General features: G+C 41.4%; 1 protein-coding gene and 1 long non-coding RNA gene across 4 annotated transcripts; one reads left to right on the plus strand and one right to left on the minus strand.

Moving 5' to 3' along the window:
• Window positions 1-9,932: 9,932 nt before the first annotated feature.
• On the minus strand, window positions 9,933-20,377 carry LOC109461050 (uncharacterized). Of its 3 annotated transcripts, XR_012495429.1 has the most exons (6): window positions 20,186-20,377; window positions 19,493-19,749; window positions 18,696-18,874; window positions 16,101-16,278; window positions 15,441-15,536; window positions 9,933-13,199 (listed from the first exon to the last, which is right to left on the minus strand). It is a non-coding gene; the product is annotated as an uncharacterized LOC109461050 (long non-coding RNA). The 3 variants fall into 3 exon arrangements; XR_002139614.2 differs by having other exon boundaries at window positions 19,493-20,377; XR_012495428.1 differs by lacking the exon at window positions 18,696-18,874 and having other exon boundaries at window positions 19,493-20,377.
• Window positions 20,378-20,557: 180 nt separating this feature from the next.
• On the plus strand, window positions 20,558-234,901 carry LHFPL6 (LHFPL tetraspan subfamily member 6). Its single transcript, XM_019756987.2, has 4 exons — window positions 20,558-20,850; window positions 22,357-22,937; window positions 213,095-213,193; window positions 233,836-234,901. Exons 2-4 carry the CDS (start codon window positions 22,553-22,555, stop codon window positions 233,952-233,954), a joined length of 603 nt encoding a protein of 200 aa, XP_019612546.1. The 5' UTR covers window positions 20,558-20,850; window positions 22,357-22,552; the 3' UTR covers window positions 233,955-234,901.
• The last annotated feature ends 29,836 nt before the right edge of the window (window positions 234,902-264,737 follow it).

The following is a 264,737-nucleotide window of genomic DNA, read 5'->3' on the forward strand; positions in this document are numbered from 1 at the left end:
CAAACATCAGTGTATGTTTTTATTTATGTAAAATTACAAGTGTATGGGAAGAAAAATTAGACATAAAAGTTCCAACTATAGATATTGACTTATAGAAAAGTCCATGACAAACTGTCAAAACAGAGTTTAAAGTCTATAAAGTGTGTCATATAATGGATAAAAAGCAAACAATAAAACAAAAAAAGAAACCAGGGATATTTGTATATAAATGATTCCATTTGCTGGGTTAACTAGGAGAAAATCTACAATAATGCCTACTGGTCTATTGAAAACGGACACCCCAGGAGACGAGGAAGCTGGAAAAGTTATTAGCATGTTCCTTACACATCTCTATTTTTTCACTTACAAGATAAGCATGCACTAGCTTTTTTTTCCCATTTAAATCTTCTGTCGAAGTAAAACATAGAAAACTGCATTTATCCTGTCTTCAGCTCAATGAATTATCATGAAGTGAACATAACAATATAATCATCACACAAATGAAGACCAAAAAAATTACTGGCATCTCAGAAGCCTCCCTCTCGCCCCTCCTAGTCAGTACCTTCCCATCTCTTTTGACTTCCATGTCCACAAATTAGTACCAACCCCTTTTCAACTTCATCTAAATAAAACAATAGATTATATATATATTGTTTGTCTTTGTACTTGATCATTTATTCTTATGTTTGTAAGGTTCGTCCATATTGTTTTACGTAACACGACTTCATGTCTTTTTGTCGCTACACACTATTCAGTTCATGAATACACTTTATACTCGACCATTGATGGGCATTTGGTTGTTCACAATCTTGAGATAGTAGGAATAACATGAAAACCAGCACAAAAATTCCTGTTGCTGTTTTTACTGGACACACACTATTGCTTTGGGTACACCTGTATATCAGGGTTCTGTTTGCAAAGACCCACCTTGGAGGATGAGCTGATGTTCTGGGCAAAAAGCAGGCTTGCTTCCTGTATCCTATGAAACAGCGGGTTCCTGGAGTTCAGTTCTTCTCCCGTATTGCAACCCACTGCGTGTGCAGGTGCTGTCTGGGCCCTTGGTGCTGTCCCCATGGGACTTGGGAGGCAAAGGGACGGAGGCAAAGGATGATGTTCACGCTGCTTCCTTTGCCAGCAGTAATACAATTCTTGGTCTCTGACCCAGGCCTCCTGTGTCTTCGGCCAGCATCCTTGCAATAGTAGTAACGGGCTAACAGGCTGCCTGGCCTGTAATGGGGTAAAATCATCAAATCCCAACTTGACGCCCATCGCACTCAATAAATACTTCAGTGTGTATTTCCCACAAACAGAACCCCAATAAAAACATATCAGGCAAATAGCATCGAAAAATTACTGGCTGTGTAACTTGCCTCGCTCTGTGTGCTCCATCAACACCAAGCCCTTTGAGGACACCCACCAGTCCAGGCTGTAGGCCAAGCGGGTGAAGAATTCGGAAGACTGACCCACGGAGCTGACGGGGAACAAGTGTGACCTGGCCGCGTCCACCGTGGCTGCCGCTTCTCCTACATCGGGACGTGGGCGGCCCAAGATGGGCCAGGATGCCTTCCACACGTGGGTGCGCCAGGTGTGGGTGCGCCAGGTGGGGCAGCCCCAGGTGCGCTAGCGGAGCCCCCTGCAGGGCAGCCGGCGCTGCCTGAGCCGCCGATTCCCCTCCGCGGTCCTGGTGGGACCTTGGCACCCCGCTGCCGGAGCGGGGAGGAGCCCAGACCGAGGGAGGAGGAGGGAAGGGCGGGAGGAAGGAAGTTCCGCGGGAGCCCTGCCCGCGCTCAGGCCGCGGAGAGAGGTGACCGCAGACCCTCCCCCAGAGCTTTGCACGGACTGTCGTGAACCGTCCCAGACGCCACCGGCTCCCCGGCTGTTTACTCTCCTCCCGATCCTTTCCTGGCACGTTCGACACACAGTAAATTATATGATGGTCTTTAAAAAAGAAATCCTCACATCCCGTTCACGTGTCACTGAAGACGTGGATCAGAATCATAAGATGCCTTTATTTATACGTCTCTTTATTCTCCTTCACCTTGGGACAGTTTCTCAACCTTTCCCAACTTTCATGACTGACACTTTGAACACTGGGCCAGCCATTATAGAATGTCCCTCGATTTCACTTTCTCTGCTGTTTCCTCGTTATGAGATTTAGTATGTATGCATCATTGGTAGGAGTCTCGCTGGAGTTGATGCTGGGTTTTTATTGCATCTTAACCAGGTGGTGCGTGCAGAATTTTATTTTGTCTGGTAACTGATGATATTCACCCTGATCATTTGATTAAGGTGGTGTCTTCCAGGACTCTTCACTCTAATGTGCCTTTTCCATCTCTAGTTAATAAGTGTTTCAAGGGAAGTGATTGGAAACTATTTCAATATCCCATTTCTCATCAAACTATAAACTTCTTTGTTTAGAACTTATAGTTTCCCGTGTTATTCAGTGAGTCATAATCCATTGCTATTGTTACTTATTTTTATGTTCAAATTGTCCCAGACTTGGCCACTGGGAGGCCATCCAAAGTGGCTTCTGTGTCCTTTTGATACAATTCCATCATTGAGTATTTGCTTGCTTTCTGTCGTAATAATCTATTCCAGGCTCATCTCATACTTTTCCTGTCTACGTAGATATCTACATATCCATGGACACACCATGAAACCCACAGGTTCACATCAACCCTTCTATTTACAGTCAACACCTCAGGATTCATTTTAATTTTCTTCCGCTCTGTGTAATTCCCTTCCCAAACAGTAAGGAACTTGGCTTCTGTTATCCCTAAAATAGTTACTTATTTGTTCAATCCCCTCTGTGTAACCTAATAGAAACTGGGCAACGGACTTGGACAGGCAACTCACAAAAGGGAATATCTAATTGTCAGGAAGCACAGGAAAAGGTGCTCAACATCATTAATAATCAGAAAAATGCAAATTAAAACCACAGTGATATTTCACTAACACTTAAGTGGGGTGAGGATGGAGAACATATCACATTATGCCTTTCACGTATAAAGGAGTACAGTTACTTCAAAAAAGTTTTTAGAATTCTTTACAAAACGTGGTAAGTGTCAATTATAATTATATATATATATATATATATATATATATATATATATATATATATAGAGAGAGAGAGAGAGAGAGAGAGAGAGAGAGAGTCATAGGATGTGGAGTACAGCCCAGGGAATAGAATCAATGGAATTGTAACAGCTCTATACGATGTCAGAAGGGTAGTAGATTGGGGGAGGGGGTGATCACTCTGTGAGGGGTGTAATGTCTATTATTTTGTTTTGTACACCTGAAACTAATAAAAAACAAACCAAAAAACAAAACAAAAAATCTTGATAGAACAATTCCACTATGAAAGCATAGTCAAGAGAACATCCATAATATATGAACAGGAATATTGGATGTAACATTATTTGTAATGGATCAACTGAAAGCTACCTGAAAGTCCATCACCTTCTGAATACATGAATAAATTGTAGTATATTCCTGCAAACAAATATCATACAGCAATGAAGATGAACAAACTATAACAGATACCCAACAACACAGACTAATCTCACAAATATAACTGAGCAAAAGAAGAATGACCTTAAATATGGTACTATATGAGTTAAAAAAAAAAACCAGGCAGAATTAAACAATGTTGTTGACAGAGGTGGTAAAAGTAAGTTAGAGTAGTGGTTGCCTACCGAGGGGAGGGAGAGAACTCTGTGCAAGGAAGGGCTGAGGGGGCATTTCTACAATGCCATAATGTTCTATTTCTTGGCCTGGAATTGCTTTATAATTATTTGTTAATTTGTACTTATATTTTCAATAAACATGTTTTATAGTTTAAAAAGGTTCAAAATTGGTTGGCCCTTTCTAGCTGCAGACAATTAATGTAAACTGTTATTGTTTAACATCTCAGGTTTAAATGCTCAGTCAGGCTTTTAAGCCCTCTTAAATAAGTCCTAAGTTATTTTTCCAATTTCATCCCTTGGCCCTTTATGATATGTATTCTATAAACAACCAAGACACCCCAAAGAAAAATTAGGAAAAGTCAAGAACAACCAATTCACAAAAGAAGAAATAGAAATGAAAATCATTTTTAAAAAATCAACCCCACTAGTAAATAAAGAAATGCAAATATTTGATATATATTCTTTACTTATCAAAGTGGCTAAATAATGATAATATCCCGTATGGCAATTGTGTGGGGAAATGGGAGCTCCCATTAAAATCTAGACATGAAGAATAATGAAAGGAAAACAATTTAATTAGGCAATGAAGAAGTCAGCTCAATGCAATGGAGTGATGCTAGTTGAAAAAAACATCTATGAGGCAGAGGGGAGAAACCAATCTCTGTTAATACTAAAAAAAAAAAAAAAAAAAAAAAAAATCACTTGAAATAGCCAGGTCATGTAATTCAAAGAATACATAAACTTACAATTTTTTTCTAAAGTCATAATTCTTTCCTCAAGATGCTTTGACATGGTTGGTTCCCTCCTTGCTTGTCTCCCAAAGTCTTTGCTATGAGAGTTCCCAGCACTGTAATCAATCTTATCTTGCCAGGGGACAGCGGTTCTATAAAGGAAATTCAGAATAGAGGGATATTTGAATGATGAAGTTAATGCTTGAATAACTTGAACTGCTCTCAGGATTATGGAAGACCCTTCTGAAAGACACAAATGTTGCCTTGATTATTCCTTAAGTCTACCAAATGGAAGGAATTAGAGATTTATTTAAGCACTTAGATTCCAGCAGAGACTAGCTCCTGAGGCGGAACAGAGTTTGCCGCCCCAAACTATGCCTTTTGGGATATTGATTACTTTAAGGGGCTTATTTTCAAGAAATGAAAGACTCAGGAAAAAACCTGGAACTTCACCCTAACGGCCTGAAAGAATTTAGAGAGCGGGCCTGTTCCCAGAAGGGAGCTGTCATCACAGGCAACTGTAGTTCAATGTGAAGTAGTGTGTGATTGACAGGGAGGAACCTAGCATGGCCCATGTGATCCAAGTTCTGGTAGTGGGCCATTGTCAGAGGTGGCCCAGAAAACATGCACTTACCCAACATTTCCATCTCTGTCTCCATGTGAATTGCCTTCCTGCTCTTTGAAGTCCCAAACCACAGCATTCCTTCTCCTGAGCTCCAGTTCCCATACAAACCTCAACTGCCAGATTTGTCCGTGGGTCCCATATTCTTACAGAACCCTTGTATGTACATGCATAATAAATTGGGTTATTTTTTCCTTTTAATCTGTCTCATGTCAATTTAGTTATTAGACCAGCCAGAAGAACTTAGAAGAGTAGAAGGAAAGTTATTGTCTTTCCTCTCCTACCGTAGGTAAGAGAAGGTAGGACAAGAGAGGACAGTATTTCCAAGCAAGGAAATGACACTGTCATATCTACTCACAAAACAATGTAGTTACAGGCAAAACAATGACGAAGATTATACTTTCTAACCTTCTCTATTCTCCATTTCCGGTTGGGGCTTCTCTTGTTGCTCTTCCATGAAAAGTTTAAACACCCTGAGGGTGGCTGCTCCTACAAGGCTCAAGGCTTCTCAGGAAAGTCCAGCCATCTGTGCTGAAATCCTAATGGCTTAATAGTATCCCTCTCATTAGATGCATTCTAACTAGGACTCCATGCCGACCTCAGGAAGACACTAGATACTGCATTCCAGCTGTCAGAAGGAGTATGTATGACGGGCTCTTCTATCAGCTTCATACATGACCTTCATCTACATGTAATCCTTGCCCCGTCCTCGTATCGTACGGTAAACTAATCAAGGAAAAGAACATCCCATCAGAAGTGAGAAAGTCTTCATTTTTTTGGTGGTTGTTGTTCGTTTCAAGATTTGTGAAAAGAACAATGGTTGCTTACTGGAACTATTATATAAGTCAAGGTCAAGGACTGCTCATAATCAAATCGTGAAGTAGAAGTTTAATTTTAGAGCCTAACACATATTTTTTAGCTCTTTCCCATCTTAAGTGGCTGATTCCTCTCATCTTAAACTTAAACTCTCTTCAGTTTTCTCCTATCACCGTGTCTTATCTGTCCAATAGTTTAAAAGGATCCCATGTTATCATTTACATTAAGGTTTACATCAGTAAAAAAACTTAATGTGTTACTTTCTAAGAGATTTGCATTTCAAATAGAGAACACCTTTTTAATTGGAAAGAAGGATGTTTGGCAGTGGAATTTATGAGATCAGCCCCGGGTTGGTAGGGCAAAAGTCTCTTTTCGAAATCTCTCATAACAATATTTTATTTTGATACTAGTTTTGACATATTATTTAAATCAAAGGCTGCAAACTGGCATACATGGACCAAATTGGGGTCACTTAGCCAGCACAGAATAGTAACTAGCTCTAAGCCAAAACTTAGAAACTGGTTTCATATAAAAATCCAAATTTCCAGCTTCATTTGAAAAGAAAAAAAGAGGAAGTTTATCAATAATAACTTTGAATTTCTACAAGGCTTTTGTAACAAAATATTACTGCCCCACTAAATAGGCCATGAACTTCCAAATTTGCCACAATTCACATCATTCTCTATTATTCTTCCACAAATACTGAGGTCAAATGTCAGTTACCATTAATTATCAAGCACCGTTCTTCTTATATTAGAAAAATATCAGTTTTTGTGGGTCTACCAAAAGTGGAAAAATAAGAGACACAAAAGGCCACTTGACTTTTCTTATACTTGGGCCTACTTTACCCGTTTCTACTCCTTCACCAGTCTCTGTAGACATTTGAGTTTGAGATTTTTAGCTTAATTTAACATGGCCACCCACATTGAGCCACTTGGCTAGAAATAAATATATGTTTGAGGATTAAATTTGGGTAGGAAAAGAGATTTTAAGAAATGGAGAAGTTGGGTGTCATTTTAGAAATAGCAAAAATATGAATGTATATTTCTAATATTTTTGAACCTCTTTCCCCATGCCCCCCCCCCAAAAAAAAACCAAAACAAAACAAAACAAAAACCAGCAGAGAAGCTGTGAAAAGTGCTACCAAAGTGCCGAGGTTGGAGGCTTGTGCTCTGTGTATGCAGAGGGGGCCCAGAGGAAGGACTCACAAAGTCATTCTTGAGCCAAGCCTTAAAGGACAAGAGGGGTTTTTCTTGGCAGGGAGAACTTCATTACTTCATGATGAATCCCAGAGTAAATATTGGAACTTTGACTTATTTTTTCCCATTTCCATTATTTTTTTTCTTATAGCACTAGTTACTATTTTCCACTCAGAATGGTCAGGATAACATGGCAAATTAAATCCAACAAAATGGAAATGGGGAAAAATAAGCAAAGTTCCAATAGACTCTGGCAGTTTCCTTGCCTCCATTTCATTCTTTTCCTGGAGTGTTCTCCTGTTCTTTCATTTGGGACATATTTCTTTGTTTCCTCATTCTGGCTGCCTCTCTGTGTTTGCTTCTATGTAGAAAAAGAGATTTTAAGAAATGGAGAAGTTAGGTGGATCTGCTATGTCTCCTAGTCTTCACCAAGTGGTCTTACATAGTATGTGTCCTGTGTGGTCCTCTGGCACAGTCTCCCTGATGTCCTTTGTGTTGTTCCTGTAGTGTCCCTTGTGTGTGTTGTGTGTGTGTTCTCCTGTTGTAGTTGATCATTGAGTGCTTTTGACACATTAGTGGGTAGGATTGACTCCCAGGCTAACTGGCTATGAAGACTGTCTAGGCCCACAGAGTATGAGCTGCTGTGTGGGGTCTGACTCCTCAGAGGGGGATTCACCCCTGTGGATTCTTGTGCCTGCTGAGACCCCCCCTTTGGGTATGTAGCTTGTGAGGCTAATCAAGTAATGTTCTAGTGTGGTCTGAAGCTGGCCTCTGAGTGATTTGTTTCTGGTGTCTCTTGGGAGGGTCTCTTGTATGGGCCAATTTCAGCCTTGCCTGCGTCCGGCCTAGGGCTATCTGGTAGGTGCCTCAATGCTGTATGTGGTTGGCTGCTGCCTGTGCTGGAGCTGGAGGCATGTGGGGGTGTCCTCGCTGTGAACCGAGGCTGGATGCCACAGTTTTGGGCCTGCAGCAGCTTAGCAAAAGGCCCAGAGTCGCCTGTGCCTGTTGCCACCTGCTGGCTGCCTGCAAGCTCAGCCGTTGAACGAGCCTCCTTAGGTGAGCTGGCCGGGCTGGTTGACCCGGTGTTGAGAGTGCCTCTGGCAATGCCGCAATAGCTGGGTGGGCTGGGTACGGTTCCAGAGAGTTATGGGGTGTGGGTGGTGGTTTTTACAAAGTTAATGTAGTTTTGGTTCTTGCACCAGTTGCGAGCCTATGACCACTTTGTAAAACACCCTGAGAATGGCCTGCGTGTTCCCGAGAGCTGACCAAGAGAGGCTGCAGCTCAAGTTGTGACTGCCTAGGCGCCACTGAAAGTTCTCCAGACCGTGGGGGTGGGGAGGGTCTGCTGCTGTAAAAGGCTTCTACAGATGGTGATGAGGCCTGCTGCTGCCCTGGAGCTCAGAGTGCCCCAGGTGACACAGAACTAGTGGGTGGGGCAGGAAACCAGGGGGTCACCAAAGTAGTGCACATGTGCGGATTTTACCAGACCAATGAGATCTCAGATTTGGCCCTTTGGGGGAAATGATGGTGCCCTACTGTAGGTCACATGTGAGGCAAACTCCACCCTGGGGCAATGGCTGCTGTCCCTCCAGCCCTCCCACCAAAGCCACACAGCTCAGTCTTTCCCTGTATGTCTCTGGCATCTCTTGAATTGCCGACCCTCCACCAGAGACCAGGTGAGTATTTGCAAGCGAGCGACTTTTTGCGCAGGTCTTTTAAGAGGAAGTCTGGGTTTCCAGCTGTCTTTCTTTTCACTGGGACAGGCAGGCTGAGTCCTTACTGCTTTTCACTGCCAGATGTTGTGGGGACTCCTCTTCCCAGCACTGGACCCCTGAGCTGGGGACCCTGGACCCCTCCCTCTTCAGGGGGGACCTTTGCCATGGAGGTGTCCCTCCCGGTGTTCAACCACTACCTGTGGGTTTGGGGTCAGCCTGTTTTGAGTCTCTGCCCCTCCTACCAGTCTTATACCCTTAGTTATAGGGGTTCTGTTCAGCTAGTCTTCAGATGACTCTTGGGGTTGATTGTTCTCTAATGTAGTTGTAATTTTGATGTGCTCCTGGGAGGCAGCAGGCACAGCATGTACCTAACCCGCCATCTTGGACTGCCTCCCCCAAACTTTTTTCTCTTTAGTAAAGAATGAGAAAAGCAATTGGATTTAGGTTCATATACTATTTTATGACCCCATACGCATGTTGATTTTTGCATCTTCCTGGCAAAATAATCGCACCCAGAAATTCATCTTAGAAGAGTAAGTCAGACTTTTATTGTAGGTTTGAACGTGTTGGATTGTGTGTTAGTAAATGAATGGTAAGACGGTAGAAAAGAAATTCTGCAGAATCTAACTAGGGAAAATAACCTACTCAGAACTCGTGGTTTGCATGAATTTATTACATTGGGAAGTTTGATGTCAGCTTGTTCTATCATTCTCTGTCACCAATTAGTCCCACAGGATTATCATTAAGACTTTTAGGGTGCTATTTTTATCTAAGAAGTATAGGAACAAGAAATAGGGAAAATGTTAAGCCATGGCAAAAAGGTGCATCTTTTCACCAAATCTCCGTGGGGTTTGTTGAACTCTCAGGAAGTTTATTTCATATAGGTTTATCTAACACACAGCAGGGACAGCAGGGAATTTCCTGATTCTGGCCTGACTGGCGATTAGTAACCATGTTATCAATCTCATTACAAAACCATGAATATTTTTTTGAGAGGAAAGAACAAGAGGGTGAGCAGATCCCTCATTTTACATTGTTACTTGTCTGAAGTCAAATAATAATGTAGCAGCTAAACCACGCCCAGAACTGGGCGCTCCTGACTTCTGCGCCTGGGTGATAGATCTATTAGAGTTTGTACCTCTCCCATTTCTGCCTCTTTACACACAAAAATGAAGGTTAGGGAGTGTCAGTCAGAAAAACAGATGTTTATTCTCTTTTTCTTCTGTTGAACCAGACTTAAAGATCCTCTGAATCTAGGAAACTAGGTCTTCCCTCTCTTCACTATACCATAATTTGTTTTCTGAGCAATATCCACGCTCTCATAAGACCTGCAACACAATTGGATCAAAAGCAGGTGGAAAGTGAAGACAACATTTAGCAGTCACTGCGTTACACTGAATTTTGATTGAGCACCATGTTCGTGAAAGCAATAATGGCCCTGTAGGTGAAAAAAGAAGAATATAATTGAGAGGGAGTTTGTAGTGAAGACAGAACATAAGCTTCTGTTGGCCTAATGCCATTTTCAATATATCTCTACTAAACCAAGTCTGCTCCTGAATTAATGGGTTAGGAGCAGACATTGGATGCTACTCAATTATTCACAGAAAAATTAGGCAAGGTTAGGCTGAAATCTAACGTGCACTTTTTTTATTATGTTAGTTTCAGGTGTACAAAACACCGGAGCTGCAGAGAAAGTGAAGGGATGAGGACGTACAAATTGGTAGCCACGAAATAGTCACGGGGATGGGAAATAGTGTGGGGAATACAGTCAGTCATGTTGTAAAGATCATGTAGAGTGTCAGGTCACTTCATAGAGTGTGTAGATGCCCGATGCATAACATGCACTTCATACCTAGAAGGAAAACTACTGAAGGTCTAATTCCCTTTTTGCTGCATTTCTGCCACTAGGGGGCTTCTGGTATAAAGAAACAAATACCATGCAGGAAAACCACATTCTAACTAAGTATTACCATTCATTCCAGCTCTACCACTAATTAATATGAATAAGTTAATTGGTTCATTTCACCTCAGGCAAGCGGTCAGATATGATGGCGAATAGTCTTATTAAGTAAAGCCATGATCCCGTCTAAATAGGTTATAACAGCACTGATATCTGAGTCATGTATGGTCAAAATCCAGACTCTGAATTTGCACTCGGGTTTTTGACTCTCCATATTGTGTTCTTTCGATTGCTGAACACTGTGGGTTTTGATTACGATGGTCAGAAGCTGGTTCTGACTCTTCTTGGAAAATAGCCCTTTTGAAGGCAGTGTAATGGTGTGTTTTATGTGCTCTTTCTTAAACCAGTAATAATGTCAGCTTCCCACTTTAATATTTTGCCTCAACTGGTCCTAAGAAGATGTAAAAACTCCTGCTAAATAGATGAAAAGTTGTTTTTAGAGAATATCCTTCGGAACATAGTGTAATAATATATTTTAAATATGTTTATTTTATATTTTTAAAAACAGACAGATGTCTGAGCCAATTAACACTTGAGGAAGGCACAAATCCAAATCCCCTTAGCAGAAGATATTTGTAAATTGGGTGGGGGGAGGGGTGGTATTACAGCGCTTTTGGCCTTGCTCAGCCCAGACGATGAAGAGCAGTGAGACGAACAGAGAAAGCTGGAACGCTCAAACAATATAGAGAACAGAGACTTTAGTTTCCAAGGGCAGCATGAGAGAGAGGTGATAAATTGTTCAGAAAAAGTTAGGAGTGCAGGAAGGGGCAATTTATAGAGGGTCCGGGAAGAAGGACCCACCCAGCTAGGAAAGCTGGCAGTAGACAGTAAGGATGTACCATGTTTCCCCGAAAATAAGACCAGGTCTTACATTAATTTTGCTCCAAAAGACACATTAGGGCTTATGTTCAGGGGATGTCATCCTGAAAAACCATGCTAGGGCTTATTTTCTGGTTAGGTCCTTTTTCGGGGAAACACGGTAGTAACTCCCCAGGGCAGGGGCTTGAGGACGAGACAGCCCGGTATTTCATTTAGTTGTGTGGTTTGGCAGGGCTGAAAGGCAACCATCCTCCCTAGTCCTCCTCTAAGCCTTTATAAAACTGCCACCCGGTGTGGTCTTACTTTGGAGATAAAGAAGACGTCTTTTACCACTTGGGGTGTGCTATGAGAACCCTGGAATGAGACAGATGTGAGACCCACGGCTTAGTGAGAACAGACTAGAGTTTCTCCAAGTGATTTGCAGAAATATAGGGGCCTCATTGGATGTGGGTTTGAGCTATAGATGTAGTAAAGAGAAAGTTAATCCTAGGAGAACAGAAGGGAATGGAAAAGAACCTAGTACAACTTCAGACCAAACTTGGACTGTTTTCTACAACGTTCCTGGTACACAGATCTGCTCTTTGAGTGAACATTTATTGTGAAGAAGTTCACAAGTTTTTGAAACATGTTCTACTTGGGGACAAGTCTCACCCTTCCTTACTCTGACCTGAAACCTGCCTCTTCATAAGTAGTTCTGTCCAGTGGGTTAGATTTGGTTATTCTGTGTTTCAGAGGGCTTGTTCAATTGATAATTGGCCTCTTCATCTAATTAAACGTTTTAATTATATAAGCAATCCAGGTTATTTGAAGAAAGATTAGGAAATACAGGTAAGCCAAAAGAAAAAAAAAATCCCTCAATATTACCACATTTTAGTAATTTGCAACTAATTGCTTATTTCAATTACCTGCACCAATCAAGGAGTGGCTGATCTGGTTAATATATTTATAGATAAGTTAGGATTTTACACTCCAAACTTAAAATTTTTGCTATATGGAAATATTTCCAAAGCATATTGTATAATTTCGTGCCTTTAAAGAAATATAGAAATGCATAATGTAGTCTTTTTTGATGTTATGGGGTCTTACATTAATTTTTTTAATGTCTTTCTTTCTGGGTGGGGTGCAGCTGATCTGGCTGATGGGAGCTGGGCAGGTGGACGCCTTTCTTTCTGGGTGGGGGGCAGATGTGGCAAGAGGCGGGGAACTCGCAGCGAGAACTTGGCGGCTCTGTGAGACTCAACTGGTGTCAAGGCAGCCATGACATTTCAGGCCTTCCCATGTGAGCACCTGCTATGGGGTCCACGGTACTCACGTTGCATTGTAGTAAGCTCCAGAGGGGAAGTAGCTATAAATTGATCGGAAGCATAGAGGAAGGACGGGCTAATTGCCTGAGACAGTTGGAAAAGGCATCATATCAAACATCAATGATTATACTTGGTTGTCAGCACAGAAGCTGGCGAAGGGTTGGGAATCATAGCTTGTCATCTCCCTGCATGTAGTGAGTGTCTCTGGGGCTGCTAATGCTTCCTGGTTGACATGCCTTCCTCATGGCACACTCATCCTCACAGAGCAGCAACTGAGTCACTGGATCCATGTTTTACCCACCCCTCACCAGACATCACCTGTGTGCCTTCAGGTAGAAGATGCAGCACTGCCTTTTACCTGCCTCTCCCTGGAAACAAAGGAAACCAGAGTCAGCAACCAGAGACAGAACAGTTGTCTTCTCTCTCGGTCTGTCTCCTCCCCTCCCCCTCTCTCCCTCTGTCTCTGTTACTCTCTGCCTGTCTCCCCTTCTTCCCTCTGTCCCTGTCAGTCTATCCCACCCTCTCCCCCTTCCTCCTTCTGTCTCTGTCACTCTCTCCCTCTCTGTCTCCCCCTCCCTCTGTCCGTCAGTCTCTCCTCTCTGTTTCTCTCCTTCCCTCCTTCTTCCTCTTTTTCCCTCTCCCTCTCTCCTCCACCTCAACTCTGCTATTTATCACACCCATCACCACTTCTACTGTCTACTTGCTGACATGGTTGATGTTGTATATAGCTCTTAATTATATTTTTATTTTTGTGTTTTCTGCTTCCTGTCACCTCACACATGCTCTGTAGCTTTTAACACAGAGAGACATTGATCTCTCAAGGACAGAGCTGGCCAAACAGCATTCTCTCTTCATCCACCCATTCACTCCAGTTGGCAAGTCACCCAAGCATAGCGTTGAAGATACAATCTTGATAGTTCAGCTCAATACTAAGTGCTGAAAATCAGCTCCTCTGTTTTCTCCTTGACTCCATAAGTACAGACCTAGTGTTGCTGGCATATCGGTCACAACATGGTAACATTTCATATTTACACGGGCGTAATCTCAGTTTGTGACAGTTCCTGTTAGGGTCTCTGATGGGGCACTTTCCCTCTCTAGTTGCAACTGAATGAATTGAGGGGAAAAGTGGCAGATGGACAAAACATCATGATTATTGCTGATAAAGACTAACCTGGAGGGGAGGATGTAGCTCAGTGAGCTGAGCGGCAAAGGGGCCTGCTAATGGTGCCCTGAGCTGGCAGACTCGCCCTCTCTTGGTGTCAGCATGTGGCTGAGGGCAGGCACCCGTGCAGTGGTAGAGGGACCCCTGCCACAGGAGAGGAGCAGAGAGAGGGCTCCCCGAGGCTCCGATTGCCCCAGGTGCTCTGATGCGTGGACAGAGGCTAGGTGCATTCAAGAAACGTTTCTCCTGAGGAAAGCCAGAGAACTGGGGAGGAGGCATTAGCCCTCCGCCTTTTCATAATGGCTGTGATGTGAAATTATTTACTTTAGAAAAATCAGTGTTTGTTAAGCTCCTGTTAGTGTTATAAGACCAAATTAAGTGTTTAAGTTTTGGCCTTCTTCTGTTAGATCATTTTATTAATATATTTGATCCTTGCATCTTATTTTGGTGAGGGGGGATTTAAGATTTTAAAATACTGTACAAACACATTTTTGTGAATTCTTGCGTAAGTTATGACTGGTTGGTGGCAAATGTTATTATCCACAAAAACTAATTCTTATCTCTTTCTATAGAACTCATTATACTAATCTTTCTACATACACTGGGAAATATTTTTAAAAATAGAAAACAGCGTAACACTGAAAAGCCTGAGATGACGTAACACTAGAAAAAAAAGGAATTTGAAAGTAGCAAAAGCATGACACTGATTCAATATTAAATCTAATTATGTATAGCTTTAAAATGCCTACAGGGTCATATAGAAAAAAATATATAGTGTATTACGAACATTTTCCATTTTGATGGTTAATGTGATATATTTGCTATGTTAAATATGATTTAACACTTTACTTTTTTCTTATGAATAATTTAGTAATTTAAAATGTATATGCTACATTAATTCATAAAATAATAATATAGGTAAATTATATAGCACTTTGTATTTCCAAAGTACTGCTCAAATTTTAAATGAATAATGCAGACAGCACCCCTGGGAGAACACAGACTATATACACCTTATTTCTGTACGAGTTCCTGGGGAATATAGTCGTATAAATCACAGCACTTAGAATCTGTACATAACTAGACACATACAATTTCTACAAGGAAGAGGGGTCTTGAATCTGTCAAACACATGACAGAAAGTTCAAAGAAAAAGAAATGAGCTACCCTATTATAATAGGATACTGGGACAGCTATGCTAAGTGTGTGTATAAAAGTGGGAGAACGAACATTCTGAAAGCAATACAAGATCTCATCAGAGACTGGGATGAGAGGCCGGGAAACCTGAGACGTCACATGTCCCGTGCGAGTTTTTCCCCCTGTATATAAGAGATGGACACAATGCAGTAAAACATCCATTTAAATGTGTCTTAAGAAGGGGTGCACGAAGGGGAAGGGGAGTTTAGGAAGGAAGGACAGAAGGAAATGGCGAAAGAGAGAAACTTACCGTAATCTCAAATTGTTTATTTTATATGCTTCTGCCCTGAGACTGTGAGGCCAGTTTTTCAGCTAGTGGGACATTTCTTGGGGTATCTCACGGCATCTGTTGACGAACAAAAGATACATTCTAATAGAGACCCGATGAGCCCCACAGCCCGCGGCCCTTAAGGAAACGCTCTGTTCCCTGGCTCTGTGTTGTCCAGCTTCTCTTGTCATGCTCTAATCTCTTTTGCTCCCTAAACTTTCTTCCGTCTCTCTCTTGCTGGTCTGTATTCAAGGGGACACTTCTTGTATCAGGCCATTGGATCATGCTGAGAATTTCTGTCTTTTTTGATTTCCCAAGGTGAAGACTTGAAGGAGAGGCATTTTGTAAACTATTTTCCTAATGATTCCTGTTTCTAGTGCCGAATTTTCCAGGAGGGGCCATCTTCTCAAATATGTGCTGTGGACAACGAATGCCAGCTACAGCCACCGTGTCCCGGAGAATGAGATCTCCTTTGGCACTATTCTGCCCTCTTGGCTCTACTTAGAGCCTCTATGTCCTGTGTCTAATACACTTGACTGTGGTGTTGGCTCCTGGGCTGCAAGCGAATAGTTAGAATAGTACACAGGCATGTTTTCATTGCTAATTATAGGGACTTAAACAGCTAAGGCTTATTGATCTCACTCGAGAGGTCTTTGAAGACAGTCCAGCAGCATAGTGAAGAGACCGATGATCCAGGTGCTTTCCACCATTTTACTCCATTCTTCTTAACGTGTTGGCTTTTGTCCTCATCCATGTCACCTCATGGTGGAAAGATGGCCTCTGAGCTTCAAGATGCTATCACATCCATTTTCTGTCCAGGCTGGAAGAAAGAGGAAGTGGATGTGATGGCACCAGCATCCTTCCACTTTTATCTCATTGGCGAGCACTATCACTTGGCAACTCAAGCTTCGAGGGAGCTGGGAAATGGAGAGTTTTGCTTTCCCTACCTCTGCTGGAGCGAAGGATATGGAAGAAGAGGTTTGGTAATGAACATCCTATCAGTCAAATCATAGTGTTTGCCACAAATGTGAACTGAAGAAGCCCCTTTCCAACCTCTCTCCAGTGGTCGGAAATGATTGGTCCCATGGTGTTTCCTGTATTCCACTATTATACTCCTCTAATTTCACAGAGCATTCACCCCATTTGTTTGGAAATTAAATACCCACTCTGTAGGCTGCTCTTGGACAAGGCTAATAGTCACAATGATATTGATTTGTTCATTAATCACCACAGTTGATGTTTGATTATTGACTATCCATTTCTTATTGCCCAGCACTGGGATACACTGTTACTTAATATGTATTTCCTTTTATTGAGCCTATGTCTTACCTGCACAATACTTAAACAATTAAGGATGTTTCAGATACTGAAAGCAGAAAATTCAAGTAACAGTGACTTAAATCATATTAACACTCTATAATTTACGTTTTCAAACTTCGAAAGGAGGTGTGTCCGAGTAGCTGCATGATAGCAGGTGCTGGGATTGTATCTCTGTGATTCCCCACACGGTTACAAGAAGGCTGCCATAGTTCCAAACATCTCATCCTGCAAGAATGTGTCGAAAGGCAGCCAGGATGGTGAGAGAGCTGTTTTCTCATGCCTCCTCCTTTTATCAGAGAATGCAATCTTCCTCAGAGATCTTCTCAGCAGACTCATTGGCTAGAACAAGGTCATATGGCAGCAACAGCTTTTGTGTGTGTGTGAGTGGGGGATGGGGGACGGGGATTAGAAAAGTGAACAAGGGCGAGTGGGTGGGGAATTAATATTGGGTAGCCAACCAAAAGTGTTGTCATAGATGCCTTACAGCTTTCACACACTTCTACATTCATGATCTCATCTCATAACTCAATGGGACTAGTTTTCAAACATATAGAAACTCAAACCTTGAATAAGAGTTATAAATAGTATCTGCTATGTGGGAACTTCTGGCTGGGAAGTAATTTAAAGATCCTTTGATGGTACAGATTTACTATAAGGGTTTTAAAGATCTTATAATGCATTTAGCCTATAAAGTATGCATACAACAGCCAGTAATTCAGGAGATTTTATAGTTTGGGAAGATAATTACACGGTGGAATGAAAAGAGAAATCAGGATGCATGGATTCTAGGCTCAGCTTTGGGTAAGGATTCTGAAACTCTACATCATCTGTAAAATTATGCACTTGAACAGAGTGAGATGACCTTTAAACTCCTTCTCAAATAGGAGACTACCTATGTAATCATGAGGCTAGAAGTCATGAGATAGAAAAATATTAAATATTATCTATTCCAACCTCTTTTTACAAATGAAATTTTAGTCTCAGAAGGCTACCATTTGTCCAATTCACTCATGTAAGTTAGAAGTTTGAGTCCTAGCATATAACACACTATCATCTCACAAATAACTGATAATCCATCCTGATATATATATATATATATATATATATATATATATATATATATTCAAGTCATGCAGGGTGGCATGCAGGGTCTCTGGTCCCGCTCCCTGCTTAAGAACACAGGACATGGTGAGGCCAAAAAGGAACACCCACGGAGCCATAGATAGGGGAGTCATACCACTATAGTCTCGCTGGCGGCTGGGTGGGAGACATAGGAAGCAGGATCCACACAACCTGCAACCTGTCGTCCGCTTCTCTGCCAACCAACCAACCCCACTTGTTGGCTGCAACCCTCCCTGCTAACTGCAATCTGCCGTGCTAACTGCAATCCATGTTTGCTAGCTCAGACACCATCTCCTTGCTAGTCCCCCACTTGCCGCAAGCATAGCCATGGCAGTTATATTAGCGGCCAATGGCTCACTGGTTACAGTTGTCGGCCAACCAGCCACAGCTGATGGACATTTACTACCCAAGTGAGCACCTTTCCATGTGAGGGGGAGAGCCTGAAAACTGCACTCCTGGCTCTGGCTCTCTCTCTCTCTCTCTCTCTCTCTCTCTCTCTCTCTATATATATATATATATATATATATGTTTGTTTTTTAAATCAGCTTCCTCCTTTATCTTCTTTTTCACCTTAGGCAGAATCTCTATAACAACATTTACTCCGTTTAATAGAATGCAGAGAATAAGTTTTTAAAAGCCCAGTTTTTAGCTGTAAGATCTCAGGCAAATTACTTAACCTCTCTGTAAAATAATAATTATGCCTTCCTCCTAGTTTTTTCCCCTTCTTTTTAAAGGACTAGACAAAGTAATCCATTAAGAAAAGTTAGTGTAGTGACTGACGTAGCAAGGACTTACTTCCATCCATCCATCTCAGTGCTTAAAACTCCTCCAAGCTTGAGAAAGCACCCCAGACCAATTTCCCCACAGGTTGTGTGAATGAAGCATGAGTTTGAATCATGAGATCATTAGTTTGTCTTTATATAGTCGTATCTTCTACCTTCACATTATGTAGAGCTGAAGCCTCTGTGTAATAGCTGAGGGTGTGGTACATAACTGAAAGTCAGACCAGTTGTTACTATGCAGTCATTGAGCTCAGTATCTAGTGTTTCGTACAAGACAATTTGAATCGCGGAAATCAGGGATTCTGAATCTGCAATTCATGGATGGGCTGCGGGAAACAGGGAAACATCTGACACTTCATTGAAACAGGTTTTCTTGATCTCGGTGCTATTGGCCATTTTCCAGATAATTCTGAGGGGCCGTCCGGTATATTGCAGCTCAGCAGCATCCCTGGCCTCTACCCACTAGATGCCAGTAGCGCCTGCCTCCCTGGTCATGACAACCAAAAACATCTCCAGAATTTGCCAAATGTCCCATGGGGGGGGGGGGGCATAATCTTCTCCCTCTTGAGAACCACTGTGATAAAGCTTAATATGTATGCGCATTTTTTCCCCTGGGATACTTACCAGTTTCATATTTTTAAAAGTGTCTATGACCTGAATGAAAAGGGTTAGGACCAATTACTCAAAGCCTTTCAAAATAATAAGGAAAGAACACACACTTCCAGCTGTAGTTGTGGAAAAAAATTGTACAACATCAATGGCTAAATAAAATGGTACAATTGGAAAATTTACTATGAAACATATACCTACCCATTTATTACTTTCAACTACTTTGAAGAAGCACTCCACAAACTGTATCTGGGGAAGTATTTGCTTCACAAAGTGTTACTCCCAGATGGTACAATTCTTAAAATACTGTCTTCAACAGACTTCCACAGTCTTCTACTGGATGTAGCTCTAAACTCCCAAAGGTGTAACCACTAATGACAAGCAAAAAGAGACCTCCGGTCCGGAAGGGAAATCAACATCAGTTGTTTCTCAGAAAAGAAATCCAATGGTGGTATTGACTGCAAGATTGATTGGAGGGACGGCAGGGAAAGGAAGGAGAGAGGGAGGGAGTGATGGGAGGGGGGAGAGAGAGGGAGAGGGAGAGAGAGAGAGGGAGGGAGAGAGAGAGAGAGAGATTGAGGGAGAGAGACTGCCTTGCTTGAAAGAGGCTCTCAAAGAGGGTAAGTCTTGAGAGACTCCCTTGCTGAGAGTCGCCGGGCCTCCTCCCTGGCTTGTCTGCAAAGGCGGCTGCCAGCCAGAAGCCCTGAGCCCTGGGCTCGCTCATCTCATCTCTCGTTCCCACGTCCACATTGGCTTTGTTCATCCCCTTCCAAAGTGACCACAACCCAAGAGCCTCCTCAGAGCTCAAAAGCCAGGCTTTAGGGTCCTCTTTCTCATCTACATGTCCTGAAGGCAGTAAGACACCGGAGCTTAACCCCCAAATACCAGACTCACAAAAGCAAACAGGGAACGTGTCTCGTCTTCTGTGGCCCGGTGCGAGCCCCCGAGAAGTCGAGCAACTTTCTCCCCTACTTCTCTGTGGGTCTGCCTCCCCCACTTTCCCTTTCGAAGGAGGCAGGAGGGGGCTCCCGGCTGGGGGAGCCGGGAAGGCTGGTCCGTCGCCGGGGGTGGGGGGGGGGCTTGGACCCCAGCGGACAGCAGGGTGCACCCCTCCCCGGCCCGCGCGCCCAGAACGTCCTGCCAGCCGAGCCGCGACCCCAGTGTGTCTGCTCTGGGTCCGCTGGGCGCGAGGGGAGGGGACAAGAGAAAGAGGAGGGCCGGGCAGCGGAGGGAGGAGGCGGTGCGTGCCTCGCCTGCCAAGGAGAGGTCTGTGCATCTGCGTGCGAGCCCGGCGCCCGCGCGGCCACAGCCCTCCGCCAGCCGCCGCGGGAGACGTGGGCAGCGCGGGCTCCACTGGTGGCGGTGCAGCCCGTGCTCCCGGAGAGCCCCCGGAGGCGGCCGCGCTCCCTCTCCCAAGGCGGGCCCGTCTCCGGGCCGTTAGGGACAGCGGCGGAGAAGGAAGGACGGGCTTCGGCTGTGGATGCTCCGCCCGGGAAAGACAGCAAGTTGTGTGCGCGCCCCGGCCCGCGGAGAGAAGCTGGCTGCCGCCCGCCAGCCATGTGAGTAAGGCGCTCGCTGCCCCGCGGGCGTGGGCTCCGCTCCTTCCTCTGCGTGGCCGCTCTTCCCCGGACGCCGGAGTTGTGCGGCTCCCGGGCTCCGGACTTCCTGAGCGGGGTGCTGGCTCGGCTCCCCCCGCCCGCCGCGTCTGCTCCTGGCGGCTGCCTCCGGGGGGTGCTGCCTTCCCATCCTGGTCCCCTCCCTCCAAGGGCCGCCTGGAAAACGTCCCTCTCCCTTCTTTAGGATTGAAGATCTTATGTGTCTTCAGGGGTGGGTGTGGGTGGGTGAGGCCATTGCCGGGGGCTGATTTTGGGCTCCTCTTGGCCTTGCTCCAGGCGTCCTGACCCCAGCTGTAGATGGTGGCCCTCTCCTCCAGTATCACACCCCCACCCCCCACTAGCCTTCCTCAGCCTCATGGCCCAGACAGACAACTTTAGCTGATAGCATTTGGCAAGATTTAAAAAAAAAAAGTAGCTGGAGCTGCCCTGGTGTCACTCACTGGACTGTAAATGGGGCGGTGGTGGAGAGGACACTTAGGGCTAGGCTTGGGGAAGGGGAGGTAGGGAAGGGGATTTACTGTGGTCCTTGAAAGCCGGAGTTGAGAGGTCTGAGAATGGAACTCGAGGGTGCGTGGGCTTTGTGTTTCTGTATTGATTTCTTCATGGAAAGTGTGGGAACTCTTTGAAAGGGAGGAAGGGGCGGCAGTCAAATGCATATGGAACTATTGGAATGATTGTGGTTGGATGCAGGGTACTGGAAAGCATGGATTACTTTTCAAATTAGACGCTGACAATCATTGAACAGGAGAGATGGTCCCAATAATTTCATTGGAACCAATGAAGTAAAATCGCAGGTATGAAAATAAAGTCAAATACTGGCTCTCTTTCATTTACTCTTGGAGAGGGTAGTTAAGGCCAAAGGGATTCATGAGTGCCACTGGGTGAGTACAGGAAGTGCCTAGCTCCGTCCAGTCTACGTGTCTCGGCAGTCTGGAATGTTTGTTGAATTTATGGTGTTCTACAATTGTGAAAATTGTCCTAATTGTTTTGTTTGGGCTCAGGCAGGGTGTTAATGCATCTAAAGGGACACAGAAAAGTTATTGCAAATTATGAGCATGAACTTGCAAACCAAGTAGACAAACCATGGCATGGTTCATTTTAATATAATATTTGGAATTATGTTTACTGCCAATAGAAATGCTACATAACTTTTAATGTGAGTACAGGAAGTGAATTCACTGGCAAATAGAAGTCATGCATTTTTTAAAAAGTAAATAACTGTCAGAGTTCATTTGAGAGCATTTATAGGAGATAAAGACATGACAAAGCTTTGAGAGAGTTGGACAAAACTTGAAGTAGAGAGGTTTATGGAGAAAATTAATTCTTCCCACTTTTGAAGTCTTGAGGAGAGTTTGAATGTTTATTAATTAAAAGTCATAGAACAACTGAATTGGTGTTATCGCTTCACTACAAACATTTAACTTTGAATGTTTCTTATTGTTTCACCAGGGACCATTATCCTTACTACAGAGGATGGGAAGTTGATGCCCAGCAGGACTGAAGTTTCATTCTGTTCATAGACACTCCCTTTCCAGAACTGTGGATCGCCTGCCTTCTGGGTCCCTGGTGGTTTCAGACCGTCACTCACTCCTGCAGTCAGTCCCAGAATAGTTCTTTGGGTCCTCATTGCCCTCCCTGCAGGAAGATGGCATCCAGCCTGACTTGTACCGGGGTAATCTGGGCTCTGCTCTCCTTTCTTTGTGCTGCTACCTCCTGCGTGGGGTTCTTTATGCCTTACTGGCTCTGGGGAGCCCAGCTGGGCAAGCCCGTGTCCTTTGGTACGTTCCGGAGGTGCTCATATCCCGTCCATGACGAGAGTCGGCAGACGATGGTAATGGTGGAGGAATGTGGGCGCTATGCCTCCTTCCAGGGTATTCCCAGTGCAGAATGGAGGATCTGTACCATCGTGACAGGCCTGGGTTGTGGCCTCCTCCTCCTGGTGGCTCTCACTGCCCTCATGGGCTGCTGTGTGTCGGAGCTCATCTCCAGGACAGTGGGAAGAGTGGCTGGAGGAATTCAGTTTCTGGGAGGTAAGTGACTTGCTACACTTGAGTTGCTTGCTGGCATCCCAAAGCAATATTGAAAATGATGTTCCAGTTGTCTACTGAGATGATTATAATTGACACTTGGAACGCTCTGGAGAAAAAGACAAGGAATGGCTTTGGTGATAGATTGCCAAAGTCAAATATTTTTTATTGGACTTGCTTTACAACTTGGAAAGTTCTCAATTTCTGTATATCCTTAGACACATATCTAAGGATGTACATATCATTGGCCTGCTAAGTACCACCTAACGTGAAGCAGTAACATCTGGGTTGTTTATAATGTAGTAAGGGAGACAGTTTGCATTTCAGACTTCGTAGAAAAGATATTTGATTTAACATTGGCATCTTGAGTCTTTAATCCTCTGTGGTGGATGTAAAATTGACCCTTGCCCAGTCTTAAACTGTATTTCTAAATAAGTGATTACTATTTTCAATGAGAGATCAGTTTTACATGAATAACTATGAATTGCACTGTGCTACAAAGATAGCTATAGGCGTGACTACCTCGTTAGGATTTAACTTCCATGGTACTCTTGCTGTGAAAAAAAAAAAGAATATTTAGTAAATGATGTGTGCATGTCCCAAATGGACTGGATAGTCTCACTAACACGAGAAAGTTTTGATTTTTACTTGGGTTTCCTCCATCAAGTACTTCTTCAATATCTCTGGTCATATGGTTTTAATTATACTTTATATATTTTCCGCTGCGCCTTTCACCTCCATTTTTCAACCTGAAGGGCTGAACTTGTCTGATTTATAATGCACCCTGGTGAAATATGACAACCTCTGTAGATAATACAGAGTAAAGGGAAATAGGAAGCCAGGAAAATGTATAAGATGTATTTGTAACTTCATTACAAAGCAAAAGCCTGTTACTCTTCTGGTGTTTTCTTACAGTCTTGGTGGAAAATCCAGAAGAAAAAAATTAAAAAGGGACAGTTCTGAGACAGAGTCTACATATTTAAAAAAAAAAAAAAAAAACAAGATTATTTCAGATGATTTAATATGAAACTTTCAAGTAATGTTTTAAGTAAGAAAATTCTTTAGCGAAAAATGCAAGTGGCAAAAAAATTTGTGTTTTGAAACAAGACATAGAGTTGTTTGTATTTCTTTATTTCCTTACCGGATGTAACTTTGTTCTCACCTGCTTTTTCTCTGTGATTTTGCATTTCACTCTGTGCTAGGAGGCAATTGGGAGGACTTAACCGTCCTTTCTTTATAGCTCCAGTGATCAACATTGATCAAAAGTGTTGCATGTGATATGTATATTCATACAGAAATGCAGTAGAATTATCGGGAAACAGAGTTCGTTGTTAAAAGTTGCAATATAAATCTAGAGTTTGAAAACTTGTTGATTCCACAGATTTTAAGAATCAAACTAATGCCAGGAGTATTTAAATTTTTTTCTTTAAGAATAAACTTGATTTGCTGTTTGAGTTTCACTTGGCTCAGGAAAAAATACTTAAGCAGTTTCTCTTTCTCCTCTTATGGTAAATATTGCTTTCCTTCTTTTTCTTCATTTTAGGGCAGGGAATGCTATTATTTGTGGCAGAACAGGAAAATGCTTACAAAGAAAAATCATTTTTTATTGATTGTCTTTAAGCGTATATTAAAGGACGACAACAGGAAGTGAATCTGAGACCCATGAGATTTATGCTTCCCTCTCTAAACTATGTATAGATTTTTTGAATTATATAGAGCTAAGTGTTTTACTTTACAGAAAACTCAAGGAGAAAGACCGTTGGGGAAACTCTATGTATATTTAAAAGGACTGTTTTTTTCTTTATATATGCTTTTTATGAACTCTGGCTTGGTAAGAGTTATTGGCATTAAGCTAAGGGTATAGTCATTATTAGCAGTTGGTATTCTCTCATTTCATATATATACACACACATATATACACACATACATATATATATATATATATATATATATATATATATATATATATATATATATATATATATATATATATATATATAGTATCTGGCAAAAAAAAAAAAAAATAATTCTGAATGTAAAACCTAAGAGGGTTTTTCTGAATCGAACCTCTTGAGGACGCAAGTAAGTAAATACATCCCATTACCCAAGACATTAGTAGATTTAGAATTAAAAAATAATTTGAATTATGGAAAAGGTTTTAGAAAAATCTGCCATTGATCCCTATCATTTAATGGTAGACCAGTTGACAGAAGCAAAAACAAAACAAAACAAAAAAACAAACAAACAAAAAAACCTTTCAAAAGAATCTTTCCCGTTGTCTATTTCACAATTGTTTGGGTTTTTAGTCATAAAAACTTAAGTGATAAGTAATTTTATGAAATTTTTCATAAAATGGGTGGGTTTCATAAAGACTGCAAAATACCAAACCAGTGAGTTCTATGAATTCCATAGATAGCAGTGCTTCAGAAATGTAGTCAACACACAGGCTACTCCACTATAGGCGGACTCTCTTTCTAAAAATGATTCACCCAGAAGAGTTATGTTTAGCTAAAGTTAGGGTTGTTCCAAAAACAACAGGAAGCTGCAGAGTGGCCCAGTCCAGAGGCATCGTGCGTCACCCTGCCTGCGGTGTGGAGAGAGCGCACATATGGTGTAGCATCAGGCAGTAAAACCCCTGCCGTACTTTGGAACTAGTTAAAGGACAAAGTGTCAACCTTAATTTTGAATCGTCTCACTATAGTTGGTTAGAGGTTAAAATGTCACCTGTCAACTGATAGAACAACACAAAATGGTGCATGGACATTTGCTCCCTAGAGGACGAATACTTCAAGGAATTCACGACTTCTGCTTTTCCAATGGTAACTTGTACATAAATTTGAATCACCGCTATCTCCATCTTATATTTTAAGTCATTTTAAAAAACCAGCCTGGGTTGAGTTTTACCCTCAGTGGAGTCTTTAAAAGGCATGTAGCAAGCCTTTGAGAAATCTAATGTATAACAAAAATGTGAACAGTTGTATAGTATGGAAATGGGAACTCTGAGAAAATAGAGGCTTTGATATTGTTTTTGTTTGTTGAATATTGTGTGCTTTCAAATACTGTTGTAGTATTTAAGTACTTTAATAGAGTTTTGAAAAGTTAATATCAACCTTTCTGATGTATATGTTAGCAAAATACTTATATGCTCTGCAAATGAAACATGTAAGAACATTGTAAAGACGACATATGAAGTCTATCTAAGTTCTGTCAACTGGTGCTTGCAGATGTCATGATCTGAGTTTTTAGATTCCATCTTAGGAAACTGCTGGTGCTGGAATGAGGGGGCCTCAAAGAGAATCCCAGATTTGTCCTAAGCCACATTTAGTTTGAATGTGAGTCACATATATGTATAAAATGGGTGCAGAATGCTAATCAGTAGCAAGCAACTATCTTTCCAATTTCAACACTGTTCTGTTCTGAGAAGCCAGGGGAGGCCATCTCTTCAACTAATTGACAGTGAAGAGCTGCTCGAGACGGTAATGACGACTAAGTGTTCCGGGAGAATCCCTCTCCCTGTCTGCTGAAAGCATCCCTGCCTTTCCAGAGTCCCCTCACTGTAGGGTCCCACCTGGGCCTGTCACCTGTTTAGGTGAAGGCTTGGGACTTCCCTCCCCTCCTTCACACCTGACCTGCCATGTGATAGGCCACATTCTGCCTTCCTTCACGTCCAGGTTCTCTAACAGCCGAGGGATAAGATAAATGATAAGCGTGGGTATATTAATGGCCATAGTGACTTTTTAGTGACAGTGTCTTAGCTGAAAAAAGTTGCTCTAATTTTAAGAAATCCAGGCATTTGTTGGGCCAGTTGGGGAGCAAGCAAGGCTCTTTTTGCTTCTCTTTAAATGACGCCTTGTCGGTTACAAACTACTCTTGTTTTGTTTCTAACCTACACCGTAAGGTCCGGTGAGTTGTCTTGAGATCTAAGTCAGGGCTTCTCAATCTTTAGCATGCATCAGACTCACTCAAGGACTTTGTAAGACAGATTTTGGGGGCCTACCCAGGAATTTCTGATTCAGTAGGTTCAGTGGGGAGGCGGACTGATAATTTGCTTTTCCAACAAGTTCCCAGATGATCCTGGTTCTGAGGCCACGTCTTTAGAATCTTGTTCTAAGTTAACCGTTTCGTATTTTTAAAAATGGAACTTCTGGCAGATGGTTTCCTTTTAGAACTTCAAGTTTAGTTGTATCATGATCTGATACGAACCTCTCTAATTGGACTATAAAAAGATCCACCTCTGTAGTTTGGTATTGGCTCAGAACATCTGTGTTCCATCTTTCCTCGTTTTGTCACCGAAAATTATTTTCCTGGAGTTCTCTCTCTCAATACCTATTATATACATATTATAATTATAGTATATATGTTATGTAATATAGACACGTATTGTACATATATATGCTTGCACTTACTATTACCCTGTAGCAGAAATAAGATTTTATAGATGGGGAACTAAAAGTCAGACTGTAATACACCTTCTGTAGTCTTCATGCAGTGGATTTTCAGTAAGGAATTGCTAACTGAAAGACGTGAAGACCATGCTGCAGACCACAGAGTCGGGCCAAGACAGCCTGTGGCCAACTCTGTAAAGCCATGTATGTGTACCTTGGAGAAGCAGAATGAGTAGGCCAGGAAGGCACTCGGGGACCAGCCAGTCTGAGCTTCTGCTACTAAGCAGGATACTGCTTACACGGCTTTGACTAAGGACATCACCTGGTCTTAACCATCTCTGGGGGGGGGGGGTAGAGGGGGGAAGATGTTGCACTCTCGTTGAATAATCGTACTTTCTAGGACCACACATCACACCTTTCATCACAACCTATGTTGTCCGTACATCGATACTAAAGAGGAACAAGCTTCAGATGGAGACCACTGTGTGAGCGAGGGCTTGCCAGCATGGAAGGGTGAAAGGGGGTGCAGTACCGAGGTGCCGACCAGTGCCACGGAGAGCATTCCTCGGGCTCTGGGTGCGTTAAAGGCAGGAATGTCAGTGAACTAACAGATCTATAAAATCCCAAACGCCCACTTTTATATGGTTGTAGCTAATGTTTTAAAATTACTTTCAAAAAGCCATTGTCACCAGTTTTATTTTTTTGCATACTTTTTTCTAGAAGAACTTGTGTTTCAAGCCTTGTGTTTCAAAAAAAATTTGGAAAGTTTTCCTTGTTTTCAAACTTTCCTATGTAGCGTCCAAGTTCTCCATATGAATTAGTGATAGCAGAATTCAGTGTAATATTCTTTGAGTCTTCTAGTGGGCCTAGAAGTCACCTGAGAGCTTTTTCCACGTGGGGAGTCCAAGGCCCCAGAGAGTCTGATTCAGTAGGTCAGGGTGGGGACCACGAGACGCACTTTTAACAAACTGCCCAAGAGTTCTAGACACAGATGGTCCACAGACCACATTTTGAGAAATAAGAGCCAGTTTTATTCACTTAAAACCTTCCATGTTACTGATGTGGGGGCATAAACTTAGATCAACAGTTAAGGTAAGTATGGATTGTCAATCTCTTTCCATCCAGAATTGTTATCGATGTGACATAAGCAGCAATTACTAGAATTAATGTAGGAAGAGAGCAGTTGATAATGTGTTCTTTACAGCATGTTACTGACCATAGGTGTTACTGGTGATGGTCAGTCCTGCACTCAGAATATCCAGCTCTTTTCTATGCTATGCTTACATGAAGACGCTTGCGATTTGTGGCTCCAGCTGCAAATGACAAACCCACTCTCATTCCAGGGCTATGTTTGGCATCCTTCACCCTGCAGCAGTGAGCTGTTGGTGCTTTATGTCCAGTTAGGGTGTGCTCAAATTCCTGGTTTCTTTTCTGCCCAGTGTACTCAGTTTTTCCCTATTATGACTTACTGATCTTTCGGAGTTACTAAGATTGTATCTCTGAAGTCAAAATTAAGAATATCATTCTTAAAAATAGTGGAATAAGGATTATCCATTCCACTGGAGCCTATCATGTTAGAAGCTATGCAAGACACTGTCCCTAGAATTATTTAGATTCTTTTCTTTTTTTCTTTTTTGACATGGCCCAAATCTTCATTTACTTTGTGTGGAGTAGAGTCTTCCTAAGAGTCATTTAACTGACTTCCCTTTGTTACCACCAGCTAACGCAGCCATAGCCAGGTGCTACTGAGGCCAGGTCAGTACAGATTAGCTAGCCTTGCGAAGTCGTGGATTGCAAATTGGTTAGAGCCATCTTGTAAGAATGTGTTGTTATTCCCTAAGAAAGCCAACTGAAGAATGTGAATTCATAACTATTCCAATTAAAAATGATCCTCAAAACACACACTCAAGAGAGCTTTGCATCATCCTTCATGGTATCCCAAGGTGCGTAAAATATTGCGCTCCCCACAAACTCATCACTGCGACACTGTTACTACCTGACCTCTCCAGCTGCATTCCCTTGGCAGGAGTGTCTTACTGCGTGTGCTAGTCATAGTCAGAATAACACGGCAAGTTCAAAAGTTTTATTCTTAGATGTCATTAAAGTTCATCTTTGTTGTCTTAAGGTATCATCCTCAAGTGTGTTCTGAGGGTCAGATTCCTGGGTGGACCAACAGGCACCAATAGGAAAAAGTGAAATGGTTTTGGGAACAAGTCAATTTGAGAAACACTTGGTTATGGAAAGTTAATAGAGTTCATCACAGAGAACTCACCAAGCCTGTAGCATGTTGATGCCTCCTTCCAATCTTCTGGGGGGTGGGGAGGGTATATATTAGGTGTAGTAGTAAGTGTTTTTCTAACTTATTTGGCTCTGGCACCCAAAGGGACAGGCGATCTGTGACATACTCAGTTCTCGTTTCACCCCAGCGAGGTAGGGAATTTATTTTTTACAGCTGAGAACACTGAGTTTTAGAGAGTGACACCCAAAGCTATCCCATTAGTTACTGGTTGAGCTGTTAATAGTATCACCATAATAAAGTGTTAATTGACATTCCACCGTGAATTATGTGTAGAATTCAGGATTTTCCACCATTATGGATAATAAGTCTCTTACCGTAGGTGAATGCTGTTATTGTTTCTTTGGTCCTCAGTTTCTGCTTGTAGTACAATAGAACCACTTGTCGTAATGTGATACACCAACATTTTGCCAATTCTGAAGGAATCCATTGCAGGTGAATGTTAATCACGTTCTATGTAGTAGAGAGGCCATTCGGGGAGAATGCCAAAGCATCTGACCGAGGCAAACATACTGTCTTTGAAAAATTATTTATGAGAAGAATTTTCTTTCATTATTGCATGCTGGCCAAGTTTTCTGATGTACGTACCCCATTGTGAGAAGCCTTTGTAAAAATCCTTTGCTAAGAGTGAAGTTGATGTTCATTCCAGAGGACGCTCTCCTTAAATCACAAAACCAAGGACCTGTGACTCTCGTCAGAAGTGGAGAATAGTATTCTACGTTATCAATCTTGATCAATAAAATACTATGATAGAAACAGGTAGAGTTCTAACTAGATCACTCGAGAGGAGTCTAGTGATTTCCCAGGGACATTTAAATAGTTATTTTTAGAAGATCACGGTGTCAGGGTCAGGGTTGCCCAATTCTGGCAACAATCGAAGCTTCCCATATTGTCTCCTCCCCTACTATGTGTGCACTGTTGTCTTGGATGCAAATATGAGATTTTCCATGTTGTCTTCATGGCTGGAAGGGAAGTACAGTGGAGTCATTTTCTACAATGTAGTGTGGCAGGACATCACTTTTGTGGCTGTTTGTTTCGTTTTTGTCATTTGGGATCACATAAGTTAATTTAAATGGAAAATTGTAATCTTTAGGTATTAAGACAATACTTCGAGTGTCTCTATAGTCACTTCTAAGTAAGTAAGGATTAACTCTCCTGACAGTATTCTGAGGAAGAACATCAATTCTAGCCTTAAGGGAGTTACCCTGGTAGTTACAAGGCTTGAAATATAGACATACCGGATGCTTCATCATGAAGAAAAATGTATGGTATAGCGGTGCTTTTGTTGTTTTTTTCATTCAGCCTATGATTTTTAAATACCTACTGTATGTCAGACTCTGTTCTAGGCACTGGAGCTAGAAGGTGGTCAGAAATGTATGGTCCTGTGTACCTAGAATTTTAGTGAGAGAGACGAACATTAATCAAACACTCCCCAAGTGAATGTAAAGTTATGCATGTGACACATATTGGGAAGGAAAGGTGTGTCGTGGGCAGTTGTGATCTGGATGGGGTGCCCAGGAAGGTTCCCCTGAGGACGTCAGGTTTGAGTTGAGACCTTACTCATGGAGGGAATGGAGGGGAGCACATCCCAGTGAGGGAACAGCAGAGACAAAGCCTGGACGTGGGCCCGCAGGATGCTTTGGAGGCACTCTAGAGCAGAAAGCACAGCACGAGGGAGGATGGGGAGAGGAGGCCCGAGACGCAGGGGCCGGAAGGATTAGAGTTGAGGACGTGGTTAGGATACTCAGGAGATCAGAAGCCAATGAAGAGATGAAGAGGTTTGAGCGGGGAGGTGCCATTTACTCCTATACATGACAAGTCTGTTCATTTAAGGCAAGTTGGTGGAGAGTGAAGTTGGGAGGTAGCTGACTGAAAGCTCCTGGGTTCTTCCGCTTATGCTAGTCCTTTGGAGGTGGAGGTGATCATTGTTACCTTTTGGAAAGAGAAAACATTATTATGGAGTTTCTCTGTGTGTTGTTTGCATGTGTAAGTTAAGTAATACTGATGTGTAGGTATTTTGTTAAGGGATACAAATGTTAACATTTTGCACCCTTTGAACGAATGGATGGAATGAAACTGAATGGAAAAAAGTACCAATATACATAGCTCTGGAATGTTTTGCTCCTGATCAAATTCCTTTGTAAAATGCTTTCCGCTTTGTTGGGGGTCAGCCTAGGTAGCCCCACGACCACTGAATTGCAGTTTTCTCCTACCCTGCTTTCCCACATCAGCTGGGCTTGGTTTCCTTATTTCCCCTGCCCTCTAAGTTACCCCGTAAGGGTAACTTAGACACTTTTGTCACCAGATTGCACTTCACTTGGCTGGGCCTTACTGCACCCTACTTCGGGGTCTACACAGTGAGGCTCTGGCTCTGGGAGTTGTAAGAGACAGAGGTACGGAGGCTGGGATGGAAATACAATGCACGTGACTTGGCCCCTGGCTGTCCTTGGTGAGAATGAGCATGTGTGGGGGCCATCTGTTTTTACGTCTGTGTGCCTCCTAGGAGGCGTGGTGGTGAGGTGAGGTGATGAGTTCAGTTCTGGACGGTTTGTGGTTCAGGTTCTTGTGGGACTTCAAGGTGGAATGTCAAGTGGGCAGCTGGAAAACACGGAGGAAGAGCTCATGAGAAAGATCAGGGTTACATGTATAGACTGCTGAAGATAGTGTCTAGTGTCTTTGAAAACCTTCCTGTGAGAGAGTGTAACTTCACTTACTCTTCAAAAGACATAGCTTTTAAATCCTGCCCCTTTCTTTTACCGTTGAGCTGTCCTGATTGGAAGGCAAGCTCCTAGCTCAGTCTAACTTAATCATCACTTCTAAGCCCCCCTTGAATAGTGCTGGCTGCTAACAGCAACTAGGCTGATGGACCAGGGTTATGGAGAAGTTTGCACTTGGCAGGAATAGATTGGATTTTGCTGGAATAGATGGAAAGAAAATCAAGGTAGGAAGAAACATTCATTCTGCGTGATGTTCACTAACATGAAGGTGCCTTGGGGACGGAAGGGTCTAGAAATGACCATGTAGTGAAAGAGCAGAAGTGCGAAGGATGTATATTTTAACCCTGTTTTTTTGTTTTTGTTTTTTTTTGTGTGTGTTTTTTTTTTGTCTCATGCATGAAGATGGCATTCTATTTTGATCGCCTGGTGAAAGAAAGTCAGTTCATTTATCTCATCCACCCACTGGTGGCTGTGGTCTCCCGGTAGGCACCATTTAAAATTCAGTTTGGCTGCCTGTACCCTTGGCGCTCAGTAGGTTTTAGTAAATCACACAGCTGTGAGCTCTTCTTCTCTGTGTGGCACCTTTTCATGCACATTCAACTTCAGTGTAGTTTCAGACAATTGTGCTTTGTGGGGAGTGGTTTGACCATAGTAATCCCGCAGTCCAGTTAAGGCAGCTCTGGAAATCTGAATCTGATGAGATTTTCAAACGCTGGAAAATATTGGATGAGGGAAATGTTTTTATTTCTCTCTACTTTCTCTATTTAGCTTGTTAGGCTTGTAAATTGTGGCAGATTGTTTTTGTGGCATTACTTACAGCATAAGATTAGAATAACAACAGTTTTTCCCATGTGGGATGCTTCAGAATTTTACATGCACTCAGATCCCAGAAAAAAAAAAAATGTTTCAGTAAGACGAAGTAAAATGAAACGTTAGTACTTTTTTCTTAAATGAGCAAATCTTCAAGTACTGCCTTCTGTTCATGTGTTCACCTTATTCCACAGCCAGGTGTTGTCACGCTAAGCAGGTGAACACAGGCTCTGGACAGACAGGGTTGAATTCTGCCTCTTGTCATGTTCGTGGCCCTGGGGAAGGTACTGACACTCAGCTTCAGTTCCTTCCCCTAATGCTAGTAGTAGTACTAACTCATTGCGTTTTTGTGCCGTTTAAATATGTGTAAGTTACGTAACATCAGGCCTGATAAGCTAGATTTCCAATGAATGGTGGCTATTACTAAGAGTTCATTTGACTTAAAATTTTAAGCTCAACTTTAACTTGAAAAGTTAACATGCTTCGTTCATTGCACAAATATTTATTGATTCCCGCCGTATGCTAGGCAACATTCCAGATAGTGTGGGTAAAGAAATAAATAGAAGCAGGCTAAGAAGGAAGTATAAAGAACTATGAAAAAAGCACTTGGGTTATACTTTCATCTGTTTACAAAGTGCTCACTGGGGTACTTTACTGTTGTACCCCACTGCATTTCCCCAACCAATTTGTGAACTAGTAACAGTCTTATCTGCGGGTGACTTATTGTGTAGGACCTAGTGAATACACCTTGTTACTGGCTATATTTGACTTCCACAGATCATAATTTTAGGTGCAATATAAATAGCTGTATAGATTTTCTCAACATCTGGACGAGTGGGTTTTTGTTGTTGTTATTGTTTATTTATTTATTTATTTATTTATTTAGCATGTGCCCTGCTATTGTGGTTTTCTTCATCATGGTGGAATTTTTTTTTTTTAATATCATCTATCAGTGCTGTGAGGTTTCTTCCTTTAACCCTTCATCTCTCTTCTGCTACAACCCCACACAGTTGTAGCCTGGTGACTACCTGTGTATATTTTTATCCTTTGTGAATTACCACAGAGACCAACTGAAAATAAAATTAGTTCCAAGTCAACTACTGTCCGCTAGCTACTTTTCGTATAACATTTTATAACGTAGAACACAATTGTATACAAATTTCCTCAATGAATCTTCAAATCCCGTGTACTTGAAATTGTGTTAGGTGCCACGGGAGACAGAAGAAGTAAATACAGAACAGGGTTACGACCTCAAGTAGTTTGTAAATTCATGGCTCTGGTCATTAGACTGTCCTTCAGAAAGATGTCATTATTAGTCTACCACACGCGTCAGCATTACGTTATCCAGCAAGATGGTTATTTTATCTTCACAGAATGAACCTTGCCAGTGATGTTTGCAGGTGTATGTTGAGGGTTGTTGTTTTTTTTCCACATTTATTTATTTATTTGTTTGTTTTTAAGATTAGAGTTCAGTTGAAGGGTCTTAGAGCTTTTGCTTCTGATCCCCCAAGGGGACTTGAACAAAATAATAAAGGAAAATACCTTTAATGGTTGCATGTAATTCTTTAAAAACTGTTATCAGGTATATTGTGAGAGGAAGATAAACTATATTTTGAAGTGGAAGCTAGAGATGGGGCAGAAGGATATGCTGTAAAAAGTGAATTATTTGGATGTCACAGGCTGAATCCTGTAGAATGACAAGACATTTTATGGGCTCGAATATACTGTGAGAAAGGTCGCTAATGTAACGTGTAACTATGTGTAATTGAAACAAGCTACTACAATGGGCATGGTCTCTGAGTGACAATTTAAAAAGCCACCTGACGTGAAATCTTGTTATCCGTTAGAGTCATGATGCACTATCACATTGCTTTCCAATGGCTCAGAAGACCTGTGCCTGGTGGCGACTGTCTGCCATTTGCCTGGGCTCCCTTCCTGTACAGCTGCCTCCCACTACAACACCTCATGTTTCCTCCAGGGTAACCTTCTTGGCTGTGATCATGACCCTTCGTGTCCCTCTAAATACCTCAGTTACTCCCTGTAGGACAAAGGCCTTCTCCAGTGTGTCCCCAAGCTCCAGTTGTCACATTACCATCCACTGACCTCATGTGTGTTCCACTTTGGCCCAACTGATTTTTATCATGTTTTCTGTGCACTCTCTCTACAGTCCCCCTTTTGTGCCTTTGCTGACACCAGCCCATTCACTGTTCTCTTCCCATTTTCACGGGCCCCAAATCTACTTGCTTTCAAGGCCTGAATTGAATGGTAACTTCTCCATCAAGTCTTCTCTGATTGCACAGCTTGAAGGAACCTGCCTTTCTTGAGCTTCCTGAGAACTTTATCACATTTTTTTCCCTGGTGGAGGCCTGCTGGGCGGGGGCACTATCTACCATGTAAGATTCTCAGTCCCCCCTGCTATCCTGTCTCAACACACCCTGTACTTACCATAATTTATACATTTATTTGACTGACAATTGGCTTAACATTATTCTGGAAAATTTTCAACCCAGGTATTCACCTGAGCAAGATACTAATTTAGGGTCCATGACACGCTTGGCCTGTGATCTCTATGTGACAATGTTAATTACACTCCCCACCCCTTCTTTTGGCTAGGTCACTTCTGTGTCCAGTATTCTCATACCTCACAACAAAGTACAGATTCTATGGAATTTTCTGTTTCAGATGCCAATAGCCCAATGCTTAAAATAAAGATCTGATTAAATATAAATATCTCGGATCAAGTTAATTTCAAAAGATGGTCTCCTTTTACCTGTTCCCATTTTAGTTCCGTTCAAACCAGCAGACAGCACTGAAAGTGTCAATAATTTAAGAAGTTACCGTTAGTGCTCCATATTGATTTAGTCATTTTTGTCAGAGGTCTTCAGTAGAGTGCTTTTGTCCTGTCACTCCACGATGATTCAGACATTTACTTTAGACAAAAATTAACATGGTTGCCCCTCTGCAGAAAAGGAAAGAGAATTTGTCAGGGATATGGGTTGAGACATGTGGCCAACGTGTGTTGTAAAGGTGGTGAACGTACTACTAAGAAACCAGCTCCTCAATTCAATCTTTGTTGATGGCGAGCCTGTCTTATCTGGCAAGCTGCCAGGACATTCTTGCTTCTGTGTTTCCAAACATTTCTGTTTTGAAATATTAGCAAATCTAACCATCGATATTGGAGTTGTTAGAAGGAGACCCACAAGCAATCAGTTAATACAGATACTGGGCTGTTCCTTAGGGCTTCTGGTCGATGGTCACAATCCGTCTAGTGGGACAGTAGCTCGTGAGGGTGTGTGGGACTTGGATCTTTTGAAACAAATGGGACACTTGAGTGTGTGTGCATTGGGTTTCATTCGTTTAATGCATATTTGGAAGTACTCGTGCGCTTCTCCAAAATGCTAGCTTTTCCAAGTGTGTAAAGTGATTTCCTAAAACTATGAACTATAGTTGGCCCTCCAGTATTGGTTTTGCTTGGAGAAGCACTGCTTTGTCACTCAGCATGCTGCATGGAAGAGAGAAGGGGAAGGCGGAGGAACAGGAGCTGCAAAGTTGGGTGTATTTGTTCAATTTAGGAATCCATCCTTTTTAACTGTTCCAGTTGTAAAGGTCCGCTTAGCGCGTAAATATTTTCTTATTTAAATGTTACTTTTCACTGGTTTGTTTACTCCTTTAGCCTGTTAATTCTATGAGGATAATGACTACATCTCTCTTATTAGTTTCTCACATTTTTTGCACACAGTAGGTCTGAACAAACAGCCGTTGAATGAATGAATGAATGAATTCTATTCTGTTAGTAAGGAGATAGGACAATAGATTGATAAGGTTCACACCTCTCATGCAGGACTGGTGACATCATTTGGTGGGGGGAGTTGTCCAACGCAAAAGGAAAATGCAGGGCACCTTGTTCAAAAATTTCAGATGCTGACAGTGGATCAGTGAAACCAAGTGTGACCCTGTGCTGTTCCACAGGTGACACAGCATGAAGCTGTCCTGCAGGAAGGAGCCAGAGGTCTGAATTCCCATCCTCCGTGCTTTTGCTTGTGAATTAAACACATTTTATTCTTTTGTTTCTAATTAATAGCATGAATGCGTGCTTCTTGGATTCCTAATGAAACAGGTAGAACAAGTACTTCATACTAGTCACCTGTCACACCACTAATTGGAACTAAGACTTAATTTACCATCTTGGAGGTCAGCCTGGGACGGTGTTCTTAGCATAAAATGTAGAGAAGGAAAGTCCACCAACCTGTGCTGTCTAGTCTCATCCATGGCACTAGTATTTTACTGATTTTCACTGTGCTGCACTAGGGAGTCGTTTTGACCCAAATTAGTCAGTGTGACTCTGGTAAAATGATTAGCAATGAGAGCAGTGAAAAATGAGCGTATTCTCGCTTTAGCTTTGGAAACACAGGAACAAATGCAGTACAGGAATGCCAGAGTCCCAGGTCCCAGGAAGAGGTAACCGAGGGAGGCGGTCACATTTAAGAAATCCCCTGGGGCAGGTTGAGCTTACAAGCAAAACTGAATTGTAATAAAGCAGAAGGAAGCGGCATCTGCTCAGGGCGACTTACAGGAAGTCATTCCACCTGACTGGGAAGCTAGCCGCCGCCCCCTGCGGCAGGCACAGATGTAGAAGTCAGCTGGCTATTTGTAGTCAGACTTGTCAGCGCAGATTATCCTCCGGCCTCAGCGTATAACCTGAAGGTCGGGAGCACCCACAGTCTGCACCCAGGCTGCCGAGTGCCTCGAAATGAGCCGCAAGGAGAAACCGTGCACATCCGGGCAGAGGGAGCTGGGTCTCACTCACAGCTGTCCCCATGTCCTGTCCTAAGCACCTCTGAACTTTGAACTTGGACAGCAGATTGCTCCCACTGTCCTTTGCTGCTTTTTATCCTTGCACTGCCTGCCTTCCCAGCATATCACTTAGGCCTTTTGGAACGGAAATAAAGCCAGAAGTAAACCTGGCCACTTGTACTTCTTGATCCCCCGACGTAAAGATCTAGTGGTGAAGGAGAAAGATGTTGTGACTGAAAGGATGCATTATGACTGGGGTTTTTCATTGTACCAGTTTTTAATTTATGTAGGTAATGAAGTGCTAGTAGACTGGGGAAAATGTATTTTTAAAAACTCACATGCTAAGGTGTGAAATGCGAGTAAGTGTCCCAGCATTTTTGGAAATGATGGTCCTGTGGGCATTGGCTGGGTCACAGACCAGGGTTTGTGAACAGTTGTCTTCCTGCCTTCACATCTGTGCTCTGCTCGTCCCAGGGAGGGTAACATAGCTTTACTCACCCATCTCTGCGGTCATGGTTGTGTTTCCATTTGATGAGGCAGAGGGCGAAGGAAGGATGGGAGGAAAACGTGTAAGGCCCAGCTCCTTTCCTGAGAAAGGCAGGAGCCCTCCCTGGGTCCTGCGGGTCCCCTTCCACCACACTTCCAGGCTGCCATGGCGCAGTGTCGGTTTTTAGGAGTCTCAGTATTCCATCACTCAGCTAGTACCTACTGATGCTGGTCCTTGCTCTGCGATGGAGCTGGGGGGACTAGATTTAAGCACACAAAATGGGTGAATAATCTATATAATCTGAAGTGTGGTCTGTTATATACACTTTGGAGGCTAGGCACTTTATTTGTAATCCTTACCACATCGCTGGAAGGGACGGTTGGCCTCATTTCACAGATGAGAAAGCTGAGGTTTATAGACGTCAGGAGCGTAGAGCAAGCCAGTGGCTGAGCTGGAATTCAAACATGGATTGGGTGAGTCTAAAACTTCCTTTTGCCACTATGACATGTTCCTTCCTTCCCCACGACACAGCTGACTTGCAGTGAAGCTGCAAATCTTCTGTTGAGAGACACCTTGGCTTTCTCTGGAATGGTTAGAGAAGGCGCTATGGACCCATATGTAGGTTTTGAACCAAGCCTGGAAACACCTGTAGTGTGAATCATTAGAAATCAGAGGAAAAGTATTTCAAGCTTTCTATTTATTTTTTATATGTATTTTCTATAAGATTTCAAAAAGATGAACTGTTAGCCAACTCATAAATGTTAATGTTAGAAAGGATTTACTAGATGCAAGATTATTTCCAATACTTTTTATGTGGGGCAAAGTAGTATAAAGATACACTGTCATTTGAAAACTTGTAAATTTAAAACTATTTTGTGAGAAGGTATATTATGTAAAACAAGGGCTTATAAAATCTGACCGTAAAGCCTGGAAATTGTCTGTTCACGACTGTGGTTGCTTTTCCTTAGAGGTAGAAATCATTCATAAATTGTAATCTATTTTGATGATCATTACTCCCTAAAATGGTCTTTGCATTTTTATTAAGATCTCCTAAGTATTTATTAACCTCAGAACAATCTTGGTGTGAGCAATTCTTATTTTAAAACATATGTAAAACAATTTCTTCCTTTTGAAGGCTGAGACCTTGTTGTGCGGGGGACCCTGCTCGCTGCGCCATTTGTTGTGCGGGGAGGCCTGCGGGGTCTCTGCTCCTGCTCCCCTCATAAGGACACAGGATATGGTGAGGCCAAAAAGGAACACCCACGGAGACACAGATAGGGGAGTCACACCACTATGGTCTTGCTGGCGGCTGGGTTGGAGACACAGGAAGCAGGAGCCACATGATCCGCAACCCTCACTCCGCCTCTCTGCAATCTGCTCGTTAGCTCAGCCACCATCTTCTTGCTAGCCCCCATTTTCTTCTAGTGTAGCCACGGCCGTTATATTAATGGCCAACGGCTTACTGGTTACAGCTGACAGCCAACTAGCGACAGCTGATGGCCATCCAATCACAGTTGATGGCCATTTACTACCTGAGCCAGCACCTTTCCATGTGAGGCCGAGAGCCTGGAAACTGCTTTCTGGGGCTCTGTCCCCACAGACCTATTGATATGTACTCATATTTAAATTGTAAAATAATCTACACCAAGAAATAATTTGTTTCATCTAGTTTTCTTTTTTTTTCCTTAATAGGTATAGGAATATTTAAGCAAGAACAAATCTTTAGTCTCTATTTTCACCTATTTTGACAGGAAAACTTTTCTATTAAATTTATTTTGTACCCCAAATATTGTTATATTTAGAACTGTATGGCATACATTTTAAGAAGTCTTCAACAACAATAAATATGGCTTTGGTTAGTTAAAAACAGTATGCATGAAATACCTTTAGTTTCCATCCTGGCTGTTTTTTTGTTGTTGTTGTTTTGTTTTTTAAGATTTTATTGGGGAAGAGAAACAGGACTTTATTGGGGAACAGTGTGTACTTCCAGGCCTTTTTTTCCAAGTCAAGTTGTTGTGCTTTCAATCTTAGTTGTGGAGGGTGCCGTTCAGCTTCAAGTTGTTGTCCTTTCAGTCTTAGTTGTGGAGGGCGCAGCTCAGCTCGAGGTCCAATTGCCATTGCTAGTTGCAGGGGGCGCAGCCCACCATCCCTTATGGGACTCGAGGAATTGAACCAGCAACAACCTTGTGGTTGAGAGCCCACTGGCCCATGTGGGAATCGAACCAGCAGCCTTCGGAGTTAGGAGCATGGAGCTCTAACCGCCTGAGCCACCGGGCCGGCCCCTGGCTGTTTTTCTTTATGTGGGTATAAGCTAGGAAATTTACCATTATCAGACATTAGATTGTGTACCTCACCTTTCACTTCAGAAACCTCAGTCATTACTTTCTTGTGAATTCCCACCCCCTGCCTGTGGCTTTATGACTAGTTGCTCCATGATCACGTGGCTGTGGCAGACTCAGAGGGGAGAAGCTAATGGTTATGGACTGAAGTGTGCTGCAAATTCTCCGGCTTAGGGAAAAGATAGCTTTTCCTACCAGTTTTGGATGGCTTAGGTACACAATCGCCCAAGGGTAAGGTTTATGAATTAGCTGAGGATTAAAGTGGCAGGTGATGATCAAAGCCAATGGGACAGCCAGAATACGACAGAAATGAACGAAGGAAGGTGAGTGGCCAAGCCGACCGTGTGAAGAAAAAGTGGCTGCGGTGTGTTTGCCTTTAAAAATTAGGTGTAAAGCTTTCGCTTCTTAAAGACAGGTTTTGAGTAATAGGAGATGCACTCACTGAATAACATCGGACTTGAACCTCTAATTTAGGACTTCTTATTTCACACATTCATAGAAGATCGATGCCTGGGCCCTTTATTTGTGTAAGTGTACCATTTCTGGAAAGAGGTCTCGGACATTTATTTGATCCCCGGTAGGGAATGTGCGACACACACAAAGTTTCAAAACACAAACAAACCACTCCCACAACTCTAAGCCTTAGATGAGTAAGTATTTAGCTCGTTCTGTGTCTTAAATGTTTTATTTTATAAGCAACCGTATTCCCTTTTAGGTGACTTCCAAAGATCTCCATGAAACCTTGCTTCTTTGCTATCTGATTGTTATTTCTGTAGGACACAAATACTAATGGACTAGGAATTCCTTGTCCTGTGGTGTAATGTCAGTGTCCAGTTCACATCTTTTCGTGATTTAATTACTACATTTGTAACCTTTTACACCTATGGTCCCAAACATTGATTCTTTAGCCTGATTTGTAGTCTGAGACTTCTCTTGAGAGCTCCTAAAAAGCATTTTACTTGGCTGAAATTTGGACTGTAGAAAATGGTTAGTGGTTGTTGTTGTTTATACTTTCAGTTGAATGGTTGTGAGGTTGTCCTAATGGGAATGAAAGATTTATGTTTCCTGAATCTGGTTGGATGACGGCATAAAAAATGTAAACCATGGCTAAAAGAGATCACAGAATTGTCCCTGCTTTGAACATTCCTCTTCAGGAGATAGTTTCACTTACTTTAGGCTCTTTCCTTAAACACTGAAAAGGAAAACAGCAGCAGCGGCACACACTGACAGATGCTAACACTTAGAAGAAAACCATCCTAGTCTGCCATGGCTTTAATCACCAGTAAACCACTGTGGTTCCCCAATGCTAATTGTGTGGCTATTTTCAGCTTAGTTCTCTGATTAGCATTCTGTCAGATAAGGTTCTAGCCACAGCTCCACTTTTCTTGACATGTGTGTAATGAATCCTGCTGGATGTTTTAAATTATATAAATCATCTCAGGGATGAAGTAGGATTTCAGTTATCTAGACTTTGCGAGTTTGTGGTTTGGAATGTGAAAAAGAACTCACTGAGGGAAGTATGAATTTCCCTTGCTCCAAGTTGCCAGAAGCCTTCCGGGAGCGTGTGAGGGAAGGCAAGAGGCAAAACAAATAAGGTTCGCTCCTATGGATTGCCGATAGATCGTGACATGACTGGCTTTCTGTGCTCAGTGCCTGAGGAGAAGTTGGCAAACACAGTTTGGTTACGGAAGGCTTTGGAGTCAGAGCGGCTTACGTTTGCATCCTTATCCTCTGCTGGTTAACCCTGTGAGGCTGTTTGGAGGAACTTGGACTCGAACTGGATATGATGGGGAGATGTTGAAGGGTTTCAGTAGTGCAAAGCGATTGACATATCTGTGTTTTAGGCAGACCACCTTCTGTAGAATCGATTTAGAGAGAGGTAGGATTCAGGGCAGAGGATCATGGGGTCACTACCATGTTTCCCTGAAAATAAGACCAGGTATTGTATTCATTTTTGCTCCAAAAGACACATTAGGGCTTATGTTCAGGGCATATCAACCCTGAACATAAAAATCATGCTAGGGCTTATTTTCCAGTTGGGTCTTATTTTCGGGGAAACACGGTAGTGTCCCATCTGGGGGAGGAAAGATGAGGGTGTAAACTAACACAGCCATTGAAGTGAAGACGACGACTTGGATTTGAATCCATGCAGGAGGTGAAATCATCAGGACCTGGTATTGGGAACAAGTCTGTGTCATGTCACCGATTAAAATCAAGTTCAAGGGGTAAACATGTACTGAGGGATATTGACAATTTCAGTTTAGAACACTATTGAGTTTGCAATGTGCTGTCTTGCAAGCAGTCCGCTATGTGATGGTCTTATCTGAAGGAGACATCATGGCAAGACATAAATTTTGTACTTGTCAGTATGCGAATATGGTGATAGTAAAGCTATGTGAGTGAGTGAGATAATTCAGAAAGCATGTAGAAGCCACTAGACCATAAAGCGCAATATATGCTGAATAAGACGTGCCTTGTAAGACATACGAACATGACTTTACAAGAGTTCAGAAAGCATAAAGATAAAAATATCTTTTAGAGAGTGGATGGGATGAAGAAAAGTTTACAGGTGACATTTGTGATGGGCCTTTGAGGGTGAGGAGAATTTTAATAAGGGAAGAAAATGAAAATATTAATATACTTAATATAAAATAGTAGAGATATTGGATACCAGGAAAAGAGAAAAGAATCTGCAAAGGTGGGAAGTTATGAGGTGTGTTTGGGAAACTACACAGAGTATAATTTTGCTAGAGTGACGTATATAAAGGAGTAAAGAAAGATTAAGCTTGAAAGCTAAATTGGAGCCAGAACCTGCACATATGGTTTTTTCATTACGTCATTGTTCTTCTATAGAGATATTCTGTAAACTCACAAAATTTTAAAGGGAAAGGTGCATAAGAGAATATCCCTCCCAATTCTAAGTCATCTCCCTTCTAAACAGTCCGAGCTTCTCCGGGCTTAAACAGGTGCCTAAGACTCTGGAAGCTGTTTCACCTATTTTACAATCTTTGTAATTACTAACACTTTCATTACTGCATTATTTAAGATTGCACCTTCTCTAACTTCTGCTGTTTCTAGTTTAACCCTCTGTATATACAAGAAGATTGCGATATTAATTCATTAACAGCACTCTTTCGTGATAATTTTTCAACCAGTTTTGAATCCACTTTACTATCCTAGCTTCCAATGTACGTTTTTCCATTTTGACCATAAAGAACATTAACATTATCAAATATCTTGCAAAAATCAAGACACATGCTGCCTGTAGCGTTTTCTGAACGCATTGAAGCTGAAAATGAGGTGAATTTAATACAGTTTATTGTTAGTGATATAGCACTGCTTCCTGGTAATACCTTTTTTCTTAACTAAACCTTTTAGACCACCTGGTTAATGATTAAATCTTCATATTTTTATGATTTGCTATGTAAAATTATTAATCTGCATTTCCAAAAACTAAAGTTTTACTCCTTTGAAAATGAGAACAGTAGTTTGATGGATTCAGAGACTGGGGCATCTAGATTATTTATGTTTGCTGATATTCTTGTCATCAATTTGTTACTAAAAGAGTCCTTATATTTATACACTCCTAAATCACCATGTTTAACAATTATTCAAATAGTTTTGCAAAGACATTTGTGGACAACCTCATAGTTTAAAAACCAAACGCCATCCTGATGTTCGGCGTCTTCATCTCTCCATCCATCACCCAGGAATATTTACTTTATGTATGTTTGCTCTGTGCCAGGCATTGAGATATGCGCGAAAGATACTTTGGTGAGCAAAACAGACATGATCTTTGCTCTCCTGCATCTTACTCTGCTAGGTTTGTGCATTTTCAAGCAGTAATGAAAACCAGTTTGGAAAGTGTTTTCAAGCACCAATGAAAATGGGTAACTGCTTGGGTTGAGGAAGAATGGTTGAGGAGAATCGCTGAGGGTTCAACAGAAAAGCCTCTCTGTTTGTTGGATTGTCTATCATTCCTTCATCTCCAGAACTGAGGTCCCTGGAATACGATCAGCTCAGATTCTGGTCTGCTGTTGGGCAGTACAGTAAGAGCCCTGCCCAGAGGTGGCGTCGGCCTCTGCCTCTGCTGCACGTGGTGGACAGTGTTGGGGGCGAGGGGGAAAGCCGGCGCCTGGAGCTTCTGAGATGGGCAGATGGAGTTCTGACTTATGGCATCATGCGGAGGGGAAGCGACCTGCGAAATATGAAAACAATGTCATAGCTTTTTCCTAATTTAATCCTAGGATAATTTAATTTGATTTCTAGGATAAAATACTCTGTTTACAGAATTGTGAGAGAGCTGGCTGGTTGAGAAACATAGCTTTTGGAAATGGTTTGGTTTGGGTTTGATTTTGGTATTCATGCAAGCAGATATGTACATAGTTTTATACTTTTTTCTGAACTGAATTGAAACTGATGGGTAGAAGCAACAGTGTCAGAATGCAGCTTGTCATTCATTATCACGAATAAGCTGAGCAACTGTGTTCTAAAACACTGAGCAAGTTGACCCAACGTCATGCACCACGAAAGGCTGCTTTTGCTGTGTGTCTTCCTCTGGGATTTTGGACAGGCTTTCTTTCAATATTTCATGAGATGGGATTTCCCATTCTCTGTCGTTACAAAAAAATACGAAAATGCATGCCACCCACTTAAAGAAACAGACGAATGTCTGGAAGCTTTCTCTTCCCCATGCTAGTTTCTTGTATACAATGTATTGTTTTGGCTTTTATGGTATTTAACATTGGCAAGAAAAAAGAACTCTCAATGAAGTAACTAAGGCCATTTGTTCAAATTCTTCCTATAGTGGAAAGAAAAGTTCTATTAATGAAGCCTTCTCATGATTCCAGAACAGAGATTGGCAAATATTTTCCTGTAAAGGGCCAGTAAGTAAATATTTTTGGCTCTGTATGCCATAGGGTCTGTGTTAAAACCACTTGAGTCTGTCTTTGGGGTGGGAAAGCAGCCATAAACAATTCGTGAATGAATGGGAGTGGCTGTGTTCCAATAAAGCTTTATTTATACAAAACAGGCTGCTGGCAGGATTTGGCCTTTGCTCTGTTGTTCGCCGACCCTTGCTCTAGAACAGGAGTTGGGAAACGATGGCCTTTGGGCCAAATCTGGCCGAGGCCTGTTTTTATAGCCATAGAGCTAAAAATGGTACTCACATTTTTAAAAAGTTGTTTTTCTTAAGCTCCTAAGGATAGGGAGGAGGAGGAGGAGGAGGAGAAAGAGAAGAAGGGACAGAGACATTATGGTCTATAAGGCGTGAAATGTTTACTGTTTGGAGTCCTATAGAAAATGTCTGTTGACTCTTGCTCTAAAGGACTGTATGAACCAAAATTAATTTTAGACAATAGTAAAGAATAAAAAGCATTTATTTGAGCAGAAAGGAGCTGCAGCCCAGCAGACACAGGTTCAGGTAGCAACCTAAATTGGGTTCCACTGAGACAAAGGGGAAGCCGTCTTTTATAGTGAAAGATCCTGCCCAGGTTCTCAATTAGGTCTGTTTTATGTAAATGAGGTATCCAAATTGTGCAGTTCTGAGTCGACGGGACAGGCCTCAGTCTGTTGGTGGAAAGATGAAGCCAGGGTTTCCCTCCAGGGGCTGACTCACGTCATAAGCAAGCAGCAGGGTGTGGGAAGCCCCGAATTCAGTCTGAGGTTCTTCCCGGTATGCAGAGGACTTGAGGAGCCCGTCAGCAAATGGCCACTAGGCTCCGATTATTTATAAAATGTGGGCCCTTGGTTGACCATGGGGAGTTCATCTCAGCAGATTAATTCCTTCTTGGGGTTCACATCAAATGAGTCTTCTTGGGGTCCATAACCTCTTCTCCCTTGATAATTTCAAGTTATGGATTGGGTTTTGTGCTCATTTTCTGTTTTTCTATGGTTAAAGTCTCGGTAATATGGAGCAAGAAAGTTTATTAGTCATATAAAATGCAGAACTTAAAACTGTGATAATACATTGGTATCAGAAAAAATAACATTCATGGTTTTCTTTAGTCACTTCATTCTTTTTAAAATTTAAGCTTTTACAGGAAATTTTAAAAATGTAAATTATTCACTTATCTTGAAAATATTTTTAAGTGGGGTTATAAAACACAATTATATTCCTCCTTAATTCTGTGCCTGAAATTTGTAATCTCCCGATCTTTATTTGGGACAGTGCGTGCTCTAGCAATGTGACCTTTTCATTAATTGAAATACTCTTTGATGTTGGCCAAAAAATAATCCTGGTTAACATTTATTCAGTGCTTATTATGTGAAAGGCACCACGATGCGTGCTTAACGTACACTTTCTCACAAGGATTCTAGGAGATAGGTGTGATCATAAATCCTGATTTTAAGGCTGAAGCAATCAAGACACAAAGAAGTTAACAACTTGTCCAAGGTAGCAAGGCCAATATAGCAAGTAGAAAAATCAGTTGCCTTAATAGACTATAAGGAAAAAGAAGGAGCTAGAAAACTAGCAGTCAAATGTTCATTTGTTCTTCTCTAAACAGTTTCCAGCCTCTTAGGTGGTGAGCTGTTCCATTTGAAGACTCCCTTCTCCTCTTTCTTTCTAGTCTTTCCAACTGGATAAAATCATGCACTGACACTTTGAACTGTAGAGGCCTGTGCTTGATATAAAAAGTATTTACGGTTGCTCAAGTTCCCAGAAGCTCTTTCTGCATTTGTTTAGGTTTGTGTTTCAGATGTATTGTGGAGTGTAATAGTCTAAAAATGAGTTAAAATATAAACAAAATAGACTTCTGGCTTTTCTGTTGATTTGGCCCTTTTTTATTTGGCAGCGAGCTGTCTCATCACACATTTGTTATTCCTCACATGACTCCGTGAGCTGGTTTGGTCCTGGAGTCCCCACAGACAGTGGCTGGAACTCATTATGTCTGGGAGCCGTAGTGTAGGTGGTGAGGCAGTGAGTCAGCAGGTCTGGAATTTGCTCATTTCAGAGGGGTAATTCTTATGCAAATAGTTCTCAGATTTTCAAAAGAAGGGCTTTTGTCAGTCTCATACTTTCGAATGGACTCTGCTAGAAATTTATGAGCGTTTTACTAGATTATACAGATTGTTCTTTTACAATAATCAAATGTCCATTCAGAAATTAATTAATGCAGACTGAAAAAGCCCCACCATTCCCACCTCAATCCCTTTGAAACTACCAGTCACTTCCCTTCTCTGATTCTTTGGTCATTTCCTCGTCTGCTGTCTGTGACACTTGTGCCAGCTTTCCATCTTACGGTAACAACTACACAAATACAAAAACCATGGCACCGAAATTAGAGTTGGAACTTTTACTGCACTATTTCAGAATTGTATTGTCGTAGGTAATTTGCAGTAAACTTGAACTCACAACAAAATTAAAAACAAAAACTCTTTCTTTTTGACCATAGTTTTTAGAAATAATCTCTTTGACACAAATGGGGTTGTTTTCTTAAAAGAATACTTTATCGCTCTCTGATGGATTATGTTATAATTTCTCTCTTTCCTTTTTTTTCTTTCCCGGCTTTATCTTCCTCCCGGATATAGGAGGAGCTGGATGGCAGGCTTATTTCAAAACAGTTTGTTTTTTATTCCAAGCCTTGGGATCTTGTAAACAGCCCTGGTCATTCCGATCTCGGAAGTATTCTTAGAACACTGGGAAGCAGTGTTTGTGCTGTGGCACTGCCACTCGTCCAGAGCGCTTCCCCTGCGAGAGCCTTTACCATGCTGCTGTTTATATTTATTCTATCTATTTTTGAGGAATGCTTGATGTACAATATCAATATATAATAAGATATATAGGCAGGGTTTCCAGAACCTTGCCGTGTCAGCATTTTTCCTTTTTGTCACATTCAGAGGTAGTACACTGCCCCAATGTCCAGATGAAAACTGTGCACTGGTGGAGTACGGAGGTGGTATTCTTAATCCTTTATACACAAAGGCTTTATATTGAAATAAACAAATTTAATCCTTCATCAGTGTTTCTGTTTCCTAAGATCCAAATGCAGTTCACCTGCCCATGGTTAGACGCTCCCAATCTGTTTTCTATTTCCCAAAGGCAACCCACATGGTGCTTTTTCATGTGAGTCGCATTTGTGCCACCGTCATTCTTTTCCATATATAGTGCACCTCTGGTGGGGTGGTTACAGGTGATGCATCCGGGCACCATTCAGGACCATTACTTAGTGCTCTGGAGCTCTGCACGGCGTAGGCGACTTCATACAGTTCAGACATAGGAAGATGCACAGATCCCGCTGCCCTGGCCCAGTGTGGACGGCACCATCTAATGGACTGGGTATAGACAGACAGACGGATATTTGGTGTCCCATTTTTCCTACACTGCCTTCATGTGGAAGGAATCCAAAGAGGTCAGCTCATTCAGTCCTGGCAGTAGACATTACCATTTTCATCAAATTCTCCTCATTAAGCATGCTATATTTATACTGGTGTACTAGGTGCTATATTCAGAATATTCTGCACAGAGTATATCCCTGGCCTCGGCAATTTATCTGCTGATTTGGCTAAACATGTGCTGTATTTCTCTCTCTCTTTTTTTTTTTTTTTTTTAAAGTCTGCAGACAAAAACAGCTTGGAGTTTCCTGGATTTAACGACTCTCCATGGCAGAAAGCCTTCCAATGCATGACAATAACCGTCTGTGTTTCCTGTGTGCCCCCCACACCCCCACCCCGGGCCCAGCGTGATACTAGGAGACCGACATACATGCTACACAAGTTTGGTTGCCTTTGGGACTTAGAAAACCAGTGTCTGTTCTCTTCCTGGACAGTCCTGGGGGGTGGTGTCTGTTAAGCTCACTTCACAGGGGAAAAAGCAGAGGTTCCGAGAAGAGAAGGAACATGTCATTCTTTATTCCTAATTCGTTTCCAATCTGAGTTAGTTGTTCTACTTCGTGACTTGAAATCATGACTCTGTTCTGTTATCCTGCCAGGAATAATAATATACAGAGACATGGCAATGGATTAATAACGGTCTGTTGAGGAGCAAAAACTTCTCAGTCACCTTAAGAAATGCTGCTCCCGGGAAAGTAGAAATGACGTTCCAAGTCGCGTACCTCCCTTCGCCTGTGTTTTATTCTCATTAAGCAAGAAGGCATTAAAATACGCAACAACGCTGCCCTGGAGAAGGCCTCTTATTGCTGACTTGTAAGCTTTCACCCCCCAAGAGTATTTTAAGAATATTTTGGGTCCCTCATCTCATTATCTGACATCTATATTGAACTGTATAAGTCACTTATCAACCCACCAGTCTCATTAATTCTAGTCCCTTAGGAATGTGTTTGCTTCTTGCCTCTACACAAAGATATCTTCCTGCAGTGTGTTTCTGTCATCAGCAGAGTTAGTGACTTGAGGGAGATTGGTGTGTTTTTTTAAAAATTTTTTTTTTTGGGGGGGAATATTAGGGAACAATGTGTTTCTCCAGGACCCATCAGTTCCAAGTCATTGTCCTTCAGTCCAGCTGTGGAGGGCGCAGCTCAGCTCCAAGTCCAGTTGCCATTTTCAATCTTTAGTTGCAGGGGCGCAGCCCACCATCCCATGTGGAATCAAACTGGCAACCTTGTTGTTGAGAGCTCTCACTGTAACCAACTGAGCCATCCAGCTGCCCCGAGGGAGATTGGACTAGCATAGAACGTGTTTTCTTATTTAATCCATCCTACTTTTTTGCTATTTACACAACCTCTCTAATTTAAAGTTATTAGAATTTTAGCTCTTTTATTTCATCCTGATTTTTATTTGTAGTCTATTTAGCCCTTCATTTTAAAAAGCCATTGCTGTCACTGTTGCTTTGCTGGATAATTCAGAGATGCTGTGTTGTGTTGTGTTATGTTGTGTGTGTGTGTGTGTGTGTGTGTCTTTCTGGTATTGCACTTATGACCTTTACGACTCATTTAATGAGGATTTAAAACTATTATTATAACTCTTAGTGCATTCATTATCAGTTAGCATTCATCAGCTTTCTGCATAAATTATTTTTTCTTTGAATACCCTCTATTTCCCCTCTGAGAGAATTTATTCTCCCCTTGGTGCGTGGGGGACAAATTACATTCATAACAGCCATTAATGATAATGGGAAGAGTGTGTAAATCTTTGATGCATTGAAAACTGAGTGGCGCCCTAGTGGGTCAGTCTCTCCATCTCACCAGATTTGGTTTGACAGCACGAGATATAGGTTGTGTAAAGTGCCTTTCCTCATATTTTTCTCTTTACTGTATGCACATGGTACACATACATACACACACACACACACACACGTGCATGCACACACAGGTGTGGTCTTAGGAAATTAAGAGAGAAACAAAATGATTCTTTTTCATAGAGAGCCTGACTGTCCATCTGTGTTTTGGGCTTGTTCTCTGTACTTCCACCCCACCCTGGGCTCCGTGTGGCGGGTGACGATTGCTCTCCATTTGTTGGCGTCCCCAGGAGGACAGGGACTCACTTGGCCAGGCCTCCTGTCCGTCAGTACTCTCCGCACACTGCACGGTGTGTGGTGGGTGCTTGGTAAGATGTTACTGCACAGTGAATGGATGAGCGCAGGCACACAAGCAAAGTGTCTGCCGATCCCACCTGGGCAATCTGCTAATGCAGAAAGAAACGCCATGTGAATTGTTGGATAAATATCCGTTCTTATTTGTAAGGCATGGGGTAGAGCATCGGGCAATGGAAAGAATACAGAATGGGAAGTGACCTCATCCTGCTAATCACCGACTGTTGGGAGTTTTAGGAAATCTTCTCAAAGTCTCTTAGCCTCTGTTTTCTCACCTATAACATAGAACAGTTCCTAACTGGTGGATGGTGGTGAGAATCACATGAAAACACATAATCACTTTGATACCACAAACATTTGGAGAGTGTTCGCTCCGTGCTGGGTCCTGTGCTTAGTTCTGAGCGTAAATAAAACTCCATCCTCTTATCCTGCAGTTCACAGGCTGTGCCACACATTCTTCTCAATGTCTGCAGTGCACCCAGGTCAAGGAGATGGCGTTAGCCATGTCGATTCCCATACTGGGGCGCCCCTGAGGTCCTAGGGAGATACCAGCGCCGCAGCTTCGCGGACCACACCTTGGTTAGTTAGGCTTCTGAGAGAGGCTGGCAAACACATGCTAGTGCAGGGTGGGAAGTGCCGCCACCTCAGCATTCTGAAAGCATGAGGAGGACGTAAGGAGGGAGCCGTCAGTTGGTGCTGGGGGGAGAGGGGCAGACGGGCCAGGCTTCCCAGAAGTGAGCCATCTGAGTCGATTTCCCAGGCAGAAGAGTGGGAAGGCCTTTGGTTAGAGCAATGTGAGTGTGGACATGGGCTGGCTGACGCACAGAGAATGAAGAAGGCAGAGGAAGTGGAAGGGTGGGAAGAGCGGAGGTGAGGACATTCACCTGGGCACGTTGTTGGCTTCAGATAGGAGCTTTCATGTTCATGACTATTCTGAGACCCACTCTCCTTGCTGCAAACGAATGGCACTGGAGGGGGTGGGGTTGAAGGAGCTCCATTCCATTGCTCTGGGGATCTGTAATGTCTCTCCCTTAGCTGCCATTCCTGGGAACCAGATACTGTCTCTGAACCCCAGCTGGGGGAATGGAGCCCATGGGCCTCTACCGTGTGTGTCGGACAGATGTGGCCTTCCTGAGAGGACATCTCCACCTCTCCCTGGAGGAGAGTGTTGGGTGCTTCCTTGCCCTTCAACCTGGTTCTCTCTCTTGCCGCTAATTTTGCCTGAGACTTCTGGCTTCTGTCTGCTCTTGTCTCCTTGCTGTGTTTGGTCTGATCCCAGCTCTGCATCTCACCTCTCCTCACCTCACCAGCGGGAAGCTCTGTTTCCAAGCTCTGGCCCCTCCTAATCCAATGAAACTTGAGCTGACCAAGACCCCAAGCATGAATGACCACGTGAAACGAACAGGAATCTCACAGAATGGGATGTTTCATAAAATACTCCTCCTTTCCAATGCAGAGTTTTAAGAAGGTCAACTTTGCTATGCAGAGTGGCATTTAAAGAGTAGAGAGCAGCATTTAAGAAAATGATAGATTCCTCCCTTCCTAAAATAGGGCATCCTGCCCAGCACTGGGGAAGAGAGGGAGATCCAGGGCTTCTAGTCTCTGTAGCTCTTCTACCCACCAGAGTTATTGCTGGATATTCCCTGACTTTATTTCATATGTCAGCACGCAACTTAAGCCAACACTGTGTCAGACCTGTTTTTATGAATTACCACCCTGCTGTTTTTATGGCACTATCACCCTGCCATTTAGTAAACAGACACGGACGGCACCTGAAGCAAGGGCTACCTGTGAAAAGAAAATGTCTCCGCTTGTGAGAGGATTTTGAATGATGAGAAAATAGCATTGTACAGCTCAGAGGTAACTTTTAATCATTCATGGTTAAAGCGGCTTTGAACTTTCGTGGGGATGGTGGAGAAAAGGCACCAGCAATATCTAATCACTGTGTGAATATTATCTCATTCAGTCTTTACAATCCCCAATGAGGCAGGAACTATTAGCCCTAATGAAATGGAGGTTAGGTAACTTGTCCAAAGCCCCACCGCTTACCTACAAAGCCTGTGCTTTTTCACTCTCTGTAAGACCAGCATTTTAATAGTCACGCTAGTAACTTGGTTAACTCAACTATGTGGTAGGAATAGATTGTTCTTATTAATTGCAATTTCTGACGAGTTGAAGGCTGTGAGAATACTCTAGTTTCCACCTTTGTTAAAAAATCTTTCAAAATTATTTTGGTGTCCTTTGCTGTCTTTTTAAGTATATTGTGCATAATTTAAGACTTGACGTTTTTGTTACTAAAAATCTTGCAGCCCCTTATATTCATTATTGTGAGTATCAGTCAATAAACTGATGTTTTGCAAGCTCCCTGAGGTGTAGTATTAAGTTAGTCTCAGCCACTCATTTTATAGATGAAGGAATAGGGACCCAGAGGAGTGAAGAGACTGCTCAGGGGCCCTCGATTTCCTCTTAGAGGCACAACGTGCATGTGAGTACAGAAGTCTCTTCTGAATGTAGTATATGCCTGAAAGTAGCTATTAAATGAGTCTTAGTATCGTGTTTCCCTGAAAATAAGACCTAGCCGAACAATCAGCTCTAATACGTCTTTTGGAGTAAAAATTAATATAAGACCCGGTCTTATTTTACTATAATATAAGACCCGGTCTAATATAATATAATATAATATAATATAATATAATATAATATAATATAATATAATATAATATAATATAATACAATACCGAGGCTTATATTAATTCTTGCTCCAAAAGATGCATTAGAGCTGATTGTTCGGCTAGGTCTTATTTTCGGGGAAACAGGGTATCAGCTTATTTTCTTTCTTCTCTTTACAGTGGAATGCAACAAAACAAAACAGAAAACAAACAAAACAAACAAACAACAAAAACAACTGGCTTGTTTAACAGAGAGCTCTGTTTTTCAAGGTTTTACTGTATTCAAAAAGTACCTTCACTTACTTGATTCTGTCCAATATGCCAGACAGACAAGAGTGAGAACATACAGGGATTATAACACTTCTGGGCTCTGATTCTAATTGAGTTCAACATAGTCATAGTTGTCAGTTTCCTGAATAAGAGTCAAGTAGCTGATGCTGTATTATCATGTTCAAGGTTAGAATTTTGAAGCAGTCAAAAGCTAAATAACTTTTCTGCTGTGCGTAACTTTCCATTCCTGATAATGGAACAAAGACATTTATTTGTCTCACACCTGGCCCTTGGCCAGTGAACCGAATTCCCTCTGAACAGTTCTGCTGCCCTCCGGGGCCCCAGGATCCATAGCATATTGCCTTGACTCTATTAGGTATTGTCCTGTGCATATGAGGATGCAAAGATTCATATGCCATGCTGTCAAGGAATTCACAACCTTCCAGCGTTCAACTAAGTATCAGTTAATCCTGTAATGAAAAGATGACCGTAACAGAGGCATATACCAGATACTCTGGGACAAGGATGCATCCCCCCAGGTGCTAGGAAGGAGGTGTGAGTGGAGAGCAGGGCTGCGTGCCTGCTGGAGAAAAGAGTGATGGAGTTGTCAGTAGATGAACTGGAAGTTCAGTAGGTAGGGAAGAGGGAAGGAAAGTAACATTTCAAAGGCATGGGGATGTGACCGCGTGGTCTGTTTGGGTGATGATTCCAGTTTGATGTGACTGAAGAAGTTTGAGTGAAGCTGTAGGAAGTGACTAAGAGGGAAGACTTGGATCAGTGGATGGAGTGTCTTGAATGCCATGCTAAGCCGTTCAGAGCTTTCTGTAGGTGGCTGGGAGCTATTGAAGTATCTGCGATGGGGAATGATGTCCTGACATGCATTTCCGACATGTAATAATGTTGGTCTAGTAAGAAAATGACTTTAGTGACTGAAGAATGTATTAAAGACACAAGAGAAGGAGGAAAGGAGACTTTTTAGAAGACAAATGATGAGGACCTTCACTAATGGAGTGCAGAAAGAATGGAGAAGAGCAGGTAGGTTTGAGATCCACATCTGAATAGAAGCTACAAGACTAAGTGACTGATTATGGGAAATACAGGAGAGGCTGAGGTCAAAGTGGATTGGAATAATCAGGAGTCATAAGACTGTGTAATGGCGATATTGATAACGGAGGAAACACAAGGGCAGGAAAAGAGAAAGGTCTAGAATGAAATCGAAGGAGCGACTTGGACAGGTGAGTGATTGTATCAGTCATCTTGTACTGGATAACAACCCCCCAACCCCCCACATTTCATGGCAAACCAACAACCATATGTTAATTATGCTCCTGAGTTTATGTGTCAGCAGGGTGGTTTGTCACGTCTGGGGTGACCTAGGATAATGTCACCTGCTCTCACTCGTGTGTCTGCAGTGTGCCGGTGAATTGGCTAGTGGCTGGACAGTCTAGGATGGTCACAAGTGAGGTGGCTCCCCTCTGTCAGTTTTTCATCACCCAACAGGTTAGCTCAGGCTTGTTTTCATGACACCAGGGCGGGACTCCAAGGCGTGCATAGCCTTTTGAGATCTAGTTTCAGTCCTGGGGTGATATCGGATCTACTGCATTCTTTTGGCCAAAGCAAGTCACAAGGCCAGTCCAACTTCAAGGGGTCAAGTTGCAAATTTTCCTCTCAAGGAATAGGTATGGGGAGGGGTGAAGAATGGGACTGTTATTTTGATCAGTCTCCCATGGTGATTCATAATTATTAGGTAATTATAAAAATAATCTTGAAATTGCATCCCATTAATTGGGTTCATCTACTTCCCAGTAAAGATGAAAATGAATGATTTTCTAATGTAAGCATGAAATGTGTTTAAATTCCTCTCATTCTGTTGGAGTTACAAGAATATTCTTCTGGTTTCCCTTAGTTCTTGCTGCTTTACATTTCTGCATTTAACTCCAAAAGCATTAATAAAATTTTCCTCTTTTATTTGAAATCACCCACAGAAAAATAATAATTAAATATACAACTAAGACTGCAAGTGTTAACTCCACACTGAGTTGCCCCCTCCAAAAAGCACCCATTAAATAAAGAGGCTTGAATACATAACTGGAGCCCTTCACGTCACATGCTTCAGAAGGGCGTGGGCTGCTCTGTAAGATGTCACCATTGGCAAGGTGTGCTTTGTCTCCAGAATCCTTCAGTATCATTCTTAGCAAGGATGTTTTGCTGGCCCCATGCAGAGCCTTTGAATTATGTTCCCAGAACGGACTACCCACAGTGAAAATATTAAGCTTATTCAGTGGATTTGAATGTATCCCTTAGGAAGTGGAATCTTTATGTAAAATAGACACTCGGGAAGCAATTATTATTAATTATAGGCCTTTTTATCACAGTGTTTGATCCTTTGTATGCACCAAACCTCATGAATGCTATTCGTGACGGTGGTATATAGCCCAACAGTGGCTTCCATGCCAGTAAGAAGGAAGGGGCTTTTTGAAAAATATTCAGTTTACCTGTTACTGTCACAATCATAGTCTTTGAATGTGGTTGGTGTGATCCTCTCAGGTAATGAATCCTTGTATTAATGCTGGCTTCTGCCTCTGCTACAGGTTTCAAAGGGACATTTTAAGCTGGCTTGTTAACAATGGGGTGAGGTTATCCATGTATCTGATTGATTTTGATTAAAAAGAACTTGTGAGTGGGACAGTCATATACAGTTTCTGATCTGTGATGGGAATGATACCTGGCACAGAGGGTTCTGATTTTTGAAATTTTATGTTCTCACATTTTTTTCTGATGTTTGAATAATTGCCATTGTCCAATAAAAAACATGTCAGCTGTATTTAACTTATTTACACATAATTAAGGAAGTTAGCCAAGATATTCTGATCCATTATTAAGTGGACACTTATTTATTTTATTTATGTATTTTTTTCTCGGTCTCATTTTTATTTTATTTTTTTCCTTTTGTTTTATTTTTTAAAAATTTATTTTTATTAAGTTTCTTGGGATGACATTGGTTAGTAAAATTACATAGGTTTCAGGTGTACAATTCTGTAATACATCACCTCTATATTGCATTGTGTGTTCACCACCCAGAGTCAGTTCTCCTTCCATCACCATATATTTGACCCCTTAAACCTCTTCTACTTCCCCCTTACCCTCTGGTAACCACTAAACTGTTGTCTGTGTCTGTGAGTTTTTGTTTGTTTGTTTGTCTTGCTCATTTGCTGCTTTTAGTTTTATATCCCACATATGAGTGAAATCATATAGTTCTTGAATTTTTCTGTCTGACTTATTTTGCTTAGCATGATAATATCAAGATCCATCCATGTGGACACTTTTTGGGACAGAGGGTCGTCATTCTGTTAGTAACTGAAAGTTTAAAAATATAAAAATAGAATTGCTTTTTACTTATGTCCTAAGCACATTCTTTAACATGTCAAAATTTGACTTTAGGGAATGGAGGGAGGGATAGGCAGAGATGAAAAAGAAGATGCCAGAAATAAACACTAACTCTTCCCTTAGAAAAAAATCCAAAGTCAACCTAAATAAATGGAGGGGGAGAAAATGTGTCCTTGTATTGAAGAGTCAAGATGTGTCTTCTCCCCCGTTGATCTATAGGTTCAGTGAATTCCTAATTAAAATCCCAGCTGGACTTTTTGTAGCCATTGACATGTTGATTCAAAAATTTAAATGGGAAGGTAATGGGACACGAATAGAGAAAACAATTTTTAAAAGGAAGAACAAAGTGGGAGGACTCAGGTATGTGACTTCAAGCTTTCCTGGAAAGCTGCCTTCATCAGGTAAGTGTGGTGCTGATGAAAGGGCGGACACAGAGCTCAGTGGGAGGGCCTAGAGAACCCGGACTCGGCACATGCACAAAGGGTGCCAGAGAAAAGGAGACACATCTTAAGAAAGGAAAAAACTGGATTCAAATTGTAATACTCAATATATATTGTTAACAAAAGATGAATACAAGTCACCTTTGATTTCTTCAATTACAAGAGGTGCTCAAAGTGGTTACCATCAGCGTAATTTTAATAGACTTTTTTCCTTTCTTAAAATGTGTATACATTTTTTTTGGCACCATCTGTATATGTGAGAGAGCAAATTATGACAAATAGGGTAAAAGTCCAGCAATAGGTGAATCTGGTAAGTGGTATGTAGATGTTCCTTTTACTATTCTTATTCTTGCAAATGTTGTGTATATTGGACCTTTTGTTTTTTGAGTGATTGTAAAATATTCCATTTTCCGTAGTAGAAAAATCTAACATACTTTAAGAGAGTATCCAAGAATGAAATAATTCAATTTTGGCACATTGCTCTTAAATAACCAATTAACTTTCCCTTTGCATAAAGCCCTTTGTTAATAAGCATACGTAAACTGAATGTCTTCTCAAACCCAAACAAATAGAGTCAGAGCCAGTTAATAGCTTTATAATTGTGACTGTAAATGCGTGTTACTGCATTACCTCTTATATTTATTAAAAATGCTTTAAAAGTTGAGTGAAACCACTTCAGTTATAAAAATGCAACCACAAACCATGTATTCGGAGTTGTTATGACTGTGACCGACCACGGATAATACAGAGTCTTGGGGAAGGTGAATAGTACTATATCACTCCAATATACAAATTAAAAACCATAAAACTAACGACCAATTTTCTAATGGGAAATGTAGGTGCTTTTTTTTTTATGTCAGGTTTATTGAGGTTTATGTCAGGTTTATTGAGGTTTATTTACTTGCAGGAAAATTCATGCTGCTTAGTTAACTTTTGCATGTGTTTTGACAAATGCATACAATTGTGTAACCTCCACCACAGTCAAGATACACAACAGTTCCTTCACCCCCCAAAATTCCCTTGAGCCCTTTTTCGTCAACTCCTCCACTCATCCCGGCCCCTGACAAACACTGATCTATTCCCTGTGCCTCTAGTTTTGCCTTTTGCAGAATGTCATATACCTGGAATTATATGTGTATCCTTTAAAGAAAAAAGCTTTATTGAGATAAATTCACATACCATACAATTTATCCATGTAAAGTGCATAATTCAATGGTTTTGGAGTATATTCACAAAGTTGTGCAACTATCATCACAATTAATTTTGGAATATTTGTATCACTCCCAGTAGACACCCAGTGCCCATTAGAAGCCATATCCCATCCCCCCCCAACCTTCCCAGCCCTAGGGAACCACTAATCTACTTCCTGGGTCTCATGTAGCCTTTTGAGTGTGGCCTCTTTCACTTGGCATAATGCATTTGAGATTCATCCGTGTTGTTGCATATAACAACAGTACTTTGTTGCCTTTTATTGCTGAGGAGTACACTATTGTAAAGAGGGGTCATATTTGGTACTAATATATGCCAGTTGAAAGACATTTTTTTTTTTCTTTTCAGCTTTAGTAATTATGAATAAAGCGACTAGAAACACTTGCCTAAAAGTTTTGTGTGAATATTAGGTTTTCATTTCTCTTAGGTAAATGACTAGGAATCAGATTGCTGGATTATATGGTTCAAGTATTCCTATCTTTACAAGCCAAGCATTTCCCAAAGTAACGGTACCATTTTGCATTTCCACCAGCAGTGCAAGACAGTTCAGTTGCTCTACATTCTTGCCAATACTTTTAAGGTCTTTCTAATTTTAGCAATTATTTTTGTGTGTAGTGGTATCTAATTGTGGTTTTTGTGTTGTACTTAAGAAATCTTTGCCTAACCCAAGGTCACAAATATTTCTTCCATGTTTTCTTCTAGAAGTTTAATTGTTTTAGATGTTATATTTACGTCTATTTTTTGGATACGGTAGAAGTCAAACTTTTTTTGTTTTTGTTTTTGTTTCTTTTTTCCATACGGATATGCAGTTGTTCCCACATGAGCTGCTGTAAAGACGGTCCTTTCTCCATTGAACTGCCTTTTCATTTAGGTTGAAAGTCAGTTGATCACATATGCAGTTTCAGTTTGCATTTTCCTAATGATCAGAGAGCATCTGCTTACTTGCTGCATGCCTATTTCACACGTCTATATGCCATGTAAGTGTCTTCTTGGATGAAGTCTCTCTTCAAAATATTCGTTCATTTTGTAACAGGGTCATTTTAATAGGATTAAGTTTTGAGAGTTTCTGGATAGGAATCCTTTATCAGGTACGTATTTTGCAATTATTTTCTGTCTGTGACCTGTCTTTATTTTCTTCTAACCAGTGTTTTTCAAAGAGAAGCTTTTGACTTTGATGAAGTCTAATTTATCCGTTTCTACCTTTATGGATTATACTTTTGGTGCATTCAAGCTGGCTCTTGCATCCTCGTAATGTTTCCTTATTTTCCAGTAAAACAAGACATCCCAGTTTCTCTTGCACTTCCCTGCCCTCCGCTGGAATCAGCCATTTCTCCAGACAAGTCCTGGTTTATTTTACTGAGGCACGGAATTAGGGAAGCAGAATTTTCATACCTTTCTTTTTTAAATCTCTTTTCTCCCATAATACCATTGATTTATGCATAATCCTGTATAATAATTTTGAGCATGAATTTTATTCTGTTAGGGAATATGAATTTTCTAATGATACTTAGTTTGCATCTAAAGTGTAGCAAAACATAGCATTCCCCACTTTGGGGTATTTGGGCTTCCCTTAACCTATTGATTCTGATAATTGAAATACGTAATTTCTATCAGAATGACACTTCATTCTTAACAATGTTAGAAACAAAAGAAGGAGTAAATATTGAAAAGAGGTCTTGGAAACATGTATGTTCTTTGATTTGTAAAAAAAAAATTATGATTTCAAAACTGGCTGAACCCTTTTGCCCACGGGTTTGGTTGAGGTTTAGCAGCTTCGTTTCTTAGTGGCTGGCCCTGGTCAGGTTGCGCCACTACGTCCCTGTGTTGCCAGATGTTTAGGACACAGAGTCTGTGTTCACCAATTTAGTTAATTTGAGCAGAGTGGGGATGAATTGAAGACTGGTTCCTTGGACAGGCTCTCTACCTGGAAAAGTACCTCGCCACAGACCACATCCGTAACCTCAGGAAACAACTTAGTAAATGCTTGTTATTGGTGGATTACACGGTTCTGCAAAGAAATGTTCCTCTCTGTCTGTGGCAAAGCATTGAGCTAGGTATTGAGGACAGAAAGATGAATGGACCGATCAATGAGTGGGCAAGACAGACCCAGACTGACACCGCCAGTCTGACAATATCACTCCCTTGCTTGGCATCTCTCAGTGACTTCCTATTGCTTTTAACACTAAAAATCCTTTGAAAAATGCCATTGGGATTTTGGTGGGATTGCATTAAATCTGTATATTGCTTTATGTAATATGGCAATTTTAACTATGTTGATTCTTCCAGTCTATGAACATGGACTATCTTTCCATTTCACTGTGTCTTCTTTAATTTCTTTGAACAACAATATCATGCAGTTTTCAGTGTATAAGTCCTTCATATCCTGTGTTAAGTTTATTCCTAGGTATTTTATCCTTTTTGTTGCAATTGCAAATGGAATGTTTTTTCAATTCTTTTTCTGAAATTTCATTTTTAATATATAAGAACACGATGGATTTTTGTACATTGATATTGTATCTTGCAACATTACTGAATTTGTTTATTGTTTCTAATAGTTTTTGGTAGACTCTTTAGGGGTTTTTTTCCTATATAAAGAACCATGTCGTCTGCAGAAAGTGACAAATTTACTTCTTCATTTCCAATTTGGATGCCTTTTATTTATTTCTCTTGCCTGATTGCTGTGGCGAGGACTTCCAATTACAGTGGTGAGAGCTGGTATCCTTGTCCTGTTCTTAACCTTAAAGGAAAAGCTTTCAGTTTTTCTACATTGCGTATAATATTAGCTGAGGGTTTGTCCTATATGGCCTTTATTATGTTGAGGTACATTCCTTCTTTGCCCATTTTATTGATTGTTTTAATCATAAATGGATGTTATATCTTGTCAAATGCTTTTTCTGCATCTATTGATATGATCATATGATTTTTATCCTTTATTTTGTTAATGTAGCAGATCACACTGAATGATTTGCATCTGTTGAATCATCCTTGTGACCCTAGAATGAACCCCACTTGATTATGATGTATTATCTTTTTACTGTATTGTTGTATTTGATTTGCTAGTGTTTTGTTTAGGATTTTTGCATCTGTATTCATCAGAGGTATTGGTCTGTAATTGTTTGTTTCTGTGTTGTCCTTGCCAGGTTTGGGTATCAAGGTAATGTTGGCCTCATAAAATGAGTTAGGAAGTGCTACCCCTTCTTCAATTGTTTTGGAAGAGTTTGAGTAGAATGGGCATTAAATCTTCTTGGAATTATTCGGTAGAATTCACTAGTGAAGCCACCTGGTCCTGACTTTGCTTTTTGGGAGGATTTATAGGTCTGTTTAGATTTTCCAGTTCTTCATGGTTCAGTCTAGAAAGGTTATGTGTTTCTAAGAATTTGTCCATTTCTTCTAGGTTATTGAATTTGGTGGCAGTTTTTCATAGTATCTTGTATAGTCCTTTGTATTTCTGTGGTGTCTGTTGTAACTTCTCCTCTTTCATTTCTGATTTTGTTTATTTGAGCCATTTCTCTTTTTTCTTTAGTGAGTCTAGCCAGAGGTTTGTCAATTTTATTTATCTTTTCAAAGAACCAGCTCTTTGCTTCATTTATTTTTTCTGCTATTTTTTTGTTCTCCATTTCATTTAATTCTGCTCTAATTTTTACTATTTCCTTCCTTCTACTTCCTTAGGGCTTCATTTGTTCTTTTTCTAGTTAAGGTTAAATGTTAGGTTGTTTATTTAAGATTTTTCTTGTTTCTTGAGGTAGGCCTATGATGCTATAAACTTCCCTTTTATTACCACTTTGCTATCTCCCCGAATTTTGATATGTCATCTTGTCATTCTCATTTGTCTGTACATATCTTTTGATCTGGTCTTGTATTTCTTCTTTGACACACTTGTTGTTTAGTAGCATGCCGTTTAATCTCCACATATTTGTGGTTTTCCCCACTTTCTTTTTGAAGTTGATTTCCAATTGCAGAGCATTGTGGTCAGAGAATATGGTTGGTATGATTTCAGTCTTCTTCAATTTGGTGAGGCTAGTTTTGTGTCCCAACATATTGTCCATCATTGACAGTGTTCCATGTACGCTAGAGAAGAATGTCTATTCTGGTGTTCGGGGTTGAAAAACTCTGTACATGTCCATTTGGTCTTAATGTGTCATTTAAGGCCAATATTTTCTTATTGATTTTCTGTTTGGATGATCTTTCCATTGCTTTCAATGGGGTATTTAGGTCCCTTACTGCAATTGTGTTTTTGTCAGTTTCTCCCTTTAGTTCTGTTAGTAGTTGTTTTATATATTTTGGTGCTCTCAGGTTGGATTCATACAGAGGGTGCCAAAAATGTACACACATTTTAAGAAAGGAAAAACTGTATTGAAATTGTAATCCTCAGTGTATGTCAATAACAAATGATGAATATAAGCCATGTGTATACATTTTTTGGCACCGTGGTATATGTTAATAAGTGTTATATCTTCTTGATGTATTGTCCCCTTTATCATCATAAAATGTTTGTCTTTGTCTCTTGTTACCTTTGTTATTTTGAAGCCTATTTTATCAGAGGTAAGGCAGCTTCACCTGCTTTTCTCGGGATGCCGTTTGCTTAGAGCATCATTTTCCACCCTTTCATTTTGAGTCTGTATTTGTCTTTGTAGCTGAGATGTGTCTCTGTAAGGCAGCATATAGGTGGATTTTATTTTGTTGATCCATCCCAATTACTCTGTGCCTTTTAATTGGTGAGTTCGGTCCATTTACATTTAGGGTGATTATTGATATATGAGGATTTGCTATAGCCATAATATCTTTTGTTTTCTGGTAGCTCTGTGTCTCCATTGTTTCTTTGCTCTTGTGTTTCTGTTATTTCAGTTTGGGAGTATTCTATGATATTTGTCTCCTGTTTCGTTTTGTGGTTTTTTGTTGTTGTTGTTTTGTTCTTATGTTATGTGCCTGAGTTCTAGACTTTTTTGTGAGGTTACCATTAGGTTTATGCCAAAGAAAGTTTCATATATACAGTAGTCCTTTTTCTTCTGGTTGCATCTTACCTCCATTCACCTGTGCAAGTTAATTCCTTCCCCCTTTCCCTTTCATGTTTTTGTTGACAGAAGTTCTCCCTTTTTATACTGTACGTTTACTTCCGAATGGCAGTAGTTATTGTCTTCTTTAAAAAAAAAAAAATATTACTACGTCCTTTAACCTTTATGTTGTATTTAGGTGTATAACACACTATTCTGACCAAGGGTTACAATTTCCTGCTTTTCTCTGTCTGTTAGTCGTCTTACTCATAGTTTTGTGTCCTTTGTCTTTTTGTTTCAGGTAGAAGAGCCTCCTTCAGTATTTTTTGTAAAGCCGGTATCGAGCTGGTAAATTCCCGCAGCTTCTACCTGCATAGACCACCTTTAAGAAGCACTAGGTCTGGATGAAGGGCGATCCCTGGAGGCAGCCAGGTGTGGATTGCCAGCCGGGCCACCTGCCCTCAGTCTTCTTATCTGTAATTTCACAATGAGATTTTACAGTCTAATAGCTAATATTTATTGAGGGCTTACTATAGGCTAGGCACTGTCTAATCACTTTATAATACATTATTTTGTTACAAGTTTGCCAGACTTTATAATGTAGGTACTATGATTATTGCCACTTTGAGATGATAGAACTGAGAGAAGATAGTAACTTGCTGACGGTCCCAGAGCTGGTGACTAGATTCCTATGTGTCTACCATCATACAACATCAGAGTCACTGACTGACCGTACAGTTCTCGAGGGTGTGAGACTGGTGCATTTTAGGAACTGAAAGGATATGGGGAGGCTGGAGGGAGGGTGGCAGGTGAGGGAGCCAATCCCTCCTCTCTGTGCTCATTCTGTTCGAGTTTTGACCCTTTGCTTGTGGTTGCTTCTTTTTCATTTTCACTCATTTTATTCTGAAAATTAAATTTGCAAACAGTAATGAAAGAATACTTGAAAATTTTTATACTCTGACAATTTTCACTGTACCGATCATTTCTTAGGACTTTTTGCATTGACAGTTTTGTTTTAGTATCATTCCTTTTTCCATCATCTTATCATTTTCTTCATCCTTCAAATGTGAAGTATCAGTGTTCATTTATTATTTTAAAGGAAAGAGTCGTTCTCATTCCACGTAGTCTGGAGGGGTTTCTGTTCATTTTAGTTGAACTATTTTTCTTGGCCATTATTATCGCCCCATCATCTCCCAGTGAAGTGGCCTAGTGCACTCACAGAGCTCCTTAGAGTCTTAAGGAAGAGCTGAGTGAAGAAAAGCAGTAACTGTCATTAATTTCTCTGTACTTTGTGTTCACCCTGTGGTTTTTGGTTCCTCCTTTTACATTTTACCAGTTCATTTTTGTCACTGGCAAACAGCCAAAACAGCTTCAACTTGCATGAGCTGGAAAGATGTCTAATGATCTAATTCCCTGCTCATGCCTTCGGAGAAGTTTCTAGAACCATGAAAGAGCGAGGCAAAAAGCACTAGCCAAAGCTGACTGAAAAATAAACCCTTCCTCAGTGAAAGAGCCAAAACAACTTTTCTCCCAATTTTACTGCTATTTTTTTTCCCTTTCTTTTGTAGTATTCACTTAATTCTTCAAGTTTTTAAGCAGCATGAACATTATTTTCTGTCATTTCCTTCTGCTCTGCCATAATACTAGCAATGCAGTCTAATTCCTGCTGGAAATGACACCTCCCTGACCCACTCAAGTAAAAATCTGGCATAATTTTCCAAGCAGTACAAATATAAAAGAAGTGACACAGTGGAATTGCTAAAGAAAGCTGTAAGTAAAATGTTTTTGCAGATCAGAAGCATTTTTAAGAGGCTTTTTTGACATTATCCAGATATGTCTGAGGCATTTTATCAAGACATTGCTCTTTTGCTTTCTGCTAATTGGCATTATACAATTTTAGAACTGAACAGGCCAGTTCGACACCTTTGTTTTACGCTATGACCACAGTTAACTGAGACCCATAAAACCTGTGACTCAGCAGAGTTGTGTCATAGCAAAGCTGGAACTGAAATGCACCTGTTGACTCCCAATCCAGCACCGTTTGTACTTATAATTTCTTATAGGTGCTCTTTTCTCTGAGCGAGTTGCTCACTAAATACGTGTGTCTATAGGGGCCAGATGTCGCTCGTCTTACATGGAAGAAAATAAGCAGAGCATCAAAGGCAGAGATTACAACTAAGTAAAAGCAACCTCAGCAGGAATCTGCTCAGGAGACACCAGAGGAAGCCTTGCATTCATTAATAAACAGCTATTAGTTGAGTGCTTATTATGTGCAGGCACCATGGTAGACAGTGGGATAGAGGTGGTGGAGACCCACGTGTCCCCTGCAAAACAGAACTCAAAGCGTATTGAAATAGAAGGTTTTAGGTTGACAGAACAGATATTGGACAAAATCAGCAAAGGAGAGGGTGAGAACTGGCCTGCTTTCCTTGCTAGACGATAAATTACAAAACAGGAGGCACTGAATGGCTGAACCAAAGGCTGTAAATACGTCTATGCAGTGAATGGAACCGTTTTCAGTCATAAAAGGCAATGAAATTCCGATACATGCTACAGCGCGGGTGAACCTAGAAAACGTTAGGCTAAGCCACCACTGGAGGATAAGTATTGTATGATCGCACTTCTATGAAGAACCTGGAACAGGCAAATTCCTAGAGACAGAATGTAGAACACAGATTGCCAGGACCTGGGTGGAGGGGAGAAAGGGAAGTTATTGTTCTGTGAATATGGAGTTTCTGTTTGGGCTGATTTAAAAATTTCTGGAAATGGACAGTTGTAATGGTTCCATAGTATTATGCAGTCAGAACTGCCGCTGAACGGTAGACACAGAAATGGGTAAATGGTAAATTTTATGGTAGGTATACTTCACCGCAAAAAATCTTGGGGCACACCTTAGTCATCCTTGTAACCCACTCACTAGCACTTAACACAGAGCAGGCTCAAGTATTTATTGAACCGAATTGACCCAGGTGCCGACGCAGAAAGGAATGAAGAGAGTTGGGACAGACATGCTGAGTGGGTTGCAGAGAACTGGGGTTTCGGCTCGTGCAGGCGGGATGGATTCCCCCAGTGAGAAAAGGTGGCGTCTCAGAGCTTTGAGGTTTGGCGTCATGACTATTGGAGTGGCTTGTTGCCCATTCTGGGTCAGAGCCTCCTGGGAAGGTCTGAGCAGGTGGCAGGTGCCAGGGAAGCACAGTGAAGTGCCGAACCAACAGGGAAGACTGTGAGTGTGTGTGTGTGTGTGTGTGTGTGTTTACATTGTCAATGTCCATTGCATATTGCATTCTTACTAAATGAAGCTACACACTATACTACTTGAAACGACAAAGGACGTTCTAGCCACATGTTCAGAAGAAGGCATCCTGTATTCGTCTGGATGCTTTCTGCTGCTGGTTCATTCTTTCACTTCTTCCACAACGTATATATATTTTCCTACAGCTCAGAAATGCTATGTAAACCGCACATAACTACCATCTAGGTGAAGATACTGAATATTCTCAGCACCCCAGGCGGCACCCACTCCCTCCGTCCCGTCACCTTTTTCCTTCCCTTCCAGGTTAACCTGTTCCACACATTTTAAATGAGCATCTACTATGTGTCAGGCACTGGTCTCGGCCCTGGAAGAGATACAAAGATGAAGAAGGTGACCCCTGCTCTCTAGCATATCAGAGCTCAAAGATGGAAGTAAACACATAAATAGTGTGAGAACTGCTCCAACAGTTAAAGGGTAGTGAGAGATAGTCCAAGTGAGCTGGTATAGTTAGAAAACACTGTGCCTAGGGAGGAGAGTTTAGTTGGACCTTAATGGAAAATAAATAGGACTTGGAAGATGAGGTCTCCAGGTAAGGAGAGTGCCAGGAGGTAAGGCTCAGAGGCAGGAGTCATGGTGGCAGGGGCTTATGGAGGGAGTAAAACCCTGCATGCCTGCATAATGGATGACATAGTATCACACAGGTAGGGGGCAACCTGTGGAGGACGTGAACACCAGAACGATGAAACATGCCCGCAGAATTTAATTTTGTTTATTTTTTCTGTCTGAATTTTTTTGTAAAGAGCAAATATAGAAGCATGACAGGATTTGATTTGTGTTCAAGCTGTGTCTTTACAGCCACCCAAACCACACAAGCCATGTGAGCCATTTTCCCAGCAGTGGCCGAGCTGGAGTGGCGATTGGAGGTGCTCTGAGGAGAATGCTGGGTTGGGCAGAGGCAGCTCAGCTTCCCACGCAGTGACCCCTGCTGGTTTTCATTCATAAACCTGCTAAATTACTGGAGAAATAAACCTTTACAGATCTTGTCAGATTTTCTCATCTTGTAGAGAAGTGTACTTCCGGTATAATTTTCTCAGTGACAGAGCACTTGCTAAATGTTAGCCATTCTTGTTTACTTTAAACTTCTACTCAGAACTGAAATGTGTGTTTTAGTTTCCCTCCCTGTTCATTTGTGCTCTAATGTTTGAGAGAATAAAACATTCGAAATGCATTTGTTTCTCTTCTCCAGTAAGCTGTCCCTTATCTAAGGTAATAAGGAAAGAGGTTATCTCAAATTAGCTAAACAGAGGTTTGACAATTTAAAATACTTTGACAAGAGTATAATTTTATTATTTCCCCATTAAAACAAGTTTTTCAACTTTTAGCTAAATATTGTCGAATGGAAGCCTATTTTACAGAATGATACAACTATTTTATAATTATGATATGAATTGCTAACCCCAAAACTCCCACAATGGGTTGAAAACTTACCATACAAAGTAGATTGTGTATATTCCTGATGATAGTATTTCCCATTAGAAAATCCTTTCTGCTGGGATAGGGCACAGATAAATCTCCCCTTCTGTTGACAATTTTACATAAATTTCAGGGCACAAATTGTAGAACTACAATAGTATTTCTAGTAATCTATGTATTATTTCCTCTGTGAGTATAATCCTTAAAAGCAGATATTTTAGAAATAAATAACATATTTCTAGTGAGACTTAAAAGTAGTAATTTCTTTTTTATATGATTTCTGGTCAATTTGAATTAAAAATCCCAAAATAATACATAGAATTAATTAAAAGATTCTAATGTGGTATTTTTTGACGCATCTCCTACTTACTGCCCCATTTGAACCATAAAGTATATTAGCATGAAAAGTCTGGTTCTATGTATAGCTTTGTATTTTATTTCGATTACTTTTATGACCTTGAAACTTGGCAGGGATTCCACGCCTCCACCGTATTTCCAAAGAATTTATGGGCTATCATAACTCTAAATTTTTTTTCCCCTTAAAATTTTAAATCATGCTTTAGGGTTCTTTTTATTATTATTAATACAGTATCTGTATAACATGAATTCTCTGTAATTTTTTTATTTATCCTCTCTATGAAACTCTTTTAGAAACTAAATCTATTCATATTTCATGCTATGCCGTAGTCTGTAAAAGTTGATTGCGTGCGGTTTTAATTGCAGAGCACAAAACTGAATAGACTAAAGCTTTCCATTATAGATAAACCTTTAATAGGCAGTCTGTGCCAATGGTGCAACCTAATTCATCCTCTAAATATTTTAGCCTGACTTCTATATTCCTACTGTCATCTTGGCGAGAAGCCTGAGTTGGTGGGCATCATTCTTTCAGGATTGCTCATTTATGAGCATCCAGACAGACAGACACACCAGTTTTGTTGAACTTGTGTCTACTTGGTAAGAAGTACTGACCTCACCGATGCTGTGTGCATGTTGAGTCCAATTCTCCCAGTGGCTTATCCACTGATGGTAGTTTATCCAGACTCATTGGGAACCTGTGTTTACTCTCCCAGCCCACTGGGCACATGCTATTGTGCAGGAAAGTACCGATCTGCTGGGTAGCCAGTGTCCGAGGACCTGAACGAGTAAATGGGTTCTAGTGGTGTAGTGAGCTGAAGGATCCTCTGACTCTTCCAGTTGCCTTCAAATACTTGTCAAGTGCCTATCGCCTCCAGGACCAGAGGTCCCTGGTGCATTTGGGACAGAAGTACCTTCTCAGAGTTGCATTGTCTTCTGACATGGTCATTTTGCTTTATAGGTACACTGACTCTTTAAAAATAAAATCCATGAGTCACTTGATGGAGAAGAGACCAGCTGTGTAGGAAAACACTTGGCAGCTATTATGGATCTTAAAGTGAAGAAGAACTAGATGCTGCTGCTGTTCCAAGTGCAAAGGAAAGAGAATTATAATAAAAGGCTAAGGGGACGCCATGTTGTAGATTGTGGCCAAGGATTGTATTTATTATGAGCTCAGCATCTATTTTTAAATGAAGGAGTAGATCAGGGATCGGCAAAGTATGGACTGTAGGCCCCTGTTTTTGTAATAAAGTTTTATTGAAACATAGCCATGCACATTCATTTATGTATTGTCCATGGTTCCTTTTTGCTACAACGGGGAAGTTGAGTAAATGCAACGGAATACATATGGTCCACAAAGGCTGAAATATTTACTGTCTTTCTCTTTACTGAAAGAGTTTACCAATCCCAGCGATAGATGAATAAATAAAAATTTATGTAGAGCTATTTTAATGTAAATTACAGATATCCTCATAGTCTACCTCTGGTTTCTTTAGTGGATATCTCAAGCAAATAACATTTTATATGTAGCCAAATTAAAATTATTATACCTAACAAAATTCATAGTTATTCATTCATGTAGTTTAATGCCAGTTCATATAAAAATTTCTGAATTGTTTTCAATGTATAATCTATAGCTGGTTTGTCCAAGCCAGAAGCCAATATGGGACTAATGTCTGCTTTGCATCTGATGTTTGTGTCTCTCAAATCTCCTTAACTCAAGATATGTTCCTTTTTTTCATGACATTGACTTCCTGAGAAAGCCATGCCATCTGTCCTGTAGAATGTCTCACGTTCTGAAATAGATCTGATTGCTTTTGATTAGTATCATCTAGTATGTTCCTCTGTGCCCTGGATTTACTAGAAGCTGGCCGTTTGGTCTCCTGTATTTCTATTAGACATGGTTGTCTAGAAATCATGAGAAATGATCCTCAAATCTGCATCAGATCTGAAGATTTGTGCCACCATTAGTGACCCTAAGATTGACTATCAATGTAGTCAACATACTGTTTTCAAAATAGGAAAAATGGCACCCAAAGTAAAACATATAGTGCAAAAAGTCAAGCGTTGGAAATGGAACATGCAAACTGCCGTTGATTCCCGCTCTGTACTATTCCAGGCTGTGCCTCAGTGTGGCAACCTGACCTTGACTCTCCATTGCTTTTCAAAGTGGCTTTGGCCCGGGATCGTATTTTGACTCAATAAAGTTCTGTAGTCATGGTTTAGTAAAATGGGCCTACACCTCTTTCCCTGATAATTGTGTTCTGAGTTTGGGTTCTGAGTCGTTGAGGGCTTGGCTTTTGTTGTGTTCCTTTCTTTGTTTCTACGTGAAGTAACACGAGAGAAAAGGAACCAAATGATTAAAGATTGTAAAGACTGGTGATGAGATGCTAAGGAAATTGAAGAGTTGTGACTGAGACTTAGATCATGAGATGAGTCCAAGCTGTAAGTTAGTAATTGCATTTAAATACTTGAATGTCATTTGAAAACATTGAAATTTCCTAGTGAGGAAGGTTGCAGAGGCTCCTTCACGGGCATGAAATAAACTGTGAGGATAAATCTGCCCGAGGGAGACATACTCTGGGACATGTGACCTCTGAAGACAGACTTGCATTGTGTTCGTCTAAGTTTTCTGTTTTGCCTTATAACTATTATTTCTTTGGTTCATGAACTTCTGTTTTACAACCCAGGTCTATCTAGTTTTTGTGTGCATCTTAGCTGAAATCATGTGGAATTGATTGGTGTGTATGTTTAGGGTTGTGAACTTAGCATTGCCAGTGACCTCACCTGTCCCGTTCTTATTAGGCAGGATTGTGTTTACGGCCCTTGCATCAGGAAGGATAAAGAGAGAAGCAGGAAGACACTGCCAACAGAGAATCACAAATGAACTTGAAAAATTCTCGAAGGTTCAAGGCTGCCATCAGTAGGAGATAGTTCATCAAAAGAATTATATTGGATGCATCAGAATAGGTGCAAAAAGGAGATCTCTAAGGCTTAGGAGTTGAAAAATAAAGACTCATGCTCCATTGTTTCAGGAAAAGTGCCTGAAAAGAAACTGCCTGTCACCTGCCTGTGAAGTCTTAAGTAGACAAAAGGGAAATCAGAACTGGGTTCATTACTACCTCACTATAATACCGTGTTTCCCTGAAAATAAGGCCGGGTCTTATATTAATTTTTGCTCCAAAGGAAGCATTAGGGCTTATGTTCAGGGGATGTCATGCTGAAAAATTATGCTAGGGATTATTTTCCAGTTAGGTCTTATTTTTGGGGAAACACGGTACTAGATTAGGTAGAATTTTAACAACATTCTGCCGGTCCAACCTTCAAGAGATCTGGGTGTGAGGGGAGGATCCTGGTGAACCATAAAAGGAGAGGCGTCAGGTGCAGGTGGAGAGAGCTGCTGGACCGGACTGTAGGTATGACACCTGGGAACGGAGAGAAGGAAGGAAGAGGATTGGGTGGGAAGAGCTGCAGATTTCAGTGCAGCGCTGAGATCTCAGCCCAGCCGTTGGGGCGTCCTGGAGTGCGAATGCCCGTTAGAAGAGACCTGAGTGGGGCAGGAGCGCTCGGTCTTTGGCTGGGAGAACTCCGGGAAGGCGTGGCTTTGGCATTAGAGCAGAGGGCCTGAGATATGCCGATTGGCATCCTCTCTGTTGACCCTGCTTCCCTCTTGGAGGGAGACGTGAATGGTGCAACTGCGCAGCTGCTGCAGCCCAGGAAAGCAACCTCTAGCTCTCCTTCCTCTCTTCATTCCTGGTGTCCATGCCCTGGTAGCCATCATTGGCTTGTATAGTTAAATTTAGCAAAGAGAATGACACTTTGCAATGTATATTTCTTTGAAAGTTTAGCGATTGATCCCTGGGGAACATGTTTTGATAATGCAAGTTCACTACTTGCTGCTTGTGAACTTAGGGCTGTGACCTGACAAACAAGTAGATCATTGCCAACTAGATAATGAAAAAGACACTGAATGCAGAATGAGAATGGTGACATAACCATGTCACTGTTTTCCCTTCCTACTACATAGAGTGAAGTAGAGGGCTGGGGCATGAGTCAATTCCCGCTCTGTGAGTGGTTGAGTACAGTTCTTCTGCTCTCTATTTACTTGAGTTGTTTCTTAAGACTTCTGATGGTTTCTGTCTAACCCCAGGCCCCTTCTTTGTTATGTCAACACCCTGATTTCTAGCCTCCCAAACTGTGAGAAACATATGTTTTGGTTGTCTTAAGACACACAGTTTGTGGTACTTTGTTATGACAGCCCTAGGGAAATAATAAAGTAGTATTTTAAATGGTAAGAGAGTGAAGGTTGCACAAGTATGAATGAGAAAAAAATACATATGTAATTCATTTTATTTGAATTGGTGATGCATGGATATGGTCCAATGAGAAAGGTATAAATAATATATAGTAAAAAGCGTCTCTTGTTACATTTTCCTCCACCTATCCAGGTCACCTCTAGAGGACATCCACTGTTACTGCTTTCTTGGGTATCATTCAATGCATTTACATGCCAGAATGTCTACTTTCCTCTCCAATCCCTTTTAAACAAATGACAACATACTGTATACATGTTTTGAGCCCTGAGTTTCTCATTTGCAATATGTCTTTGAGATCTTTGCATATTAACATTTCTAGAGCTAATTTGTAATAAGGAATATGTAAATGTGAGGTGGTGTCGAATTCTTTGTGTATGAAGCCCAAAGTTGCTCTAAGATAGTAATAACTGTCTTGGTAAAACACACAGTCACATGTGGAATGCTTCATGCTGCCATGTTTTCAAAACCACCATGTGCGAGGCACTGTGCAGAGGGATCTCCATATTTTATTGCAAGTGTTCTGGGGTTAGAACAGGATTAACAAGAAATCTTCAATGTTCTTGGCCTAAAGAACATGAGAGAAATGTTTACTATTGGCACAGAATCAAGTTCCACTGGTGCTGTAGGCTCCTGAAAAGAATGAAAAATGGAAATTTCTGTAGGCAGTTCTGATTACTGCCTCAAGGTGAGTTTTATGTTAAAATCCTTATCTCTTATCTTTGACTTATCATTACTGAAAGAACACTATTTCTTTGGCGCTATAAATCTAAGTTTTCTTTGCATAGAAGTTATGCTCAGCAAAGCAGATCCTGGTTGTGATTTTTCTGAGTATTTGTAACTAGGATCAAAACAAGGGCTCATGTGTATTTTATACTGAGGATGTAAGCCAATGGCATGTACAGCCCACATGCCCCCCTAAATAAATTACTGTGACTATCAGTACTGCCCATGGCTCAAATATGGACTCTCCGTTGGAAACTTGACAGCTGGGAGTTGGAAGGATGTGGAATGTCGTCTACAGCCACCAGAAGTGGAGAAGTGTCTGTTATCATCACTGCCCTGCGTCAGACCTGGAAGTGTAGGCGACTACTCGTGTTTGGTCTGCTGTAGAAGTAGGGTAAATAGACCAGTACTTGCAAATGCACCAAAAGGCTTCCATTCCGGCCTGGATTCTGACCCTAGGGAAGACCTGCTTTTGTTTCAGTTAAGCTTTAGTTAGAGCAATGTGATGTCAGCAGTCAGTACCCCAGCCGGGGAGCTTTTACCAGCCTCCTTTGCAGCTAAGCATGGCGGAGCCCCAGTTCTGGTCAGTGGCATGGGGATGGGTGGATGTGCTGTAGGATCCGTCCAGGCCAGGCACTGGGAAGGAATCGGTGTCCATGCCTTTTCTGTTTCCTTTAGTGCTGTTCAACATACATGTTGTTTCATGACAGGGCCGTCTATGTAGAGAGGCCTCTAAACACTAAAAGAGCCAAGATGCCAAAGAACGAGAATGAGGCAGACATGTCTAGCTGTCAGTTTATAGAGTTGAATAGGGAACTTACAAACAGAAATGAAGTCCTGGGTGGCAGCAAAAAGATGTGGATCTTGGCACCTTCCACCTGTCCCTGCCCCCCTGCCCCCTAGACCATGTGCTTATATCTCCTGAGCAGTGAGAATGCGTGATGACCAAAGGGGTCAGGTGTCAGGAGGCTCTGGTGCCTGAGCTAGTTAAGAAAGAGGTCACACCAAGGGTGACTCGCCCCAAGGGAGAACTGACGGAAATCCTGTGATCTGCCCAGATCTCTGTGCACATATTCTAGAGCTCACCCTGGGGGACGGGAGGGCATCAAGGCCCGGGTGCACCCAGATGTCAAGAACAATGTTATTCTGTACTTTTCTTTCTATACATATGTGATGGTGGAAACTGGAGCTGCCACCTTGGACCAAAGAGGGAAGCCACGTGTTGAGGATGGCAGCACCCTACCACCACGCAATATCCCTCGGGGGAGAAACAAACCACTGTCTTGCTTAAGCTTCTGTATTTTGGGGTGCTCTTTGTTTCAGCAGCTTAGATTGCGCCCAGACATTGTGCCTGTCTGCTCAGATATTGGTAGGGAACTAGTCCTTCCACATCTTTTAACTACCTTCTGGAATCAAATACCAAACATGCAAATTACTGGTTTCAGAGCAACTGAGATTCCAAGATAACAATTCTCCTGTTTCCTGTATTTAATTGTGTGTTTTAGAAATGTCTGTGACATGAAACGAGACTAGTTAGTACCAGGTTGGTTATATTTTCCATGCTGCTTTTCAGGAAACTTGTATTCATGGGTTATAGATTCAGTACCCGATTCCAATGTGAGGGAGGGATTCCCCCACACTACGAGCAGTTCTCAGACACCAGCGGGGTATCCTACAATTCAACTCAATTCTGACACTAATTGCCCAGAGATAGCATCAGATTCCACAGGTAAAGGGTTGCCTTCCACTCCAGATGCCAACTGTAAGCGTAGGTTGTTACCTGTGCTTCTGACTGACTCGCTATAAATCAGAGGTACTCATGACCCCCTCAGGTTTGATTAATTGGCTAGAGTGGCTCACAGAGTTCAGAAAACCTGTTTATTCACTAGATTACTGGTTTATTACAAAAGATATTAAAGGATACGAATCAACAGCAGATAAAGAGATACATAGGGCAAGGTCCCAGACAAAGTAGCTTCAGTCCCTGTGGAGTTTGGGGCCAGCCAGCATGAGGAAGCGTTCTGGTTCCCCGACCCGGGAGCTCTCTGATACCCCTCCTTTTGGGATGATACAGAGGCTTCATTACATAGGCACAACTGATTAAATCATTGGGCACTGGTGATTGATTCAACCTCCAGCCCCTCTCTCCTCCCAGGATAGAAATTACTTATGGGGTGGGACTTAAAGTTCCGCCCCGCTCTTTGTGGTTGGTTCCTCTGGCAACCAGCAGCCTTTGGTGATTTTCAATAGTCACCTCATTTGAGAATGTCTGAATAACTCCTCCCATCCTGTATGCATGATGTTTTCATTTTGTCGATGGTTTTGTTTGCTGTGCAAAAGCTTTTTAGTGGGATGAAGTCCCATGTGTTAATTTTTCCTTTTGTTGCCCTTGCCTGAGGAGACCTATGCAAAAAGAGCCTACTATCGGAGGGAGGTGGAAAGGTATCAGGAAGCAGCAAGGGGGACATACCTGTGAGATGGGTAGTAAGTAGGACAATTCGTAAACCCTCCTCAAGAGGACTCAAGAAGAAGAAGAAGAAGAAGGAGCAAATAAGCCAACAAAAGTCACCACAACGTAAACCCAGCTGTGGTGCAAAGGATCTTCTATGAATAATATGACGCCCATTTGACCTCCATGGCTCTGGAGCGACTTCAGGATCTGAGGACAAAGGGAGCAAATACAGCCAAAGATGCTCCCCGTGCTCTCACAGCTCAGGGAATCCCAGCGGTTTGGGGAGCTGCGAGCCAGCAACGGTGGATGCAGACCAAAATACATATCATTATACATCAGTGTCACATGAGTGGCCTTCCAGGAAAGGCATTGGCGATACTTGGAAGACAGTGAAGGTGAAAAGTAGTGGGTCAAATAGCTTCAACCAGTTTCTTCAGAGCTCGGAAGGAGGAAGTAATACGAGTGATGCACCAGTGGGGGATGGCAGTCGGGGATGGCACATGGTGAGTGTCTCTGAGCACTTACCATGTTTTGTGCAACTAGTGTCCTTCTGAGCGTAGCATGGAATTCCAGTGTTGCAGGGTTACAACTGTCTTGTATTTTACTGTGCACTGTTACGATGATGAGCTCATCCACTTTGGGTTGATTGAAACTTGAACTCATAGAAAGCAACCATATTTATTTATTTTTGAGGTCTGCAGGAGTTCTTCCCATGCAGACCTATGGGCTGTATATATGGTACACGTAAAAAGTATTAGTATTTGTCTTCATAAAAAGAAAATGATATAGATTTAAATATATGAAATAACTATATTCTAATAAATCATTTTAGCTGCTGTGTATTATTTGGATCATGTGCAAGAGTTTATTGGCAAAGACGGCAGTGGTACAGCAGAAATAAGTTGGAAAGCCATGTTGGTGTCCGTGGAGGGGAGGTGACCATGAGATTGGACGTCATGGATGGGTGTTGTGCCGTGGAGGGGAGGGTGTGAGCTTACCCCTCAGGGGCAGGTGCTGGCAGCCACTGAGCAGAGCGGGGGCAGGATTCATGTCCTTTAAGAAGAGTAATCTGACGTCAGAATGAAAAATCGTTTGGAAGGGCGAACACTGGAGGGAGGCCGGATTGTCAGGCAGGGGGCCACTGCACCCACCCCGGGGGAGGTACAAAGAGTAGATGGTTTGGGGGGGTAGTTTTCAGAATTCTTCTGTTTGGCATTATATTTTGTATAGAATAGATGTATGGGCTTTTAGCAACATAAACCAATAGTAAGAGGTCAAAAGGTAGACTGCACTTGAAAACATAAAAGCCACATCCGTTTTCATGGTTGCCTGTTTACAGCTGTTGGTGCCGGGCAGCAAATGGTTCTTCTCAGGCTCAGCTTATGTCACGTGACCTTTTGTCCCAGAACTCTCCTTTCTACGCATACCTGTAGCAGAAGGGCTGAATTACAAACTTATGGCATGTAAAGTATTATTTGTTTAGCACAAGTTATTTCCTTTTCAGTTGAATTTTCCATGCACCGCATGGGGTAGGTGAATATCTGCTAGATTTGCAAACCCTTCAGGATCCAGGTGTCCTCGCATTTATGGAGAGCTGAGGTACTTGTAGGGAATCTAAGAAGTCCAGCTAGCTTTTGGCGCTGGCAGCTCAGGGTGTGTGAATTCCGGATTTAAATTTGGTACTTCTCTGTGGTACGCTGTTATTTCTAAGGGTGTCTGCTTGCTTCGGCCCCATGAAACTATTTTGACTTGAGTTGTATGCCATCTTAACAGCCTCTAGGTACATTTTGTAATTTAAAATGACCTCTTTCATTTTATATAGGTGTACTCTAATTTTTTCTTTGTTTTAACATTTTTATTTATCCAAAGAGGAAGAAAACGCAAGCACAGCTATCTCTGTACAGAGACAATGAGGTTCGTTAATTCTCATCTGTATTAATGCATTTCTACCAGTAGGGCCTCTTTTTCTATTACAAACTAGATGCAATTTATCCAGGGGGAAAAAAAAGAGGCTGTTTCGCAGTAGTACGTCACTAGATTGTTTTTAGTACTTGCTCTGAAGTTATGCCAGTAAACTTTCCTCATACAGATAATTGGAAAAAAGCTGTAATACATGATTCTGGCATGAGTTTAACGTGCAAACAATGACTCTGAAAGGCTCAGGCAGTTAAGTGTGTGTTGCTTGTGATACGGTAGATACCTCAGGAATGGCACCTTTTTGCCATGTTTAATTAACCAAATATCTTGCTACCTACAGAAAGCAGGAGGCCCTGCTTTCCAGAGTTTCTGCTTGATTCTCCAACCAGCACTGCAATTTTGACACAGAAGGTTCTTTCAGGAGCCTTCTTTGTCTTTGATGTGATGTTATGCAGTTCGGAGTTTGGACTCTCACTGCAGATTGTAGGCTCCTTTCCATATGTGCGTCCCTAGGTTCAGTCATAGGTATGCAGCGTCACTCATCTGCCTTGTCAGGACTTCCATTTGCCCAGGTCTAGGTGTGTGCGTGGGGGGTGGGGGGCACACTATTCACGTAAGCTATAAAGCGCAGGGTGCCCTTTGGATTTATGGGATGCGATGCCAGTGACCTGATGACCCACATCGGACACTTCCCAACGATAGAATGTCCCCTCATCCCCAGTGGGATTCAGTTCAGGCTCTTAACCACAGGCAGGTAGGATGCTCCACTGTGCTCCTTCCCTCCCTCCAGGCACTTCTCTTCCTACAAATCCCCCTCCCCTCTTATGCTTCCCATAGGGGACCTGGGCTTTTCGGAGGTCTCCATGCCTGCATATACTCTCTTCTTTAGTAATGGTTTCCCCACTGTATCTTCCCCTAAAGAATTCCTACTCATTCATTCACCAGTTATTTACTGAGCACCTACTATGCACCATGCATTTCTATGCTAAGCACATAGAAAGTGCTCAGTTATAGTCTTGACTTGGATAAATTCATCACTGGGTAAGACTCAGCATAAAATTACCTCTTTTATGACAGTTTCTTCTTCTTGGCACTTTGTGCAAAACTTCTTGTAAATTTTCACTTTGTTTTCATTCACACTGTGTTGTGGTTGCTTATTTTACTGTGTATTTTCTCCCTCTGGACCAGAACTCCTTTGAGTCCTTTGAGAACAAGATCTTATTTTTTTATTTGTTTCCCAACAAATAGCTCAGTCAATTGGAAAAAGCAAAAGTTAGAGTAGAAGAGACTGAATTCCAACCCCACCTCTCGATAGCTGGACAAGTTAATTAACTTTCTATATCCTGGATTCCTCATTTGTGTACTGGAGATAAGAACCTGAAATTCAATTAGTTCAGCAAGGTTTATTTGTTTTTACTGTGTCCTTAGACTGTGAATGAGCAGATGTTTGTACATTTCCAGTGCAGTGCCTTACACGCCACAGATGAACACACCAAGGGGTCCACATGTTAGTTGTTCTCTGCTTCCCCATTTCCTCTGACTTTGAGCATAGTAGGGATGAAGGAGTGTTTATTTAATAAGTGGACAAAGCACATAGGAGAACACAGGGTCTCTATCATTAGATATGTTTAGATAGAAATGATGGAATCGGCATGAATTGTATGTATTAGTTCTTGTCAGTGGCATCTTGGCTCATCGGGTACCATGCCTTCCAGCTGTCTTACACAGAGCTAATTGGTGCTGCCTTGGCCATTTTTCTCTCTTGACAAAAGAGAGTAATTATTGGAAAATCTAGTCATATACATATTTTTCCTTCCAAAGAATCTAAGCAACACTATAAATAAATTTATTGTTCATTATGTGTTAATTCTTCTTGCCAAACATGACAAATGTATTGAAAGGGAATTCCTGGAAGAATTTCTGAGGACCTAAAACTAATAGTCATGCTTTTATTTTAAGCTTGTCAACAGGGTGGCCAGTGCCAGAATTGTAGGCCAGATGTACTGGAAGTGACTCATAAATCCTATTTCTCACTGCCACTTTCCCTAACATGGAAATCATTTTTAATATCGTGGAGAGAAATGGGAATATTCCACTTTTCTTTGTAAAGGTGGAACTATGGTGAATGACATTCACAGGGACATTTGTCCTGCTTTAGTGGCTGGCTTCTGGGCGAGAGGGATGCTCTAGAGCAGGGGTGTCCAAACTGCGGCCCGTGGGCCAACTGCGGGCCACAATCCATTGTTAATTGGCCCGCAGCAAATTCCAAAAATACATTTAGTTTACTTCAATAAACCAGGTGAGGCAATCCGTACTTCACCTCGAGTGAGTGGCCCGGCTGTTTGTGTATTTCACCGCATATGGCCCTTGGTGAAAAACGTTGAAAAAAGTTTGGACACCCCTGCTGTAGAGCCTGGTGTTTCAGGATCCTGCTGAGCCTGTCATTATGATTCCTCTCAGTCAACCTGTGACTCTGTCAGGCGCCTCATTCTTTTCAGTCAGAGGGGAGAGGACTGTAAATTGAGGGGTGGGCAGTAAGCATTCCCCCTGAGAAGCAGATTCGTCCGGGTTTGGTGGGGGGCGGGGCAGGACAGCACTAGCGTATGTTAGTGAGTGCAGAGCGGGCCTGGACTCAGGCCCAGGTGGGCAGTGTGCCCAGTCCCCCTTCTGTTTGAGCTCTGTCTTCCTTCGCAGTGCAGCCCACAAAAGCCAAAACGGTGGGTTCTCTCTGGTAGAGTCATCTCAAGAGGTAGAAGAGGAGATTTAGAACTAGACCGTGAGCTACTGAATCTGTGAAAAATAGGAGACAGGTGACCTACTAAGCTTATATTTTCTACCTTAAATGCTTATGACTGTAACTCTTATTTCTCACAGAAGTAACTGGAGGTTCTTAAATCTGTAATTCTGACAAGTTTAGAGAAGCCATGTGCAGAGGAGTTTCTAAGATGTAAGTAAAGAGCAGTAGGAGAGTATGTCCCTGCCCTACTGATTTTATAGCCTATTTGGGAAGGTTCAAAGCAACTGCTAGGCCGTGTCCCAAGAGCACAGGAAAATAACAAGTCCGTAACAAGAAGCAGCCCTCGGTGTGGCACCAACATGGGGACATTCGTGGGTTCAGCGCAGAACCCGAAACCTGGTGTAGTCTGTTCTGACCACAGAACATTGAATAGTTTCTGCTCCTTGGAGCACAGTGTCATCCTGTGGAATTGACCTCAATGAGGTGCGTCCAAATCCAGCAGCACAAATCAGTCACAAGAAAGAAAGAAGACATAATCCCAGATATAGTGTCAGCTGCTCAAGCAGGTGGAATTTAGGGCTCGTTAGATTGTAGAATATGCACTTTTTTTTTCTTTTTTATGACAACAAATGGAGCCATGTTGCCCATAGTTCCAAGCTGGACAGGAGACAGAAATCTCTTATTGCCGTGAAATAACCCCCCAAAGCTATTTATCGCCTTTTCCCTATGTACCATTCTTGTGTCCCACAAAGCTCCCCAGGTTTATTGCGTGATATTATATGTGGCTTTGGCCAAAAGTTGGCCACTTCAGGCAATAGCATGAAGGTCAAAGGTCTCTTTGCTAGGGATGGACTTGAAAGCTTTGTGGATCGGGGATTAGTTGAGAGAAAGAAGACACTGGGGAGAATGCAAACACCATATGACCATTGTTTAGTAGGAAATCTTTATGATTGGACAAAAGAGAATATAAAAGCTTTGAACCCAGAATGCTCATTTCTAGATATTTATACTTTTCAGTGTATCAAAAGTCATTGAGCCATGTAAGTACCAGCACTTATCAGAATTTATCAAGTGCTATTGAATGCGAGTGCGTGTACTAGAGACTTGGGATACAGTTGTGCAAGTTCCTGGAGCTTTCATTAGTCGGTGTAGGGCTGCTGTCTATTGAACAAGATTATTTGTAGTTTCTGTTGTTTGGTGATATGCTAATGCATGTATTTATCCCTAACCAATAGGAAGATAATATTTTGAAACAGTGTTAGAGGATGGCAGGACCCTTGATTCTAAGTGGCAGGACTTGGTTCTATCTGGACTCTGCATTTGTTAAGGGCTTACATCGCACTGTTTCTCTGGGACTGACTAGAAGCATTTCTTTTGATTTCCTATATCCACTGAGTTTTAAGTCAAACGAGGAGAAATTCTTATTATGTATTAGTAACCTTGAGGCTTTTTATGAGGATAATGCTTTTGCTGTGTGGATGATAATACATACCTTTTGCTTGAATGGTACACTGGTTTCTATCATACAATTATGAGTGTTTCCTAATGGACCAGCTGAAAAAGCAATAAAACCTCTTGAATACGTGATGTGACTTTTAGGTACATACCTTTGGCCTGGCCATCCTTAATTTTTATCGTCATTGCTTTTCAGTGTCAAATTGCATACAGAAGATACAGGGTTATGAAGGCACTTAAGTAAAATTTACCAGTCACCCTCCCTTTTCAGTGGCTCAGTGTTATTTAAAGTAACCCTTGAGGGCTCATCTGGAATTAGTGAGTGACATTAAACTTATTACAGCTGGACATGAAGGCTTAAGATAGTATTAAATGCAGAGTAACTTATTACTGAATTGGATCATATCCTCCCAGAAATACAATACTTTGACAAAAGATGTTCTTAGGAAAGTAGTCATTTTATTATTTCCTTTAATATAAATTTGTAATCAGGAGGAGAACTATGTCACAGTGCTTTTCACTTTTGAAACCCAAGTGTTAAAAAGACAATATCCTTTCACAGGCATTGATTCCAGAAATAAATCCAGCCCGTGATAAGGGTCTGTAATGAAAATGACTTTTAAAAGGATCTGAGAGGTAGCAAAAACCAACCAAACAAACAAAAACCCAAAACCAAAACCAAAACAAAACAAAACAAAAACAACAGGCTACTCAAAGGTTTGCACCAACATTAGAAAGAAAGCAATGGACAGCTCCTGTGGTCGCCTTTTGCCCATGGGGCCCCTGTGCAGAACTCAGATGCCCTGAGCATTTAACATAGGTGGTCCCCAGGTGCAGTTCTTTTCAGGGAGTCAGGTTCTCTTTCATTTCTTTCAGCTGGGCTTATTTTCTAGTCATTATTTCATCAGCAGCATAGCAAAGTTACCACTCCTGGAAGATAAATGGAATTATTCAAGAAGTTTTGTTTCCTTTGTGGATTTTATATTCTCCTTGTTGCCTAGACCCCAGACTTGGACAGAGCCCCCAGGTTAAATGCTGTTTTTAGCATCCCTTTCTGCTTACTTAAAATATTTACCACAAAAGTAGTCGGTTTTTCTGTGTCTGGCTGTGTTAAGGTACACCTACCTCTCTATGGGCCTCACAGCTTCATGATTGCAGAGACCCATTTGTTTCAATCCCACAAAGTCCATTGTGCATAGTAGGTGCGTAAGTATGGCTGATATTTATGCCATCCCTTCAAAGTGCTTTTGGTGAAAAGAAGGCTGGGATTTTCTAAAAGCCCATGTCCCTTTTCCCTTTTGCAAAATGTACCTTTTAAGGATTGAAACCGATAACTGCAGAATGTTATGGGGGGTTGAATCAAGTGAACCTCTGAGGCGGGCAGTGGTACCAGCTTTAAATATGTTCATTTCCTGCAAATTATATGATGTAAATTTGTTATGAATTTTGTAAAGATTCTTATTAGAATTATAGCTAACATACAATTTTATATTAGTTTCAGGGGTACACCATAGTTACTCAACATTTATATACCTAAAGAAGTGATCACCATGATAAGCCCAGCAACCATCTGACACGGTACTATGATATCCCAATATTATTACAATATTATTGGCTATATTTCTTATGCTGTACCTTACATCCCCATAACTACTTTTTAACAACCAATTTGCACTTCGTAATCCTTTCTCTTGTTTCACCCATACCCCTAAACTCCCTTCCCTCTGGCAACCATCAAAATGTTCTCTGTATCCATGAGTCTGTTTCTGTTTTGTTTATTTTTTCATTTTGCTCTTTAGATTCCACATATAAGCAAAATCATTTTGCATCTGTCTTTCTCTGACACCTCATACAGCACAATATCCTCCAGGTCCATCCATGCAGGTGGCCAGAACCCATTCCCTTCCATGGGTCCCCTCCTGAGCAATATTTTATTGTATATATGTACCACCTCCTCTTTATCCATTCATTATTGGTGGATACTCAGGCTGGACCCCCAGGCTGCTTCCACATCTTGGCCATTGTAAACAATGCTGCAATGAAAATATAGATGCACACGTTCCCCTTGAAGTATTACTAGCATTTGAGTTTCTTTGGATAAATACCAGAAAGTGAGATTACTGAATCCTTTTTTGTCTCTTGTTATAGCCTTTGTTTCAAAGTCTATTTGTCTGGTATAAGTATTGTTACCCCAGCTTTTTTTGTATTTTTCATTTCCGTTTTCATGAAATAACTTTTTCCCATTCCTTTACTTTTCATCTGTGTGAGTCTTTCAATATGAAGAGAGTCTTTTGTAGGCAGCATATGTAAGGGTTTTGTTTTCTTATCCATTCAGCCCTCCTATGTCTTTTGATTGGAGGATTTAATCCATTTACATTGAAAGTAATTATTGATAGATATGTAGCTATTGCCATTTTATTATTCATAATTTTGGGGTTTTCTTTTTCCTGTCTTTGAGAAGTCCCTTTAACATTCCTTGTAATAACTGGTTTGGTGGTGATGAACTCCTTTAGCTTTTTCTGGTCTGAGAAACTCTTTACCTGTCCTTCGATTTTAAATGATAACCTTGCTGGGTAGATTACCCTTGGTTGTAGGTTCTTGCTTTTCATCACTTTGAATATTTCCTGCCAATCTCTTCTCGACTGCAAAGTTTCTGTTGAGAAATCAGCTGACAGTCTTATGGGAGCTCCCTTATAAGTTACTAGTTGCCTTTCTCTTGCTGCTTTTAGGATTCTCTGTTTGTGTTTAACCTTTGCCATTTTAATCATAATGTGTCTTGGTGTGGTCCTGTTTGGGTTCATCTTGTTTGGGACTCTGTTCTTTCTGGATTTGTATGTCTATTTCCTTCACCAAGTTAGGAAAGTTTTCAGTCATTATTTCTTCAAATAGGTTCTCAATCCCTTGCTTTCTTTCTCCTCCTTCTGGTACTCCTATGATGTGAATGTTGTTATGCTTGATGTTGTCCCAGAGGTTTCTTAAACGATCCTCATTTTTCTGGATTCTTTTTTCTTTTTGCTGTTCTGATTGGGTATTTTCTGCTACCTTATCTTCCAAATCATTAATTCTGTTCTCTGCTTCCCTTAGTCTTCTGGTGATTCCTTCTAGTGCATTCTTAATTTCAATTGTTGTATTCTTCACTTCTGACTCATTCTTTATGGTTTCTATGTCCTTTTTTCATGCTTGCTATCTCTCTGTTGAATTTCTCACCAAGTTCCTTGATCATCCTTATAACCATTGTTTTGAACTCTGTCTCTGGTAGGCTGTTTGCCTCCATTTTGTTTAGTTCTTTTTCTAGAGTGTTATCCTGTTCTTTCATTTGGAATATATTTCTTTCTTTCCTCATTTTGGCTGCTTCTCTGAGTTTGTTTCTATGTATTAGGTAGATCTGCTGTGTCTCCCAGTCTTGGCCGGGTGGCCTTATGGAGCCCTGTGGAACCCTAGGACAATCTCCCTGCTCACCTGCTGTGGGTGCTCCAGAAGTGTCTTTTGTATGGATTTTGTATGCCTTCCTGTTATATTTGAGCCTGAATTGCTACTGGCATGTCAGTGGGTGGGATTGGCCCTCAGGCTGGTTGGCTGTGGGGTTTGGCCAACTTATGGACAGCTGTGTGTGGGAGGATTACCCCACTGAGTGGGATTTGCCCCAGAGGGCTCTGGTGCCTGTAGAGACCACCCTTTGTGTGTGCCACTTGTGGGGCTAATTGGGTGGTGCTCTGCTATGGTCTGATGCCAACCTCCAAGTATGTTGGTTCTGGGGCCTCTTGGGAGGGGCTCTAGTGCAGGCCCAGGTCACCCACTGCCTGTGACCGGCATGGGACTACCTGGTAGGAGCTACAAAGCAATTCATGGTTGTTTGCTGCCTGTGCTAAAGTTGGAGGCTTGTGGGAGAAGCCACACTGTGAACCGAGGATGACTGCCACCAGTACCAGGCCTGAGGTAGGTCCCCAAAAAGCCTTGTGCAGTACAGAGTCTCAGGGAGTCACTAGAGTGGGAAGAGTTGTGGTTGCCAGGTTAATGTAGACTCTGGTTTGGTGCCAGTGCTGAGCCTGGAGCTACTCAGCAAAAGTCTCAGAGCACACTCAGAGGTTAATTGCCACCCATCTGGGACCCGCAGACTCTGATAGTTTTCAAAGAAACAGTGTAATGTGGATGTGGCTGGCTGCTCGGGAGAAAGTGCCTCCAGCCTTAGGGGAGTTATGTGGGGCAGAGCCCCAGTGAGTCAGCAGGGTCAAGCAGGGGAGCTCACCAGACCAATCAGATTCAGATTTGGTCTGTGGGGGTGGGCTCAACAAATTAAAGATGGCGCCCACCTGTTGGCTGCACAGGAGAAAGATCCCTCACAGGGAAAATGGCAACTGTCCTCCAGCCCTCCCTTTGAAGCCACAAACCTCAGTCTGCCCCCCTCCCACACCCCCATATGCCCTCAATATTCCTTGAGTCACCATCCATCTGCTGGAGCCCAGCTGAGTGCCTGGGAGTGAGAGAGTCTGTGCGTGGGCCCTTTAAGAGGATGCCTGGCTTTCCTGCAGCTTTCCATCCCACCCATATGCTCAGAAACCCCACTGTTTTTCACAGCAAGATGCTGTGGGAGCTCCTCTTCCCAGCACCAGTACTCTGGGCTGGGGAGCTTCATGGGGGCTGGGGCCCATTGCTTTTCCGGGGGGAACCTCTGTAGCCAAGATATCCCTCCTGATTCTCAACTGCCACACAGAGGTTTGGGGCCAGACTTTTTCACGTCTCCGCCCCTCTTACCAGTCTCCACATGGCTTCTTTATATCCTTAGTTATAAAACTTCTGTTCAGCCAGACTTCAGATGGTTCTCCAGGTTGCTTGTTCTATAATTTAGTTGTAATTTTAATATGTTCATGGAAAGAAATATACACAGTACTTATCTAGTCTGCCATCTTGGATCTCTCCTGAATTTTGAAAGGTGTATTCATAAATGTGGTGTTTATGGACCCACTTAGAATTTCTCCCACAACTTTTTTTTTTCCAGGCCTTGCCTATGAATTGCATCTTTCTTTCTTTCAACCATGTTCATTTGTATGAAAATCCATTCTATACAAAATCAGTATAGACTGAATTTTCCTGACTATATGTGCTAAAGAGATATTTGTTGAATATTTAAATTGAATATTCTCAAGGGTGCAGTGGCAGTCCTACGCCCCTTAACTTCTTTCTTCCCTTTATTTAAGCTTTCATTTCATATGTCCTGCCATCAGTACTTTCTTTATATCTTTAAGGTATGACCTGTTTGTATTTCAACTATCCTGTCATCGGCTCTTGCTTTTTATTATCTTTTTATTTGTACACGTGTCATCTTTTCCTGACGTTCCCTAATATGACTATTCAAACAATCCTTTCTTTTCAGTGTTAAGATAATGTTAACTCTCCCTGAAGTTCACCCAGAATATTTATGGAGTCTCTCTTTACTCTTAAGGTTCTACTCCACGAAGCTCTTTTTCTGCCCCTCTTGTCTCATTTATTCTAATACCAGAATTCTGGAACTCTTTCTTTTTTATCTTTTATAAAATTAATGGGCCTTGTATTGTTATACCTACTGAGAGAGCAGAGCAGCTGTGGTAGAAAATTATTTTTTTAAAAAAAAATTCTGTACCTAGGATTTCTCTCTTAGGCCTTTTCCATTTGTCGTTGGACGTCACTGTGGAATGTTCTCCAGGAGCCAGTCCCATTGCAAAGTTCTCTGACCAATGAAGAGTCTAGCTGGCTTGTTCCTCTTATGCTCTGGACCTTCATATCTATCAAAGCAGCTTAAGCCTGCGCTAACTTTTAAGTAATCCTGTCATGTCATTGGCTACTTAGTATTGAGTTTTCAGAAACCTAAACCCCTTATGATAGTAACTTCAATAGTCACAAGAAACTGCATGTTTTATGTGTATCAGTCACTTTACATGTGTCAGTTCTGACACATAATATTATATAGAGGATGAAATAAAGGCTTGGAGTGGTTTTGTAAATTTCCAAGGCCATGCATTTTGTAAGGATCAAGGCAGAGATTTTTTTGTTTTTGTTTTTCATTTAATTCCCTGCAAAGACTTATGAAGTTAAGTTTCATTTCCCTCATCCTACATTCGAAAGCTGCTTATTTCAAGTCTGTATACTTATCCATATTATATTCCAGTTTTGTTAGTTTCAACCCACTCTTTGAGGTTGATTTTGTCCTGTGATTAATTTTCTATTCCTCTCATATTTTGGCATCCTCCAATGACCTGATCAATATTTCTTCTGTGTCTGCCTGAAAGTTAATTACAAAATAATGCTTGTCAAGGCAGGGCCGAGACCATAAGAGAGCTGCCCACTACCAGAAGGTCATCATCAGGGTGACTGTCCACTCATCAACACATAGCTGATTAACAAGCCATGACTCCACTCAGCCACGTCATCACCCAGCCGATATTTCTGCATTGTCCATATGAATGTAATGCCACTGAAATCAACAAGAGTGAGGCACTAACATTAGGTTCTGTGCAAATGACAGAACAAAACAGTCTTTTTGTGATTTGAATGAGGAGAGACCAGACAAGTATACAAGTAATTGGATGTAAAACATGATGAATTTCGTCGCAGACGTATAAAGACCTAGAGACAGGTGAAGTGGAAGAGAGTCGATGTAGGTTGGGGGAGTAGTGTGTGTGTGTGTGTACATCTCCATGGTGCTGTGGCCAGCTGAACCTTAAAGGGCATGGGGGGGGCTGTGTGGCTGAGCGAACACGGCCTGTACAGGTGTGGATGGATTCACAGAGGATGCATTACAGGTGTGTGGAAGAGTAAAGCATGTGCTTTGACTAGTGAAGCATGAGGTGCATGGCGAGTGCGGTATGTAGTGTTGGTGAGTTTGGTCATGATCTGACGTAGGGGACTTCTGTCATCCAAGGAACTTGGACTGGGCCACATGACAGCAGCATATGGTTAGAAGCACAGACTCCGGAGCCAGACTGCCTGGGCTTGAATCCTGCTGTGCCACTTACTAGCCATGTAACCTCAGGTAATTTATTAAAATCCGTGCCTCAGTTTACCTATCTGCAAAATGAACTTAAAATATCAACTAGCTTTTAAGGTTTTAGTGAAGTTTAACTGAATTAATATTTGTTAAACACTTACACAATGCTTACTAAATGGTAAGTGCTAACCTCTCTTAAAGAGAAGAGAGGTTTTTGTCTTTGAAGCAGGGAGGCAAAATGCGCACTCTGGTGGCAGTGAGAATGATGGGCTCGTGAAAGGCAGAGTGTGTACTGGAAGCTGGAGTAAGATGGAGGTTGTAGTGATGACAATTAGAAAGCCATTGGAATGAGCAAGAACTGATGATATTATTTGGTCAGTAACTGACAAGATTTAAAAGACAAGGTCTAAAAGAGAGTTGTGAGGGAGCCCTTCATTCTGTATTCATTAATGTCCCCGTCACTAATTGGTCTATTCTTGTGGGTTGGGCAGAGTTAAGCATCAATGCGCAAACTCTGTTTTGGTTCTCTTCCCCCATCTGAAAAAAGACGTTATTAAGCAAAGCAAGTCAACAGTCGAGATTCTTTCAGCTGCTCTGCAAGACACGTTGCTCAGAAAGACATGTTGTTGATATTTGGATAAAAGGTGACTCTTTATCATAACTACCTTTTACTTCTGTAGTCTGAGAAAAGCATCCAGTTCACTGCTCTCTGTGTAGATGTGGTTAATAACACACACACACACACACACACACACACACACACACACACACACCCCAGCACACAACCTATCTGACCAGCAGTCCTGTTGCTAGGTAAAATCTTGTCTGCTACTGACCAAATAATATGAGCCCAATAATCAAGCCACAAGTACTTCATGTGCAGTAGAGGAATTATGATTCTCATTCTTTAACCTCTACTCTCATGACATTTTATCACATGAAATGCACATGAAACACACATCCAGCAAATGATAGGTTAACAGTAGAAACTAGCTCTGTGAAATACTTGGATTTCAGGACACTCTGAAGTTCTGCTTTCTAAGATTCAATTCAAGATAAAAAGATTACATAGGTATTGTGACATGCAGCCCCGGAGAGTGAGGTAGTTTAAAAATAGGGAGTCTTGACTTCAAGCTTGAAAGAAGTATTGATTGAAGCTGTGAGCAAGGGCCTTTGTTTCTATCTCTGATTTGTCTAACTGATCTGTCTAAAAGGCTGCGAGTACCTTACGGTGGGAAAGTAAGACGTTGTGAAAGGAAAGGAGCAGAGTCAGTGTCTGTGTAGACAGTTTTAGGATCATGTAGAATTTGAGTATGGACCTGTGTTTTCAGATCCTGCCTGGGTCCCAGCATGCTTTTGACTATGGGTCCAGTTGCCTTTTTCCATAGTTAGCGCTACCCATGACCCACCAGGTGTCCTGTAGTGTTCTCAACCCTGGCTGCACAGGGAACCCACCTTGAACACTGAGAACTACCAGTGTCCAGAGTCTGATGTGATTAGATTGGTAGGGGGCCCAGGCACCAAGGAATGTAATGGGCAGTCAGGGCTGAGAATCTCCGCTCTCAAGGTCACTTACTGCTCTGGCAGGAGGGATCTCAGAAGACTGAGGTGAACACTCTTCAGCTCAGCATTTTCATGATCGTTGCTATTAGCCGGCCTTGGCGTGGCTACAGTTTTTGTAGCTAATTTCTCTATAAGCGTTGAAGACCCCTATGCCCTTTGATCCTAGTTCTAACAACAGGAGTCTGGCTTTCTTTCCTGGCTGAATTCGTGATTTGTTAATCTGCCCAGACCTCGTCATTTTATATTTTTGCCCTTGGGGAATTGGAGCCTTGCTGGGTGAACTGTCACTAGAATTCCCTGGTGTTGACTAGGTGCCCCGTAGGGCTTGATTCCTGGATGCCCCCTTTCAGCGTTCTCTCTCCCAGGACGCACTCTGGGTGCCCCTGACCCCACGGCTGGTCAGGACAACCACTGACACCCTGTTCTCAGGTAGCTCTACACTTGGTTCATGTGACATGATGCACTTGAGCCTGAGTCTTGTCCTATTTTCCTCAGTGTTTGTTTCCATTGAGAAGCTGGGTCTAGTTCTTGATTTGGGACCCTCCAAGTCTGCTTCCCTCTCTCCTAACTGTAGCTATTGAATTTACATAGCCCTTTAAGATGTGATGAAATCTGTTAACTCAAATGGATCCATTTTGAAGACCAGGCTGCTGGGCGTTAGGCCCCAGGACAGGGAGCATGGATCTGAACCTTTGGGGAATTTTGATCCATCCTACTTTCCACTGAGGTCCCTGATTTCCAAGGCGAGGAATCTTTTCTAGCATGGACGGTTCCTGTGAATCTCTCCATCTGGTGAGTGTAGAGGTTAGTACATGAGCTGGGAGCACCTCAGATCAGCAGACGGTGGCTTGAGTGTTAGTGCTTTGGATAGAGTTAACTTCTCTTCAGTTTTCTTTGTTAATAATACCCAGAGTCCTTCACGTATCACCTTATCTATCCTCCAGAAATCTAGGTGTTAGGATTTGTATGTGCTCACTCTTTTATTCACATAGGAGAAAGTATGGGACTCACCCCAAAGTGACATATTTCTCATATAGTATGTTTTGCTTCACAATTTTAGCTGGTGTGAATGTTTAGGAAAAAGTTATCTATTGGTGTTCGATAAGTTAGGATTTGATTGATTGATTTGTTTATTTATTTTTAGTCAAGGTATAATTGACATACAATGTTATATTAGTATCAGGTGTACACCATGATGCAATATTTGTAAATATTTGTAAATAAGTCTAGTTGACATCCGTCACCATACATAGTTACATTTTTTCTTTCTTGTGTTGAGGATTTTGTTTGTGGTTAAAGCCAGGAAATAGGGAAATTCCCCCAGTCTAATTTATCTGACATCAGTTGCAGATGGAGGGGAAGATGTAGAAGGAGACAAGCTTTGTCTGATGATTCTTCTAATATTCAGAGTGCTCTGGCACTTTGATGCTGACCTAATCAGCAAGTTGGGGGAAAAGTCCCTGCTGGCTCCATTGAAAAATTCTTATGTTCAGACGCCAAACCTACAGCAAAGAAATTAGCGATTCTTTAGAAGTAGATTTATTGTTGAATTTCTATCATCAGCACACTTCTCAAGTACAGTTACATTTGAATTAGACTTGTAAAATTTATAATTTTAATGTAATATTTCCATACACAGTCCTGTTTGTAATCTGTAATTGTGAGCCAACATAGTAGAAAGTATTTTCTAATACAGTTTAATGACAGTATTTTCATTTTGGCAGAATGTTGCTGATCTTCCAAGATTTGATTGTTTTAAAGGAAGTGGTTTTCATGAGTGGGTTGCTTTTTGTTTTGTGGTGGGTTTGAAGGTTATGGGATAGTATGCAGAAATGTCACTAAATAGCTTGCAGTATCATTTGTCTGTCACTTGACCATTTCTGAGTGAAAGCCTCAGTTTACAGTGATATGCAATGATCTGGCAAATCTTTTGACAGAAAATTGAACTGTGACCCTGCGGTGAGAAACCCAGCTGTAATCCGCTTCTGGAAGTTGTCAGCTGGGGCTGGGGTGGTCCTGGGGAATTTGGAGTCACTGAAAGGTGACCCAGGGGAGGGCTATCTGACTTCTTTCACTTGCCCTTTTAAAATTAAATGGCCTTTAGTAGCATTTGTTTTGTGACAGCTGCTTTTATTTTTTGGTAAGGAAGAAGTGCTTCTGAGAAACCTGCTTAAGGTACTGCTGGATAATCCTAATTTACATTTTTGAGCTGTTATAGGGTTAAGTATTTTGACCTTAATTCTTAGCCTTACGGTAAACAGGAGTGTTGTTAGGATTCTGATTCTCAGCGAATGTCTTTTTGGCTGCCTCTCTAGCTTTCTTAGTCATATGCACTGGCTCACAAGTTAACACTGTTGCATGAATGGAGCTTTAAAATCACCCTGGACCCGTTGTATCACGATCAATATAAGAAATAAAACTACATGCATTATGTAAAGCTTAGATGATCTGGCTACGTGTCTAGCTGCATCCAGTTTTCTCTTGACAGCTTTTACAGACACAAATCGATAACACACTTAGCTGTACCACGCTCTCAGCGTGTGTAGACATAGTTTTGGATGACGTCAAATTTGACTAGTTTGGATGAGAATGTTACGGACACCAGGACAGGAAAGAACCCAAGCGGCACTCGGAGAGTTAGGAGAGTCAGCTTTATTACGCCGGCGGGCTCAGCGGGATCTTCCCAAAGACTGAGCCCCTAGCAAGGTTTGAGCAGGTTTTTATGGGTTGGGGACTTCCTTGAGTCAGGGAAGGGGTAGGTGTCCTCTGGTGATTGGCTCGGGGTGTGGCTTGGAGGGGGTTACGCGGCAGTGGGCTGAGGCTTAGGCTGGGGACCTCTCTATCCACTGGGGCCACCATTTTAGCTCAGTTCCACATGGCAGGGAACCATTTTAGGTCAGTTTCTCCATCAGTATGAAGCAAGAGTATTGAAAAAAACCCAAGTTTTAAAATATTTACATATTTTAAATAGTTTCTCACAGACCATGGCTCTGATTTTCCGAGCAGCCACTTCGCTTACTTAACACCCTGTTTATTATCATTTTCATATTGAAATCGAATGTGCATTGATCCTGCTGGGTCTCTGAGTGTCCCATCACGACTGTGTGCTGCTCATCGTCGTCCCCTGCAGGGAGCATCAGCAGACACGGCTGTTTGGGCCTCACCTGAAGATTCTGATTCATTAAACCGCAGCTGGGGTGCCCGAGCATCTGCATTTTTGAAAGGTACTATAAGTGACTCTAGTGTGTTCCAAAGTACCAGGCAGGTGTGCCCTCTAGAGATTTTCCCAGCCCTCGGATTCCTTATAGGTTGGTCCAATTTGAGGTATCAGAAAGTTTTAGGAAGATTTAGAAAATGAAAGGTTAACGAACAGAAAAATAGACATTATAAGAGAATCCTTTATCAGTCAAAAGGATTGTCTGCAGGGCTGTTTCAAATAGAAAGCTTCTCTGGTATACTCAAAATATAAATTGTTTTAAAAATATAAGTTGTTTAAAAATACAAAAAGATTGACATCGTTTTTTGAAGCACAACTCCTGGCGACTATAGCCAGTGTCCCGGGAGTCTTGTCTTTTACCAGAAAAGAAGTTGATTGGGGACCTGAAATATTGGGTCTTTAACACTTAAGGATCTGAAGAAACTATCTCTAAGTTTTGTATTATTATTATTATTATTATTATTATTATTATTGTTAATAATAAGGAGATTCTGATCTATAATTTAATTGAAGAAACCTGTAATGGGAGATTTACGGAGTCCAGTCAAAGCATGGAGGCCTTTGAATTCTCCTACTTTAAATAAACTTGATTCTGAATGGAGGCAAATGCAGTGAGGCAGGGGAGTGACCTGAGGAGACTTTTCCTTTACAAAGGTCACCCAGAAGGAATGGGCGCTGCAGGAACTGGAGGGAGGAAGGGACACCAGGGGGATTGGAACAGTGGATGCGACAAACACACAACTCGTCCAGTCTGGACCTTGTGAGTGTGAAAGGACGCGCTGTGAACAATTGCGCCAGGACAACAGGCATCCACTGGAACTGTCCCAGACACACGGACATATAATACTGTGTTTTCCCGAAAATAAGACCTCACCGGAAAATAAACCCTGGCGTGATTTTTCAGGAGGACGTCCCCTGAACATAAGCCCTAATGCGTCTTTTGGAGCCACACTTAGGATAAGACCCGGTCTTATTTTCGGGGAAACATGGTAGTATTAGGTGTGGGGACAACAGAGACAATGTGTAAGGATTTTTCAAACATCTGGGGAAAGGACAGAACTTTGCACCTGGAAAATGCCTGGCTGGAGACGTACACTTGGGATCTCAAGTGAGGAAGGTTGATGCCTGGATTATTTGAGGTTATTTCAGGTTTAAAGCAAAGGGAACCAATTTCTGGATCTGTTTGTAAAATCAGAGAAAATTGCTATTTTCCCCATATGATCCTCCTGAAAATCTTGAATACTTAGAACATGAGCATATTAGATTGGTGCAAAAGTAATTGCAGTTTAAAGGGTTAAAAATAATTGCAAAAACCGCACCAACCTCATTGTCTTTTTTCCCTCCCATGCCATGAATGTTCACTGGCTTCATATTAATAAGTGGCATCTTCGTTTACTCTCTTTGTACTTCATTCCCCCCCTTTTCCAATCAGCAAATTGCATTTTAAATAGTCTCCGGTATCCGGAACTAATTATGTAATTTAGAAGTTCTCATTACCCCCCTACAGGCTACAGTGTTTTCCTTTGGAACCAATACAGCTCTTGACAAGCCTTTCCCTCTAACACTATGGTCGGCTTTCTTTAAAGCAGTTTCTAGGAAAAGGTCTTATTTTTGGATCACGTAGGGAGATTAAAAATTTTTTACACCTCCTTCTGTCCTTAAAACTACATAGTACACTGTATTTCCAATATGGAAGCATTAAACTGCCATCGTGGTGTGTGCTTTCCGTTACTAGAATGATATGTGGGCTGATGTGAGAGATTGTGTGTAATAGTTGGACCGCTGAAGGGACACAGCTCCCTCCTGTGCTGGCACTTTTGAGGTTTGCTTGGTTTTGACTATTGTCTTTGGGATTGAAAATGACTCTGGAAAGCTCATCACACTAAACTAACCCCAACATCTAATTGTCATTAAGGATTTTGTTGTGGTCACTTTTACTGCTCAGCTAATTGAGGCTTCCCCAGGACACGTGCCTTGGCCAAGACCGTCCCGTGTGTCAGCGGCTTGGCTCACATGAGTTTTCTATCAGAGCCCCTTGGTTCCTGAATCATATACTCACCCGTCGGTTCATTTGCACCCAAGTCATCCTCGCTGTTCTCCTTATGAACTGGCTGTGTTTAAAGGGTCCCTAACACCAGTGGGGCATCATGGGAAGTTATACATGCCCATGGCTACGTTTTATCTGCACATGATGAACACAGAGACCAGTTGTGATCCTCTCTGGTGGGGCAGGTGCAGCTCTCTAGGGATTTGTCACCCCAAGTCGGACAGTCCAGCTGTGGGCTGCCTGTGTGGAGCGGTATTTGAAGCTGGCATGGCAGAAGGCAAGATGGCCTGCAAATGAATTACTTCATTTCAGGGACACGAAGCCTTTGCCAGGAGAGAAATGCTCTGCATTCCTTTCCTAGAGGCTGCTGGCAGTGTGGCATAGTTATTAGATTTTTGTGAGTGCTGCTGAAGGGCGTTGTCTACCCAGATACCAAATGCAAAGCTGGTGGGAATCCAGCTAGGAGACTATTCCAGAAGGATTAGACCATAGAACCAGTAATGAGCCTCCACAGTCTTGCGCTTTTTACGATATGCTAGAATGCAAAACACTTTGAAAAATGCTTTGGTTACAATTTAATTTAAACATATTAAGAGAGTAGCATGAATAAAGAGAAGGGTGTACTGTAATTATAGATAACGTTTGAGGTATGAATTCATATAAAACTATACTCAAGCTACAGTTTTCTTCTCTCCATAGTCATTATTTTTTTATGAAAGCAAGTGTTTTTTATTATTGGTCTCCTCTCTCAATTAATAGTGCTTTTTTATTTAAGTAATTCCTTCCATTCGTGTCTCTCCCTTTCCTCCCTCATCACTGCTCACATGTGGATGCGGCTAAGAAGACAACAGCTGATGCTGACACAAGGGCAATCTGGGAGCTAGTTACTCACCTACCTGAGCACAGATAGCTCTGAAGAGACTGTGCTGTCCACAGGACAAAGATAAAGTAGACAGGGAGAAAGATGGTTTGAAAGCAATGCCCTCAGATGATCAGCAAACAAAGGCAAGCTGTGAAACGGAGGAGACATGCCCAGGAAGGAGAAGGAAATAAGGGCACATGGTAAAAATGAAGCAGCAGCCCAGGCACGTATTATGCCAATTCAGGTGACTAACTGCCAGTTGGGCACAGCACGCTTTTGGATCATGTGCTGTAAACCTCGTGACCTTGTTTCCTGATGCTGATTTATAGCGTTGTGCGCTTCAGGCTTTATTTTGCTTTCTGAAGCGGCTGCAGAAGTTAAGACATATCACTTCTTGAGGACAACAGGGCTCACCCCTGGTTTGCATTGCTTTGTAAGTGGAGTTAACAGGCTGGGACAGTATTTTGTCAGAAAAACCATCAGGTGTAAAACAATAAGATTCTTTGCAGAAGTGGGAAGAGCTGTTTGAAGAGCAACCACTCGATTTAAAGGGGGTTCGGGTCCCATCAGGATCAAATGTATGAAGTTCAACAACAGTGGCTGAGATGGCCCTGAAAGGACTGATTCGGTAGCTACTGGCCCTAATAGGACTGATTTGGTAGCTACTGATTGATCTGACCTATTCCTGCAAATGCCTGGAAACCTTACGTGTTCATCTTACAGGTTCTTGGAGCTGGTTTCTGACATGTGGCATTACATGGGGGGGGGGGGTGTCCTTACCCTTCAGCACGTCACTATTTTTCTTTTGGTGTTTGTCTGGCTGGAATTAAAAAATTGGCATCAATCAGTTGTGTCCTTGGTTGGTTTCTTCCACTTTCGGAATATTAAATTCTTTCTTTTCTGTGTAAGTGCAGAAATTTATTTCCATAGAAGTCAGTGCTTTGCTGCTGGTTCCAGAGCTCTGCTGAGTTGATGAATCCGTGGCTCTCCGTTCACCTTGGCTGAATAGCAGTGAGCTAGCCAGGTGGGCTTGGTGGCTCGCGTGTCTTTGGTAAATGTTATTTTCACAAGTAGTAGCATGGTGTCCCTGCGTACATTAGTTATTTGTCGCTAGAACCCAGGAACCTGCTTGGTGCAAATGTGGTGCCAGGAGACCAGACCACTTTTCCTTCATCAGTGTAAACAGTGAGTCAACTGGTTGGAGAACAGACTTCCAGTCATTGCTGAACTGCAGGTGCAGCTGTCCGTGGTGAGGCTGTCGCTCTGTCTTTCAGAAGAGACCCTGGCACTTAGAGCTTTGTCACTTGTGGTGCCACCCCTCCTTGTAGTCCAATTTTTAGTCCATTCATAACCAGGGAAATAAAAGGGAATTGAAAAATGCTGGAGTGGGATGGGATTTGAGAAGTCATCTTCCGGATCATTCAGCTCGCACAGGACGGAATTGAACCCAGTTACTTGAATTCAGCCAGGTTAGATGCTCAGTGCCTAAGACTGGACCAGACAGAATGTGGGGCTCCTGATCCTCAGTCAAAAACATTCTCCACTAATCGCTCAGTTTGTCATTGGGATGAGTGGGATCACCGGGAGTTGGGATGTCAGAGATTCATTATTGGATTTCATGAATCAGGCTGGAAAGCGTGGCTTCAACAGTTTTTTAAAATCGTTGTCAGATTGGGAAAGAGGGGAGCATTTCTTGAAAATTCCCCATGGATCTAAATATTGGTATCTATAGCACCTTTTCAGTTTTACCTGGAGAAATCTGACCTCTTGCTTTCATTATTAGTCAAGAGACACAGCTATTTCTGGACAAGACATTAACTTTTCACTTGCCTCAGCCTCCTCATGTGTAAAACCAGAACAGGCCTTCTCACTACTGGTTACGGATGCTATGAGCCATCTGCTCCGTCCCAAGTTCCATGTAGGAGGCTGAGCCCTCTGGGCTTGATCTAAACAGGGGTCTCATAGTGTGGTTCCCACACAGGCACCATCATCAGGAAATTGTTAGAAATGCAAATCCTTGGAGCCCATTGTTGGTTGACCGACTCTGTATCACACACTCTGTGGTTGAGCCTAGCAATCTGTGTTTGAATGAGTCTTCCAAGTGATTCTAAAGTTTGAGAACCACTGAGCTAAACCATTCTTTCCCACCTTCCTCTAGCATGGGTGACAGTCATGGAATTCAGAAAGTTAAAAGGAAACATGTATATGAGAAGAGACTAATACTCACAGATTAGTAATCACCACTTAAACTTCAGGACGGAGACACCAATGTTCTGTACTTCTATTCCAGGCCTGTATTATTAGCTACGTAGGGGGTGGGTGTGAGAATCTGTCCAAAATATAAGCTCTGCAAGGCAGGGACCATATCTCGCATGTTCCCTGTTATTTCCGCAGCATCCATCACAGTCTCTAGAACACCCTTGGGACTTAATAGTTCTTGAAGAATGAATTAATGAATGTTGTTAAGAATGCTTTGGCACTATAGCATGTGGAAGAAGCATAAAATTGGACAAGAAACAAGTCCAAAATCCAAGTTTGATCCTCTTTAGCTGGGTAAACTTTCTCTGAGTTGCTGATTCTTTGTGCTTAAGGGTCCTCATCTCTGTGATGATAGCATTGGGCTACAGTTGCCACGGGAGGATTCTCCCACGTGAGCATTGCATCTTCTATGAAAGAAGGTGCATGGGCAAGGTGAGTGTAGATAGAATCATAAGGTCCACTGAGGAGCTTAATTTAATGAGTCCTTTTCCACGAGGCTGCCCGTGTTTCTGACCGTTCACCAGCATCTTCCTTTTCTAACATTCATTAGATTTCTCTCTGCCTGCGCTTTCCCCCGCCCCCACCACATTTTTTTTAGTGGTTACTTGGCTCTGACTTAGAAGAAATGGAATATAGTCACAACAAAGCTGTTGAGAGCAGGGACTAAATTGTATATATTATTTATCCCACAATATACTAGTATAGTCGGGATCATATAATACATACTTGATAAATACTTCCTGAGTGTGATTGGAGAAAGGCACTGTGTGAACTAATGAGGGCCGTATACATGGTATGATCATCAGGGCCTGGGTGTAGCTCTTCACTTAGAAGACGTAAGACCTCAGGCAATGAAATTCATTCTCTCTGAAATTCAGTTGCCTACCCGTAAGGTGGAAATAATACATAGAGTTATTGTTTGAAGAATAAATATGGTAACATGAAAGCTCCTACTACAGTGCCTGGCACATAGTAGGCACTCAATAAAATATAGTTTACTTCCCTTATTTTTACATTTCCCCATGAGCTAGCTTTCTAAGCTCCTATAGAACATATATACTTATTTCTTCGCTCTCAGAACTTCCTGTCTTTCTGTAGTTTTAGCCCTTACGACTTTCAAAGACTATTTTGAGAGGTTCAAATCAAGAAGCTTTAGAACAGAACTCTAACCCAGAAGCAAGACTGAGCATAGAAGATGATGCACGTTGGGAGGGTAGGGGAGGGGGGCTGAGAAAAGTTCTTCTTTGTCATGAGGATACAAGGATCGCTTTAGGTCCCAATTCCATGGAGGTCATAAGAGGAGTCGTTCCCTTCTTCTTCCACCTGGAAGTTGTTTGATTTGATCTAAAATGATTGAACGTAGCCTAGGACACAAACTCTCACAACCAATATTTCCAGTTATTAAAATTTTAAGCTTATTTACTATTATTCAAAAAAATGCCCTTTGAGATGCCAAAGGAAGGAAATGGGGTTAAGAGAGGACAAGGCCAGCAAATGGTGAGGGTATTTCTTTTCTAACAGCACCCAGCACATTTTGGGCATCAGTCTTGATGACTGTGGTCTCTCTGATGACCAATAGCAGAGAAACGAAAGGCAGAACAATGCCGTCCACGCCGGGGTGGGCCTTCCCATCTCCTGCTACCCTCATACCCTCCGAGTGCAAGGGATGGTCCTGAGGACAAAGCCGGCTGGAAGACAGCCTGAATTCTTATCTTCCCCCCATTCCAACCATCCCAGGCGCGTTGTCTGGGTTGGTGAGAAATCTAACAGGTAGGTGATATAGACAGTGCTGGAGTGACAGGAAGTGACAATGGAGGGTGCAGGAAGGGACCCTATGTCTTTGTTATTGAGAAGCATTTTCAAGGACAGCTCTGTACCATTTTTTGTTCCAATACAGCAGATACCTGGGAGCAGGCAAACTCTAGCACACCAGAAAAATAGATAGCAAATACCCTTTCAGTACAGTTGTCTGCTCTTACCCACAGTGGATACATTCCAAGCCCCCCAGTGGACGCCTGGAACCACAGATAGTACTGAACCCTATATATTCTATGTTTTTTCCTATACATACATACTTAGGATAAAGTTTAATTTATAAATTAGGCACAATAAGAGATTAACAACAATAATCATAGAATAGAATAGTTATAGCAATATACTGTAATAAAACTTATGTGACTGTGGTTTCTCTCTCTCTCTGATAACTGACCTGATCACCAAGATGGCTGCTCAGTGACTAAGGAGCAGGGAGTGTCCTACAGTGTGGAGACGCTGGACAAAGGGATGGTTCACATCCCAGGCGGGGTGGGGTGGGATGATGTGAGATTTCGTCCCACTACTCAGAGTGGCGCACAACTTAAAACTTATGAATTGTTTACTTCTGGAATTTTCTATTTAATATTTTCGGACTGCGGTAACTGAAACCACAGAAATGGAGACCATGGCTAAGCGGGGATCGACTGTAAAACTCTTGCTCCAGAGAAAACTAGACTTTACATTGATGATTGATTCCAAAATATTACTAAAATTCGGAGAGAAAAAAAATTTTTTTAATTCTCTTACTTTTGCCCTTTCTTTAAATGCCTCGTAAATGCCTCAGGTTTTTCACAGAAAGAAAATAAAATGGCTTGAAGTTATTCATTTTTCATAAAGCAAACTTTCTGTAATTGTTCATAAAGTCAGGCTAATTGGTCTAGAAAGTTCAATTTTTTTTCCCGTCTTTAGGTTAAGCCTTTTGTTTACTCCTCTTGTGCATTTGTCAGGGATGGTGGTTACATTTTCTTTTCTTTTTTTAACCAACTTTAATCGATTGCTAGAGGTTAGGAACAAGGAGGGCCATGATTGATTTCTAACGCCTGTGCAAAGTGAAAGGAAGTACATTAGGTATATTTTTCATGCCTTGCAGTTCTTTCTTATTTGTAAATTTTTAATCAAGAATGACATTATTATAATACTGTATTATTTTTAAAATTTTTAAAAAAATTGGTAAGATGTTAAGATTTGATAAATTGGGAAGTAGACACAGAAATGTTAATTAAATCAATCCATGACTTTCTGTATACTTGAAATAATTTATGAGAAAATATTTTCAAAATAATAACTAAGGATACAAATGCCAGTAGTTTAATTCAGCTTTAAATTGTATATTTCAAATTGCAGTCTTTCTCTTTGACTTTTTTTGTTTTTGTTTTTTATTTTGTTTTACTTAACTTTTCCTCCCAGGAAGCAAAGTTATCCATTTCTGCAAAGAATACTTACTTTCAACTAATTCCTATGACTCCTAACTTGTTATGTTTTCCCCATTCTGCCTGTCTTCTATTTTTCTGGAAAGATGCATGCTGATCTCTTGTTTAACACAGGGTTTGGTAAAGAATTTATGTTACAGATCTCGTGATTACCTATAGAAAGAAATACAGTTTCCCAGACACCCACCATCTCCACCTCCCAATGCTCAAAGTAAAATCCTGGACCAGCAAGAGAAACAAATATTTCTGGATTTTCAGTTTCTAGTGACTGACCCCTGGAAAGGGACAAAAGCTTGCTCTTGGCAGACATCTCCACCCCAGTTTGCTTCAGGGCAAAAGTAGCACTTCTGGAAAACTGTCCTGTGAAAAAGGGTTGTATAATTCAGAAAAAAATAGATGAAGATAAAGGAAACTTGAGGAATGTTACTTATAAACCATCACTGCTGCTCAGAATGTGTGATTGATAGACTTAACTCTGCCTTTAATGGGTGATGCTATCTTTAATTAGTTTTTCAGTCTCCAGTAAGGTGACTTGCTGGGGTAGGACTCCAGGACAATACACACTTACTATGCTAGCCTTCAATCTTATCATCGGCAGAGCAGTGAGCAGCCACCAGCAGATGGACAGTTTATATAAAATTCTCAAAAATGCAAACCAATCGATAATGAAAGGAAGCAGATTAGTGGTTTCCTGGGTTGGGGGAGTATGGAAGGAGGGCAGGGAGGAATTTTAAAAGTTCAGGAGGAAATTTGGTGGGGTAATGGATGTTTATTACCTTAATTATGGTGATGTTTTTACTGTTATAGACACATCAAAATTTATCCAATTCTATGCTTTGAGTAAGTTCAGGTTATTATATGTCAATTATATCTCAATAAAGCTTTTAAAATGAAAGGAAAAGGGAAGGACAAAGGGAAAGAAACAAAAGAGAAAGGACGGAGGGAAAGGCCTGGACTTGACTCAGAGACCTGTTTTGGGATCTTCGGTCTATCATTGACTTGCTGTGAGCAAATCGTATTTTTTGAGCCTCAGTTTTCTTCTCTACAAAATGAGGTTAATAATATCCATCTCCTATATAGACAATGCATATAAAAATATTTTGCAATATGCAAAATGTTCAATAAATATCAGTCATTATAAATATTATTTATAATATTTATCAAGCAGATGCAAACTGCAGCAATTTGGGGCATCTCCCACCCACTTTGAGAAGAAAGGTCTGGAGTCCTTTGTGGTGGGAGGGGTGTGCAAGTGGGTGTGGGGAGGAGAGAAGAAGCAGGGACATTCGTCTTTTGCTGCTGGAAAACAAAACCTGAAACTTGTTAGATCGTTCACTATGGGAAATGTGCTTTGGCTGTCGCCTGTTTGGGGTCTGCAGGTCCCAGCATGCAATGCTCCGATTTCGCCACAGAGCACTGCTTCTAAGGGTGGGCAGCTTCTTTCAGCTCCCTCCAGGAGAGAGGAATTGAAGCAGAAATAGGCAATCAATTCTTAATGCAATACACACATTATGCGGCATGTTATTTTTCTACAAAGGGCATACTATGCATTTTCTCTGTCAGCTGAAACACATTTATGCTTACCAAACGGCGGCCATGTATTGCTTGGCTAACAAAAAGCTTTTTTACATATAAAGGTGTTTATAAAGAAATTGTTTAGAAACATGTATCTGCTGTTCCAAAAAATTGCAATTTCTCTTCCCATTAAACATGTACTTCTGCATAGCCCAGAGCGGGGCAGTAGACACAAGTCACTAAGCCACTTAAAGTCTAAATCAGGCTTTAATAAGGGAATGTCATGTTTCATTTAAGAGATTCTCTCCACCTCCTTTTCTTCTGCTGTCAACTGAAAGAAAAGGTAGCTTCAGAATGACATGGCAGCCTCAGCTTCAGAGTATATGTGAGATCTCACACTATTTCCCCACACCTTCCTCTCCTTCTTCTCTCTCAGTCCCCCCCATCTCCTTTCTTCTCTGCCATCCAGCCACCCCCACCCCGGCTTTCTTCCTCACACTTCCTTCTTCAAGGGCTGACAGGATGATGGAGCTCTTGATTAAGTTGTGGAACGGTGGTGGCCTTTATTAATTTAGGAGGCGACAAGGCAAAACTAAAATAAGATAAAATAAATGACAAGTGTGAAACATTTCTCGCTGTGGATCACCATCCTTGCCTGTCTGGGCAGAAAATAGGTACTTTGGTTTCCACTGCTCCACGAGTGTGAAGTCAGAGGGAACTGAACTTGGACAGGCGTTGACTGTCTTGCGCCCGGCGCTCCGACTGCTGCCCTTGTCCCCCGAGATCGTGGCTCACCGTTGTTCACAGGGGCCCCACTGAATGTTAGCCTCACCCCTTGGTCTAATCTTGGCAAAGGTGTTAGCAGCAGTAGTGATGGGTCCTCTCTCCTATATATTTTACGGTAACCTCCTGGTTGTTTTTTCTAATCACAACAATGAACTGCGCTGTTGGTCATAGAACAGGAATATTAAGTCCGCGAAGCCAGTCGTGGACCCCAGAAAGCCAAAGCTACAGTCAAAGCAAACCTCCATATCATGCAGGTCCCTAGCAAGTTGTGTTGTAACAAAGATGGTGCGGGAGATCGTGGTGGGGAACGGAGCTGTTACCTGGATTCTGTTTCCCGCAGTGATGTACTTGGCGTTATTTTGTCTGTTGGACACGGTGCTTGCTGGATCGCCTGCATGATACGGAGGTTCGCTTTGACTGTAGGCTCCAGCTGAGGTTAGTGGTGAATGACAGAGAGAGCAGTGTTACAGTGACCGGTGAGGTCTGAAGGAATTGTGGATAATTCCTTTGTGTGAGTGGAGTAATGCCTCATTGAATAGACGATAAAATTCTTATTTATACTGTAGACACAATAGTATTTAGACAACACAAAAAAGTAGATATTGTCGTTCACTCTATCATTGGGAACCTGTAGAGAGCACGAATCTAATGGGGAGAGTTCCTTCTTCAGATTTGGCAGGAACCAAGGACCTTGTTTAATTCTCTCCCTGACACGTGACTCCCTTCACAGCCACCCCAGCCTTAGCTTGGGTACACTCAGTGGGAGGAAGCTCACTGCCCCGTGTTACTGGATAATTCTGTTAGACAGTTTGTCTCTTTTTAGCCAAAATCAATCTCTCAGGGCTTGAACCAATTGATCAAACTCCGCATTCTAGAGTCTTTGAGAATAAATTGTATCCTTCTTCTGCCTCAGAGCCTTCAAGATTCTTGGACAGTCTCATCTCCACGAAATCTTTCATTCACCACGTAAAAAAGTTCTCCCTTCTTTCTCAGTCTCCCCAAGGGGCTTGCACAGCTCCTTCCACATAGTAGGCCCTCAGGGGATGTTTGACGTGACGAAATATGGCAGAAATTGACGCAAATTTTATTCTGAATTCCACTGAGATTCTACTGACATTGTTTTCCACTCAGATTCCACGCTGTACAATGTGGAAATAGCAGTGATTCCTGGCGTGTTTTGATGTTGATAACATCTACACATGGTTGTTCTAAAACCAGTAACTCAACCTCACGTTTCCTCCTGGATTGGTTGGCGGATCCTCCCTCGGGTGGATGTCCTTTCTCTTTTGAGTTTATAGCAGTGCCCAGAAAAGAATGTTTGGAAACAAAAGTCATGTCTGTGACCCAACCTAAAATGAAATAGCTAGGAAGAAAGGCTGATCTTTGAGGAAAATATAAGTTCTTTCATTTTCCCTAGTGGACGATAAAAACTAGAAATCTTTGTTGTAGTTAAATTAATTTGAATTCATGTATGTTATTAGCCAATCCATTTCTGTTTATTTTAGGAAGGTTATGTTTGTTGAATATGAACTGTGTATATTTCTTTTAGCCTTTGGTTGCATATATGACAGCAGATAAAGATGTAAAATAATATATTAATACTCCTGAGGATGTTTTAAGTATTAGAATTAGGAATATGGGTGTTGTGGGCTGAATTATGTCCCTTCAAAATTTGTGTATTAAGCCCTAACCCCTAGTACCTCAGAATGTGTCTATATTTGGAGATAGGGTCTTTAAAGAGAAATGAGTTAAAATGAGGCCATGAGAGTGGTCCCTAATCCAGTATGACTGGAGTTTCTATAAGAAGAGCAATTAGGACACAGACACGCACAGAGGGCAGACCATGTGAGGACACAGGGAGAAAATGGCCACCTATAAGCCAAGGAGAGAGGCCTCTAAAGAACCCAAACCTTCCAGCACCTTCATCTTGGACTTCCAGCCTCCAGAACTATGAGGAAATAAATTTCTGTTGTTTACAGCCATCCAGTCTGTGGTACTTTGTTATGGCGGCCCTAGCAGACTAATATAGAGGGGGAAAGCTGACAGTGTAAATTCTGAAACGTGAAGCCAAACCGAGACGCAAGAATATTTGCCGCCCCATAAGCTATAACTACAAATAATTGGTCACTGGGGATGATATTGGGTTATTAATGTTGTTCATCTGAATTTACTCATCTGAAATAAAACCTGTCCTTTCTTTTGAATAGTTTTGAAAGGAAAAATTCAAAGAGCATGGCGATTAAACTGTATGTTTTAAAACATTTGTCTTTGCTGTAACTAAATTAATATGATTTGAAGCATGTTAGTATCCCTCCTGGTGACTCACTGATGCATTGTTTACTATAATTGGGGCTTTATTACACCTTTGCTGTGTACCTTCCCAAAGCTAAGTTAGCATTTTGCCAAAGGCGTTATCTGCCCAAACTTCTGATTTGATCACCTGCCTTATTTGCACACGGTCTATCATTATGTGTAGTTGTTAGCCATCAAGTCTGGTTGTTAACCTGTGGTGGAAGCTTCCTGTGTTTGACGAACCAAATGGCGCATTGTGAGAAATTAGTCTGAAGACTTAAACAGGTGTCGTGCAGGGCGTCCGGCGGGGTCTCTGCTCCCGCTCCCCATACAAGAACGCAGGACATGGTGAGGCCAAAAAGGAACACCCACGGAGCCATAGGTAGGGGAGTCATACCACTTTATTCTCTCTGGCGGCACTATACTCTCACTGGAGACTGGATACACACTGTCCGCAAACCGCCATCCACACTTGCCAGCCCAGCCGCCATCTTCTTGCTAGCCCCATTCTTTTTTCTCCTTCTCCTTCTCTCTCTCTCTCTAGCGTAGCCACAGCAGTTATATTGTGGCCAATGGCTCACTGGTTACAGCTGACGGCCAACTAGCCACAGCTGATGGCCATGCAATCACAGTTGGCCATTTACTACCTGAGCCAGGCACCTGTCTATGTGAGGCCGAGAGCCTGGAAACTACTCTCTGGGGCTCCGCCCCCACACTCCACCCCTACAGGCTCTCGCCTCACAATCTACGCGACAAGCGTCTTCCGCGAGGGGACCTGTGCGAGGAGCCTGGGGGTGAATGCAATATCCTGGACACAGCCAGGGTTTCTCAGGGCACCACCAGTGCTTCTGGGCACGGCCAGACTTCCTGGACTTCTTAGGGTACCACCTGTCTTCCCGGACACAGCCAGGGTTTCTCAGGGCACCACCAGTACTCCTGGGCACAGCCAGACTTCCTGGACTTCTTAGGGTACCACCTGTCTTCCCGGACACAGCCAGGGTTTCTCAGGGCACCACCAGTACTCCTGGGCACTGCCAGACTTCCTGGACTTCTTAGGGTACCACCTGTCTTCCCGGACACAGCCAGGGTTTCTCAGGGCACCACCAGTACTCCTGGGCATAACCAGACTTCCTGGACTTCTTAGGGTACCACCTGTCTTCCCGGACACAGCCAGGGTTTCTCAGGGCACCACCAGTACTCCTGGGCACTGCCAGACTTCCTGGACTTCTTAGGGTACCACCTGTCTTCCCGGACACAGCCAGGGTTTCTCAGGGCACCACCAGTACTCCTGGGCACAGCCAGACTTCCTGGACTTCTTAGGGTACCACTAGTTTCCCGGGCACAGCTAGGATTTCTCAGGGCACTGCCACTTTCTCTGGGAACAGCCAAAGCTACAGTCAAAGCAAACCTCCATATCATGCAGGTCCCTAGCAAGTTGTGTTGTAACAAAGATGGTGCGGGAGATCGTGGTGGGGAACGGAGCTGTTACCTGGATTCTGTTTCCCGCAGTGATGTACTTGGCGTTATTTTGTCTGTTGGACACGGTGCTTGCTGGATCGCCTGCATGATACGGAGGTTTGCTTTGACTGTAGGCTCCAGCTGAGGTTAGTGGTGAAGGACAGAGAGAGCAGTGTTACAGTGACCGGTGAGGTCTGAAGGAATTGTGGATAATTCCTTTGTGTGAGTGGAGTAATGCCTCATTGAATAGACGACAATATTTTTATTCATACTGTAGACACAATAGTATTTAGACAACACAAAAAAGTAGATATTGTCGTTCACTCTATCATTGGGAACCTGTAGAGAGCACGAATCTAATGGGGAGAGTTTCTTCTTCAGATTTGGCAGGAACCAAGGACCTTGTTTAATTCTCTCCCTGACACGTGACTCCCTTCACAGCCACCCCAGCCTTAGCTTGGGTACACTCAGTGGGAGGAAGCTCACTGCCCCGTGTTACTGGATAATTCTGTTAGACAGTTTGTCTTTTTTTTTTAGCCAAAATCAATCTCTCAGGGCTTGAACCAATTGATCAAACTCCGCATTCTAGAGTCTTTGAGAATAAATTGTATCCTTCTTCTGCCTCAGAGCCTTCAAGATTCTTGGACAGTCTCATCTCCACGAAATCTTTCATTCACCACGTAAAAAAGTTCTCCCTTCTTTCTCAGTCTCCCCAAGGGGCTTGCACAGCTCCTTCCACATAGTAGGCCCTCAGGGGATGTTTGACGTGACGAAATATGGCAGAAATTGACGCAAATTTTATTCTGAATTCCACTGAGATTCTACTGACATTGTTTTCCACTCAGATTCCACGCTGTACAATGTGGAAATAGCAGTGATTCCTGGCGTGTTTTGATGTTGATAACATCTACACATGGTTGTTCTAAAACCAGTAACTTAACCTCACGTTTCCTCCTGGATTGGTTGGCGGATCCTCCCTCGGGTGGATGTCCTTTCTCTTTTGAGTTTACAGCAGTGCCCAGAAAAGAATGTTTGCAAACAAAAGTCATGTCTGTGACCCAACCTAAAATGAAATAGCTAGGAAGAAAGGCTGATCTTTGAGGAAAATACAAGTTCTTTCATTTTCCCTAGTGGACGATAAAAACTAGAAATCTTTGTTGTAGTTAAATTAATTTGAATTCATGTATGTTATTAGCCAATCCATTTCTGTTTATTTTAGGAAGGTTATGTTTGTTGAATATGAACTGTGCATATTTCTTTTAGCCTTTGGTTGCATATATGACAGCAGATAAAGATGTAAAATAATATATTAATACTCCTGAGGATGTTTTAAGTATTAGAATGAGGAATATGGGTGTTGTGGGCTGAATTATGTCCCTTCAAAATTTGTGTATTACGCCCTAACCCCTAGTACCTCAGAATGTGTCTATATTTGGAGATAGGGTCTTTAAAGAGAAATGAGTTAAAATGAGGCCATGAGAGTGGTCCCTAATCCAGTATGACTGGAGTTTCTATAAGAAGAGCAATTAGGACACAGACACGCACAAAGGGCAGACCATGTGAGGACACAGGGAGAAAATGGCCACCTATAAGCCAAGGAGAGAGGCCTCTAAAGAACCCAAACCTTCCAGCACCTTCATCTTGGACTTCCAGCCTCCAGAACTGTGAGGAAATAAATTTCTGTTGTTTACAGCCATCCAGTCTGTGGTACTTTGTTATGGCGGCCCTAGCAGACTAATATAGAGGGGGAAAGCTGACAGTGTAAATTCTGAAACGTGAAGCCAAACCGAGACGCAAGAATATTTGCCGCCCCATAAGCTATAACTACAAATAATTGGTCACTGGGGATGATATTGGGTTATTAATGTTGTTCATCTGAATTTACTCATCTGAAATAAAACCTGTCCTTTCTTTTGAATAGTTTTGAAAGGAAAAATTCAAAGAGCATGGCGATTAAACTGTATGTTTTAAAACATTTGTCTTTGCTGTAACTAAATTAATATGATTTGAAGCATGTTAGTATCCCTCCTGGTGACTCACTGATGCATTGTTTACTATAATTGGGGCTTTATTACACCTTTGCTGTGTACCTTCCCAAAGCTAAGTTAGCATTTTGCCAAAGGCGTTATCTGCCCAAACTTCTGATTTGATCACCTGCCTTATTTGCACACGGTCTATCATTATGTGTAGTTGTTAGCCATCAAGTCTGGTTGTTAACCTGTGGTGGAAGCTTCCTGTGTTTGACGAACCAAATGGCGCATTGTGAGAAATTAGTCTGAAGACTTAAACAGGCTTCCACCAACTTACCGGCGAACGAGCCGCAGAATTTTAATTGTGCCAGTGACTTTCACTGACCAAGTAGTGAGTTGCCGCCAACATGTTAATAAAATAAATTAGAGTCGAATTGGATTGACCACATAGAGAACATGGACGTAGTGAGGTTAAGTGTTGCTGGGTGAAGTTGCGTTCCAACTAAATTAGTTTCACAGATATTTATTGAGCACCTAGTAGTACATGCCAGGCACCCACCAGGCATAAGAGGTATAAGAAGTGGCGTGTTAGAAGGTGACAGTGTATGGCAGAAAGTAAAGGGCATGGGAAGTTACTGGAGTGGGGATGGTTGCAGTTTTAAATGGGAAGATGAGGGCAGGTCTCACTGAGCTGCCGCTAAGCGGACTTAGAGGAGGTGAGAGAGTTGGCCAGGCGGGTATCTGGGGGAAGAGTGTCCTAGGCAGAGGGAACAGCAAATGCAAGGGCACAGCGGCAGGGATTCCTGGCATGTTTGTGGAATGGCAAGCGGCCGTGTGTCTGGGAGGAACGAGGGAGGGAGGGATGGTGTCTAGGAGGCGAGAGTGGCCAGATCACACAGTACTTGTAGGCCATTGTCAGGGTTCCGGCTGTTACGCCAAGTGACATTGGGAACCACTCAGGGTTCTGGGCAGAGCACTGACGTCCATATGGCTTGTGATAGAACTGAGGTTATTAATCTGGGTCTCTGAAGAAAAGACTACAAGAGCCTGACCTGTCATGAAATTGTAAAATCCCATGAAATGGAGTTTGTGTTTTTCATTGTGTGGGGAGTAAATGGAAAGTTCCCTAGATGGCCTCTGGGATTTTGTAATTGGTTTACTAAACCTCAGTACAAATAAGAAGCACTTGCAGTCTTTTAAAGATCCGGTTCCCCAGCCTCACTCCAGATCTACTAGTAGAGTGAAATGTGTGTTTTTAATAAGCAGTTCAGGTGATTCTTTTGTAATCAGGAGTCTTTGCAAATCACTGACTTTTTGAGAGATCTGAGTTCAGTTCCCGCCACTTCCTACCAATGAGGCTTCAGTCAAGTCATGTCATCTGAAGCTGGAATGTGTTCCTTGCAGGGTTGTTTTGAGGTGTTCATGACCAACCTGCAACACGCAGTAAACACTCAGGAAATGGGAACTATATAAGTCCTGTGAATTTACTCAAGTGCTGCACTTCAACTGGAAACAACGGGTAAAGAATTCACAAGGGAGCGATTTATAAGAAAATGAGCTCTGCCTGTGAACCATGAGACCTAGAAGGTCTACAGGGCTGTTTGCTAACTGTTCAAGGAAGTCATGGGGGCCTAGTGAAATCTGTAAGCCCAGATCCCCTTTGATCTGGCTAATTACAGTGAAGCATGAAAAACATGGTAATTGCTTGGTTTGTGGCTCCTGTTTTCCTTAGCATCATGCTTCTCTGCCCTGGCTCACTTAAGCTTTTGAACACACGGTTAGTGACTCTTCAGAAACTCCATAAGCACACTGAGAGCAAGGTCCCCACCTGCAGTCTTCTTGGAGCAAATGACAGAGAGCAGGAAACAATAAATCTTGTTTTCCTCTTTGTATTTTTGTGAAATTCCCAACTAATCGTCCTCCATGGTTGTCATGGGGGGGGGGTCTCTGGTTCCACTCCCCTCACAAGAACGCAGGACATGGTGAGGCCAGAAAGGAACACCCACAGAGCCACACACAGGGGAGTCATACCACTATATTCTCGCTGGCGGCTGGGTTGGAGACACAGGAAGCAGGAGCCACACGATTCGCAACCTGCCGTCCACTTCTCTCTGCCAACCAACCAACTTGTTAGCTGCAATCCGCTGTGCTAACTGCAATCCGCTCTTTCTAGCTCAGACAACATCTTCCCGCCAGCCCCCATTTTCTGCTAGCATAGCCACGACAGTTATATTAGTGGCCAATGGCTCACTGGTTACAGCTGACGGCCAACTAGCCACAGCTAATGGCCATCCAATCACAGTTGATGGCCATTTACTACCCAACTGAGCACCTTTCCACGTGAGGCCGAGAGCCTGGAAACTGCATTCCTGGCTCTGTCCCCACGTTATGTCAGCTGAAGGAACAGAAACCCAATTCAAAGTGGTTGAATCACAAAAGGAGAATTTATTGGCTCATGTCACTGAAGGCCGAGGATCCAGGGGCTCCAGCAAGGTCATTACTTATGGGTCCCCTTCTTGCCTTCTGTGTGCCAGAGCTCCTTTCCCAAGAAGATGCCCTTCTCGTGGCAATACGCTGGCAGCCAGAAGGGTTGGGCCTACATCAAATCCTCAGCAACCCAGGCAATGTGCTAGAATTGAGCTTTGGGTTCAGATAGGCCAGACCAGGTCCATGTCCCTCGGTTAGGGGGCGGGGTGGGTAGAGTTATTGACACCTGAACCCCCTGGACTGAGATTGGGAGCAGGTGGTTCCACTGTACCTTCCAATACCTGGAAGAACAGGTATTGGAAAGGTGGGTGCCTAGTCCTGGGCCGCAGGGCTGTCCTGTCTAGGGATACGGAAGTGAGGAAGGATTGAGGAGGAAAGCTCAGCAAGGAGGCTGTCGGCCTCACCCCCGCGTACAGACTGATGAAATCCAGGCTTGGAGCTGTTTCTGCAAAACCCACGAGGACATGCTTTAGCCACCATTGTAAAAAAATAATTACCCAATAAAAGAAAAGTACCTCCTTGTCATGCTCAGTGTACAGGAAAGCTGTTATTAGTTGGTGCACTTAATACCGTGTTTCCCTGAAAATAAGACCTAGCTAGACAATCAGCTCTGATGCGTCTTTTGGAGCAAAAATTAATGTAAGACCTGGTTTTATATAATATAAGTAAAATAAGACCGGGTCTTACATTATATTATAGTAAAATAAGACCGGATCTTACATTAATTTTTGCTCCCAAAAAACACATTAGAGCTCATTGTCTGGCTAGGTCTTATTTTCGGGGAAATACGGTAGTCATAGTGAAGTTAAGTTTGGAGAAACCCGCAAAGCCTCCCATTTCTCCACGGGCAGTTTTTGTAGTTGCTGGTTGTAGATCCAGGAGGCAGTGTCTATGCCACAGCCAGAGGTGGAAATGCAGACATTCGCTCCCAGGCTCCTTCACCTTTGAATTCCTAACACAGAGCTGGCAGTGCTCCCGTGACTTTTTTGTTTCCTTTGTTAACCTAGATATTTGGGGGCTTGTTGGTCCCCTCCAGATGTAGCTGGCTGGAAGCATTTAGTTTGGGACTTCCTAACCCCAGCTGCACTCTAATTTCTCAGACTTTCGGTCTCTACTGATTTTCTCTCCCTGATTTTAACCTTTGAAAGAAACACATCTCAGGAAGAAAAGAGGCTAATGGGACTTTCTAGAGTTAGAGAGTGTCCTGATACCCCTGCTGTATATGTAGATGGAAAATGTGCCCAACTTTGAAAAAACTTTAGCAGACAGAACACAATTCACTCCTATCAGCTGGCTTGAATCCACACACAGTTAGGGCTTATACATGCTTTTTATCTTAAGGAAGCAGCTGGCTGAGAAACCAAGCTTTGCATTCATTCTTAACCCGGCATTGGGTGACTCTGATCTTGGGAAAGTCACTTGTCCTCTGTGGCTTTTAATGAGGAACCAGACCGCCTACCTGTTTGGAAAGAATCACCAAAAGCAGAGTGAAACACTTGGAAAATAAAGGGATACTAAAGTGTTCAATATGACATCGGGTAATAAAGTTTCAGAGTAAAATGAAACTGTTCAATGGTTTATAACTGATAAGAGCTCTCGGTGGGGTTGACTTATCCTGGTTCATTGAAGAAGTTTCTGCAGCCAGGAAGAGAGACGCTTTACAAGTGTGCACTGGCACTAAAATCTGAGTGTCTTCATTAGAGTGTTAACCGTGGCAGAAGTGGAAAATAAACTTGGCAGCATGACAGAGAAGCTGGCATCAGAGTGATTAAATTGAAAAGATTACCACTCGAATTAAATCAGGTGCTATTACTATCATCTCTGGCACTCTCAACACCCTAAAGGGGGTTGGGGGGGGGGCGAACAAACCCTAAGTTAAACATCTGTGTGCTTCTCCCATCATTGGGATTGCTGTCCTACCAGAAGATTAAATATGAAACCAAAGGAGGAAGGCTTATCACTGACTGTCTCCTATACAAATATTAAAAACGTATTAGTCCCAAATGAATTTTCCCCATGGCTGTAAAACGTAAAAAGACAACATCTTACTGCACAAGAGAAGTAAATTAGGCTAGTACATTTCAGCCCAGCCTTTTGAAAAAATGCATCCTTTGCTTTCCTGAGGGGTCTGTTCCTCATGCCACTGGAGCATGAGAACGTCAGTGGGGGGACGTGAATCCTTACTGGGACTTCGGTAGCATGCCTGTAAATAGGAGCGTTCTCTCTTCATTTCCCCTCTGTAATCACAGTGAAGTTAGTGTAAGTAGAGCCCATGTAGCAAGAATAAGATCAGCTTTCAGACCTCTCTCACCTTGACCTTCCCTTCTCCTCCTGTTCTCAGTGCCAGGAACTGAAGCCCCTGTGGCTAAGTGATAGGTTTCCTTCCTGCCTTTTGCTCAGCATTACCGTAAATCCCGATATGGTGCCCCGCCTGCCTCTTGCAGAGACTGTATGTAGTAAGTGGCAGTTTGGCTTAAGGCCCATTCGTAAGCTTGGAAAGGAGTTGACTCGCTCAAGATGATGAGTGAAACCATCTATCATTCAATCCATACTTTCTCCTGAAGTTCAGTTGTTCAAGTTCATTTTTCTGGCTCCACAATTTAGAGCCAGCAGTTAGGTTGCAGACAGGCTCCGGCGTTTTGGATTGGAGAGTGTTCGAGTTTCAGTACAGAGGTTGTATGTGGCCACCTAACCCTAACCCTAACCCTAACCCTAACCCTGCACACCTGTGCTATGGCCTGTGCCTTTGGGGACTGTGCTGCATCCAGGGTTTCCTGGAAAGTGATGACCACGCTTCACCCCTGGCTGGTCACTGGGAATGCATGCGTGACCCTTGGGTCTCGGTGGCAGCCAGCAGGGTGACTTTTCTAAAATGGTATGCAGTTAGCCTTTTCACTACTAACAGATTACCTGTCTTCTTCGTGACTATTTTCGGGCTAGTCCCTCAGGAAGATGCACCCTCTCCCCTGTGACGCTGCTGGTGAGTGATGCAGTCTGTTTTGTGCAGGAGGGGTGTCTTTCTCTGGTGTGCAGACACTTGCTCATTCTCTGCCTTTGGGAGGTGTAAATGCCACTGCATGCGTGCTGGCTTTTGAGAAGCCTTCCTGAGGGTCTGTTATATCACGTTTCATAACGCTGGTCTTATCAAAGTATCAAGGCATTCAGTTGGCTGAGCGCTCCATCTTTCTCTCTTCCCCTGTACTCCCCCCTTCCCATAGAGTTACCACTAATTGAACAGCCATCGTGTGCCAGCCACTTTATATCCATTATCTTATTTTACCTCTGCATTTGCCCTGAGGCGTTTGTTGTTCCCTTTGGCTCTAGATGAAGACACGGAAGCTCAGGAAAGTAAAATGACTCCCAAGGTCACCTACATGGTAGACAATTGAGCCAGGATTTTAATTCCAGGTCGAGGATTCCTGAAGCCCGATCTTTCCATAGCACTAGTGATCTCAGCCCTGGCTGTATAGCAGCATAACCTGGTGAGTTCCCAAAAAATCCTTGAGTTACATCCACAATCTTCTCAGATCCCAGCCCCAGCTTGGTGCCTGGCACTTAGTAGGCACATTGTAAATATTAATTTGAAGTCCAGCAGTTTTTGAAAGGGAGTAAGCAATCCGTAATGTTTGAATCATGGAATGACCATATACTTATAAACAAATCCCACGCTGATTGTTGAAAGGAAATACGGCCTCGCTCCTTATAGTGACTCAACTGATGTCTCTTCACGCCAACTTCTAAAACAGGCATAATTTCATGTTATGCCCATGGCCAAAATGCTATGGTCATTCAACAAATGCTTTGAGAATTATAAAGTACAATACAAATGAAAGGTATTATCATAAAACAAACTATAAGAGAAATTTCATACACAATGGACTAGATTCACTGAATCCTGTTAAGTAAAATCACAGGTCAGAGAGCAAGAGGGGAACCTGGGAACGTAGCTCAGTAACGAGGTTGTGGTAGGGCCGCACCCTGAAATCGGAAGAGACCCATTAACTCAAGATACCTTTTCACATTAATAAAATGTGTTACAAGGTCCCGAGGCAACACACAGTGAATGTACTTGGAAAATGGACTCTTCCCCATTTTGGTCCACAGTGTCAGTTTCTGAAGGCTTAGTTTTCTTTGAAGTCTGAAAGTTGATTGAGTTCAGCTGTTTTCCATTGCTCCCTTCTACCGACAAATACGAATGGGGTGCCGTCCTTTCCGGTTCTGAGTCAATGCCCGAGGAGGATGTATGAGACATCGTGGCATGAAGGTACAGACAGTTCATAGGCACAGAGCTGAATGACTTTCCTGCTTCCAGCTCACGTGGCCAGTGGTACAAAAAAATGTCTTAATAAGAATGGGAAATTCTGCACTGATTAATTGGCAAAGGAATGCCTGTAATCTCAGTCAGAGCAACATTGATTTTGGCCCTGGACGATTCTGTTCTCCTGTGAGTTCTACAATACAGTAAATTTGACAAATTCTATTCAAATTAAATTTTAAATGCCTGTGGAACCTAACCCAAATTAAGTCCTCCAGTGAATCTGTAGTTTGTGAGCAATAGCTATTGACAGTGGTTTCTTTGAATTATTTCTCTTTCACTTTGATTGGGATAATTGTTCACATTAGCTAGAAGTGGCTTCCACATAAGTAAGTATATAATAAACCTCATTTTGATTATGTAAATAGTGTTCTGAGCAGAGCTAAGAGCGTGGTGGAGCTGAATGGGGGCTGAGAGAGGATTGCCTGGTGTGATGTCTCTCAAGTAAAGGGACCTCGGGTAACTTACCTCCTGTCTGTATCCTTCGATGTTTCCATATGTAAAATAGGGATAGTAAGAAGCTCTTAATTAACATTTTCTCATCTGCCAAAGGGGGGCTTGAATGGTGAAAAATAATGTGAATGGCTTGGCATGGTGCCTTCTTATGGTCTCCATGAAAAGACAGCTGGCACAGGTAGTAATCCTGCAAATAATAACAGTGACATTGAGACCAAGTGCCTTCGCCACTCTTACTGCCTTGTCACATGGGTAGTGTTTCTGCACTGTGGTCATGACAATAAATAAATACCGCCTGCCCAGGGCATTTGAATGGGGTTGGGGGGACCCTTGGAAGGATCCCCTGCGTGGGACCTGACACTCTTTGACATGGTAATGTCATGACTTTTCTTTCTGATGGGAAGCTGAAGATGCTAACATCCTGTCACTGGTGTTTATGGTTTTCAGTGGAGTCCCCAAGTCCCCCCGCCCCCTGGGAAGTGGACCAGGACATGCACTGTGCTCACGTTCCCGTGAAGCCTCTGCTCAGAAGTCACACCCACTCACTTTTCTCTGCAGGAATAGGGAGAAACTTGTCCCACAGTGTCACCACCTAAAGCGCTGTGCTTGGATGTCACCATGGGCCATGCGTCTTCCCTGAGGACACGCGTGAGAGCATCAGAGCACCTGTGGTCCGCACCACAACCTTCCTGGTCTCCCTGACAGAAAACTGTCTGTTATAGAACCTTAATGTGTGGAAACGTGAGGTAGAAGCAAATATAATTAATTCGTAGTCTCCCAGCGAAGGACAGCCATTGTTAATACTCTGCTATATGCTTCCCAAGCCTTTTTTCCTCCCATCTGTCTCCATGTATAGATTTTGGTTTTTGTTTAAGAACTGGTGATTACACTACCTATGTAATGTGATAGGTTGTGGTTTTTACTTACCTGTATATGTATTTTCTATCTTATTTCAAATTTTTTATAAACAACTTTTATCAGTTTTATGATATTCCTGTAACATAATTTACCATTCTTTCATTACTTGATGTTAAAGTCTTTTAGCAGTCTTACACAATTATAAATAATTCTTTGATGCCCCCTGAGGATTATTTCCTTAAGACATTTTCCTAGAAGTGGACTTACTAGGTCAAGGCTACAGATAGTTTCAGTCTCTTGATGCAAATTGCCAAATGGCATTCTAGAAATTGGAAACAATGTCAATGACCAGTAGCAGGGGTGTGACATAGTCACCTGATGGGCTATTATGCAGATATTAAAATTGTTTTAGAAGAATGCTGATATTGTTCATGTTATAAAGCTTGACCTTATTTGAAAAAAATTTTACATATTAATTTTTTTTTGTATGGAATAAAAGACAAAGGTAACACTACACTATCTCAACCTTAAGCACCTTTGGTTATAGAATATTAGATAACTTTTATTTTCTCCTTTATTATTTTAATGCATTCTAGTGTTTCTATAAGAAATTTATGTTGCTTTTATAATAAAAAAAATTACTTTCGGGAAGCATTAAACTAAAATATGGTGATGTTAAGGTTCTACCATTCATATGAATCCTTTTGGCTTTTTTAAAGCTCTTGAGCAAAAATCACACTACCAGTTTCACTAAGAAACTTCAGCTCTACCAGCTGTTCAGTTTATGTGCTCTACTATCTTGATTTTTGGAGCAATCAGGGAATGAAGCTATAGAGGTAAATCACAGTTGTTCACTCATTAGACATTTGCCTAAATTCATTTCTTTTTTAAATGGTGAGCTCTAACTTGCATACACATAATGCATTCATTCATTAACTCATTGATTTATTCATTCAGAGTTGAATGAAATTGTGGCTCTCCAATTAAAAAATGTCAATTGGCCTATTTCACGACTTCCAAATAAATCCAGAATCTTTAGGCACTTTCTATAACCCATCCTCCACTTCCCTTTCCTATGACTTCAGTGGTTTCCAACCATTTCCCATCTCCCAAGCTGCCATTGTGCTTTCTTGCCTCTGTTACCCTCAAGTGAACCCAACTATAAGAAATGCCATTTTCTGTCATTGCCAGGCTATGAAATCACTTCAAGTGTCACTTCTGCCATGAATTTTTCCCTGATCTCCCATTGGAAATCACTTTCCCCTCCTTGCTTATGGTTCAAATCTGTCATCCCTACATGGCATTATTACATAACATTATATTGTATTTCTTGCCCAAACTCTTTTTCCCGTTTGAGATTATAAAGTCCTAGAGTAGTTGAATTGTGCCATGGTAGGACTCAACTCTTCGGTGACTAAATTTAGAGGTACACAGCAGTCACTGTTTATTTTCATTGCACCATTTGAGTGCATTAAATACTAGAGTGGCCTTTGTTCCAGTGAAGTCTGAGTTGACTTTCCATTTTAGAGATCTCATATTTGGCTCACATGCCTGATGTAATTGGAAATACTAGGACTTAAAACTGATCTTTTTGTAGGATTTCCAGGAAAATCGGGGTTCATTAGATACCAAAGAGAATTGCGTTAACAAGAGAAAAATTTCCAAAACCAAATAAATAGGAATGAGTAAAAAAGCTGTATCTTTAGCAGCTGTCCTCTCCAACTTTGCTTTCAAATTAAATGAATAATTAAGGCTTCCGTGAGGCTTTGTAGTGCTATTATTTTCATTGTTGGTGTTATCAGCTCACATATCATAGTTGCGATTTTGTGGCAGACTCTTAGTGTTATAGATAATTGCATGGCCACAGATGTAGCTGTAATTCCAGCATCGGTGACTACTTATGCTAGCAATGTCCTTTCCCCTAACCCTCCAGCAAACCGCCATTCATTGCATCTAGCATCATTTTTCCAGGGTGGAAATGAAGTTGACACAGCGACCGATACACCTGAGAAACAGCCTGCGACTGGCCAAAGTAGGACTGTCTCTCCATAGGGAATCCTATGGGGCTTACTCATCCATGTGCTCACTTAGAGACTGTTATTTCGTCCACGCTGCTTTGTTCCCCTGTCAGGCTTTTATGGACCTGTCCCCTCTTGGTTTGTACTTGTATGCAGCTCTGTTCTTGCCATTTGGGGCATTAAATATGCCTAAGCAATTCCTCCGTCTTTTGGGATCAATGAATAGAAAGGAGAGGTGGGAGAGGCCAAGCCCCCACAAGATCCTCTGTATTCCATTTATCTATTTTCTATTAGCAATTAACCCTGTATTTCTTGTCACCAGCTTTCCAACTTCTGGTACAGGAAAAGCAGTTTGGATTTTATTTAAATTGAGGCTCGCTTTTAATTTCATGTTTGTCACCTTTCTTGTTCATGTGGACTGTTTTGTTCTGTTTTTGGGGCATCTCTAAATAGAAGTTTATACTTTAGTCCAGCTCTCTAAAGGTTGCATAAAAAATCATCATCAGTCATTCAAAAAAACCATAGCAGATTTCTCCAGGCCTTTATATATCTTTTAAACAAACACAAGTATGAAAATTCATGGAATCCTATTTTTTATATATATATATATATGTATATATGTACACATATATGTATATATGTATATATATGTATATATACATATATGTGTGTGTGTATATATATATATATATATATATATATATATATGTCATGTTTCCCCGAAAATAAGACCTTGCCCAACAGCTGAGAGATCACCAAGTTCAACCCTTTTGAAGAGATGTCACTCAGGGAACTGAAGTACCGTGTCTAAGGGCCCCGCTCCTGCTCAGGGACAGCACTGGGACTGCATTCCCAGTCCCCTGACTTGCAGGCCATGGCCCCATCAAAGAGATGCTTGAGCTCTAGAGGCAGAAGAAACTGTCAGCTTGGCAAAGCAATTCGCCAGGGGTTGTACAGTAGGTTCCTAAAGCTTCCAGTGGTTGGCGTTTAGCTCCTGATGCCATTCATTGTGCATGATGTCTGCATACCAGTTACGACGTGAGACTCAACCGCAAGCACTTGACGAGATACCATCAAACCCGCTGCAGCAAAGAACACATAGGACGAACAGTTTGCTGGGAGATCTGTTTTCGTATGACAGGAGAGATGGGAGCCTTTAAATGCTTTGGGGCAGATAGTGCAGGAGAGATGGGGCCAAAGGGAAGCCAAGCCAGCGGGTCAAAGAGCCACGTCGGCTGACTAGGTTCCCAGTGAGGAAGTTTGTGTCCACACCCTCCTCAGTCACAATGAAGGACATGGAACCTGAAGCAGCAGCTGTCAAGTCACAGGTGTGCAGTCCAAGTGGTGGGTACTGGTGACAAGTTAGTTTTGAAAACTTGTGCTGTGATCAGCATCTAAAGACTGTTTTCAAACTAATCAGCAGCCTTCACTGCCTGGTCATGGCTCTGAAGCTCGTGTTACTTTCAGGAAGGGGGAGTGTGGGACCTGGCACCCACCTACATCCTGACAGTCCAAGGGGCCTTGTCAGCAGGAACTTCATCACCATAACAGTGTATGGCCAGCTCTAACCTGCCATAATTACAGCTCCTTTTGGGAGAGAAGATTTTCTCCATGTGGCTGCAATAATAGAAGCAGGGTGTATCTACCCTGCTTTAGGCTGAAAAGGCTGCCTTAGGAGCTGCGTTTTTGATGGGAGCGAAGGGTGTGGTACGGTGGAGAGGGAGAAAGGTCTTCCCAACAGTGCTAAGGGAGGGAGTGGGGTAAAGAACAGACGCTGGGATCAAAGGGAGAGTCACCTCGTTACTTGCCTATTACCTGTTCTCAGAGCACTCACCAAAACTGTCAAAGGCTGAACTTCTGGATCCTTCTATAATTCTCACTAAACTGGGAATGGAACGGTAAATAGCAAAAGTAGTTAAATAGCAACAGTAGTTAAAGAACGTCTTCCAAGCTGTGCCCACAAAGGAACCTGCACGCCCTTTACCTGCGAAGCTTCTCATGCAAATCTATGCACCATGTATATTCATTAATGTGGGACTTTGCTAACTGTTGTCAAGTGCTTTGAAAGCATAGAGGCACTTTCAAAGCCCTGTACGATTAATTCATAAAACACTTCAGTGAGGGATGGAGAAGTGGAGCCTTATTATTATTAGTGTTGTCATTATCTTTCTTATTTCACAGTTGAACACACTAAAATGCACCAAGGTTAAGTGCTTTGCCCAAGGTCACTTAGGAAACCAGTGCTACAGCTAGATCAGGCCAGGAGAGCTCCAGGTGGAAGGTCCTTTGTCTACCAAAGGTGGAGAGATTGCTCTTTTGTCTGATACAAATTAAGCCCAAAAGGAACCAGAAGATTTTGAGAATTGAGGAATCTCTGTTCCATCTCTATCTGTTTCTTGGGTAACGTAGCAGGGCGTATAGTATGGCCCAAATTGACTGGTGATCCGGTTATCATTTTTAACAGTTTTTAGATGAAAGGCTTTCCAGAGTGGCCCTTTTTGTCTGTGTGATAATTTCCCAAAACTTCCAAGAGCACATGTTTCATTTCTGTGAAAGAGCTTGCATTTCATTTCTCAGTGAATTAACTACATAACTTCCTTTGGCTAAAAAGGGCAAATGTGCATTACACGGATTGTGTGTTGCCCCTCATGTAAGCCGTGGCTGCCTCAGACGGTGTTGTCCTAAAGTCGCTGTCAGTGCTGATTAAGGACCATTGACTAGATCAACAAGAACATTGAACCAACAGTTAGCAGTTCTTGATAAGCAAAGACATGATTTCAGTCTTTCCTAGAGCCGCCCACTTGTTCTAAAATACTGAGCAGTCCGGTGAAGAGCTAGACTGTTTTCTCTTTGAAGTTAGACACCTGATATGTTAGCATTTCTTTCTGTTCTATAATAGGGGCTCAGAGTGACCCCTGTTTTTCAAGCTCGGGAGATTGCACTTCCCCTCATAGTGACAGACTGCAGTGGCCCTCTTCCCGACACGTCTGTCTTTGGGATGGAGCGAGCCTCCCTGACTGCAGTAGTGCTGCTTGGGATGCTACAGCGTCCGCCCTTGGGACTGCGCTCCGTGCGCGAATGCGATGGATGTGGGTGCGTACCACCCATCGATACGTGATAGCACACTTGTTTTCTTGCGGCACTTGTTTTTAAGTATGACATTAGTGACACAGTCTGTGCTCTACCTTTGGTGGCAGCAGAAACCTGCTGTCCTCACACGCAGCTGCGTTGCTCTGGCTGGCATTTCTGTAGAAACTACACTTAAAACAAACAAAAATCTCCAACCCAAACGGAGACTCAGTCAGTAGTACTGAATGAGCACTGAGCACTGAACAGGAGACAGTGAGTGAGGCGAAGGTACGGACCTCCCAGGTCTTTGTCCCTCTCAGGGTCCTTCCTGCACCCTCCACTGGACGCTTCCGGTCTCACTGGGAAAGAGAACAGGACCTGTAAACGGCTATACCTGACACTGAGAAAGCTGTGTGGAGAGCCCTGGCACTCAGCCCGTCTTGGGTTCAACCCTTATGTTGCCACTGACCCAACGGACTTTGTGGCCTGGGGCAGGTTACTCACCCCTGAGTCTGTTTTCTTATCAATAAAACAGGAATGATACTACTTCTCTTGGAGGCTTGCTGTAAGGATTAGAAACGTGGTTTGTAGGGTGCTATACATAGCTTAGAGCAGAGTAAAAGATCAATAAATACCAGCTGTTATTATTACTAAAAAATTAATGGCGCAAGTCGTGTGTGTGTGCGCATGCTAAGTGCCAGATTGGTGATACAAGCCATAGATGCTATAGGAGGGCAAAGGAAATCCAACTTCTTTCTCTGTAATCTCTAAATTTTTGAAAACTGGGCTCATTCATCATTTTCCTTTAGTTTCATCCTGATTTCTTTTGTTCCCTGAAAATGTCCTAATTTTCATAACTGCCTGGTTGTTCACAGTGATGGAAGCCAATGCACAGATAAATATTTGAAATTCCAAGGTAGAACATGGTGAAATCTTATTTTAGTCTACCTTCTAGTCCAGTCTTGCATTTACCAGAATTCTAGCAGAAACCTAGTAAACAACAAGGTGAACTGGTTTTTATCTGTTTCTTTCCCATTGTGCCGTCATGCTGCTAATGACTTAACGAAACCAATAAAAAATGACTTTTTTTGTGGGAGAAGAACAGATTTCCCTATAATCATTTATAAATTAGGTAATTCATTGTAGAACACTTGAAAAATAGCCAGAGCTATTTCTCTGACTCTAATACACAAATAAAATGGTCAGAGTATTAAAATGCCTCTAAGGCACTGTTCAGTGAGGAAGTAGTGGTGTTGATACCAAAAATATTCCTATTTGTGTTTTGTATGTAACATGATCCTTCCTGCTGGTTTATCTTCCTTCACATTTTGCTTAATCTGATGGTAAGTGTTGTTGGTATTCCTTGAGCAGAACTGACTGATGAGGGGGAAGTGGCCCTGAGTGATAGGAGCTATTAGTAGAAACCTTGTTGGAATTGAAAATTGGCTATGGAAAATCCACAGGCTCACAAGTGGGTAATTGTGAGTTGACTATAGATGGGAACGGCCATGGCTGGTCGTTTGTTTTCATCACTGTAAGTATCAGTAAGGTCTCTCTTGCTGTACAAGGAAAGGGAAGAAGAAAGTCCATCAGTCATTCTGAAGGTGAGGGCGACGGTCGGCAGCCACATACACAAATCTCTAGGGAACTCACCTACCACACACAGGCCTGCATCCCCTCATTTGATATTCACACTCCACCCCAAAGTGAGACCTTCTGAATATAATGAGATGTATTCCTGAGAGTAGTTTATCACAAACGTGGATGAGGTGAAGGCTGGTGTTTAAAACCCTCGTAACTACTACAGCCACCTACTGTGATGGAAGTCCATGTTAATGGAAGAGTCCACAAATTAAAATAAATCATCCCAGTATATGAAGGGAGGGAGGAAGAGAATAAAAGAAAGAGGCAAGAGAAGAAAGGAGTGAAGGTTTGTCGATTTTCCATCAGTGGCTGGTTTTCCCCAGGAGAATCCACACTGTTTATAATTCAGGATCATGTGTTCATTGAAATTCTTTTTCTGATCGGCCAGGGTTTCCTCTCATTAAATTTCCTTACAACTGCAGCAAACTAAAGTGAAATTTAGGAAATTATCTTTGGAAAGAAGAACTAAAAAGTACTGGTGTAATTGTATTCCTCCAAGTGAATCTTTTCAAACGGAGAAAATTAACTTATTACTCAACTAAAAAGATAACCAGTAATTCTCGTGGCTGTGATCAGCCATTACTTCTTCCTTATAGAACGCCAGACTTTTAACTACCTTGAACATCTAAAGTCTCTTGTAAATATTAAAAGGCAAACTGAGCTCAGCTAGTCTCAAGATGCTCTCTTCTATGGCAGGAACAGGTGATGCTGGGAAGCGAGTGGCGGCTGAACGTCTTAAGCGCTTCCTGTTCTCAGTCCGCAAGTTGTTTGCCCTCCGGCTCCATCTTCTTCCTCTCTGCATTGATTTCTGGAGCTTTTATAAAACCTAACGTGGGTCTACTTGGATTCTGAAACCAAGGAAGAAAACTGCCTCAGTATTTCACCTAAAAAATGAAAAGAAATAGAATCTGTACCAATAAAATGTGTTTCGTGACACCATAAAACGCCTTTGCCTGGGGCAGAATGGGATGAAAAGCATGAGGATGTGGTTTGTGAGCAGATAAACAGGAGTTTGGAATATTCTAGACCTATTATTTTTGTATGTGTGACTTATTGTTTTTGTATGTGTGACTTTTTTATGTGAGACTTGTGTTGGGGCAAAGAAACGTTCCATATTCTGGTTGGGTTCCAAAGTCACTGTTGGTTTAGTTTCTTGAGGTTTCTTGAGCCCTTGCTGCAAACACAATCCCTAGAAAGAAGTAGGCAAGGAGGGAAGCGTTTTTGAGAGGTGGAGAAATGCAACAGGGCCGAGATTATGCCACAAAAATGTTCCCTCTTTTTAATGTATGTTCAAATAAATCCCTTGTGTATCATTACTATTTTTAAACTTTTCAAATGTTTCCAGTGTGGTTTTAAGTTTCATCCAATATTTGATTTACAAATCATGTTTGTTTTTGTCAGGAAGATAATATATGTTCATTCTAGAAACTTTGCAGAATACAAGAAAGTGTTATAACACAAAAATAAAATTCACCAATCATCCAAGACATCAGAGACAGCTGCCATTAAAATTGGAAACCTACAAGATGGCAGCTCCCCCTCCCATCCTCTGTGATATTTGCCAGGCTACCTGCATCTGTCCCGTCCCGTAAACTCTGATTTCTTTTTGTTATGGTGGTTGAAGGGCGACCCCTCCGTTTGAGCCTTGCTATCTAATCCCTTCTCTTCCAGCTCTTGTACTTCCCTCCTTTAATGACACTCCATTCCCTTCCAACTACTATTACTTTGCTAGCTTTCATACCACTGAGTTTTCTAGAGCTGCTATCTTTGCTTCCTCTTCTCCTGTTCTTTCTCCATCCCGCCCCAAAGGGTCTCCCTTCTCTGTCACTTTCCTAAAACTGCCATTGTCCAGGTCAGCCATGACCACAGTGTTGCGTAGCCAGTGGTTAACTGTCCCATTTTACCAAACCTTTGCATGACATTTGACAGATTGATTATTTCTTTTTCCTGAAATAGTTTTTCTGCTCATCTTCCAAGATATCCTGCGCTCCCAGTCTTCTTGGTAACTCACCAACTGTTCTCCTTATCTTCTGCTTGACCTATTGATTTGGCCACGATTGATTCTTCTCGAATATTCTGTATTGGCACCTACTTTTTAATGTGACTTCATCCAGAAGTCACTTAAATGTCATCTACATGGCAGTCATTCCTAAGTTTTCATCAGGCCTGTCCTCTCCACTGGGCTTCAGGTAACCAGCTGCCCACTAGGCACTTCACATGGCATGTCCAACAAAACACGGCCCAACCTACTTTTGATTCTACAGGTCCACAGCCCACCATCCTAGAAGGGGTCCCCCTCTGAGTGGTCATCACAGTGTGGCACCACCATCTAGCCGTAGCTCCAAAGTTTGGAGTTATGCCTGATATCTCTTCTTCCCCCAAGCTTCACCTCCACACCATCAGCAAGTACTCAGGTGATTTCACACGCCTGTTTAAAATCTGACAACTCTCATTAAATGAAATAAAGTTCAAACTCCTTACCCTGGCCTTGCGTGATCTGACCCTGGCCTATTCCTCTGCATGAAACCAGTGTCCCCAACCCCTCGTGCCCTGGGTCCCAGCCCTGACAAGCTCGTATAATCTAGGGCCTTTGTGCCCATTATCACTTATTTCTCCATGTTCTTACATTCTCACATGCTGGCTTGTCCCTACTTTTTAGGCGCCACCCCAGATATCTTTCTCTATAGCAGCAACCCCGAATCCCATAGTCTAAAGTAGCCCATGCCTCCCACTTACCTTCCCGCATGAGTGCCTGTTATGTTTTCTTCACAGCACTCAGTCAGCATCTGAAGAGATCGTGCTTCTTTAACTACTTGATCTTTATAGTTTAGTCATTGAGAACGGAAGCTCCAGGAAAGCAGCCATCTATCTGTCTTGTGTACTACTTTATACCCAAGGGAACATAACAGTGCTTACTATCAAGTAGGTGCTTAATAAATATGGACTGGATGATTATTGAACAAATATTTTCAAATATTTTCCTGTAGTCCTTTTTTATTATGAACTAAAACACTATCTTTTAATCATACCTTCTATAGTTTTTCATTGCCTGATTATTTTCAATAACCGTCATATAATTAGCATTTGCCTATGTTGTTAGACACTTTTTTACAAATATTTTTTATTACAAAACTAATACAAGTTAGTTGGGCAAACTTAAAAGTATAGGCAAACTAAAATAAGGAAAACCAACCCATAATACTCATTATAATTTGCCATACATCCATTCATGTATGGGCATATAAATATATAATACATTAGAGTAAATTATTCATGCTAATAAATATTTGAATAGCTCAATAGTGCTTGTCTCTATGGCTATGACATGCTCATTCATTATTCTATAAATATTTAGTTATCCTAGTTTTTCAATACTAAAATAGCATTGCAATACGTACCTTTGTGGACCTTTAAAAATAATTTCAAATTAGGTTATTCTAAGATATTTTTCTTTTAATAGTATTGGTAAGCAGTAAGATTGTAGTCCTGTGCTTACTTCATGTTAATAAGCATTCCATAATGATACCATAGTTGCCTAATTCTTTGACTTACCATCTGTAAGTCTTTCTACAGGGATTTTTCTTGTATGAAGAAAGTGGTCTCTTAAACGGGGGAGTCCCTGTGAGCGGGAAGGGGTTTAATGGCCCACACAAACGTGCTCCTATTGTGGCATTTTCTCTAAGACTTATTCACAAGCTACCAATTAAAACAAATCTTTTTGGGGTAACAGTCAATGGCTGTCAGTGGCCTCTAGGGGGGTTTGTCTTGTTATCCCTCCTTCTTAACGATACCAGAAATGACCCTTTGTTGGGAAACCAGTGGACGAATGACAGGGCCAGTTGAGAAGAATAATAGTAAATAGATGCTCTGTGTGAACTATACATGTTGATATTAGTACGAATATAGATGCTTCTATGTTGAGATGGTATAAAATTCAGATGGAACTATCGTGTGATTTGGGTGGTAAGTATTTCACTGAAATATGCATAATAACATTTATCGAGGAGGCTAACATGACATAGCTCCTAGTCCAGGTCCAGCTTCCAAATGTTTCTCTTTGTACTTTCCTAATACTCTTGTCTTGCTCAGGAAAAGACCTTAACTGGCACATTTGGAAGAATCTGTGCCAAACTATGAGTGGGCATTTCCTATGCTTGTGGAATTATGGGTGGAGTTTTTTACTTTTATTTACTTGTGTCTGAATTTTTAGTTTATCAAATTAACTTACTTGCAGGGTTTCCAATAACATTGGAAAGTGCTGATTTTATACTCTAAGTTCAAAATAATCAGGCTATGAAATACAGCATAAATACTCTTGGATCCACGATAATGCATTCTTGGTGCTTTGCTAATCATCCTCTCCCTGGCTCTTGCATGCAGGGTGTACTCGTGTCATCAGAGGGACCGTCAGCGTCCCCGTCACGTGTGTTCTCTGACCCAATGCACACAGAGTAGTGGTTACTGTGGACGGCATTTCTAGGATCCATTTCTGTTCTGCCCTGTCTTTTTACTTCTGTCTGTTTTTCTATTCCAACGTCTTATGACACAGTAGCTTTGCAGTGACCTTGACACAACTCTGGAAAGTTCTTCAGTCCCTGCCTTACCTTGTGGTTGTTTGAACACCCCCGGGAAAAGGATCAGAGACCTCCTCCATAAATTTAGCTAATGTACTTTCGGGTCAGCTTCTGCCAAGGATTTCCCCGGTGCTCAAAAGAGGTTTCTGGAATGATTTCCTGTCCCACTCTAAAAAGGCATGTGTGCTGTCTTGCTGGAACTCTGTTCACAGCCAGTAGAAGTGGGTTAATCTTAAAACCTAGGTAATTGAGCTAGATTTTAAAAAGACAAAACACACCCACAAAGTATACTTAACATGCTATTAGTATGCAAGTTACGTAGTAATGCTTGTGTGTTCATAGGTCTAACTCCCTTTCTAGTCTGAATTCTTTCAACTGGTATTTTATTCATTATATTTCCAGCATTTAGCACAGGGCCTGGCACCCCACAGAAACTCATAAATGGTTCCAGTTTAGTTCTGGTTTCCTAAAGGAAAACTCAATAAATATTGCATTGACTCTGCAAAACCTTCCATGGATATGCAAAATTCCATTTTGATATCACTTCTTGGAACTTCCATTAATCACTGGCTTGGACATGCCCATTCCTGGAGGGCAGGGACCCCCACTTCTTAGAAACCCCTCTCCCTTTCTCCCTGGAACAGTGCTGCCTGTATAGCAAGTGCTCAGTAAACAGCAATCCTGCTTTAGCTTGATTTTGTAAATGAGACGAATGTCCTCATTTTGGGACATTTCCTTAGTTTAATTACTCTCAGACTTGTACACTGGTTTCCAGATCTGTGCTGAGAGATTGACATTGATTGGCTTGTACCTTAGAACTCCATTCTTTTGGGGCAAGTTTATCCATCATGACCGATGTTTATGTAAATTGATACACAGATGATTTGGTGTTGCTTCAGTTACACTCCAACCAGGGGCACCTGTTGCTGCTACTTCAGGTGGGGACCTCCCTGTGATGTTAACCGACATCTTCCAGCAGGTGGTGGTCTCACTGGGATGCAGGGCTGTCTGGGAACACGTCGCGGTGCCAGCGAGACTGTGGGCGCTGTCCGGAAGTCCCCCTTCTGTGTGGCTGTGGATGGCGTCTGAAGTCTTTGTGGGCCACCTACAACATCTGTTACAGGGTGTGCTGTACCCCCAAACCTTCAAACCATTGTGTTCTGACATTTGTATCTGCATCAAAAACGACAACAGAAGTGTTCTCCCTTCTTCATGGCTTTATTATTTTTTTAATGGATAAGTTCATTAAGTTGAAAGGATTGCCCCTCATGAAAAGTTTTTAAGCACCTCTGATCTTACTTCACACTTTTGTTACCACTGAAAATTGATTCTCCATCAGGATCAAGTTCAAGCTCCTGCGTGTGGCCAAGAAGGCCCTCGTGGTCAGGCACCTGCTTACATCTCTGAGAGCTTCGCCCTCCAGGTTCTCAGTCACCTGTGCCGTGCATCCTGCCATACTGTCGTTGCACAGATGGTCCCTCCTGCCTGATACGCCACCCCACCGCTCCCCACCCGTGTGCTTTGTGGTTCTCCAGGGGTGGTCCTGGGATCACCTAAATCCAGATCAGATGCAAAGCTTACTAAAAACACAGATTTCTGGATCTTATTAAAAACACAGAACTTGCATCTGAGATATATTGCAAGTTCAACCTATTTTTAACAAGTTCGACCTAACCCGTGAGTACCATTGGTCTACAAATGAATGCCTTCTTTGAAGTATTGCTTCTGCTGTCGTCCGTCTAGGAGGCCCTCCCTTCCCTATTGTCTCTGCTGTCTGCTCTCTCCAGAGGGTCTCCTGTCCCCTCCGGCTCGTCTAGCATTGGGTGGTGTGTCATGTCTTCCTGTCGGCAGCACCTGTCCCTGCCACTGGGCTACGAGCTCCTCGTGGGCTAGGACATCATCCGTCAGCTCCCTTTGCACAGCACTTAGCACAAGCAGAGTTTAATAAGTGCTTATTGGTTTGTTCATTGCCAACTGAGGACAAGTGTGCCGCGGCACTGCAGGCTTCTAAGAGGACTCAAGTTCAAGTCCCCCTGACTTGTTCCTTTGACTCTAGAAGGCTAAGCAAGAAGGTGAAGAAACATTATTTTTTTCTTCTTTAAAGATATCCTGTTTAAGCAAGTGAAGGAGAGATAATAATATTACATTTTAAAGTATGAGATAAAAACCAAGTTACCAATTTGTCTTACCAGGTTTCTTCTTCCGTGAAAATTGGAACACTGATTCAGATCACGAAAAGTGGCAAAATAAAGACAAGTGCAATTCTCTTAATGAAAATGAAAAATAATTTATATTGTTATTTTAAACCCATGAAATAGAAAAGCTATGTTATTACAAGTTGACAAGTTGGTCCTTTTCTTTCTAAAGTGATATTACTTCAACCTTTTTTATTACATTTTCACAGACCGCAAGATACAGAATGTTTAGTACAGAGTCATAAAAGAAGCGTACACATAAAATATCTGTAAGCAGAGGCTTTGTGGCAGAATTTCTCTCGTGTTGCAATTGCAATTTTATTCAGGAAGACAAACTATTCAGCATTGCCTATGTATTGAATAGTTACCCTTTTTTTAAACTCTGTCCTAATGTATTGAGGACATTTTGTGTAATTGGAAATTTACTAGATTGCCATCTAGCTCTAGGAAGTTTTCTTCTCCTCATTTCTCTTTGTTTCTCTAGAGGAGCAGAGAAAGGAAATTGGCCTTAACATGTAGTCATACAAAGGAGATTCTGAGGTAGCATTGATCGTTTTATTCAGCTTTAAAGGCACTCTTTGCCAAGGCTCAGTTACACTTTAATTATAGATTTGTCTTTGTGAGAATTGGTGTCGGTAAAGCAAGTGGCCAAGGAGTTACCTGTTGGTATTTACATCTTCCTGTAAATCCCATTTCTATTTGGAACCATCTTCCTGATTCCATATGAACGCCTGTATTTGGATCTCTCAACCATTCTAGTGATCTTTTTGTAGATCACTAACACTTGTGAGCATTTTCTAGTTCTGATATAATGTCAATGGTATTTACTCTGTAACTAGAAATGCTATGTGGTTGTCATAAATTCGAAATAATAGAATTGTTTTGTGTTTTACACTCTACCCTTGTCTAATGAAAGTTTATTTCCTACCGAATATCAGTGTGTGACAGGCCTCCATAAAGTGACCCAAGAAGTACTTCTACAGACGATGTTAAAGGGGTGGGGGGTGGGCGCTGTCAGTGTGCTTGAAGGAAAGACTGCAGTGAGCTCAACTATATAAGGTTAACCTAATAAAAAGGTGAAATTGGACACATTTCTATTGGGAGGAAATCAGATTAACTTCAAATTGCATTGTGGGGGAACAAAACTGTCACATCCTTCACCTGAACTATCGTCGACTTTCATTCTTTCACTCTGGAGCCTCTGAGGAACTCAACAATCACCTGCAAGTTTTATAGTATATGTCTCCGCGTGGCATAGTAGACGGGTAAACACAAAAGGTATTTGTGTTTAAGGTATGCGTATCTTTCTCTCCTTATTCGAGAAGAGTTGGGCATTTCTCTGGAGACCTTTGGTCTGTAAAGCACACCTGTTCAAAGGGGGCAGTTGAGGTGGCAGCAAGGCCTGTCTGGTGTGAATATAGCGTTTCTGGGCTATCTTTGGAACTCTGGTTTGGGAGGAGAGCTCCATGCAAACCTGTGTTCCCCACCCTCTGCCCCAGCCCACACTTTGGCACGGCTGGTGGTGTGAAGGTTCCCAGTGCTCTGTCATCTGGAGAAAGACACCTTGGCTTTGCTTCAGCTGTCCCTGTCAGTCTGTCTGTGTGTCGTCACCACTCACACAATGTAATTATCACTAGAGCACTAAACCTCCAAGGGCTTTTAGCCCCAGTTGCAGGAAGAGCTGTACCAGTGCTGAGGGCTCTTGTCAATAAAGAAGGGAAGAAACCTTTCAAGTTCATTAAGAGAATAAAAAATGTTCTTGCTCTCACTGCTGAGCCTGGGCATAGTTCCCCCAATAATAAAACAAATGGAAGAGGTGTGTTGTTTATCAGAGTTTAAAGCAAGAGTCCTGTAATAATGAAGACACCAAGAGAATGCCAGAGGGCGCCGATTTGTTTCTTCCTGTCAACGCCTCTCAGAGGTCATCCTTACACAGATTTAATAGAGGGGAGAGCCCGTAAAAATGCGAATGGAAGTGGCACTTGTAAGAAGAGAAAGGCATTTTAAATTGGATTAAACTAATCCGTGATTTCAGTTGTTATTATCTGATTCTTTTCTCCTGCGCAAATGACTGAATAGTACATATTTGGAAAGGACACTTGGCCACAGAGAACAGACATGTTTATAAACTACCAAATATCTAGGGTTAGCAAGATTAGGTGAAAGAAAAATGGACCGAGAGTCTGAGCCCTGGGAGTCCCAGATGTCAGTGTAAGCTGTCACCAATTCGCTCTATGGTTTAGAGAACAGCATTTCACCTTTCAATGACAACAGGTGGAAGAGAAAGAATGCATTCCATGTATTCTCATCCACACCGTCTTCTGGAAATGGTAAGAATCGTTTGGTGATGCATTGTTGAAAAATCTTTGAATAAGTCCCTTCTTTATTGAAAATAACTTTGGATTTTTCTAGGATAACAATGAGTAAGAATGATAACCGTGTTTACAGTGAAGTTTCATGCTACAACACTAACTTCCAGGTGATGTCAGCAGCATGGCACCTTCATGTCTCTCCCCTTGAAGTTGGACAGCTGTAATTCAACACAGGATCCCCTGCTCAACACACAAGCGTGTCTGAGACATCCGCGCATTGAGATGTTGAAGGTGGCAAGTGGGGCCGAGCAGGGGAGCCTGGACGAGGGGAAGGACAGAGCAGGAGCCACGGATGCAGCTGGGGGCACCGCTGCCCTAGCAGACGTGGTAGCAGGGGAGGTGGCAGGTGGCAGGCGCACAATGCAGCTGCATGCAGTGACAAGGGCGGAGACGGAACACAGAGGTGTGGCAGCGGTGGTCTAGCAGCCGCCATTACCAGGCAGGAAACGGAGCCACGGACATGCGTACCCACCTCCGCTGTCCACCCAGAGTTTGAGGCAGCCCCAGCAGAGACAGTAGGAGCAGAGGTGTCGGAGTCCCAGGGGCCTGGAGGGGCAGAAGCAACATTTCGACCTGAGGGGCCGGCACACACTGTGACTAAACCTAGTGACAAGAGCAGAGACACAGAGGTGTGGTGGCCGAGGTATGGCAGCTGTCATTCCTAGTAAAAGAGCAGTCACAGATGTGGGATCCCGCCTCCCTCTGCTCACCCCACCCCCACCCATCACAGTGGAAACTGGTAGAGGCCCCTGGTAGGACACTGCTGGCAGCCTCTGGTTCCAGGAGCGCCAGGGCCTCACAGACCAGGAACCTATGACCTGCCACATCCCACCAGGGGGTGGTGGTCTGAGACTGAGGGGACCTGCGCTAGGGGCTCATATCCACAATATAGGCAGAACTCATACAGCTCAACAACAGAAACAAACAAACCAACCCATTAAAAAAGGGGGGGGGGCAGAGGACCTGAACAGACACTTCTCCCACGATGACATACAGATGGCCAACAGATGCACGAAAAGATGCTCAACTTCAGCTACAGTAGGGACATGCAAACCGAAACCACAATGGGATACCACCTCACACCTGTTAGACTGGCTGGCATCAGCAAGACAAGTAATAACAAGTGTTGGTGAGGTTGTGGGGGAAAAGGAACCCTCGTGCACTTCTGGTGAGAATGTAAACTGGTGCAGCTGGAAAACAGTATGGAGGTTCCTCAAAAAATCAAGAATAGAGTTACCATACAACCCAGCAATCCCTCTTTTGTTATCTACCCCAAAACGCTGAAAACATTTATCCTTAAAGAAATATGTACACATGTGGTCACTGCAGCATTATTCACAGTGGCCAAGACATGGAAACAACCAAAGCATTCTTGAGTAGATGATTGGAGAAGGAAGATGTGATTTGTATATATATGTATATGTACACACACACACACACACACACACACACACACACACACACACACAATGGAATATTCCTTGGCCATAAAAAGAATAAAATCTTACCATTTTCAACAACACTGATGCTAAGCAAAGTAAGTCAGAGAGAGAAAGACAAATGCCGTATGATTTCACTCATATGCGAGACATGAAACAGAAGGCAACAAACAAACAAATTCACAGACACAGACAACAGTATGGTGGTTACCAGAGGGAAGGGGGATGGAAGGAGGATGAAGATGGTTAAGGGAGTCAAATATGTGGTGATGGAAGGAGACTAGACTTTGGGTGATGAACATACCATGCTTTATATAGACAGCGTATTATAGAAGTAACACCTGAAAGTTATATAATCTTACTAATGAATGTCGCCCCAACAAGTTTATTTCTTTTAAAAAATCTCCCATTGTGAAAGAGAAAAGAAAAACTTCTAATGCATAAAATGTTAATTATAGTGCCTTGGTTAATTTCTCTATGAAGTTGACCGTGCTGTTCCCTAATGATATATATAGTACATATGGTAAAATGCATGCATAAATACCAATACCTAACAGCTAAATGCCAATAAAACCAGCTAAAATCCAACTTAGCCGAAGATCTATATGTGTTCTTGATAAAACTATATGCATGGCGTTCAGAAGTGACGTTGGGAGGCAAAGAGGCTTGAGCGTCTCGGAGGCAGGGGGTTATGTAGCAACCGTTTGTACAGGACGTGCTGCAGAGGCTGTGTGTATACAAGGCCTGTTCAGGCTCGTTGCCATCTGCCGGGTAAAGGGACAGCCCTCTCCCTTCTGTCCTCACTAGGCTCCAATTATCGTGGTACCCAAAGCCCTCCTCCGTGGGATTCATTATGAATGTCTTCCAGGAAAAAACCCTGAGGGTCAGAAGTAAAGCAATGGCAGTTAGGAGGGAACAGATTTCCGTGGTGTGTTCCAGGTGGAAAGGTGGAAATGATAGAAATGGCCGACACCTCTGGCCAGTTCTTCCTCTTCCTTCAGTCTTTGAAAACTCACTACAGGCATCATTTCCTCTGAAAAATCTTTTCTTCTTCACTATGACTGAACACACCCAGCTTCTGTGTCTGCCATACCTGCACTATAGTTGTGGATTTTCTTGGTGTCTCCCTGGCTGGTTTCTATGTCCTTTCAGAATAAAGACCTTTATTTTATTTGTAGCTCATGGTGTCTAGAATAGAGCTTGTTGTGGTTGCACGATGAATATTTATTGAGCAAATGTCTGAAGACCAGCAGTGGAGAGTGAGGGAGAGAGGCCCACCTAGAATGGTGATCTGATTTGTGTTGGGGCCACTAATGGAAATGTTTACTATTATTACATAAGAACATTGTATAAAATGAAAGGCATTATCTAAAACCTGAGTAATTATTAAAATTGTCTTCAAGTCAGGAGTTATTTCACTCAATTTCCTTTTAGAACTGACTTCCAAGTTTAAGAAGTTGTTGGACCAAGAATCAGGCTTTTCTGTGTAGTTTGGCAGAAAGATGATAAAATCTTTCATCCATATGTATATCACGGAACAAGAATTTATAGGCATGTCCCTTCTTCTGCTTAGTGAGTTAGAGGTATGTCTGTGGAGCTGAAACGCAATCCATTAAATCCCAAAAGTAAAGAAACTTTTATTTTGATTTATTGAGATCTTTTTAAGTCTATATCTGTAATTAAAAGAAGTTTCCTTTTCAATTTAGTTCTTAGGAGCCAATTTTTAATTATCATATAGAAAACCTGACACACATGGTAACTTATAAGTTGACAAAATACAAACTGAGACTAAATTGCTAAATATTAAATTAAGTTGACATTGAAGCTCATTATTTTCCAAGTTTGGCAGGAGCATTCCTAGCAAATTAAACACACTAGATGGCTCTACTTTGCACTTCTTTGAATACACACAGCACAAAATGTCATGTTTGATATAAGAGGTATTAAAGAAGAGTTAATCTTGCCCATTTAGTTTAGCAAAACTTTACCAAAGAAATTTTTCATTTTAGCTAGCTATTTTAACTTTGATTGTATGTATTGAAAAGAGAGCAGACATGAAATGGTTGGCTTGATTATTCAACCCCAAATGCCATTTTCCTTTAAGTTCTGAAGATAGATATTGCCTCTTTCAGTACTTTCCTCATATTCCCTCGATTCTTCCCCAAGACATAATTAATTGCTGGTGATGTATGCTGTCATAGCCCTTTGCACATGTTTCTTCTGTAGGGAGGATGCCATCACGTGTGATTGTGAGTGTCTGTGTCTGAGATGACAACTAGTTGTAAGAGCCTCTTTGAAAGAGACAATGTGTGGCGTTTCATCTTTGGTTCCCAGGTGCCTCGTGCACAGCAGACATTCAGCAAATGCTTTGTGCAATTAATTATCCTTTGAGTCTGTTTCACGTGGGCAAGGTGGTAGACATAGCTCTCTCGGTCAATCAGAAGCTGCAGATGTCTACTACAAGTTCACGCCATCAGCCAGGGTGGTCTTCCACAGTCAGTGCTTTCATAGTCTTCTGATTACTTTCCCCCGATTTCTTTTCAGTCCTTGGCATTTACCAACTTGCTCGTTCCCAAGGAAGCAGTACCATCGTAGGGAGGACTTAGAGGTCATTCCCAGATGTAGACAAGCATCCTGGGGACTTCAGATGTCCCACATTTTGTAGGAGTGAAGCGTAGTGAAGAAAGACAGCAGGGGCCTTGGAGGAGGAACGAGCCAGAGGACCCTGAACCAGACTGGTAGAGAGGGAGAGACAGGGGTGGCTGGTGGTGGCTGGTGGTGGCTGGTGGTGGCTGGTGGTTTGTATGTGATCAAGGACTGGACCAGGACAGAGCTATGAACTGAACGACTGTGGGACTCTGGATCTCACGAGTGCTTTGAACACTAAATTGCTTCCTGGCTGCTGGTAACAGACGAGTGTTTGTGCCCTAGAGGGGAGAGTCGGGGGAGACGTAGAGAAGAAAGGGGAAGAAGCTGTTGGGAGGCTGGGAGGCAAAAGGCAGAGTCTGACTTGAAGTACTTTGAGGACGGCTCTCCTGGCAAGAGAGTTAAGAAGTGTCGCGCTGCAGTGACTGGTAACTTCCAGGTGAAATCTTTATGAACATGATTTTTCTCCTACAACAGTTACTATTCTTCTAGGCCTCACGCTGTTCTGCTAGCCCGAGGCATACGAACTTAGTTAAACCATTTCTAGAGTAGCAAACGATGCTTAGGCATTTACTTGAAGAGGATGATAAATTTTGAACCTGTTATAGGCTTTCATTTTTACATTTCGGCATCTTCCAACTGTACAGACGGTGAAAAGAGGATGCTAGTCATAACGTTAATTCTCTGATGAAACCAAAAGTGAGTTTTTGATGACAGAAAAAATACCAAAGACTTCTCTTCCGCTGAGAATTGTTATCGCGTCTAAGGAAGTCCTAAGTAGTTTGTAATCAAAATGTCAAAGGATAATGTTGGATCTTTTCGGTCAGGAAGCTGGATTTAGATAATTTCCTGGAGACTATGACTAACCCTGATGAACTTCAGAGAGCAAATCACGACATTGTATTTAGGCCCTGACCGAGGACAAAGGGACCTGTGATGGAGGCATTGTGCTGGTGACAGAGTGTCAGAACATTTTCATGGATTTTTGCCCAGTTCTGGACATCAGTCAGCATTTTTTTTTTCAGGAACCGTTCAGTACTAGATGAACTGCCAGAGGTTTGGCACACGGAGCTAAGCCTGAGTCCCTGGGGCCATTACCAGCTCCCTGGGATCATCTAATTAAGGCCAGAAAGACATGCATGGTTACTCTGTAGCAGCTCGAGAGGGAATGCTTAACGGTCATTGCCCATCAGAGGGAAATGAGAGGGTAAGTAAGAGGAATGAATTAAGGAATAAGGAATTTTCAGAAAGGCAGTAGGGGAAGGGTGATCAAGGAATATCCGAAATACAGAGGCTTACACAGATGACACATGCACTCTGCACTATGGAAGGCGACGATGGAGATTTGGGTTTCTGTCGATTGGTGAAAAAGGCAGCAGTAAGGTGCCATTTCAAGAATTTCCAGGATGGTCGTGCTTGGGACAGACTTTCATGACATCGAATGGAAGGAACATGGAAACCAAAGGGTAACTATTGTAACATGACAGGCACGAGGAGTCTTCCGCCTGGTGGACGTGGCGCCACCCTTTAAAAATGGCAAGAGGTGAATACTGTGAATGGTAGGAGGACTTCCATTAACTCACTCTTTCCGCAAATGCATGTGGATGCTTTCCATAGGTCAGGCAGCGTACTAAACATTAGGAATTAAAATGCAGGTAAGACATGCTACCCAAACTTGGGAAACAGAATCTAGAAGAAAGATAGGAGCCATGGATGAATACAGAAGGTGAACGAGAACAGGTGCTATGGAGTGGGAACACAGAGGAGAGGGTGAAAAATAAACCCAGGCCCCGTCTGTAAGTAAGAATCCGAATTTCTCTAGCCGTCCGTCTAGCTTTATCAGAACTCACCGTTTGGTCTCTTAGTGTGGCAGACCTCTGTGTGTCTTCATTACTCTGTCACTAACAAAGATCAGTTATAGAAAGTAAAGAGGGACTTATGGAATAAAGCAAATACATGAATGTACTACAGACTTTCTATGCTTAGCCCTTATACATTTAACATATGGTGACCTAAAAGTTGCTTAGAAAAACCTAGGTAAGAACAACTACAGTAATTTATTCTGCATGGTCATCTTATGATAAACGCTTCGGAGGCTTGGGCAGGAAGAGCATTCGCTGATAAACTCTGGAATCCTGTACAACCCCCTTTATTATTTATTTTATACAGAGATGTGAATGAAAAGCATGGGCTTTAATTACTGTTGTAGATGCTATAAAGTGAGAAGATGTTCCAAATTACCGGGTCACCCGCTTTGTCATTGACTGAGTCTTATTTCCGTCCAGGCCCCCTGATTGCAAAGCCTGGGCTGCAAACCACCACTTAGATGGTTTCTGTAACGAGGCAGCAGACAAGAGAGAGTACCCTGAGTACTTTGATCTCGTTTCTCCTGTTACTCTGTGAGCTTCATGAAGTCAGACACTGTGTGTTCATCATACTCATGAGGAGCTTCAAATCTGTGCGAGACGATGTGTACACATCCAGAGAACCCATCATCCCTGCTTGTCTCACAGCGTCCTTCCTACGTGCGCAGTGTATAATTAGTATTTGCTGACTTAAATGTGGGCTGCTGTCAGGTGGCGGTGAATCGGAATCGAGATGTCTTCCTCTTCTGTCTCCTTGTTGTGGCTGAGGGTTCCGTTTTTCTCAATCTGGGAGTGTCTAGAAATGTGGCGATATTGTGAAGACCTTAGGAAAATCTATCAATCAGTCAAACGACTTTGGATGCACATATTTTAACTAAATATTTTCAGAATTCCTAAATAGTTTTTGCAAATGTCTCCTCCTAGTGAAAGGTACAGAGCTGAAGAGTGGAAAGAAGGGGCCTTTCTCCATAAAAGAGAGCCCACCCTGATCAAAACACTGACATTCAAGAGGAAAATCTTTATTTCAAAGAGCACAGAGCGCAGTGCTCCAGGGAAGGGCATGAACACTGTACCCAGCAGCACCACACGTTGGACGACGACAGTCACAGGATTGTGCAGGAAGCCACCACCGAGCTGTCCAGCCAAGTCTTCTGAGCAAATGGGGGCAGTCTTCCAACCAACATCCTGATAGGTCATTACTGGCCTCTGCTAGACCATGTGTTAGGGAAAGGATCCCTCTCTCCCTCCCCCTTCCCCCTCTCTCTGTCCCTCCCTCTCTCCCTCCCCTTTCCCCTCTCTCTGTCCCTCCCTCTCCCTCCCCCCTCCTGCTCCTTATTCCCCCTTTCTCTCCGTCTCCCTCTCTCCTTGCAGCTGACTCCTTTCTCCTTCATGCTGATTCAAAACCTGCGTCCTTGTAATGTGCTGCCTCTGCTCTCTGAGGCGACCCTGAAATTCTGCCCCTTGAAACCGTGTAAGAGAGGTTTGATCATTTTTTTTCCACGGATGAACATTGCAAATATTTTCAGACAAAGATTATGATGTCATTTCCCAGTTTGTCTTTTCTGGACAAGCTTTCCTAGTGACATGCTGTGCTTAGTTCCTGGCCATTCCTCCTGGATGAAGGATGACAATACTGGGATATGCTTGGAAGACAGTGCGACTTTCACTGTTTCTAACCTAAAATTGCATTAATTGGGTAATTGACATTTGAAACCCTTGAATATGTTGGGGAAGTAGTTCCTAAATTAGGGGGGTGAGTTTTTTAGAGGCCACAGAGACAGGAAGACCCTAGAATTTTTGAGGTCTCTCATGTACCATCTAGGAATTCCCAGGCTGAATGTCTTGTTAATGACAGACAGGAACACCAATGGGTATCTCAGGTCACTCTCAAAATTAGTGTTAGTAAAGCCTCTTAAACACTTCAGAAGACAAGTGATTGCAAAGTATTATTTTATGGCTACAGTTAATAACCTAGTGGGTATTTTCTCTTTGTGCTTCTCTGGATTTCTATGAAATCCCATGAGAATAAGGACCCTCTCAGGTGATCAAAACTTCAACCCTTCGTTTATTGCCATAACGACCAAATCTGTCTTTACTACTAAATTATAGTCAATTCTGGTCCTTGATTTATGTTGTTTGACAGTAGCCTTCTCTGAGATTACTGGCTGTTTGTTCTTCTTTAGCTAATAAGGGCCCCTATTAGAAGACAGTGTCCCCAGTGATATACGCTGAATTGTCTGAAGGGCTCTTTCATATGTGAGTCTGAGATCTCATTCCAGGGTAATTAGTTTGAATAATACTTAAAGCCATGTCCCCCCATTGTGCATTGATTAAGGAGAGAAACACGTACACAATTTCCAGTTCTCTGGACATAGGCCATGTACTTTGTTTCTGTAGTGACTAAATATTTCAAACCCAAATCAAGACATTAGGTTGGACTCTTTTTTTCCTGATATTTGAATTTATTTATATTCAGTCTTTCAGATGTTAAAGAAATAAAATCATACATAGTTACATCTTTAGTTAATACACTTCATTGAATAGAATTAAAGTTTCTGGCACATTTGGGCTTCTTTGCATGTTCTGTAGCAGTTTCGTATTAAAACATGTTTTTTAACATGCATTCTTTCCTATGGAGTAAACTACTACTGTTCATCCAAAATTCAATATTAATATTCTTTAGCAACTATAAGGGTTATGAGATCATCTTCAATTTCATTTGACTTCCCTTTCTGTTAGTGTTCTACTTTCACTTTGTTGGTCTGGGATAAATGTGAAATGGTGACTATCCTTTGCTCTTTTATAGGGTGTGTTTGCTAGCATCAGGCCCTTAATTCATTGATTTGTATAAAAATCGCCACTGGAAAGATTTAATTGGCCCCAAAATATCATTTCTAATTTGAGATAATCCAGTTATTCTCACTGGTGTTTCTATGCTATACTGGAGATTTTTTTTTTTTATGTGTTACTCCTTTGAGTCCTAATTCATGAACTACATCACTGAACTTAAAAGAAAGAGATCACTGACCTACTTGAAAACTCAATTTTTAAAAACATCTCCCTAGTTCATAATTCTCTTTGTGCCTGGCATGGAGCACAAAGCATGTGGAGTCCATGAGCATATAAATTATAACCCCAAATCCAAATTCTGACCACAGCCTTGTCAACGGCAACATGAGGCTCCCACATCGCAGCTAAGGCCTCACCGTCCAATCAGCACGAATGTACTAGGGTTGCTCCATTTGCATGACTGGAAATCCTACAGCCAGATAGGCAGGAGCGGCAGACTGCCCAGTGTGCACTTGTCCTATTTGGGATCCACCAAGCAGGGTTTGTTAATTTGCGCACAGCCTATTATAACATGGGTGTTGCATGACAGGACCCCTCAGGAAGCCAGTGACCCCAAGGGAATTCCCCACTACAGGGAGTCAGAACTATGGGTCTCTATACCTCCCACTTTCCTTTCTCCTAACTTGCCTGATTGGAAGCCTCTGGCTGAAATCTTCAGACCTCTTTCATCCAACTGGAGTCTCCATATCTACAAGGTGACTCATGGACTGCACAGGCTCCCACCTAGAGGTTAAGGTACCTTTAGTCCCACCCCCAACTGATGTTTGTACGCAAGGTATATGTTAATAGGAAAGTTTAGATCATTTCATGTTGGTTAGTTTTTGGTGTGTGAAATCATTTTATAATCAATAGAAGTATCCTGCCAAGGCTCCACCAACACCAGTGGAGTAAACGTGCTAGGATCCACTGTAGATCCTACATCTACTTCCCCAGTTTTGATAGTGTGTAAGTTATCAATGAACAAAATCTTTTCATGGTTGGGGAGAAGCCGTCGGGGTGATGGGAAGGGAGACTGAAGTCATTCGAGGTTGAAATCATTTAGCCAGACTCAGACCAGGAGCGTAAGTGGAGTGAAGGCACTGAGGCTTTGCCGGCTGATCTGCACTGCTGTCACGGCCCCGAAGCTTTTCAACCCGTCCCTCAGATAGCGTCTCTCCACCTGAGTTGACAGTAGCGATGACACCCATTTCCTGTCACTGCCTTCGATGGCTTTGTGGGTGGGGTTATAAAGTTCCATTGGGAGCTCCTGTCCCTTCCTGGACATGCTCCTGGGACCCTGCTTGCAGAACCAGAGGGCAGTGGCCGATACTGTCTTACATCATCACAGACCGGCTTGCCTTCGCCTTTCCTTGCAGAAAACCATGCTAAGACCCAGCCCTAACCTCAAGAATGGTCCTAAGTCTTTCAGGGTGACTTGTCCTCACAAAACCTTAATTCCCGAGGCTTTTGGGGGGTCAGAATAAGCCGAGGAAAGGACACCACTGGGCCTGGAATCACATAGAGTTGGGTTTGATTTTTGCCTCTACTATGTACCAGTTGTGAAACTTACCTGAATTTGTTTCCTTGGCTATAAAATGGTGACAATGATATCCATTCCCATCTTCATGGTGAGACAGTAACGAAAAGTGCAGAGTATGCGTTATTGTTGCTTCATACAGGTTTCTTCCCTTTTCTAAAAGTTCTCGAGTGACATATAGCTTCCTATGGATAGGATGGTAGAATGTGGAAGCATTTATAGAAGGGACTGACTTTAAGCATACTAAAAATTATGCGAGTGACAGCAAAAGCCAGATATTTTCAATTCACTAAAATTTCCCAAAGGCAAGGTGAATGAGATATAGTAGGACATTGCTAGGAAATAAAAAAAAGGCAACCAAAGCAAAGGAATTTTAGCTTGAGCCCCAAAGAAGTTCTCTCCAGGGAGCACTGTTTTGCAGTGACATTTGATAAACAAATTCTTAGGGAAGAGTTTCTGAGGCTTCAGTCATCTCTTCTCCTTCCTCTAAAGGTAGTATTAGCACACTGTCATCTCCTAGCTCTCTGAAGGGGGAGTTCATAGAGGAAAGGGGCTCAGCGGCTGAGTGTTGGCTCCATCCATAGTTAGAGGATGCAAGTTCAAGGGCAAAAGACTGGTTGCAAGTTCCCTGAGCCTCTGAGGCAGAAACCCCAAGTCAGCCTCACCGCTGCCGAGCCGGAACCTGAGAAGGGGACTGAGCTGCCATAATGCCCAGTTGACAGACTCAGCTGCTGTGCTTCTTTCTACAAATCCTAATCTACTCTTCTGTCTGTCATTGTGAGAGATTTCTAACTAACTCTTAAAAATAAATTCCAGAATTAAAAACAAAATAGTCATAATCGATGACATGACAAATGCCTGTAGTAAGCTCTTATTAAGGGAAGAAGGAATTCCTTTAAATTTCTTCTGGAAGTACCATTGTGTGTCTGTCTGAGACTTTGAAAATACACATCCTTCAGCAGCATGTTTCCAGGTAGCTTTTTTTCTTGGCTTTTGCCTCCATCCTCGTCTGGTCCCTTCCCCAAGTGTAACCAGTAAAGACAGTAAAGGTCATACATGTTTTTCCTCCTGGGTGTAGACGAGCCTTAACTTCTCTGAATACAAACCGCAGCTGTAAGGAAAACTTACCTAAGGGACAGCGACTTGTGATGAAGCTCACGTTCCCCAGAGGTCTCTTGCCTGAGGAGTTGTGCTCCTCCCTCCTTGCTCTTGCTCATGGAACCCTGAACACCTGAGGATGAGGACATTTGGTTTCTAAGCACTGGCAGGACCAGGGAGAGAGTCTTTTCTCCCCAGTAATGTTTCCAAAGAACAAACTAAAAATGTTTACTCCAAGGGCGCTAACTCCAACCAGCATCCGTTAGGAGTTTAAATCACTCAGGAGCATGACATTCTCACCATAACCTCGACTCTTTGCATTTGTTCTGCCCTCAAATACTCTGTTAGTGTCCACAAATGTCTGGGGTTGTGTACCAAGTAACTTAAAAGAAGCAGTTACTGCTGTTGGAGAAATCATAATTTAGGATGGCTGAAAGATGCTGAGTCTTGGGCTAGCCACCTGTCTGTGTCCTTTTCTTTTCTCCTGCAAATTGAAACTGGCATGTGTGCTGTCTTGCAAGCCTGCACCCTCAGTGTCACACCTCTTGTTGAAGTGTCTCCTTATGAGCAATCAGTGGAATGCACTAGAAAAAACTAGGGAGAGAGAAGCTCCAGACAAGCAGGGATGAGGTCTTCCTCCCAAAGGAAAGGATTGGAGTTTCATTCTGATTTGACCAGAGGGCTTTCCATATCTTACTTTACAGATAATCGGCCATTGGACTTCTGTAAAGGTACATGTAAGCTTTGCTCTTTCTGGAACCTGCCACGTCTTCCAGGCTTGTATCAAGTCGACCACCAAGCATCCCATGTGAAGTTTCGGAAACATCTGCCAATTTGCAGATATCAATTAGTCAGCACGAAAAGAGAAATTTCACTAGGTACTCAGTGGATTTATTGAATAGCATAAAGTGAAGAGGAAGGATCAAGGTATATAAAGGTATATTCTCTCTCTCTTTTTCAAAGATCCTCTTATACCACATTCTTTCTGATAATTGTGAGAATCTAAAAGAGTTGAAAGGTAAGCTGATACACCAACACTGGTTAGCATATTTTCAAACCTACTTTAAGTGATTTCTTACACATCAAAATCTTTGCTGAAATGAGGCACATTTTTCTGAAAGTGTATATGTTTTAGGCTGTTGGAGCTTTTGCTGTTGCCATAAATGATTATCCTTAAATTTACATGAATGTGTTTAGAGCCTCAACTCTGAAGGACCCTCAGGCTGTCTTGTCAGGCTGACTTTCCAAATTCCATACTGAGTTGTGAAGACATGACATTTAGGAAATGGGGAGATAAATAATTGTGCATACCTAGAAACATGCTGTACCCACAAAGTCTTAAACTCCCATAGGAGAGAGTCTTGCTTTTGTGCTGAAAAGGATGAATACTGGAGGGTAGAGCAGTCGATAGCTGCTCCTCCTCAGTGTTAAACACTGAAAGGTACTGATAAATGAGCTGTCTCCAACCCAGTCCAAACCATGAGTAGAACTGGTTCCCTGTGGTTTGGTGTCCCCGGTAGTTGGCACAATGCTCAGGGTATCCTCTCAGTGTTTGTTTGAAGAGGACAGAAGAATGGAAAGAGAGAGGGAGAAAGGAAAGAGTGTGAGAAGCAGAATGAGGGAAGGAAGGGAAAAAGGAAAGAGTAAGGGAGAAGGAAGAGTAAAATAAATGGAACTAGAAGAGACTTTGTTTTGTTAAAACACACGCACGCACACACACACACACACACACACACACACACACACACACACGTACACACACGCGTTAAGAAACCTGTACAACAGTTGCTGACAGACCTGGAACCAGAATACAGGAATGTCTTTATGATATGTCTCCCTCTCGTCTCTCTGCTTCACAGAGGCAAATCATTGCATAAGTATTTTGAAATCTTTGAAAATAATTATTTAAAAAATAATGTATAAATTTAAATATCCTTGGAAGAGAAGCCTTGCCTTTAAATTAAGTTATTTAAGTTTACAGTAGCCAAATAAGACTTGAAAGGAAGGTTACATTTTATAGAAGGAAAAAAAATTATGTTGAGAACATCTGGAAAGAAATTCTTCAAGTTATTTCTCTGGTATTTCCTTAGAACATTTGAATTTTACAAAATAATGTACTGGCAGGCTCCTATCTCACGTTCACATCCAAATGTGGACGTCTGAACCCTCTTTCATTTATTATTTCCTCACTTGTACTTTCCATATTTTTCTTTTCTCTTCTTATCCGTTCTGCTTGGTTTCTGACTCTGCTTGTTTTCGTATGCCCTGATAGTTGTTCTCACGTCTATTGTTCTTTGTGTTTTTCCTGTGACACCATTTGGCTCTTCCTCTGCTTGTTTCTTAACCTCTTTTTTCAGGTGGTACTTTTCCTGGTTTATTTGTCTGCTGCTCCTTCTCCTGGCTGGCACTGCTCTTTCCCCTCCCCCCTCAGCTCTTCTTCCGTTCTCTCCCTGTCCCACTCTTCGCTCTATTCTCCAAGCTTTACTAATGGAAGGCTTTGGCCATCTGTTAAAGGACTAAGTGATTCCTTCAGTATGCAATTGAATGTACCGAGAAACAGCTGTTATTACTGTTTAGTTTTTCCTGATGAACATTTTCCACAAAGTCAAAGGTTACTGGATGATATTCGCAGTGTTGGAAGATAGTTTGCTTGGGCCAGACTTGACATTTTAGGATCTGGATTTCTGATCACTCTCCTCTCAAAACCCTAACTTCACTGTGTTATTCTGTGGTAGTTTTCCCAGGGACTGTGTCATTTTCTTCACCAAAAGGCAGTGGGTAAAGAAAAATATATAATTTTAAGTTTTACTTATTGAGGTATCTTATACAACAAAACTCCCCCATTTTAAGGGTATGGCTTGATGAATTTTGGAAACGTATAGAATTGTTCCACCACCACCACTACTGAGACTAGAACATTTCCCTCATTCTGAGAAGGTTCCTTGTGCCTCTTTATAGTCCAGTTTCACCCTCTACTACTGACCTGCTTCTTATCGCTGTGATTCTGCCTTTGTGCGCACTTAAGCTTTCGTTTCTCATGGCTATTCCTAGGAATACAACTGCTGAACTGTATGCTAAGTATATCTTTAATTTTATAAGATACTGCCATCCTGTTTTCCAAAGAATCGGTACCATTTTTCACTCTCACCAGCAAAGCGTGAGTTCCAGTTGCTCCACACCCTTGGCAGCACCTGATGTTGTCAGATGTTGTCAGTCTTTTTAACTACAGTCACTCTAGTAGGTGTGTGGTCACTTCTCACTGTGGTTTTCATCTGCATTTCCCTGATGACCAGTGATGCTGAACATATTTTCATGTGTTTATTGCCCATTTGTATACCTTCTTTTGTGAGATGTCTATTCAAATATTTTACTCATTTTTAACTGGATTGTCTGTCTTCCTGTGTCATAAGAATTCTTTGTGTATTCTGGATACAAGTTATTTGTTGGACATATGTTTTGCAAACATTTTTCCCCCAGTCTGTTGCTTGTATTTTTTCTTAACTGTATCTTTACCTAACCTAATGTCACCAATTTTTTCTTTTATATTTTCTTCTAAAATTTTAGCTCTTATATTTAGGTCCATGAATGATTTAGACTTAATTGTTGAATGTAATACGCAGTTGAATCAAGGTTCTTTCGATTTTTCCATGCAGATCTCCAGTTGTTAGAGCATCATTTGTTGAAAAGTCTCTTTTCCCTCATTGGATTACCTTGGTGAATTACATTAATTGCCTTGAATTCCTGAGATAAACTCCACTTGGTCATGACATACTGTACTAATTATATATTGTGGGCTCAATTTCTTCATCTTTTGTTAAGAATATTGTTCTGTTAGTCTTTGGGTCTGTTGGTCTTTAGTTTTCTTTGCATGTGATGTTTTATTTAGCATCAGGGGTTACCTGTCTCATAAAATGAGTTGGGAGTGTTCCTCCTTCCTGTACTTCTGAAGGCGGTAGTTAGGGTTGCCATTATTTCTATATTTGTTTTCAAAATGCAGAGATAAACCCAAAGAGAATGATATGCCGAGTGTAGGTGCTCACATACCTCCCTCTGGCCTTGTTCTTAACTCTTTGGTCAAAAATGTCACGTAGGGAAATGTGTTGATCCCTTGATTTTCCCAATTTATAAAAAGTAAAAATTCATATTTTTTGCCATCGACAATCAACTTTTTACAGAGTTGAGAGTAAAGTCAAATTCTTCAGTGGCCATTTTCCAAACAGTCTACTGAAGTTTGGAGGAGTAAGTATATCTCCAAAAGGGCTCAGTTTTTTGCCAATCACATGTTATCCCCAGGAAAATTTGGCTCAGGTTGGTTAATAAGTACCTTCAAGAAACAGACACTTGTCTCCATGTGATGTGAGCAATGGCTTTTGCCCTCAGGAAGCTTCGCTCCTCTCCTTGCTTACTAATCGACTGTGCTTATTTGCTTCTTAACCATGCTGAGTAACACATTACAGCTTTTACCACATTCAGCCTCTAGCAGGAAAAATGCGAATCAACAGTCATCTTGAATATATTTGTGTCCTTTGTAGAGCATTTAGGAGATGATGGTTTTGACTCTATTGTGGAAGCATGCACACACACACACACACACACACACCATTGCGGCTCACCATAAATTTAATTAAACTTCTATGACTATTTTATTTTTCTATGTGTCTTGTTTATTTAAACAGCAATAGCAATTGTGTGATTTTAATATGATTAGAAAAATCTTTCTATTCTCTCCTCTCTCACATGGTAACCTTATTTGCTACCAATGACCAGAACAGAGGAAGTAAATGCTTTGTGATATTTGGTAAATACATTCTGTGTACCATGAGAGGTAACAGGAGATTTGAAAGTCTTGTTCCCCGGTGAAATAAAATCAGGTTATTGTTCTCATAAACCATTTCTTGTACTTAAGCTTCTGAGCAAGAGTCATGGCTGCTGTGAGTAGCATGTCTGCTCTCTCTGGAACTAACGAAACTCTTAAAAAATGTAGAATAATGCTCGTTATTTTTAACAAAATGGAAAATGGGGTTTGTTATCCAGATGATCTGATTTTGCGTTGATTATCATGTACATGTTGATAACAGCAAAGCACACCATACCTTCTTTGATGAGAGCAGAGGGCATCTTTATATTCAGTTATTTCAGAGCACATTGCTGGAAACTTACACTCTCTGTTTCCCGTTTTCTCCAGTATCTAACCCAATTTGGGTTAGACGCTGCTGCTGCTTACCAGTTTGTAAGAACTATAGGAGCAGAGTTCTGTGTACTCTGGCTGCTTAGCGGATTTTATTAAATGATTTGGACATTAAAAAAACCTGAAAACCACTTGACTTTTACTAACAGAATCTCCAAGAGTGACAATAGTAAGAAAAATGTGAAGGACGCTCTACGATGATACAATGATAACATTTATTTTTCTTTCCAAGTGAGTTAAAACCTTAGCAGTTATCCACATTGTGACCTTTGGGATGAAAATACTGTGTCTCTACTCTTCAACCAGTGTGACTAGGAAGCCAAAAGTGATGATATGTGTCATCATGAATTCTTTCTAGCCTCAAAAACTGCTCTTTACAGTGTCAGTGTTAAGCAGGTGGTGCTACAAGGGAATTACAGAAAGAAACATTTTAGTTTTATCCTTAAAGTGAACCCAGCTGCCCCCCAGTCACCCCTTGATTACCACTCTTAGGTACAGATTATAGGACAAGAAATGAGTGTCACCAACCCAGACGACCAGATGGTGTTGGCGTGTGTTTTAATGTATAACTATAGGTTTCAGTAATCTTGGTTTTATTATTCTGGGCTTTTCACCTGTGCTGCGGAGGTGTAGTCATTTACAGTAGAGACAGAGTGGAAGGTTATACTGGTAGTTTGAGAGCTAATGCTCCTTGCAGTCTCCGTTTTACACCAGTTCCTGATTATCCACAAGAATGGAGAGAACTGGGTTGGATCATTCAAAGCAGCTGGTAATTCCAAAATCAACTGCATGTGCCTGGGGGGTACAGTGAAAGAGCTGAATTGAAGTGCACCCAGGCGTGCACGTGCAGGCCCTCCAAACCTCCGGGCCTGGCCTTGACTTGGGCCTTTCCCGAGTTCTCTCTGGTGGTTGATGGTCTGGTGTATTGAAGACAAGGTTAGGTTCTTCCTTTCTTTAAATATGTCACACATATGACTTGCTTGTTGAATTCTTTCTTCAGTCATGGTGGAGACGTCGCAGGAGTCCATCTGCCTTGCCCAGCCCACACCCCTGGGATTGAATAAAAGAGAGAGCGAATGGATTACCTCCCTGGGGAAGGAAGGGACTCACTTCAGATCAGTAGCTAGTGACAGGGCAGAGGTAAAAACGTCCCACCACCTTTGTGTGGCTTCGTTTCATTCAGCTTCTTGGCACATCAGTTTGTACCCCTTCACAGTGGATACTTGTCTGGCCAGTGCCACGTGTTTTAATGAAAATTAAATGAAATTGTTAACGTAAGTTTTTTTCTTAATTGCAGCGATATGAAAATTATGATACATAAAGGCTTTTGTTTGCTTTTCAAGATAAAGCATTCTGTATTTTTAGATGAAAGGCACTGCATGCATTTAAATACACATCATGATATACTTCAAGGCTTCCACTAAAAGTACTACGTAAGCCTCAAATTGATGGAGCTGAATTAATCTTTCCTAATGAGCCTGATGCTGCCTTTTTACTGCACGCGTGTACATTCAATGACATGTTGCTTAGATATTTTACTTGAATAATTTACTTAAGATAATTTACTTACTAATTTACTTAAGACACTAGCCTTGTCTTAAGCCATAACCACAATGTCACCACTTCATTTTCTACTGAGTAAAGCCAGTGGAAATGTATTCTCTTCTGTGGAAGAATGACCCCCCTCCTGGGGGAAAGCCAAAGAAAGAATGGCGCTGTACGTTCCTCTGCCCAGTGTGTGGAGGTGAGTGAAGTCAGCAGGCTTCTCTGGATCCTAAGAGTCCATAAAAAGCTTTGGAAAGGTCAGAATTCCAGGGAGGCTTCTTGTTGCTGGCATCTCATTTTTCCCCAGGCTGCCTTTGGCACACGCATGTTTGCGTTTCTACAGAGTGGCAATAAGGTTACACTCTCAGGGGGGAGGAAACTGGGACAGACGCACAAAGCCAGAGAATGGATCACAGGATAGAGAACAGGGCCAGCTAGGCAAGGGGTAGGCTTTTTAAAAAGAAAAAGGACTAGGATGTCCTGTGTCATAATTAAACGGCCTTTCCAACTAATAAAGTCAGTGGTTATCTCTGTTTTCAACTTCTCTGTTTACGCACTGGCCAGTATTCCCTGCCGTTCTTCCTGTAGCTGGAATTCGCCTTCAACATCTTAACTCAGTATTTGAAGAGGAGACTTAGGGAGGTGACAGAAGACAAGTGTGTGTGAGACATCTGTGTCTGTGTATCATCGTAATGGGCCATATCTAAGCCCTGTGCAAGTCTCCCTGTCACCCCACGCTCCGACAGACGTGTGAGACAACCCTGGCATTGGTGAAGACATGCAGGAGCATCCCCTCACGGCTTGACTTTAGATGTTAAGACATTATTGTAATACTGGCAATTGTGCTTTACATTTGCATAACCAAAATATAAGTCCCCCTTCCTCTTCTCTAAACTGAAGCCTGTGTCTGAACTTGGCGATTCGTGTCAGAACCTGGGCTAACTGGCTTAGTATGTAAGAGTTTCTCTTTGAAGGGCAAACGTTTAAAATATTAACTTCTATGAGTACTCCGTAATCTAGGCTGGCTGAAGATTGTTTTTCAGTGCAATTCGCTGTGTTGTTTTTTGTTTTTGTTTTTTCCTATGAAGCTTTGTCTGGACTAAGCCTCAGGCATCCTGTAGATTGCCTGCCTTCCCTCTGCAGCCTGGTGGGGGTTGGGGCCAGCGGGTGGCATTCTATTAACCTCTTTTAAGCTCCCTGTTTTATACTCCTTTTTTATTTTTCAACTTGATGTCGCTGTACATAAGGCATTTTCTATAGAAAACTTTTGTTCCTTTAATGTGCAGGGGTCCTCTTGGGGCTCCATGAAGTCTGTGTGTCATCATAATGGGCCATGTTCATTCAGTTCATGACCCTGATCCAAAAATATTTCTTCAGCCCCGCTGTTCTCAAGAGACAGCACTACATACGCAGGCACACACATTTTCTCACAGTTTCTGTTATGCCGCTGCTTTCTGGAGCTGTATCACTGAGCTTACAGAGGAATCCACGCCCCCTAATTTAACAGGAATGTTTGAATATACTTGAATCTCTAGGAATATTAGTGAAGGGTATAATTTGATAAAGCTAAAAATAAACAAACAGGAATATAAAACCTATTTGGCTTAACTCTACTCTATGAGACATTGAGAAGATATCATTAGCAGTAGAGACAGATGCTAATAGAACATGTAAAGAATTAAATTGCCATTATAATAACATGCTTGGTTATCAACAGCTTTACGTATTTTCAAAATGTACTTCTTTAATCTTCTGAATAACATAAATTGTTGTACAACACAATTTCGTTTAATAGTCTGTAATGGGTACAAGTATTTGGTATAGTGGATTTTCTATGAACAGCTTTCTCTTTTTGGCTAGGCTTTATAATAGGTTTAAGAGAGACCGTTTCTCAAAAAGCAGATAATCAGTTATTATAAATGTTGATCTTCTTAAATCAGAAAGCATATGCCCAGCTTGGAAAAAACTATGCTTTTAATGAAATCAAAATACCAGTTGATGTTTTTCTTTTTTGCATTGCTAATTACCCAATATCTTTGTTGCTTCAGAATAAAACAAGTATTTTGTTCCTTTGTTTTACTAGGGACAAGAGCCAATTTAATAATTTCTTGCATTGGCTCTGAAAACTGTTTGTAATTACCTCTTCCCCTTGCTAAATAAATAAACAAATAAAATGGAATTCATGACAGGCAGAAACACCTGGCAATTTCCACTTCAGCTTTAGTGCAGATTTCCTGGGTGATCATAAGCCAATAACCAGCTATCTCCTGCGTAGTAGAAATAAAATAGCCAATATCAGTGTGAGTCAAGATTAAACTCTTCTTGGTTAATTTGTGGTAATTGAAGGTCTTAATATATGACCTTTCAAATATAAACATTTTTTTCATCACCATCGTTTCTGTTAGCATATTAACCATATTTTTTATTCCAGCATCCCCTACTATATGCTTATAATCTAATCTAATTTTATAATTTCACTAAATGAAATACCATATGGGAAAGGTACACAGATTACAAAATGGTCCATAATGCTCTGAAATGTATACTATTAGCTATAGCTATACGAAATTGCCAAAATTTGACTGCTTTTGACCTACAAAAATGGCATTCACTTAGATCAGATCTACCAAAACCCCACTATTTAATGGTTCAAATCAAGAACCCCCCCACTGAGTGCTTCCAGGGCAAATGTCAGTCCGTGAATAGAGCATGGACTTTGGAGTAAGTCAGTCAGTCCTGTGACTCTGTCTGAGCTCTGAGTCTGTAACTCTAAACTTTGGGCCAAATTATCTACCTTTACTGAGCTCAACTTTTTCATTGTTATAATGGAGAACAGAAGAGCTACCTTTCTCTGCTATTTTTAGAATTAGAAATAATATATGTAAAAAAGCCTAGCATAGTATTTGGAACTTAATAACTAATAAGATGATGATGACGATGGTGATGATGATGATTTCCACATTCCAAACACTACGCTTAAATGTAAGAGGTATGTAATGGACTGGAAATTGAATTCTTAGAATCTAAGCATCTCTCTTGATAGATGATAGATAGATAGATAGATAGATAGATAGATAGATAGATAGATAAACAGGTATAGATAAGTACCCATCCAACCCAACCTGCACATATACACACATACATGTGCATATTGTTTTGAGCCTTTTAAATGGATACCTTTCTAAAATAATTTAATAATTTTATGGTTTGTTCAATGGACCAGCCAAACAAAATGTTAGCTTTCTGAACGGATCATCCATCAGAGTGACCAGCAATCCTTTTGCCATGCATATAACACCATGATGCCAGCAGAACCTGTTGAGTTGCGTTAAGTCTTATTGCTGTCTCCCAGACGATTGTGCTTTTTAAGCTTTCATCAGTTGCGGTAGGTTTCCTGTTTCCTCTGCGGTTGTGGCCCCCATTTCTCTCTGCTGTCATAGAGCCTATAGCAAGTCTTAACCTCACTTACCTATGGGTTCTAATAGTCTTTGGATTTAGAAAATAGGTCACCAAGTTTGTCAGATTTTTGGGGTAAAGCCTAAAAGCAAATAATCTGTGAAACTGAAAATGTCAGAGCCTCTTCTCCAAAGATATAGTGGAGAGCTGTGCTGCTTGAATTTTGTGATTTGACTCATTGACTCTCAGTTATGTTCCAAATATGTGAAATTGCCAGATAAATATTTGTGGATAAATGAGATGTCACAGCAAGGAACAAAGGATGGTAAATCTGTTTTGTAATCTTTGGTGGAAATTACCAATTTACTCAATTTTAAGTTGAAATTCCTTTTGTTTCTTTCACCTCAGAATCGTTGAACCCTTAACCATTATCCCTGGATGGACTTGGCAGTTGAATCCCATAGATAGTTATTATCTCTGGGTAGGCATGATATCATTTAGTGTTCAGGGCAGTTTATAATGATGTCTACAGTAATGAAAGCGTAGCCACTTGGATAATTCAGCTCATTATCTCTACATCCCTCGCATATTGTCCTGAAAATAAGCCCTACCGTATAAATTAAAGGTAGGGCAGTGTGTTGCATACATTGAGGCTCATTTTAAATTCTAAACTTTGGAGTGAATAATATTTCACAGTCACATTTTTTAAATGGCAAAACTGCAAATCAACTTTCATAAATTATATTGTAGACAAATCATAGTGCTTGCAACCTTGAAAAAATGCTTTTCCTACCAACATTTTTTTTTCATAATCCCTACTACCATGTCCACTTACCCTCTTGACTATGACATGTCGAGAAATATTGATTTTTAACTCTCCCCCTTTACGTGAATATAAATAAAAATTTCTGTATTAACTTGTCTGATTTAGAATTAGGTATTAAGGTCCTGGGTTTGCCATTAAAGTCCATTTCAAACATATATGTGGGTAGTGCATATTTACATGTAACTATCATGAAATATAGTAAGGAGTGCCACTGGTCATTTGGCCCAAAGGGTCAGTCTTCAGTTGACCTGGACCTCTATTTCTAGAAGAGGATTAAATGCCATTAAAAAACTTCTCTCTCTGTGAGGTAAGCAGTACCTCCCTTGCCTCGGTTAAAGCTTCAGACTAGAAATAAGTTTCCTTCTTTGCATCCACGTGGCTGAGACTGTCTGGGGAGCTAGGACCACTTTGGAATCAGTATTTCCTGGATCAGACGATTCCTGGTGCGTTTACTCACATGGTTTGACCAGCTCTGACTGACCAAGTTCCACTCAAGCTCTTTTCATTACAAATTTAATTTTATTCATTTTTTTCCCATTTAAAAAACAGAGCATTGCTCTCCCTTTTTTGTCCCGAAATAAACTCATTAGGGAATTTATTATAGCTTTCCTGTAAATTATTTCTGTTCCAAGCAGTTTAAATATTTCCAAATGATTTTGTCAGATTAACTTCGGTAAATTAGAATCCATCACCTTTCTGAATTTAGAATTATCTCATGAATTACCGTTTGAACAACCCAAAATTCCGTTAATAAGAATTATAGCCATGTGATTTCTCTTAATAAGGCTTTTCCATGTCTAAGTCTAGAGTGACCACCAGACATTCTGATAGCAGTTTTCTATATAAAGCTGTACATTGTTTACAGAAAGTAAAAGGAGAGCTATTAGAGCGAGTGATGAATTTCTAGTGTGTGTAACATGCCTGGTCTTACTTTTCACAATTATGGAATTTAGCCAATGTACCATATTATTTAGCTAACATTGTTCCTGCCTTTTCTAAGGATGGTCTCTATTTTGTACCCGCCTTTGTTTTTCTACTTGAGGGGTACACGTGCACAGTGCCACACAGGAAAGACTCCTACACAGAAGCATTGGAACGCAGAGAGTTACGATATGTAAGATCTGAGGCCAGCACATGAAAGCCTGTTTAACTCTAAGCGTACCCTGCATAATAGTTTTATCAAACTTAGTCATCTTGGAGAACATTGTTTCTATGCAAAGACAGACTTCTAAATTAAATGCAACCATCACGTCTGCTGTCACTGAAATTCCGTAGCTTTGAGACCTGTGCCTTCCTGTCACTCCCAAGAAGTGGGAGGGGACGCCCCAAAGTCTGAATGTGTGATTGCTGTGGCTGAGCCTGGCTCCAATGGGTGAGATTAGAAATTTTGGAATACATAGAGTGGTGCAAGGAATTACAATAAAGATAGGAGGCAGGTGTCGGGGGCTTTGGACTGAGGGAGGGAGACTGCGAGAGCGGCTCCAAGTGAGTGCCTTTCTCTTCCTGCTTTCCTTCCCCCATCCTGTCTTCTCAGGCATTTATGGAGAGTAGGGAAGAGCGATGCCCACATGCTGGACCAGGTGAAGGATGCAACTCTGTCCTCTTGCTTCCTTCTCTTTCCCTCTCCTGCCCTGCAAGGCCCCAGCCCTTGAGTGTGTCTGGCTCAGGTGGGAAGTAGGTGGGTGGGTGGGTGGCACTGAACCTCATGTGTTGTTGGGGAGGCCGGCAGTCCAGCAGCAAGCGGTCAGGGGAAGGCATTCCTTTCGCAGGCTTTGTGGGCTTCCAGATCTTATTAGTTGTGTGTGTGCTATCTGTTCAATGGTGCTTTCGCCTTTCATTTAGGACACACTGTGTCTTTTGTAGGATACTGGCCAACTCAGCAAGGAAAAGTCTGATTTTGCCGATAGGCTGGAGTTCAATGAGTCTGATGAAGAACTGGCACTTTGAGCACTGTTCTTTAAAAGACCCTGATGTCTAGTTTGGATATATCATCTTCAAAGAAAAAAAAAGGAAACAAAAGAAAAAAAGAAAAAAAAATGCTGTAGCAAAGCATAGGTATTATTACTGCAAGAGAACGTCAACATAAGAATAATGTTCTATTAGAGTTTCATCTGTTTCGGTGGGATTCTCGGAGGCGCACAGTGTGCTAAATGGGACGCACACAAAACCAATGCATTTTAACTCCCTGCCCCTAGAAGGGTCAGCTGAGATTTGTGGTTTGAAAGGATTGAGACCTTAACAGTCGTCTGTGGCTAATTAACTGGCTTGGTTAGAGATCAGCCCTCAAGAGCTAAAGGTCAAGGGTTAGTTTCCTTATGAACCAGTTTATCCTCTCTGTTCCATGGTCATTGATTACACTCCTCATCCCTATTCAGGTGACTTGTAAAGGTGTGTTATTGATTACAGAGGTTGGTATGAGTGACTCAAGCACAGCCATTACCAGAACAAAATTATCGCGTGTCGAAATTTCGCACGTCAAAATGGCACACTAGTTGCCATCAAGTTTACTGTTGAGCAGAACCTAAATGAAAATCCTGCTTTCGTCACTTTACTGGAATACTTGGGCAAGATGTTTCACTTCTCTAAGTTTCAGTTTCTCTATTTACAAAATGATTTACTTTTTTTTAAAATTTATTGGGGTGACATTGGTTAGTAAAATTATATAGGTTTCAAGTGTACAATTCTATTAGGTTGGTGCAAAAGTAATTGCGGTTTTTGCAATTATTTTTAACCTTTTAGATGGCAATTACTTTTGCACCAACCTAATATGATACATCCTCTATATATTGCATTGTGTGTTCACCACCCAGAATCAGTTCTGCTTCCATCACCATATATTTGACCCCCTTTCCCTCATCTACCACCCCTCCACTTACCCTCTGGTAACCACTAAAGTATTGTCTGTGTCTATGGGTTTTTGCTTCTTAGTTTGTCTTGGTAATTTGTTGCTTTTGACTTCATGTGAATGAAGTTATCGTTCTTGTTTTTTTCTGTCTGACTTATTTCACTTAGCATGATAATCTCCAGCTCCATCCACGTTGTCATAAATGGCACTATTTCATCTTTTCTTACAGCTGAGTAATATCCCACTGTATACCGGGGATGCCAAAACAATGTATACAGGTGGGCACTTTGGTCAGTGTTGCTCAAGCAGTAGTTCGCCGTAATCAGAAGTGTCTGGACGCTGATGGTAACCACTTTGAGCACTTTTTGTCAAACGTGACTTATATTCATCTTTTATTAATGGTATATATTGAATATTACAATTGTAATAGCTTTTTTTTTCCTTAAAATGTGTATACATTTTTTGGCAACCTTTGTATATGTACCACATCTTCTTTATCCAATCTTCTATCAAAGGACACTTCAGGTGTGATATCAGCCTCACAGGGAAGTTACGGCGAATGTCAAGATGTTAGCTGTCATACACAGGATGGGACATGATCCTCGCTGACACTGGCCCGGCCCCCTGCGGTGTGCTTTCTGCCATGCTCAGTCCCAGGGCCTCGCCATGCCCTGCTGCTGAGGTGCTCCACCTCCATGCCCCAAGTGGTTCGCACAATTGCTATCTGGAGCCATGGACCCTGAGAGCTTGCTTGTCAGGGCAATTTGTTGAGTGGTGTTGTTTATTGAATAGCACTTTTAAACTAAATGGTTCTGAGGATGGGTGCTGTATAGCACCAGGAAAGAATGGGAGTCTCACAGAAATGTACACAAAAGATAAGTAAGCCTATACTGTCGGAGGAAATCACACCAATGTGCTTAATGTTGTGTATGACTCTCCCTAGTTTTCCCATTTTATCAGGGCTTTCCAGTTAGTTCTACTTCTAAAGTCACTTTCAAGTTTGTGCCCCCAGTAACTACTCCACTCATGTACTCATTTGTAATTTGTTCATCTCCTAGTAGGAGAGGGCTGAAAGTAATATCGACCATACAGGAGACTTGGCATACAAAATAGAAATAAGATCAATAAAAATACATGATGGAATGATGCCTTTTAATTCTTCTTCTAAGGTTATTCGCTCTTTTGTTTGTGGAGAGGAAAATGCAAATGTGACGCTAATTATAGCGATCCATCTGTCAGACTCAGTGTGCCAGAGAAAAAAGCCTAAACTTCCAGCTGCTCTGCAGAACGCTGCCATCTTTGAAGACCCATTTTGGAGAGGCCGTTTCCCTCTCAAACAAATGTGGCTGTCCTATAAGGTAGCAGGTCTTCTTCAAGGACTCTGAGCTGCCTTTGGAAGACGCCAGGTGGTTCCGATTGTACCACTTTTTGTTTTATTCTGCAGCAAATAGGTGGAGTATACCAAGTATGTACATACTGGACAATTGAATAACTATTTGGAAAGGGCTGTCAAGTAAATTATGAAAAGCAAGTATTGGGTACTATCGTCTCCTAAGTATTTATTTAGCTTATTTGTCTCTTTTAATACCCCACCTGACAGGAATTCCAAAGAATACCTTAGCAAAAGTTTATTGAAATCTGCTCTGCCTTAGGACTAGGCACTCTGCTGTTAATTTAGGGAAGGTCCAACTTAGTAGCTAGGCAGGTAATTAATCACACTGCTCTCCTTCTGTATTTTTTAATTTATGAAATTGGAAAGGTTGTTTTCAACAGGTCTTTACAAAGTCCTGCATTAAAGAACATCTCTAAGTATTGGTAAATCCTCAAATCGATTCCCATAACCCATTTCCATAATGTGATGTGCCATTATTAGGGCTAGAGATAGGGATTTGTAAGTTATTGATGTAGAGGTACCAGGGAAGACACTAGAAATGGTCAGTTATTTGAAAGAGGAGAGACAGAGAGTCACAGTCCAGGGACTGAGCCATGAGGGACCGCGGTAATTGAAGACGGAAGTCCACAGAAAGAGACCCTGAGTTGCACTCACACCAAAAGCCAAGGGAGGCATTTTCAAAAGGAGACTCTCGTTAGCAGCACCCATGATGCAGAGAAGTCCAGGAGGGTGACAAGGCAAAAAGTCACAGTACAGAAAAAGAAATTAAGACTAGAACAATCTGTGACAGGTATGACTGCACAAAGCACAGTGTGATCACTGGACTTTATAGTAAATAACTGTGGAGAACAATGACTTTAGTATTTATTGATAATCTTCAGATGAGAAGAAAGGTTGTTTTATAAGATAAAGTATTAGTGAGACCTAGACGGTTAGGAAACCTCAACCAGGAGGCAGGTGCTATGGACAAGAAATGTGCATGTCAGGAATCGACAACTGGGCAGGAGGAAAGGAGAGGACTGGATGAAAATGGAGAGGCAGTGAAGAAAGAAAAGTTTCTTTCCTAGACTAAAACTGTCTTCACGTATGACTTAATTCAGGTATTCATTGATTTGTTAATGATTTGTTAGCTTTTTACATAAGCAAGCTGTAATCATTGTATAAAAAATACATAATAGTAAACCATTATACATAAAAATAAATAAAGTTACAATTTCACAGCTTACAAATATGGTTAACACTGAAGTACATTTCCCTCAGGTTATTTTTTCTACGTGTGTTATATTTTATTTTAGGGTCTTTCTGGACATAACCTTCTGGAATATTCAGTGGCTACACAAAATTCTCTTGTATCACTGGTTCTCAAATGATTTGGTCTTAGGACCTCTTTACACTCTTAAAAAGAGTCGTTGAAGACTTTTAAAGAACTCTGGTTTATGTAAGTTGTAGTTTACTTTGATAAAAATTAAAACTGAGAAAGAGTAATAATATTAATTAATTAATTTGAAAATAATACTAAACTCAGTGCGTATTAATAGAAAAATTCTATTTTCCCAAACAAAAATATAGTTAAGAGAAGTGATATTGTTTCACATTTTTGTAAGTTTAAAAAAATGTTTTTATTAATTTCAAGTGCACAGAACAACACGATGATTAGACATTTATACCCTTCACAAAGTGATACCCCAACAAGTCTACTACCCATCTGACACCGTCCATAGCTATTACAATACCATTGACTGTATTCCCTATGCTGTACTTTACATCCCATGACTATATATGTGTATTTTTTAAATTATAGTTGACATTCAATATTATTTCATATTAGTTTCAGGTGTACAGTGCAGTGGTTAGGCATTTATATAATTTAGGAAATGATCCCCCCATTAAGTCTAGTACCCATCTAACACCATCCATAGTTTGTACAACGTCCTTGACTATATTCCCCATGCTGTATTTCACATCCCTCTGACTATTTTGTAACTACCAATTTGTACTTCCTTATCCATTCATCCATTTCCCCAATGCCCCTCCGATCTAGCAAACATCAGTGTGTTCTCTGTATCTATGAGCCTATTTCTGCTTTGTTTTTTCATTTATTCTGGTCTTTAGATTCCACATATATGTGAGATCATATGGTACTTGTCTTTCTCTGCCTGACTTATTTCACTTAGTATAATATCCTCTAGGTCCATCCATGTTGTCACAAATGATAAGGTTTCATTCTTTCTTATGGCGAAGTAATATCCATTGTATAAATGTACCAAATCTCTTTACCCAATTGTCTATTGATGGGCATTTCGGTTGTTTCCATATTTTGGCTATTGTGATAGCACTGCAGTAAACATAGGGGTACATATATTTTTTTCAAATTAGTGTTTTGGATTTCTTTGGAAAAATACTCAGGAGTGGAATTGCTGGATCATAAGGTAGTTCTTATTTTCATTGTTTGAGGAACCTCCATACTGTTTTCCACAGTAGCTGCACCCATCTGCAATCCCACCAACAGTGCACAAATGTTCCTTTTTCTTCACATCCTCGCCAACACTTGTTTGTTGTATAAATTTCTTTAACGCCTAGTTTGATAGAAGACAGCTAAATTCTCATATTTACGCATTCCATTTGTTGCAATATACCGTTTTGAATGAGTGTGTGAAGAAAATATGTGCTCACACAAATATATAGTTAGAAAAGCGAATGGTGTTTTAATAGCATTCTCAGATATCTATGGATATTCTCCTTTGAAGCCATATCTAAACTTGACAAGTGGTGGTTTCTTAAAAATTGATTAAAATGTGGAATTCATGAACAATTCATATTATGTTACATTAAAATTCATCATCCTATCTGCATAATTTTGTAACGTACATTATGTCACTTGGAAAATTGATTTGTTGACTTATATAAATCTTCTAAATACTTGTATTGATACATTTTACCTTATAATAATTAAAAAACTGTAGTTATTAATAGCAGTAATGACTTCACCTGAAAGGTCTTTATGTATTGAGAAGATGTCAAGCATACTGACAGATACAAATTTTCCAAAAATTCTTATTTTTGTTTGAAAACTTGAATTTTATCATTGGCAAAAAAATACTGTCAGCATTGGGTTTACTTCCCTTACTGTGGGGAAAACATCTGCCATTACTCATCTGTACAATTCTCTGTCAGTTGTTTCAAGTAAAAATGATGTTCTATGGAAAATTAGGCTAGTTTAGCTTGAAACTCGAAACAATTACACAAGTGCTTTACCTCAAGACAACCATCATATTTCTGTGTGCATACTTGCCTATTTGTCACACAGAATATTAAGAAGACATGTATTCAAGGGTCGATGTTTAATAAAAGTATTTTTATTTCATCAAGGATGTCCTTAAGTGACACTGGCAGTTTTCAGTGGCAAGTGTACAGTGGTGAACACTACATAGCCACTAGTACACTTTAGTGTGTGGCTGCTAGTACAGTTTGGTGCCACTATCTCAACTTGTGCTAAGGTGCCTGCAGTTTTAGCCACCACTGATTTTGCAGTGTCAGTGCAAATGTCAGCACAGTGAAAATGGCTGTAATAGTTTCGTGTTCTGATGGAAACAGATTCGACCTCATGAATTGCCTGGCAGTCAATGGTCCACAGACCATGCTTTGAAAACCCCTGCAATGCAGTGAAATTTCAAAACTAATTCCATCAATCTCTTGTTTGGGGGGCATGCAGTTATTTCTAGAACTGTAAAGATTTTCTTGGGCTATGTTTCTAGAAGTAAAATTGCTCTATTAAAACAAATGAACATCTTTCAAAACTTTTAAGGCATATTACCAAGTTGTCCTTTAGAAAGTTATACATGTGTCAGAAACATAACTCTGTGCTTTATTTTCATATGGCTTTTCAATAATGGTATACAGTTTCCATGCTTAGAAAATATTTTACTTGGCACCAAAATGATTAAAGCATTTGTGTCAATTTGACCACTTTGTAATATGCAACGTGGGAAATGCCACTACACTCACTCTGCTATAACTGCTTGGTAGAGAAACGGTGTGTGCGAGAGGAAAGCATGCACTCTGGAGTTAGAATCCTGGTGCCTTCTCTGTATATTTGTTAGCTCTGTGACTTTGGATGAGTCATTGAACTTCCCAGATCTTTCACCTGTACAATGTTAATACCAATGAGTTTTCTCACAAAGACGATTGTTGTGGGGGTTAAATGAAACTACGCATGGAAAACACCTGACAGTACCTGCCGTGTAGTCGGTGTTCAATGAGTGGGAGCAGTTGTCGTCGTAATTAAGAACATGAGAAACTCTTCTGAATCCAGGAAACTTTCTGAGTCCAGAACTCTCTTAGTTAGAGCCATAGATGCTGCTGAGAATGCAAATCAAAGAACCTATTGGTCGACGTGGTGGCAGCAGCTGGGAAGATCAATGGGAATCAAAAAGCCTGATACGATGTGAGAGTCTAGAAGAGTCACCAGAACAGAAAGAGGATCAGAAACAGGTCCAGCGAGCCAGGAAAACAAGTGTCAGAAATCAATGGGTTGAAAGGAGTAGAAGAAACAGGGTTAGGATCAAAGGAGGCCCCTGGTGGCTGCTGGATTATTTGAGCGCTCTTTGGCTGGGGGAGCTGATTTAAGGGGCCACGGTGAGAAAGACAAGAATTCCTATACTTCTAGGCTGAATTTTCTTGCCAATGTGACAGCTCTGAGCAGCAATCAAGGGCTTCACATTTCCATAAAATCTGAGGTCATTTAGTTTGCACTTAACTTGCCAGTTTTGTTATTACCTGTAGTGTCATGTTGGATTTTTAGTAATAATCGTTTATCACGGAATATCACATTGACACTAATTCTTTCTCTAGGGTCTTCTGTTCAGATCACTGACTTTTGAACAGATGTGCGTGTCCAGATGTTTGCAACCTTGTCAGAAGTTTCCCTGGCCAGATTGCTGCTTGTTGATATTTATTAAGCACTTCTCAAATGAGGGATCAACAAAGGAATATGTATTACTTTATACGAAGTGCATTAAAGACAGTTATGCATGCACATGTTCGTATTGCGTTATAAAATTCTTAATTACCCATGGTTTCATGGGTATGTTATGTATATGCCTAAATTCATCAGATTGTACATTTGAAATATATGGTGTTTATTGTATGTCACTTATACCTAATAAATTTGTCTAAAACAATTTAAGGGTACAAAACAATACTATTATTCTAGTAGTTCAAAAAATGCTAAGATACTTGGCTCTATTAAAGAATTCTGGAAATATTCTAGGAATGCATAGTGCTCTCCATCTAAGTTTCATAATCATTTATTGAAGACAGAAATGAGATATGACAGCCACATAGTTCCAGACCTCTGAAATTATACCAGGATAGTTTCAAAAATTACAATGATGTTTTTTAACAGTGTAAAAATCCCCGTAATTTTAGATTGGATGCTATCTCACTACCTACTTATGTGAATGTAAATTGGCACATGAACAAGTGGTAAATTTTTCCGTAGCGCCACGTCGCGTTTTCTTTACTCGTCTGCCCTTATACTTCACATTCACACATATGGATGTTTCCTTCACAACCCATGGGATTGTTACCAGTACGGGGAGGCTGAGCTTGTGGTGCGAGTCTTGACAGCTTTACTTGGCAGTCTGTTCAAAACTATTTCGTGGTTCTCATTTTCACAACTTTCGTTTATTTACTCATTCTTAGAACTTGATTCCCCTAAATTGTGGGATTGAGACTCTGAGATGGAAATCTACTTTTTCTAAATTTCGTTGAATTTCCAAGTCTAAGGTCAAACTATTTTTAAATTATTTTATTCTATTATCCAGTTTCACACACATTTGGTTATATTTTCATGTCAATGCTTGAGACACTTTAGGAAAAATCATGATTATTTTATATAGCTATTTTGTATGTGCTCTTTTTGTATATGTATATATATGTATATATGCTGTGGCTGCCAAAAAAATGTATGCACATGACTTGTATTCATCTTTTGTTATCGGTATATATTGAGTATTACAATTTTAGTACAGTTTTTTCCTTTCTTAAAATGTGTATACTTTTTTTGGAACCCTCGTATGTGTATACACACACACACGCACACACACACACACACACACACACAAGATCAGACAATTAAGTTAGCGAACTCATCCTAGAAAAAGTGCTACATACCTCATTGCTGAATATCACTACGGTCTCCTTCGAAGTAGTCCCCTTGGGAAGCTATGCACCAATGCCAGCACCTAGTCCACCCTTCAAAGCAATTTTGGAACTCTTTTTCTGGAATGGCCATCAGAGCTGTCGTTGTATTACCCGTGATGTCCTGAATGTCATCAAAATGTTTTCCTTTCAATGTTTCCTTTATCTTTGGGTAAAGAAGGAAGTCATTGGGGGCCAGATTAGGTGAGTAGGGAGGGTGTTCCAATACAGTTATTTGCTTACTGGCTAAAAATTCCCTCATAGACAGGGAGTGTTGTGTGAGCTGGTGCATTGTCGTGATGCAAGCATCATGCATTGTTGGCAAAAAGTTCAGGTCGTTTAACTTTTTCATGCAGCCTTTTCAGCACTTCCAAATAGTAAACTTTGTCCAGTTGGTACAAATTCATAATGAATAATCCCTCTGATATCAAAAAATGTTAGCAACATCGTTGCAACAAGTTCACAGACTTAACTGTCAGATCTCACATGTTGATTTACAGAAATTCAACCCAGAGGAGATTTCACTTCCTTCCCTCCCACTGCCTTAACTGTAACTCATGCCGCTATCATCCCTGGATTTCTGCTATAGTCTCCCAACTGGTTTTCCTGGGTAGGTTTTCTCCTACTTCTAATCCAATTCTAGACAGAGTGAGCATTCTGAAATATAATCGTGTCACAATAATGCAGAGACTCCTTCTACAACGTCCCATTGCTGTGAGAAACGAATGCAGACTCCTCAGTATGACTTATGTAAGGGCCAGTGTACCCTGGCTCCCGTCTATCTCACCTCTCTTTCCTTTCTCGTACTTGACTCGTTCTCCGTGGAAATTCTTCCAGGTCTTTTTCACAGATACTCTTTCCTGTGCCTGGATCACTCTTTCCCACCTCCTGATTCTTACTTGTCTTTCATGTTTCAGCTTATCCACTCCTTTTCCCCAGAAGCCTTTCTTTCCCCAAGTGGACTGCGATGCTTCTCCTTTGTGCATCTTGAAGCATTGCTCCTACCAGAACCTTTATTAGAGTATTCGAATTCTCTGTTAACTGTCTCTCCCTTTACACCTAAGCTGTATGAAGTTGGGAACTATATGTCTTGATCACCATTTTACCTTCAGGTCCTGCCAAGCATAGTATCTAGCATATGATAGGAGCTGAATGGCAAATGAATTATCTTGCAAAAAAAAAAAAAAAGCACATGTAATAAACTAAATGCATTTGTGATCATTTTAGAGCAAAAAGTGAGGACTTTTTCTCTATCCATAATTAAAGAAAGATACTCAAGCCAACAAAAGGAGGTCTACACATAAAGGTAACTTAATTCACTTGATATGTTTATTTCTTAAGATAAATAAATTGTATTCTACTTGAGCCTTCTAAAATTAAGCCAACCTTATTTCACAGATATGAACTACCTAGAGTAGTCAAATTCACAGAGACAGAAAGCAGAATAGTGATTACCAGGGGCAGGGAGGAGATGAGCTCCAGTGTCACTGTTTCATAGGCACAGAGTTTCAGTTTGGGATGATGGAAAAGTTCTGGAGATGAATAGTGATGAGAAATGTACTTAATGCCATTGAACTATACACATAAAATTGTTAAAATGGTGTCTATCTTTTACCACAATAAAAATTATGTGGACATGTGAAAAAAATTAAACCAGGTTACAGCTCTATTGTGAGTAAAATTACATACATTCTTCAGTTTTATATTATAGTCAATTCATTTTGAAGTTTCAGAGAGAGGACCAGAAGGAAAGTGGAAGACACAGAGAGACAGTCTTTGAGAAAGGTGAGGTAAAAGTGTCTAAGGCAAATAGCTCGGGTCACATAATTTCTTTAGACAAATACAAACACATTATGCAGCTTCTGTGTGTTAGAGTTGCAGGCATTTGAATCAAGTGTGTCAAATTACTATATTCCTCTCAAATTTTAATTTTCCCTTAATATCCAGAGAAATAATCCATATTAATAAGGAAAAAGCATGTCTTTAAAATTTATTTCTGAACTTTAAGAGCTACTGGATAATGTACCCTTGACTGAAAATTCTTTTGATACTTAAAAGCTGTTTCTTGCTTTATCTTTTTTGAAAAAGTGGTGTTATCTCATTTCATAATACAGTTTCACTAAATCCAGTGTTTGTGTCAGTGTTGGGTTCCCCTAAGTCCATATTAAGCCCCATTTTGTTTTGTGTCAAAAAAATGCAATATATCCAAAATCAAGACAATACTCCAATTATACATGTGTTAATACCACTTCAATTATAGTATTGAGTTTAAAGCACCATTCTGAATGTGATATCTGTGGGGACGGTCAGGGGACATTTTTTTGTAGAGCTTTGTTTTCGCATCTATGAACTTCCTAAAAAAGTATTTGACATTAAACTGAGGTCTGGATTCAGCCTATGGACTAAGTATCTTCCACTTGGTTGTCGTTTGGCTTCCAAAGGTTCATGTCCTCTAACCCATCTAACCCAATGTTTAGTCATGGTTAGTCTGTATGATTATATAGAAGGTAGCGGTTATATGTTTACATTAATAGTTCAGTCTGTAAAACAGGGGCAAGACTTTAACCAAATGTACATATTAATGATCTAGGAATATAGTTTTCCCATGGTGATGATGGACGAGGCAGTGGACAAGTTGTTGGACAAGAAGGGTACAGAAATTTTGACCCCTGATACTCTGATGATGAATTAGACACTAAGAGTTTCTGTCTTGTCCATGAGATAACAGGTGATTCTGTGGTTACCACCAGACCATGGAATGGATTAAAAGAAATCAGGGAAATGAAGGTTCTTTGGTAGTATAATTCTCAGCTATAGAAATTGTTTTTTGTGAAATTCCCTGCAGACCGATCTGTGTGCTCTACAGTCCATATAACTTTGAAGATTTCATTGCATTGTGTGTCTGAAAAATAAATGGTTCAAATAATCCTGAAGTAAGACTTCACTAAGTCATTTGGCACATGGAAGTGGTGTTGATATTCCAACCCAGTGAAATCTTCTGTAATGTCTGAGATAATCTGGGTCCTGCAAGAGACCTGCTGAGAGCTGTATACATGTCACATCCTTTCATAGATTCTTGGCTCCAGTAAAAGCCACACCAGTGAAGTTCCTGACCCAAAATAAATGGCTGAGGTAAAGCAGCTGGGATGAGAGCTTTCCAGATAAAAGAATTGACTTTTGTCGGGAACTGTGGCTGTCGCCCACTGTGTTTTCTTTTTGAAATGAAATACACCAGCACCATGATTTTTAGAATATACAGTAGCTAACATTAAAACATATAGTATAATCTGCCATTTGTATAGAATATCATGACAGCAGTATAACTTCTTTTATAACTTGTCATTTCCTGGTACTTGCCCCCAGGTTATTAACCCAAGATTATCTCTAATAAAATCTGCTAAAAGGGACAGGAGACAAGGTCATGTCCTGAAGATTTAAGCAAAAAATACAGACAGACAGACACACAGACAGACAGACATGAAACAATTAAAAAAAAGAAACTCAAACCAATTGTTTATACTGACTCCATCCTGCATATCACTGTGCTAGCCACATATTGAGACTACCAGTCTACCTGATTGTCCTCTATGAGCTGTCACATCCCTTGGGTTGGTTTTGTGTGTGAATATTTTGCCAGGTAAGGAAACAGAATTCACATATGTTATGTAAAAGGCTTTGTTCATGTAGCTAGCCTTCAAATTATAGTATTCTGAAACCACTTTTCAGCCTTTCTGCCTTCCCCCCAAAAGTCCTTTTATTGGACTTCTTTGGCTAAGTACAAACAGATGACAGCTGTGAGTTTCCAGAATGACCCCATTCATTTTTCCACTGCTCACCAGTGGAAATGAACTTAGAACCTTGAACTTGTCAGCCCATTGACATGAGATCTTGCCAAGTGAATGTTCATTTGGCAATGAAGATAATTATTGGTATGAAACATCTGATTTCATACCTTATAAAACAAAAAGTGGAACAGTGGGCTATCGTTCACCCAATGAAATCATCTAAATGACATTGAGAATGGTTTTACAATGCTTTCAATATGTAAGATCAGTCATAAAGCTGGAATCTATTTCATCACAGTATGTATGTGATTGGTGTGTTATAAACCTAAGGTTTCAAGGTTTATGAATTCAATATTTTGTAACATCTGCAAAAGTAATTTTAAATTATTAGTTATATTTTGCAAAATATTCTTAAACATTTTTATAATTGAGGCATTTTAAACCAATAAGTAAATATGATATCCAGGCATTACTTTTTGAAGTGCATTTTGAAGTTTTACTTTCAATCTTTTGGCGTTTGACCATGATTGACAGCCTGTCTGTGGGAATATAAAAGGAAAGTAAATGGACATCCACACTTGTGATTTAGTCGTGTGTGTGTGTGTGTGTGTGTGTGTGTGTGTGATCTATCTGACAGATATTAAATACTGCTACCACGAGAGGAGTAAGAATGCCCTCTCGGCAAAACAGAAATGATAAAGCACAACTCCTTTTCAGTTCTATTACCAAACTGTTTCCTAGTTTTGAGGAAAAAAATAACTCAGCCTCAGAATTTAATAGCAAGACATTGCTGTTTTATAAGAACTGCACTGTAGGAGAGAAGGAAGAGAGTTCCTTTCAGGACAAATAACTTCAGGACTATTGGTACAAGCTGAGAATCTGCTGGGCAGATACACACCCTGGCGTTCCTGGCAGTTTTTGTCTCGGCACAGCTGTTTGCAGCAGGATGCCAGGATGGTCCTCTTCTCCCACATCTCAGATGTTCCTGTCCCTCCATTATCTCTAACAATGAAAGTGAAAGTACAGTTCTTTCAAGCCTTTCACATAGTCTTTTGCAAGTTTTCTAACTTTTGACAAAGTCCACTTTCCCCTAACCTGCTGGAAGTTTTAAGGGGTTCTCTTCCCTACTTGTCACAAAGCTCATGTCCCTTGATATTCACAAGCCAGTTCTTGGAAGGCGTCTTGGGTTATACTTAGATATAAAAGAAATTCTGAAATTTTGATGTGTCGAGAAAACTGCTGTGATGGGCCCCAGTTTGTGGCTGTAAGCTCTCTCCTCTTTTCTTCCTTTAGAAGAGTTCTTTTAAATGACAGCCTTACTTCCCCCCATAATGCTAGTAACGTTAATTGCTACTTGTAGAAAGAACAAGCAAAGGGTGAACCTACGTAAAGAAGTTCAAGTTGAGGCATAGATTACACTTCGAGAAGCAAAGGCATTCTCTGTGCGTTGAGAATTGCATAATAATCCAGACCATAATCTTCATACACTCCAAAGTTTTTGGGAAATAAGCCTTATTTTTGAGGGTGTGCTTTACCTCAATTAGGAAGGGAGCTGTGGGGAAAAGTGGGCAGAGACTCCAGAGAGCCTCATTTGAGAGGCAGGCCTCATACTGTCAAGTCCAGGGACGGCGAGAAGGTGCAAATGCAGCTGGTGATCCAGACCCTACAGCAACACTACGCCTCGTAGTAGCTATAATATGTGTTTCCTATCCAATCTCACTGTACCTTTGGTCACTTTGTTGAAAGTCATTACTCCCTCCATTTAAAAAAAAAGTTTTTTCAGTTACAGTTGATACTCAGTATTATTTTATATTAGTCTCAGGTATACAGCATAGGGGTCAGACGTTTATATAATTTCAAGGGTACACAAGTAGCTGGGCTTGCTTCCTAGACTCTCCAAACAAGCACTCCCTCCATTGCTACTTCTGTAAAAGAAACGTGTGTCTTCTTAACAGTTATGAAAAGTACTTGGATTTTTTAAGTATCTCTAGAAAGTTTTAGTTAATTCTAACCTTCACTGATAAGCTTCAGATTGGGAAAAGACCCTCAAGAAAAATAGAAAAACACTTTATGACCTCTTTGCAGGCAGAGAAGCGTGATTATTTTTTAAATTTAGGACTGGAATGTACAGAACTCATAATGATTAGAAATTTCAATAAAAAATAAGATTTAGAAGGAATGATTAACTTAAATCACTTTGCCCAAACACTTAGGAATATTGCAAACTTTAGTAGATGATGAAACATTTTAATTAATTTCACAAGACTGACTCAACTCTTATTTCACATACAGTGAATGTGGAATTTATTGGTTGTAAAACTTTCCACTTAGAAATTTTTAATGGAATAAAACCATGTTTATCTAAATAAGATTTATAGTAATTTATTTCACATTTTCCAGAGAAGAGGGTGGGAATACCAAATATGCTTTGAAACCGTTTCATCCAAAGCTGCCTGTAAATATTACTCTTTCTTTGTTCGTGGATATGTCAAAGGCTTTGATCTTAGACCACTATGGTCCCACCGTTGACATCAGTTGGAACTTCCTGAGAAGAGATGGAATTGCTCTTTCCAAGAAGCAAAAAGTCCCAGAGTAGAGAAACAACCATTGTTATGTATCATTTATTTCACCTTGAAAAGTGTTTGTTCTCTTGGTAAAGCAGGATTGAGGGCAGTACAGTAGGGAGTGTAGCCTCTCCGGGGTTTTCCTGGTCTGTCTTCATAAACTAAGTGGGTGGATTAGCACAGCCAGCATCTCACATGTAGGCCGATTCACCAGTTGACAAATTGGGAAGCGTAAGCCGCCCCTGACTTTCTTTTCAGAAATGGGAGAGAAACATTGCTGAAGCAGTTCAGAAAAAGAGAAGCTGCTGAATCCTGCTTCCGGTCATTGGGAAGCACCTTACATATCACTAAGTAGTGAATCCATCGTCCACCTTTCCTTTCCTAGGCAGCTCAGGGTGAATGTTGAAACTGAGGGTCCTATGACATTGACTAAATTTCGTTTTAAATCCTAGCTCTAGAAATTATCTCTCTATATACGCGTACCCCTCAGACACCTAGACTTTCTCCCAGATAATCAACAGCGGAGGGCAGTAGCTTGGACCTGACTAATGGTCACACGGTGGGGACCTCTGACGGGATAAAGATACATCTTGACCTAAGTTATGGTTCAGCTCCTGAGCCCTGAGGTGGAACGACCCCCTGGCTACTTTCCCATGAGACCGGATAGAGGGACACTGGAGCAGACCTCAGAGCTGTCCTTAAGACCTGCAGAAGTGATTCATTACCCTCACCTCGCCTCCGGCCCATCAGCTCCCAGCACAACCCCAACCCCCTAAGCCATGGTGTCCTGTGACTTTACCCCATAGAATCTGTACCCTACACGCTGTCGGAGAGGAAAGTCTGTTTATTTTGTGCACAAGCTCCCCATCTCCGTATTGGCCAATTTAATTGTAAACTATTTTTTCTTTCTATACTGCAAACTCCTACTTGTACATTTCTTTGGGGCGGTGTGCGCAGACAGGTGGACCCAAGGAAAGTCACTGGGGTTCCAGTAGCAGTGTGACTGTTCATACGCTGTACAGTCCGCAGGGCTGGTTGGCCACAGTGGATATTTTATATTAATGCCTGAGAGTATGAGAGGATAAGATAGGAAAAGTGAAGCTGTTTAATTTCTCACAGATAAGACAACATTGTGAGCTTTCTGTGACCAAATCAGGCATTTTGTTTGGTAACTGAAGAAAATGCACAGCTGCTATTCGGAGCGCTAAGGAATTCTGCCTTAATGAGGGTCTTGCAGAGGTGGGTCTTCCAATGTGTACGACAATCATCAACGCTGCACACATTCAATGTCATCTTAGCACCTGCCGTTTTTAATGTGTGGCTTTTACTTTCTGCCGATGCCACTTGCGTTATAAGGAGGTTCTTGGAAAAAATGTAAAATATACATACAGCTATTAAAAATAAGGGGGTAATACGAAAGTCAGAAATGCAAAACAACAACAACAACAAAAAAGTTCTTTTTACTCCAATATTAACTTTCTGGCATCCTAAAAACACACAAAAGCGTTACTCGGTTCTTTAAATTTTTATATTGGGAATCAGAGTGTACTCCTAGCCAATCAATTATTTAGTTTTGAATCTGTTATACTCCATGTGGATACACGAGGACACCTACATTAATTTGTTCTTTAAGTTCACTGAATATTTAACTATCCCTGAAGCTTTTTTTCCCCCTGAAATCTCATAAAAGGGAATTAGCAAGTAATTCAGCTTTTGGCCCTACATTATTCATTTAAAAAAGATATATAGACAAGACTGGCCATAGTCAAAAAGATCTTGTTTATTTCATTCATGTGTTCATTTGTTCATTCATTCCTATGTTTATTTTGCCAGGACAGGGTAGAAATGAGATGGTGAGCTGGTAAGAGTGGCTGTGGGTTTTGTCTAGTTTTAATTTGAGCTTGTATTAGAAAATGTTGTGTAATGTCCTTCTTTGCCCTTCTTTTGATGTAGATCTGCCTCTGGACTGGGTGCCAGGCAGGACGCAAGAATAAATCCCCTTTCTCCCGCCCCACAGTGTGCTAGATCTTCCGACCCTGCCTCAGTGCCTCCCAATTCCATGCCTTTCTCGTCCTTTCTTTTGCTTTCTCAACGTGCTTGTGTTATGAATCATAAGCAGATACCGGACTGGGTTTCCTTGTCCCCGCCTCCCTGAATTGGAATGCCGTCCTCAGAGCTGCCCCTGCCCTGACCCGGGAGTTCGTCTGGGCCTGGAGCGGGTTCATTGATGTGCTGAGTATCACAAAGACTTAATTCAGCGCCGAATGTTTCCAAAGCAAGGAGGGGGGAGACGGAAGGAGAGAAGAAGAAAGATGAAGTCTGTGTAAAATGGTTGATTCAGCTAGTGAACTTTTACAGAATGGCTCTGAAGGAAGAATTTTGCTGAAGGAAACTTGATTATTAATGTGACGCACTCCGCCTTGTCTTTGTCCTTTTGAGAAGGAGGAAAGTGAGGTGAGCTATTGGTTAAAACAATAGGGGGGAACAGAGAGATATATTTTTAAAAAGCAAAACAAAGACTCCCACTTTGGCTTCCAGCTCAGGCTGTTAGGAATGTAAGGCTGTCATGAATTTGCTCGGCCAGCCCTTCCCTCATTTAAAATCACACAGCTGCTGTGACCTAAGCCAGCCTCGTCCATGGCAGGAGGCACACAAGTCAGAGGACCCCAGGGTTTCCGGAACATTCTCCTGTGCCAGGGCTGCCAAGAAGACAGTGCCTCTGGGAGAAAGGCTGGGAAGTCAGTGTTTGTGGTGAAGTTCAGTCCCGTTCTCTCTCAGGAGACCTGGATGTGAATACTCAGGGATGACCTCCAGGGAGAGAAAAGACACTGCTGAGAAGTGTAACAAAAGCCATTCAGCCTTCCTGGTGCTGAGAAGAGCCAAAGTTGGCTCTTCTAACTTTGTCCTAACCTAAACGTATAGGTAGGGCACACAGGTCTGTAAATGACATTTTAAAGCAAAAATGTATTCTCGTGGACGAAAATCCGCCTGTGTGATTGTACAAAATGTATTCATAGTTTAAACACAACACCTGCGACAAATGTTTATATTCCTATTGTAGGCGACAAGATACAAACAGGTGCTGGGACTGGAACAGAGGTTTGAACACCTTGAGGAGGAATGTTTGATCTGCATGCCATTTACACGTGATTTCTACCACCCCTGACACCAAAGTTACGAAAGTTTAAAACACACACACACACACACAGTGACTTTACAACTTCCGTATATTTGATTTACATTCACTAAAGTGGAAAAGAGAGAAAGCTGGTCCTATCTCCTCTCATACAAACAAATAGTGCATCAGACCTTCAGTAGATAAATCCAGTTTGACTGTTTCCAGCTTCAAACTTTAGGTTTTATTGCCCAAATATTAAGAGGTTGTTTGGAAAAGAAGCCTGAGGTGGGAGAAAAGAGCAGACTTTTTCTTCTCTATCTTTTTATCATTCAAACGGTACCATTTGTCGTATCATTGTGTAGCGCTGCGGTTGGACAGTATTGTTATCTTCTGCTTCCAGTTGAGAAAGTGTGAGTGAACTAAGGCACCTAATCTAAAACAGTGTAACTGTTACCTCCTCCCTTTAACTGTTTAAGGCTTATTCATTCACTCAACACATACATCGGAGAATTAAGTTCACGAACTCATCCTAGAAAAAGTGCTACATGCCTCACTGCTGAATATCACTATGGTCACCTTAAAAGTACTCCCCTTGGGAAGCTATGCACCGATGCCAGCGCCTAGTCCACCCTTCAAAGCAATTTGGGAACTCTTTTTCTGGAATGGCCATCAGAGCTGTCGTCGTATTACCCTTGATGTCCTGAATGTCATCAAAATGTCTTCCTTTCAATATTTCCTTTATCTTCGGGTAAAGAAAGAAGTCACTGGGGGCCAGATCAGGTGAGTAGGGAGGGTGTTCCAATACAGTTATTTGTTTACTGGCTCAAAACTCCCTCACAGACAGTGCCGTGTGAGCTGGTGCATTGTCGTGATGCAAGAGCGATGCATTGCTGATGAAAAGTTCAGGTCGTCTAACTTTTTCACGCAGCCTTTTCAGCACTTCCAAATGGTAAACATAGTTACCTGTTTATCCAGTTGGTACAAATTCATAATGAATAATCCCTTTGATATCAAAAAAGGTTAGCGACATCGTTGCAACAAGTTGAAGAACTTAATTGTCAGACCTAGCATATGCTGAGCACCTATAATGTGCCGGCCATTGTTCTAAACCCTTGCGGGTAACATCAGTGAACAAATCAGATAAAGGTACCAGCCGTCTTATATTCTAGGGCCTGGTTCATAGAACCCGATTCTAATTGTTCAGTGTTTTTCCCCCAAATCTCCTCAATACTCTCAAGCCTAGCAAAGACTTCCGTTTGTATTAATTCTATTTCCCATTCCCATTGCAGTTTACATTTTCTCAGTGCTCTGCCTTCAGATGATGCCTGGGGAGACCCCCTGGGCATATATCTTCAACCTACATGCATTCTGTTTCTCATTAGATGCTTCCCATGGGTGGAGAAATAGGGGGTACCTGAAGGTTCTTTCTAGTTCTTATTCTATAAATACCTAAGTATCAAATATCCACTCAAGCTAGCTAAGTATTGGATTCTTTTCTCTCCTTGTTTCTTAATGTATTTGCCAAAGATCAGGAGGTGATTTCCCTGCCAATGGGAAAGGCGTGAGGAGTTCAATGCAGCTCTTAGATTCTGAGGCTCAGAGGCTTGTTCTTTTTATTCTCCCTTTCACTCATCCATTCATTTATTCTTCCCCCCACAGACTTTTGGTTACTGCAGATTAGGGGCCAGACCCCGACTCAGCCACTAAGGAAAGCGAGGTTAACTCAGACAGCCCTGCACGCTGGGACTTAGTCTGCTAGGGAACCAGGATGCACCTTTGCAAACATAATTCCTGACTTCAAGTCATGAAGGACTGCAGTGTTTCTTCAGCTGGCTTTTGTGTTTTTTAAATATCTTCATGGCACGTTGTCCTTGCCATCAGAAGAATATACCATGAGCACACTGATTACAAATTCGGGTTGTTTGGCACAGATTGCATGCACACATATACATGTGTACACACACACACAAAGATTTATTTTTTCTCAGCTTTGCTGAACTAATTTTTCTTCAACTACTTGGTGCAGCAATGCAGTGACATGTAAGCCTTTCTGAAATCCAGCGGGATTCATGCCCAACTGAATTATTTCATTCTGCACTCTGTGTCAGTTCCTGGAAATTGACAATAGACCATTTCACTTCGGTCTTTGATCCCACCAGTGCAGTCGTGGTATTTTTCCAGATGTTTCCATCTTGGGTTGCTATTACAAAAAAACACAACGCAAGTTAAGCCAGGCCAAGTTGGCCTGTCCTGGGGCAGAGGAATGCACTCTTCCCCAAATCACGTGGACATGTGCTCCATGAGGGTGAGGAAAAGGAGGAACCCAGACTTTAAAATCTGAGCAATCCCTTGAATTTTAAGTGCTTTTAAGGAAAATACCACACCCAATGTCTTCACAAAGACATTCTTTCAACCTGCTTCTAGTAAACTATGTTTTCAAATAAGTTAACATTCTGGGTTTTGTTTTGTTTTGTTTTGTTTTTTGGTCTTATTTACCCCAATCTTCTGATTAGACAGATTACCCTGTCTGATCTTCTCAAGGGTCTAATGCCAATTGTCATGAAAAGGCAGAGAAAAGACGAACAATTGACATTATTATGCCCTCTACCAAAGTTTCGTAAGCAAAAATTTCATAGCATGTTCTAACACAAATGGCAAAAAGTGAGCCCACTCCAGTAGGAACTTGAAACACTATATGTGAAATTAGCTTAAACTAGAACTAAGGAAAACAAGTGAAAAAAAGTGCCCCGAGAGAGATTCCCAAGAGGCCATAACACCAAATGGGGTGGTGGGGTGGTGGTGGGGGTGGCAGCTCTTGTTCTAAACTGCACTTCCACTAAAATCAACCATGAAGACTTTTCTAGACGCCCCGAAGCACATGCCCTAAGGCTCAGTGTGAGATGTTAAAAGCAACCTCCCAGGAAATGGCAAGAGCCCGTCCCTTTGATAGGGTACCACTGAACTGTAGCTAAAACCCAACTCTAGAAAGAGTAATTAAGAATATGTTGTATGAATGTTGACACATCTGTTCTCACAACCAATGCTTATGTTATTAAGGCTTTCTGTTGTGATCTGTGCTGTTACTAACACATAACATTATTTACCGAGCTTGATTTCCAGGTATGCAATACCTTTTGAAATGCCTCTAGTTAGCAGTTTCAGTCCTAAGTGTATTCCAACAACAACATGTAGATATGTGAGTGAGAAATATGAGAATGTTGATAGAAACATCGTTTGTAGCAAACAAAAACCGGAAACTCTTGAAATGCCTGTCAGCAGTACAGTGGATAAATTGTGATGTATTCACGCAATGAAAGGCCCTGCCGCAGTGATAATAAACCATTATAATGACACTCAGCAATATGAATGACAGAAACATCTCCTACACATAAAGTTGAGAGAAGGAAGGTGTCACAAGAGTGCATAATTCATTATTCCATTTATTTTTTTGTCTGTCTTTTTTCTGTTTTTTGTTATTTCTGTTTTATTGGTATTGTTCCATTTATGTAAGTACAAAGGTAGGCACAATCAATCAATCCTGTTAGAAGTAAGGATAACAGTTACCCTTGGGGATAGGGTGGTGATGAAAAAGGGGCAAAAGTAAGGTTTCTGGGGTCACGTTCTGTTTGTTAATCTGAGTAAAGTTTGCACGGTATACTCAGCGTATGAAAATTCTTTGAGCTGTCTCCTTATGTGTGTCCTTTTCAATATACGTGTTAGATTTCAGTATACTTGTGCAAACACAAACACATGCTCACTTATTAAGAGGGTAACATGGCAGAAAACAACTCATTTAACAGGTACTTACTTAAAAGAAAACAAAGTAAATCCGAGTTTGAGGATTTGAAGTTGAAATAGAAATATATCTTGTGAATATTCAAACCTTATTTTTTTTTACTTTAAGTAGTAGAATATTTTTCTGAGTGCATGTTATTGTGGATTCATTTCGTAGTTATTATTTGACTAAGATCTCTCTGAAGAATTGGCATAAAATTGTGCTAAATAGAAGTTTGTTGAATTAAAATGAACCACAAATGCAATTTTTCTCCATAAAATATGCCAAATTTCTTTGAGTAGATATTCTCTTTCCCTCCTTTGAAACTCCACAATGTTTATGTTCTCCTTAGTGGTGCATATATTACTTTGTAATATCTTTAATTTTATAAACTCCTTGAGGCAGAGTCAAATCTCATTCATCTTTGAATCTCCTGTGATCGTCTGGAGACAAGTAATACAGTGATGAGGTTAAGAGCAGGCACACTGGTGCCAGACTGCATGGGTTCAAGTCCCCTCTCTGCCCCTTATAAGTCGTGTAAGTTTGAGTGAACAATTCGCCTCTCTGTACTTACGTTTTCTTATTTATAAAATGACAACAATTGTGGCACCTGTCTCTTAGGGTTGTTATACAGATTAAATGAGTGAGATTCATAATGTTCTGAAAACAATTCTAGGTACAGAGTAAGGGCTCAATAATTGTTAGCTGCTATTTTTAGTCATTGTTGTATCATTAGGATACAATATTATTGTACTTCCTGAATGAGAAGAGAAATTAAAATGCCTAGAAGTGATGTTCGGCAAAATATTCATATGTAAAATACACAATTATTTGGTAAAGACCATGTCTGCTAATTTGCAAATACAACTTTTTTTCTCAGGTATTCTTCAAGTACACTGTGTTGTTCACTTGCAGTTAAATGTGTTCAAACTGTTTTCAATCAGGCTGGTCATACACAGTAAGCGCTTTTTGTAAGTATTGGTGGTCTCCTAATTCAATCAGGGAGGCTACACTATGGTACCAAATAGACCCAATAATGTGTAATGGATGAAACACCATAAAAGCTTATTTCTAGTTCACATTAACGTCTAACAGGTATTACTAGCAGTTTCCATCTGATGATTCAAGAACCCAGGCTCCTTCTGTAGGTATTCCATTCACTAAGCCTCATCTGTATCTACATCCAGCTCACAGAAGAGGAGGAAGAGCGTGGGGCTGCTGCCTTGCTCTATTTTTTAAAAACCATGATGCAACATGGCCCACTTTACTTACGCTCACATTTCTTTGGGTAGACTTCAGTTAATGCCGATATCCAATTAAAGAGAGGTTGGTAAATGTAGTTTAAGTGTGTACCACAGAAGAAAAACTTGAATTTGGGGAACAGCCAGCAGTGTTTGCTGGTATTTAGAGGTAGGTGAGGGTTATAGCTCCCCTCCCTGACCAGCCTGCCGCAGACAGAGAAGCATACTCACAACACTTTTTCCCACACATATATTAGTAATCAGAACCTAACAGTAATAGTGTCTTTTCTGAAGCTCATCAAAATCCCAGATCTCTGATGTTTTAGATGCTTCAAACACAGCTGATGTGAAGGAGTCCCCTTGAGATAAACACCACACAATTCTAGGGACAGGATTTCAGTTAATGTGAACGGTGGAATCAGGCAAACAAACTCCCATGATTTGTTATAGGGTATCCCCTCCATAGCTCACAGATTCTTCTGGTATGCATGCATAAGAGAGAAGAATGTCTCTATATTCTAGCCCATCTAATTAAGTCAAGCACCAATAATTTTACCAACCAACCCCCCACCCCCGCCCCAACATCATTTTGCCAATTGTAAAAACATCTAAAGTTAGTGTGGAGAAAAAAATAACTAAAGCAAACCCTGGAATGTGTCCTTTTGATGAAACACAAGCTAACTACAGTTGAAGTTCAAGTGTATGTTCCTAGTTAGAGCAACAAATTGCCCCTGTATAGAGAAGAAAGAGACTGCACACACATGCTGCCCATGCAGAAATATGTTTATTATGGGCAACGTAACAGTATGAAAAGTAAATTTAGCCTTTTATTCAAATACCCCTCTAACAGAGATGTTCACCTGGGAAGATTTCCCTATAATAAACTACTTATAATTCTGTGGTTTCATATGTAATATTTGCTTGAAATGTGAAATGTTGATCGGAGGGCAAGCAGCTGTGCTGTACTGTGGGGAAGTTGTTGCAGATTTCTGCCATTACGGCTTTTTCTTCCCCTTCAAAGATTAATAGGGGACAATGACTTCCTGATTCAATAACCTTCAGAAAAGAAGGACGTAATGAAATGTTAACATTCTCCAGAGGCTCTGCTCTTGGAAAATCTCCCAAAGCCACTGTGTACTGATGGATCATCTCCGTGGGGGCGTCCTCTGGGGGGTCCGTAAAAAATCCTCGTGTGTGGGCTGTGCTACAAGGATCAGTCCCTCCTGGGATGTGGAGAGTATCTGTTGTGAATGTTATTCATATGTTTTTTTTTCAGATACTGGAAAATTCTTCTTCTTTCTTGATGGTCTTTTGTTGGTTTTGTATCACTGTTGCTGGCAGGACGGGGGGAAACGATTTGTTTCCGTGACATGATATTTGAGTGATGTTTTCTTGATCCTAGACAGAAGGTTCATTTCTAAGTTACACTATTTGTTTTCAAGTTCAGTGGTGGTGTTCCAAAGGCATATTGGAGACCACTCTTCTTGTGCGTGGGGGGCTACCACGTTCGTCCACTGTGGTTTTCACCATGGCGATGGGAATAGAATTCTCAGCTCTCTGAGCTCTTCTGTATCCTTAAGTAAGCTTACATAATCCAGCTGGGGACAAAGCAGTTGCCTGCTGAAAGCCAAATAAATGAATAAATTTGGCCTTAGGAATTTTGAAATGTTGTGAAAGAGTTTTTGTTTTCTGGCGCTTTTTTTTAAATCATACTTAGAAAATTTTTTCTTCAGGTGATATCCTTATTATCCAAAACGTGATGTGTAATTCAGATAGACAATTTTAGCACGTAAAAGTTATAGATAAAATACTTGGGTATCTGAACAATGATTTCTAGTCTATATCGTCTTTTAAGAATTTCTTTCTTATGTAAAAGCTCCCCTTCTAAACATTTGTCTCGCATTTGGTGCTGAGTGTGCGATCGCCCAGGGTTATTGTGTCTGGAACAGAAATGATATGCTCTCTAGAACTTGGCGTAGAGATCTGGCCATACTGTTGAATAACATTGAACAGTATTGAGTTCTTTTGTTTCTAGAAGATGACTGAGGCCAAAAGGAGCCGACTGTTATAGAACAACTTATGTTGGATTTATTTTGGGTTGCTTTTTTCTCGATCTTTCTTTTTTTATTTTTTGTCACATTAGCTCTTTCCTAACCAAGTGCCAGTTTGAAATACCATTGCCCAGAGACCATTTTGATAAGTTTTATCCAAATACTTCAATGGTTACTTTAGGAAATGTCAAGAGGTGTGTATATTGAACTGTCAAGTCAGATTTTGTACAGTGGAAGGCAGGCATTTAATTCAGTAAGGGCTGCTTGGCCCAGAGATATACCTGAGTGTCCAGGGCTCAGGCTCTGTGACAACAAAAGTTATATCCAGTATCTCAGTGCATCGTAATTTGAACTATGCAGTATTTAGACATCAGGTCAGATGAACCCAGGAGTTACGTCTTTCGAATTAGGAATGAAAAGCCATTTTGGCCGATAGATCTAAGTGATGCCGCCAGCGCCACCTGATATTTTACAGCACACGAAGCCCCCCCCCCCCCCCCCCCACTGTAGCACACTAGCCCGTGACAACTTTTATTGCTGTGATGGCTCTTTACAAAACATTCAGGTTGTTTGGGGTGGAACAAGCTAAATGAGAAGTCCTTATTTCCTTAAAGAAACCGGTTCAGCCACTTTGAAAAACAGTAATGACACAAACATCTCATTCCTTCCATTGCTATTAAAAGTGCTTCTCCAGATTGCATTTCTGGTCACACTGCTGGAAAGTCCAAACTGTGCCTGTTTCTTTGCCTTTTTGAAGTTCACAGGCAGAGTGTCATGGTGACAGGGCATCAGCTGGTTGACTGTCATGGTCCACTTCTATTTGAACTTGATTTTTATTTTTCAATAGCTCAAGCCACAGCAGTTCAACCTGGTCAAAGGGTTCAAGGTAAGGGATACGTGTTTACTGTGTGTTTGGTAAAGTATATAATATAGTAAAGTACCATAGCAGAAATAGAATTAACCCAAATTATGAGAAGATACCTTATTTATTAAAGTATTTTAACTTCCTGTGATAAGAACGGAAAGTCTCTGGGTATTTATAATTGGCTATATGCAAGCAGTAATCCTGGAGGCTTTGTATAAGGATCAAATAAATTACACTTAATTAAAGTGCTTCTGCCAGGAACTTCGTAACATTGTTTTTAATTTGAGGTTCAGTAGATAGCTCCATTACCATGGGCTAATTCTCTGGCCTTCTGGTCTGATAGTCTGGGGTACAATTTCTGTGTGGATTAGGGCAGTTTAGTTCAGTCTTCACATTAAATCACCAAGATATTGTCATAAATAAAATAGCTGATTGATGTAGCTGACTGATTAATAAGTTTGCCTAAAACTCAGGTATTTCTCAGGATAATTGAACAGTTTATTCAATAATTTTAGACGTTTTTAGGATGGCATCTATATTGCTTTTTACTTATTTTCCATTGTATTTTGACAAGGGTTTGAGATAGCTGAGTATAAACATCCTGCTTTACACAGTGGTGGGTAAAACAATAAATAAGTCATCTCAGGCATCCATTTCTACTCCGCAGCTATTTTGCAGAAGGAAAGCACAGAGCCAGACACTGTGTACCCACCATCTCCCATTGGTTCTCAGAAGGGGACGCTCTTCTCCCTTCACAGAGAATCCAGTGCTGTTTATCTAACTCTAATAACCAGTTTGTTATATAGTCATTGATGGCTACTTAAATAAGTCAACTTTTGCAAAGTGGTCCTTGAAGAAAAAAAAATGTATGGGTCGTAAATCAGTTATTAAAAATCATGGGCAAGAGTGTATATGTTCTGGGCAATTATGTATATCAATGAATCAGTCAATATTAAGGTGAAACTCCCTGTGAAACATATTTATTCTGTAGAAAAGCATCACTTTCCTACCTCATTACATTTAATTCCTATTTGCAGCTCAGATCTTTTTTTTCATTAGAAGCAGATATTTTTTTAAGTCATTTTCCTTAGCAAATACTGAGTTTTGATGACATGACCTAATTACACCAGTTTTCAATTTCTGAGCTGTTTGGCCTACACTCCACTTGGCACTTACCTGGGAAGGATCCAGAAAAGTGAGTGAAGATGTTTGTAGCTGAAGGTCTGGAAACTGGAAACTTTCATGCTATAGATAGATTGACTCATTAGCCTGCATAAGTTTAGCTCATGCTGAGCTGTGTCTGGAATGCTGGGTACTCAGGGATTTGCCCTCAGAGAGCCAGATTCTACCCTAGAAATTCTCAGATAGAAGAGCTACACAGTATTGGAGAGACTGGGAAAATCATTAACTATTTGATCAAAACAGATTTTAAAAACAAGTGGGGGGGAGGGGGCGGGAATCAGTAGAATCCAGTGAAGAAATTAAGTATCTATGAAACCCAAATAAATACAACTGAAACAGTGAAGGATATTAGCACAAAAGTTGCTGTGGGTTGCAAAATTCTGTTACTAAAGGAAAATTAAATAATGCTATAACTTTAATCAAGAGTGCTGGGCTAAAGCTCACGTTTTGGGAGGGCATGGTCTTGAGAATCGTGTTGGCCTCCCGACTGTCGGTACAGAATTTCCTTGGCATCTTCAGGGTACTAGTGAGAAAAATGACCAGGATGACTTGCCGTCCTGGAGTGTCCCGCTAGGATGAAACCTGCACTTGACATTCAGCCACTCCAGGGGGATGGATAAGGCAGCCTCCTCACGCCTCTGTGTGTCAGTCACAAAACTGTTTGAGGGGATTTGGTTGTTTTCATAAAAACACTTAAAATTAAATGCACAATGTTTAAGAAAATCACCCTATAATATAAAGTGTTTTTGTATAAAGAAACCCAAATGTATAGGGAAGCTTAAATGGTTAAGTATCTTCACTGAGACCTGTGATTAAATTAAAGATGGGTAATTGACTATTTTTTTAAAATGGATAATTGACATCTAGTTTTAAGTAGAAATATTAATAAGTTCATAAGCAATACTGGACCAGGTGAGGTAACATAAGACCCACTATATTTATGGCTTAATTTTATGGTTTCCAAGAACTGCTTGTACGTGTAGTAGAGTTGGTTTGAACTCAAACAGTGGAGGCAATTAAGGAAATTAAACATAGTAAATCTGTAAATACAGGTTAAAATGTTTTAGGAGCTTGATTAAATTAATAGATGGGACCAGCAGTTAAAAAGAAATTGTTCATATTTGCTAAATTTCAAAAGAAAATAAAAAGATTTTACAAATTGGAGTTTACAAATTAGATTTGTAAATTAGAAATTAGGTTTTACAAATTAGAAACTTCAAGAATATTTTTTTTAAATAACTTCTAGATAATCTTAACCCCCCTTGGGGATACGAAAAGTCCTATGTTGATACTATTCTGACACAATTCTTCCTCAAATGGTATATTGTTTATTGAAAAGCAAGGAACACAACTGGAACACATTTTACACGATGGCTTCAAGCCTCCTGGGGAAAGTGTGTGCTGCCTTTTCAGACGTAGGACTGGGCTGGGCTGCAGAGTGGAACTGGCTGGCTGAAGGCGTTATTGTGATTTCCCAATCATCCTGAACTCGGGGGAGCTCAGTTACAATACAGAACAATAAATTAACATCAGTCACACTCACGAGGCCTTTATAATGTTCCTCATTGCCAATATAGTTTGGACAAATTCCATCCTTTGCTTTACTAGGATGAGTCCTGCCATTAACTCAGATTTAGCCTAGATAAAGGGCCGACACGGCGCCCAAGGAGCTTCAGCTAATCTTGCGTGGCCTTCTTCTGTCCTTTCACCTCTTGCCTTCTTTCACCATGGAGCTCCCTAGAGTTTAATCATCCATTCTCTCGGATGTGGCCTGTGAACATTACCTACATTTGCAGCATCTGCTTATGTCATGAGGCCACAGGGCCCGAGAGCTTCTTTGGGTCTGTGTATGTGTTGCCCTCTTGAAATTAGCAAGAACATTTATTGCCCCCTGTCTCCAGTGTGGGTTCCTGGTCAGAAGTTATCAATTCATGTTGGATGCAGGACTGCAGTTTATAGAGACAGCTCAGAAAATGTTTATATCATCAAGGATTTGGGTGGAAGATAAAAATGTGAGGAGAATAAATATTTTAGAGTGCACAAACAAATCTGCTTCTTCTAGTACAGCTCTATGATTCTTCAGGCTAATCATTTAAATATTATCCCAATGCTGCTTCAAAATTAAATTAAGATGACAATCCATTTTCAAGAAGATATTTCTTTCAAATTTTATGAATGAGCCTAGTTTCCGGATCCAGCTAAGAAAAGACTTCTGATTTAGGCAAATGCTAAGTCAGGAAGACTCGCCAGGTAGTGGAATTCAAAACCTGAGAGACAGAATGCAAAGTTAGGATGGAGGGACACAACCTGTACTATATGACTTACGGATTCGACAGTCTGCACCCAAGTTCACTCATGTATGTCTAGGAGGACAAACATCCATGTGTGTGTTACTCATCACCTCGAATTCACTGTCACTTTATTTAAGCTTGCTGTTTATAGATTCTGCCTTATCCAGTTCTTCTGATGTCATAAGCATTACCCCTGCTTACAAATGGATCACAAATCCCCTTCCATCATTCCACAGTACCCGTGAGAAGACTGATCACACAGTCAGCGCTCCAACATTTGGTCAGTTGGCTAATTTTAATTGGAAGAGAAAGTCTCAGGGAAAAGATAAACATTGAAGTCACCGATTCATTCATTTTGCACAAACATGTACTGAGCACCTCCTATGTCCCAGGCCCTATACGAGCTGCTTCAGATGCTGAAAGAAGAAAAACAGTTGAGGTCATGGCCACATAGAACCAAGTGGCAGAAGGTGCCAAAACATGGCACAGCTAATTATAAAACATGAGCCTTACAAAGAGCTAGGAGACAGAGGAAAAGTAAAGGACAGAAACCTAAATTAGGTAGAGTGGTTAGAGGTCTTTGCTGAAAAAAGAAAAAAAAAAAAAATAACATTGAAGCCAGGGGTTTCCAAATGGCCACAAAAAGAATCACACACAGCATCTTTGAAGAACACTGATGCCTGGCTCCCGCCTCCAGACATTCTGATCTAATCTGTGTGGAGTGCGGGATTTTTCAGAAGCGGAGTCTGGGTGACGCTGAGGTGCATCCAAGTCTGAGAACTTCTGATTGATGCTGAAACCTGAATACTGAATCAGACCAAACCAGGTGAGGAATGCTAAGGGGACTTCAGAGTCCCCCAGGAAGGACTGGACCCCCATGGACCGGAAGACTGCTCCTTTATTGCATCAGGGTGAAAAATGGGGCTGCTGTCTGCTCACCTGAGCCAGTTGGGCCATGCACACACTCAGGTTTATTTTGTTGGATGATAGTAAGAACTAAGAAGTTCCAAGTAGGTGAGAGAAAGCCACTCCCTTAGCACCCTGCTGCGAGGTTATAAACATGTAAATTTCAAACAAAATTCTGTCACCTGTTGATTTAATAAACAGCCTTTAGCAAAGCAGCACAAAACAGTTCACACACTTTGTTCTTTCTAGGTGTGCAGATCTTACCTGTATGAAAGGTTTACTTGAGACCAAAAGGGCAGCATTAAAAGGCACGATTTACAATTCCAGGCCTTCTGCTTGGCCTCAGAAATCAGGAATCCTTCTAAGGCAATGACTGGGCACAGATCCAATGAGGGCTCAAGCCACAGACACCATTCCCCCAAGAAGTGGGGACCAGGCCTGCTGGATCCTTCTACACTCATTCCACGGTGGGGTATGGCTAACTTATGTAGCTCATGTACATACTTTGAATGTCTGACGTGTCACCTAATGAGATCCCGTCAGCACATCTGTCAGGCTAATGAACACAACACTCTCACCAGTAAAAACCCACTATTGATATTTATTAGCTGTTGGCACAGTTTGTGCTCTTGGTTCACGTGCAGATAATAGCTGAGCTTGTCTTAGCTGCCTCCAGACTGTGGCTCTTTCTGATCAAATGTCACCTTGCCAGCCTGGCCTGGGCATTCTTCATAGCATGTTAGCTGATGACTCCTGGGCATGAAAGTTTAAACCAACTAGTGTGTGCACAATATCACACTGATTTTACTGAAGTAATGTAAAGTAAATTAGACTTTGTAACAGGCGTCATCTCTAAGCCTGGAAAGATTGGAAAGGAAGCAGGGCTAAAATTCTTCTTGGCTGAGAAAGCTGAGGCTGATTACCTTCCTCTCCTGTCTATTCATGGAACACAAGAGCTTACAGAGTGCAGTGATATGAATTTGAACATAAAGGAGGAAATGGAGAGCTGCTTGGATGTTCCCTTTTCTAAACTTGCAAATGTTCCCTTTTCTAAACTTCATTGTCTAGCTCTGTAAATGCCTTGAATTGCCACTTGATACAAGCATTGCTTCTCTCAGGTCTCATATAATGTATTGATCCCTATTTTTCCTTCTTTCTCAATATCTGGGGATTTAAATATTATTTAGAAAACGTTGGCAAATTATCTTGCTATCTGCCAGGGTCATTGTATACGCTGCTGGGGGAATTCCTTCCAGGAGACTTTGGTTCTTTTTCAGTAATGAGATGCCATCTTTGATCAAGAGAAAAATCAAAGCGAGGATTTGAGTACCTCGGGAATCACAGCCCGACCTCTAGTAGACTGTGAGAGCTGCTTTCCCACCGTCAGTTCAAAAGACAAGGCAGGGATTTTGAAATCTGTGTTGGATTTCTTTCTGATACTGCTAGATTACGTAGCTCCAGCTGCTGACGAGACCTTTATATTGCTTTCAACAGTGGAGATATTTATGATGCCTTCTCCAATTCTAGCCACTCTTCTGCGTCTGTTGCCGGAGGATTCTTTAGCCTTCATAGCAGATAAATTTTATAGTTGCTTTTCATGAGTCAGCATTTTCTAAACTCTTTTGTGTTACAGATAGAGCTGTGTTGTCTGTGGAAATGTAACGTGGGTCACATATGTCATTTAAAATTTTCTAGGAGCTGTAGTTTAAAAAGCCAAAAGAAGCCTGAAATTAACTTTAGTAATGTATTTTTTATAACCAAGTATATCAAAATACTGTCATTTCAACCTGAAATCAATATAAAAATTATTAATGGGGTATTTTACTTGTTTCGTACTACACCTTTGTAATTATTGTTTGTTGCATCTCAGTTAGGACAAGCCACAATTTCCAGCGCTCAGTAGCCACATGTGGCTACCGTGTTGAACAGTATAGAAATCTATGCAATATTACCAAGGCACTTGTTGTCTAAATAATCCATTTCCTATTGAGCTTGTCATTTGGGTTAATTATTTTCAAAGCATATGCCCAGCTCCTTACCTATTTTCCCAGTGGTTCTCATGTCTGATGGCCCCTATTTTTAAGAGGACAGGCTTATTAAGGATATTGCTGGAAGGGAGCTAAATGGCCCTGTGGCATTTAAACATGTGACCCTGAAGTCACATGGTTAGTCCCACCCCCCCTAACCATTTTTGTTGATTGTTCACAGCAGTAGAAAGTGACAGAGATCAGACCGATGGCTCCTGCTGGTAGAATGTTGGCAAATCAGGGAAAGTGTGAGAATGGTTAAGCACTTTTGGGAAACCTAAATTTTACAAATTCAGAAGGCTGAGCGAGCATGTATATCTCCAAAAAGCTCAGAGGTGTTCATACTGCTACCCTTTCTGCTTTTACACCAGTCTAATAATAACTACAGGAAAGAACAGGCACAAATGGAGCGAGCTCACCCCCGCCCTCCACACCTTATTGAATCTGACAGCATGAGACAGTGAGGTCATCATTTCCCCGTTGACTCCAAGTCTCACTTTTCTGTATCACCATGAAGGTGATGAATTCCCCCTCTTCGGTGAAAACAGTGAAGTTCTCGGTTTTAAAGGAGAGAAACTGAGAAGGGGGAACAAACTGTACTTGTTTTCTTCTTTTCTAGTTTCTACTTTCATGTTATTTATATAAGACGGTTCATGCAAATGACTTAGGCAGTGGTGTGCACTTTTTTAAAAGTCTAAGTAAATATAAAAAAACCCCACATTTGAAAGGACTTTGGGGCCTATCATTTTTGGGCTTAGAATACTCAGTGGGTCTGCTGTGAATAATTACAGTTTCACTCAACCTAGTGGTGAGACCAGAATTTAATGTCACATAGGCTCTATAAGGGACTGATCCTAATTAGTTTCATATATATAGGTCTTCCCTGAAAATAAGACCTAGCCGGACAATCAGCTGTAATGTATCTTTTGGAGCAAAAATTAATACAGATCTGGTCTTATTTTACTATATTATTTATTTTACTATAAGATCAGGTCTTATAATATATGATATGATGTGATATGATATAATATAATACCTGGTCTTATTTTACTATAATATAAGACCGGGTCTTATCTAATATAACACAATATAATATATAATATAAGACCAGGTCTTATATTAATTTTTGCTTCAAAAGACACATTAGAGCTGATTGTCCGCCTAGATCTTATTTTCAGGGAAACACTGTAATTATAGGACAGTATGTTGTGTTTATCTTTTCTAGACTATGTTTCCTTGTTTAGTTCATTGGTGGTTAAGCTTGAAAACTGGTGAAACTGAGGCACAATAATGAAAAGGAATGAAGGCAATTTGGAGTAAACACAATGGTTGATGCTGACAGGTAGTTTGGTGCTGGAAGACACAGAGGATCTTACTAATGTCAACCATCCTTATAATAGTCTGAAAGGTCTGCAAAGTATTCCCACTAAAGCAGCATTGTCCAGTAGCACTGTCTGCAAATGGTGAAATAGCTTCTATCTGTGCTGCCCAGTACAGTAGCCACCAGCCATGTGTGGCTAGTGTGACGAGAAACTGAATATTTAATTTCCATTGTGATTGAACTCAAGTTAACTTATTTTTTTCCATGAACAGAAAATATGAATTGAAGCAAAGGTGTCCGACTGAGGTACACGTTATTACCATCTCTCGTTTTAAATTTGGCTAGGATTCATTTCCACTTAACTTTGGGTTTCTTTCCTGGATCAATTTTATTGTATGCATGACTTTATTTTAACCCCGGGAATCATAGTCCTCTGATCTCCAGAGCGCCTCCAACCCCTTTCAGGTGCTGATAACGGTGCCCAAGATGCACGAGGCAGATTAGGCAAAAACAGCCATAATATTGTGACTTCTCCGTGAATTGCGTCCTTTTCCACAGCTCATCTTTATCGAACACCATCCTTTCAAGTCCCCGTGCTTCTTCCCCTTCCACAAACAAGAGTAACAAATTCCTGCTTTGCTTGTCCAAGCTTCAGATCCAGCCATACCTACGTAAATGCTTTTTGACAAGAGCTCCGGAAGGACGTGTGCACCCCCTTCCAATTTTGCATCTTTCCCAATGGTCTCTTTCCGCTTCTCATCAATGCTACTTAATGTACTTCTGTTGCTGGTTTAGAACCTTCTGTTTTAATATCCTTGTACTTAAAGAGGCTAAATGGTTTTTCCTGTAAATGCTTCAGACTATTTTGAGCAGAAATGAATTTAACAAAACCACTTAGACTGTAATTTCTGCTTTGTGTTTCTCAACAAGATGGCTGCACTTAGTTGTAGATTTTAATACAAGCAGCACAATAAGCCAGACTGGGTATTAAGCCCTACTGGCTGGCAAACACTTGTGTTTGAAAGCCCTTGATTGGAATTTTTATAACATCTGAAAAACCATAGGGTTTTAAAAACTTGAGTTCTTGTGCAAATTGTTGGCTCAAGGAAAGATTTCAAGTTGTGGGGTGGGTTGGCCGAACATGTGTCAAATGGTTGTAAAAAGTGTATTAGAGGCTGTGTTAGAGGCTGGTGCACCTGGCTAAATCCCATCAATCCTCAATATCCAAGGAAGCGAACTGGTACCAACAAAGCTTCCAGGCTGGGAAAGTGTTGCTCTTTGCTGGCTGAGTCACCTCAGATACGGGCTAATCAAAATTGAAGTGGCCTCGTGTTACTCTACCTTTGTAGAAGAGCTTTAAGCCTTAGCAAATCAAGAGCACAGATATTAACATTTCTCACTGTAGTGAGACCTCACTTAATGTCCTCGACAGGCTCTGATATTTTATAAGTGAAACAACACATTATGAAACAAATTTTACCACCAGCTAATTGATATGAACAAATGTAAGTTCCCACAAGGATGTTGAGAGAAACAACGCTATTCCAAGACGGGCTGTAAATGGTAAATTAAAGGCAGGACCACACAGATCAGGTCCAGAGAACCCCATGTTACATGGCACACCCCCCAACCTTTTTTTTTTTTTTTTTTTTTAATTATTTCTCCAAAGAGCTCAAACATTTTTACTGGTCTTTCTTACATCTTTGCCTAATATCCATGAAAGTGCTTAGGAGATAGGATTGCTCACTCAGATGCTCAATAAGAAAACAGGGAAAGGAAAAGCAGTGCTGTTTAAAATAGGGGTTAGGGCCAAAGTCCCTGCTTCATCAGTTTCCTTGATTATTTCTCCCGGCCATGACAATCCTGGAAGGAAGTCCAATGGAACACAATCTGTAAACTGACCAGAGTTACTACTAAAGATATGTGAGATGATAAGGTTTCTGCTGAGATAGTGAAATGCTACCTCTACCCCTAAGACACTTTTTATGGTATTCTAATGCTACTTGGCAAGGCTGTCCTCTCTCTCTCTCTCTCTCTCTCTCTCTCTCTCTCTCTCTCTCTCTCTCTCTCTCTCCACACACGCATGTACATTGAGTTTCTTAGACCTCAAGATAATTCAGGAGTTATGGCTTTACATAAATGGGAATTTTGGAATAGATTGGGCCTTTCTGAGCAATCCCTCAAAAAAAGGGGGGAGAAGTGGCAATGATTTTCTTCCACCCACCAGGAGCTCCCAGCAATAGGTTATGTGGAAATATGAACATCATCTTCAAAATTAAAATGTGTATATTGAGAGAAGAGAAATTCAGTCATCCTGAAAACAGGAAGAAACAAGAGAACAAGTGATCAAACCTTGAGATGCCAGAGGAAAAGGGAATATATGACCTTACAGTACCTTCTTCATGGATGGCTTGCAAGGATTAATTAAGTTTAAGTCTGTAAATCTCTTTGAGTCCTTTGCAGAAAGAAGCCATTTAAATATAAATTATAATTATGCAGCTTGTATCTCGCGTGTCAGACACACATGGTTAATTGTGTCTGATGTGTAAGTTATGCTCCCTCTATGTTATAATGATGAGGCTCCCTGACCAAACTTCGTTCTTTGACCCCGTGGGTAGGTAGAGATTTACGGTATTACATGTGGCACCTGAGTGCAGGCCGCCTCTTTGAGCCTCAGCTTTGTGACTGAAGAAGCCAGAGCCTCAGTGTATGTCTTTTCTTGGACTGACACGGTGTTGGTTAGTAAACTGAGGAAATAACTTTCTGCTTTCTTTCTTTCGATGTACTCTCCTTTAACCACTTATTGCCTGAGAGGTTAAAGAAATTAAACTGAGAGAAGAAAATATTTTGACCATATTATGTGTTAGTTTCCTAGGGCTGCTTTAAGAGAAGGCCACAAACTGGGTGGCTTTTATTTTATTTTATTGGGGACTATTGGGGAACAGTGTGTTTCTCCAGGGCCCATCAGCTCCAAGTCGTTGTCCTTCAGTCTAGTTGTAGAGGGCACAGCTCAGCTCCAAGTCCAGTCACCATTTTCAATCTTTAGTTGCAGGGGGCGCAGCCCACCATCCCATATGAGAAGTGAACCAGCAACCCTGTTGTTCAGAGCTCGTGCTCTAACCAGCTGAGCCATCTGGCCACCCCCCAGGTGGCCTTTAACAGCAGACATTTATTTTCTTTCAGCTCTGGAGCCTGAAGTCTGAAATCCAGGTGTTGGCAGGTCACATTCTCTCTGAACGCCTTTGGGAAGAGTCTTTCCTTGCCTCTTCCTACCTGTTATTGGCCCCAGACGTTCCCTGGCTTGGGGCAGCGTCACTCCAACCTCTGCTGCCATGTTTACATGGCCGTCTTCCTTCTGTGTCTGGGGTGTCTTCATATGGCTGTCTTCTCATAAGGACACCAGATATTGGATTAGGAGCCTGCTCTACTCCAGTATGACCTCATTTTAACTAATTACACCTGCAACAATCCTGTTTGCAAAGATCACATTCTGAGGTACTGGAAGATAGGACTCAACATCTCTCTTTGGGGAGAGGGACACAGTTCAAGCCATAACACTAGGTTAGCTTAATTTTCAAAAACATTTAGGAGCTGAGCCTTTCCCTCATATAAACTATCACGGGGCAGGAAGCCCAGCCACCTCAGCAGTCTCCTCGCCCCTTCCCACCTGTGTGCGTGCTCTGTAGATACACCAAGGAGATACCCCCACCCCAACCCCCTGCATCACGTCTCAAGGGATGCAGCGTGAAAAGCTATGGAACTAGATTTTCCATTCAGTTCCTGTCTCAGGTAAAATCCCCTGTCTTTATAACAGGCAGCTTCAAGAAGAATACATTCTGAAAATGATCTGTTTGTAAAGCTTTTTTGAAAGCGGTGCATTTCCTTTGTTTACTGGTTTTAATATGAAGGAAATAGAATCTATACTGGAAGAAAGCCTCCTCCAGTGTCGCCTTAGAATTGTCACCAGCAGCCACTCAAACAGAGTTCGGTGAAAAACTTACTGCAGATGGAGTGACTGTCCTCCCTCCTAAATTTGAACAACCATATAAAATCTTGGCAAACAGTCCAGCCTCTAGAATCTAACTTCCTCCCTCCTTTCATAAAAATTGGGACCATAGAAACTCATCCTTGAACGATCGAAAGACTGGTCTAGAGCCAGTCCCACCTGCTGGGAGGCAGCAGACCCACCAAGAAAACCAATTACTCCCAACAGAAACTGACAGAGACTCCTGCGGCCTCCTTGGGGATGGTTGCCCGGCCCTGGGGAGCAGGCAGCCTTGCTTATCAGTCTTTTGGAGACTGTGATCCCCTTGGCAGGGAGAAACCATTGTATTTTCCGAATGCTGTTGGAAGAGCAGGCTTTGGGAAAGAATACACAAAACAGCCCAAGGGAACAGCCTAACTTTCACTCCATAAAAGGAGGCTTTAAATGGTCTCCGTTGATCCATATTTTTAGAAAATTGTTTTGTCTCAGCCTGCCTGACTGTAGTACTGTTGCCAGAACCAGCAATGAAAGGGAGATAAACATGGTGTTGGGATCTTTTTATGCCTCCCATGAAGCCCTGGATAGTACAAATCATGCCTGACAGACTTTGATTAGCAGCTGCTCAGCTCCACTCAGGAAAGGAGTCATTTATCTGAGGCTCGTTCTCCCTTCGTAAATAAGCTAGAAATTTCCACGTTGGCGGTAGTTCCCCTGGAGGAAGCCTGGTCTAAGCCAGCTCCTTCACACCACTGGCGACTGCTCTGTTTGTAGCCCTGTGGGGGGGCGGGCGCCAGTGTGGTAGGACACAGTGGCATCCGTGGGACCAACTGGGCAAGTCTGCGACTCACGCATAGCGTAGCACTGGGTGGCCGCTGAACCTTTTTGAGTGTGACGTGCCCTGTGCCATTCAGAGCGGGTGCTTTTCTGTGTGACAATGTGGTGCTGCAGAAAGAACGATGGACAAAGGGACAAGACATATTAATGTCTGATTCCTTTCCTGTGACTTTGAGCATGTCACTTACTCTTGTTGAGCTGCAGCCTAGATCCGTTGATTCATTCTTTTTAAAACAGCTCCACATACATGAAAAGGGAAAAGAGTGGTGTGCCACACATGCCTGAAACCGCAGCATAAACCCCAAATATCAATGGTACGCCAACTCCATATTGGAGAGAGCATTTTTATACCAAATACAGTAAGGCCATCTGTGAAGTAGAATGGAAAACCCCATGGCCGTTCTTCAGGTAGGAATAAGGAAGCCCTGCTTCAGAGCGGGGCTGATTTAAGGTATGAGTCCACAAGGTATGAAGTTCAAACCTCCTGATCTTTAGGGATATTTTGACGGCAAAGTTTGAGATTATATCATCTTGAGGGTTTCTTTCAGCGCTTATATTTGGGAACTCAGTTCTCAAACCATAAGGCCCCTTTTCTGAATAAATGCAGGCCGACTTCCTTGGCCCGGAATTACTGACCTGCTGTGTGGGCCATGGCCCCTTCCCAGCCATTTAGCCAGGACACCCCTCTACTCCCGTGACTGCCGACAGTCTAGTTTCATTTTCCCCACATTTGCCTCACACCTGCCCATTTCCAGGCCTGTTTTCTTCAACTGAGATGGCTACAACCACTTAGCATTCCTGATTCTAGCTTCTGCTAGTTCTGCTGCAAAGATGCAGCATTTACCCCTTTTGGGGTTTGTTTTTTCACTTATTTTAATATGCCTCTTAGGATAATCTATTTGAAAAAGATATGAGTGACTCCATCGTGTCTGCTTATGTTAATATTTATAACACTCGGAGTATTTTGCCCCATTGTGAAATACTTTGTAATCACGTTTCAGTGTATGTTGTAAAATGTTTTATATTTTTAAATATAAAAAAGCACGAGAGAGAATGTTATACTTTAAAAAATTGAATTAAAATTTAAAAGATTTATTGAACTGACTGGAAACAAATTCTCGAGTACTTTCAAAACTTGTTTGGGACTCATCGGTAAATCACAGATGGAAAAATAAGAAGTTTCATTTATCCTTGACATTTCCAGAGGGAAAGAAGACAGAAAAGGAAAACCAGTATCGCTGTTTTGAAAGAAATTGCTTCCAAATTATTGTCTGTCAGCTATTCCAGATGGCGTTACTGGTTTTTAATGGAACTTACGGTATTTTTAAAAGACCTGAGGAAAATAGGTGAGGTTTTTCTTTCCCTGATGTCCCTGACAGTGGAAGAAGGAAAAAAACTCTTTAAATAATTGTTTTAAGTACATTGGCCATTCATACCACCTCACTGATAGCACCCATCAAATATCTTATGGTATGTTCCTATGCTCTAACTTTTTAGTGGTGAAAAAGGTGCTTCATGAAAATAATACACAGCCTAAGCCAGAAAGTTAGTAGAAACCTGTGCCAAATGTCTTATATATTCTAGTTAAATATATATATGTGTGTGTGTATATAATTTATATATATTATATTCAAATAATAATATAGGCTACATATGTGATTATATATAGTTTTTATATATGTGTGTACATGTATATGAGGTCTGACATTTAAGTTTGTGAACTCATCCTAGAAAAAGTGCTACATCCCTCATTGCTGAATATCACTATGGTCACCTTGGAAGTACTACCCTTGGGAAGCTGTGCACTGATGCCAGTGCCTAGTCCACCCTTCAAAGCAATTCTGGAACTCTTTCTGGAATGGCCATCAGAGCTATTGTTGTATTACCCTTGATGTCCTGAATGTCACCAAAATGTCTTCCTTTCAATATTTCCTTTATCTTCGGGTAAAGAAGTAAGTCACTGGGGGCCAGATCAGGTGAGTATAGAGGGTGTTCCAATACAGTCATTTGTTTACTGGCTAAAAACTCCCTCATAGACAGCGCCGTGTGAGCTGGTGCATTGTCCTGACACGAGAGCCATGAATTGTTGGCAAAAAGTTCAGGTCATTTTCATCTAACTTTTTCACACAGGCTTTTCAGCACTTCCAAATAGTCAGCTTGGTTAACTGTGTATGCAGTTGGTATAAATTCATAATGAATTATCCCTCTGATATCAAAAAAGGTTAGCAACATCATTGCAACAAGTTCACGAATGTAATTGTCAGATCTCGTGTGTGTGTGTGTGTGTGTGTGTGTGTGTGTGTGTGTGTGTCAAACAATCCTGACAGCAGCTCTAGGATATAGATTTTATTCCTATTTTACTGATGAGAAAATACGCCCACAAGAAAGGCCAGAAAACAACCAGGATCCCAAAGCCAGAGGGAAATGTGGTCATACTTCCCAGGCTGTGCTCTGAATAGCCCTTTGACATCGTAGCAGTGTTTGTGGAAGGTGTGTGATGTTTGGTTCCCACCATTGCATCCAAATCAGTTGTAAAGAGCTAGATTTAAATCTAGCTTCTGCCATAGTCCTTTGTCAAGACACAAGATCCGGACAACATCGGGCTTTAATTTTTTGGTTTGGGAGCTACGTATAAGTAATATCAGAATATCTAGAACTTAAAGAAAATGTGCCATGTCACTACATGATAGGTTTATTTTCATCATGACATAGGCTTTTGACTTGATACTCTCTGCATTACATTTTCATAAGTATTTTAAGTACTTTTTCCATTTGCCTAAGAGCCAAGGCTTCCAGTGGTTCACTGGCAGGCTGCAAACTACACAGAAGCCTCCTCAGTGTCAAGCTGTAGAAAGTCTTTCACTAACTGTTCATTTCATCACATGTAGATTTTATTACTTTTAGAAAATATGCCTGGCATCCTACTTTAGTAGTGTCATGGGCCCCTGGTTGAAGTAATTAAGGAACTTAGAAATAAATAGAATGATAAACCATTTCTTACCCTGACACTTTTTTAGTAACAGCTTTATTGAGATATACTCACATACCATAAAATACACCCATTTGACGTGTGCAATTCAATGGTTTTAGAACATTCACAGAATTGTACAACTATTATCAGGATTTCAGATTGTGATGAAACCTCACCCCCACCCACACCAGCACCCCCAATCTTCCCTCCAGTCCCCGGCAACCAGTAATCTGCTGTCTGTCTCCATGGGTTTCATATAAATGGATCACATAGTATGTGGCCTTTTGTTACGGGCTTCTTTCATTAGCGTAACGTTTTCAGGGTTCATCCACCTTATAGCATGTGTCATGCTTATTCTGTCCATGTAAGAAATGTCCAAACCTGTAGAGAATTTTTATAAGTTTATTTGAACCAAACTGACGGCATATGCTGGGAAGCAAGATGTCAATGCTTCCAATCCTGACACTGTTTTTTGAGTCAAGTAGAAATGAATGAAGAAGGTTTGGACGCACAGAAGCGGCCGTGCTTGGGCGTTTGATGTTGGTTAAAGGCACGCGTGGGAGAGAGGTGTGGTTCTGCCTCCGTGTGTGGGCGTGTCAGAACTGAAGCAGGCTCCTGGAATGGAGGGCACAGGGAGGCTGCAGGAAGAGCCAGAGCTCATCGCCCCGTTAGAAGACGCCTCCCTCTGAGGTCTCCTCTGCCCTGGCTGCGCCCGTGATGTTAGGATAGCAGGACTAGGGAGGGGATATTCTCACCCACATTCTTTGCCTTTCTCTGCGCGTGTCCTGAACCCCCTGCACAGCTCCCTCACTGTCACGTGTGGACCATCTCCTGGAATGTCTACCACGCACTGGGCAACTGGCACACGTGCTCGGACCATCACATCACCCCTGAGGGGTCCACATTGGCCTTGAGGGAGAAGCTGCGACTCACTGACTGACCTGCGGAGGCCACAACCCACCTGGGCAGAGCCTGGCCCCACAGGGCATGGCCTCTGGACCCCAAACCTTCTGCCCTGTCCCTACAGCCGGCATCCCCGTCAGGACCCCGCTTGAGTTCAAACCTAGCCAGGGCCCTTATTCAGACTCTGTGGCTTCAGGTACCAGTTAAAAAAGAATAAATGAATATTTTCTGCAGGCACATGCAAAGATTCATTCTCTGGTCCCCTTCTCCCCAACCTACACCCCGGCTTCTCTTTTCTTCCAGGGGAATTTGGTTATTCATATCCCACTAGTTCCCTGCTCAGCCAGGCCCTCCCCTGGGCCCCCAGCCATGGGTCTACTTGTATCAGCCCGATAAACAAAGTGTTTCCTCATATCCTCTGCATGGAGCTAGGACAGCCGGGGTCCACTATCATCGCCATTCAAACAGGACGCAGACCCCAAATCACTCCAGTTCTTGCAGGAGGCTTTGTTGCAGGAGCGACTCCGTGCCCGCCGTCCCATGCCCCATGGTCTGGTGTCAGCTCACTCTGGGTCTGGGAGGATGGCACCGTGAGCCACCTGGCAAATCCCTCCACAGGACTGAAGGGGAGGTAGCCAGGAGTTAGTGCTTTAGCAGGATGCAAAGCAAAGCCCGGAGGTGGCTGGGGGGCAGTCTAGTTTATGATGCAGTGTGTCAGGACGTGCGGCCTGGAGACTTCACGCCATGACATGTGTGCCCACAACGCCAGCAGCAGTCTTGGTGGTGGTCTGCTTAGTTTTCATGAAGTCCCTGTTGTATAACTAAAACTAAATGTTTAGAGTGTTCCTTCCCTTCCTTCATTGTTTCATAAGAGGGAAGCCACTCCTGTGTGTGCTGCACCGCGCTGAGACACTCTGCCTAATCCTCTCAACAGCTCAGGGAAGCAGCCCTGGCAGATCCGTTTTACAGATGAAACTCTTGGGGCTCAAGTTTACGAGACTTGCTCCATCGGTGTCTAGTAGTAACAGACCCAATAGTCAAATACAGGACCCCGACTCCACAGCCCTCGTTCCTTACAGTTTACCTCTGGAATATTTCCCTGAGTGCAGGTAACCACAGCTTGCCAACATGAACTGACCGAAGTCTGCTTTGGACTCGTTGCATTTTCAAAGCAGAGGCGAGCAGACGTCAGCATTTGCAGTGTAAATGTACTTATAACTGGGTTTTTTGGTTTGCTTTTCCTTGTCTGGTCAGGCCTTCTCTGACAGGATATTGTTGGCGCCTAACGCTGCTCCCAGAAAGCGTACATGTGGGAGTGTGATGATTATGTTAGCTCTTGTTTTCTCATGTAGGGCATCTCAGGAGTGATTTGTGTTACAGAAAACAGCAGGGACCCTTAAGAGAAAATCTGGGCATTGAAAACTCTGAGCTGAGTGGCTGGGCCATGCTGGAACTTTTTATGTTGTTTTCATTCCATGCTTTCTTGTGAAGCTCTTACTGGTATTTCCGGGTCAGAGAGCTATAGCCAGTGGACCCTATTTGGGGTTGTAGGGTGGTTGTTTGAGAAATGTTGTTTGCATGGCTGATATGACTGTTGGGCTTAGAGGTTTTCGTTGCTCTGTATAAGTCACATGTGTGCAAATGTGTATATATATCACTTTCTGGTGGATGGCATCCAATTTATTGCCACCAAAGCTGTAGAGACATAGCTCTGGCTTCTGGGTCTACCTTCTTTGACTGGCTCATAGTTCTGTGTAGACTATTGGGTAAAGGGAAGGAAAGGGGTTGGAGTATGAATAATGAAAAGAAGCTTCATATGTACTGATGTTTGAAAGCTACTGTGAAAAACGTCCCTCCCCCCCAAAAAAAAACACCATAGATTGATGGATCAATAGAGGAATGGGAAAATAGATAGCTATGCGATAAAGCAAATTTTAAAAATCTGTTAATTATAGAACTTAGGTGGTTGGTGTGTGGGAGTTCATGATACAATTCTTCCAACTTTTCTGTAAGTTTGAAATATTTGATGATATAATGTTTGAGGGAATAAAAGAAGACATGTCATAATTCTTAGCTGTATGTGGTCAGTTCCAGAAAATATATTTGTTGTGAAGATGTGAGCTAGTAATAAGTTGGAGTGCTCGGCTTTTGACTAGGTAGTGTGTGTGTGTGTGTGTGTGTGTGTGTGTGTGTGTGTGTGTTGTGAATTGGTGCACTCCTGTAGCTGCTAATGATGAATGTGAAATTGGCAGGTGTATCAGAATGAGACGTCTGCAAATCTAAGCCCTTGGCCTCAGTGGTACACTATCATTACAATATTGACACAAAACTATTTACTGAGCCCCTGTCTTATGCCAAGCACTGAACTGGGCACTTTTATTAAGACTTTTCTTTATTTCTCATAACATTGCTAAAGATATCGGCACCATGAGTGCTGATTTTATTTTATAAATGAACGGTCTAAGCTCAGAGAAGTCAAAACACACTGCTCCACATCACACATCTGGCTAGGTAGCGTCAGGATTCGAACCTGACCGACCAGCGTCAAAGCGCTCTGTCCACCAGCCCCTCGCTGCCGCATGTGTGGTCTCAGACAGCATCCTGGGCCTCGCCAGGCACCGGTCCAAAATGCCAGAGATCCACCCCTGCCCAGAGCTGCAGACCTGGAATCTGCATTTCGACAAGCCCCCAGCTGTGTTGGGTGTAGGTCGGTCTAAGAAGGGCTGTCCAGAACCACGCTGCCCTGGAAATGTGGGGCCACGTGTCTGTTTTGCCCCCCATGTGACACCACAGTCAGGGGAGGCTGGCCCTGACCGATGGCAGAGGTGCAGCTGCCATTCTGTGCTTCAGTAACTTCCTTCCGAGGAGTGCGTCTCAGAGGGAACACGTGAACCAGGCGTCCAAGCACCGAGCACGAGTCTGGAGCCCCCAGTCGGCCCAGCTCTGCCTTGTGGACGGAAACAAAGTTCTGTACAGATTCGGGCGTTTCTTACGTGGCCAGCCTCTGGTTATCCACTCAGTGACACTCAGATCTCCCCACTGACCTGTCACTCCAGTCCTTCATCTACCAAGAGGGGACATCACTTCTGACTCTGCCTGCCTCACAGAAAGGCCAAAGGTGCCTTTAAAAGTAAAAGAAAAAACAAAACAGAACAGACAAAATGTTGTTATCCTTGTAGGAGTGTATGAATTCTTTGCCTACGTGTGAAGGGCATCAGGCTCCGTGTGGCACTTTGATTTGTGCCTGCGGAGGTTTGCATGGCTGATGTGCCCGTTTGGGCAAGAGCTCGTTGCTCACAGTTCCAGGAATGTCCTTGCTGGAGCCCTCTCTGCATTCCATCTAAGAAGAGGACCTTCTCTGAGACAGGAGGACTCGAATTCAGGCAAGTACGTACACGTTGGCTTGAATCAAATCCAATACCTCGCCCCACGTGCTGCCTGAGTCCAGAGTTTAACAATAGGGACCATTCACTGGACTCTTGCTATGAGGTATACTGCCCACCTCTCTACATACACTATCTCATTTAATCTTTGCAAGAACCCTGAGAGGTAGACATTTCCCCATTTTACAGATAAGGAAAACTGAGACCTAAAGAAGTGAAGTGGTGGGACTGAGGTGCTGTTAACTACCAGGGTTGGAAGATATGGCTTTCAATCAGATGTAATTTACCAAAAAACCGTCATATAGAAGTTGCAAAATCTCCCCCAAAACTTCATTGTTTGAAACAACTTTATTTTTTTCTGCCGGTGATTGCCTATGACTCTGGAAAGAACAAAGATGACAAGTCACTCATGGCTAAAATTAGCTTGTGAAGTTTTTGCTCTGAGCTAAGAAGCAGGTATTCTGGTGGCTAACACACACTGTACGTCTTGCAAACAATAATGTAAGCAGAGCCACTTTAAAATGGAGGCAGAACTGCCATCCCAGAGGAACTGCCTGGCACGTCTGATGCCTCCAACCTTGGAATGTTAAAACAAGACAAAATAACCTTTGAATTGGACCTAAGCAACCTTGTTTCCCAAAGAACTGTTTGCAAAGATAACAAGAAAGCAATTATTATGGCTACCGGACTGCAAATTAAAAACAGTGTTTAGAATTAACATCCCTGTGTTATGTTATCTGCACCAATAGAAACACCTTCCTGCTGTGGATGTAACTGTTCTCCTTCCCTTTCTCATAAATTCCCTTTGCCTTTCTTTGTCTCCCAATCAGAACACTAGTTGGGCTTCTGCCTGAATGAATGATTTCCAAATAGCTATTCTTACTGACCTCATGTAAACGCTTGTTTGCCTCTCACTTGGAACGGCTTTTTTTATTTTTAGGTTAAGAGTCTTTTGTGTCTTCTGGAAAAAGAGAAGAAATGGGAATCAAGGAGTCATTTAGGAAAACACTTTAAGAAAACCTAAAGCATGTTCTCTTCTGCAGGATATTTTCAGCAAAGAAACAGTCTTGTGATTTGTGAAAACACTTTTGATAGGTCCGAAATGATGATACTCCTGTTTCATGTTGTGGTGTTAGGACAGATATGCATTCCTTGGTTACACTGCTGGTGATAAAGATAACTTCTCATCTTTACGTGTCAATGTGCTCTTTGTGTGCTGGCACTCACATCTGGTTCCCATCCCAACGGCGCCCAGGGAAGGCGGAATCTGTGGGGTTCCCAAGAGCCTTGCCTTTGGTTCCAGGCAGCAGTAGAGTCAATCCTGGAGAGGGGGTGACTTGAAGTCTCTCTTGACCTTCTGCCCCATTCGTCCTTCTCCGTCTATATTCAGGGTTCGTACATGCAGGGGCGTGGAGGTCAGCCCAGAGCCGGACGGTGAACCCTTGGGGACTTGGGAGGCATTTGAAGGTGGGTCAGGAGTGCTGGCAGAGGTCTCAAACCTGCAGATACGTCCCTGCAGCTGCCACTTAGTGGTTTCATGAGCGTGAGCCTGCTTCTCTAGCCTTCCGTTTTCTCCTCTGCCAAGTGAGGGCAGTTACATGTTTCATATCATCTGTTATATAACTATTATATAATCGTCTGTATTCTGAGGTGCTTGTAAGTACTGAATAAGTAACATCACTTACTACTTAGTATTTAACAAACACCTGAACCTCTGAGTGGGAAGCATGTGACCATACAAGGTCAGACAATTAAGTTTGTGAACTCATGCTAGAAAAAGTGGCTACATACCTCATTGCTGAATATCACTATGGTCACCTTCGAAGTACTCCCCTTGGGAAGCTATGCACTGATGCTAGTGCCTAGTCCCCCCTTCAAAGCAATTCTGGAACTCTTTCTGGAATGGCCATCAGAGCTGTCGTCATATTACCCTTGATATCCTGAATGTCATCCAAATATCTTCCTTTCAATATTTACTTTATCTTCGGGTAAAGAAAGAAGTCATTGGGGGCCAGATCAGGTGAGTAGGGAGGGTGTTCTGATACAGTTATTTGTTTACTGGCTAAAAACTCCCTCACAGACAGTGCCATGTGAGCTGGTGCATTGTTGTGATGCAAGAGCCATGAATTGTTGGCTAAAAGTTCAGTTCGTCCAACTTTTTCATGCAGCCTTTTCAGCACTTCCAAATAGTAAATTGGTTAATGTCTGTCCAGTGGGTACAAATTTATAATGAATAATCCCTCTGATATCAAAAAATAGTTAGCAACATCATTGCGACAAGTTCGCGAACTTAACTGTCAAACCACACATTGCAGAGTTTCCGGCATTCCAGAAGATATAATCCTTACGAATAAAGTGCTAAGCCCCAAATTAATGGTACAGAGTGCATCTCAATAGGAGCTCATGAGAAGGGGTAAAACCTGGAGCTCGCTGCTGGGGCGGTCATGGCAGGCTGCCTGTGGAGCCTTCTAGGTTTTCACAGTTGGTGTTTTCATGGGGGAGTCTGAGCATGAGGTAAGGAGTGAGAGTATCTCAGTCAGAGAAAATGGATTCAGCTTTCAGAGATGAGAAGTTCAAGGCATTCAAAGAACCGGAAATGGATGCAGTAACCAGGGGTCCCCATTCAGAAATGCCAGGGCCACTTAACAGGACTGTCAGGACTCGACTCTAGCGAGCGTAGGCTCAGTATTGGCACATCTTTCAGTTATTCGAGACAAGAAATCTGGATTTGTAGGAAAAGTTCTACTTAGTAAAACATGATGATGGTCAAATCCCACATGTCGGTGGCTGAACTCAGATTGTGGGTAGTGAGCACATGACCTTGGAGTGGACGTGTCTAAGCATTGGGATTATAACAGGTGGAAAAGAGCCCTGGACCCAGACCTGGGGGACCTGGGGTTGATCTGGGCTTTGTGTTCTTGGACAAGCCTCTTCCATCTGTGGACGGAAAAGGGGCCACAGGTTAAACCTGATAAGCTCAGGAGACTGAAAAGAACCACATAGGATGGCGTGAACATAAAAATTCCTAACTAAGGTGGGCCATGTCGGGAAGTCACATCCTTGGCCTGTAGCTTCCTTGACAAAGGTCATTCTTTACCTTAAGTGAGCCTGTCTGTCTCTTTTTGCATCTAAGCTAACATGCTCTCTGGAAGGTCAGAGTAATCCCTTTCCCTACCCCCAGGGGGGCACAACCCACTATACCAGAGCAGGAAACTACAAAATCCCACATTGTTATCTTGTTCCCCAAATACCATCTCTATGTGCTGTAAAATGCTATTAGCTATCCTGTACCCACCAATGTAAAAGAAGTATGTGTGTCTCCATTTTGCTTTTTATCCAATCCCAGAGACTTCCCCGCTTTGCTTTTTCCCACCCCCTTAATCTACAACCAGTGGACTTCATGTAACCTTCCTCCTTTGATTCTAATGTATAAAATAAGTTGCAAAGCAGCCATTTTCCGGAGCAGTTTCTCAATCCGTTCAGAGACTTTGCTCCCCAGCAGTTATCGTCAGTTTGGCTCAAATAAACTCTTATAAGCTTTCTCTTAGGCTGGATGTTTTTTCGTCGACACATCCTCTGTGCCTCAGTTTCCAGAAAGCACTTTGAAAGAAAGTGTGGTTTACGAGAGAGAGAGAGAGAGAGAGAGAGAGAGAGAGAGAGAGAGAGAGAGAGACTAACCTAACCTCGTCCTTATAAAATACTTAAGTGGTTTCCTCCTTACTGTGCTTTCAAGGTTTGAAGAGTTATAATAGTGGCTCTTGCTTGCTCGCTCATTCACTCCCCACCAATGGATTTATTTTGTTACATTTTTGTAAAGGGACCATTATCTAGGGCTGAAAGGAGACAAATATCGCATACATAAATTAGCATATGGAGACTTGGGAATGGAAAAGTGCCAACACCTTCCAAAGAGACATCCAGATAATAGGCTACAAGACTGAGCAGTTTTCATGAGAAAAGTAAAGAAAACAATTTCCCTCAGTGCTTGCCACAGAAAGGAAGATAAAGGAACTGGAGGAAGGATAAAAGTACCCCCAAAACATAAAAGATGCATTGATGAGAAACGCTGGTGCGATCACTGAAAGGGCGATAGGTGGAAAAAGTCACACTGTTTAAAAAAAAAAAAAAAAACACTGTGGAAAAAGAATGGGGCAAAGTCATGGAGAAAAGTGAGATCACATGAACACTTTGAAGAGTGGCCTGGAAAAAATAAGGCTTTCTGAGTTTAACAGGGGGACTCTATTCTTACTACCTGTGGAGAGTAATTGGCGTTAGTTGACAGAGGTTTCTGTTGCCTTTTTGGCAGGAGCCGAATTATTATGTTAATATGCTGCTGGGCTAAGTGTTAAGTAGTTTGAATAGAAAGTGTTTTGCAGGAGGGAAAATTCCCAGCATCCGGTTCTTACTTTGACCACTGAGCTCTTTATAAACTTCAGACTCATACTCCAATTCTAAGAAATTATTAGTATCATGGCAGATACTTCCAGCATTGTGCAAAAACGAATAGAGTTTCCACTAGAGACTCTCTCCCTGTGGATGGCTTACAGGCAGACAAAGCATATGCAGCACAGTAACCCACGTGGAACTAAGGCAGACCTCATCTAACATAGCATCCCTGCACAGCTCCCAAGCGCCCGCCTGTCTCAATGCCCTCTAGGCCACTGGCTTCTCCTTGGAGGTCATTCCACTGACCTGGCTCTTCAAATATTTAATTGTCTGGTACAGAGTGAGGTCAAAACCCTAGGGTACTCAGTTTGAAATGGCCTAATAGTCAATGCATTATGCAACTTTTTAAAGAATTATTGAGTCATTTGTTGGATTATGTTTTTTTCCTTTTTAGGAGGCAGCATCTCCTAAGAGAATTCCTAAGACCTCCTAGAAAATGATAGCTGATTTCAGCTGCTTACATACGGGATGAAAACTAAAGATTGAACTAATTTACACTAGCTTGTGATTTACCCATGATCCCCGAGAGGTTGCAAAGTCTTGAGGATTGCAAAAATAGATTGCTTCTTATTTGCAGATGAGCCTGTAGCTGTAAATGATCTCACGCCTCCTCCAACCATCCTGGGTTCCCACCTTCCTCGGTTCTTTCCTCACTTCACAGCATCTTCCCTCACTTCCACTCCTATACTCAGTATTTTCCCAAAGTTCGACAATGTGACTGTTTTTCATGATGTCATTTATGGCCGTGACACAGGAATTTGGTTAAAATCCCACATTCCTGAGCCCATGTGGTAACCATAAGCTTTACAAATCTAATAAAGAAAACCCGCGCAAATAATATAAAACCTTTTGAGTCAGAAGATTCTAATTGAGCCATTGACTTCCCAGCAGCAAATTTATCAACTAGAGCTATTTAAACTCCTTAGGTCCCTCAGGTATCATTTGGGCAACCACTTCTGATTCCAGAATACTCTCTAAGCCCTATTTCAGCACACAGTATGTCACTGACAGAATTCCCGCCTAAGAAAAAGTCTTGTAAGAGTTTGAGTCAAACTGATGACAATTGCCAAGAATCAAACTACAATATTAGTACTTAAGTATAAATGATAAAATGCTAGTCGACTCCAATCTGAGGTCAGTTAGCTCACGTTTGAAATACCTCCTCTGAAATCCACACCCCACAAGAGGTTAATTAGCATAACTTCGCCAACCAGACACCACACTACAGAGGTGGTTAATGCAAAACCTTCTAATATTACTATCTATATTTACCCCAAGGTTTAATAATTAGCGTAAGTTGTATTAGAGATCACTTGTAATTGAGCAAATGGATGATGGTCAAGTACTGGTGTGGGGACAGAGCCAGGAGTGCAGTTTCCATGCTCTTGGCCTCATGTGGAAAGGTGCTCACTCAGGTAGTAAATGACCATCAACTGTGATTGGATGGCCATCAGCTGTGGCCAGTTGGCCGTCAGCTGTAACCAGTGAGCCATTGGCCACTAATATAACTGCTGTGGCTACGCTAGCAGAAGAATGGGGGCTAGCAAGAAGATGGTGGTTGAGCTAGCAGTTAGCACAGCGGATTGCAGCTAGCAAGTGGGGTTGGTTGGCAGAGAGAAGTGGATGGCAGGTTGCGGATAGTGTGGCTCCTGCTTCCTGACTCTCCAACCCAGCCACCAGCAAGACTATAGTGGTATGACTCTCCTATCTATGGCTCCGTGGATGTTCCTTTTTGGCCTCACCATGTCCTGCGTTCTTATGTGGGGAGCGGGAGCTGAGACCCCACATGACACCGTGTGTGGGGACAGAACCCCAAATAGCAGTTTCCAGGCTCTCGGCCTCACATGGAAAGGTGCTGGCTCAGGTAGTAAATGGCCATCAACTGTGATTGCATGGCCATCAGCTGTGGCTAGTTGGCCGTCAGCTGTAACCAGTGAGCCATTGGCCACTAATATAACTGCCTGTGGCTACGCTAGCAGAAGAATGGGGGCTAGCAAGAAGATGGTGGCTGAGCTAACAAGAGCGGATTGCAGAGAGGTGGATGCCGCCAGAGAGAATATAGTGATATGACGCCCCTACTTATGGCTCCATGGGTGTTCCTTTTTGGCCTCACCATATCCTGTGTTCTTATGTGGGGAGCGGGACCAGAGACCCCGCCTGTCACCCTGCACAACACATGGCGCAGCAAGCAGGGTCCCCACATGACACCCTGCATGACACTGGGGTAGGATAAGAAGATGTGATCAGCCCCTCTGCCTTTGCACAATTTGGGAACGTACCAGGATGTGTCAGTTCATGGGGTGTCTCTCCATACTGCTCAGCACAGAGGTTGGGGTTGGGGGTGGGAAGCACCCCTTCTTTGATGTCTGTGAGAAAGCTATTTGTATGGGTTACAACTACTGGGGTTACCTATCGGGATGGGGGGAGAAAGACCAGAGGGGGACAGGAAGGGACTCAATCCAGAAATATTGAAGGTCCCGGGACCTCTGGATACATTTGGGGTCCTGTCATTCCACCTCTACATTACCATATTAATGGGTTTTCTCATTTAAGGGGCTCCCTCATTTGGCACCTTATAAGTCACAGTCAGTCACTCAGACAGGAATGGTGTTCTCAACCATCAGACTGGGCATGTGTTATTCCTCCTGCCCAGCACACCTGGGGGACTCACAGGTGATGATAACACATGCTGTTTGACCTGACAACATGTTACTCTCAGATTAGCCCTCAGATTCAATGGTGAGCACTTAAGTCTCATTCGCCTTCTCATAAAACTACGGAGTGTATTACAGACTCTTTGATGCAAAACTAAAGACTCACCACTGGAAAGCTGTCAACTCAGAGCAGCCCCCATGATAACTTAATTTCTGTTAAAATAAAACCGTCACTTTCTTCAGCCTAATCATCAAACCTGTTGGTCTTAGCTGCAAGGAGGAGTTAGTCTACAATCAGTGTCTGCCTTCTAGGGTATTTCTGAGACAAGTGTATGCTCCGTTTTTCAGCTTCTCAACGGGGCTAGACAGCAGGTGGTGCAGCTTCGATCAGTGTGCCAAAGTGCTTCATGAAAATCTGTATGTTCTTGCTACCCTGGTAAAATTCAATGATGCTGAAACATTCTATTTTGATTCTTAAATTGGGAAAACAATCGAATGAATGAGGAAGCATAACGTATTAGGCACTTCTGCTTGCTCTTGAATTTCTTGTTTACATGGACTGATGGTGGAATTGGTTGGCTTTTCACAAGAGTAATCCAGGACTACTGGATTGCATTTCCTAAACAGGATTTGCAAGGCTTCTAATGCTTTAAAAAGCAAAGTTGGAACCAAACTGAGCTGTCTGTCAAGGTTTTCTTCTCTCTTTTTCTCTCTCGCTCTTTCCTTTTAAGCAGAGTTGAAATTGTTCTTGGAATCAAATTAACCTTAGATTGTTTGAGGAAGCTGTGGCTGGTGCCTTCCGAAAAGCAGACACCGTGCTCCTTTGTTATATTGTTAATATTGATCCCCCCCCCCACACACACACACACCTTTATCTAGGGATGCAGAGGGGTACCTGTTAAGCCCTCTTGTCTTATCTCTCCGCAGGCTTGTTGATTGGTGCTGGCTGTGCCCTCTACCCCTTGGGCTGGGACAGCGAGGAAGTCCGACAGACTTGTGGCTACATTTCCGGCCAGTTTGACCTGGGTAAGTTGGCACTCCATTTAGAAAAGAACCTGTCTGATCTTTCATAGAAGCAGAAGCTGGAACAGGGATGTGGAAGAAAAACAGATACGGATAATGCAGCCAAACAGTCACGTGTAACAGGACCCATACATTCGTTTATCCTAGTTAGTGAGGAGTTACTGTTTGCCTGAACTATGTGAAGTAGTGTAGATACAAGGAAAAGAAATGACCCTTGCTCTGAAGAGTTTATATTTGTTAATTCATTCAAAACCATATATTTAGTATTCATTGCATGTGCTAAAAATAACTGGAATTCACAGTCTATCTGAGAAGAAAAAGCAAACAAAACTATCAACAAAATGACAGTAAGGGCTAAGGAATCTAAAGCAATTTCACTTCAGGGCAATAGACAACTTTGGAAGGGATAAAAATCAGCTGGGTTTTGAAGAAAGTGATGTGTGGCGATTGTCTGACAGTAGACGGAAGCACCTTGCAGGTAAGGATTCTGGGAGGGGGCAGGGATGAGAAAAGCTCACCAGGAGACCACAGAGACTCCATGATTACATAGGGGGGAGTTCGCACATTGATAAGGACTTGTGAATTTCTCTGTGTACTAATCAGAAAATTGCAGATATTTTTCACTTGTACATATAGTGTATGCTACTCAGCAATCTATCATGTTTTTGCATACTACTGCATGGTTTTCACCATTATAAGTTGAGAGAATATTTCACTTGGTTGATAAACCTACATTTACTTTACCACTTCCTTATTGCTTTCTAGTTGGGCATTTATAGTCTATTCCAGTTTCTGTTATTTAAAGACATGGTATAATAAGTAGTTTAATGAATATATGTCTTTTCCTTATTGACTTATTTTCTGAGGATGTTTTTCTAGAATTAGTGTTACTAAACCAAAGATTATGGACCCATAAAATACTTATTGCCAAATGATAAAAAATATAATTTCCCCTAATATATGGATAGACAGATTAAGTTTTTGACAATTAGTGCCTAATGAGTTACTCACTTAAACATCTCCTCTTCTCATAAAATATTTCACTCTTAGAAGAAAAATTTTGAGAGAATTGGTCTAATGGCAGTATTGCTATATCCCAAATTATTTAAAAAGATTTTTATGTTAGAACGTCTATGGAAAAAAAAATTTTATTAGATACTGAAAAAAATGGATGGATGTGATACCATATCAGAGGTCTGTGAATTTGAAAATGAAGCAATGAATCTTTGTTTGACTCAACGGATGACAAACACCCTGCTTCCCTCAAAATAACATGGGCTCTTTTGGTAGAGAAGATGGTACTTGAGATACCACCTAATTTGCATGAGCAGAAAATAAGAGATTTCCCTCTGCCCATTCTTCCCTTCTGATGATGAGACTTCCTTAAATCTGGATTCGTCTGTGGTTGCCATAAATGAACAGAAGGGGAAAATGCTGGCCCAAGTTGACTATCAGCGTTTTGTTGTGTTTTTGTTTTTGCTTGTTTTTTTGGAAAGCAAACTGTGTCCAGGGGAGGTATTTTAACATAGTGTTTGGCATTTTTCTTCCTCGTGTTTGAGGCATTCTTGGCTGTTTCATACAGGCCTAAACTTGATTAGAATACTCTTCTTGCTGATCTCTTGTTACTCTGTGTCGCTACACTAATTAGCGGGTTATAATGAAAGGCAGGTCTTGTTTGCATTTTCATTACTGCACCCCCGTTCCTGATCTTCTCCGCATTGTGGATTAAAAATGTGAATGTCAACCTTAAACTTAAAAACAAAACCAAACTCTTGTCTTTTTACTAGTGGTAATAATTTCTTATGTTCTTAAACTCACTAAAGCCATTTTAACAATTTAAAAACTATAGTGTCCTTCTAATTTTTGCCTTTTTATTATTAAATTTCCCTTAGATTGCATAATGAGAAGAAAAAAGACAAAAACTGGCCTCAGTTTCAGATAAAATGAGTTCTAAGTCCCCTGAAGAAGTCCTTTGAATGTAGCAAGTTGGATTTCTCCTGGGCTATTAATTTGTGCAGACTCTGCTATCTGTGCTTTGGGAAGGCCTGAAGAAGCCATGGCTAGACAGCATTACACCCAGCCCACCAAACTGCCTGTGCTTTAGATCTTTAAAGAATTGTTACTGTCCCCTGAACACCGAGGAAGGCTGACCTTCAGTGAATGACTGACGTGACAGATGATGGAGGGAGCTTCGGAGGGAACCTAGGACTGGGGTTGGCAGCCATAGTATGTGTGGGAGGGAGAGCGTTCTCAGTAAGGACAGCTCCGTGGCCCATTCCTGGTGGTGTACCCATGGCTTGCCGCGGTCACACCTACCGCTGCCACATCTGACAATCTGAGCTCTTTTCTGCCTCCCCCCAAAGGAGACAGTGTGTGGGCATCATCCTCCCAAAGGCTGGGAAGTGTTAGTGTCTGTGGAATATGGGCCGCTTGCTTGATGTGCCATCATCGAAATGTTGTCACTCTCTCTGGAGCACATTCTGGATGACACCATTGCTTTTGTTCCCACATGAGAGATTATTGGAGGAGTGTGTTCATTCAGTTATTCAGCCAGCAGATATTTATGGGGTGCTTCCAAATGCCAGGCCTTGGGCTGGGTCCTCGGGATATGGCGCCCAAGGAATTTAAAAAGACACTGTTCACTGCTCTCAGGGAACTTAGAAACTAGCAGGAGAGGCAGATATTTAAGAAGATAATCTACCTGGGAAGTGTGTCAGAAAGGAGAAGGTTGGCAGTGTGGTTGTGTGGCCAATGCTATTCCATTCTCGTTGGTGAGTCTAAACCAGGGCTTGGCAAACATTCCTGTAAGAAACAGGTAGTGAATACTTTCAGCTTCGTGAACCAAATATTCTCCATTTTAACTATTCTGCGGTTGTAGCATGAAAGACAATTCAGGTATGAATGGGTGGGACTGTATTCCAATAAAACTTTATTTATAAAAACAGGCTGTGGGCTGTAGTTTGAGGACCCCTAATTTCAACCAAAGCATCCCCTGAGCTGCCAGCAGTGTCTTCATTCCATGGGTACTCGTTTATAGATCCCGTCAGCCCCCAGGGCAGCTGGTCAAGATGTCGGTCTGTCTAAGACTATGCACTGAGCAGCCTCAATTAATTATCCTAGGGTTTGCTACAGGAAGGCTGCAATTTTCTTGTTGTGCAGTGGTATAAAATTTGGTGCCAAGCACTGTAAACCAATCTTGGTGACCCCACCTCTTAACACTAGCTTGGGATGGGACGGCTGAAGCCCATTTGGGTCAGTGAGAGTGAAGGAGATACCTCCAGAGCTTTCTGAGGAAGAAGGGAAGTACCTGCCTAAGGGAGCGGCACCCAAAGCTATGCTCTCCCTCCCTCTGGTGACCATCTCTGAGCAGGTGGAGTGGCAGGAAGGAGCAGCCTGGGGTGCAGAGCTGGGCTGTCACCCCCAAAGCAGGCCTTCCCTGTGGGCATGTCCAGGTGGCATGGAGGGTAGGCTGCAGAGAGGGCAGCGGGGGAGCCAGGAAGGAGGCCAAGTGGCCCCCTGCAGATCTGCCTTGGGGGCTGCGTCCTTGTTCCAACAGGTCTGAATTCCACGCTTCGGCTGTGGAAAGCAAGACTGTAGTTTAGCGAGGGTAGGTAGGGCCCCAGGAAAGAACATTGAAACTGAATCCAGAAATATAAGTAGCTGTTAGCAAGGACGGGACTTCATAAAAATTTCACATTGCGGTTGTAATGTAAGATGGTAGGAGTCTACTAGAATCTATTTTTTGACATGCCTCCTTTCTTTAGAAAGGTGATTTGGGGAAATTTTTTTTTTTCCTCCTGTGAAAATAATTTTATAAGGCTATGGATTATTTCTCAAGCGTTTAATTATGGCAGAGGCTTGCACAATTTTACAAAAATACTCACGTTTACAAATGAAAGATTGTTACTCGGCTTACCTTTGGATACGCGTATTTATGAAGAACCAAGGAGCAAGTTTGAATGCACATATTTTGAAAACAGGGAGAATCCAAACAGGCTGCACAATGAATCTCTAAATCCCCAGCCGAAATCATGTAGTTTGCCTTGACAGTAGCTCTCAACATTTAGCATTAGAATCGGAGGTAGACTTGTTGAGAATGTAGATGTCTGGTTTCTGTGCCCCAGAAACTATGATTCTGTCATTTTTGTTTTCAACAAATATCCCTGTCATTCAGGTACAAGTGGTCAGTGACCATACTTGGACAAAACTGCCCTAATTTATATAGAAAATAAACTTCTGGTGCTTTGCTGGACATCGGTTTAACAAATATTCATCTTGTTTTATATAAATTAGGTGGCTCTAGCTTTAGGTTATAAAAATCCAACTCTACCTGGCTTAAAAGAAGAAGACATTTAAGGGCTCTTCTTACCAGAAGGGCAGAGCAAAGGTGAACTGCAGCCCGGCTGATCGAGGGTCTCAGGGTGTTGTCCATCTCAAGGTGGTTTCATCCCAACGCTAGTTCTCCCTTTGGTCACGTGACCTCATTGGGCACGTGTGTCCTTAAGCACCCTTGCTCACATCAAGCCAGAGAAGGTGAACTTCTCCTCTGGTGTAATGGAATAAAAATCTGTCCTCCGTCCAGTTGGACCAACTTTGTCGTATGTCCACTCTTGAATGAATACCCCTCCCAGGGAATTCCATGTGCTGATTGGCTTCTTGTGGTCCAGCTTGGATGTGTTCAGAGTTTTATAGACCCAGGTTTTACCAAGAAATACTGGAATTTGTAATTATAAGATGAGGCTAAGAGAAGAAAAGGCATCTCAGTCTGTCTCTTGTTGCACTTTTGTGCCCTGTACGCCTTCCATCATGAAGCGCATGAGTGTGGCCAGTAATGGGTTAGGCTGTGTAAGTGTTAATGGTGATTTGATTTACTACTTTTTAAGACAACAAAACCAGTGATTAGACTAATACGTAATGTAGCACAGCATCTTCACATAATAAAAGCCCAATAGATGTTTGCTACAATTATTCATGTTATATGTGCAGGACCATTTTGAATGAATATTGTTGATCAATATTTATTCTTTTACATTCCATAACTGTAACTTTGTGTTGACACATTAAGCATAAGGTCTTTATAATCACATTGTCCAATTGATTTAATTCATGCCTCAGAGATATTTTCATCTACCAATGACTTTTCTAATTATGTCCTTATCAAAAGTAGTGTTTCAATTAATTTGTCTTGCTAATTTGCCAAGTGAATTTGAATAATTACTGCTTTCATTTGCCTGTTTTATTTGATTAAGAGGCCATCGTGTTTCCTATTCTTGAAATCATGATTGGCTTCTTAAGAACAGTACCATAAACTGAAAACTCAGAACCTCTCCGTGATGGAAAAGACGAGAGTATGTTCTTCCAAATTTTCCACCCTGTGAAGAAATCCCTCCTCCTCTAGACTGAACAGTCACAATCCCACTTCTCTCTGGACATGTCTCCTTTAGCTCAGTGACTCCTCACATATTTTCTCTCCTCTCAAATCTAATTGCACCTGAGAAAAACTGATTTGCAAGTTATGGGGAAGTCAGTGGGAAAAAATGGAAACAAAACTAGAAAATTTGTTTTTTGAGCTTTTTCAAGCTTCTGTGAGTAGGTGCTTCATAAGCTGAGTGACCTGTTTTCCTGCATCCACACAGAAGTCTCTGTTTCTGGGGACAGGAAAAGCTGCTGTCAGCTTCTGTGATACTTAACAAAACAAGCATCACTTCGGCCAGAAGTTAGAAGACGCCTGTGAGGAATGTGGCCTTTTGAGGCTGCTTCATGCCCAGGCAGTCCTGGCAGCTGAGGCTCAGCCTGGTGGCCTGCGGGCATGGGGGTTGTGCCCCAGAGCTCTGCTTGCCTGTGAGCTGCCTGTCACTTGGTCCAGGAAGAGACCCCTAACTCTTGATGCATTTCTGGCCATTGCTTAAAGTAAACTTATGATCCTATTCTGAAATTGCTACGTGGGAGACCGGTTGGCGGTCAGATGTTGGCTATACACTGCGATTTCGCCAAATACAAAGTTTTCAGAGCAGCAGTGGTGTCCCGCCTCCTCTGTCGCTGTTAACTGGGTCTGTTCCAAACTTCTGACAAAGTCCAAGTCACTGGAGGTCATGCAGAATGTCCCGCAGGAGCCTGCATTCCCTCCCGCAGAGCACTAGTGCGGGAGGATGACCGGGGGACGCCAGGCAGCTGCTGTGAGTAAAACCAAAATCCAAACTGGGTAGGCCGGGGCGACCCAAGGGAACACTGGAATGTGACCCTCAATGACTGGGAAATTCCCACAGGCACAGGAAGCCCACGTAGCCGGTGACGAGGAGAAAAAGCCTCTGCCCTGTTTAGCTTTCACCCCGTCATTGTCATCCCCAACCCCGTTTCCTCCTGCCTCCTGTCTTGTCACAAGCACTCACAGCTGGAACGGCCTGAGGACCATGTGAATTGCACATAAAAATCCTGTCGTCTTTCTCTTATGGAGCCCATGCTTCGCTTGTGTAAAACCCTTCTAGGTCTCAGCTGGAAAAACCCCTTCCTTCAGTGGGACATGTTTCTCACATGGCGTATAGACGGCTTCATCTTGGGAGGCCCGAGAAATTCTGTGGAGGAAAACGGGCCCGCTCAGCCCGTGCACTGCTCGGTCCTCTGCGGGAGGCGTCCTGGAGAAGATGGAGAACGTCTTCCACCCCCGCGAGCCCCCGGCACACGTGTCCTGCACACATAGCCTCCTCACGTACCATTTACACTATTTTGTGATTAGTGCCCACATGGCATCTTTATTTAAGCGGATTTCATCTGCAGGTTGTTTGCTCCGTCGGCTGTGGTTGGTGGGAATGGGGGTGGGGGTTGTGTGGTACTGGCCGTGGCCGGAAGGGAGGGACCTCGTCAGTTACCCTGCTTGTGTGGATTCAGCACAGTAACACGTGCCCACGGAGGGCAAGAGGGTGAATGCATGTTTGCATGAGAAAAATAACACAACAAAAATTACCGTATGCTGGTTCCTCATTTTCCCTGTCACACAACCAACACATTTGTTGAATTCTTGCTCTTCATACTTACAAGTATAAAAGTTGCCCACTAATTTTATATATCTGTGTGTATGCATACATACAAGGTCAGACAATTAAGTTCACAAATGTGTTGCAATGATATCGCTAACCTTTTGTGATATCAGAGAGATTATTCATTATGAATTTGTGCCAACTGGACAAACAGGTAACCAAGTTTACTAGTTGGAAGTGCTGAAAAGGCTGCATGAAAAAGTTAGACAACCTGAAATTTTCCCCAACAATTCATGGCTCTTGCATCACGACAATGCACCAGCTCACACAGCACTGTCTGTGAGGGAGTTTTTAGCCAGTAAACAAATAACTGGATTGGAACACCCTCCCTACTCACCTGATGTGGCCCCCAATGACTTCTTTCTTTACCTGAAGATAAAGGAAATACTGAAAGGTAGACATTTTGATGACATTCAGGACATCAAGGGTAATACGAAGACAGCTCTGATGGCCATTTCAGAAAAAGAGTTCCAGAATTGCTTTGGAAGGTGAACTAGGCAATGGCATCAGTACATAGCTTCCCAAGGGGAGTACTTTGAAGGTGACCGTAGTGATATTCAGCAATGAGGTATGTAGCACTTTGTCTAGGATGAGTTCAGGAACTTAATTGTCCAACCTCGTATATACATATGTGCACATATAGAGTTAAATTTTTATTTATGTTTGGTTCTGAAATGATTTCGGTTTTATAGAAAAGTTGCAAAAATAGTACAAAGAATTCCTGTATACTCTTCCCAAATTTCCTTAATGTTAAATTTCATCATATTTACTTTGTCACTCCCCCCTTCCTTCCTGCTCTGTCTCTTCTCTCTTAGACATAATGTCCCTCCAACCACAGATAGTTAAGTGACTAATTCCTTACAACAGCATTCTTTTACATAGCAGTACAATTGCCAAAGTTAGGAAATGATCATTGATACAATACTTTAATCTACAGACCTTAATTCATCTATTTTAAATATAGACTTATACATGAAAGAAATGAAATTTATTTCTTTCCCCTACTGGATAGTGCTTGTCCAGACTTTATTTCTGCTTTATGGTTTTCCACTTGCAGAAAATAACAAACACAAAGTAGTATTTAAAATCTCCAGATGCCCATTATTTAAAAAAAAAAAAAAAAGCAAATGTGCTGTCCATACCTACACTCTGATATTAGAACTTGTTAAGATTCCAGAAAGTATAATAATTATAGTAATCGTAATAACATATAGGAATGTCTTTTCTCCTTGATGTATATTTTGGGCTCAGTATGGCTGGACCTTATGTCAAGTTCAGCTACTGTCCTGGGTGTCCTGCCCTTCTGGGGGTTGGAGCAGCCAAGGAAAGTGTGAGGCCTTGGGTCAGTACTTTCTGGAAAATCCCAAAGTTGGTGGTGGCCGGCACCGTGTCCTTGGGGGCACTCATAGTACGTGGGCAGAACTGTTCTTTTCACCTCAGCTCCTCATCCAAAAGGTGGAGCTGGAACACTTCTAGGGGGCTAGAGAGCACAATCGAGAAAATTAAAATGATGGCTCTTTAGCAAGATATTTTGTGGGAATCAAGAAGCGAAATTTATACCGTGGAATAGAATAGAAAGAATTCAGAACTCAGGAAGTCTTTTCCCCTAACAGCTGAAGCCCATCTAACATGTACTCGTATTTCACATGGGCTTCTACACCCAGTTACTGCCCGCCCCCCGCATTTCCTCCTCTGCATAGCCCTCTCCTCACTCCCGCTCCAGCGACAGAATGAATGGCACGGTATTGGATGACATTTACGAGGCTGATAAATACTTTCCGATCAGAATTCACCGTGACATGTCTCGTTAGACACAGTGCTGTCATGAGTTCTTTGCAGATACATACCTTCCCAGACAGTAAACGCCTGCTTCCTCTGACATGCCTGGTTATGGAGAATACTTACGAAGGCCACCGCTCCAGTGCATCGGCCCTTTAGGGTTGAATTCAAGCATTTTATATTCTGACGCTACATCCTGGTTACCTCTGTGGAGAAAGTAAGGCACCCAAATGAGGAAAACCGGGGAGCCCTTGAAGAATTTCCTGCCTCCTCTTTTTGGTTGAAGTGGCCCCAAAGCTCCAAGTTGGACCGTCGTATACTGAAGCATACTGTGTGTTTTGGGGAAAAGTTACCGTTGAAATTCCAGGAGAGTTCAAATACTCCTATCCAGTCCCCTAACCCTGGGAGTGGAGGGGCAGGAGAGACAGAAAGGTATTGTGTACCTGGTACCTTACAGTCAAGGGCTGCAGTTCTTCAGGGGAGATGCTGGGTCCCCTCCCTGTCCCCTGGGCTGCTGCTCTGGAAACTTAGGAGGCTTGATGGTGGCCATCCCTTCCAGGACATTGGGAAGGCAGACTCAGGGCTTGGTCTGTGGGGGTCCTGCCCTTACACATACCTCTGCACCAACTACTCTTGGGAAGTACTGGGGGGCGGGGGTATTCCACAGTTCTGCTTGTGGACAGCCCCCTCACCCAGAGCACATTCCTAGGGGTACCTGGGAATGATATCAATGTACAGGATGACCCCGAGAAGCAATGTGAGATTATACTTTCCATTAATAAACAAGTAGAAACACGCAGCAGAGCTTGAAAAAGCCAGGCCTTACAAACTTTCTTCCCTCAGCCATGTCACTTCTACATTTTTTGCCCACCAACCAAGTTTGGTGTTCTCTTTCCAGACCCACAAGGGATCATTTTTGTACTTGTTCTATTAAAAGTTTGAATTAAAGCTTTTGTATGTTTTAGGTCAAAGGTTTAAAACCTGTTTCTTTTTTTGACTAGACATACCTTTGTTCAGTAACTTCACAAAAGAACAAATGGAATTGGTCCCATGACACATTCTTTTTGTGCTTGATTTTAATGCATATGCAAACAAGATGGTCTGAATATGAACAAGCATGAAGGAATTTATTCAAGAGGAGAAAGACCTATTGAACTTTTGTCCACGGTATTTAAGATTACAAAAGTTTTTCTCTCTCTACTGATCCTTTCACCTTCCTCCAGCAAAATGGGTGAAATCTAATATGCCAGCTCCTTCTCTACACAAACTTTGCATTTCTATCTTAACATGTTGAAAATGTTACACTATCACAGGTGAAAGATATTCTGCTTTGATAAATGAAGTCACTCAGCTATTATGTCTGGACTCAGACACTTGTGGCCACAAGGCTGGGAACTCAGTAAGCTGGGAATTGGTGGGGCTCAGGTTCAAAGGCAGAACCCAGGAAGGCCCTGCACACATGGAGGGCTGTGTTAGGTGCCTCAGTCAGAGGACAGGACTCTCTGAGTGGTTGGGTTTTGTGCTATGCTTGACAGAGCAACCCTGTGCTCAGTGAGCGGTTCTGTGACAAGGTCTCTGGGTAGGACTGAGGCTGGCACAGTGGCTCCTGTCAAACCGCTGAGGGGTCACAGACAGCCCACGACAGGGGTTGGGGTGTGCCCAGGACCTGGAGCCCTTCATCAGCTCTGCTCAGACTGTGTCAAGGGCAGGTCAAAACACCTTGTTTAAGAGTGTATCCATGGCTGGGTTCTCTCCCAGGAAGAATCCGTTATCTGAATTCATCAAGCAAGTTTATTGATCCCCACTTCCTTCATCCTCTAGAGGGGATGGGGTTGCCAGGACAGTGCCAGGTTGGTTCCACTGGATCAGGAATTGGAAGTGCCGAGTCAGCAAGACGCAAGCCTTTAGTAACTAAACCATGCAAGGAACACAGGTCCATGGAATCTCCTAAGAAGACTGGTCAATTCAAAGGGGTAAAATATGTTTTATTTCACTTTGGCATGTCAGTTCTAACAAAGCCAAGTGCTAGCTAGCAAATGGGTAAAGCACATTTAATATCGATATTCCTAATACATTATCTGCGTACAGGAAAAAGTTCTAGAATCAATTTGACCCAAGTTCAAGTTCAAGTTTCAACCTTATTTGAGATACTGGGAAAGTTACTTATTTTGCACATCTCTCAATTTCTTCATCTCAAAATGGAAATAATGTTGGGAAACTCATATAGATTTGCTTCTCTAAATTCCTGGAAGCATCATAGGCAAAAACAAGTACATGAGATACCACTTCTAAACTGTTTAGCACCTAACTCACAACTATACATGACAGCTATTGTATAATTATTAATTTTAGATCTTTATTCTCACCACTAGTGTCTGATATCCATCCGTGCCACAAATGTCTATTGATTTTCTGCTTTGTTTCATGTATCGTGCATACTGAGCACCGGAATACGGAAGTGAAGCAGGCAGATACAATGACACATCAGCTCTGAAACGTTTAATCGGACAATTTAATGAAAAGGCAGAGGTTAAACTACAATGTCCTCAAAATATGAACTGCTGGAATTCAAGTGTTATTTATTTAAGACTGTTCTTTAAACCATTTCCTCTGTCTCTATCACTAACAAAAGCTCCACTACAACTAATTTGAACCACACCTCTGCCACCCCATCCCCTCTCTGGGGCTGCCCTGGAATACTGCCATGGCGTCTTTTTCCCTTGACTTGGCAGGTGGTGTGGTTTGTTGCTTTCTGTCCCATTAACCTCCATTCTATCTGTCAAGAATAGTATTCCCCATTGTCGAAAGCAGCATTTTGCCAACCAATTTAGCTGGGAGTCCCATTTGATGGAGCATTACAGGGAGCAGAACAGAAAGTTTCAACAGATTTACTTCTCTAATTTCCTGAAAGAATCACAGACAAAACTTGCCCTCTGGTAAAAGGTGTTCTGTTTGGGTTATAATAACAAGCATTTATTGCCAATCACAGGGGAATACAGTGGAAGAATGCCCCTGTATTTCCTGGTTTCCTTTAGTTCCATTATTGCTCATGGACTACCACACTGTTTAAAACATTTAAAGTCTGCTCTTTTCTAATAGCCTAATGGACTCAGAAAGACTTTTTTCTCCTATTAAAATGTAAAATACAACGCTAAATTCTTATTATTGGGCACATGGTTTTAATGGAATCATGTTGAGAGAGAAAAAAAACTCTATTTTTCCCCTCAAGGAGTTCAAGATACAATATTCAATCTGCAATTTGAAAATCCACAGCCTCTCACAGAACTCTAGATGTTTTTACATTAATAGTTTTATGTAAAAAAAAAAAAAAAAAAATCCCTCGTGTCTGGCCAATCTCATTCAACTGAATGTCTACACAACATATGTGTAAAATATTGTGGTGGGGGGGAAAATTCACTGAGTAAATTTTTATCTAATTGGCTTTATGAAGTGATTCATGAATCAGGCAACACCCCATATTGCAACTAGCAGGGTACTCTGAGGGGCCGTACAAAATGGAAGGCTTTTATAGGAAGAAAGGTGGGGCAAGGGAGTTAATAACAAAAGAGACCAAGGGATTGTTTTTGGACCAGGATGTCTTTTGGGGCAAGGGTTTTTATCGTACAGATTGCCTCTTCTTTCCATGGGGATGGAGAGGGCCCAGGTGACAGACTACCTTACTGGTGCTGCCCAGAAAATTCCAGACTGGTGATTACGATTACATTTCTGGGAGAGGTTGAAACTGCAATTAGATCAGGTTTTAAGTCTGGGCTTGGTATCATGGGCTTTTAGCACGAGTGACACCATTTTGGGCCTGTGGTTTTCTCTTTAACAATATGCATGGGATGGTTTCAAAATTATGCAACTGATGTGTGTGCGATATTTCAGAATCGGTCTTACAAGACCTAAGCTTCATGAGACCAGAGACCATGTCTGTCTTGTTCACTGCGGGGTCTCCAGCTCCTGTAACATTGCAAGACATGTATATTGTAGCTGCTCAGGATTTACTGATGAGTGTTGAAGACCTCCCATTTCTATCCAGCAGCACAGATGAAAGTTCTGAAGAGGAAGTTTGCAGGTTTCAAGTCCTCAAACTCTGGAAGTGGTCACACCCAACCCCATCTCTTGGTGCAAAGTGGCATCCATCTCTCACGTGAACAATACTTCAACAAATTCCAGATCCGCCTGCATTTCTCCATTACATTTCGTTTCCCACCCCACCTAGTGTAATACGCCCTTCCCGAGCCGCCCCCATCCACGCTTGGCGAGCGCCGCCCATCTGCCAGGGGCCAGCGTAAATCCCTTTATTGACCACACTGCATGGGGTTCTTTCTGATTTGCTGTTTTAGCATCCTGAGTTTTTTTCTTCAACTCACATATTGCAATTCTCATCATATAAATATCTAAGTAATTGTTATTTAATACTTAATTTCTTGACTAGATGGCAGAGATTGTGTCTATCTTGTTCTCAAATAGCCCCCCAGCACGCAGGGACTCCTGGCTGGGGTAGTCACTTAAATACTTGTTGAGTTGATGAATGATGTGAGGGAGAAAGGGATGATGGAAAAGTGGGAGGAAGAGGATCAAGGAACCAAGAATTAGGGGTTGGATGACTTTGTGTTTCCTTGGATTTGCCTAAAACCTATTGACATACCTTAATCTTACTAGACTGATCTTGACCATTTCTTACTTCTCAAAAGGTGTATGTGTGTGTGTGTGTGTGTGTGTGTGTATTGTCTTGAGGCTAATTTTATGGGCTGACTATATTTCTGTATAATCCAAAATACTAGATAAACCTGTATTAAATTATCTTTGAATTAATAATTATTCATTTTATGAATTACTTAGTAAATGACTCTTCATATCTGAAAAACAGGAATATATATATATATATATATATATATATTCTAATCACACTGAACATTAGTTGCTCATTTTAGACCTTAGCCAGTTGTTGAATTTAAACCACAAAATGTATAAATCAGAGTCAGAAACTTGCATATATGTGTAATTAGTGGCAATATTTTGTGATACACTTTTTAAAGTACCTTTATTTCGTGTTTTCTTCCTCCTCATTTTCATCTGATAGACAGTTGGTCTCAGGAGTTGACTACGTGTTTTATGACATGAACAGAAAAGGCTCCAGAAACATCACAGTTATTAAAAATGATGTATACACACTGAAGACAAGCAGTTGGATTTTCCCCAGGAAGATGGTAGTTCAGGGAGAGTGGGAGACAGCTGGTGCTAAAGGCTCAATCCTCGTGCTGGGTCTTTCATGGGATGGCGGGACTTAGGTGGGGTGAGGTGGGGTGTTTGAGCCTCTGACCTCTGGAGATACTTCACAAACCCTTATTATGATAGAGAAAAGCAAGCAAGACTTTGTTCATTTGCTCTTGTCTTAAACTGAGCTCCCCAGAGCAGATCCTGAAATAAGGATTCATGTTCAAGTAATCAAGGAGCTGTGCTGAGGAGAAACCAGTAAGGAAGTGGGAAAGCCAGGTAGGAGAGGAGTAAATGCGCAGTAAAGGTATATTTCAGGTGGGGTCCCAGCCTCAGTCTGAACTCACTGGGGCTCTGGAACTTTCCTTGCAATACAGAGTTTGCTCCACCTAGAGGTAAGAAAGTGGGCTTTCATACCCCGGAACCAGTCCGTCAGGGGCTACAGGTCATGCCAGGGGTCGCTGCAGCTCTCTAAGAGTTGGGGCGAAGTGCCTCTTTCCTCACAAGTCCTCCAATAAGGTTTGTTAGGAGCAGCTGAGGGACAAGAGCACAGAACCTGCAAAGGGATCCGCAGGAATTGGGTGGAATGTCTACACCATCTACAGTTCCCCTGACAGTTAAAAGCCCCTAAAGTGTGAACTGCTGTGGTTTTATTGATTTATCTGCAGGAAAAAATATTTTGCTCTCTCGCCTTGGTCCTCTGATTGGCAACTTTAGGTAGCTTTTTTCCATCTGTATTTAATAAACGTGGCTACTGTCACATACACTATTCTCAAATAATTAGCCTCATCGGCCACTTGTTTCTAAGTAAGGGCCTAATAATTAATGAAGAAGTGTGTACCCCACTTTTCATGTTAGGTTACGGACCTGTGTGTAGGTCAATACTTGTTATTAATGAACAGTTGGTTGTGTTCTATGTTATGAGCCCTGTGCTAAATGGACTGACCACAAATTTCACTGACTTTTTAAAAGGTTGTAAACCACTGGCCATCTCTTAGTGACCTATTAATTCTCCCTCCTAGATTTATTTAATCCAGCTAAAGGATAATTCAAAATGGAGATTATTCCCAAAACTGACAGGCACATTAATCTATGGTTATCAGCAAACCTGGCCCATGTAGTGGCCTCTGTTACCTCTGAAGGATACTTACCTGTGCGTCAGTGTTAATGGAGCTCCTTGTTGCCCTGAGACCAGCCCTGAGGTGGACACGTGGTCTCTCAGGATCTGTCATCCTGGTGCATGGAACACACTCTGCATGAGGCTGTACCTGCATACTGGGTTTGGGAACTACTCTAAAAGTTCAGGGCCACACTGGGCAAGAGCCACTCTTAAAATCCCAGATAGGTTGTTTTTCAGGGACTGACTGTCTGCCTATTTTGCTTCCTTTCCTTTCTTTCTATTTTTCTTGTTCCTCACCTTTCATTCAACAGTTATTTACTGAGTACCTACTATGAGCCAGGCAATGTTGTAGGGGTACAGTAGGGAATAAAATGTACAAGGATCTCCCCTAATTGGGACTGAAATGAAATACACACATGCACGCACACACACACGCACACGCACACACGCACAGGATCTTTACAAACCATGGTAAGTGCTGCACAGGCAATCGAGTGGGGGGAAGGGATAGAGTGACTTCGATGAGGCAGGTGGGGGTAGGAGGTATCTTTGCAGAGGTGTCATTTGAGAAAGAGTCAGCTCTCTAACCATCTGGAAGTCGAACTTTCTGGGTAGAGGGAATAATGAGTGACGCACTCAAGCCAGCAATGAGCCTAATGTGATCCAGAGAAGCCAACCAGTGTGGCCAGAAGAAAGACCAGAGGGAAGGGGGTCGTGAGGTCTGACGGGAAGGCAAATAGCAGCTCATTCAAGGCCTTCCGAGCCATTGGAAGGAGGTTGGATTTTTGAGAATTCATTAGAGGATTTTAAGTAAGAGAGCGATTTCACATGATTTATTGTTAAAAAGATAGCTGCCTGCTTTGTTGTTGGTGATGCTATAAATAGAAGCAAGGAGACAGGAAAGCCAGGAGGGCAGGTAAGACCGTCTTGGGGAGCTGCAGGCTTTTGAGAGGCGACATGCCATAGGATCAATTTTGGACACAAAGGCAAAAGACTTGCCACTTACTAACAGAGAGTCCTTGTCAGGTTATTTATTGAACTTTCCTTGGCCTTAGTTTTCTCACTGACCGATAGGGATGATATGAATCTATCACATCACATTCTTCTGAGGATCAAATGCACTGGTATCTACTTCATGTGAAGCTCTTCTCGCAATTCAGAGCAAATGGTACTCAATGCATAAATCAATCACTAAATTGCTATTTTAAAACTCTTATTATTTATATTGGATATGGAAAGGGAGAAATCAAGGAGAACTGAATAATGTAGCCTGTTGTGTGTGTGCATAGGTAATACTTGAGAATACGTTTGAGATGTGGAGGCCCTTGATCAAATTTTGCCACTCTTGGCTTTTGGTGACAAGCCAATGACTCACTTAGCTTTGCTTTGCCTTGCCTTGCCTTCTTCACTGTACATAGGGCACAAGCTACCTACCCCTCCAGTACACGTCAGTGAAGATATGAAGTCAAATTACGTGCTACACTTAACAGTCCTTGTATTTTTCAATAGAGAGATGATTAATAAACAAGGTCAAAATGCCTGACTTGTATAGAGAGATGTGGGTTTAAATCTATGGTTTATATGTTCAATGACTATGGAATCCAAGTATTTTAGTGTATGAGTTTGTGTCTAGTGTAATGTGTAAACAAGAACAAGAGAAAGGGAAGGAAAACAGTTGTATTTTCTGATCAAATCGTAAGACTAACAGACTGATTAAAATTGGCACAGAAAAGACAATGTTCAGTGAGAGATACAGAGGCTTTTCTCACTGTGCACATGAAAGGAATAACTTGGATGCTGGAAAAAGAAAAAGGATTAATGAATACAGAAACCCATTTGATTAACTCAGATAGGATATTCTGAGGCAATGACTTCTTAGTCTTAGAACTTGGAATCCAGGTGTGAGTCCTGGCTCTGAAGGTCATCGTGGTTGCTTCAAAGTTATGGCAATTATGGATACAGTTGCTATTAAAATCCACGTGCAAGTTTTTGTGTGGATATAAGTTTTCAGCTCCTTTGCCTAAATACCAAAAAGCACGATTGATGGATTGTATGGTAAGAGTAGGTTTAGTTTTGTAAGAAACAGCCAAACTGTTCTCCAAAGTGACTGTGATGTTTTGCGTTCTCACCATCGATGTATGAGAGTTCCTGTTCCACATCTTTGCCAGCACTTGGTGGTGTCAGTGTTCCAGATCTGAGCCATTCTAATAGGTGTGTAGTGGGATCTCTGTGCATTTCCCTGATGATATATGATATGGAGCATCGTTTCACATACTTATTTACCATCTGTGTATCTTTTTTGGTGAGGGGTTTATTAAGAAATTTAGCCCATTTTTTAATGAGGTTGTCTGTTTTATTGTTGAGTTTTAAGTGTTCTGTGTGTATTTTGAATAACAGTCCTTCATCCGATGTGTTTTTTGCAAATATTTTCTCCTAGTCTGTGGCTTGTCTTCCCACTCTCTTGACACTGTCTTTCAGTTTTTTTAATTTTAACAAAGTCCAGCTTATTAATTAGTTTCTTTCTTGTGCCTTTGGTGTTGTTTCTGGAGTCATCATCATACCCCAGGGCATCCAGGTTTTCCCTTAAGTTATCTGCTAGCAGGTTTATAGTTTTATGTGTTACATTTAGGTTCATGATTCATTTTGAGTTAATTTTTGTGAAAAGTGTAAGGTCTGTGCCTAGTTTTTATTTTATTTGTTTGTTTTTGGATATGGATGTCAAAGTGTTACAGCACCATTTGTTGAAGAGACTACATTTGCTCCATTGTATTTCCTTTACTCTTTTGTCAAGAATCAGTTGACGATATTTATGGGCTATTTCTGGGTTCTCTATTCTGTTCCATTGATCTATTTGTTTATTCTTTCACTAATGACTAGAGATTTATGGTACGTGTTGAAGTCAGGTAATGCCTGTCCTCTAACTTTGTTCTTGTCCTTCGTTACTGTGTTGGCTCTTCTGGGTGTTTCACCTCACCATTCAAACTTTAGAACCAGTTTGTCAATATCCACATAATAACTTGCTGGGATTTTGATTGTGACTACATTGAATTTATAGATCAAATTGGGAGGAACTGACGTTTTGACAATATTGAGTCTTCCTATCCATGAACATGGAATATCTCTCCATTTATTTAGCTCTTTGATTTTGTTCACCAGAGTTTTATAGTTTTCCTCATATAGCTCCTGCTATATATTTCCTAGACTTATACCTAATTATTTCATTTTTAGGTTCTGATGTAACTGATTGGTGGTTGTTGTTTTTTGTGTGTTTTTTTTAATATCTAATTCACTTGTTCATTGCTGGTATATAGGAAGTAATTGACTTTTGTATATTACCCTTGTCGCCTACCATTTACCATAGTTGCTGATTAGTTCCAGGAGTATTTTGTGGACTCTCATATTTTCTACATAGACAATCGTGTCATCTACAAACAGTTTTATTTCTTCTTTCCCAATTTGTATACCTTTAATGTCCTTCCTTACTGTATTAACTAGGACTTCCAGCTGACATTGAAAAAGAGTGAAGGGAGGGGACATCCTTGGCTTACACCCAATCTTACTGGGAGAGTTCTGAGTTTCTCATCATGAAGTATGACATTAGCTGTAGTATTTTTATAGATATGCTTTATAAAATTGAGAAAGTTCCTTTCTATTCCTAGTTTAGTGAAATTTTTATCATGAATGGCTGTTGGACTTGTCAAATACTTTTCCGTGTCTATTAATGTGATCATAGGATTTTTCTTTTTTAGTCTGTTGATGTCATAGATTATATTAATTGATTTTCAAATGTTGAACAAGCCTTTTGCGCCTGGGAGAATTATCACTGAGTCATGTGTACAATCTTTTTTAAACATTGTTGGATTCAATTTGCTAATATTTTGTTGAGGATTTTTGCATCTATGTTCATGAGAAATATTTGTCTGTAGTTTTCGTTTCTTGTAATGTCTTTGTCTGGTTTTAGTGTTATGGTAATGCAGGCCTCAGAATGTCACTGATTTCTACTCTAATTCTTATTATTTATTTTTCTGTTTCTTTTGAGTTTAATTTGCCTTTCTTTTTTGTAGGTTTCTAAGGTGGAAACGTAGATTATCAATAGTAGATTTGTCTTATTTTCTAATATATGCATTCAATGTTACAAATTTTCCTGTGAGCATTGTTTTTGCTGCATCCCACAAAATTTGATAAGTTATGTTATTTTAACTTAGTTCAGAATATTCTAAAATTTCTCTTGAGATTTCTTCTTTGGCATGTGTGTTATTTAAAAGGGTGTTGTCTAATATCCGCAAATTTGGGGATTTTCCAGTCATCTTTTTGTTACTGATTTCCAGTTTAATTCCATTGTGGTCTAAGAGCAGACATTGTATGATTATTGTTTTTTTTTAACGTGTTAAAATCTGTTTTATGGCCCACTATCTTGGTGGATGTTTTATCTACCTTGAGAAGAACGTGTATTCTGCTATTGTTGGATGTAGTCTATAGATTGAAATTATATTCAGTTGATTAATGGTGTTGTTGATTTTAACTGTTTCCTTACAGTTTTTTCTCCCTGCTAGATCTGTCTACTTCTGATAGAGGAGTATTGAAATCTCCAACTATGATAACTAATTCATCTATTTCTCCTTGAAGTCTGTCAGTTTTTGCCTCACGTAGTTCGATGCTCTATCATTAGGCACACACACACACACACACACACACACACACACACCTTATGGATTATTATGTCTTCTTAGAGAATTGACTCCTTTATCACTATTTATGACTTTTGTTATCCCTGATAACTTCTTGCTTTGAAGTCTGCTTTTTCTGAAATTAATATAGCTACTCCTGCTTCATTTACTAATTATATTTTTAGTACTGTGGGTGTGTCATTATCACTACTAATACTAATCCAACCCTGAGAGTTGAGGACCCAATTGGACCCTTATCATTATGTTATCGTTTATATGTTGCTTTAACTTAAAGGTGAGTGTTGACCCAAGAAGAATCTGGGAGTTTTTCTTCTGATTCAATCTGTGTGAGTCATTTAGCAGTTACATGTAAATAGCAGTATTCACCATCACCTTATCCTTCAAATGGGTCTATTCCTTAGAGTGGCCCTTTTCAGAAGGACTGTATCTATTTTGAGTTTTTCCTAAGGTACCTCATTATGCATATGAGTTTGGGTGATTTAAATTAGAATGAATACCTTCATCTCTTCAATCCAATTACTGCCATTCTTCCTTTTCTTGCCAGGTCTGGGGGCATTACAGGCATTAGGCATAGGCCTTGAGGTCTTTCTGAAATGCACACAACCATTCTAGCTTTCCACAGTCTCCACAGAGCATTGAGCACAAGTTTTGATTCCCTTTGATTGAGTACACCTCATTTACCACGGGTGTTTCAGTCTCACCTCTGAGAACCAGGAATGCACACAATGGGAGAAATAATGGAGCCTCCTGCCAAATCATCCTGATCTGTGCCTGCTTTCTTTCCCTGTCTTGTGTCCCTAGGTAAGTGTGAAATCGGCTGGGCCTACTACTGCACAGGGGCAGGGGCCGGCGGCGCCATCCTGCTGTGCACGTGGCTGGCCTGCTTCTCTGGCAAGAAACAGAAGCAGTACCCATACTGAGCTGAAGCCCCCAGGCATAACCAGAGGAGACGCTGAGCGCAGGGGGCTTGGAGGTGCGGAAACTTCCAGCACCTTTCAGAAGGTGGAATCGTGGTTCTAATCCATGCAATGCTAATGAAATGAAACCCGATGGAATGATGAATATTAAGTAAGGTGGGAGACTTGTAAAGGAAATGGAATGATCGAGAAAAATGGACCAAAGGCTAAAAATACTGCAGGGGTACTAGGTGTTTCTATTCCACAGAGTATTGTTAATGTAGAATGCATACACACCTAAAACAAATCCACATATGCAAACAAGGGTTTTCGCTTTTGTTTTTTCTAAAGATAAAGACTCAGAGAATCAAAAGGGCTAGTAGACACAGTAACATGTTGGGAAGCAGGGTGACCCACAGACGTTCCCTGTAAGTCATGGCGTTTCTGAAAGCACACGAGAACATAAAGATAGACTCATTCACACACCTGCCCACGCACAAACACGTCAGTTGTCACAGAGACTGTACAAGCGGGTTAGCGGTGCATTACTCCTCTGTTTTCTTTTTAATATACATTTAAAATACAGTATTATCACTTTATAAAAGCATACATTAAACCTAATAAATGGACCAATACACCACTGTATCAGTATTTTGTATATCCTGCATAAACTCTTTACGCCCTCCATATGTTTTCAGTGTTTATGCAGACATTTAGAGTTAAGACTTTGTATTTCAATATTATTCAAAAATATGCTATATTTCTCTGAGTAGCTTCTGCTATGATGTTCTTAGGAAGTAAAGGGGCATATTTCTGTCCATTTTCCAGTCATTAGACCTTGTTTTCTTTAGTCCGTTATTGAACTGTGTTGTACCACCTTTCTTTCAATATTCATTTTGTAAAACACACAAAAAAAGTGCTATTTTGTTTGTATTTGAAAAGCTCTGTGAATAAATTCTCTCTTTGATCAATAACTAAATGAGTCATAGTGTTAATTAAGTTATTGGGTTTGCTACTTTAATTTCATAAATAGAGTCCTTCAACTCCAACAGCCCTATAAATGTTTCTGTCTACTTTTAAGGCCTCCCATTAATTCACCTGATAATCATCCAACCAGGTGTTGTTCCAGGCACGCAGGATATTAAAGGTAAGATATAGTTTCTGTTTTCAACTTGAATTCTTTGCAGCCAGCATTTGAACTTCCTGTTTATTGACCTTCCATCATGACCAGATTCTTAAGAGAGAATTGCGTGTCTGTTTTGGACTGAGCTTGAGACTGTTCAGACATGGTTTAGGGCACTGAGGGCCAGGTCATGGTTCAGGAGTCGTTGGGCCAACAGTTTCCTGGATGATGAGTCATCACAAGCACCAGTGGCTTGTTGCTCCCCCGCTTTCTACGTGAGCTTATTTCACCGGTACTTCTGTGCCAGGGGCAAGTCCACATCTCTGTGTTTCAGGGGTCTTGGCCATTTCAGAAAGATTATCTCACACTCCTGATCCCAGCATAACGCCTTGACTAAGAGGAAGATTTAGACCCTGTCATGACCCCCTCACAGCACCAGCTCTTTCAGGAGCAAACATTGCATAATGGATAATGGGCAGATTCCTTTATTAGACGAAGCTGAGTTATCGCATTAAATCCTTAAAGCTACAGTTTCAATTAGTTTCTAAATCATTTCTTTTCATATTTGGAAATTGAGCATTCTGGCTGTGTACGCATGTAACTCTATTTCTGGTTCTCTCTATATATATTTATCAGTTTAACTTCAATATCTGAATGTCATGCTTGCTTCTCTGGTACTTTTAATCATCCAGGGTGAAGATTCATGCTGCCCTGAAAGAACCGTACAAGATCTGGCCAATGAAATTCTGTACTTTCTGAGGCTTGGTTGCTATGGAAAAAGTCGCTCTCCTCTCAAATGCTTCATTCATATGGTGCTGAATGTCCTTTGATTGTGTGTTGTCCACTGATCAAGGGCTTCTCCACTTTGTAGTTTCCTAGGGAGAGGAGACCGCACTTTGCTTCTTCCTCAGTTAGCCCGTCGCTTTCGTGTATTGCTGGTGCTTTCCAGTTTCTTTTTTCTCACGGCACTTTCCTGTAAGAATAGGATTATGACTTCTTAGCTCCCGTTTTCAAGTTGGCATTCTTTCTGGAATTTATTAAGTTCTAATGTCTTGGCCAGATTTAATGACGGCATTATCATTTTTATGTAGTCTTTATGATTTTAGACAGTAGTGGACCTCGTTAGTGAAATAAAAAGTTCATCATGCTGACATGGTGAAGTCAAATGTAAACCCTTACGTCTCAAGTTCTGACTAATTATATGTATTTTTGTTTCATGATGTCCCAGCATTTCATGAGAAAGATCTAATTTATTAAGAATTATGTATATTGCTTTTCAAATGAAAATTGGGATTCACGATATAATAATAATAACAAAAATCTGTGAAAAGTATATATTTGCAGGCTGCTTACTGATGTGCACACTAAGAGGCAGAACCCTCCATTGTCACAACCTCATAAAGCTTTCATTGCTTGTACATGCTTGCGATGTAAGTAGGGAGTTCTCTTTGTTTTCAGGAAGAGAAAATTGTGTGCCAAGAAGTTAATTGGTGAAATTCAGTTGATTCTTCCAATTTTGAACATATTCATTTGTGCGTTTGAGTAATAAGTAGTTTTTCAGCAACTGCTACTTGATAAGCATTCTACTAGATATAAAACACTCCGTGAAACACAGTCTCTGCTCTTAAGTTGGCCCCAAGCTTGTGGAGAAAATGGAACGAGAACGTCAGTATTTACCATATCCTATGATGAAAGTGACTCTCGTAGACAGGGAGGAATTGTCTCCCAGGTGAAGAATCCTGCACAACAAACTAAAAGGAGTGAAGAAAAAGATGATAGATTACAACGTTCTGTTCTTCAAAAGATATCGTCGAGAAAAAGAAATGGTAAGCCAAAGACCGGAAAAGTTATGCATCTGGTAAAGAACTTATATTCAGAATACATAAAGAACTCCCTCAAATGAGAAATGAAAAGACAACTCAATGTTTGAAATGGGTAAAAACTTTTTATTTCACAAGAAAAAGGATATGTAAATGCTAGAAATCACATTGAAAAGGTGCTCAGTATCATTAGACAAGAAAATGAAACCTAGAGCCACAACGAAACTCCACTTAACGTACACCAGAATGACTAAAATAAAAATGTTGCTGTTAGAGAGGCATGGTTGGAAGACGACTGGACAGTTGGAAGCCACATAGACAAAACTAGCATATGGCGATAGACATCAGAACAGTGATTAATCTGAGGTGATTAACTGGAGAGGACATAGGGAGCATCCTGGGATGATGGATACGTTCTGTGTATTAATTGCGGTGGTGCTTCCCGACTGTATACACTTGCCAGAGCCCACCGATGCGTGCACTTGCAGTCTGCTCTGTACAGCATGTAACGTGAACCTTGACAAAAGAGAGGGAGAAGAAGTCCTTACAGAGTCCTGGCTCTGGGAGTTGTCTCACGAGGGTACAGGGAGGGTACCTTGGGGCGTGGTGGGAGGTGAGGCTAGAGATGCGGCAGGAGAAGGGCTTTGTGTGGCAGGCTAAGGGGACTAAGATGGATCCTGGAGGCAGTGGAAGGGTCTGCAGTGGGGCCAATGCGGCATGACTACCTGTCAGAAAGGTGGCTGGGGCAAGCATGATGTGTCACAGGGGAGCCGAGCTGGGGACAGGCATTGTTACAATGTGTTCATCCCATCAACAGAGAGTGGTTGGACACCAGTATGGTCTAGTGCTTGGGAAAACAAGGAGAGCAAATAGCAATGTCACCCAGGTGAGACGTGATAGCACCGCAAACTAGGCAAAGTCGGTGGTGGAGAAGATGGAACAGAGAAGAGATAATAAGAGGATAGTATTAAGAGATCACTGGGATATGGGGCAGCTGGTTGGCTCGGTGGTTAGAGTACAGTGCTCATAACACCAAGGTCACTGGTTCGGTTCCCATATGGTCCGGGGAGCTGCGCCCTCCACAACTAGATTGAAAACAACGACTTGACTTGGAGCTGATGGGTCCTGGAAAAACACACTGTTCCCCAATATTCCCCAATAAAAATTAATATATATATATGTATATATATATTAATTTTTATAATTGATTTATAAAAAAAATCAATTCTCTCTCTCTCTATATATATATGGAGAGAGAGAGAGAGTTGATTTTTTTTAAAAAACGAGATCCCTGGGACATAGAGAGTGGGTGGTGGTTCAGGGGCCTCGTGTGGGCATCGGGATGAATGGACATTGCACACATAACGACAGGACATGAAGAAAGAACACAACAAGAACTTGTTTGGCGTGAGATGCCTGTGAGATTTCCAGGTGGAGATGCCTAGTGGGTAATTGAAAGTTAAGGCCTCAGGCTCAGGAGAAATAATGGGTGTGTAGAAAACAAATGTGGGCGATGTGAGTGGATATTCAGCATTAATAAGAAATGAATGCAGAAGAAACCTTAAGGAACATCATCATTTAAAGGATAGGAATGCCAAAATGATCCCTGTTGAAGGAACAATCACATGTAGGAGGAAATTCAAAAGAAGATAGGTCACAGACACCAAAGGAAGAGAATTTCAGGAGGAAGGGAGTTCTCAATAGTATTTATAGCAAATGCTTTGGGGAGTCAAGTTATATTTATGTGATTTGGTAACTAGAAGATAAATAATGACCTGAGAACAGAGCAGTTTTTGCTGAGTAGTCAGGGTAGAATTGAAGTTAAGGGTAAAAGAGTAAGAGATAAAGAAGGGACCATTACAGTTGGCCCTCCGTATCAGCAGGTCCTGTATCCCCGGATTCAACCAACAGCCGCTGGAAAATATTGGAACAAAACAAATATTAAGTTGTTGCTGATATGTGCTACGTAGTTGGCCTTTGATCGTTCCATTGGTGCTTGATCGTTCCATTGTACAGACTTTTTAAAAATTATCATTCCCTAAACAATACAGCATAACAACTATTTATATAACAGATACATTGTATTCGGTATTATAAGTAATCCAGAGATGATTTAAAGTACAGGGGAAGATGTGTAGAGGTTATATGCAAATACAACACTTTTATATCAGGGACTTGAGCACCTGTGGATTTTGGTATCGGCAGGGGTCTTGGAACAAATCTGGGAGGTGGAGGAGAAAATGGGGAGTTTCCATTCAATGAGCATAAAATTACAGTTATACGAGATGAATAAACTCTAGAGACGTGCTGTACCAACATGGTGCCTACAGTTAGCTAAGGTTCTGTGCACTTAAACTGTTACTATGGTAGATTTCATGTCAAGGATCATAGCACGTGCACACACACACACACACGAGACACAGGAAACTTGGATGTGATGGATATGTTTATTACCTTGATGGTATCATAAGTGTTTGCACATGTCCAAACTTATCAAATTGTATACATTAAATATGTACAGCTTTTGTATATTTTTATACCTCATTAAGTTGTAGAAAAAAAAAGAAACCTCGCTATAAAGGGGAGGGAAAAGATGGAATTGACCCCACGTTTCTGTTAATAGCAAGACAGCCTTTGTAAAAACTTTGCAATCCTTGGCAACTGGATTGAATTTGTCAGAAGATCAAATGTTCATGCACCCCTCTTTGATTCAGGTTTTCTCTCAAAAGTGGAGTGGGTATCTCAAGAGGTCATGGAAATGAGACCACCTGGTTCTAGAAAGTTCACAGGATCTAGAAGAAATTGCCTGGTACCTTAAGAGCAGTTTTTGGGGGAGGAGGATTGGAGTAACTCCCCAGATCAAGGCAAGAAGATGCTATGAACTGAGTCAGTGCGTTAACACGCATCAATTGGGGTCAGTGAGAAAATCATTGATTTTTCTCTGGAGGAATTCACCTATTGCAGAAAGAAGGAAATAGTCTCATGATCCAGGTCTTTAGTTTGTATTTTTAAGGCCCATCCTAGTCTTGTGTGCTCAAGTGGTGGATAAAGTAAATATTCATATCTGTAGATGTTAGGCAGCATAAAAACAGAATATTTTTAACATGAACAAGAGCTAGCAGAGAACGTCATGCTATGAGACCATCTGTGGCTACACTGAAGCTAAATTACTTCTATCAGCAATTGGATCTGGAAACTCTTCCTCTTCTATATTTTTCTTTGCTTTCTTTTTTAATTAAATTTATGGGGGTGACATCCATTAGTAAAATTATATAGGTTTCAAGTGTACAATTCTCTAATACATCATCTGTATATTGCATTGTGTGTTCACTACCCAAATTCAAATCTCCTTCTGTTACCATATATTTAATCCCCTTTACCCTCCTCTTGCTCCCCCGCCCATCCCCTCTGGTAACCACTAAACTTTTGTCTGAGTCGATGAGTTCTTGTTTATTTGTCTTGTTCATTTGTTGCTCTCAGTTTTATATCTCACATATGAGTGAAAGCCTAAGTTTCTTGACTTTTTCTGATTTACTTTGCTTAGTAATATTATAGTCTCAAGATCCATCCTTGTTGTCACCAATGGCAGTATTTCATCTTTTCTTATGGCCAAGTAGTATTCCATTGTATATGTACCACATCCTCTTTATCCAGTCATCTATCAAATGCCACTTAGGTTGTTTCCATGTCTTGGCAATTGTGAATAATGCTGCAATGAACATAGGGGTACATGTATCTAGCTATTAGGGAAATGCAAATCAAAACCACAATGAGATACCACCTCTCACCTGTTAGAATGGCTATTATCAACAAGACAAGTAATAACAAGTGCAGGAGAGGTTATGGAGAAAAAGGAACCCTCATATACTGCTGGTGGGAATGTAAATTGGTACAGCCACTATAGAAAATAGTATGACGGTTCCTCAAAAAATTAAGAATAGAATTACTATATGACCCAGCAATCCTTCTCCTGGGTATCTACCAAAAAAATCTGAAAACATTTATCTGTAAAGATATATGTACCCCTATGTTCTATTTTTTTCTTAACTGTCCTAGTTGCCATTTATCTGGGACGTGGAGAGGAACTGTTGCTTGTCCTATTCTGAAGATTATTCTGTGCCTTCTGTGTACAATTGCCTTAGATGTTAATTTGGCTCACCTAGAATGCTTTCTAATAGCTTCTGATACCCTGGTCATTTTCTTTCAATTGTATGGAGTCATTCAAAAAATGTTTACTGACTGTTTATTATGCGTCACATTTTGTCATAGGATCAACTTTTGATATGTTTGACCTTTTACTGTGGCCTTTAAGTTTTTCTTTTCATTTTAATTCTTTAAAACACATACTCTTTGTTATAATTGTATAAGCACACATTAGGCCATAATACCAATAATAACATTTTTTAAATGAATGTTTAACTTGTAGCACACAGAGAAATAAGCTTCATTTGGAGAGAATTTGTATAAGGGCTGTCTCTTTTTCTGCACTTATCTGGAATGCATTATTTTTCCTCGAGGTGAGTTAAGTGGTTTCCTGACAAACACCAGGTTTTTAAGGAAGCCTTAGGAATAAGGAAAGAGCTAACATAAGGCGATGGCTAGGTCAGGGCTAGTTATCAACAATAGACTCCGATTCTGTTTGTCTAAAACTTTATGCACCCACCAGTGTGATGAGATTCTGACTGAGCGTGCCCAAGTTTGAATCTTGATTCCATCATGTATTAGCTGTGTGAACACGGGCAAGTTTCTTATGCTTGGTTTCCTCATTTGCTGAATTTGAATAATAATCTTACCTTCTTAATAGAGTTTTATGAAGATAACACAAGATAATTTATGGAGAGTTCTTTGTAGTTCTAAGTACATGGTAAGTATTCAATACATGTTCATATTTATTATCATTAGTTTTTGGTTTCTTTCACTGTGGGCCCTGGAGTTTTGATTAATAGTAAAGGAGAGTGTACCCCTTCCACATATGTGCCTGTAACAATATCTAGAGGAGTGATGGAACTCCAGATTTTATAAAGCATCTCAAAAGATCAGTTACACACGCAATCTCAATCCTTGATAATAAAAGCTAGATGCAAAATATAGTTTCTGATCCCTGTCTTCGGTTTCTCCTGAAGAACTGTTTATCACTTTTTCCCATGGAAGTTCAGGAGATGCTTCTTGCTAGTTTCTTTTGCCTTTGTGTGATCCACGTTACTTTTCCTGTGAGGTCTGATATGCTTTAGAACAGGGGTGTCCAAACATTTTTCAATGTTTTTCACCAAGGGGCATATGTAGTAAAATACACAAACAGCGGGGCCACTCACTCGAGGTGAAGTACGTATTGCCTCACCTGGTTTAGTTAAGTAAACTAAATATATTTTTGGGATTTGCTGTGGGCCAATTAAAAATGGATTGCGGGCCACAGTTGGCCCGCGGGCCGCAATTTGGACACCCCTGCTTTAGAATGTCATCTTGGAAAACACAGATCTCTAAATACTAAGTCTTTATTCGTTTATTTCCCTGCAATGTTTTGCTTTCCTCCAGTTGCCCTGAAACATGCTGGCTGTGCTTTTGCTGCTGCAGGTCTCTGAGATGCTAAGCTGAGCTTTCTGAACCTTTATCTCTGCTGTCTTTGGCACCTGCCTCCTGCGTGTTGTGCCCCGTGTCGTGATGAGAAAGTGGCTTTACACTCCCTTGACAAGAAGAATCATTTCAATTTGCACATGTGCGGAGGATGTATGCATAAGGTTTTCATTGAAGTATTTTCCATAAGAGCAAGAATCTGGAAGCAATTTAGATGACCATCAGTAGATAACTTGAATAAATTATGGTACATCCATATGTAGAAAACTATACAGCCATTTAAAGGCAGCATTTCTGTAGTGATATAGATCTCCAGGGTCTAGTAAGAAAAAGAGCAGGATGCAGAAATGTTTCTATAGTGAAATTTTTAAATAATATACATGTATGCACTTTATATGAATGGAATGTCTCTGGAAAGAAGAAATAGATGAAGATGTTTGCTTCTGGGTAAGAGACAGTGGAGGAGAGAGACTTACTTTACATGCCTTTGGTGCTGTTGACCTTATAACTGTATTACCTATTCAAAAATAATTTTAAAGCAATACAAAGAGATCATTTAAAAATGTATAATGAGATGTGTATGAGATGAAAGATACGACTCTCTCTCAAAAATCTATGGAAAACAAACCCTTCAATTCTACATCCTATTAGAGTTCAAAGCCAGCCCCCAAATTTCTGCAAATTCCTGGGTGGGAGCTGTTTTCAGAGGCTACTTCTTACGTAGCAATGTGCTGCCTTTGTCCCTTATTTCTTTGACTCTGACATAATACCTAGCTGCTTCTTTGTTTTTTTTAAACAAACAAACAAAATTACAGTAAGCATTTATAAGTTTTCTGTTTTACTAAAAATTGGGCAGGTGAAGATGGAGGCAGGGTTTACAGGGCAGCAGCTCCAACCACTCAAAGTGGAACAGTAGATAGACTACCTTCCTTTAGCTGCCCTCCCACTGTGAAGTTCCAGTAACCCCATAGCCTCGTCTCCGCATCAGGGAGCCTCCTCTGTCTTCTTCCCGTCTTTACAAAGCAGAATAAATTCTTTTTCTCTCCTGCGTAGTAGTTCTGTGTTCTATTTCCTTGCTTAAGTGTACCACTGAAGCATACTCCAGTGGTCTCAACCTCAGATGGCTTATCAAAGTTTTTTTTTCCAAAGAAAGGCAAGTCTTACCTGGAAAGGAATTTTGCTATCAATTCTAAAATCATGTAAAAGGCCACGTATTTTCTCGAGTAACAACACCAAAATCATATTGATTTATATGCTCTGATACTCAGACTTAAATGAAGTTCTTCAGGGCCTTCTTCCCTTCTAAACCATTATCTACCTGGGCAATCTCATGTATTCCCATGGCTTCGGTGATATCTATTTGCATTGTCAACACTACATCTCCTATCAGTAACATATGCAAATCCATTTAGCAAACTGACAAATGTACAACCTACTGTCTAAAACTGAATCTATAATCTTTCTCCTAAACCAGCTCTGTCTCCAGTGTTCTTTGTGTCTGTGGATCGCACCACCAGGAACAAAGTGGTTCATGCCAGAAGCCTTGTCATTCTTGATATTCCCCTCTCCCTCCTGCACAGCAAACCCACTCCTTAAGTCCATCCACTTTTCTCCATTTCCACCCATACTATCTTAATCCAGTTCTTGCGAACTGACCTGAGCCAATTTAGCCAAATGCACGTTCGTGCTGTTACTGCAGAGAACTCTAGTTGAGGATGTTTGGGGATTGTTGAGAGTTGTAAGTATCTTCCTCCATAAGCTCGCCACCAGATGGGAGAGTACAATTAAAGCAAGTCTCCAACCAGATTCTGCCCCATACGTGTATACAAACACTCACTTGTAGAAGCGCAATAACTGCCATACAGTCTGTTACACTTATTATACTTCAGGCACTTTGCAAAGTGGAGCACATATGACAATATTCTAGCAAGAGGACTCAGCTCGTCTCTTTTCAGATCAGCATCCTCTGCAAAGTAACGGGACACAGAAGCACGTGTCTGATTTCCAAGGCGTAGGTTGCCATCCCTGAATGTTGCCGGGCCCTCCCACGTTCAACGTACAAGTGCCTGTGTAACTGACCACAGTCAGTGCATGAGTTTTGAATGCCTCTCCTTTCATCCGCGAAACAGTTTTTCTCGCATGTCTATGCAGGGAACAAACTCTCTGGTGAAGGTCTAATAGTGATATTTGAAGATACGTATTTGTTATAGCTGCCTCTGGTGAATGGCTATCTGATGAGGGTAGATTAAATGTCAAGTAGCCACTTCCAGGGTGGAGATTTTAAAATGTACATTTATTTGCATGTAGGTACATATATATAATATTCTACATTACACATATATAATATGCACACTTATATACATATATGTATGTATTTATAGATCATATTTTTCAAGTATATCCCTTCAGTGTATCCCTTCTTATCTTCGTATCCCAATTCTTCTTCCCACATCCTCACTCTCCTCTAAATGCCTTTTCACAGGTCTACTCATTCCCCTGCCTCAGTGACTTCAGGCTTCTCTTGTTTTACCCTGTTTACCTGCGTCTTACACCCTGTCTTTTGTCACTCTTCCCCTGATCTATTATGCTGGGCTACATTGTCCTCCTTTCAGTTCCTTCAGTTGGCCGAGACATCAAGTGCCTGTAGAGTTAGTACTTCTGTTCCGCCTGCCAAGAATGTCACTCTCTACCTGTCTCTACCTAAACCGTATGCATGATTGACACCATAGCTTGGCTGACTCCTCCCACCTCAGGTGAGGTGAGCCTTCTGGTAGACCCTCCTACGTGTTGCAATGAATTCATTGTCGGATGTCTGTCACTGGACTGTCGTCCTTACCGGACAAGGTTCGTAACAATGCCTTTGGCTCATTGTTACTGTTCAGTGAATATTCACTGCCTGACAGAGGGTACTGAACAGCTATATTGTATCTGAGGAGCTTCTGTGCGTGCTTCTGTTGGGTTTCCTGTTGGAACAGAGATTTGTTTGTCATTATGTTTGGTATAGATTTTTCAGTGAGATTCTTTGGAAAACAATATAACACAATAATTATTCAAATAGATATATAGAGAAGGTATAAATTTGATGTCCTTTGAAGTCGAAATCCTAAATCTTCCTTATCTGCTGGCTTCAAATGGTCTTTGAGAAGAAAAACAACGTTTAGGACAAGAATGAATACAAATAATTGCACACCACATCTGGAATTCATTTCTCCATCACTTTTCCTCGGGGTCTTCTGCAGAAAGCGTTGTAGGGGTCAAAGGTGAGGTGTAGGAAGGCCTTCAAACAGAGGCCAAAGCAAGTTTCCCAGCAAACTAGTTTGGAAACTGTGCTGTGACTTAATTCCATTATGGGAAAATCCACAAGTGCAGAATCCATTTGTCTGTTCTGCTCAAGTAAACACAGACAAACAAACATAAACACTGTTTATATTGCAAGCATTGGGACTTTTATGGGATTCTATGGTGTCTTGAAGGCAATGCAAGAGCTAATTTATGCATTAAAAGTTTGCCAATAATTTCTCAGACGTACAATAATCAGACAATTTTCCCCCTATTGTACTGCCTATTTAAAATACAGGTGCATGGGCATCTCAGAAATTATTATTTAGGAGGTATGGTCTAGGGCCCAGTAACCTGCACTTCTCAGTCATTTGTACTTGAAAAAAACAAAGGTTGAGACATTCAAAGATTGAGAAAGCCATAAGAAAGGATTCAGCTGACACCCATATTCACCCTATCGCACATGCGTAGATCTGTTTCATTACGTCTGTCTATGTGGAGAGGTCCATCCTATCACAGACCTCACCAGAAAGATTAGGGACTTCAGGGGGTATCAGTGGCTATCCTACTGAGGAAATGCACCTTGAGTTTCAAATGGTACTGAGAACTATTACAAATGAGGGACGAGAAAACAGGTAGGGTTTGTTTTGTTTTGTTTTCCCCTTCCAAGGAGTGGTCTACGTTGTCTTTTCAGCAATGTTTTCTTTTCTCTACTTTTTTTAAATTAAACTTTATCGGGGTGACAATTGTTAGTAAAGTAATATTTTTTGTCACAGGTATGCCTTCCTCATTTCTCTTTATTTGAGAAATCTCAACTTTCACAAAACAGATTAATAATGGCCAATAATTGAAATGGCATGTTCCTGTAACGTAATTAATACATGAATGTACCTACAATATTAGAACTTAAAACGGGGACATGCCTCTTTCTAAAAAAAGATACACTTGTAAATCGATTTTCAAATAAAAAGAACAATTTTGCACAGTCGATGATTATTGAAAAACAAGCTGCTATTTGAAAAATAGGACCTGTATATTTTGGTAGAGGGTCATGAATTAGAAATGGAAGGGGTTTGTTGACTAGTTGGTAGGAATCTAGACTAAGGAGGAGAATATGGATTCCGAACAGGAATAGGCAGTATTGACGTGCCAGATAAATAGGCGTCCAGTGGGGATAGCTTGTTCCTTTACATATTGAAAATCTCTGTCTTCTGTCTGTCCATCATTGATTTTCTAGAGACAAGAGTTAAACCAGAAGGATTTGGGAATAATATTCTGATTTTATTAGGACAACTGTAGTCACAGGGCAAAATGATGATATAGAATCCTGAGTGTCTGACAGCTGTTGCCAATGTGTTTTTCATCCTTGGGTCTGGATGGACATCAAGCTCGGGCAAGGGACGCAGATTTCTCCAGATCATTCATCTTTAACCTGGCAGGAGGCCGACTTATTCACTCTCAGAGTTTTGGATAAGATTGTTTTGACTTTTCGCTTATTTTTGGTTTTGCTTCTTTCGTTCTTTTCTGTACTAAATGTTTTTGTTTGTTTGTTTGTTTGTTTGTTTGCTTACTTGTTTGTGTTCAACTCTAGCTATGCTAGAGTTTAAAGCCATGAAATAGTAACAGTGTATGTCAGTGTAAAATGGGCCTGGGTTGGAGACTCATGTCTGCCACTTACTAGCTGGACAAGTGTTGTCATCTCTAAGCCCTTGTTTCCTCATCTGTTAACCGGAAGTGATAATAGTACTTAGTTAATGGGAAACTCACAATACAGTTCCTGGCAAATAGCGAGTGCTCAATAAATGTTATTGTTATTTTCATTCTTAATTTTCACATTTTGGAGCCTAATTTTCACATTTTGAAGCCTCTGTTATATCATAAGGAGTCCATAAGAACCTCTTTTACATAAAGTGAAGAGTCTGCATCGGAGTCTGAATTGGAAATTTTCTGTCCACGACTGCTTGAGCGTTCTCTGGCCATCAGCTTCCTTGGAGAACACTGCGAAGCCATGACATGACCTCTAGCTCTGCTGTCACAGGCACTAAAGATCTGTACCGCCACCTAATGCAGAAGGACTCCGCCCGGCTCTTCTTACAGCTTACAGCACTCAGAAACAGCTGACAATAGTCAGATCGCCTTGGATGTGGTGTTTACAGACATGTAACGCTTGAGACCTACATGTGTCCAGTCAGGGAGGAGGACACCTGCCACTAGAAGGACGGGTAAACGCAACACACTGTGCGGGAACTGCAGACTGAGGCCTAAGATTGCGACTTCACCGGAAATGTTCGTAAACAGGAATAAGAAACATTCAGGACAAACCGAAGCACCCAGAGCTGGAGCTGGCGGCCAGGCTGAGTACTTAATTGTGTCCTGAGGTCAGAATCATGGGAATTTGTCCAGGGCCCATCCTGCCCTCCTCTGTGGCTGGAGGTTGTTCACACACTGTCTCTCCCATGGATAGAGCTGCTCCAGACGTGATTAGGCTCTCACGGAGCGACTCCCAGGAGCTTTGGCTAAGACTGTCAGGTCACTGATACACACATTTTTCAGTCACTTGATTTTTTCTTTTTTTCTGCCTCTGGCAAGAGGTTTGGAGCTGTTTAGTAAGTGAAAAAAAGGGGGAGAGGGATTGGACAATTTGAGAAGAAATGAGAAGGAAAAATTGATTTGACCTAGTTAAGTAGTTGAATAGATTGTTTTATTTTAATGATTTCTGTTTATAGCTAAATGCATGTATTTTTTAAAAAATCAGGGCTGCCAATTTCTCTAGGAAAACAGAAAACATTAATTATGAATGCCTATTAAAGTATTAGGAACAGCATTGATTGTGAAACATGTCACATACAATTTCTTCCCTCCCTCCCTCGCTCCTTCCCTCCCTCCCTTCCTCATTCTTTCCTTCCTAGCTTCCATTTTTAAGTGACAAGAAATGTGCTATAAATGAGAGAATACACTACAAGCAAAAGGTCCTACCTCTAACCAGCCGTCTAATGAGGAGACAGACATGTTAATACGTAGACCTGCAATTACAGGGGTTTGTACAAGATCAGGTTAGGAATATTGTAGGAAGTGGTTGCTCGATCTTGTCACTGAGGGAAAGCTATAGAGTGGCGTTGTCACTTGAGTTTTGTTTTTGTTAAAGAAAAAGCAGCAACTGACTTGAACACTTGTCAGACTTTATTATAGTCATGTACATGTGCGCGCGCACGAGTCAGGAAGGGAATAGACTCCTCAAGAATCTTCAGACAGAATGTTTAGGCAGAATAAGTTGTTTCCCAAAACCCAGGACTGAACGCTTAGCAAGGATGCTCACACATTGGATGCAGTCTTTGTGTTCAGAGCTGTAGGACCCACTCTGGCTCAGCTTAGCACACTCAGGTGCAGTTTTCGTTCGTTTGTTGCTATTTTGCTTAGTTTTTCCAAATTGTTAGATAAGCAAAGATTAGGTACAGATGGGGGTTATAACTAGTTAGTTACTCAGTATATAGTGGATATTACTTGCAAATTCTTTCTCAGTAATAGAAAATGAAGAAATAGTTGCCAGAGGGAGATGGTGAGAGAAGGCTCCAGGAAGCAAGCGCCCCATGGGCAAAGGCATGGCGGTCAAGGGTAAGAATAGCGGTACAGGAAGGAAAAGGAAGTGGCCCATTATTGCAGGAGGGCAGGGCCAGTGCAGAGTGAGGTGGTGAGTGGGACAAGAGCCGACTCTACCACTTAGATGGTAGATGACAGTCATGTTTGCACCTCCAGCCCTGACTGTTCTCTCTCTCAGCACCACAGCCAAACTACTGCTTAGCAGCTTCCATGTAAATATCTCACAACACTCCAGCTAAGTGTGTCCAAGACAGAACCCTTGATTTGCTCTTTTGTTCTCATTTTCTCCTTCCAATTTTATTTATGTTTGTCAATGGTAACCACACCCACAGTTACTGAAGCTGAAAATTTTAAAGGCATTCTTCATGCTTCCTTTTCACACCCAAGCCCACATCCAAAACAAGTCCTAAGTCTTTCTGCTTTTTTCTCCACAGCCACCATGGCTATTATTCTAACCCAAGTCTCTAAAATCTCTTTTTTTCTTTAAAAAAAAATTTTTTTTTTACAAAAACATAAATCTAATCATGCCACTTCCCTAACTTTGGATCCTTAATTGGCTTTTCATTACACTCTGAATAAAACCGAATTCCAGAAAGGTCATGGGGTTTGCCTCTTGCCAGCTTCTCTGACCTCAACTTGTCCACATTCTGTCATTCTCCAGCCACTCCCACCTTCTCTGTTTCATCTTCAGGGCCATTACTTTTGCCATTCCCTTGGCTACATATCAGGTTTCTAAATATTTGAACAGCTAACCCCTTCCCATCTTTTAGATCTCAGTTCAAGTAGAGTGGTCCTTTCATAATTTCATTCCCTAAAGTCGTTACACAGCCACCCCCTGAACCACCACCCACCCCCATTTCCCAAGCACAATCCTATCCCTCTGTTTATTTCTTCCAGACTAATAATAACACTCTGGAATTATCGTGCTGATTTTTTGTTTATTTGTGTTCTGCCTTCGCTGAATGTAATTTTCTTGAAGGCAGAGGCTTTGTCTTTCTTGTTGGTTATTGTTACCCCAGGCTCCAGATTAGCTCTTATCATTTAATAGATGTTTAATAAATATTTGTTGAATTTAATTAATAAATTCAGGATCTTGTCCATTGTGTCCAATATTTAGATTATTGACCTGTAGGCCAGTTTTCCTGGGCCAGCATGTGATCAGAAGAATATTCCGTGTGTACTTGAGGACACTGTATTCTGCTGTTGTTGGGTGATGTGTTCTAGAGACGTCTGTGAGATCTACTTGGATGATAGTTGTACAACTTTTCTGTTTTCTGGTTGATTTTTTGCCCAGTTGTTCTGTCCATTATTAAAAGTGAGATATAGTTGAAGTCAGATATAGTTGAAGTCCCAACTGTTATTGTTGAGTTGTCTATCTTTCCCTTCAATTCTGTCTGTTTTGCTTCAATTTGATTATTTTTTTACATTCATGCATCCTGGGATCCCCTGAGCTCCTAAATGATGTTTTAAAATTTTTCATACCTACATTAAGATCCACTCTTGTGCTGTAAAGTTCTGTGGATTTTGGTAAATGCACAGGGTCATGTATCACATCGAAAAGTTTCACTGCCCTAAAAAATTCATGTTTCACCTTCTCAATCTTTCCCTCCCCCCACCATCTTAGCAACCACTGATATTTTACTGTCTCGATAATTTTGCCTTTTCCAGAATGTCATATCAGTGGAATCATATAGTACGTGGCCTTTACAGACTGACTTCTTTCACACTGCAATATATAGCAGAGATTCATCCATGTCTCTGTTTGACTTAACGCTCATTTCATTTTATTACTAAATAGCATTCCATTGTATGGAAATACCAGAGTTTATTCATTCACCTATTAAAGGACATAGTGAATGTTTCCAGTTTGGGGCAATCATGAATCAATAAGCACTTGCTTCCTGGTTTTGTGTGAACATGAGCTTACAAACCAGTTGGATAAATACCTACGTGCACTGGGTCATACCTAGATTGCTGGGTCATATGGTAAGCTCATGTTTAGCTTTGCAAAAAAATAAACCTGCCAAGCTGTCTTCCAAAGTATCTGTACTATACAACCAAACAATGACTGTATCATTGATTGTACTGCCAGTCAATCAATGAGCAATCCTGTTACTCTGCATTCTTGACAGCAATTGATATTGTCAGATTTTTGTATTTTAGCCAATATAGTAGGTGTGCAGTGTTACCTCATTGTTTATCTTAGGTTGGTTTTTAACTACACATATATTTTTAGTTATTTTCTTAGTGGTTGCTCTAGGGCAAACAACATATACCTTAACTTATCATAATCTCCTTCATATGTATACCGTTAAGTACAGTCAGATATAAAAACTTTACTCCTGTATGCCTCTGTTACTTTTCTGGGTTTTGTTACTGTTCTTATTATCTTATATCTTTTAAAGAAACTGAAAGAAAAAAGAAGATTTCAAATATATTCATAAAAAGGTTATTTTTTTAAATATTAATCATCTTATTTACCTTTTTTAATCCTCTTCTTTTCTTCTTGTGGGTTTGAGGTACCACCTGCTGTCATTTATTTACTACAATATACCTCATTCCCTCCACTCTTCTTTGTGTTGTTATTGTTAAATACATTACATTTCTATATGTTATAGGACCAATAATACAATTTTATAAATATTGCTTTCTGCAATTGCTTTATAAACCAGTTAAGAGACCAAAAAAAAAAAAAAAATGAATAAAAAATAAAAAGAAAGAAAGAAAGAAAAGAAAAGAAATATGTATTTATATTGTCTTTCATCATTATTTATACAATTACTATTACCAGAGATCTTTGTTTCTTCATGTGAATTCAAATTACTGTCTGGTGTCACATTTTTTCAGCCTGAAAAACTTAACATTTCCTGAAGACAAGTTTTCTGGTAATGAATTCTCTCCATTTTTTCTTTGGGAATGTCTTCTTTATACCTTTATTTTTTAAATATAACTTTTATGGATATAGGGCTTTTGTTTGTTTTCCTTTCGTCATTTTGAATATATCATCTTACTGCATTTGTCTTCAGTTATTTCTGATGAGAAATCACTTGTTAATCATATTGTGATTCCCTTGAACATGATGCATCATTGTCTCTTGCTGCTTTTAAGATTATCTTGGATTTCAACATTTTTACGACTAAAATATTTCTGGACTGACTCTCATTGCGTTTATCCTTCTCAGAGTTTGTTGAGCTTCCTAGTTGTATAGTTGGTGTTTTCTATCAAATTTGGAATGTTTTCAGCAATTATTTTTTGAGCATTTTTCTCTATTCCTTTCCTTTTTGGTCTTGTACCTTGCACTATACGTATGTTGATGTGATTAATGGTGTCCCACATTTTTTGTGAAGCTGTTTATTTTTCTTTATTTTTTTCTCTCTCTACTCTTCAGATTACATAAACTCTACTGATCTTTCTTCCAGTTTGCTAATTCTTTATTCTGCCTACTCAAACTTACTGTTTAGCCCCTCGAATAAATTTTTTATTTGGTTTTGGTATTTTTCAACTTTTCAATTTCCACTTTAAAAAAACTACTGTGTCTTTATTAACATTCTCCGTGGGGTGAGTCATTATCATTAGACCTTTCTTTGATTATTTAAGCATGACTTTCTTCAGTTCTTAGAACATATTTACAACAGCTGCCTTGACGTCTTTGTCTGCTCAATCCAAACTGAGCCCCTCAGAAACAGCTTCTATTGCCTGCTGTTCCTCCTGGGTATGGGTCACACTTTCTTGTTTCTTTGCATGGCTCCTAATTTTTGGTTGTAAACAGGACCTTTTCGATAATATATTGTAGCCCCTTTAGATATTGTTCCTCTAATTTCTGAGGCTTTTTTTTTTTTTTTTTAATCCTTTGTTTACTTGTCTAGTGACTTGGCTGGACTAATTCTGTGAAGTCTATTTCTCCCACAGTGTAGAGCCTCTTAGGTCCCCACTCACATTTTTTTCCTTGTTTTCACCTTTTTAGCCCGGCTTCCTAAAGGTTCCTGCGTCTACATAAACTGGTTATTGGTCAAATAGGTATTATGCACTCTTAAGAACCCTTATGCAGTTAGATTCCCATCCTATTTTCACAAATATCTTGTCAATGTTGCTTGGAGATTGCCTTCACATTTTGGGGAGTTTACAGGTTTTCCCCATATTCACTCAGAGGTGAGTAGGTCAGAGGTGCTTTCTCGAGTTGCTCTTTGGAGGTCACTGGCTCAGACATATGCAGTCTTCCAGGCCACCAAGGATGAAAGTAAATTTATTTGTTTTTATTTATTATTATTTTTTTAAATTTTTCAGTTATAGCTGACATTCAATATTATTTTATATTAGTTTCAGGTGTACAGCACAGTGGTCAGACACTTCCGTAACTTATGAAGTGGTCCCCTGATCAGTCCAGTACCCTCCTGGTACTGTACAGTTATTACAGTATTACTGACTACATGCTCTGTGCTGTACTTTACGTCCCTGTGAGCAAATTTAGTTTGAAGCTCAGCTTTCTAGGGGTTGCCTCTGGGTCAGACTGGCTTATTATTCAGCCGGTGTTTTATGAGAAGTTGTGCTTAAACCCGCTGAGCCATGTGGCTTAAGAACCTTAGCTGATGGATCAGTACATGGCTTGGGGACAGCTTCTGAGCCTGTCCCATGCCTCACTGTAATTGCTCCTGAGTGGGTACAGCCTAGAGCATGTGCACAGCCTCCTGGAACCCCATAGACAAATCTGATCACTGCAAACGTCTTCTTAGCTGACTCTTTCCCTGAGTCTCTCTGCTAATCTTCTGGCTGTTCTGCCATTTGATAGTTGCTACTAGTATCGCGGAGCTACCAGCCCCCGCTCAATTGCCCGTCACCAATATCACCATTGGCTTCAACAACACCTTTAGGCATGAACTTCTCCATGCTCTATTACAAAATCATTCTCTTCAGGCAGAACTGTGGACTTCTCCATTCTTAGAGCCTACCCCTAACCTGGGAAGAACCTCAGAGCCACTGCACCAGCAGGGGATGGGTACAGCTGCACAGTTCTCCCAGGTGACATCCGGGCTCTACATGCAATGCTGAGGGGATGGTAATCCCTTTTCTTCTGGGCTTGCGGTGCTGGTATGGAACCCCCCTCCCTATGAGCAAGCTGGAGTGGAGACAATCAGGCCCCAGTGTTCTCAGCTTGCAGTATCTGGAGCAGAGCCCAGGTGCTCTATGAATAAGCAGGGTGGGGCAAGGGAGTCCCGTTGCTGCCCCCATGCCTTTTCTCAACAGTGCTTTCACAACACGAGACTTGGAGGATGAGAAATGCTAGTGGCTTGCTCCTTCCAGGGTAAACCATAGCACTAGACTAGAAGCTAAGGGGAGCAGGGGACCCCATTGTTTCCTGCACCCACATTGAGTAGTTCTTCCATCACATGAAATGTGTAAGTGTGTTGAGGGGGCAGGGGAACAGGTCCTAAATCAAATGCTAAAAACTTTCTCTGTTTTTATCAAGATTTAGCATAATTTGAGTAAGTCTCTCTTTATTTGCTAAGGACAATTTCCAGAGTCTTTAAATGGTTATTTCTGTTTCTATTTCTATAACTTCCACCATTTAAATTGTTGTTTTTCCTGGGACAGCAGTCACCTCCTATCACTATTCCAGGAGTCCTGTCCCCTGCCAGGCCAGTTTTTAAACTTTGAGGTTCATTGAGTCGGCAGCCAGTACACAAATTGTCAATTTTACATAAATGTAAAATAAAAGTCAGCACTATTATTAATGAAAATAATTTTAAAATGATAAATCCATGTCAGAGAAATATTTCCCAAGTTACGATATCCATCTTGATGGTAGCAGATAACATGAGTGAGAGTCAGCATTCAGTATGTTTCTTTTCTTGTTTTTTACTAAATTAGAAATACCTGAGTCAAAAAGCAAGTAAAAGATTGGTGACTTTGTTAAGTATTTTTTCGGGGCAAGGCAAGGTCTCAGAATTTCTGGAGTAATTGTTCACTGAGGATGATTTTTGGCATTCTTTTAGGTATAAAGTCACCAGGCTTATGAGTGTTTCAGTTTGAATAAAGCAGTTTATGGTTTCTGTGATTACATTCCACTCCGGAAGGAATTTTTTTTATCATTTCCATTCCATCAGGTGAAGATAGTTTGAAAATATAACCAACTAATATGAAATCTACTGATTCCTCTACTAAGTAAAGCATTACACACACTTTTTGGAGAGAGTCAAATTCTCAGCAATCTGTTTATCGTATCGTGGCTTTCTTATAAAATCCTGATATCATATTCTCAGCAGTGACATCTTGAAATTTGACTTCTGCAGTGACAGGGTTAGGCTATTCAGAGTTCTTAATATTTTGTTGAGCTATTACATTGAGTAAGCTTCATGAAATCATAGACATTGTTTTACTGGCCTTATAAGTATCACAATGAGATAATTTTTATCATAATTTTAATTTCAAAAGCCGATGTGAGCATGTTCTCCTTTGACAGGGAACTTGAGAGTGAAAACCAGTTTACGGGGCCAATTTATTTGTACAACAGGCTGAAAACACGTTTATCCTGGGTCTCAATTTGATTGCGTTACAATTTTTCCTCTGACCGTGACCATCAGATTAGGATGAGGAGTCATCTGTTGACTGACAATTGCTACCTTGGCATAAAGTGATCAATGGATGGGGGCAGAGATTCCCTATTTGCTGAGTCCTTAGTTCATACTTTGTCAGTATTAGGGTGAACACATTTTTTTTCCAGTCTACACCACGGTTTATAAAATAATTTTACTTTAAAAAAGTTTCTTTTTCTAAAACATGGTTTCGGTATTGAGTAGGTCAAAGCATCATCAAGCCCACCTTCTCCACACACGTAGTGCATATACGCCAAGAGCCGATTCATACAGGATGATACGACAATTCAGTTCTGACATTAACTACTTAGAGTTAGTGTCACAGGGTAAGGGTAGAGTCCCAACAAGACGGCCTCACTGCAAGATGCCAGCTGCAAGTTCAGTTCTCAGATCACCTATACTTCTGACGTACTAGCTATAAATTCAAGAGTTCCCGTGATCCCTTCAGGTTTGATCATTTGCTAGAATGACTCACAGAACTCAGGAAAGCTCTACAATTATGATTACAGTTTTATTATAAAATATACCAGTCAGAACCAGACAAAAATAGATGCACGTGGGACAACATCTGTCACAGTCCTGAATGTGGAGTTTCTGTGTCCTCTCCCTGTGCAATCAAGATGCATCACTCTGCTGGAGCATCTGTATGTTCACCAACCAGGAAGCTCAGTGAAGCTCCATCACATACACATGATTGACTGAATCACTGGTCACGTGACTGAACTCAATCTCCACCCCTCCATCTCCTCATAGGAGGTCCATCTAATATCATGTGGCTCAAAGCCACACACAGTTGGTTTTTTCAGCATGGCCGGCCCTCCTCCTGAAACTGATGAGGCCAGCATGAGTCATCTCATTAGCATAGACTCAGAAGGGACCCACAATAAAAAAAATAAAATTGAAAAAAAAAACCCTCCCGTCACTCAGGAAACAACAAGAGTTTAGAAACTCCATCCCAAAACTCTGGGACAAAGACCAGACAATTCCTTTATTATACAACATACATCTTCATCCAATTGTGAAGTTGATGCCAGAAGTATGTATATTATGCTCTTCTCCCGGGATGCTTTTTATATGTAGTATCTGTGGCTCCATATGATAAAGGCTTCTGCTAACCTCTTACTAAGTGATTTCTCTGAACTCGAGATTAATATCATTTGTACCTATATATACACAGAGTATGATGCTGAAATAGCCCTCTGCAGATCTGGACTTGCCTTGTCTTTAATAATTACTAGTGTTTACTGAGTGTTTGAAAATTCTCAGGTATTGCTCTCAATGCATTTCATCTGTGCAACAAATTCATAAGATTAGACAGTATTATTACCACCACTTTACACTTTAGGGAAGTGGAGCAAAGAGACATTTTGTCCAAAGTAAATTGCCCAAAGTCACAAAACTAGTAAGTGGCAGAGTCAGGATTTAGGCAGTCTATTTTTAAAGCCTGTGCCTTAGCCATTAGACTGTGCCACTTATAGCAACAAGAAAATCAGCTTTGCACTGGAAAGTTCTAGAGAAACTTAGGTGGTTTATCATAAAAGCAAATTTTCTTTATTTGAAAAATAATGCAAAAGCATCAGTGGCTAATGCCATAACATGACAAGGTTTCTTAAGAACACACACACACACACACACACACACACACACACTAAGAACTCAGGTTAAACAAAAAGACAATCCAATAAAATTCAACTTTCAAATATTTCTCATTCCTTAGATGCTCGGGGAAAACCTTCATTTATAGATTCACTATTCTAACGCACAGGAGTCAAATTCTATATTTTGTGACCTCTTCACTATTCTTTATCATGTGAATGCTGAGAAAGAAGATACTTACCAAGAAGGACTCCTGGTGGCTGTGTGGGCTCAAAATTCAAAAACAGAGCCTATCAGCCATTTCTACACAGGAGCTTCTCCCGCAAACTGCACTTTAGGAAGAAACCTGCACCGAACCTGCTCTTGTACTCAACTGCCTGCCTGCACTGTGTGCCCGTCATCTGAGCCAGCCATTTTAAAGGACTTCCTGGAATTGTATTTCAGCCAATAGGACTGAGATTTTCATCATCCAATTGGAACTGAATAGTTATATCCCCATCAGCATCTTCACAGTCCAATCAAAGCTGCTCTATTTTGACCAATCAGGACAGTGCCTTTTGGACCGATCAAACTTCAAGGATTTGGAGTCCATTTGCATGAGGATGAACTGACTAATCAGGGACCAGGGGTGGAGACTTGTGTCTGTATAAGTCAGCAACCTGTCTCAAAAAAGGAAATTTCCCTTTCCACTGAACACTGAATGTCCTTGGCGGGAGCTGAAATAGTGAAGGCATCTTGCCAGAGACCAGTGCAGGGCAGAGCGGAGCTGACCAGAGCAGAGCAGATCAGAGCTGCCTAGCCTGAGAGGGGCCTCTCCCCAGGGCCACCTCATAGCTGTGCCATGCTGCTTCATAATTGAGCTGTAACACTATTGAGCTGTTCTCACAGCCATGCTATATCACAATTGAGCTGTTTGCACTGAATAAAGTTTCTTCCTCACCACACCCCAGGTTGGGGATTCCTGTTGACATTGAATTGGTGCCAATAACAATTATACAGTAATTATGAATTAGAGTATTAATGTTTCTATTTTCATCACTATTTTTACACCTTCACAAACCACTTTTGATTCACTAGTACATTTTAAAAATTATTAATAGTAACAATAAAAATGCAAGTTAAAGAGTTTGGAAAATGTTGATTTAAAAACAAATCTATCCACTTCTGGGTATACACCCAAAAGAATTTAAAGCAAGGTCTCAAAGAGTATTTGCGCACCCATGTTCATAATAACATTATTCACAGTAGATAAAACTTGGAAACGACCCAAGTGTCCATCAACAATGAACAGATAAACAAAATGTGGTCCATACATACAATGGAATGTTATTCAGCAATAAAAAAGGGAGGAAGTTCTGACACATGCTATAGCATGGAAGAAGCCTGAGGACATAATGTTAAATGCAATAACCCTGTCACAAAAGGACAAATACTGTATGATTCCAATTATATCATGTACTTAGTCATAGTCATAAAGACAGGAAGTATAATGGTGGTTGCCAGAGTCTGGGGGAAAGGGAGATGGGGGAGTTATTATTTAATAGGTATAGATTTTCAGTTTTACAAAATGAAAAGAGCTGTCAATATGGATGGTGGTGATGATTGCACAACAATGTGAATGTATTTAATACTACTGAACTGTACGAGGTCTGACAATTACACTCGTGAATTTCTTGCAACGATGTTGCTAAACTTTTTTGATATCAGAGGGATTATTCATTATGAATTTGTACCAACTGGACAAACAGTTAATCAAGTTTACTATTTGGAAGTGCTGAAAAGGCTGCAATGAAAAGTTAGACAACCTGAACTTTTCACCAACAATTCATGGCACTTGCATCACGACAATGCACCAGCTCACATGGCACTGTCTGTGAGGGAGTTTTTAGCCTGTACACAAATAACTGTATTGGAACACCCTCCCTACTCACCTGATCTGGCCCCTCAGTGACTTCTTTCTTTATCTGAAGATAAAGGAAATATTGAAAGGAAGACATTTTGATGACATTCAGGACATCAAGGGTAATATGACAACAGCTCTGATGGCCATTCCGGAAAAAGAGTTCCACAATTGCTTTGAAGCGTGGACTAGGTGCTGGTGTCGGTTCATAGCTTCCCAAGGGGAGTACTTCGAAGGAGACTGTAGTGATATTCGGCGATGAAGTGTGTAGCACTTATTCTAGCATGAGTTCGCCATCTTAATTGTCTGACCTTGTATTCTCCAAATTGCAAATTGAGACATATCATCTGGCAAAAGATTTTTTTTCTGATTTGTGAAGTTACTTAATCTTTATGAGATATACATGAATCCCATTTAATCAGTCAGTGATGGAAATCTTTTATTGGAGAAAAGAGAATTTTATAAAAACATAACTGTACCGGGAAAGCTGGCATGGATGGTCAATATATGTGATCGCACATGGTGTTTAGATTGCAGACTCATCTCTAAGAATGTTTTTGGTATATTTATTACTCGTTTAAAGGACTGATCCTTTGGAATTCTCTTGTGAGTCAAGACCTAGTCCACTCTGCCATCGTTATTTTTAAAGGCTTTTATCACTCAATTTACATCAATAAGTGAAGATGCAAGATAGCTTTTTTTTTCTCCTTCAAAACTGTGGTTTTCCCTCCCTGAGAGATTGCTCACAAGCCTCTGTAGCATGAATATGTCTCAGAGTCATGGGACTCATTGCTGATGGAGTCATTCCAAAATTCCTGTGTAATACTGGAGTGGAGAAAAAAATCCAAATCTCAAGCCAAACCTCTGAGTCCTGCGTTATCTGATAAAATATTAAATTAGCATTTCCTCTGTCTAGTTCTGGTTTGTTTTTAGGTGTACAGGTGAGCATGAATGCTTACCACCTGTGCAGGTGGGGTGGAGACTGTATGCTATTGCCTATCCCCCATGAGGTCCCCATATTCAGATCAGAGTTGGCTTGCAGTTGGAAAACAACAGAGCAGTTGAACCTGATTAAATATGAGAAAGTTAGCAAAGTAGATCTGTCAGTCATCCCACTCTCCATCTTCCCCCGGATCACCTTATCCACGGTAAAACCTGGGCCATAAAATAATTGGAAACTGTTGTCATGGGGAAGCTGTAAGCAGGCTAACTAATGCATCCTACGTGGTTGGTTAGGGTGTATGTTGGCTTTGTCTAGTTGGTCCTAAGTTGGAAGCAGGAATCAAAGTTAGAGTAACTGTCAATTATTACTTAGGTCCTGGCTGATTACAGAAGTTATTGCATAGCTTCCTGGCTTGTTACTAAAGATAGCAATCTGACTTCCTGCAAATCTTTGACAGTAGGCTGACTTCCTGGGCTATTTATTGCAGATGAGAGCGCTGGTTGCCTGGGCAGGTTGCTGGAGGCTGCAGGTCAGAGTTCTGTTTTCACATAGTGTCTGGCCATTGTCTATGTGTATATTCAGTCTCTCAAATGAATCTCTGCTTTGGAGAATATGCTCCTTGTACTGCATTCTATAGTAAGCACGTGTGCAAAGCACACCTCCAAAGAATATTCCTTTGTTTAGGTATTGGATCTTGAGAGTTACACTAAAATCAAATGTACATAAGCCTAAATTTTGATGGACAATTACCTGATCCAAAGTGTTTTTTATAGGACAGAGATTTAAAGTTTAAAACTTTCATGTAATTATTTATGAGACATTTAGATAGGCATCTGAAAAAGTACATAACAATTTCTCTTAAGAACTCTAAACATAAATGGGCTTTAAGAATCCTCTGAGATGGACACTGAGCAACTACACCTTTATTTGTATCTTACAAAAATCACTTTTAGGGAAGTAGAGGGAGTTTAAATATAATAATGAAAACAGGTTTATCATAAAACAAAGGCTGTTTCTACTCTTACACATGATGTTATAATTCTCCACTTGTTCCACTGTATTTTAACTGTTTCTTAGTCACCATACATTAGATCAAGCATGGACCACTGGTACCATAACTATTAAGTACCTATTATATTAACCCTAGCAAGAACCTGAGAAAAGATGAAAAAAGGCCATGTTGAAAAAGCATTTGAGGTTCTCTGATGAAAGATAGGCTACAAACCATTATTTCCCACTTAAATCCTTTCAGCCCCTTTGCTTTGATGTAAACCCAGATTATTTTCTCCATGTGATGAGAAAGTGCTATGTAGGATGAGCCAGCAGCTGACGACAGGAGGGTAGAGTCCCCAAATGGACACCAAGGAATGATCTAATGGATTCAATTGATTGTACCCTTAGAGCTTTGAAAATTGGTCCATCCCTGCCTGACTTACCAGTGAAACATCTATTTTAAACTATCAAATAGCTTGCCCTAAAAATACCTTCTTGAGTCCTTAAAGTCTGTCACTTCTCCACTTGTTCTTCTTCAGAAAGCCAGTTCTCCCACCTATTAATTTAATGTATCACTCTGCTCCGTTTCTTCCATTACAGGCGAGTTTTCAGAGACAATCCGTGGGAGAACAGATCCCCTTGGTACTGGAGTCTATGGATACTTTAATTTCACTGCTAATAATGAAGTAATAATGAGCACTTCAAAATTCTTTCATAAAGGCAAAGCCCACTTAATTTTTTTTTTCTATTGTAAATCATTTAAGGTAGAGGAAACTATTATGTACATATACCCCAAAAATGTGTGATTTAACATTAGCATTTCTCAATCCTTTTAAGTGTCTGGGTAGCATTTCTCAGTGACTTGTGGAGTTAGGCCAGAATAATTATGCCACAACAGACATTTTTTATTGAACACTTGTCCTTTTGACTATCTTTCCTCGCCCCCATCACCCAAGGAAATCTTAACTCATGATAAAAATGAGTTTAAAAAAGAAAAACTGCTGGTAAGTAAAGGAACGTGATTTCTTCCAAAGAACCCTAGCAGACATTGTAGTGTAAATAACCGTATGAGGCACCTGGGTGGGGTTGGTTAGTCAGCTTCCTACCAGCCACGTGGAGCAAGGTTCTCATTCTGTCTGGAAGAAAACAGAAGAGCGGTTCTCAGCCAGATGTACTGTATTGTGACAATTTGTGAAGTGCAAAGTTTTCCCACAGTAAAATGCCTCACCATGATTGGTAATTATTCAGAGTCAACAATTTGATGGAAAAAGTCAACAATTTTGAAAGGGCAATAATAATATGTTTTGCAGCCAAACGATCTGTTTCCATACTGGCATTTGGGTGACTTTTGTTTTAGTTCTAATTTCATTCTGACTTGCATTTCATTTAATTATTTACATGACTGTCTTTCTCATATGATTTTATTTTTATTGAGGTTAAAAACACATTTTAGATGATACAGTATAGGAGAACTTTGTATTTGGAGTTCATGGTGAGTTTCTCCAAAGGTGGAAAAAAATTTATCATTTAAAACTGTTGGATAAAATAAACCAAGGCTAGCAAAAGTATTTCAGAACACAGCTCAAAGTTGAAGAGACAGCTTATAAATGTCCACAACATGTAGCTGAGAACACTTGCCAATAGCACAACACAGTGACGCAGGAAATCCCTGTCTCCTCACATCTTTGGATCAGTTAACACGTGTCTCCTGATCATGTAGGAAAGAGTTTATATTAATACTCTGCTTGCATATTCAAGCTTAAGACATAAATTTGGCATGAACAATGTAAGGTTTCTTTGGAAGATATTGTGTTAAAAGCACGCACACCATTCAAAATAGCTGAATTCATCAACAGGTTACCCAAACAGTTCTTTAAAACATCAGAACCCAAATTCAACTGCACTGAGCCATTACACCACTTTACTTAACAGCTTTTATTCAGTCATTAACTCACTTGTCCATTCATTTATTCAATAACTATGTATTAATGTCATACTAGGACACACTAGACCCTTTACATATTATACATTACATCTGATCCTCTCCTCAAAGCTGAAGAGTATATGTTACCATGTCGATTCTACAAGAGAGGAAAAGGCCTCAGAGGGATTAACTTTCCCTGAGTCACATAACTAACTAAGCAAGTGACAGAACCATTATTTGAAACAAAGTTTGGCTTTCAAATGCTGAAGGTTTTCCTTTTACATCACTCTTCCTCCTTATCAGTATATTTTGTGCTCATAACAAACATTTTCCCAAATCATATTTCCTGAAATATGATTCCTATGAAATGTTAGCAACTATTATGAAAAAAGGGGGGGAGATTCCATAGTCAAACAACTTGTGTGGCACTTTGGTAGATACTCTTGTTCTCAATTATCAGTGGTACTCTTGTTCTCGGTTACCCACTCTCCCCTTCCTTATAAGAGAATCGTGCACCCCTGCCAATCACTGTGTGATGCACAGTGACTTCTGTGGGAGAAACAGGCATCCCTTGCCCCATTTGACATGCTTTGGCCAATGGACTGTGAACACCCAGCAGAAGCTCTAAGATGCATTGGAAGTTTCTGCCAGCCCCCTTGCTCGTATATCCACCATGAGAACGGCATGACTAGGTCAGGGCTGTGCTTTCAGCCTGAGACCTAGACTGAGAAGGTGTGTGGGTCGGAGCCATGGTGACATGAAGCTAGTGACATGTGTTATCAGTAAGAAATAGATACTTGGTGTGTTGGAATCAGCTGAAATTGAGGGATTGTTCATTATTACATCAAAGTTAATTCAGTCATTAATGAAAAAAAATACTACGCGGTATATCCCCCTCAGATATTCAAAGAATTTGAGCATATTGTAGGTCCTGAGAAGCCCTACAATGTAGAAAATGTTTAGAAAGCATAGTGGATTGAAAACATACACTTATATCTGCCCGTCATTAACTGCTGGAAAAATGCCAGTTAAAGGGATTAAAGAAGAAAAACGAGGAGGAGGAGGAGGAGGGGGAGGAGGGGGAGGAGGAGGAGGGGGAGGAGCCACAAGTACAAAGACGACAGGAAATAGGAAAGAAGTACAGAGCAGACAAGAGAGGACATCAGAATTCTGGAAGCTGTGAAGCAGAGGAATGAGTGACAGTTAACATTTCTAGACCAGAGAAAGCAGAAATCTAAGCTAGCATTGGGGAGAGGCCAAAAAAAAAGTCAATTTGAACCTTCAAACTCCCAAAGACTCAAAACTGAAGGTATAAGAAACCTCTGGAACTAGGGGAATTGTTAAATCTGGAAGTAGGAAGTGTGTTTGAAAGTTTAATATAAGCAGCAATTAGAGCCCAGGACCCCCTTCTTTGCCCCCTGCAGCAGAAGGATGGAATTTCCCCGACTATGGCAGACGAAGGGTGTTTTAG

Source organism: Rhinolophus sinicus, linkage group LG04 (assembly GCF_036562045.2).
Source record: "Rhinolophus sinicus isolate RSC01 linkage group LG04, ASM3656204v1, whole genome shotgun sequence".
Classification (NCBI taxonomy): Eukaryota; Metazoa; Chordata; class Mammalia; order Chiroptera; family Rhinolophidae; genus Rhinolophus; species Rhinolophus sinicus.

Excerpts from the sequence above, each read along its gene's own strand:
- LHFPL6 (XM_019756987.2), top strand. The coding sequence starts at position 22,553 with ATGGCATCCAGCCTGACTTGTACCGGGGTAATCTGGGCTCTGCTCTCC. Across the intron at positions 22,938-213,094 it reads AGGAATTCAGTTTCTGGGAG|GCTTGTTGATTGGTGCTGGC; the intron begins GTAAGTGACTTG and ends ATCTCTCCGCAG. Across the intron at positions 213,194-233,835 it reads TTCCGGCCAGTTTGACCTGG|GTAAGTGTGAAATCGGCTGG; the intron begins GTAAGTTGGCAC and ends TTGTGTCCCTAG.